At 40.4% G+C, this 288,358-nt stretch overlaps 1 protein-coding gene and 1 pseudogene across 1 annotated transcript; one reads left to right on the forward strand and one right to left on the reverse strand.

The window, feature by feature from the left end:
• Positions 1 to 32,919: 32,919 nt before the first annotated feature.
• On the forward strand, positions 32,920 to 36,123 carry FOXB1 (forkhead box B1). The gene is made up of 2 exons (XM_003267056.2): positions 32,920 to 33,330; positions 33,593 to 36,123. Exon 2 carries the CDS (start codon positions 33,650 to 33,652, stop codon positions 34,625 to 34,627), a length of 978 nt encoding a protein of 325 aa, XP_003267104.1. The 5' UTR covers positions 32,920 to 33,330; positions 33,593 to 33,649; the 3' UTR covers positions 34,628 to 36,123.
• Positions 36,124 to 82,168: 46,045 nt separating this feature from the next.
• Positions 82,169 to 83,015, reverse strand: LOC100596320 (annotated as a pseudogene).
• Between the last annotated feature and the right edge of the window lie 205,343 nt (positions 83,016 to 288,358).

Genomic DNA, 288,358 nt, shown 5'->3' on the forward strand with positions numbered 1-288,358 from the left:
ATATATATCAATTAAAAATAAAATGATTAAAAATGGAAAAAATAACACATAGGAAAAAAACCAAAAGATCCTCCCAGTTTCACAAAAGCAGTCAAACACATCTGATATCCAAAATATTTCTAATAAGATTTCTAGAAAGAGATAACAGAGAAGGTGGAGGGGAATAAATAAAGACGTACTAAATATTTCTAGGAAGTGAAGAGATATTTAAATTAGTATACGGAGAATGCACGTTAACTATCTATAGAAATAGTGGGAGCAGGGAAGACCATAATATACAGACAAATCCTGGAGACATTTGAGAAAAAAGAAAATTCTTTTACGCTTCCAGTATGTGCATATATGTTTGGGGGCATGGTGCAAGAGATTACTTACTAAAGAATGGCAATTAAAACAGCACTGACTCCTTAAATGTAACAAATAATTGAAAGCAGTAGAAAAAAATGTCTTGTAAGTGCTGAGGGAAAAGGACTTAAAACTAAAGTGCTATACTCAATTAATAAATAATTCAAGTTGTCTGAATAATGTTACCCCTCTCCAAAGATAGCTGCCTTCGAATCCCTGGAACCTATGAATGTTTTCTTACATGGCAAAAAAAGGACTTCGGTGATGTGATTAGATTAAGGATCTTAAAATAGGGAGATTATTCTGGATTATCTACCTGGGCTTTAAATGCAATGACATCATAGCCTATAAGAGGGAGGCGGAGGGAGATTTGACAGACAGAAAAGGATAAGGTAATATGACCATGAAGGAAAAGAATGAAGTGATACAGCCAGGAGTCAAGAAATTTTCAGCCATCCAAAGACAGAAGATGCAAGAAATGGATGCCCCTGCAGAGCCTCTGGTGGGTAGCCCAGCTCTATTGGTACCTTGATTTCAGCCTAGTGATACTGAATTCAGACTTCTGGGCTCAGGAACTGTGAAAGAATACATTTCTGCTGTTTTCAGGTAGTTTGTTGTTTTTAGTCTCCATGTTGTAGTACTTTGCTATAGCAATCACCAGAAATTAATACAGTGAGCTATTACCAAAATATTTCACTGGAAATTGTCGATGAAGTACAGGAGAATTTACACCTTGTCTATGACAATTCAGAGGTTACTAGAAAGACTGAGTCAGTGTTTCAAAGCCAAGCAAGGACATAAACACCCCAAGATTCAAAGCAGCTTAAAGTAAATCTAATATTAAATGACTAACATACATTAACAACTTATAAAAATGGGGACAGTACAGACTTTAATCAACAGTAGTTTATTCTTTGAGAATTTTCTATTTGAATCAGCCTTCTCCTAGTATTTTTATTTTATTTTATTTTATTTTATTTATATTTGAGACAAGGTCTCACTCTGTCACCCAGGCTGGAGTACAATAATCTGATCACAGCTCACTGCAGCCTGGACCTCCTGGGCTCAGGTGATCCTCCCACCTCAGCCTCCCAGGTAGCTGGGACTACAGGTGCATGCCACCACACCTGGCTAGTTTTTGTACTTTTTGTAGAGATGGAGTTTCACCACGTTGCCCAGGCTGGTCTCAAATTCTTGGGCTCAAGCAATCTGCCTGCCTCATCCTCCCAAAGTGCTGGGGTAACAGGCGTGAACCACCACACCGGGCCTGTGTTAGTATCTTAAAGCTATCTGATATCCACACCAGCATCTAGAACAGAATTATTCCAAAAAATCCTTTTTAAGGAGCTTTTCACTGCTCTAATCCTCACATCTAGTGAGGTGGAGTAATAGCCAAATATCACAACACAGCTTCAGATCATAAATGTGTTACTAGCAAATTCAACTACCCTCCCTCCTTAAACATTTTGAATTTTCTTTCCTTTATGTAAATTCAATACAGCAGTAGCCTCTACCATTTCTCTTTAAGGCGCACACACATACTGGAACTCACGATAAATGCTCTTTTAGTAAAAGACATCATGATCACATAGTAATGGTGATTTACTACTGACCCCATTGTATGGATGCATAAATCAACCAAACCGTCATTTCACAGGATGCCACTGTACTTGTGATATACTGTTCCACATCTTTACAGATACCTCTTTAATTAATTAGCCAGATATATTAGGATAACCAGAAAACAAACTATAGATTTTTAAATGAACGTTAAGCATATCCCCAGCATTGTAGTATGTACTAGAGAATATACAAAATAGCAAAAATTAAAAATAATTAATTAATTAATTTAAAAAAAAAAAACCTTGCCATCTTCTTGGGGAAAGAAGATCCCACACAAAACAACTGGAAAACTATGTTAAAGAATACCTGATGAAATGCTCAAGCTTCTCTGAGGCTTCATTTTACTTCTTCCCAAACAAATGAATGCAGCCCAATACAGGGACGACAGCTGACCTTTTTACAACTGAAAACTCATTAACTGATTTTGATCATTTTTTTATACTTGTTGCCAATTGATTAATTTGTATAATGAAAAACATATCTGATGTATATACTAACTAGGGTGTGACTAGGACGTCCCGTTTGTTTGTCTGCCTTATATACCATTTGGAGATAAGACTACTTGTAAAGCGCAGCTGAAATTGGAAGGTTGCTTTGGGAGAATGGACTCAGTGTCAGGGGAGTTTGTGAATGATGTAAAAGTTTAACAGTGTCAATCATGGCAGTCTTTCCAGATGACTCTGAATGCCTCGCCAAGCTTTACACGACTGAAGAAAATTGCCTTCTATGAAGTGGTACCCAAAACTCCAGCCCTAATGAGTGCATCTAATTCAGTAAAGCTTTGTCCTCTTAAGCTTTGCTATCACTTTGCTAGCCATAGATTAACATCTAGGTAGTGCAGGTGCTTTAGTGCCACCCTAGAATCAAGCAACATGCATAAAGCAATCTTAAACACAGGTCCAGAAAGAAGCATGTATTTCTTATAACAGTCCCAGCCAGAAATAGTTTTTTCTAGATGCCTTTCCATTCCAGGTCTAAGCAATTGTCACCCTTGCTTGTTGGCAGGACCATTTAGCCCACATGGTGGAGAGCAGTGTATGTTTCTCTAGTTTATGCCATTATTTATTAACTATCTGCCTCACTTGCATCTGTGAGATGTAGAAACTCACCAGTGGTTTCCAAGAACATCAGTTTTAAACAGCATCATCCATCACAAAATGGAAAGGAGTGATCAACGTTCCCTGAACTGCAATGCATTATACAAGGGTCAGCAAGTAGGAGTCATGGCTGGCGACACAATTGCTGGCCTCAGGTAGCAAATCATCCTTCCAGCTGTTCTGATCCATATGGGTTCAATGAACTGTAGAGAGTGCAGGACTCTTCTCATTGAGAGTATCTGCCATTAAGTCTTACATTCAAACCTCATCATAACAAGTGTAAGGGAAGCTGACAACCATTTATCTAAACTTCATCTGGTAGCCAACTGCTGACAAAGAGGAAAACATGCACATTAGTGAGCAGACAGATGTGATGAAGGAAATTAAGGTGTTCTTATCTTGAAGAAACCAAAGATTTTAAATATAGGAAAAAAAATTAGTCATTACGTCAATGCCAGATAGAAAGCCACTAGTGCTGTTTTCCCTGCTTAGTAAATTCCAGGGCTGTCCCCAATAGTCCCGACACTCAATTTCTTATAACACAGAGCTATTAGGATAATATTATACAACCCCTCAGTTATCAAAATCAAGATTCTTGCTTTAACTTCTAGGGCCTAGAAATGGATTTCAAAATAGTAAATATTGCCTTTTTTTCTTATATTTTGGGTCCCAGTTTTAACTTTGCCCCAGATCAGCAAATTTTTCACCCCAAGAATTTATTGATATTTGACATATAGCCTGTGTAAAAAGTTAAAGTATAAGATGGTGTATAAGTAAGAAGTCCCTGGAATGCTTCCTTAACATCTCTGACTTTCATATTTTCATCTGTACAATGTGGATCACAATAATTGTACTCCTCTTAACACAAGTGGTTCTCAAAGAAGGGTGATTTTCATCCCTCACGGGACAATTGACAAAGTCTGGAGACATTTTTGGTTGGCATAAGTAGGGGGAGGGGAGTGCCACTGTGCCACTGGCATCCAGTGAATAGAGGTCAGGGATGCTGCTAAATATTCCACAGTGCACAGGACAACCCACAACAAAGAACTGTCCAGCCCAAAATGACAACAGTGCCAGTGGTGGGAAACTCTGCCTTAACATTATGTGGTTGTTGTAGAAATCAAAGCAGATGCCTAGTGAAAAATGTTATGAATAGTAATAATCATAATAAGATGTCTTAATTTGTAGCTTGTCTGTATGTTGCAATGCAAATTAGATTCTTACAAATGAAGCACAAAATGTGAAGGACGATAATTGCCAAAGAAAAAATCTTCACTGAAAAATATAAGGGTGGAATTGTGGTGACGCAGAGGCTGCCCTAATCACACCACTAAAAGCTTGGAAGTTGGCCTGGGTAAACAACATCTCATTGCTGTCTCCACCAGGAGCTCAGGAGAATCATCCACTGTCTCTGGGAGTGAAATCAGCTACGAGGCTGGGGGATGAGTTCTGGAGCAAGGTCCGCTGGGCTGGATTCCTCTATACTGGGTGATCGAGCGGCATGTAAAGTACAGGGCCAGCTGCCTGATCTTGGATTGCGCCTTACGAAGGGCTCTCAGGATCAAAGGATGCTGCTGGTGAAGTATCACTGGTGAGGCCACACTGAGATAGGAGTTAATAGGCAGAGTGACTGGCAGGCAGGGATATGTCAGAAGGGAATGGAAAGCACAAAACTGTCAAATATATTATTCTAAAATATTATTACTGTTATTCCCAAATATCTTCCTTTGGTAGTGGATCAGGTCATGGCCTGTTTGCTCTCAGATCTATTCTTTGTCCTTCCCTGCTCTGCTCAGTCAAGGGGGCTGGGGAGGATTGCAGGCTGCCTTCCATACGCCCCCAGGTCAAGGGGCATTTTACAGGATTTGACTAATGAGAAATAGGAGGGCAGAAGGAAGAGAGAAGCCAGAGGACCTCTTCCGTTCTCTGCTTCTGGTGCCTGTCGGGTACCACATTCTTGCATCGCCTCTTTAGTATCAGTGTCTATCAGAATGGTCTTCTGTGGTTTTAGGTTCCATCAGGTGCCCCCAGCCTCTGAGCTGTGGTAACAGCACTTCCTCCACTCCACTTCCTCCCTTTGTCCCTCCAGTCTAGGGGTGTAGCTTCCTGCTACTGCTAATCTCTGTGTTGCTTTCTTGTGCTCTTTTCATCTTCTCAGCTCTTTCTGCACCTGTGTAACCTGTTCTTTGCACTAAATAAATTTCCTCTGATTTAAGAAGAGTGATTCCTTCTTTCTGGTTGGACCTTGAACGAAGGTCCTATTTTGATATTTTTTAGAGTGGAAGGTCGGGTACAATAGTGTGACACCTGGAACTCATGGTTATGCAGGTACAACAAGAGGAAGGAATCAAAAGAATACAGAGGCAGCTGATATTCATCTACTTAACAGGTATTTGTTGATCACCTACTATAAACTGGAAATTGTGCTAGGTATAGAAATTTGCTGTGAAACAAAAAGTACACCACTTCTAACTTTCAACAAGTAATAACATAAAGAACTACAAAATTACTATATAATAGTGAATTGCTCTACTTAAGATATTTAAAAGCCACTTAAGAAGTCTGGCAACTCAAATAAATGCAGGAAACAGCACAAACCTTTCCATAAAAATAGCAGTTGAGCCAAAGTTCAGACTTAATACATTGGAGACAGAAGTTATAACTCTCCAGGTTTATCATTTCTAATATGAATATTATTAAGCTGCATTTCCAAACCCTCAAATAATAGCCAACCCAGCTACATTCTGTTCCTTAGAGTGATGCTTGAGGAGCAACGTATTTTTGAAAAGATTCTTTTCCAGTTTAAAGTCATATATCAGAACGAAGAAATATGAATAGGCCTTGGATTCGAGGTTTCCTGGATGGTTAAGCAAGCTTGTTAGGCAACCAGCTACATCGGAATATTTACGTAGAGAAAGAAAGAGCAGTTTTAAGACTGGCTGATGATTCAAGACATAAAATACATTTATTCTGGGAGCTGTTTGGCGGATATAGTAAAACATAAATATAACTGAAAACCTAAATTGTTGAGCCAACTGAAGAGACTCAGAATCAAATTCTATTCATATACATTTGCATGGCTTCCCTTGAAATCAACAGGCACTACATGTACACCTAAGGGCATTATATTTACATATTTTGCCCATTGCTGGCTTGGAGTAATTTTTTCCATAATAAGAATAGAAGTTTATAGTTCAGTCACTGTTTTCATGTTTGTTCCAATGTATTTCACTAAATACAAAGGGGTCTCACTAAGTTTTCATTGCTGTTGAAAAGGTAAATTGAGGCACTCATAAAGTAAATTGTCCCCAAATTCTCTTATAAATCAGTGGCTGATTAAGAAATCCAAAATTTTAATTTGATAGGATGCCACCCTTTCTGAAGATAAAAGAATGATCATATTTTCTCTGTGTAATAATACCTGTGGGCTTAGAAAGCACAATACTTCATTAAATTCCTTTTCTAGATATAAACACAAAATAGAATTCTTAAGAAAAAAATAAAACCTTTGGTGGGGCATAGATTTTGTTTAAAATGCACTTTATTTAAACAGAGATAGTTAACATCAGTGGCTGGTTAGCAGTTGAATAATTACATTAAATATATTCACCTCAGTGAAGACTGAAAACAAAGAGATAGTAAGTAACTTTTTTTACAAGTACCCTGCTGTCATACCAGCTGATCAGGCTTAATAGCAACCAGTATTTCCACTAATTTTGCAAGAAAGATACGTTGGAGATAATTTCATCTTCTAGAGCAACTATAAATAATCTTCTCAGAAGTGAGTTTACAATGACACCATGTAGCATAACCACCAGCCATCAACTTGGAAATGTAATTTTTAGAACTGTAGTATTTGCAAATTAAAGGATTAATGTTAACTTCAGTCAATAGGGAAAATAAACTTGATGAGTAGAATACATTAATATCAAATCAGGTTTGCAGATAACATATACGTTTCATGCTATATCCCAAGGTGTCTGGGTGTCGCACTTTCTTTCTCAAGAGAACCTCAAAGGAAATCACTTTTCATTCTAATTGTATCATTTTAATATTCATCTTGTAAACAATGCAACATTTTTGCATGAAGTTAAAAAAATTCAGGTCACTTTTTAAAATAAATCTTCAAGGAACTGGGGAATTAGAAAATCTAGTTTATTTTTTAATTGATAACAAAGAACATCAGAGGACCACAGGCATCATGACATCATGGTTTTCTTTTTATCATTAAATACAATTATGTAAACGAGAAGACTCTGCAGTTATTCCCCAAAGTAATATACAAACTCTAAAATGCAGGGTATTCACATAGCATAAATATAAAAATGAAAATTAAAAGCTGTGAATTTTTTAAAGTTTGGCCTATTGTGTAGATGTCAGTTATGTTATTTTGATAATTAAGAAGCAAAAATAGGGCCAGAAAAGCATAAGAATTTCAATAGTCCAAAACATGATGACAACCAGCAGAATTCAAACTTTTTTTTCAGATACAAGAATAATGGCCCAATATGGTTTTTTTTGTTTGTTTGTTTTTTGTTTTTGAGATGGAGTCTCGCCCCATCGCCCAGGTTGGAGTGCAGTGGTGCGATCTCAGCTCACTGCAAGCTCCACCTCCTGGGTTCAGGCCATTCTCCCGTCTCAGCCTCCCAAGTAGCTGGGACTACAGGTGCCTGCCACCACGCCCAGATAATTTTTTGTTTTTGCATTTTTAGTAGAGACGGGGTTTCACTGTATTAGCCAGGATGGTCTCAATCTCCTCACCTTGTGATCTGCCCACCTCGGCCTCCCAAAATGCTGGGATTACAGGCATGAGCCACCGCGTCCAGCCGGCCCAATATAGTATTACAAGAAATTTAACCATGCCTTCCTGTAGGTGCTTTACAATTTCTTAATTATCATCATAATTTCCACTGATTATCTTATGCTTCATTATTAGGATATAAAAACACAAAATAATGGAGGACTTGCCAAGTAATAGTGTCTCCAAATGTATCTATTTTTAAAGGTGAAGGGTATACAACCACAAGACATGACAGGTATTTTAGGCAAGCTTGTTTCTATTCAGGGATAATAAAATACAGGCCGGGCACAGTGGCTCACGCCTGTAATCCCAGCACTTTGGGAGGCCAAGGTGGGCAGATCACAAGGTCAGGAGATTGAGACCATCCTGGCTAACACAGTGAAACCTTGTCTCTACTAAAAATACAGAAAAATTATCCGGGTGTGGTGGCGAGCGCCTGTAGCCCCAGCTACTTGGGAGGCTGAGACGGGAGAATGGCATGAACTCGGGAGGAGGAGCTTGCAGTGAGCTGAGGTCACGCCACTGTACTCCAGCCTGGGAGACAGAGTGAGACTCCGTCTCAAAAAAAAAAAAAAAAAAAAATATATATATATATATATATATATATGAAAAAGATTTTATTTCTAGAAAATAAGAATGAAAGTAAATATTCTGGTTATGTAGAAAGTAATTTTATTTTTTTAAAATTTTTTATTTATTTATTTTTTAGACAGGGTCTCGCTCTGCCACCCAGGCTGGAGTGCAGTAGCACGATCTCAGCTCACTGCAACCTCCGCCTCCCGGGTTCAAACGATTCTCCTGCCTCAGCTTCCTGAGTTGCTGGGATTACAGGCACGCACAACCACGCCCAGCTAATTTTTTGTATTTTTAGTAGCAATGGGGTTTTCAGTGTGTTAGCCAGGATAGTCTGGATCTCCTAACCTCATGATCTGCCCACCTCGGCCTCCCAAAGTGCTGGGATTACAGGCACGAGCCACCGCACCCAGCCTAGAAAGTAATTATTTTCGCAAAGTACTTAACACATAAGCAGAAGTAAATATTAGAAAACAGTTAATTTAGAATTCCTCAAATCCCTAGCCTTTAAGTTAGTCTTTAAAGGCTCTGCAAAACACAGAAACTCAATGTATTACAAAGAATTAGACTAATTCAAAAAGGAATATCACAAATATTTATAACCTGTTTAGGAAGAGCTATAAGAGAATAGAATTTCCTCACTAAGAGGTACCAAATGTTCTCTATTGAAGTGAGAAGTGCACATGTTATTAAATGTCAGCCACAAATAGATATTTCTTATTCTCCTTATGCACTGAGTTTTGATCCTGATAAATAACTTGTCAACACTTTATACAAAGCAACTGATGTTTTATCATTTTTAAATTTTTAAGTGACCAAATATACAAAATGCCATATAAATTGTTACTTGTACAATTATTAAAGCCCGACTGGTAACTAGGAAGAAAAAAATGATTTTAGTAAGGGCTTAATGAACAGAAAAGTAGTGCATTTTCTAGAAAATATAACCTCCAATATCCCAATAATATATATTTCTTTACAATATTTTATGTGTATAACAACTGACTTTTAAAACCTGGCTTGTATGGCAAAAAGTGGCATCATATAAGAAAAATAAAGCACTGCTCTTCTTCCTGTTAGGTCAAAAATGTTGGGAATTGAAGACTTTCAGTTTGTTTTAAATTTAAGAGGCTTTGTGACACTTTAAAATGGAAAAATAAAAAAACTTTAAATACCTAGAAAAGCAGATATTTTACTCAGAAAAAAAATCTATTTTCACAGTAAATTATATTCATAGACAGACTTCTGTTTTTGCCCATGAAAATTTAACTACTGTGGGAATTGCCTTTCCTTCATAAACAATTAGAAATCTATCCAAAAATATACTTTAAAAGTGCTTCAGAGGAGAACTATAGTCCCTGATCAACGTAAGACAAATGAGGCACACCCTATAATTACCCCTGCATACTGCCTAGAGATAGTTTCTAGTGCACAGAGCAAAGAGATAGAATCCAAGCAAAATTTGGCAGTGCCACTGAGCTTAGGAGATAGATCCTAGAGTTTGGGAAGGATTAGGTATTTAGAATTTGCAGGCTAGATTACTAGAGATCTGCAGAGCCATCTCCTGGAATCTTTACCTGAGTACAGATCTACCCAGGAGGTCACAAAAAGAACCACTGAAAACCAGTAAGCAGAACAATTACTGGAGCTTACATAGAGTTAGGAATAGTTTACTTTCTCACCAGAGTGGAAAGACCTTGTAATACATAGGGCAGTAAGTAGAGTTCTCTGAAGTATCACACCTTAGGGTTGGGACTAAAATAGCTTTAGAGTAAAAGTTGCTATGAACCAGCCACAAAAAAATCTTAACATCAAGACTCAAAAGGATCAAACTGACTCAAACAACTAAATTTCATGACAAAAAAATAAAGTCCAGGACTTTTTCAAGTACCTTTTAGCACTCAATAACTTAAAATTCACAATGACCAGTATTCCATCAAAAATTACCTGACATGTCAAAAAGCAAAAATGTAACTCATACAGAAGAAAAATCAATCAATAGGAACAGATGCAGAAATGACAGAGATGATTACCTAGTATACATGGGCCAAAAAAGACCCAAATGAAACTTCTAGACATAAAAAACATAATACCAGAAGTGAAAATATACCAGACGGGATTAATAGCAGATTAGATGCTGTGGAAGAAACTATCAAAATGAGAAGACATAGGAATAGAAACAGCCAAAATGAAGCAGAAAGAGAAAAAAATGACTGATAATCAGTGATCTGTGGGGCAATGTAAAGCAACCTAACATACATATAGAGTTCTGGAAGGAAAAAGCGAGGGACTAAAAGATTGTAGAATAATGACCAGACTTTTTCCAAATTTGTTGAAAAATATAACTCCCAGATTTAAAGAGCTCAATGAACCTCTGCTAGAATAATCACACACACACAAAAGCTTAATGTAGCAGGTGATAATCACATTAACTGAAGTCAGCAATAAAGAGAAAATCTTAAAACCAGCCAGAGAAAAAACGTGCATTATGTACAAAGGAACAAAAAATAAGAATCATCAGACTTCTTATTAGAGGCCATGAAAACCAGGAGACAATGCAACATAAACTTTAGAGTGCTGGAAGAAAAAACCTAATTATATAAAATTAAAAACCAAGTGAAAACATCATTCAAAATTTAAGTAAAAATAATATTTTCTCAGACAAATAAAAGTTGAGAGATTTTTTCATGAGCAGATCTGAACTATAATAAATGTTAAAGTTCTCCAGAAGAAAGAAAATAATAACAGATAAAGATTTGGATCTACATGAAGCAATAAAGAGTAATAAAAATGTCATGTATTTGGGTAAATATAGGACATTTGTTGTCATTTTTAAATTTCCTTAAATATAATTGGCTATTTTAGCATAAATAATAGCACTGTATTAGAGTTCAGATCATATGCAGAAGTAAAATGCATTGTAACAATAGTACAAAAGACAGGAGGGGAAATAGGAGTATGCTATGAAGATTTTTACACATGAAGTACTGTAATGTTATTTGAAAGTAGACTGTGATAAGTTAAAATTATATATTGTAAATTCTAGAGTAACCACAAAAGAAAAAAATAAAAGGAAAGAAAGAAAAAAAAAGAATAGCTAACAAGCTAACAGAGATAAAAATGGAGTCATAAAAAATATCCAAAAAGAAGACAATAAAAGGTGAGAGAGAATAATGAACAGGTGGGACAAATAGAAAACAAAAAACAAGTTAGTGTTTTATCCAATTGTATAAATATAAATATATTAATAAATGGCCTAGGCACTCTAATTAAAGAGCAGTGATTATGAAATTAGATTAAAATGCAAGACCCAAAGATATGCTGTCTACAAGAAACCCACTTTAAATACAAATAGCTTGAAAAGTGAAAGGATGGAAACCTTAATTAGAATAAAGCTGAAATGGCTATCTTAACATCAGATAATGCAGACTTCAAAACAAGGTATAAACATGGGATAAAGATGGATATTTCATAAGTAAAGGGGATCAAGTCTAAAGAAAGAATAATAATCCTAAATGTATATGCAAGTAAAACAGAAATTCAAAATACATGAAGCAAAGACTGACGGTACTAAACAAAGAAAATTAGAAAAATCCACAATTTTAGTTGGAGACTGCAGCATTCCTCTCTCCGTAAATGATAGAACGAGTAAACAGGAAATTACAGTAAAAATACAGAAGACTTGAACCACAATTCTCAGCCAACTTGACCTAACTGACACTAATGGCATACTCTACCCAATAACAAAATAAACATTTTTTTCAAGTGTACTTGGAATATTTGTCAAAATAAGTCATATACTATGCTATTAAAAACTCTTAGTATAGGCCAGGCACAGTGGTTTCACCCCTGTAGTCCCAGCCCTTTGGGAGGCCAAGGTGGGCAGATCACTTGAAGTCAGGAGGTCAAGACCAGCCTGGCCAACAGGGTGAAACTCTGACTCTACTGAAAATAGAAAAATTGGCCAGGCATGGTGGCAAGAGCCTGTGATCCCAGCTACTTGGGAGGCTGAAACATGAGAATTGCTTGAGCCTGGGAGGCAGAGGTTGTAATGAGCTGAGATCACACCACTGCACTCCAGCCTGGGTAGCAGAAAAAGACTTCATCTAAAAAAAGAATAAAAAAGAACTGAACTAAATCTCTATTCTGTATTTAAAAAAAAAAAAAGCCTCTTAGTAAATGTAATAGGATTAATCTTACAAAACATGGTCTGTAACAAAAACGAATTTAAACTAGAGATCAATTACAAATAAAAAATCTGGAATTCCAACTAATTGAAAATTAAACAACACACTTCTAAATAACAAATGGGTCAAAGAAGAAAAACATCATTCTCAGTAAACTATCGCAAGGACAAAAAACCAAACACCGCATGTTCTCTCTCATAGGTGGGAATTGAACAATGAGAACTCATGGACACAGGAAGGGGAACATCACACTCCGGGGACTGTTGTGGGGTGGGGGGAGGGGGGAGGGACAGCATTAGGAGATACACCTAATGCTAAATGACGAGTTAATGGGTGCAGGAAATCAACATGGCACATGGATACATATGTAACAAACCTGCACATTGAGCACATGTACCCTAAAACCCTAAAGTATAATTAAAAAAAAAAAAAAAAGAAAGAAATCACAAAGAAAGTTAAAAAATATTTTGAACTGAATGAAAGTAAAAATATATCAAAAGTTGTGGATGAAGCTAAAGCAGTTTAAAAGCAAAATTATACCATTAAATGCCAATATGGTGGGGAGCTCTCTGTTCACTAATCTAAGCTTCTTTCTTCAGCAAAAAAGCAGTAGAAAGGAATGGAAATCAAACCAAAAGGAAGCTGGAGGAAGGAAATGACAAGATCAGAGCAGAAATCAGTGAAACAGAAAACAGAATAATTAATAGAGACTGATGAAACCAAAAGCTAATCGTTTGAAAAGAGCAATAAAATTGATATACTTCTAACCAGATTGATCAAGAAAAGGTGAGAAAAGACTAAAAATAAAAAAAGGAATATTATACCCAATTATTTAGCAATAAATTCATCAACTTAAATGAAATGATAAATTTCTTTAAAGATACAAACTACCAAAGCCCCCTCAGGAAAATACGGAAAACCTGAATAGCATGATATCAATAACAAAATAATTAGATAACACCCTTTCCACAAAGAACATTCCAGGGCTAGAGGGCTTCCCTGGCAAATTCTTCCAAACATTTAAGGAAGAAATAACACTAATTCTATACAAATTATTTCATAAAATAGAAAAGACGGAGACATATTCCAGATCATCTTGTGAGGCCAACATCACTTGGACTCCAAAACCAGAAAAAGATAAAAAAAACTACAAACCATGTTTTTTCAACAAATGGAATCCAGCAATATAAAAAGAGTTGTGCATAATGACTAAGCAGGCTGATTTAATATTCAAATATCAACCAATAAAATTAATCCTATTAACAGGCAGAAAAATCATACTATATCATCTCATAGATAACAAAGTATTTGATAAAATTTAATATTCATTCATGATTTGTAAAAACTCTCAGAAAACTAGATGCATAAGGGAATTTTCTCAAGTGGATAAATAGCATCTATTAAAAAAAATCAACAATAACCATAATACCTAATGATAAGATATTAAATGTTTTCCTCAAAAAATCAAGAACTAAGCGGGGGTGTTCACTTTCATTATTTCTATTTGGCATTTTACTGGGGATCCTAAATAATGCTACGGGCATATTGACTTAAAAAGAGGAAGTAAAGCTGCATTTACGCATAGGTGACATGACAGTATATGTCAAAAATCTAGGAAATCTATATAAAAGCTGCTAGAACTAAGGTGGGAGTTTAGCAAGTTTGCAGGATACAAAGTCAATATACATCTATTGTCTTCCTATGTATTAGCAGCAAATAAATGGAAATTTTAAAAAGTAATACCATTTATAAGAGAATAAATAATAATTTCTTAAGGATAAATTTAGTAAAATATGCAAAATCTGTTTACTAAAAATGATCAAATATTCACTAGAAAATATCAAATATCAAATTATCAAATAATTATCAAAAATTATCAATAAAATTAAAGATGTAAAAAATGGAGCAAGGGGCCAGGTGCAATAGCTCACAGCTGTAATCCCAGCACTTTGGGAGGCCATGGCAGGAGGATCACTTGATCCCAGGAGTTCAAGACCAGCCTATGCAACATAGTGAGACCCATCTCTCAAAAAAAAAACAAAAAGAAAGAAGAAAAATTAGCAGGTGTGGTGGTTCAAGTCCATAGTCCCAGGTATTTGGGAATCTGAGGCAGGAGGATTGATTGAGTCCTGGAAGTGGAGGCTGCAATGAGCTGTGATCATGACACTGTACTCCACAGCCTGGGTGACAGAGTGAGACCCTGAGAAGGAAAGAAAGGAAGGAAGGAAGGAAGGAAGGAAGGAAGGAAGGAAGGAAGGAGGAGGGAGGGAGGGAGGGAGGAGGGAGGGAAAGAGAGACAGAAATTAAGAAAGAAGAAAGAAAGAAAGAAAGAAAGAAAGAAAGAAAGAAAGAAAGAAAGAAAGAAAGAAAGAAAAGAAAGAAAGAGAAAAGAATAGAAAAGACAAGACCATGTTTTTAAGACTCAATATTGTTAAGATGTTAAATCTCCCCTAAAGTGATATTTCAACATAATCTCATTCAAAACTCCAGAAGATATTTGTAGAATGTGACAGGCTAGTTCTAAAATTTACGTGGAAATGCAAAGTACCTAGATAACCAAAACGATTTGAAAAAAAAAAACCAGTGTTTGAGGACTAATCACCCCTGATATCAAGACTTACTATAAAGCTATAGTAATCAAAACAACGTGGCAGTGTTGTAACTCTAGACACATGAAACACATAAGAGAAACTCCAGAAATAAATATTGCCAATGGGTAAGTAGAGTCTTTTCAAGTGGTGCTGGATAAACGGGGCATCCACATGCAAAGAAACAAATCTAGACATGGATCTTATACTTTTCACACACACACACATACACAAAATTCGAAATGGATCACATACCTACATATAAAATGCAAAACTATAAAACATTTAAAAGATAGGAGAAAATCTAGACGACCTTGGATTTGGTGATGACTTTTTTAGATACGCCAAAAGTATGATCCATAAAGAAAAAATTGATAAGTTGGACCTTTATTAAAATTTAAAATTTCTGCTCTGTGAAAACACTGTTAAGAGAATAACGGGCCCAACTCATGTCTGTAATCCAAGCACTTTGAGAGGCCGGAGGTCAGTGAATTGCTTGAGCTCAGGAGTTTGAAATGAGCCTGGGCAACATGGCAAAACCCTGTATCTACAAATAAAGTACAAAAAAATTAGCTGGATATGGTAGCATGCACCTTTAGTCCCAGCTACTTAGGACGCTAAGGTGGGAAGATCACTTGAGTCTGGGAGGCAGAGGTTGCAGTAAGCCAAGATCACACCACTGCATTCCAGCCTGGGAAACAGAGACAGACCTTGTCTGAAAAACAAAGCAAACAAACAAAACAAAAACAGAGAAAGAGAGAGAGAATAATGGTCAAAAACTAGAAACAAGTCAAGCATTCATCAATAGGATAATGGATAACAAGTTGTGGTATATCCATATGTATTATTCCATTCTCACATTGCTATAAACAACTACCTGAAACTGGGTAGTTTATAAAGAAAACAGGTTTAATTGACTCACAGTTTTACAGGCTGTACAGGAGGCATGGCTGGGGAGATCTCGGGAAACTTACAATCATAGCAGAAGGGGAAGGGGAAGCAGGAACATTTTCACCTGGTTGGCAAGAGGGAGCAAGACAAGGGGAGAGGTACTATGAACTTTCAAACAACCAGACCTCTTGAGAACTCTATCAGGAGGCAGAATTTGAGGAATGGCACTAAACCATTAGAATCCATCCCCATGATCCAGTCAACTCCCATTAGGCCCCATCTCCAACATTGGGAACTACAATTCAACATGAGATTTGGGTGGGAACACAGAGCCAAACCATATCACCATACAATGAAATATTACTCAGTAATAAAAAAGAATGAACTAAGGATACACAGAACAACATGGATGAACCTCAAAGCACTACATTAAGTAAAGGAAGCCAGACAAAAAAGACTCCATACTTTCTGGTTTCACTTATATGTAACTCTAAAAAGGTGAAACTATAGTAGAAGGCAGCAGATCAATAGTGGCCAAAGGTTAAGGGTGGGGAAAGAGGATTGACTACAAAGAAATTATAAAAAAAGCTTTTGGGTGCTAGCGATGTTCTATACTATATATTGATTACTCATATTCGCCAGGGTTCACTGCACTGAGGCTGAGTGAATTTTATGTTAGTTATACCTCAACAAAGCAGATTATTTAAAAATACATCTGCAAATCCTCTTCCCACCATTGATGAACAGTGTCCTCTTTCCACTGCCTAAAATATCCAGAATTTCATTTGAAGTTTTGATGCCATATGAAGTGAGTCATGGAAGCCAGCTTTTATTCATCCATCCATTCACCCAGCCAGCCAGATAGCCAAGTAGAATAAGAAAATACAGTTTGATTTTTAGAAATCTTACAATCTAAAAATAAAACTATCATTTTTAACATTTATGGTGTGAATGTTTTATACCGCTATTCTAAGCACTTTGTATATATTAAATTATTTAATTCTTTCAATAATGCTGTGATATGAATTGCATTATTAACTCCATTTCAGGAAGAGAAAAACTGAGAAACAGAGAAGCCAGGTTAGCTTCCTGGTGGGAAAATGGTAAAGCTGGGATTTGAACCCAAGCAGACTCACTCTATACCTGCTCTGCCCAATATAGTTGCCACTAGCCACACATGGCTACCGAGTACTTACAATGTAGTTAGAATGAACTGAGACATAAGTATAAAAATGTACCCCAGAGTTCAAAGAATTACTAAAAAAAGTAAAATACTACATTAATAATTTTAATATTGATTACATATTGAAATAATATTTTAGATATTTTGAGTTAAAATGAAATATGTTATTGAATTACACTTACCTTAATTCAATAATATATTTACTTTTTAAAACGTGGCTATGAGAACTTTCAAAATTATCTATGTGTCTAACGTTATATATCTACTGGACAGCACTGCTGTAGATGCTGAGAATTTAACTATCACATTCTACTGTTTTGGTGACAGACCTAAGGGCAATTATGAGGTGATGCATAAGTGGTGAAATAGAGGTATGGACAAAGGATCATGGGAGTGTTAAAAGAAAATTATCAGTTCTGTTCTGACCAGGGATAAAGAACCCGAAGGGCCAGGTGCAGTGGCTCATGCCTGTAATCCCAGCACTTTGGGAGGCCAAGGTGGGCGGATCACCTGAGGTCAGGAGTTCAAAACCAGCTTGACCAACATGGTGAAACCCCATCTGTACTAAAATACAAAAAATTAGCCAGGCATGGTGGCTTATGCCTATAATCCCAGCTACCTGGGAGGCTGAGGCAGGAGAATCACTTGAACCCAGGAGGCAGAGGTTGCAGTGAGCCGAGATCGCACCATTGCACTCCAGCCTGGGCAACAAGAGTGAAACTCCATCTCAAAAAAAAAAGGAAGAAGAAAGAAGAAAGAAAGGAAGAAGGAAGAAGGAAGAAGAAGAAGGAGGAGGAGGAGGAGGAGGAAGAGGAGAACAAGAAGAAGAAGAAGAAGTCAAATCTCAAATCCTGCAGGCAGAGAGCTCTGAGCTCCCATCCTGTCTCCACTGCCTGTTATCATGAAACCTTGGAGTTTCCTAAGCTCTCTCTTAGACTTTGTTTCCTTACCTGTAAAAGAAAGATGATAGCAGAGCCTATTCCTAAGGCTTTTCTTTATTGGAGTTATATCTATAGATATTTAATATATTAGATATTAAAATAAATAAATTTTAAAATATTAATTCACTTAAAAATGTAAACTCATAACATGTTAATGTAAATAACATATTTTAATTTTTAAAAGCCTATATTTTCCAAAACAAAACAAAAACTTAATGAGAATGGTATCATTGTTTTACATTTTTGCAAGTCTCTTTAATGTCTGGCTTAATAGAAGACAACTGGATTCTCATATCTGTTATATCTCTATCTCATATCAAAGAATGCCAAGGTCCCAGAACTACGCTTTCAGAACTACTGGCCTAATACAAAGCTCTCAATGGCTGTTAGCCATTTTTATTCACAGATTCCATTCCCCTATGAGTTACTGTGAGGATCAAATGAGAGCATGTATTTTTGAAAGACTGTGAAATCATGACAAGCTTACAATGCGAAAAACTCCAGTCTGAGATATTGGTGGCTATTCTTGAGTATTTATATTTTTTCAACAATTGAAATTTAAACTCTTGAAATGAATTTATCAGAGCCCTGCTTTGCTATTGTATGACCTCAAATGAAATTAGTCCTCAGAAATGTATACAGAAGGAAGAAAAGGAAAGAGAAAGAAAATGAAGAAAGGAAGGGAGAGAGAGGAAGGATGGGAGGGGAGGGAGGGAGGGCATGCAGGAAGGCTGCCTGACTTCTAAGATGTCTTAAAATGTTTAGGGATCTGCTGATGGAGACATTGTCTTAGCTACTTCATCCTAAGACTCACAGACTCTAGAAGCCCTGATAAGTATCTTCACAAGTGAACAATCACCAAAGCAATGTATAGTGCCCACCAGAAGACGACTCAATTCCTTTGGACAAAAAGCCCAAGAGCTACCCAGCTGGCCCTTCAACGGTAAAGGATCAATTCGAGTTGCTCATGCTGGTGAGGAGAAATGGAAGGAACATAGTATTCCCCTTTACGCACAGTTTCACTCTCCGAGCTTTCAGTTACTAGTGGTCAACCGAGGTCTGCAAATAGGTGAGTACAATATCATAAGATATTTTGAGAGAGACCACATTCACATAACTTTATTACCGTATATTATCATACTTGCTCTATTTTATTATTGTTGCTAATCTGTTACTGTGCCTAATTTATAAATTAAACTTTACCATGTGTATGCATGTACAGGAAAAAAACATCGTGTATATGGGGTTTGGTACTATCTACGGTTTCAGACATCCACTGAGGATCTTGGACCACATTCCCCATGGATAAGGAGGAGAACTAATGTAGGCAAAAGATTCAGCATGAAAGTTGCTGTGGATCTCATGACAGTAAGAAAAGTATATTAGTCATAATCACTTCAGGACTTAGCTCAAACAGGCTTAAGGCAAAAGAAAAAGTATTGGTTCACATAAAAGCCAGGTCTCACATAAAGAGAGCTCTCGCTCTCTCGCTCTCCCCCACCCCTTCTCTCTCTCTTTCTCTCTCTGTCTCCTTCACAGTCTACTTTGCTTTTACCACAGACTCTGCTTTGTTTTTGTCTTAGAAGCTCCTAGAGACCGTTCTTAACTGCAAGTAGTCCCAAAAGAAAGCTCTTCCCAGCAGCCGAAACAAGTTCGGGTTTGCATCTTATTCACTGGGCTTACGTTTCTGTATCCATCCATACAATAGTAAAACAGTACTGAATTTAATTCAGTTGTTAGTGATCTAAAAGTATTTCTAGCTACCTTAGGCTCGTTGCTTTTAGCTTTATGGGGCATTATATTAAAATATACAGAATTTCCATTTATAGGCTGCTATAAATCAATCCATCCATGATATCCATCCAAAGCAATTGATCAATATGTCTGCAGCACTAATTTGCACAAACATGATTAACAAAGTTTATTAGAAAGATATTGGCCTATTCATCCTCTAGTCTAGCAGAATAGAGGCCTAAAAACAAAACGAAACCAAGCACTTCTTGTACACAAGCCACACTGTGCCTTGAAAGATGTATGTCCTGTTTCCTTAAAATTTATTATGTTGGACAATCATAAGATGTTTACTGGAGTCTGGCCTCTGCAATTCATTAGAACTCCAGGGAATAGAAATGCTCTCCTGCAAACTGACGTATCACAATGGCATGTGATAGCCTTGTTTGACATCAGTTTAGGTTTATCGCATCTCGCTCATTTTGAAAATTATTTCACATTAAATGATTTACTTTTTAAAGAGGGGAATGAAGGGAAAGGGTAAGAGTAATCTAATAAAAGAAATTTAAAACTCAGCTAATTAGGACAAAAATGTTTTTAATCCAGCTCTATAGATTTGGCAAAAATTAAAAAAAAAAAAAAAAGGAGACCAGCTGGAAAGCAATAAAGCGTATCTACTTCTCATCCACACCGCTGCCAGCTGCTGCTTCAAGGGTTTGGCAAAACAAGCCTTTGTACAATAAGTCCACTTCTTTTATTCCTAGAGACTACAGCCTTTTTTGAACTTGGATGGTGACTTCATAAAGAGTGCTGTTGTTTTATTTACTCTCAATTAATCATGCTCGACTGTAAACAAAGTGTCTATTTTAGTTCTGCTGACAATTATCCACTTGTCAACAGCTCCCTCAAGTACCTTCAGCATCTGGCTACAGCAGGAAACCTCTACATCAAAATGAATGTCTCAGTAAACTCAGGATTTCATCAGCAGTCAGGATTATATTGTAACAAATGTCACTAAGGCTCCTTGATGAGAATATATAGCATCAGATGATAAAGTGTTTCTCAGGATATTCCTTCTTTCTCTCTGTTTGCTTTGGCCAAAAAAAAAAAGAAGAAGAAGAAGAAGAAGGATAAAATAATTTCAGCTAAGGACCCTTGGAAGACGGGGCTGAGGAGGTAGGGGGGACAGCGAGGGATGGGAATGTGACTTCGGATATTTTTACAAACAACCAAGCACATGAAGACAGCTTCAGAAGTCTTCAACTATGGAGAGCAAACGTCCTCATTAGTTACATTCCACGAGATCAACAGAGCCAAACTGTTATAATTGGTGGTAATTTGTGTGAGGAATTCATAGTAAGTTTTGCTGCTGTTCCACTAAGGTTTGAAATTGGCACGACTTTATCCAATGTTCAAATACCCCCTTTCCTTTGGGAATTTTTCTCCCATTTAAAATTTGTATAGAACGTAGGGGAAAGCCAGTGCCAAGGTCATTAATATTTGGACAACAATAGAACTGTTTTGAGGACAAAACAAATGTTACATTTAGTGGTTTGTTGAGGCGGAATTGCTAAGGTGTGTTCCCTGGAGCTCCCCTTGGAGAAGGGAGCCGTAGAAAATTAAACTGAACATCCATACTATATCCCATTTCTGTTCTTCCAGCCGTAAGAAAGGAGAGAAATCATATACATCATGTGGGAAGGAGAGCTGAGTGGGGGCTCTGACAAACCAGTCCTCAGGGAGAATGTATGGATTCTTCACTTAGACTTTTTATCTCCTCGGGATTAATTTACACCCACTTCAAAACCGAAGAGATTCAAATAATTTGGCACCACTCCCTCAAAGTTGGACTTCTGGGTGAGGAATCAGTGGTGGGGAGTCCGAGAGGATTGTAAACCACCAAGAGAAACCAAGCACCCAGCACTGCCAGACCGGCGTTCCCACGGACCCAACGCGGCCTAGAACCAACGCTTAATCCAGAAACCTTGCCATCCTTCGCGACAGGAACGGAGGGCCAGGACAGCGAGACCCGCTCAGCGAGGCCCCTCCCCCACGACCCCCCATCTCTATAGTTACCAGCTAAGGTGGATTGATGGGGTAGGGGGAGGTGGACCAGTGAAGAGTCTACTTCTCTCCTCTGATAAAAGCTAATCAATCTAATTGCGCATAATTGATTTTAATGAGGGGGGCGGGGTTCTTTGTATTAACGATTGCCCGTGGTCCTCAGCTTGCGCGGGCTGCGGCTGCGGGTGCTGATCTCCGTCTTTCTTTGCCGGCCGGCCTGCGCGACCAGTGCGCCCTCCACGCCGCCTAGCTTTGGGGCCCTAAAGAGCAAAGAGGTCTGAGAACCCGGATCCTGGCCGGACCGCCGCCCCGTTTCACCGGGTAATTTATGCACAATTAATTGAGATATCTTTTATACTTGATGTGTTGCAAAATTAATGCCTAATTTATGTAACTAGTCAATTAACTCTAATTCCAGCATATGTTCCCAATGCCCAGAAGGTGTTCTGTTTCCCAGGTACTTATTTTGATGTCACGAAATGCAGCTAATTAATTTTACATGCATATTAATTTGGGATCTCTTTGGCAGTTCCCTTTGTGCAAGTAATTTTAATATTTGTCTTTCTAACCTTTTGGGGTAGGGTGAGGGAGGTGCAGGTGGGTATGAGCAGCACGCGGGGGCGAGCGTGGATGGTGCCTGAGGGTGGCCCAGGTGCTAGGGCCGTGTTCCCGCAGAGGCTTCAAGTGGCAGGGAGTGCAGGCGCTGCGCTCAGCAGGCCCTTAGGGGGCGTTACTGTTGCTGACCCCACATAGTGCATTTTGCTCGGCTTTGGGAAACAGAGAGCCTTTAGGGCAGGGAGGTGGAGGCGCCCGGGCTGGCTGATCGTTACCCCCGGGGCATTTCCCGGGTCCCTAGACAAATCGCCCCTCGTCCAGTGGTCCTCGCTCCTGGGAGCCAGTGACACTTTCTTATTTATTTGCGCCCTGAAGGACAACTCGGATTTCCAGGCCAGCCGGAGGAGGCAGAAAGCGAACAGGCTGCTCAGAGGTAGTGGCCCTTCCTTCCAGGCGTCGCGCTGATCCCCAAGTGCCTGGCGCCCGAGTCCCAGAGCTCCCCAAAGCTGAGGGGTGGAGGGAGAGGGGAAGAGAGCCTCCATCTCGGGCTGCGATAGCCTCCATGGGGCGAAGACTAAGCAGGGCGAAAGTCTACTTTCCAAGTTATTGGGTGGCACTTTAAAACTTTTATCCGTTTTGGACAAATTAATGAGCAATTTAATTAATAAAATCAGAGAGTAGTGTAAGTGCTATGATAATGAAGTTAAATGAGTGCACAGTAAAATATTCACTAATCCAGCGCATTGCCAAATACCCCCTTAATTCTGCTTAACACTAAAAGGGTTTTGAGCACCATAATGAGATTCTTCTGTCTGCTAATTAATTGACACGCTCCTGAATATTCATATGAGCTAGCACCAATACGTTCCTAATTGCACCGTGGAATAGATCTCAGAGGAAAGTAAATCGCCATAGACTTAATTAAAATAATGTATTCCAGATCCAGGACGGGGAAAGATGAGACATTTGCCTTCGAGCGCGCTAAGAAAGTGGCACCTGGTTGGTGGAGGGGAGAGATATCAAATGTCGGCGCCCAGCCTGAAATAAGTGGCTTGGGACGCGCAGGGAGGGCGTTCAGCTTCAGAAAGCAGCGGCTACGCTCGATCCAAACCCGGCGGCTCGGGAGGCCATAGCTCCTAGGTGCGTCGGTGTTCCTGCTACCCTGCGCGGTGTTGTCCTACCGGAGGAAGTGGCTGATGGGCAGTCTAGGATCCCGGCCCCCGACCCAGGGCCCTCTCCTCCCTGCGGTCCTGGTCCGGGTCATGGTCCCGGAGCTGGTCTGAAGTGCTGTCTACAGAGGGCACTTGGGGAAACATCGTAGGTCCAGAAATTCCTAGGGAAACTTTTTCCAGGAGTTGTGGACGCCGCAGCAGCCCCAACTCTCCCAGCCCAGCTTGCGACCTGAGAAAAGTCGCTCACACTTCTCTTTGGGGGAGGGCGACAGCTCCGGGGAGGATGCTTGGATCCCGAAAATGACGGGATCCAGGTCCCACATCCCTCAGGAAGCGCTGTGGTCTTCAAAACTGCGCAGCTAAATTCCTGGGCGCATTCTCCCTTTCTTGGCGAGTCCAGGGCCCGTGCCGGGGAGCATTCCAACCGAGCTTACCTCGGCAGGTAGAAAGCACAGCAGCGAGGCTGCGGACCCTACATCTGGGCTCCACATCACAGTCATTTTTACCAGATAATGCAAGAGAAATAAACTCTCCTCCCTTGAAAACACAAGTCCCCCACCCCCTTCTTTTTTTGGGGAAAAAAATCACCACAGGTTAGAAACTGAAAAGAGTTTATTTGAAGGCATACAAATGCATATTTATTATACACATGTAGGCATTAACAATGTAAATTACACCGCCAGCAGTTGCTGGTTGTTTATTCATTAGATCTTTAGAAAATCTACATTGCCTCCAGACAGCGCGATGATAATGTGAAATACACAAGCAGTTTACATAACCAACTTCAACGCAGAGCTTCGCGCTCCGCCACTCGGAGTCATCAACAGGTCGTGGGGAAGCGGACGCGAAGGAAAACCTAAGTTCCTAACAACTACGGAAAATCTGGGAAACCTATGAGGCCCACAGTTCCCTCTGTCCTTTTGGGAAGCGATAAAAGACTTGAAGAAAAAGTAGCAACTGTCTCACTATGGTTCATCTATTTTATCCCGTTTGTGTGTAGCTTTTTTTTTTTCTTTGCAATTAAAAAAAAAATCGGTTAAAAGAGGATGGATGGGCGGAACGGAAAGATCAATATCCTCCCCAAACTCCTGGTATTCCGGAGTTTTCCTTAAAGACTGTGAATCCAAAGTGCTTTCAGGGGTGAAGTAAGTGACGAGAAGGTTTCATTTAGTGCCTGCGCGAGAAGAAAAGACATCCTACCTTGGCTAAGGGAGGCCATCGGCTCCACCAATCAAATCGCTATGGCTATAAACAAATGGTTATCCACTCCAAAGAAAATCACTTGCTGGATCAGCCTTCTTGGAATTATTAAATCCTCCGCGGTTCTAGATTTATCCAAAAGATGGAGATGAGGTGACACTTTAAGAGAAAAGTGGCAGTGCAGACTTAATGGTTATTTTAAGTACATAAATATTGTATATAAGTATATTTACAAGATTCCTTCCCAGTAAAAATAACTAAGTAAAACTAAACGCGGGGGCGGGTGCCAACTAGGGTCTCTTGCGTTGGGCCAGTGAACGACGTCAGCCGCAACTCTAGTGGCAAAGTTTTCCAAAAACCTCGCCGATCCTCTGAAGGTCGGGTTAATGATTTACCCCACTTGCCAGCCACCTCGTGTAGCCTACCGCTACGGCGCGGAGGTGTGCCAGTGATGCGCTGCAGGGGGGGATGCTGGGGCTCTGTTTTCTGCTTCTGTCCTCTCTTCCTCCCTCCCTTCTTTACCTCCTTTCTTTTGGTTAGGCCAGCTGAGCACAGAAGAAAATGCCCTGCCAATCCCGGAAAGTTTGCGCTACTGGGAATGCCTCGAGTCAGTTTGCTGACCTAAAATCTGGTGTTCATACCTGTGCTGGAATTGAAACAGTAGGCTGAGAAAAAAGGCGGGAGAAGGAGGGTAGAGAGGGAAAGGTTAGCGGGAATGAGAAGGCGTGGGGAGAGGGAGGGAGAAAATGCGGGAGAGGAACGCAGGGGGCAGGGGTCTATTTCTGGGGCGTCGGTAAGTCCTTGGGGCAACCTGGTTTTCCCCTGCTGACAAGCTGTGTCAGTTAACTGCAACCCACCAAGAGTCAGCCAACAGCCCCCGCGCTGCTAGAACGCCCACAGCAGGGGCCGCGAGGAGGGCCAGAGTGCACCGCGGGGGGGTTGGCATCGCCCTGGGGTTGGCACCGCGCGCTAGGACCCGCAGAGCGGCTCGCTAGTCCCAGGTGAGCCCGAAATGAGCGGAAGGACTCTGCCGCGGCGGGGCGGCGAGCGCCTGGCTGCACTGCAGGCCCCGCCAAGCCCCGCCCCCAAGCCATTCTTAGCTGGGGGAGGCCAGTACGGATCAGCCGCTTTCTTTCTTTTCTCTCTTTCTTTTTCAAACCCGCTTTGTGGGTGGCAACTCAGCGGGGGACGCATGGAGACAAGAAAATAAAAAGCAGAGAGAGGGAGGGAGAGAAGGAGAAAGGGAGAGAGGGAGAGGGAGAGACAGAGAGAGATCAACAAATAGTTTTTAACCTTCCTAGGAACACAGCGAGTTATTACATTTGAAAGCTGTCGTGGTCTTCAGCGAAACCTGCTTCTGCCATTAAGAAAACACATACTACACACGTTCACCCTGGTTAAGCTCTCCTCCCTGGTCAGCCTGAACAAACAAAGCAGAAGCGCAGGGTTTTAAGGCTGAAGATCTATCGGTTATCCGGTTTCAAAACAAATTAAAACAGAGGGATCCACCAAAAAATATATATATTATAGATGCAAAATATTCTTCATTTCACATAGCTGCAGTTGCCCCCATCGATTTTATTCCAATTTATTAGCAAAGCACATTTTAGCCTACTGTCCGGGATTTACCTTAATCTGTTCAATGAGTAACTTATTTTTCCCAAATCGTACATTTGAAGGAGCTTAAAGCCGTTTTTCCCACTTATTGGAAGCTTTAAAACACTTTATAAAGCTAAAAATCACTTTCCCGTTGCAGCTTTTCCAAAATGCCTCCCCCCAAAATAACATTGTAAGAGTGGGTGCCCAGCCAGAAATACTGATTTTTTTAAAAAACGCAGCACACTAATAATTTTTGACAAAGAAAATTAATATGAACAGTATAGGATGATTTTTCTCTCCCTCCCTCCCCACTTAAAAAAAACCCTTTGCTCCACCCCGCTATTAAACAAAACACAATACCTTTTTCTGGGTGGTACTGCACAGAAGTTGATTCAGTTTTGACAATGTTGTTTAGCTATCATTTGCTATTTTGAATGAATGGGAGCAATCCCCCCTTTTACAACATTTGTTTCCTATTATGGAGAGGTGCAGCAGTTGAGGGCAGACATGTGAAAGTGGCTGTTTGATTCTCTTTTTCATCTCCCTGACCCTGCTTTTGTCCCTTCTCACCCTGGGAATGTCACGCCTCGCTACTTCACTTTGAGATGCTCGAGAAAGTGGCTTTGTTATTCCCTTTTAGACATACACGAAATTGTTCTCATTCCCCCCGCTGTAAAAGATACTTCACATCAGGACTCGGTTCACAAGTGCAATGCAATTTGGCTTAGTCCAACCTTTGTTCTGCTTGTACAAATGAGCGAACAGTGCACACATTATACAGTTGATCTACTGCTGTCTTAACCCCAGAGTTAGGGGCTGGGAGAAAAGCAAGTTAATCCCTTCAATACCAAGGTGGCTTTAGCAATATTTCCTCCAATAATAATAATAGATTTGAATTGCTTCTTCTATTTCACACAGGACAGAGCAAAACTTATGGGGAGAGTTTAGCAACAACACAAAAAGCCTTCCACCAACCTTTTGCAAATAACTTTTTAAACAAATACATTTGTGCGCATGGTAATGCCCAATTTAAAGCTATGCAACTGTTTGTGCAAAGAAGGGATTTGATTTGGAAACAAAGATTTTAAAGCCTTGAAGTCTCAGAACAAATCACAGCCAAGCAAACATCAAATGGTATTTAGCAAACCAATTCCAAAGAGAGGGCATTGTGCTGAGCAGGGAAAGAGTTGTTTTCACAGGCATTGAAATTGCTTGCTCACTATGATGGGGGAGGGGGAAGAGGAGTGCGGGTGGCACCTCTTGGGGATGGGGATCAAGCTGCCCCAGCACCTAACTCTGGCTACTCTTTATTTTATGCTGGGGGTAGAGGGGAAACTGGGCCTTCCATGCTCTCCAAACTGCAGCAGCTGCTTGGGATATACTATTAAAATGTGTGGGGTGTTGCCTCCCTTTACCTCACTCCCAAGCAAAACACAGATTTAACTCTAGGTGCCCCAGCCACAGCCAGAGGCCCTATTCACCGCTGGACAAGTTATTCTGGTGGGGACTAAAAAACTGACACCCTTGAAGTTGAACCCCCCAGTTTGGATGGGAGTAAACGGTGAACAGGAAGTGGAGACTCTTGTCTTAGAACCCCACAAGATTGAGCCCAGAGGGGAGATCTGATTATGGCCAATATACTACTTGTCAAAGGTTTTTTTGTTTTTGTTTTTTGTTTTGTTTTTTTTCCTGTCTGTGATGAGTTAAGGTCCCCTCGTAGCCCAGTCACCAACGGATGAAATAGCTGGCTCCAAAGTTCCCGGGCAGACATTCTTCCCCACCAGTTGGAAAAAATATGCTCCTGCGGCAGCACAGTGCAGGGGTCGCTGGCGGGGGTAGGGGGTGTCGGTGGATACGGAGTCCTTTCACTGCCTGTCGGCAGTTGCCACCAGAGGGGAAAGTGTGTCCCCTCCCCCGCCTCTCTCCCTTGGGCAGTTTGATTTCCCGCCAGACTCAGTCGGAGTGGCCTGGAAGAGCAGGCTTAAACTCCCAAGGCAGTCGTGGGAGAGTCATAGCGGATAGGTTTCCCCTGACACGCGTCCGGTGCTCGTCTCTGCCCCCCACCCGCCCCCCCAACCCAAACCTGCAAGTCAATGTTGTCCGGTGACCCCGGGAAAGGAGAACTTTCTGAGCTAGTTCCTTCTGGTCCCGAAACCCAGCACGTTAAAGCCAGGCCTTGCGGTGCTGGGGGGCTGGTGGGGGAGGCGCACAGACTCCGAGGACAAACAGCCCCCAGGACACTCGGGATGGCAATTTTTTTTAATTGACCACTGACAGGCTGAGGGAGTTTGTTTTAGTGCTGAATACCCCGGGAACGAAATCCTTTTGAAAGGCAGGCTAAGTCGTTTCACGCCACCAAAGTGCAGATTTGAAGAATGACTGATAGGACAAAGAGGCGCGATGCGTTGGCGCGGGTTCCCAGAGCGAGCGCAGCACTGGGGCAAATGCGGGAGGCAGCCTGGACAGGTGGGGCGGGGCAGGGGAGACTCGCAAGGCCCTAAAACCTGAAATCGACGGCGCACCAGCCTTCGACCCTCTCCCTTAGCACATTTCACTGTCAATTTGGTAAAGGAGATGCAAAAAGCAGAAGGGAGAGGAGAAAAGTGTAGCGAAGAGGAGTGAAGGACCGGAGTGCCGTAGGAGAGGGGAAAGAAGGAGAGGGAGGGTGAGACTCAGATTGAGGAAGCGGAGAGGAGTTTAGGGAGGCTCAGGGAGAAAGAAGAGGTCCGGGCAAAGGAAGGCTTAGCCGAAACGCTCCAGGCAGCGCAGAGTTCCTTTTCCAAGTGGGGACGACGGGTATTGTTTTTGGCACCTAGGAAACCTTCGGAAGCTGCTGGGTACTTTCCCTCCGCCTCCCGTCTATGTTTGGTAAATATTAACAAACCAGGGCGCGTTATTTTCTGGAGTGTGCATGGAGGGGCTGGCGGGGACTAGGGACAGATTTCCTCTCCTGGAGCCCCCGCCCCCAAAGCCCCAGCTCCACCCTTCACGCACACACACCTGCTTGACAACAGAAGGAATCAAAATCAATATTGTATTTGTCACCCCTCTGTCTCCTTTTTACTCCCTCAGCAACCCGGGTGCCACTGAAGCGAATTGTGGATTTATGGAGGGAAATTAGCATAAATTATTACGAAATCTGTAGCCGTGTGTGGTCCAGCTTGTGGGAAAAGAGGCTATTGCGAACTCTCCAAGCAGAAAGGTGGTCGGTGGTGGGCTCTGCGGAGGCGATGAATGGCTATTGCACGAAAGAGATTTCCATTTGGTTTGCACATGGGTATAATTGACTTATGTGTATTTTATACAGTTTTCCCAACAACTCCCTAAGCCACCGGGTCGGATGTGCCTCCCCCCTACCCCCACCCCCTGTTTGCTTTGGGTTCTGCACAATAGACTCTGATGCACTTTTCAAGATTTCTGGAAAGTGCTCCTTCCCTCCTCCTTTTCATAACACCAGTCTTAAAATGCTGTTAATAACATGCAAATCCTCCCTCCCCGCCCTGGGCTTTGTAGACCTCCAGCAGAACCAAGATAAAACTTTGTAGCAAAGCCCAAGTTTTAAATGTGTATCTCACAACTTCTCTCCTCATCCAAGGCAAACTTGTGCTATTGAGTTCGGTTTACTTAAGTAACCCTGGTCGTGTGCAATGTGCGTTAAACTCCTATCCCCACACTAGCCAAACTTTAAAGATTCATCAGACACAAATTCCTACTTGTATCCTCGCATGTTCCAAACTTGGGGGTGACAACTTTCCCGGGGAGATAGACAAAGATTTATTCCAACTTCAGACTTTTTTTTTTTAACCCGAACGTTTTTACTCTTAGAATTTAGTTAATCTCCTGTTTACTCTGAGCAATGATTTCGACAGGCATACAATGGCCTCTTTGCAGGGCAACAAAATGCCAATTGTTAAAATAAGAAAACACTTCTCTCTCCTTATTCCCCACCCTCAACACGCACCCATGCCGGATAGAAAAGAATCTTCCTGGCTGTCACTGGGGAAACGGAGGAGAGATTTCACTCCTATCTACATCCCAATTCCAGCCGCCCACCATATTTTATCGGTCTACATATCAGTATGAGCGGATGCACATATTTACTAAGAGGATCCTAAAAATTCCTGGAGGGGTCTATGCTGGTACCCTTCCACCGCAGGAGCACTCCTGCCTTGCCCACAGTAACTGTTTTGTACCAAGGCCAGCTGTACTCGGGAGCAGGAAAGCTGTGGACCAGCGCCTTTCCATTCTGAGAAACACAAGCCTTGCCCACTATTCCTCATCACGGATGCCCCAGGCTCCCCGGCTCTTTGGACTCCCCAGCTCCTTCCTCCCCAGGACCTTCGATCCGAATCTGGCCGCACCAAGTAACCCCCCAAACGCCGCACCTCGTTATGACCTGAAGCGCGACTAGCTGGGACGAGTACGGCTGCCTCCAGCCAAAAGCTTGGCAGAGGTTCCACCCGAGTCCAGTGGTTTATCTGCTGAGAAGGGCAATACATTTATCTGCCCTTCTCGAGCCATACCCCGAGAGACAGGTCAACATCCCTCCCCCAGCCTCTCGCACCCATCTCCTCCTCCCGGTTATTTTTTCCGAATTAAGAAGGTGACATTATTCTTTTCTTCAAGCACTTCTGTTAATATTGAAAAACGTGCGCTTGCATCTCAAGCGAGGCAGCCCAGAGCCAGAGCCATTTCAATATTAATGAAATTGTTTAATCTCCTAAATTCATCGTGTTTAAGTTACGTTTTGGTGAGTTATTGACAGCCTCCGAAACTGTAGTTAATGAAGTTGTATGTGTGTGTGTGTTTGTGTGTGTGTGTGTGTGTGTGCATTCGCGCGCTGAAAGATCTTTTTTATGCTAACCCCAAACAGCTCCACTAATAATGATCTAATATCACCTAAAGTGTTGAAACTTAACACCCAGAATTCTCTACGACCACCACGTCTAGGAAAAAAAAATTCTCCCATTTCTGGACTTTGAAGATGATTCTGTGTGGGCTGTAGGTATTGAGGTTTTAACAATGCAGTAAAATGAATGTCTTTTAAAAAACCTTAAAGGTCGGAGAATGTGCAGAAACCCGTGGGAACTCCTGGTGTGTACTCATAGAGTTCGTGCATGCAGGCGGGGTCGACTCACTATTTATTTCATAGCAATTTGATGATGATGATGATGATGACGACGACAGCGACGACGATGAGGATAATGATAATAATAATGATTCATTTAACCCTCCCAAGGCGAATCCGAACCGAAGGGAGCCTGCTGCTCGCACCAGGCGGAGTGACCCGAGGTACATTCCCCCCTCCCCAAGAAGGAAAACTCTATGGTTCTTTCCCCAAGTTGTAGAAGATACTGCCGTCTTAGTGGGATCGCGGGCAGCTTTTGCTACACTCGAAATCCTAAATAAGTTCTCCATACCAAAAAAAGCGGGAGTGGGGGGGTGGGGGGTGAGGGGTGGGAGGGCTGAGAAGGGGAGTTCCGGCTGTAAAATGAAAACTTCCAGGATATGCCTGAGTCCTAAAGTTTCAAACCACCTGGGAAAAGCGAGAGCCCCTGAGGCTTACCTGGTGATAAACTGTGTCAAACAAACTCAGGCCCTCCCCAGGTCCGCACAACATTTGCCCCAACAGCCCCTGAGCCTCCATTCTGTGTCCAACCAAATTCCCGGGGGACTTTTAAAGCAAGTACCCGGACTCTTCGCCCAGATACACTATTTTAATTTTTAAAAATTTGGTCAATACAGTTACATTCAAAATGGGCTCTTACACGGGGATGTCCAATCACATTTTGAAAGTATTTGTAAACCCCATCACTTTTTCAAAGCTACACACCTAACTATACAAAGCTGAAGCAGCTGCATAGGAAAGTCAAGTCAAATTTCGACCTAACTCTCGGGGGACTGGGGGGCAAGGGTGTGTTTTCATTATTATAACCCATGCAACCAACCCCGGGTAGTGCTAAGCGCAGGAAAAGGGTCGGCTTCAGGGGAAAGCCGTGCCTAAAGTTACCTAACGATACAAACCGGATACAACGCAGAGGAAACAGAATACCCCAGCCAAGCAATTTCCATGTCAAACATCATCTGCGCGGCTGCTCCATCTGTGAACGTGAGTGGTCGCCTGGCTCCCTGCTCCGCGGCAGCCGCCTCCTCATACCTTCACACGGCGCACAGCGGCCGGCGCGTCCAGCTGCCTGCCCGTGGCCGAGGCTCTTCCCCCTCGCCCAGTCTTGAGCTGGAAGTGATTCCTATTGGCCAAGGTGTCCATGTAAATAGGTATGAAAGAAACCAGAGCTGGCCGGGCTCTCCCTTCTCGCTCAGTCCCCTCCCTCTGCAGCCCCCGCTCCCCCTCCTCTTCCTCCTCCTCCCAAGGCGATTGTCATATGATAGCTAAGAAGTGGCACATTAATGAAGCGCCGCTACAGGGGTCTTTTCTGCTCCTGTCACCGCTTAAAACTATCAGATGGTTCGAGGGAGGACATGGAGGCAGCCACCTAGCTCAGCGGAGACGCGGAGCCCACAGCAGCGCCCTCCGGAGCCCTAAGACGTCGCTGCCACCATCCGCGCCGGGACTCCGCAGCCGAGCTCGGCCGCCCGCAGGACGCTCCAGGAGCGTCGCGGACCGGGCGGCACAGGACGCTGCGGGGCTGAGATCAAGAGCCCAGGTTCGCGCCGAGTCCAACCGGACCCGGACGCTGTGCGCGGAGTGCGTGCCGAGAGAGAAGCGGCGCGCAGCGGCGCCCTCCCGGATGCGGACGCGCAACTTGAAGCAACTTTAAGGTGAGCAGCTCTCTGTTCCCTCCCTGCCCCCTGTTCTTGCCCCAGTCCCAACTTACTTCCCGGCTATCCTCGCGCCGTTCGCCGGCTTCCCCTCCCGCGCCCACTAAGCCCGCAAAGTTGTTGGCGAAAGAGCGCGGGCGCCGGCTGATCGAGCGCCGCAGGCCCCACCCCCGACCCACGAAGTCTGTTACTCCGCCTGGCTGACCCTGCCGGTGTCTCTGTGCATCCATGCTACCTTCCCTTATTACCACCCCCTTCCCAGATCCAAGCAGTCCGCCGGCCCGCGCGGACCCAGAGCAAGAAGAGGGCGAGGAAGAAGATGCCTCGGCCCGGCCGCAACACGTACAGCGACCAGAAGCCGCCCTACTCATACATCTCCCTGACCGCTATGGCCATCCAGAGCTCTCCCGAGAAGATGCTGCCGCTGAGCGAGATCTACAAGTTCATCATGGACCGCTTCCCCTACTACAGGGAGAACACGCAGCGCTGGCAGAACAGTCTGCGCCACAACCTCTCCTTCAACGACTGCTTCATCAAGATCCCGCGGCGGCCGGACCAGCCAGGAAAGGGCAGCTTCTGGGCGCTGCACCCCAGCTGCGGGGACATGTTCGAGAACGGCAGCTTCCTGCGGCGCCGCAAGCGCTTCAAGGTGCTTAAGTCCGACCACCTGGCGCCCAGCAAGCCAGCCGACGCGGCGCAGTACCTGCAGCAGCAGGCCAAGCTGCGGCTCAGCGCGCTGGCGGCCTCGGGCACGCACCTGCCACAGATGCCCGCCGCCGCCTACAACTTGGGCGGCGTGGCGCAGCCCTCGGGCTTCAAGCACCCCTTCGCCATCGAGAACATCATCGCGCGGGAATACAAGATGCCTGGGGGGCTGGCCTTCTCCGCCATGCAGCCGGTGCCCGCTGCCTACCCGCTCCCCAACCAGTTGACTACCATGGGCAGCTCGCTGGGCACCGGCTGGCCACACGTGTATGGCTCCGCCGGCATGATCGACTCGGCCACCCCCATCTCCATGGCGAGTGGCGACTACAGCGCCTACGGCGTGCCGTTGAAGCCTCTGTGCCACGCGGCGGGCCAAACGCTGCCCGCCATCCCCGTGCCCATTAAACCCACGCCGGCCGCCGTGCCCGCGCTGCCTGCGCTGCCAGCGCCCATCCCCACCTTGCTCTCGAACTCGCCGCCCTCGCTCAGCCCCACGTCCTCGCAAACAGCCACCAGCCAAAGCAGCCCCGCCACCCCCAGCGAAACGCTCACCAGCCCGGCCTCCGCCTTGCACTCGGTGGCGGTGCACTGACCCGCAGGAGCCGACGCCCCCTCTCGTTCTTCTCCCCACCACCTCACTCGCCTTCCCTGGCTCCCAGTCCTGCCGGCCCCAACCTGGGACCGCCACCCTAACTTGTCCATTTTACCTTCGGCCAACCCGCCTTGCCCCAAGAGAACTTTGTTTTGGACCCAGGAGACAAAACACAAACTTGCAGATGGGCCGGGAGGCGCGTGGGAGTTGTCCTCGCCCCCACGTTAAGGAAGGCCGGGGCCACCTGAGCCGAGCCATCCCCTCCCTGAGGCCCCGAAACCCCTTCCTATTTGACCGGCGAGGGAAACCCTGTCACCCCCTCTTCGCTGAGAAAAGCGCGTCTTCCCTCCGCCCAGATCGGCGGAGCCCCGAACTCTGCGCAGTTTCAAGACTAGAGAAACTGCCTCAGATGTTTCCAGGAACAGATTCCCCCCCACACCCCCTCCCCGCGAGGGCTGCAACAGCGCAGGGGAGGGCCCGATCTCTTTACGTCTTGGAAATCTGCAGCAAAAAGGAGCCACTAATCTTCCTACCCCACTCGCCTCCGCCCATCCGGCAGGGGCTGGGCCGACCACAGCTTCCCGGGGTTGCGGCCCTGCCTCCTGGGCTTCTGCGGAGATTTTGTTGTTGTTTGGGGTTTTGTTTCCTTCCAGAGGCTCCAGGCGCTGGGAGTTAAAAAAGAGGCTGCCAAGCTGAGAAGGCGACGCTCGTCCTCACACAGCAAAACAAAACTAAAAGTAACCTTGTATTGTTTACAAAGCGCCCAGTAATATGTAAACAGTGAACTTGAATCTGTCTTGCTAGGCGGACGAACGGGCAAAGCCCACATTATAAGTACCTGTTGTAATGTGAATGTTTACTCTTCATTTCTGGCCAGGTTTAGGGGAGGGAAGTGGGGATGGGAAAGTTAATTGGGATGTTAACTTTCCGGTGACTTAGAGACCTTTTTACCTATTTATTTTATTGTTGAAAAAAAAAAAAAAGAAGGAAAGAAAATGAAATAAGCCCAAACCAAGAAAGCATCAAGGGCAACCCGGGAAGAACTTAGATAAGCTGACTGGTAACATGAAGGGATGTCACCGGATAGCTCTCCCACGGACAAGTCTTTCTGTTTGCTACCAGAAAATTTCCAAGAAGCTAAAGGGCTGCAAAGAGATGTAAATACTTGTGAATAGGAATGATTATACACTGTGTAAAATGCACTTTTGTTTGCTGTATTCCTTTAGAATCTTAGATAATTGGCTGGAAAACGAACTGTTGTTCTGGTGTGACCTGCTTAAGTTAAAAAAAAAAAAAGTTGTAGTGTCATCAGAGCTGTAAAATTTTTACCTTTCACTTTTCCCTCCCTGTACAAAATTAGCATGGCATTTTAAATATTGATGTTCTTGTTCCCAGCATGCCTGTTTTAAAACAAAGGATTTTAAAAAAAAAGGTGTCTACATTAAATTATGACCTAGTCCAAATAATATTTTCTCATTAAAATATGTAAATTCAAATTTTAGTTTTGTGTGTTTTTGAAGAGTTGCTACAAATAATTTTGCAAAAGATGGATGTAATGCTTCCCTAAGCATGCTTTCTGCAATACACTGAGTAATTTGCCTTTTTCATATCATATTGTGAAAACAGTCAAACCTCCTCTTATGCACTTGGAGATTGTGGGAGAAATTATTCAGATAGAATTTTGAAGGTATTTGTGTATAGGGAAAAAGGAAACAGACTATTTCTATTAAAGATCAGGTGCATAGGTGCAGTGGTGAAAGAAAACCTGTTTTTGAAACAATAAGTATTTTATATGTATTTTTGTCTATATTAAAATATACATTTTATGAAATATATAGCACTTATAAGGCGTATGCAGAAATCAGGTAGAAAATATGCAGACTTAAAAAGTAAAAACAGACTTGCTTACTCAATGCTTATATTCTGATGCATCTTATTTAGTGTGAGTATTCAGTTCCTTGCTCCTTTAAATTATTACAGTTGTTAAAATTTTTTTAATAGAAATTACCTAAAGGTTCACCTTCATGTCAAGATACCTGTTCACTTTGAACTGAACAGATTTCTTTCACTCCTTCCTCTGAGAAGATAATGCTTGATGCACTTATTTTAAAGATATGAGTGAAGTTACTTCAAATGCCTGACTTTAAGTACTTGCTTTTCTTCATATTTTTGCAGAGAATTAAAATTTGCCAAGAATTTATGGCTCAAGGCTAACTGACACTTTATTGAAAGGGTCACAATATTTCCAGAATGAGATGTGTATTCACCTAATGAAGTTACAAGGCAAAGAGAAACTTAAATGGTGATTAACACTTTACTGTGTAAAATGATTAAACAAGAGACTCTTGTGCAACACAGAGAGAGCCACATAGAAACCACAATCACTGTACTTCACAGGAGGATCCTTAGCACCTGCAACCATTATATATTTAGAGGACTACCTGAAAAACAACTTAGGATTAATGCAAAGGGTAATTAATCCTGTTCTGACCATTTTTTAAAAAGAAGGATCACACACACAGCCAAAAAAAAAAAAAGTGGAAAATAAATGAATCATTGGACTGATTAAAATGCATGAAGCTACTAAAGCTCGTCAGACAGGGGACAACTAAACTCATTCATCAAGCCCAATTCACAATTATATCAACAAGATCAGCTAAAGAAAGCCTGGAAAACTTAACCACCCTGGGCTAGGAAACTCTTAAAACTTTGTTCTCAACAAGAAATCATATACATTTTTTTAAAAATTAAATACGTTTTCACAATTTCCTGCAAAAGAAAATTAAGGCCATCTCTGGAATATGCTAATCTCATCGAATTTGGTAACACTGAATTCCAGCTAGGGATGAAGGAAGTATAAAGGACTAACATGGGCCTCAAACATTTTATAAATCATCAGCTTAGATAAATGTTCCTCTTATAATAGGCACTAGAATTCAGAGATGAGTGATGTATACACATGCACATTTAATACCTAGAGGTAAATAAGACACAGATCCTATTTCTGATTTTTAGCAAAGGAGAGATTTCAACTCAGTATTTGAAAATGCTCTTTTCAGCTGGTAAGTTCGTCATGGTGTATTGCAAAGAATGAAATAACTTGGGCATTGTGAGCCCTCCTTTCACAAATGCCGGCATCTTTTCTCAGACAAAGTTGAATGAGTAAAGTAAAAAAAAATCCATTGATGATATTTTGACCTTGATCAGAAATCCAAAGGCAGTCCAAACACACATGCCTCCACCCCACTCCATCCCCGCCTCACCCCCCAGCTTTGAGACTTACACCCTGTTTAGCTGAAGTGCCCCACAAATAAGGAAGTTTATAACTATGATACCTTCAATGGCTCTCTTTGTCATTTTAAATCTTTTCACCTGGCTCAAGTCCAAAGTCAATACACACAGCTTTAAAGTAAAACTGGAAGAGACAACACCATGGAGTGGGAAGGTGTCTGTGTGAGATTTGTCCTGAGAACTGAGATAAGTCATATTATTTTCTATTTTGTAAATTCAAGTAGTATTGATTTCTTAGATTTCGGGTTTTGTATTTGGAAACTTGGCTATTCTGTTACTTTTGGTTTTTTACATGATTCTGCATTTGACTGAGTTTTTAAACAGGCTTCTCTGTGATTTGAGGAAGCGCTGACACAATGAATGAATTTCATGCACTTTCTTAAGAGAGAAGCTACAGAAATTCTCACTGTTTCTATTACCTGATTTGGGGGTTTTGAAAAGCCTGAGGAGTGGTGCTAGTAAATGATCATCAAAATGGCCTAAATACTATAGTAGTGAGTTTAATTCCTTTAAAGAGATGAGAACATTGAGGGTCTTGCAAGCATAAATATGGCCAGGTGCTCAAGAAGGATGAGGTGGGAAGTAGGAGGGAGGAAGAGTCCAAGCCAGTGCTACAGAGAGTAAGATTTACATTCGTTTATGCAAGACTGGGGGATCTGGGGGGTTGCAGAGTGTAGGGGTGAGGAGCGGGTTTATACTTTTACAAATGAAAATTCCCTTCATAAAAGGTATTCAGGTAAGAAACAGAAAGGATCAGGATCTATTGTTAAATTCTTAATATAAATGTCAATTAATTTTTTTCTCCTAAAAGCCACATATGCACAGAGACACCCAAACAAAAACAAAACAAAAACCACCCAACCCACCGGCTGTGAAGCCTCAAAGGGGATGCATTTGTTTCGTTTAAACTAACAACAAATTATCTAATTAATATGTTTCAATTACAGCATGAAAGGCACAGCCCCTGGACCGCCCGCCGTGGAGGCACAATAGCCCCAGAGCCCACTCTAGGAATTTACAATAACTTCACATCTGTTTCTTTATTTTCCACTTTTTGAGTCTAAAACTCCTCTCAAGATTACTGCAAACCACGGCCTCAGTTATGAAATATGTCCCAACGTTAAAGGGGTATGAAACTTTGCCCACGGATGCTTCATTTGCAATCAAAAAAAGTGAAAGCCCATTGAAGAGCATTAAACAAATATATTAGAATTCTGTCACTTTATGCAATTGAGTAGATCAAATGAAGGGTCCCGGCCACTTCATTCACTCTCATTCACTCGAATAGAAAATGCAAAGAATAGCAATCCGAGACTGGGCCACCGATGTAGATTTAGCTCCTTTTTACTGGGAGACAAAAAGGCTGAATTTTCACAAACACATTGCTGACTCGGGGACTAGGAAACCGGCACTGGAACCCCTTTGGAATTTAAATTCATTTTATCTTCCTCTCTCTTTGGGGGAATCTGTTTGCACTACAGTGCAAGATGCAGCAGGCATCCTCTGGCTTCTGAAAAAAATGGGGGAGGGGAAGAAAGTGAGTGGAGGCAGGCAAAAAATGGGGGAGGGGAAGAAAGTGAGTTGGGGCAGGCAATGTGGGACTTGGGATTCTCAAGGAACTCTTGGTGATCAACAGTCAGGTCTGAGATAAGAAGTTTAGTTTAAACAAATCTTTACCTATGTCAATATAAACATCATTATATCTACACATCTCCAAATCTACCTCTTTGCTAGGCTTGGATCGCATAAAGTGCTTGTTTTCAAAAACCAGAATCACATCCGGGTCATCAAGTTTTCTTCTTTCAACTAATGTATCTGGTCTTTGGTGTCATAACAGGATAGATAGCTGAGCTTGCAACCTCACCTGTTATGTCTGTCCTGTCTGTCTCTCTTAATCTCTTTTCTCTGTCTTGCACACGCTCGCGCACACATGCACACACGCACACACACACCACTTTCTGCTAGCTACCCTATCTGAGCACTGTGATAGTTAAACAGGTTATGTTAAAATCAGGAGAGAGGATACTCTTTGGTCAGAATTTCCAAGTCAGAATTCTCTTACATTTTCATTTTTCATCCCAGGAGTGGGGAAAATAAGCCACATGTGTCAGGGTAATTGAGATAATCTTGTGAGGATACTTTTATCTTTTGCCTGCCATGCTTGACGTTTTTGTTTTGGTAAACTTTGTGGACTTTTATCCGCCAACATTGTAGAAAGGTTACAGTGACTATTAGAGGTATTTCTAGAGACAGTGTAAGAAAAAATAAAGAAGTAGGCTTACCAGCTTTCACGATGTGATTGCAGAGGAATAAACCAGTTTTTCTCAAACTTGAAATCAAAATGAGATCTGATCTAAAGGAGGATATATTTGGAGGTTTTCTATTGTGTTTTTAAATTTTGTCTGGTATTATTTCCAGGTACCTTTAACATTTTTCATGTTAGCTTCAAGAATTATAAAGTCATATTTGACACTATTCTTCATTTAATTCTTGGGATTGTGCCTGGAACTGGGAATAGGACTGAGAAGGGGAAGTGGCTCAGACCTCCAGATATATATATACGTATAAAAAAAAGATGTCGAAAAAATAGTTGGTTGCATATAACCATAGGCTATCAAACTCACTGGAACTAATGATAAACTAATCAGAGATTAACCATGAAAAATAGTCGTTGGCTAACTAAAATCTTCCCTGGAAGATTGTCCTTCTAGAGTATCTTCAAGGATATTTGGAGAAAGCATTCTTTGGGTGCAGCCTCCTTTTGCCTGTGTCTGCAAATAACCGATGTCAAATCAGTTGCAGTCTTTTGAAGGAACAAACTCTTGGAGCATTAATTAGAGCAGATTAAGCTCAGAGATAAAACACATTCTTTAAGTATCTGTTGTATGGAGACATTGTGATTCTAATTCATGCTTTGCAGCCTGTATATTTTTATTTACTTAGTTAATTTCTCTCCATGAGTGTTCCCTGTTAACTGGGTTTACTAAGTATACGGTACCGAAAGAGTTGTTGGTTAGCAGAAATAATTGTTTTCAAATTCTGCTTTTGCTACAGATTTCTCTCTTCTTCATGAAATACAACATATTGGTAATTCCAGCACATGACAGCATATAGAGAAACTGTTCAGCAAAGGATTTTAATTTTGTGCTTAGAAGAAGCTTAGTATTTGTTAAGTAATATCTAGAGTGTTTTGCATTAATTAGAGCAGCTCCTTGGAGAGACATTACAGCCAAGAATGGTTTCACATAACAGGAAAACTCTGAGCATCTGAACTAAATCTGCTACTAATCCTGCCACTAAACCTGCTACAGTGAAACCAGAGCTGCAAATGTCTGGCTTGCTTGGAAATATCAACACATATTTTATTTATTTACATATATTTGATAGACTAGAAGTCTATGTATAACAATAAAATGATCATTGACAAGTTCCACATCACTCTGAGTGCCAGGTGAGCTACAAAAAAAAAAAAAAGCTGAAACAATGGTTTGTCTGAAGATTCTTAGCTTGATTTCATGTTGGAGAAAAACTGCCAAAGATGACCCAACCCTCCCAAATTGAATAGATTCTTCAGACTGAACCAAGTATTTCTATGACTGCCTAGAAGATGCAAAGTTGTGTTCCCATTCTTGTGTTCTTGTGTTGGTAAACAGGGGAAGGGCAGGGGAGAATAAGGGAGAATAGGCAAGGATAACATCTTCTATCAGATTAGTCCAGATTATGCTTAACAGAGTAGTTCCTGTGCCTAACACAGAAAAATTGATTACTGAATGATTGAGCGTTCTGAAAACAGTCCTATTGGTTTAGCTTAGGTAAGAATGCTATGCGTTTGCTCCAGGTGTCAGTAATTGAGAGTGTTGACTGAGATTAAGTTTCTGCTGTGATAATAAGTTTGTAAAATTAAAACATGTGAAATGCATTTAAGTTTACTTGTGGAAGTTATTGGCTTCAGTAAAAGAGAACCCTTCACATAAAACAAGAAAATGAAAATGATTAACTTTGACATAGAAATATAAACAGCAATTTGATTAATTATAGTGCTAATTATTCTTTGCTGTGTAGCCAAACATTATCCAATTCTTAAAATGACAGATGCTGAATAAATCATGTAAAATAATTACTTGGAATTTCACTGCAATGAGAAATGGTGCAGTTTAGAGAGAGATTTACATTGATTTCTAAATATAGAATTGGTTCTAGTCTATTTCATTTAGAAATTTAGTTTGTACTGTAAAAATACTTTGTTATAGAAATATTTTATATAGTTTGCATTATGCATATTTTTAAATCATTTGTTTCTTCTTTCAATATTTTCCATAGTTATTTCAGTATAATACATTTTTACGTCTTGCTTTTCTCCAGCATATCATAGACATTTTCCTATCTAGCTATATACTTTTAATAACCATTGATTTTAAAGGTTGTATAGTATGCCACTGAGTGAATTCTTTTTGTTTGGGCATTTAGAACGCTTTTACATTTCATTTGCTTATTTTTGCTAATACAAAGACTTGTTGCAGTGAACATATTTTATACCTAACTAAACACTAGTTCCAATTACTAAAATAAATTAGCTTTTGACATACTGAATTCCTTAACAGCTTCCTGCAAATTCAATAATGTAATTTAACTTAGGATTTCAGCTTTTGCTCTTATATTTCCATTGCTATTTACCCTGCACCCAGGAACCCAGAGCAATATCAGCTTGACTTAGAATCATGAAAGCACTGAATGTCAGTGTTAGAAAGGTCCTGAGAGATTCCAGGTAAACCAATACCTTTATTTTACTTACTTGTGAATCCCTCTGATATACTGTCTTATCTGCAGCCCAAAGATTTAAAAATACCAGAGTCAGGTTCTAAAAGTAAAGTAAAGCAGAAAACTTCAGTCCTACCACAGATGCCACAAAAATGCAACTAACAATAAAAAATTATGAAGGTATTGAAATTGGCAAAATGAAGTCTTTATCTGATAATGTGAGTGCGCATGATTTTAAGGCAGTTCATACTGAATAGCCCGCTGTACCCTTCTGAAGTGGGTGTACTGGGCAGTTTGTGCGACTAGAGGGAATGGTCATTGGTTAACCCCAGATCTCAAGAGAAAGAGATCCACCTTGAATTGGAATCATTTCTTAAGTTTCTGGTATCTTCCCCCAAATTGCAAACAAATAGTCTTCCAGACAGACTGCCTTGAGTCCAAAGGGTTCAGGCCCTGAACAGATGTTGACCAATTTGTTTCTTTGACTGCTTTGAAATGACTAATTCCCAAGAAGGGAGATTGAGGGGAAGGGGATGGAAAAGCAGGCAAGAAATCTGAACTTCAGGCTTTGTCTCCTTGTTGTAGCATTTTGTTTTGACCTTTCTCATGTGACACTTTTGTGTCAGACTTCCCCACTCCGGGCTCTTGAGACCTTATTTGTTTTTAATACGGTGGCTTCAGCCGGGCACAGTGGCTCACGCCTGTAATCCCAGCACTTTGGGAGGCCAAGGTAGGCAGATCACGTGGTCAAGAGTTCGAGACCAGCCTGGCCAACATGATGAAACCCCGTCTCTACTAAAAATACAAAAATTAGCTGGGTGTGGTGGTGTGTGACTGTAATCCCAGCTACTGGGGAGGGTGAGGCAGGAGAATCGCTTGAACCCAGGAGGTGGAGGTTGCAGTCAGCCAAGATCGTGCCACTGCACTCAGCCTGGGTGACAGAGCAAGACTTCATCTTGAAAAATAATAAGGTAGCTACACAGTGTGTGAGGCATGACACTGGCACCCATCAGTGCTTGTCAGTTTGAACAGATAGAAGAGAATAAAGAAGGATAAGCATGAGGTCCACACCTCATGCTATAACTAGTCGCTGAGATTGAAATCATTCTCCTGAACTGGGATCAATGTTTTTTGTTGGGGATAAAAATCATAAAACCAAAGTAATATTTTCACAACTACTTTTCCATAGTCTTCAAACAACGAGCCACCATACTCTGAGCTGATCATTCCTACGGTTCTAAGTTCTTTAAAAAAATTTACTCATTTTATCCCAATAACAGCTTTATGAAATACACACTTTTTTATTATGCCCATTGTACAGATGGGAACATTGAGGCACAGGGCATTTAACTAACTTGCCCAAGGTTACCCAGCTAATAAGTATTATCTACACCCTATGGATTCTCAGTAAATGTTGTTTTAATATAAAGACACTTTCACTAAACTGCATTTTCTTCCTAAACTGTCTTCTATTTAATGTATTTGGGGGAAAGAAAACCTTCTATAGAACTAAACATAGTCCTGTATTCTAGCTTACGCAATTTTTGAACTTTGATCTCAGTCAGATCATGTACCAAAAAAGTCACATTGAAATATCTCCATCCCATCCTTGAAAATGGACCTCAGTGTATAGCCAACCAACCTGGATCCATACATCATGATTAACTTAAATCTTCCAGAATTGAGGGCAGCCACATGAAATCTAAGCAGGAATGCATTCTTATAGTTAGAAGAAAATTACCAACCTGAGTGCTCTTTTCTTCCCTGACAGCCTCTATCAGATCATAAAATAAATCAGAAGGAGGAAAAAGTACCATTTTTGCACTTTTTTTTTTTGAGACGGAGTCTCACTCTGTCACCCAGGCTGGAGTGCAGTGGCACGATCTTGGCTCACTGCAACCTCCGCTTCCTGGGTTCAAGCGATTCTCCTGCCTCAGCCTCCTGAGTAGCTGGGATTACAGGTGTGTAACACCACATCTGGCTAATTTTTGTATTTTTAGTAGAGACAGGGTTTCACCATGTTAGTCAGAATGGTCTCGAACTCCCGAACTTGTGATCCGCCTGTCTCGGCCTCTCAAAGTGCTGGGATTATAGGTGTAAGCCACCGCGCCCGGCCCATTTTTGCACTTTTGATGTGATTTTAAAAAGAGGAAAAATGGACAGAAGGAAGAATCAGGATGATGTAACTAACTCAGTAAATATAGTTTCATCTGTTGTCGATGGAACCAAATATTGAGGAAATCAACATTTGGTGTTTTCTCTTAATGCTCAGCCTTCATTAGTGGTGCTTTCTAAAGTATGCTTGGGCACTCACATAGCTTTTTCAACGCAACTCTCAAAAGGCTGGCATTTGTCTGTTTTTGTAAGTGTGCATTTTAAGAAGGTTGTATGTCTTTGTGTTTACTGTCCCAACTCTAGCCTCCATTTTGACCATTGGTCTCAGTTCTGAGTGACTCCTGAGAAACAGTTTATGCTCCCAACTTGAGTTATGGGCTGCCAGTTTGCTATGTGTCTGGAAAGTCTGTCAACCTTTCCCTAATAGCGCTGTGTTTTGGTATATGTGTTTCGGCTGGATAAGGCTAGTGAGGCTCACCCAAGCTTCTCATTTGTCTCATGCTGGTTTGGTGGCTGAACTTGCCAAATAAGGGTTTATACCTTGTACTGCACATGATCGCTCACTATGGGAGGTCCTGGGGCTATTACTTCAGTGGCCAAGCTTAGCCATTGGAGTCATTACAGCCCCCATTCCATCTTTAAAGATGTATACAGTTGCAAAGACTGGGGTCCTTGTTGTCCCTTTCTCCCTATTCTGTTCTGAATTTTTTTTTTTTTTTTTAGAAGGCATTTTCCTGTTGTCGCCCAGGCTGGAGTGCAGTGGTGTGATCTCAGCTCATTGCAACCTCTGCCTCCCAGGCTCAAGCAATTCTTCTGCCTCAGCCTCCCAAGGAGCTGGGATTACAGGTGCCCACCACCATGCCCAACTAATTGTTGTATTTTTAGTAGAGACAGGGTTTCACCATGTTGGCCAGGCTGGTCTCGAACTCCTGACCTCAGGTGTACCGCCTGCCTTGGCCTCCCAAAATGCTGGGATTATAGGCATGAGCCACTGTGCCTGGCCATCTCCCTCTCTACAAATATAAAAATAGCTGGTCACAGCAGTGCATGCCAGTAGTCCCAGCTACTAGGGAGGCTGAAGTGGGAGAATCATTTGAAGTCCAGGACTTTGAGGCTACAGTGAGCTATGATCATGCTGCTGCACTCTAGCTTGGGCAACAAAGAGACCCTGTCTCTTAAAAATATAAGTAAATAAATTTTAAAATAAAATATCTAGTGTTAGTTCTGTTTTCCCAACTGAATCCTGACTAATAGAGTGTTTATGAGCCTGGATCACTTAATCCATCAGCACCATAAAAGTCTACTCAACTGATGCTTACTGAACAATGGACATGGATGCTCTACAGCGCTAGGAATTGGCAACAGGGACATAGTTACAAATACATACCCAACAAATCCTGATTTCCAGGAACTTACCATCTAGTAAAGAAGACACACATGGAGAGCACTCCTCAGTGAAAGAATAGATTCTTTGAAAGTTCTGAGAAGGAAGAAGAGAAAGAGGAGGAACAGAAGGCCGTGAGAGGATTTGGGGTTCGGGACTGGGTGAAGACAAATATTTCAAATTCAAGTTTACTAGCATAGGGACTTTGGGTGGCATATATGGCAGATAGTGACTTTTCCCACTTGGTAGAAAGAGACCTGATGGTTGAGAGCAGAGGGAGGTCAGACTGAGTGTGTTACAGGACCAACAGGTTCATATGCCTGCTGTGTAGCAACAGGCTAATATGCAGAGACAGCAAGGGTTGTAGCAGAGAAAGAATTTAATACTTTCAGGGTGGCCAAGCAAGGAGATAAGAGGGGTAAGAGGAGACACTCAAATCCATCTCCCCAAGGAGGTCTGGGCTGAGTTTTTAAGGGGCTCATGGAGTGCAAGGGGCTGCAAAGTTGGGTTTGTTGATTGGACAGGGTAAGTGATAAAATTATCAGGATGTAGAAACCACATTCTTTGGTGAGTCATCTTCTCTAGGTGTGCTTCAGACCAGCTGACATCAGTAGTTTCATTGACATGCAGGACCTGAAAGAATATCTCAAATGGAAAACTTAACATTTCGCAATGCTCAAGTTATCATCTATAGAGCAGTTAAGGAGAACTATAATCGAGGGTCTATGTGATTCTAGGGCAGCAGGCAAAGAATTATGAGGAAGCAGGTCAGAGTGCAAGCTGACCTAATGATTAAAGTTGAATGTGCTACAAGCATGGTATATTTTCATTTCTCCCCACTTCTTCCCTGACTAATTTTTATAATGTCTATAGAGATAATTTCAGGTGAAGAGAGCAGATGGACGCTCTGGAGGCCAGAGTGAAGAGTCTGTGGAGCCAGTGTAGGCCTTAGGAGATTTATGAGCAATGAGGCTGTGTACAGAAATGGCCTCACATAGCAGGAAGATAAGAAGTAATGAGAAGATGGATGGAGACGGTGCAAGCCCCATGAGAAGGACACCTGAATGTTTTTCAAGGATGAGAGTTGGGGCTTTCACAGTTCCTTTCACCCAGTACTAAGAACTCTAATTTCTTAGATGCCCACTGTGTATGTATATGGTCTGATTCATATGTTATTCTTTTTTAATCCTCATATCAACCCTAAAAGCTACCCTTGTTACACATACGAAGAAACTAATACCTAAAGGAGCTAATACATTTCCTGATGAGGGGCTGACTGAGATTCAAACCCAGATTCTGCCTGACTCTAAATCCAGTGCCCTTGCCAGTTTAGTCTACTGCCATTGCAACATACAGCAGCATGTCCTTCAAAAAGTACCTATTGAATAGGATACCATCGAGGCTAACATGACAAATAGAAAGAGGTAATGGTGAAGTAATTAAGAATTGAAGGAAACAGGTGACTTTGGAAGACATATCCCACAAATCAGAGGACATGGTAACTGACTAGATAGTGGGAGAAAACGTGCTGGGCGGGAGAGGTAAGGATGAAAATAATTGAATGGCAATTCATTTAGTCAGAACTACTTGGGTTGCAAGTAACAGAAACTCAACTCAACCTGATAGTTCTAGCAAAAGTCCCACGGAGGAGTCTGATTCTTTCTCTTTGGGTCATCACTATAGCTAAAGAGATACAGTTCTCTGATTGGCCACATATGGGTCAAGTTCCATCCCTGGGACCCAGAGAGGCAGGTCCACTGGACAGAATTCCTGAGGCTGAGCAGGATGCCTTTGGAATGCTCACTATACAGTAACACTAAATGTCAAGCCTGGTTAACTAGAAATGAGATGCCATGGATGGAAAATAGCAATGGTGGGGAGCAAGTGGCTTTGGGAGAAAATGTTGAGTTTGGGTGAGGACCTGCTGAGCTTGCACCAGCTCAAACAAAGATGTAGCCCAATCTTGTAGGTGTCCAGCCATAACCTGAAATCACTCTCATGTTTTCTCAAAAACTTTAAATCTTTTTAAGTAAAAATGTGAATTCTAGAAATTTTGGACCATCCCTTGATTTCAAAAGTAGAGTGAGAGGGACAAAAAATAATGACTGAACTTATAGAACCTACATGCAAAGTAGAGTGAGATTTTTTCTTTGGGAATGCACAAATTATTGGTTCAGGAATACCGTTTCCATCTCCTCTCCATAAACCTTATGGGTTTGTGGCATTGAGCTAAAACAGGAGTTGGCAAATTTCAGCCCATGAACCAAATTCAGCTTGCTGTACAGCCTGTGTACTAAGAATGGTTTTTTATTTTATTTTGAGATGAAGTCTCACCCTGTCTCCCAGTCTGGAGTACAATGGCACTATCTTGGCTCACTGCAACCTCTGCCTCCCGGGTTCAAGCAATTCTCCTGCCTCAGCCTCCTGAGTAGCTGAGATTACAGGCACGTGCCACCATGCCCAGCTAATTTTTTGTATCTTTAGTAGAGACAGGGTTTCACCACATTGGCCAGGCTGGTCTCGGTCTCCTGACCTCGTGATCTGCCTGCCTCGGCCTCCCAAAGTACTGGGATTACAGGCGTGAGCCACTGTGCCAGGCCTGGTTTTTACATTTCTAAATGCTTGAAATAAGTCAAAGGAATAATAATAGTGAAAAAAATAGTGAAATAAAACATGAAAATTATATGACATTCAAACTTCAGTGACCATAAATATTTATTAGAATATAGGCACATTCGTTAATTTACATATTTTCTGTGGCTGTTTTGGGCTACTAAAGCAGAGTTAAGTTGTGCCAGAGACCACATGGCTTGCAAAGCCTAAAATATTTATTATCTGACTCTTTAGGGAAAAAGTTTGCCAACATCTGAGCTAAAAATGTGGAGTATGAATTGGCCTGTGATAAGCCAACCTATATTTATTGGAGCTACAAATCTGGTAAAAAGCGAAGATGAAGTCTAGATTTTTATCAAGTAATCCATTTGATTGTAAATGTGGGAGCTGTTAATAAATTTATTCATAGCCTGTTACAGAACTTGGATCAGAAAGCAAAAGCTAGTCACAACTCTGAGTATATCCTTATATTTCTCTAGTTGCTCACAGTACCATCTCATATTTTTACAGACTGTGTAGTTTACAAAGTGCTATGAAACACGCCATAGGTTTAAGCCAATATGTAAAACACTACATAGTTAGCTTACGGTAAGACCTGACTTCTCCTGAATATAACATTTGCTAGGGATTGGTTGATTAAAATATGTCATAATATGGTAGTATATAAACAAATGAATCAATTTAGGAAACACATTACTTGTTAGATTAAGTAAGCACATCCCAAGTAGAATGAAGATTAGCTGGATGCCTTCCCAGCATCTATTCTCACCTTTCTAAAACCTACAGTTTCACTTTGGGAGTGCATGAAGTAATAAGAAAGCTGCTTCTACCAAGAAACCTATATTAAGACAAGTAGTCCATTCTCAGCCACGGTAACTGGTCAGACAGGCATGTGGTCCTTAGTTGATCCTATCAGAGTGACTCTAAGAAATGCGGCAAGAATCCTTCAAAGTCAGTCGTTCTTTCCTGATAGAATTGAGTGGGAAGTGGATGGGAGTGGCTGGCTGCCCTCGTAGGAACCCCAGAGAAACTGCTAAGATGAAGCTGGCACTGCAGAAGCAAGAGTGGAGAGAAAAAGAAACAGTCCTTGGGACATTATTGAGTCACTCTCTTGGATGTTACCTGATGTACATCAAGTTCTGCCTTTGACATATGAAGTGTCATGAACAAGTAAATGCCCTTTACTCTCGTAGTTTGAATTGGGTTTTCATCTACATGTGGCTAAAACACATCAGGTAACAAAGATTATTTGATTTATTCATTCATACATAAAATGTTAAGTGGGTTTTTTTTTCTGACCCCAAATGTTAGTCTTTTCCGAACAACAACCACAACTGTTACTGGAAATGAGTCCTGATCCAGACCCCAAGAGAGGGTTCTTGGATCCCTCACAAAAAAGAATTTGGGATGGGTCCATACAGTAAAGTGAAAGCAAGTTTATTAAGAAAGAAATGAAAGAATGGCTACTCCATAGGCAGAGCAGCACTGAGGGCTGCTGATTGGTTATTTTTATGCTTATTTCTTGATTATATGCTAAACAAGGGGTGGATTATTCATGAGTTTTCCAGAAAAGGGGCAGGGATTTCCCAGAACTAACGGCTCCTCCTCTTTTTAGACCATATAGGTTAACTTCCCAAAGCTGCCATGACATTTGTAACTGTCATGGCACTGGTGGGAGTGTCTTTCAGCATGCTGATACATTATAAGTAGCATGTAATGAGCAGTGAGGATGACCAGAGGTCACTTTCATCATCATCTTGGCTTTGGCGGGCTTGGGCCAGCTTCATTACCACATCCTGTTTTATCAGCAGGGTCTTTAGAACCTGTATCTTGTGATACCAGTCCTGCCAGCTTCCTGTCTCATGTGACTAAGAATGCCTAACCTACTGGGAATGCAGCCCCAGTAGGTCTCAGCCTTATTTTACCCAGCCCCTATTCAAGATGGTGTCACTCCAGTTCAAATGCCTCTGACATAACCAATTCTTACATTTTCCTGCACCAACTCTAACACTACTCATAGTTAGTGTAGAACCCACATGTCAAGCGTTCAATCCCACAAGACTGCCCCACTTCAGACACCAGCCACAAATGAGGTCCTCAGGTTACCTGCACTTCTTACCGGCTGACTGCAAATTGAGAGTCTCCTTGCCCCCATTCTGTAATCCACTAGAACAACTGCCCAGTTTATTACAAAGGATACAGCTCAGGACAGCCAAATAGAAAGAATGCACAGGGCAAGGTAATTTGGAGGTGGGGGTGTGGGGGTGCAGGGCTTTCGTGCCTTCTTTGGACCTGCCACCTTTGCAGCGCATCCACGAGTTCACCAAACTGAAAGCCACCCAACAATGTTATTTAGGGGTTTTAATGGAGGCAGTAGGCAAATCATTGATCATTGGTGACTGAATGTGATCTCCAGCCCCTCTCCCTTCCCCAGAGGTCAGGAGATGAGGCTGAAATTTCTAACCTTATAATCACTTGGTTTTCTGGTGATCAGCTCCCATCCAGAAGCTGTAGAACCTGCCCACCATCCCCTGAGCCACCTTATTAGCATACAAAAGACAGTAAATTCCAAGCGTTTTAGGAACTCTGTGTCAGGAACCAGGGACAAAACCCAAGTATTATTATTATTATTATCATTATTATTATTGTTATTTTCACACAACACAGGAAGCTTTATTCATCCACTACTGCTCCGGAGAAAAGCAGGCTTCAAAGAAATCGCTTTCTTCAATATGCTGCAATCTTGGGCTTCTGCCAATTCTCAAAATCCATTTCAGTTCATCCAGCTTCTTTTTCTCTTCCACACCTATCCTCCTCTCCTCTTCGGCTTTTCTCCTCTTTTAGGTAACAGTAGCTTGTGGCTCCATCGGCCATGCTGAGGCACAGGGTATTTTTGAAAGAACAGCCAAACTCAAGGAGGCAGAGAGACCTACACTGGTAGCACCATCTTCTATTTTTTATTATACCAAAATTACCTACACTTATCCTGCTCATATATTATGCTCGGCTCTGGAAACTACTCAATCTGTGCCTTCAAATAACTCACTGGGGCCTGGTGTGGTGGCCCATGCCTGTAATCCTAGCACTTTGGGAGGCCGATGCAGGCAAATCACTGAGGTCAGGAGTTCAAAACCAGCCAGGCCAACATGGTGAAACCCCGTCATTACTAAAACTATGAAAAATTAGGCAGGCATGGTGGTGCACGCCTGTAATCCCAGTTACTTGGGAGGCTGAGGCAGGAGAATCACTTGAGCCTGGGAGGCGGAGGTTGCAGTGAGCCGAGATCGAAGCACTGCCCTCCAGCCTTGGCAACAGAGTGAGACTCCTTCTCAAAAAAAAAAAAAAAAAAAAAAAAAACCACAACCACTCACTGGATGAGGAGAGGGAACAGGGTTGGGGAGGGAGAGCAGTGCACAAACACATGCAGTTTAAAGCAATGCGCTGTAAATTGTATCTGTCAGAATAACTAGTGTCCTAGACACTTTTAGTCATTTCCAATAGTGACTTCACAAACACAGGAGAGACTTTAGTTTAGTTTGTACTTCGTATCCCTTTCCTCACATAATCCTCAGATGTCATTAATTAATGATAAATTAATCACAACAAATCTGTCCAACAAGATTCTTCTCTTGAGGTTCTAGTGTCTCCCTTCAATACCCAACTCACCACACTGTATATTTTACAGATTTTGAGATAAGTTCAAATTTTATTTCTCCAACGCATCTAGGGATTTCTTTACAGGTATATATATATATTTTTAAGCAAAAAAATTCCCAGTTTTGCAGGGTGCAGTTGCTCACACCTGTAATCCCAGCACTTTGGGAGGTCAAGGCAGGCAGATCATTTGAGCTCAGGAGTTCGAGACCAGCCTGACCAACACAGTGAAACCCCATCTCTACTAAAAATACAAAAAAATTAGCTGGGTGTGGTGGCACATGCCTGTAGTCCCAGCTACTCGGGAGGCTGAGGCAGGAGAATCACTTGAACTTGGGAGGTGGGGGTTGCAGTCAGCCAAGATGACACCACTGCACTCCAGCTGGGGCGGCAGAGGGAAATTTTCCCAGTTTTATTACTTTTTAAACTTTTACTGGAGTATCCATTTACTACAGCATGCAGCCTTCTGCATCAGAAAGGTGACTTCCAGGAAATCTTCAGCTTTGTCACTTGAAAGAGGTTTTTTTAGTTCCACTTTGCCAATAGCCCCTTGGATGTATGGGATTTTGGGGGATGCCAGTTTCCAGCTGCCATGGCTGGGCCAACTTAGATGCCAAACTGCAAAAGATTCAAATGCTTGGGGTGGGGTGGTGTCAGCTCAGCATTGACTGGGATATCCACGAGACAAAAAAAAAAAGGATGGAGTAATAGAAGTTTAACAATGGCAATGGCAAAGGATGTGTGGCTTAGTGAAAGGAGCAGTCTTAGAGCCATACAGGTGCAAGTTCACTTACTGGGTGTGTCACCCTGGCCCAACTACTGAGCCTTTTGAAGTCTTAGTTTCCCCCCCAGCAAAATGGGGGTAAGACTTTTCTCTTTGCTGAGACGTATGTAGTAAAGGAGCTAATGTCTGCATGGTGTTTGGCTCCTGATTAGTGCTTGATAAATGATTGCCATATTTATTTATAATAAATGCCACACAATTCTATACGTGGTTATTGCTTTGAAACGTTTCAAAAAGTGATAGCTTATTTAGTATCCTAGACTGCTGAGTGCTAGGGCTTTGCCCTGTTTGAGCACCTACTATATGTGAGTCCTGCAGGGCACACAAATCATGCCAAGATGTAGCTCCTGACCTCAAGGCAGGGCCATGGAACACTTAAATAACAGCAAAGGATAAAAATGATCATTCAACATGACAGTAGGAAAATTTGAAAAATAGAATCCAGGATGAATTACCAAACACATTAAACCAAGTGTTATATAACTAAGAAGAAAGAAGAGTTGCAAGTCAAACTGCTTCAGGAAATTTTAGTTTTCACCCCACTTTGGAACTTGTAGAATTCTTCCATTTTTTTTTTAAGGTGGAAAAAGAGCTATTTGGATTTACTGACATCCTGTTTCCTAATGAATGGTCTTTCTGATTCAAAAGTTCTATCAACACTCTGATGTTATGTCTCAGGGATGCAAAATCAAGGGGAAAATTCTCCACACAAAACAAACCTCAGATGTCCTAGAACAACCCTTCTGTTCCAAATCTGGTTCTTATTTTCAATTCCAAAAACAACACACAAGGCCTTAGAAGGCACAAACTACTTCATGTTTATGCATGCAGCCCTGGAGAAGCTAGAATTTCGGATGCCTTTGATTATGAATCGGCTGAAGAAAACATCTACCTAAAGTTACTTACTGAAGAATCAGTTCTCCCTGCCCCCACCTCACCTCAACCCTAAAGAACTTCCATCCGGCATCAATTTACAACGGAGCACTTGACACGGCTTTATTGGTATATCTTTCTTATGCATTTGACCAATCAAAATGATAATTTAGACAAACTGGGGATGGCAGAGTGCATTATCCAGCAATATCTCATTATTATGCAAAAAATCAGATATTCACAGCAACTGTCTCATCTATTTATTGTTTGGTTACTCATCTGGAAATTTTAATACTTTCTTCAGGGGCAGGGACTGGCAACAAAAAAATAGACCTATACATCAAACCTTTAACTTCCAGCCATCATTGTGTGCCATAATACAGATGGAGTGGCTATCAGCAAGCTTTACTGTGTTGGTTTATTTTCTTTAGCAGAGAATGTGGATTTAAATGGGATAAAGCAACAAAGTCGACTTAGGGCCGGAAAGCCCCTCGGAACCTTCCACTTCCTTTGCAAGCAGAGATAACCGGCTACAGTCAGCCTCCCCAGGACCTGATGCCAATGGATAACTGCAAGATCAGAAGGGTGAGTATGAGGGGAGGGAATCAGGGTTGTTTAGGGTGAGGAATGAGGCCTCTGCATCTCAGAAGGGCTGTTCTTCCTCGTCTTTCACATTTTTACGGGTTCCTTCTCACAAGCACAAAGCTTGCTGTGTGCCAGGCACTGCTCTAATTACTTTATAAACAATTACTTATTTCATCTCCATCATAGGCCTACATGGTAGGCACTAGTATTATCCCCATTGTATAGACAGGGAAACCGAGGCACCGGGTGGTTACATAATTTGCCCAATTAGCAAGTGATGAAAGCAGGATTTAAAAGCAGGCAAGCTGGCTCCAGAATTCGTGCTCATAACCACTCTACTCTCCATGCCAGTTATACAGAAGGGTAGTAGCTCTCTGCTTCTGCTTTTTATGTCCTGCACCAGAAAAATAAATTGGTGAGGAACAAATTGCAGGCCATCTGAAAGAGAATCATATGAAATACCTGTTAAAGATGAGATTCTTAGACACAGATCAACTGATTTAGAAACTCTGCCTGTGAGATTCAGGAACCTGCATTTTTAACAAGTTCCCTAAACGATTTTTAATCACATCAAAGTTTGAGAACCATCAAAATAGATTTTCTGGGCTAGGAGTCAGAAATTAATCTGTATTTAGGTGCCAACTCCACTGTTTATGAGCCTTATAATTTTGAAGAAATCTCAGCTTCCTGGGCCTAGGGTTTCTCATTTGTAAAATGAGAACAAAAAATAACTGTGCTACATACTACATAGAGTTGTTTGTAAGAATGAAATGAGATAAAGTGTGTGAGAGAAATCAGCAAATTGAAAAGTGCTTTCAAGGCCAGGTGCAGTGACTCACACTTGTAATCCCAGCACTTTGGGAGGCCAATGTGGGAGGATCACTTGAGCCCAGGAGTTTGAGACCAGCCTGGGCAACATTGTGATCTCCACAAAAAAATCAAAAACATGAGCTGGGTGTGGTGGCATGCACTTGTAGCCCCAGCTACTTGGAGGCTGAGGTGGGAGGATCATGTGAGCCCAGAAAGTCAAGGCTGCAGTGAGCCATGATCGTGCCAGTGTACTCCAACCTGGGTGACACAGCAAGACCCTGCCTCAAACAAAACAAAACAAAAACAAACAAACAAAGTAGAAAAGTGCTTCCAAATATGAACTATTGTTGGTATCTCATTATTTTACATGTACAAGACTTGTCTTCCTGATAAAATTATAACCTCCTGGATTAACTATAGTGTTTTTTCTACTCCATAATAATATGTACCATGTTGTAGCTATCCCATAAATACTGGCTTAAACATTTTTAAAAATATGTAAGCATGAAACATAATAAAAAATAATAACATATACGCAGATCCACAAAGTCAGCCCTCTATATTTTTTGAAATTCTAGTGACCAAGGTTTATACACTGGACTCCAGAGTCCATACAATATCATTATACACATTGTCACATTTGATTCTCACAAATCTTATGATAGGGTAGTTAATGGCGATGTCTCTGTTTTGCTGGAAAATATGGAACTCAGATTTAATTATTTGCCCAAAGTAACCTAGTTAGTAATCAAATGACAACTTCCACAGCTTCCTGCAACACTGTACAACACATTCACATGAATTCTAGAGTTTTGTTGTTGTTGTGTAAACAGAGACAGAACCTAGCTATGTTGCCCAGGCTTTCCTCAAACTCCTGGGCTCAAGGGATCCTCCTGCCTCGGCCTCTCAAAGTGCTGGGACTACAGGTGTGCACCACTACACCCAGCCTTCAGCATCTTTTATTTTGGGGAAGTGTTCCCTGGGTTTGGTAACACTCCCTTCAGCATTAAATAGTTTGTCAAAGGCAATCATAAGTCAGTTTCATCTGCTGGACCTAGTCTAAATGTATTTAACATTCTAATATTCTTAAATTTTCTGTAAAATATCTTTAGGTGACACAGTACATTGAAATTTATTTGAGAACCCTTGCTAATAAGATGATGCTTGTTTACTTTTCATTTGATCCACTGGATTGAGATATACTTATATAATGGATAGTCAAGTCTAGTCCATCCAGTAGCTTTGATATTGAGCAAGTCACAGCCACCAGAGTGATCCTTTTTAAAGTGTAAGTCAGTTCATGCTATTCTTTTACTCAGAACTCTCTAAAGGGTTTTGTTGTAATTGGTAAGCTGGTTATAAAATTGTTGTGGAAATCTAAAAGACCTAAAATACACAAAACAATTTTGGAAAAGAAGAAGCCAATTGGAGCACTTACACTATCTGATTTCAAGTCTTACCAGTAAGCCATGTTAACCAAGATATGTGGTGTTGGCATAAAGATAGACATAAAGCAGAAATAGACCCATACATGTATGGTTACTTGCCTTTCAACAAAGATGCCTAGGTAATTCAATGGCTAAAAGAAGTCTGTTCAGCAAAGAATGCTAGAAAAAATGAACACTTACGGGACAAAAACCTTAACTGCTATCCTATACCATTCACAAAACTAACAAATTGGATCACAGACTTAAATCTAAAGCCTAAAACTCTAAAATGTCCAGGAGAAAAAGTAGGAAAAAAAATCTTTGTGTCCTTGGGTTCAGTAGAGATGTCTCAGAGAGGATACAACAGCTTGAGCCATTAAAAAAAAAATTAATGGATACACTGGAATTAAGAAACATGACAAGCCACAAGACTTGTCACTCTGTCTATCTGATAAAGGACTTATACCAACACATATCTAAATAACTTTTACAACTCAATAATAAGAGACTAAAAAAATGAGCAGAAGATTTGAACAGACACTTCATTAAGGAAGATATTGTGAATGGCAAATAAGCACTTAAAAGACGTGCTAAAAAACATTACTCATTAGGGAAATGCAAATTAGAAATTGCTTGATTTCAAGACTTACCATTAAGCCACATTAATTAACATGGCTAAAACCTGGCAATACCAAGTATTGATGAGGATACAGGACTACTGGAACTCTCATACAGTGCTGATGAGAATAGAAAACGGACATCCACATTCTAAAACAGTCTTTGGGGATATTTATGAATATTGTTATAGAAGACTTTTTGGCCAGGCCTAGTGGCTCACGCCTGTAATCCCAGCACTTTGGGAGGCTGAGGCGGGCAGATCACCTGGGGTCAGGAGTTTGAGACCAGCCTGACCAACATGGTGAAACCCCTTCTCTGCTAAAAATACGAAGTTAGTTGGGCATGGTGGTGCATGCCTGTAATCCCAGCTACTCGGGAGGCTGAGGCAGGAGAATCACTTGAACCCAGGAGGCAGAGGTTGCAGTGAGCCGAGTTTGTGCCATTGCACTCCAGCCTGGGCAACAAGAGTGAAACTCCTTCTCAAAAAAAAAAAAAAAAAAAAAGGACATCCACTTTGTAAAATAATTGGGTAGTTTTTATGAAGTTTAATATACCCTTACTGAATGATCCAAAATTCCACTCCTTGGGATTTACCCAAGAAAAATAATAACAGCATAAGATACCTATATGTTTATGGTAGCTTTATTTATAATGGTCCCAAACTGGAAATAGTCCAAATGTTCTTCAGCTAGTGAATGGGTAAACAAACTGGTACATCCTTTTAACAAAATACTTCTCAGCAATAAAAAAAAAAATGAATTACTGATATATGCAACACTTGGATGAGTCTTAAAAGCTTCGTTCTAAGTAACAGAAACCGGCTACAATAGGTTACACGTCTGTGATTTCATTTACATGACATTTCGTGAAAGGCAAAATATAGGAACAGAAATCAGATCAGTGGTTGCCAAGAGCTGGAAGTGGAGACAGGGATGACCTCAAAGGGGTGTTAGGGAACTTTTGAACACCCACTTTTGGGGTGGGTGTTCTATATCATGATTGTGGTGGTGATGGTTACTCAAGTCTGTGCAGTCGTTAAAATCTATCAAATCATACACTTAAAACTGGTGAATTTTACTCTATGTAAATTATACCTCACTAAAGCTGATTTTTAAACAATCCTTGTAATGGTTCACATTTCCCTCAGCGTGAATGACTCTGTGTAAGCCAACAGGCCCTTCAGGATCTGAACACACCACCACCTTCTCTCTGACTTTATCCCTGGTCACTCTCCTTACACTTTGCTGCAGCTACCAGAGCCTCCTAGATATGAAGCCTTCTCAGACTCAGCCTTCTCTGAGCATTGCACTAACTCCCTCTACCTCCTTTAAGTCTGTGGTTAATTGTCACCACTTCAGAAAGGCCTAATCTCTCACTGAATGTTCCTTGGATGGGTCTCAGTTTCCCCATCTGTAAATGGAGGAAGCAAAACCACAGGATCTCTCTGAGATCTTTCTAGTCTGACATCCTACAGTTCTGACATATAGCTTTTAGGTATGTAAGAAGGCATTGAATGACAAACAGCAGGTGAGTGAAACAGAGTTCTAGAGTGTTCTAAGGGCAAATGACCACTTCCAGCTGCGAGAATCAGAAGATGCTTAATGGAGGAGTTGGCTCCTAAAGAACAGGTAGGATTTCTTTTTTTTTTTTTTTTTTTTTTTTTTTTTGAGATGGAGTTTTGCTGTTGTTGTCCAGGCTGGAGTGCAATGGTGCAATCTTGGCTCGCTGCAACCTCTGCCTCCAAGGTTCAAGCAATTCTCCTGCCTCAGCCACCCGAGTAGCTGGGATTACAGGCATGCATCACCACGCCTGGCTAATGTATTTTAGTAGAGACAGGGCTTCTCCATGTTGGTTAGGCTGGTCTCGAACTCATGACCTCAGGTGATCCACCCGTCTCGGCCTCCCAAAGTGCTGGGATTACAGGCGTGAGCCACTGTGCCCGGCCCAGGTAGGATTTCTTTATACAAAAACCATTAACTCAACAATTGGGAATATTGTTCCAGTTTCTTTTAGAGTAAACTTCTGGCTTCCACTTGGCTTGCATAGTTTGAACATTTTGCCCAGCTTTGACAATATCCTTGAATACTGTCATGCTATGCATTCTGAATCTCTCCTGAGTGTTTTCTTGCTTGCCATCCTGCTGGGGTCATTGGTAATTAACTGGCCAAGGTGTACATTATGTCAATGCTGTGCCAGACATCAGGAAAATTGACAAGATTGCTACCTTGTTGCAGTGTATCAGTTCACACACTTTTTTGTACTAGATTCTGATCTCCTGGGGGGCTAAGTTTATGTCTCTCTCAGCTTTGGATCCACAATGATAAAGCATGGCAAACTCAAAGAATGAATGGTCCTGAGAATTCGGAGCATTCTGCTTGTATTAGCGTGCACATCAGGAAGAACAATTAGCAAGGTCATTAATCACAACTCTATTTGATTGTCAAAGCTAATTGCCTATTAAGGTAAAGCAGGACTTATTTCTTTAATCAGAAGGGTTACAACCTGAGCGTGTTGGCAAATTTTGAGATGCTGTTGTGAAAGACAAAAATAGAAGTTCAAGCACAAAGCTAAAATCTGAGGGTCTTTTCATTTACTCTTGTTTACTGGTGACCTACAATCAAGGTTGAATCCTCCCTCTGCAGAAGTAATTAAGGTGAAATGAGATCACAACGGTGGGGCCCTGATCTGATAGGATTAGTGTCCTTATAAAAAGAGACATCAGAGAGCTGGCTCTTTCTCTCACTTTCCAGACACACACATTGAGGAAAGGCCATGTGAGCACATAGAGAGAAGGTGGCTGTCTAAAAGCCAGGAAGAGAACCCTCTCTAACAACTGAATAAGCTATCACCTTGATCACAGGCTTCCAGCTTCCAAAACTGTAAGAAAATAAGTATCTGTTGTTCCAGCCACCCTGACTGTGGTATTTTGCTCTAGCAGCCTGAGCAGACTAAGACAACGATGGCACCCTTTGTCTCAAACAGGCCCAACCTAAAATTCTCTGCTATATTGATTTACGGCCACTTCTGTCCCAAGATGTGAATTAGCCTAGGGCTTTCCAGAAACTTCTCATTCCCAAACTGACCTGCTCTCTCTTAATACTTTCCCTGCTACCTTTCAACTAATACATGACATTGAGAATTTCTCCTGCTGCTGTATACTTTCAGTTGTCAGAGACTTGCATTTTCTATAGCCATCATTTAGATTTGAAAATAACATTTTCTAGCAATTTTGGATACAGGAAATTTTTAGAGTAACCCAATGGAGAGTGTAGGCATTATCTCTATGCATGCCCAGGAAGGAAAGCTGGAACCAGCAAAAGGCTGTCCACAATCTGCATTTCCTAACATCACATAATACTCTCTGTATTAGAGTTCTCCAAAGAAACAGATTCAACAGGATATACACATAGACACACACACACACATACACATATATATAATCTCCAATTGTATGTGTGTGTGTGTGTGTGTGTGTGGCGAGAGAGAGAGAGGGAGAGAGAGGGAGAGAGAGGGAGAGAGAGAGATTTACGATGAGGAATTAGTTCACGTGATTATGGAGGCTGAGAAATCCCATGATGTGCCACCTGCTATCAGCAAACTGGAGACCCAGGAAGCCTGGTGGTCTAATTCCAGTCAGATTAAGAAGGTCGAAGAACCAGGAGAGCTCACAGTGTAAGTCTCAGCTCAAGGGTGGTAGAAGATCAACATCCCAGCTCATGCAGGTAGATAGAAAAAAAAGGGGGGGCACATTCCTTCTTCCTCCACTTTTTTGTTCTACTCAGTCCCTCAATGGATTGGATGATGCCAGCCTACCTTGGGGAGGGCCATCTACTTTATTGAGTCTACCAATTCAAATGCTAATTTTATTTGGAAACAACCTCACAGACACACTCAGAAATAATGTTGAATCTAAGCACCTTGCGGCACAGTCAAGTTGACACTATTAACCATCACATTCTAAAACAGTCTTTGGGGATATTTATGAATATTGTTATAGAAGACTTTTTGGCCAGGCCTAGTGGCTCATGCCTGTAATCCCAGCACTTTGGGAGGCTGAGGTGGGCAGATCACTTGAGGTCAGGAGTTCGAGACCAACCTGGCCAACGTGGCAAAACTCTGTCTGTACTAAAAAATACAAAAATTAGCCGGGCATGGTGGTGTGCACCTGTAATCCCAGATACTCAGAAGGCTGAGGCAGGAGAATGGCTTGAATCCAGGAGGCAGAGGTTGCGGTGAGTCAAAATTGTGCCACTGCACTCCAGCCTGGGTGACAGAGCGAGACTCTGTCTCAAAAAAAAAAAAAAAAAAAAAAAGAAGAAGACTTTTTGGCATTGCATAGAATGAATCCAAATTTTAGTTCATGGTATTGAACAATATATGGCTAATACTCATCCTTGCATTCATTCAAAATAGCTAAAATGTTATAAGGCTAATGTCCCCCATCTCCCCAGAATGTGCAAAGCATTTTTATTGTTGATGTTTGTCTTTTATCACAATGCAAATGCCATCTTGAACCCCAGTGCTCTCAGTTAGAGGCTGGGAATGTTTTCTTTAATCTATTCTGAAGGCTGATTTTTCAGATATTATGACAATGTTCTTTTGCTCTATGCTCTCCTCTTACTTTGGAAGCCAAGGCAATATTGTATTGGCAGAAAGAGTATGGATTTTGAAGTTTAGATAGTGACATGGTTTGGATCTGTGTCTCCACCCAAATCTCATGTTCAATTGTAATCCCCAGTGTTGGAGGTGGGGCCTGGTGGGAGGTAATTGGATCATGTGGGTGGATCCTTCATGAATCGTTTAGCATCATCTCTTTGGTGCTGTTCTCATGATAGAGTTCTCAGGAAATCTGGTTGTTTAAAAGTGTGTGTCACCTGTCCTCTTGCTCTGTCTTCCTTCTGCTCGGCCCATGCAAGATATGCCCACTTCCCCTTTGCCTTCTGCTATGACTGTATGTTTCCTGAGGCCTCGCCAGAAGCTGAGCAGGAGCTGGCCTACAGAGCCATGAGCCAATTAAACCTCTTTTCTTTATAAATTACCCAGTCTTAGGTATTTTTTTATAGCAGTGTGAGAATTGACTAATACAGAGAGGTTCTCAGCCTTGATGCTTACTTTCTTTGTGGAACCCATTTTCTTACTTACAAAGTGGAGATACTGATGCCTAGGTATTCTGTGCTCTTAGCAATGGTAAGACTAAGACATGTCTCTGCACATTTTGGGGAAGCGTATCAATCAGAGTTAAACTAGAGAAACAGAAACACTATGAGAGCTATAGAATAAAGCATTTATTATGGGGATTCGAACTCATGCAATTGTAGGAGCAAGTACGGAAGTCTATTCAAGATTGTGACCACTATGTCTGATGTTGGGTCTGAGGTTGACATACTCAGCTAAGTTGGCAATTGGGAAAGAAGTCTTGGTATGAAGTAGAGGAGAAAAGGGCAAATTGGAACGCAGGAAGATGTACTGGAACCTGTATCTGTCTCTCTGGGCCTCCATCCTTCATAATGTGGGTGACTTGCAGGGAAAGCTAGTATATTTTGCCATGGAGCTGCACACATACCTGGCCCAGGACATGGAAAAACTGAGGGAGGAAATCTGGTGGGAGCCAGAGGAGCTTTGAGCCCAATTACAACCCACATCCATACCCACAAGGTGAGCTAGCAGATCAGTGACAACTTGTGCAAGTCACTGTAGTGCGTGGCCCCGTAAACCAGCCCTCAAAGACTGAAAATTAATGCTGCCTCACTGCTGTCTTCCAAATTTCAGGCAAGTTTCTCTTGTGGCTCATGCAAACCTGGAGCCCTATAGGGAAAGGAATCCTGGGGAAATGAGTTTCGGTTTAGTTACATTTACACAGTGCAACACCACTACAGTAAATATTTTTGTAGTTTCTTAGAGAAGTGGAAATGGATTTATTACAAGAAGCTCTATGGTTAAATTTCTGTATTTTGTGTGTGTGTGAGACAGAGAGAAAGACAGAACATGAATATCTGTGATTCTACTAGTTTGTAAATAGCAGCATCTTGGTCATCTTCCCGATGCCCGTGTGTATTGTTAGAAAAACAAAAACAGTTTAACATGCAGACACCAAATGATATTCTTTCTGGACAAACCAGAGAAGTAAATAATCTGTCAGAAAAGTTCCTGAACCAAACCTATTCCTGTCTGGATATACCATGCATTATTCTACACAGATAGAGTTTCACACAGTGGAAACTGGATTCTAGAGCAAATTGTCAACAACACATGACACTTGTTCAATAAATGCTACTTGATTCAATAGCAAAAAGGGCAAAGGCTTAATGCTGCCTTCTAGTTATTAGCACATAACCACATCTCAACCTGGAATTTGTTAATTAATGTAACTTTTATTTTAGTTTCTTAATATAAAAATGCTCAATGTGAAAATGCAATGTGTGAGTTACTCTATCATATGACAATAAATTATGGAGAATATTATTAGCAATCAAATGGCTTTAATCATGTGGAGAGATGTGCACAGAAACTAATAAAAATGTATTTCTAAATTTACTAGTATACAATCTCCCCTGGCTTGTCAATATTTTATAATGTCACCTTGACAACTTTTAAACATATTAAAATTTGTTTAATTTTAAAAGTGGCAATACATTTTAAAATTAGGTTAAATTATAGTCATGCACAGCGTAACGATCTTTTGATCAATGTTGGATCACACAGACAGTGGTCCCATAAGATTATAATGGAGTTGACAAATTCCTTTTGCCTAGTGATGTCGTAGCCATCATAACATCATAGCACAACACATTACTCATGTGTTTGTAGTGATACTTGTGCAAACACACCAACTCTACTGCCAGTTGAATAAATACATAGCACACACAATTATGTACAATACGTAGTACCTTATAGTGCTAATAAATGACTATGTTAACAGGTTTATATATTTACTATAGTTTCTATCGTTACTTTAGAGTGCACTCCTTCTACTTATATATTAACAAGTTTAACTGTAAAACAGCTCAGGCAGGTCCTTTTGGAGATGTTCCAGAAGAAGGCATTGCTATAATAGGAGAGGACAGCTCCATGTGTGTTATTGTCCCTGAAGACCTTCTAGTGTGACAAGATGTAGAGGTGGAAGACAGTGATACTGATGATCCTAAACTTGTGTAGGCCTAATGTGTATGTTTGTGTCTTTGTTTTTACCAAAAAAGTTCACAAAGTAAAAATTAAAACATTTTTAAACATAGTAAAAAAGCTTATAGAACAAGCATATAAAAAAAGAAAATACTTTTGTACAGTTATCCAAAGTGTTTGTGTTTTAGCTAAATGTTGTTACAAAAGAGTCAGAAAGTTTAAAACAATGAAGTGGTTTGTTTTGTTTTGCTTTTTAGAGATGGGTCTTGCCATGTTGTGCAGGCTGGACTCGAAGTCCTGGATTCAAGCAATCCTCCTGCGGACTCAGATGATCCTTCTGCCTCAGCTTCCTGAGTAGCTGGGGTAAAGCTTACAAAGTAAAAACTTTTAGTAAGCTAAAATCAATTTATGATTGAAAATAATATTTTTAATATAGTGTAGCCTAAGTGTACAGTGTTTATAGAGTCTACAGTACTGTACAGTAATGTCCTAGGCCTTTACGTTCACCCACTATTCACTCATTGACTCACCCAGAGCAACTTCCACTCTTGAGACAGAGTCTCTGTTGCCCAGGCTGGAGTGCAATGGCATGATCTGCAACCTCCGCCTCCCAGGTTCAAGCAATTCTCCTGCCTCAGCCCCACTAGTAGCTGGGACTGCAGGTGCGCGCCACCATGCCTGGCTAATTTTTGAATTTTCAGTAGAGACAGGGTTTCCCCATATTGGCCAGGATAGTCTTGATTTCTTGACCTTGTGATCTGCCCACCTCGACCTTCCAAAGTGCTGGGATTACAGGTGTGAGCCACCGTGCCTGGCCACAACTTCCACTCTTGCAAGCTTCATTCATAAGTGCCCTATCCAGGTGTGCCATTTTTTATCTTTTATACCAGCGGTCCCCAACATTTTTGGCATCAGGGACCGATTTCGTGGAAGACAACTTTTCTACGGATGGAGGTGGGAGATGTTTTCATTGGGCATTGGATTCTCATGAGGAGCACAACCTAGATCCCTGCATGCGCAGTTCACAACAGGGTTCGTGCTCCTATGAAAATTTAAGCCACTGCTGATCTGATAGGAGATGCAGCTCAGATGGTAATGCTCACTCACCCACCATTTACCTCCTGTTGTGCAGCCCAGTTCCTAAGAGGCCATGGACCGGTAGTGGTTATAGAGGTAACATGCTGTATATAGAGGTTTGTAGCCTAGGAGCAGTAGGCTATCGTGTATAGCCTAGGTGTGTAGTAGGCTATGCTATCTAGATTTGTGTAAGTCACTCTATGATGTTTGCACAACCAAATAACCTAGTGACACATTTCTCAGAAGGTATCTTTGTCATTAAGCAATGCATGACTATATATAAAAGTATACAGTAAAAATTCCCATGCAATTCCCCATCTGCTCATGTTCTTCCTCTCTTCCCAACATAGATAACCACCATTATTAATTTTCCCTATATCCTTCCAGATGCTATTATCCATATATGAGCCAGTACAAACACAACCATCTCACCCTCAACCTTATCAACCTTCTTATGCAAATAGTAGAAGAGGTTTTTTTTTTCATTTAACCCATTTTGGGGTTCTTTCCATATCAGTATGTAAAGAATTTCCCCAGCCTTTTCTTTAGCTGCCTAGAATTCCACTGTATATATATTCAGTGATTTATACATTCAAAATTTATCTTTTAGTTTCAACTCTCTGGAGATGGCTTTTGGCGTCTCCCTCCATACCTTCTGGAAATAACTGCCATCCAGCAACTGGTAGTTCTTTCTCTGTTCAAAGAGCAACAACATAAATAATGCTGACCCTTGGATTTGAGCAGTTCTGGTGTTCTGCCCATTGTATAGAGCCAAGACACACACACACACACACACACACACACACACACACACACATACATACACACTCTCATCAGCAAGCTGCCTGTGCTCCCCTCAGCCAGGCTCTGGCTGTCAGTGAGCGTCACAATGCTCCAAGCTTCCGTCTAGAGCTGAGCCTTGAGCCTGTGCAATGGGCCAGTGTGTTTAGCTATAAATCAGTTTGCCAGGCCCACTGCCACAGGCACTCCATTTGCCCCGGAGCCCAAGGCTGGGCCCGCCCCAAGCAGCTCTTCTTCCAAGGTAGAGCTCCCTTCCTGGTCATAACGGACTCCTGAGTCCATATGCTTGATTGAGTTCTTCTTAATTACATCCATTGATGTTGAAAAACACTCAGACCAAGAAAGAGACCAAAGAGACTGTGGGCACTTGTAGCTGCCAAACAGGCAGGTTTTCATACCATGGCCGCTGGAGAGCTGCATAAAGGCCAGATGGTAAGTCACAGCATATGTTCCTGCAGAGGACAGCCTGAAGACACTCTGTGTGTAGACAGCCTGGGGCAGAAATGCCACCTGGGAAGCCCTGGGAACACAAAAGGATCAAAGCGGAGCGCACTGGCGCTGAGTCCTGGAGTCACTCCAGGGGAGTGGGCAGCCCCAGGTGGCTGCCTACAGAGGGCCTGACTGTGCCTTCCTGGGGCCAGGGCCTTTTTCTCCAGTGCTGGTGCTCTTGCTATTTGAGATATACCCTCTACTCATGGGCACACCTGAACACAAGCATGCACTCACCTTCTGTGTGAAATACACATCATTTCTGAGGAATTCATCAGGGCCAGAAAGGACTAACACTCTCCGCTTTTAAGTAAGTCAATAAAAGTCACATTTGGTTGTTTAAGGATTCATCCCAGGTCTTTCACATAGGTCCTCAGTAACAGTAATTTGGTTTCTAAACCGAAATAAATGTGTGTGTGTGTGTGTGTGTGTGTGTGTGTAGCTTTTGCAGTTTCACACACCCATGTAAATGGAGAAGACTCCTACAGTCATTTCTGGTGGTTTGGCCATAAAACCCTCGCGTTTAGAAATGCTCTTGTTTAGCATTCTGAGATGTAGTTGCCTTACTCATACTAATTATTATAACAGCTAACACTTACTGATTACTCACTTGGGGCCTATCACTTTGCTAAGCACCTTACATCCATTATCTCATGTAATCCCCATCAACAACCCTGTGATGTAGGTCCTATTATTATCCAAGTTTTACAGATGAAGAAGCTGAGAATCAGAGAGGCTACATATCCAATGTCACACAGCACATCCAAAGGGGACCTGAGTTGTATGTCTCAGGAGCCACTATTGTCATCATAAAAAATTCACTCTGGAGCCTAGTTTTTGTCATAGATTGTTTAACAGACTATGGGGCTTCCTGAATTTGCTGAGCACCAGAGGAGAGAAAAATTTTTCTTTGGGTATAGCCATCTACCCATTGTAGAATTCTGCCTTTAAATTATATTCTACCTATGCACATCAGCCTTTCTTCTGCTTCTTTGGTCTAAAATAATGAAAACGTCAGTTAAGCCTTTGAACAGATTCCATTTTAAAGGTATATTTGCACTGTACTCAGGAGTCTTCATGCTCTCTGAGAAATCTTCCCAGTTTCATGGGGAGGAGTCCTGGTTCCCAGCTCTGTGCTTGGCTTTGGCTAGAGAAATACATTCATTCCTCTGTATTACAGTGGATTGTCTCTGACTCTCTTTTCCCTGTGAGCTATTGGAGAGCAGGAACCATGCAACATCCATCTTTGCATTTTCTGCATCTGGCATACAGCCCTGGCTCAGTAAGTAACTGAAAGGTATTGATCATACCAGCATCAGGGTAGAGATGAGATAAATCACCTTGCCTCTTCCCCTGGTTGTTACATATGCACAAGGGATCTCTAAGAGGCCTGGAGAGCCAAGCCAAGTTCTACCAAATCCCTCTTTCTAGGACTTGTTGCTCTGTGCTTGGGAGGCTGGGTTCCTTTGCCTGGCTTGGAACCACCCAGTTGATATCAGGGGATCCTTAATAGCTTCATCACAAGGAAATCTGGTGCCCCAAAGAACTCCATCAATGGCAAAATATGGAATTTGAGACCACCATGGTCTTTACTTTCCCTATTCTTCCTCTATTGTGGCTACAAGGTGTAGGTGGGGATACCATTTCCAAATGTAATGAAAGGTTTTAATAGCTAGGCTTTGCTGATTTAAAAAATGCCATATTTTCTTTATCTTTCTCAACAAAATGAAGATCATTTATATCCTACCTCCAGGTTAGTTGCTTTTGTACAAATTTTAGGTTAAGTTAGGGCTTGGTGAAAATTTTTCAGGAACTTTTGGAAAAACTCTGAAGTTTGGATTTCAGGCATGTCCCATTATTTTCCAGAGTGAACAAATTTTTTTTTAGATTATCTACAATGTATCACTCCCAATCACCTTCTTGTCAGAAATCAGAATGATTCAAATGTTAGTTTTATTTTATTTTTAATTTTTGTGGGTACATAGTAGGTATATATATTTATGGGGTGCATGAGATGTTTTGATACAGGCATGCAATGTGAAATAAGTATATCAGAACATCATGGAGAATGGGGTATTTATCCCCTCAAGCATTTATCCATTGAGTTGCAAACAATCCAGTCACACTCTTTAAGTTATTTAAAAATGTAAAATTACATTATTATTGACTATAGTCACCCTGTCATGCTATGATATAGTATGTCTTATTCATTCTTTCTAACTTTTTTGTACCCATTCCAATGCTATTTCTACATGTCACCAGGGAAGCCCTAGAGTGGCATATCTACTAACAGGATTTCTAAGACAGAATAATCTTGGGTGGATGGAATCATCTTATGCTATCTTCCTCTTCCCATTACTCAATGGCTGAGTCTTAACCTGAAAAACTCTCACACTCATGCTTCAAAACCCAACTTAAATGCCACCTCCTCTAAGGAGTCTTCCCTGACTCCGCCAGACACTATTAGATGATCCCGCCTCTGTGTCTGTAGAAGAGTTTGTGTGTTCACCTTTCACAGCACTTGCTATTAATATATTACACTGTATGTGCTTTTCTCCCTGAGTGAACTATGAACTCCCTAGTTATTTTTATTGTTTCAAAGTTTTAAATGATAAAGGATTACATGCTCATGATAAAAAAAAAAAAGGGAAGGGGAAAAGGAGGATAAAGAATAAGTGCTTTTCCCTCCCAACAAAGACCTTTAATATTTCTCAGAAGCAAACCCTCTCAACAGTTTTTTGTGCATCTTCCTGAATTCATCTACGTAAGTACAAATATAAATACAGAAATGCATTCCTTTTTCTTTAAAAAAATAACACAAATAGAACAATTCTCAATCACCATGATATTCTGGCACAGACACAGGGCTAAAACTACAATAGGTGCTCAATTAACATATATTGACTTGAACTGGAGCCTCTGCTCTCCCAGCTGAACTACCCAAGGGAGTGAAGGTTGTGGGATCTAGATAGTACCTCAACTGTTTCCTCTCCCCACAACCCCCAATCAGATACCAGGGAGGTAAAACTCAAGACAGTCAATTTTCCTACTTAGAAGCAGGAGCTTAGTAAAAAGACAAGAGAAGGTGTATACTCATGGCTAAAATATGCACTGGTTTCAATCTTCTCTACTGCTGTATCCATTAAGTGTTCCAGATAATAGGGAACTGATTGTATCCTTGAAAATTGGACTCATGGTAAGGATTATTTGCTGTAAACTCAAGAATATACAGATTGCAAAGTGAAGTATGTTCTTTGCTTAGTTTACATATTAATAAGAACATTGTTAATTCCTTTTATTAGTTATATTTTAAAGACTGCAGTGTTGTGCTGGTTGATTCTGTCATTTTAGTTTTTCTTTGTTTTGTCTTTTTCTTTTCCATCTCAGTATCCCCAGCAGAATCATAACTTTTCACAGAGGCATCTAATTTCTTAACCTCAAAGCAGAAGAGAAACATCTTTCAAATTTTCCTATGATAGTCAAGGAGTGGGGGTTGTGGAATGTATATACTTAGATGAATTAAACTCAGACCTTCTCCAGTTGGATATGTGAGCCGCCCAGACAAAGATGAAGGTTAACATAGTTTAAGGATGAAATATAGACCATCCTGTGCAAAACCACTGTGTTGCAGTTTAATTAAAAGAATTCATTAAAGTGGTGCCCCATCCAGGGTAATTAGTATGCGTAATTTATGCATTGCCTAATACACAAGGGCAGTAGCCTGAATAATAAACTCAAGTTAACCTTAAGTGAAAGAGATTGAATGGTCAGATGTTTATTTAGCTCAGGTTTGCTCACGAGTTAAGGTTAAAGAGGTGAAATTCAGTTACAGTTAATTAATTAATTTCTCAGATTTTCTTCATGAAAATCTTGCTGGCTCAATTGGGTAAAAGTTTTGTCAAAGGCAGACAGCACTATTTTTATTCATCAGCTATGTTCTACCCTGTCCTCCAGCAAGTTAGTAACCATTTGAAAGAACACATTTAACGGAACTGCAAAGAGAGAGAAAATACGAACACATCAAACCAACCCAAACAAGAGTAGATCTGTGATCTGTGCTTGCAGACAAAAAACAAAACCAGGACAGATTTAAGGAGGACATCATTATCAAAATGTTGGGACCGACTAGGATAATGTCCAGGTTTTTTTCAATTGTGAACCACATGTTTGAGAATTCATTTAAGTATTTGAGCTGCATGAGTTTTTGGTGACAACAAAGGAAAGCGTCCATGCCTGGTGTGTGCATATCATGTCGCAAATATGAACCAGTGGTTATGCAAGTTCCCTCTATTCCTTTGGTTAGAAATACTTTATCATGCCCCAATTCTGTGATGTAATTTTCATGGAATTAAACTTGAAGAGTTCAAAATTATGCAATTAATTGTATTCAGCTTCAATTATAACGACTTATTAATCAAGTCCTTTGGCAAGACACCTGGCACCCCACACAGTGGTTGTGATGGGAAGCAGCTAAGCCTGAGGAACTTACTGGTTCATGTGAGCAAGCTAATTAGGTGAATTGTTATTGATTGATTGCTTTATTGGTGGCTGCATGTAGGTAAGAGTGCTGAGGTGTAGAAGCTGGGATAAGTCAGGAAAGATCTAACTTAATTTGTATTGGAAAGACTGAAGGCTGTAATAAAATCATCTGATATTTATTGAGCACCAATTATGGGCAAGGTAGTAGGTTCCTCTCTGGGCTTCCATATTAAATTGAAGCATAAGACAGAGATGTCCGGCCAGGCGCGGTGGCTCACGCCTGTAATCCCAGCACTTTGGGAGGCCGAGGCGGGTGGACCACGAGGTCAGGAGATCAAGACCATCCTGACTAAAATGGTGAAACCCCGTCTCTACTAAAAATACAAAAAATTAGCAGGGCGTGGTGGCGGGCGCCTGTAGTCCCAGCTACTCAGGAGGCTGAGGCAGGAGAATGGCGTGAATCCCGGAGGCAGAGTTTGCAGTGAGCCGAGATGGCGCCACCGCACTCCAGCCTGGGTGACAGAGCGAGACTCTGTCTCAAAAAAAAAAAAAAAAAAAAAAAAGAGGTATCCTTCCCTCACTCTTACCTTGACCTCCCAGGATGCTAAGATAGAAGCACAAGCAAATACAAACAGCCACACAGAGTCACATGAGCACTAAGTAATGAACTCCATTTACTGAAGAGCATTTTTACTTTATAGAACTGCCTTTCCTCCATTCCATCTCGGTCCAGTGGGCTGCCAGTCACCCCCACCCATCTGCCCACATGGTGGGCACCTGACCCAGGTTAGGTCAATCAGATCTTCTGTAAGTTTGGATCTTGGGTGGAAAGAGACAGACAAGGTGAGGGGGAGGCAGTTGGCACTGTCACCCAGTGGCCACCGCCAAGGAGCTGCTGGGATTCCTGGGGCTGCCATGGTTCCTTCCCAAAAAGCGATTTTCAGCTCTTCTCTTTTATGATCTTAACAGTGTCTTGGAAAAATCCTATTTGCTGTTTGTCAGCCAGATTTACTTCCTGAGGCATGAAGTCGAAGACTCCTGATAAAGACAACGAACGCTCCCGAATTTGAGAGATGAAAGCCCTTCCTTATTAATGTAATAGTTGGAGTGGTGTTGAGGAATAGTTTAGAGAAATGGCCAGATGCACTGGATTCTGGTCTGGGTTGCTGAATACTTGCTGTCTACAAAGTACTGTGCATTCACAATATGCAACCTTGCAGATACACAACAAATATCCCCATTTTATAGATGGAGGAACTGAGGCTCAGGAAAGCTCTAAAACTTACCCGAGGCTGCAATGCTAGCAAGTGGCAAAGCTGAGATTTGAACCTAGGACTTTCTGACCTCAAAGCCTGTGGTTCTCTAGCTTGTGGCCTTGGGCAAATCATTTAGCCCCTATGGCTGCAGTTTCCTTAGTGGTAAAATTTGGATGATAACAGCTGCCCTGACTCCCCCACAGAGCTGTTGTGAGGATCAAAGGGGAGAATGTCTGTGAAAGCACTTTAAAGCCTGTCACACTCTCCAAATACTTGTAAAGGCTTCTAATTGTTAGGTGAAGCTCCAGCTAGAATGGGCAAGATTCTGAGAGGTGACAAAGGAGAGATGGGTACAGGGTATGATCATGGAAACAGGATGCTGGGGAGAATTGGGGACATCTTGGTACACAAAGAGTCACTAGGGAGGTTGGGGCCAGCAGGTGGAGGGCAGTAGAATTTGATTTACCCATCCAGAACACTTAATACTGGAGCCTGGGGAGCTCGAAGTTTGATATAGATGGTTTGAAGCCCAACAAAAGGAAGTGCTACTTTGCAGATAGTGAGTAAAGGAAAGTTCTCATCTTGAAGAGGTCAAGGTGTTTGCACATAAGTCCATCATTTCATCAAGTCTTTATCAAAACCTTAGGAAGTTTGTGTCATCCCCATTTCACAGCTGAGATTCTGAAGCTCAGCAGAATGAAGAAACCTGCCTAACATCAGAGTAGAAAATACAGGAGCAGACTTTAAACCCTGGCCTTACTGAGCTTTCCACACAGTCTCTAGCTTCTTCCGATTCTCCCTCCCACCTCCTCTCCTCACCCACAACTCATTAGCTGGAAAGAAAATGTAGACGTCCTAGTCTCACTGAATGAATATGCTGTGTGGCTTTAGATTAATCATGTAAACTCTCTGAACTTTAGGTTTCCCCATTTGTACGGCGATCTGGTTGAACTCTAAAATATTCTGCAAGCATTATCTCCCCTGAGGCCTTACTCAAGAAAAAAAAAAACCTTTCATATGCATAAATCTCTACCCTTGAAGATCCAGCCCCCAGTGCTCCTCAGCTGCATCCTAAACCACAGGTGGTAGAGTTTTATAAAGCTGGTTGCACCACTCAAAGGAAACTTCCTGTAGCTTTTACAGTAGCCTGAAAAGAAACCATAGGTCCCATACGTTGCTTTTACCGATCACAGTTTTACTGATCACATCAGTACCCTAGTATGGGGTGATCTGAATGTGTTTCCCTTATCAGGAGACAATAAGTCTCCAATCCACCTGATATTCTTCATCTGGGAGGACAACGCCCTTCTTCTTTTTTTCTTTTTTTTTTTTTTTTTTTTTTAGAGAATTTCACTCTTGTTGCCCAGGCCGGAATGCAGTTGCAACCTCCACCTCCTAGGTTCAAGTGATTCTCCTGCCTTAGCCTCCTAAGTAGCTGGGATTACAGGCGCCTTCCACCATGCCTGGCTAATTTTTGTATTTTTAGTAGTGATGGGGTTTCACCATGTTGGCCAGGCTGGTCTCGAACTCCTGACCTCAGGCAATCTGCCCACCTTGGCCTCCCAAAATGCTGGGATGACAGGTGTGAGCCACCATGCCCGGCCTGACATTGCCTTTCTAGTTTTACCATTTGTCCCTTTGCCCTGTTGCCCATTTCTCCTTAGAGACTAGAACACGTTAGCCCCCCAAGGATAATAATGGACAAATGGACAGGAATGAAAATAATTACCCAAAATTGGAGGTGATACCTTCCTGTTCAATAGCAAAAGCTCCTACTAAGGACCTATTTGCACGACCACCCTTGGCAGAATTACTGTATGCAGAGATGACTTTATCCCACCCTAAGATCACAAAAACCACTGTCACTTTAAAGAGCATCACTGTAAGCAATCTCACAGTGTTTAGTTTTGAGAAAAGTATCTCACCAACAGTGTTTTTATTGTCATTTTCTGTTCCTTTTGCGTAACATTGTAAACTGCATGAAGGCAGAGGCTCTTGTTTCTTGTTCGCTAGAGTAGTGCCTGACCCATAGGAGACAATATATATTTGTTGATTGTTCCAACTTTCACTCATACAAGATTGTTAAAACAACTAGAGACTTATGAATTTCAAAAGGGATCCAGGCATGAGGGAGATAAGGGAAAAGCATCCGGTTTTCCGGTTCAGTTATGTATATGATTACACCAAAGCAAGCGGCCCCACACCATCACAGCACACATAGCATGGGCTTTGGGGTCAGACTACAGCTGCATTCTAGCTCCTTCACTGATTAACTGTATGGCCTTGGACAAGTCACTAAATCTCACTGAGTCTCGATTTTTCATGTACAATGTGGATAACAATAGACAGGACTGTTCTGAGGAACAGTTGAGATCCTTTCTTTGAGACCCAACTATCTAACAAAATGCCTGGCACCCTAACAATCAGTTCTCATTCTCCTACAGTCAAAGTTGTGGCATCCAAGTTGTGGCATCCAATAAAGTGGCCGCTAGACACATGTGACTATGGAGCACTTGAATGAGACTACCGCGGCTGAGGAACTACAATTTTAATTGTATTTAATTTTAATTAAATTTAAACACTGAAGAATTGTAAAAATTTTTTTCCCTCTTCAATACCATTTTATCCTATTTTGATGAGACAGCATTTCACCTTACCCATTGCATTGCATAAGGCATCATTATGATGTGGTAGTGCATGTATGGGACACCAGCATTTTTTCTAGCATTATTCACAAACACATCACTGATCGAATCAGTGGACAGATTGACTCCGTTCAAATGCTTTTCTTCTATACACTAATATAACACTATAATGCATTTATCTGGATATTTCATGCAGACAGCTCCAGTTATAGCAATTCCTATGTAAACTGTAATTGGTAATTAAATCGAAATACTTAGTTTAATTATGATATAATTAAATTATGTTTCTAGTTAGAAAAAATAAGTATGGGCAAATTTTCAAATTTAAAATGAAGGCGTACTACGGATGTGGAATTGAGTGGAGATGCAGAAGCTAGTCCCAAGACCCGAACAGTAAAGAATAAAAGAGACTGGAAGAAGGTGTGTTCCAAATCTCACAACATATGGCAACTGCAGTTGGCTGCCACAGAGCCAAACAAAAAAGCTGCTAAGGAAAAAAAAAAAAAAAAAGGATAATAACGTGGACAATATTAAAAGCTATTTAAAGCAAACACACATTGAATTTGATAAGAAGTTTCTCTCAATAACTAAAAAAGAATTGAAAAAATTAGTCACTTGCAATCAGTATTAAATGTCCAACAAAAATGTCTTAAGCAATTTTTGACAAGATCTGATCTTGTAACTCTGGTCAGGTATAAAATGGCTTGAATTCTCTCACAAAAATCCAAACTAAACCAAACCCAAACCCACATGTTTTGATGGAGAGATGGTAAAAGAAATCATTTCAGTTGTGGAAATTTTATTAGAAAATTATGAGGAAAAAACTAAAAGATATTTTACAAAAGCAAAATTTCAATTAAGCCATCAAACAAGTGACTATAGAATGTAAGACTAACAATGCCAATGATCAATTGATTCAAAATGTGAAAAATGAGAAGGTCCTTTTTTTAAAGCTTTAGACAAACCATATAGAATAAGAGACTGTGCCCAGTTAATACTGGACACATTTGGTTACATTTTTGTTTAAAAACACTTTCAAATTTACTTAGAAATGTTGTCTCTGACCTAAAGAAAAAAACCATCTCAATGTGTAGATAGCTTTGAATGTTTTAGATATGTCAAAGAAGAGTTTCAACTAAATAAGAAAAAAAAACCAGTTTTATCAACAAGACAGATGATGACCCTGCTATGTTAGGTCAAAAATCTAGATTTATCACAATTTAAAAACAAGAGACGGATTTTTCCCTTATTGCTTCACTCCGTTGTGTGACACACACTGAAAATATTTGTGCTAAATTTTTTTTAATGAAAAGTATCATGGATACAGCTGTTAAAATCATTCAGTATGTATATGTTGTAAACCATGAGTGCATGGAACTATTGAAAGAAATAGAAAATGATATATTTAATGATTGTGTACTCTTTACTAATGTCAACTGCTTAAGAGTTGTGGAAGAGTTTTATAAAGATTTACAATACTAGTAACCCCAGTTTAAGATTGTCTTGAAACTAAAAGAATAAGTAAAAAAAAAAAAAAATGGCAGCATGATTTATGGTTTCTCAACTATATCAGATTGCATACGAATGATCTAAACTTAAATTCTACAGAAAGCAAAAAGAATTTATATTGAAATATAAATTCTTCATAAAGCAAATTAGTTATGTTTTTACACATTTTTTAAAAGAATGAATTGAGATGCATATTTTAATTGTCATCAACTGTTAGGTAAATTGGCGGCAAAAATTACAAGAAAAACATGAACATCACTATGTTTATATTGATAAATTTAGAATTGCTTTTCAACTTATGCAATACTCTTTTGAAATCAATGTTAATATTACTGAGTTGATATGAGTTAATTAATTTAACTTGGACGGATATACTTTTAAAATTGATACGGTTTTGCTTCAGAGTCAAATTAATTATTTGAAGCAAAAACATGAATCAGTTTTAGAAATAAAAATGCAAACACTAACGGAAAAAGGTTTTGGTACAAGATTCAGTCATTGGAAAAATTTTAAGTACATTTGGAACAACTTGAATATGTGAATCCACTTTTTCAATTGTAAATATTATAAAATCTAAATATCGTTCAGGTATTTCTGATGAAACTTTAACATTTGAATTGAGATGTATCTAAGTATAAAACAGACAGTGGAGTTCCAAGACTTACTATAAAGAAAATAATGTAAAATATCTTGTTAATTTTTATTTATATATATATATTTTATACTTTAAGTTCTAGGGTACATGTGCTTATCAGATGTTGAGATGATCATAGTTAGGATATATTGTGTTAAATCAAATACAGTGTTAAAATTAATTTTCTTATTTCCTTTTTACTTACTTTAATGCTGCTTCCAAAAATTAAATTATGTATGTGACCTGAATTAGATTTAAATTGGACAGTGGGAATCTGTAGGTACGAACACTATGCCACATATAGGGCTACCTCCCCCACCACCTCAAAGGCTCCAAGATTTCTTCTTCACAGTGTTCCATCTGAGTCTGCCATTTCCTGTGTGAAAAGGACAAGTCCTGTCCTGCCAATTTAACCTCACTCCATATTTACCCATTTGCTTTTTAAAAATAAGTATACCATAATTCTGTAATAATTTTCAAGTTTTGTTTTTATTTTCTTCAAAATTAGATTTCACATAATTGATAGAATCAAACAATTCTATGAGACTTATTCCAAAAAAATCATCCTACTATTCAACCCTCAACCACCACCTATTCTCTTTTTCAATAGCAACCACTTTCAATTATTTTAGCTGTTTGTTATTTACCTCCATATATAAAAATAACAGCCTTGTGTTTCCTACCTTTTGAATTTTCAATTTTAGGTATCATATAGGGAAAATGATTTAGCTCTTATTCATGATCTCCCATTCCTTTATCACAGACCACCACACCACCATTCTACCACCCACATTCATACAAACTGTCTCATGATCCCTTCAATATAACTATATCATACTTCAGTTTAGATTAATACTGTGTTTGCATTAGTATAATTTCAACGTTATTCATAGCATTGAACCTATACATATGAACGATATAGATATAGTATAATATCTTTACTTTTCCTTTGTTGCACAATTTTGTTCTTCCTAAAGTAATGCTTTGCTCTTTTTTCATTTAGTTTTCTGTTTGCTACTAATTCAGCTTCTATTTTCCCCTAATAACCTCAAATCTTTCCTCTCTGTATTCAGACACACCAGGGTGTTCTATTGTTTTCTTTACTTGGATTAATCTCTCCCGGCATCTTCTGACCTGCCCCACCCTAGGCCTGCTTCACACTCTATTCCTGGGAATTCATTTCACCAAAGTTTTGAGAATTTCTTTGACTTCTTTCTTCTTGGATCCAGTGTCTTTATGCTTTTATTTTTGTGCAGCACATTATCTACTAGCTGGCTTCCTGGGAAAAGGTACATGAGATGTAATTTTTGTGAGCTCCTGAAAGCCCATATTTTCTTTGGTCTACAGCCTTTCTTTATTGATAGTTTAGTTGGGTATAGAAATCTAGTGGGAAAATACATTTGCTCAGGATTTTAAAAGATATTGCTCGATTGTTTTCTAGCATCTGGTGCTGGTGTGAAATCTGATCCTTGATTCTTCATATGTGGCTTGTTTTATTTTTCTCTTTCTCCTTCTCTCTGAAAGCTTATAGATTTTTTTTTTCTTTATCTATGTTCTGAAGTTTCACAATGATATGCTGCATGTCTCCCATTCTTTTCTGGAATTCATATTATTCAAATGTAGGATCTAATAAGGGGGAAGTAACGTAATTATCTTGTATTTTCTCTCATTTATTTGATCTTCATTTTTAAAGTTTTTTTTTTTTTGCTTTAAGAAAGATTTTCTCAACTTTATTTTATGAGCTTTCTATTGAATTTTATTTATATACTATACTTTTAAGTTTCAAAAGGTATGTCATGGTTGGAATGTTTTTGTCCCCTCCAAAACTCATGTTGAAAATTAATTCTCAATGTAACAGTGTTGGGAGATGGGGCCAAATGGGCAGAGCACTCATGAATGGATTAGTTACTCTACAAAAAGTAAAAAGAACTTCTGAGAGTGAGTTACCTCTCTTCTGCTCTTCTGCTATTTGAGGAACGGCATTCTTCCCCCCTGGAGGATGAAGACTCCAAGGCACCATCTTGGAATTGGAGACCAGGCCCTCCCAAGACACCAAACCTGTTAGCACCTTGAGCTTGGACTTCGCAGTCACCAGAACTATGAGAGATTATATTTCTATTCTTTAGTAAATTACTCAGTCTCATTATTCTATTATAGCAGCACAAACAACCAAGACAAGTGTTCCTTGTTCTTTTTTTTTTTTTTTTTTCACAAAACCTCTTCCTATTTCATGAATCCTTTTATATTTCAGAGGCTATTAATAATAGTTTCTTTTTTCTTTCTGAAGTTCTGAAGTTTCATCTTCCTGCTTTGTCTCTACTTTTTCCAAGTTTTGTTGTTTTCTGTTAGTTGTTTTGATTTCTGTCATTCATGTTATAGGCTTCCTTAGGTGTTTACTAGTTCATAGCTGTTTATTCATATTTAAAAATGGGGTTTAAAAAAAAAACTGATTGGAAAATTTGTCCAAATGGGTGAGACCTGCTGACTGTGATATTCTGACTGAGTCATTCATGTGGGAAAACCTTGATGCCAGTATGTTTTTTTTTGTTTTTTTGTTTTGTTTTGTTTTGTTTTGTTTTCTGAGACAGAGTCTTGCTCTATCACTCAGGCTGGAGTGCAGTGGTGTGATCTCGGCTCACTGCAACCTCTGTCTCCCAGGTTCAAGTGATTCTCCTGCCTTACCCTCCCAAGTAGCTGGGATTATAGGCGTGTGCTACCATATAATTTTTGTGTTTTTAGTAGAGACAGGGTTTTGCGATGTTGTGCAGGCTGGTCTTGAACTCCTGGCCTCAAGTGATCTGCCCACCTCAGCCTCCCAAAGTGTTGGAATTACAGGAATGAGCTACTGCACCAGGCCCGATGCCAGTATCTTTAGGACTTTTTTCTCTTACATTAGTTGGATTTTTTTTTTTTTTGGTCACAATTCATTTTTATTGATAGAAAATAAACACTTATTCCAGTTTCAAAGTTGTTATACTTGAAGTTACTATTTTAAAAATATGAATTTTAGGGCCAGGAACGGTGGCTCACGCCTGTAATCCCAGCACTTTGGGAGGCCAAGGCAGGCAGATCATGAGGTCAGCAGATTGAGACCAACCTGGCTAACACGGTGAAGCCCCGTCTCTACTAAAAATAAAAAAAATTAGCCGGGCGTGGTAGCAGGTGCCTGTAGTCCCAGCTGCTTGGGAGGCTGAGGCAGGAGAATGGCGTGAACCCAGGAGGTGGAGCTTGCAGTGAGCTGAGATGGCGCCACTGCACTCCAGCCTGGGCGACAGAGCGAGACTCCGCCTCAAAAAAAAATACAAAAAAAAAAAAAAAATTAGCCAGGCGTGGTGGCAGGCGCCTGTAGTCCTAGCTGCTCAGGAGGCTGAGGCACGAGAATGGCATGAATCCAGGAGGCGGAGCTTGCAGTGAGCCAAGATCGCGCCACTGCACTACAGCCTGGGTGACAGAGCAAGACTTGGTCTCAAAAAAAAAAGAAAAAGAAAGAAAGAATTGTAAATAATCATTTAATAATCCTGCTTTGACCAAACCAATAAAACGTGGCTTAAAAAAAAAGTATTCAGCACTATTTGCTCATAGACCTTTCAGAATTTGTTCTTAATGTTTCTGGAACTTTCCTGTCTGTAAAGTACAGGAATTAATGAGCTACATAAGAAAGCCTCTCTGGCACAGGTAATGGGAAATTAAGCAGTCATCATAAAAGAATCAATGTACATTCTGCGGTGATTTGGACTACAAAACAGTCTCCTCCCTTCTATGGTAGCTCAAGAGAGACATGCTTCTAAGCACTGAGGTATGAGGAATCGCAGATTGTTACTTGCTGTTAGAATTGGTCTTCCTATCTAGTAATAGTAAATCTCTGGCACAGGTGCTATTGGTCCTTAATGTCCTGTGATTTTAGGAAATTCTGTAAATAGTTTGGATTTAGTTAAATTTATTCAGAAATGAAACACGTTTAATTTAGTTCACTACTCTGACACAGTAAGGATATGTTGGTTTAGCATCTTATAAAATATATGTAATGTGTAGGTAAATCATGGTCCTAAATCATACTTAGAATACTACATTATTTAAACCAATATCTCTTTTAACAAAATGTTTATAATTAAAAACAGCTGATGAAACTATATCCAAAGGTATGACAAAGGAGACTCAGCTCTGTGTTGCTTAAAGAACTTTTAAAAAGCCATTCAAGGAGAGGTAAAGAAACCCAGTTCTCATTCTCATTGTAGAATTCCTATTGGGGCTGGACCAGAAATTAGCACTTCTAAATACTTCAGAAAAGTCCAAAGTGTTAAAAACCCTTCTAGGCAAAAGAACGTCTTTCTGCATCAGTGAGTAGCAGTGCTCATCAGAATTTCCTAGTAACACAAAAACAAAGGCAAGTCTGTACATTTGATCAGATGTCAAAGAAATGGGAGGTAGACTATTATGTCAGCCTTAGTCAGAGCTCCTGCTGGCTTCTTCCTACATACTGTTCACCAATTTGAGTAAAGTGGACTTTGTGAGAGAATAGTGTTTGATGGCTAGGATGTCTTTTGGGCATTTCTTCCTAAGTGGAATACACAACATATAAGGGAATAGGGGAAATAATAGAGGGAAGCTACTCTTTCCAGCTCAGAAGGAGTTGGTGATGCCCATATATGCATTCGAGAAGCCCCTGGGATCTTCTGGCTAGCTGTGGATAGTGGCTAATGCGGTCATCCAGAATCGACACTATGGACTGCAGCAGCATTTTCCTGTACAGCTCCAAAAACTCTGGATAGGGATTTACAGGATCCAATGGCCCATAGATACAATGAATGGAGACAGTTTCAGAGGCAAGAGCTCCCACCCAGTCCTTTCTAAACTGCTTCCTCTGATTGATGTACTCTAAGAGACTGTCAGAGATGAATTCCTGTCATTATTGCGGACCCACTCACTTTCAGAGGGCTGAGTATATGGCCCAAAGACTGGCGTGAGACCTCGAGAGAATACAAAGAAGTTCATCAGCCGCGTGAGGATGGGTGACAGCACATCTCCATGTTTGAGTAGCTTTTGGAGAAGGAGTAGACAGTGAGTCTCAGGAAATATATCTCCAGTTGACAGACAGATGCCACAAAAGCGCTTCCAGGATGCTGGCCTGCTCAAATATGGAATAGTGATATGGTCTCAGTTTGTTACTGAAGCCAAAGCCTAAGAAATCAAGGACAATCACTCAATGAAATCTCAAGGTCAGACCTTCCCAAATCTTGTACCAATCATAGCTGGATGTTGGAAAGCCATGTAAAAGAACAACTATCTCTGGACTTCCAACCACATCCAAAGAGTCTTGGTAGAAGACAGGCCATCCCTTATAAGTGAAAAACTTGCCTGAAGACTTCCATGAGTGAAGGGCAAGGGAGAGCTGAGGGGGTGGGATGTGCAGGTATGCGGCAAGCAGGGGCACTTTGAACAGCCCCACCTTGACCCACCACCCCCTCATCCTGATTCAGGTTAAGACCTGGGCTGCAGGACTTCATGCTTGGGGAAATCAGTTGTGCATGCTGGCTAGTTGGATTTCTTAGTGTAGAGTCTTCCAATCTCTTGTCTAGAGGATCTAAAGCTGACTGCCAGCATTCTAGAAACAAAATAAGTGAAAGGGTTGAAGAGGGAGAGGAGAGGTTTTAAAATTCAGCATGTACATTTTCACTAAATCTCTATCCTCAACTGTCCTAACGTCTCATAGCCCTCAGTCCTCTTACTAGAGAGAACAAACCTCAAAAATTCTGCTAAGGTGATACTAAGGCCATCATTCTAATAAATGGAATTGGTAAGGAAATTCAAAATCTAACTATTTTTTTTAAGTCTTTCTGTTTTTATCCTTTCTTCACCCACTTCCAGAGGCACCCAGTGTCATTAACTTCTGAGCCCTTGGACATTTCCATGCTACAAGTTTCTTCTTGGATTTTTCCACTGCTGGCATAAGATGCAACTTTTTCAAGTCTGCTGAATCAGTTATTGTCTTGTCTGGATTCCTCAAAAGCAGATCCTGAGACAAAGGCTGATGCACAAAATGTGTATGTGTGGGTATGATCCTGAGAGTTAGGAATGGGGGTGAGTTAAGAAAGGAGAGAGATAGAAGAATGCATTATATTGTTGGCCACAGCTTTGGGGCACTTCTATGTGAGCTGTCAACCAGGTTCCTCCAGGCATCCTGCCACTTGACATCAAAAAAGCCTAAGAGAGGTATTGTCAGTTTAGATTTCTATGAAGGTGTTCGAAGCATGCTCAAAACTGGCCTCTACAGTTATGGCTGGGACAAGAGGTGAGACTTAGAGAATTTGTTGGATTTCTGCTGAATCTACCATCAATCTATAGATTAGGTTAGGGAGAATGAGCATCTAAACAATACTGAGCTGTGCAAAGCATTAAGGTGTGTGTGTGTGTGTGTGTGTGTGTGTGTGTGTGTGTGTATATATATATACACCTTTATTATTTAGGTCTTTTTTATTTATCTTGGCAATATTCAGTATGTTTTGCACTTCTACAGATACTGCGCTTCTATTGACCCACTTATCCTTTGCCGTGTCCGGTTTGCTGTTAAACACATTAAAAATTCTTCACTTCCAGTATCAATTTTTTTGTTTGTAAGATTTTCATTTGGTTCTTTTTAATAGTTTTTGGCTGTCTGCTTATGTTCCTTATCTATTCACACATGTTTTCCGCTGGATACTTTAACGTATTTTTTCTACTTATTTTAAAGTCCATATCTGATAATTCCAACATTAAAATCATCTCCGGGTTGGCTTCTACTGACCTCTTTTAACATAGGTCATATCTTCTTACTTCTTCACATTGGCCAGGCGTGGTAGCTTGCACCTATAATCCTAACACTTTGGGAGGCTGAGGTGGGAGGATCATTTGAGCCCAGGAGTTCAAGACCAGCCTGGCAACATAGTGAGACCTAATCTCTATGAAAGAAAAAAAAGAACATTTTAAGCACTAATATTTACCTCCAGAAAAGGGCACACCTCTTTTGGGTCAGTCCATGAGTGTGGCAGCCTGAGTCAATTTAATCGGTAGTTGGACTTGGTTGCAGCTTTAGCTAGATTCACTCACCTTGGCTGCAAGTATTTTGAGGAAGGACTTTCCCTCAGACTGGGCTTGGGATATGAGCACTGGAGTGACTCTAAAGATCTTTTTGTGCTTTCTTGCCCAGCCCTCATGTTTTAGCTATGGGAGATTTATATCTGCTTTAAGCCAGGCTGCCAACCTTTTGGGTTGCTGGACAGCTCTCTTTGCTCTTCAGTTCAACTTCCAGCTTTTCGCTTCTCACAAGACTCCTTTCTGCCTTTCTTTTCTGTCCCCAGGTATTGGAGAGCCTCTGCAGTGCATTCAGAGTGCCTCACATGGATATCACTCAGCTGTCTTGTCCCACCTAAGGCTGGGAAAATTTGAAATGAGGTACGAAAGATATCCGATATATTTATCACTGCCCTTCTGCTTTTAAGCCTTCGAAACTTTGCTACAATCATCTCCTTTCCCATATGCATTGTCCTTGTGATTTCTTCTTCTTCTTCTCCTTCTCTTCTTCTTCTTCTTTTTTTTTTTCTTTCAGACAAGGTCTTGCTCTGTCATCCAGGCTGGAGTGCAGTGGTGCAATCTTGGCTCACTGCAACCTCCACCCCCGGGGTTCAATTGATTCTCCTGCCTCAGACTCCTGAGTAGCTGGGATCCCAGGCGTGTGCCACCACACCTGGCTAATTTTTGTGTTTTTAGTAGAGATGGGGTTTTGCCATGTTGGCCAGGCTGGTTTATTCTTCTTAAATATGTGTTTAATATCATAAATTAAATATATATTTAATAACGATTTTTGAAGGATGCACAGTTATATATATGTGTTCAATTTATTCTCATTAATCCAATATCTTTCTATTTGCTAAGTCTTTTGTCATTGTTCTTCTTGTTAAGCCTTTGCATATTTACTTATAATTATGATGTATATTGCTCCAAAAGATCAGCCTCATTTCTATACTCTAATTCTTAGCAATTCAGGTCCACAAAAATAAACCCAAGCCTTTAAAGTAATTCAGACAATATATAACCTTTGTAGCTATTTTAAGGGGTTTAGTTACCAAGGTGCTTAGCCTTAAAAAAAAAAAAATGCCCTGTTGGATAGAGGAATGCATGCCTTTATTTAAGGTCCCACTCATTTCCTCATGCAACAAATTTATATTTTCCACCTTCATTCAACCCCAACTTTAAAACAGAAACACAGAAAAAACAGCTATAATTGAGAGGAAACATGCACATTATCAACTGTTTTTGCAAAAAAAAACGAAAACAAACAAACAAAAACACAAAACAAACAAAAAATCAGACTCTTTTCCTAAGCAAATAACCAGATCTAAGAGTGTTTTGCCACAGTTCGGCAGTGCAATCACCAATCCCATATATTACAGCCAGAGACTGCTGGCAAAGCCCGTGAGCAGGTTAGGGGCACTGACACTCAGAGGCTGACTCTGGACTTCTCAGCCTCTAACTGCAATTCCTAAAGTGTAAGACTCCTCTCTAACAAGCTCAGTCACTAAAAGTAGCCAATGCTCACAGCTCCTTCCACTCCTAGTGATTAGCACATCCCCACTGTCCCCCAAACTTACCAGCCTGTATTTAGGCATCAGTCTCCTGATTTACTTATGTCGTGTGATCTGTGAAACAATCTGCTTTTCCTCCGCTAGACACCACCATCCCCACAGTCCCCCAATTCACCCCATGCTAGCTCTGGACACCAGGCCTTTGCACATCTCAAATTACTGATGTGCATTTACCTTAGAAGTGGGAGTGACGGAACAACAGCATCAAGGCTCAATTTTTTAACGGAGACATGCTTGGTTGGCTCGTTTTCCAAATGAAATTTGGTTCCACTTTAAAAGTCAAAGCTGTCATAAAAATGCCACAGACACTGAGGATTAATCTTACACTGTAGAAATTTTAGAAACTCTTCTTCAAAATTAGAATTAGGCTGTGTGCAGCTTAAAAAGGAAAAATAGGTCAAAGCACTCGCAAAAGGTTACCTATGAATGTATCCTCCCACGATAAGTGCCTTTAACTCAACATCCCTCATTCAATCTAGTCCAAACCAGAAGTGCCCATGACTCACCATATTAAGTGCAGCGTTTGTGATGTGTCCATCATTTTTGTGTCACTTCAGTGGAAGCCTTCAATTACAATTTTACACTCTCAGTCCCCTCTGTATGGGAAGGCTGGTTGCAACAGACTACACCACTGCCTCTGCTCCCTCAAAATGCACCTCCCAAAACATGCTCCAAAGAAAACCTCTGTTATACTTTCTGAATCTTTCAAGAAATGATTCCACACCAATGTAGCAATAGATACTAAAGGACTCACCAATCCCCTTCGAAGAGGATGAATATTACCCTCCGGGACTTGCTAGAGATTTGATGCAACAAGCAGTGGTAGGCTGGAGGAAAAAGATATGTTTCCTTTTTTTTTCTAGGCAAACCTTTTTGTGACACCCTCGTATCTCATGGCCATCTTGTCAACCCAAACAACAGCTGGTCGTTTACATCTTTCATTTTATGCACATTCATTGCATGCCCACTGAGTGTTGATGTGCTCAGTGCTGGGGATCCTGAGACCAATAAGACACATTATTTGACTGCTGGGACTTACCATCTAGTTGGAAAGACATGAAGAAATTTAGGATGACACAAAGAATCTAGGTATTTAGGATAATAGAAAGACAGACTGAAGAGGTGAGTGTGTTAAGAGAGGCTTCGGCATTCTGCTGCTAAATCTTTAAGAGCACAATCTTCAGAAAGAGAGAAAAAGCTCTGATTTGTAGTTGCCAAATTTCTGTGGTGTAAATATTCCCATGGGTGCTGATTCCAATGTTCTAACATGTCATCACTGAACAAGGAGTTGAGGAGAGATGCTAACCCTTAGCTCTTCCAAGCACATATAAACTGGCTTTAGCACTCCACAGAGGTTTTTCTGGAGATGACTCTGACTTCAGTCTTAAAAAATAAAGAGGTAGACCAGGCACGGTGGCTTATGCCTGTAATCTCAGCACGTTGGGAGGCTGAGGCGGGCGGATCACCTGAGGTCAGGAGCTCGAGACCAGCCTGGTCAACATGGTGAAACCCCGTCACTACTGAAAATACAAAAATTAGCTGGGCATGGTGGTGGGCGCCTGTAATCCCAGCTACTCAGGAGGCTGAGGCAGGAGAATTGCTTGAATCCAGGAGACGGAGTTTGCAGTAAGCCGAGATCATGCCATTGCACTCCAGCCTGGGCAACAGAGCAAGACTCTGTCCCAAAAATAAATAAATAATAAATAAATAAGAAGGTATTAATTGTCTGGGGCGGGGTGTACACAGAAGTGTAAAGAGCTGTCAAATTGGAGCAAAAACACCGGACAAAAGCATGCAGAAAAGTATGATAAGAGTGTAATTTGTGGGGCTAAAAGCAAATGAAAATAGTAGGAGCATATGTCCTATAATCTTCCAGGTAGAAAATATCAGGAGACAAGATTGCAGAGCTGATACGGTAAATTGCATTTATGGCTTCAATTCCTCATCCTTCTCTGAATCTATATCCTTTGCCATGGAATTTGACTAAGCCCTCCTTCTCTGGCTCTGGGCTTGGCTATGGGACTTGCTTTGACCAACAGAATAAGGCAGAAGTGATAATGTGCCAGACCCAAACCTAGGTCTCCAGAGGATTTGTACACTTCCTTTTTCCCGCTTGTGTTTCTTCCATTGCCAGGTAAAGGACATGCCTGGGCTAGCCCACTCCTTCCAGGAGAAGGATGTGAAACATGTGAAGCAGAGTTGCCCCCGCTAAGATGGTCCAGCCAAGCCCAGATTAGAGCCTCCAGCTGACATAGAGACACTTGAGCTATAATAATTAATGGTTGTTGGTTTTAGCTATGATTTTTAAGGTAGTTTGTTAACACAGCAGTAAGTAACCAATACAGTTGGGCTGGGGCTAGGATGTGGAAAGCCTTTTACAACTTGCTGTTGAGCTAGGACTTCATGCTATGGGCAAGGAATCCATGAAGCAGCTTCCAGCAAGGTATTGATACAGCCAAATTTATGTGTGGAAAGATCATTCTTGCAGCAAGATGGAGAATAAATTGAGGGTAAGTGGCTTGCAGGAGGCCTGAGCATATGATAAAACACAGTTAAAAGAGTATAACTCTTTGATCCAGCTTTTATAAACTCAGGCAGAGCATAAGAATTCCAGACAGATTAAGAGAAAAAAGCCCTGGGCTGAGAGAGGCAGGAGATCAGGGATCACAAGAGAAGCAAAATTAATAAGATGGATGAATAGATGTATAGACACAGATAGATAGATGATAGATAGATAGATAGACAGATAAATAGACAGATAAATAGATGATAGATGATAGATAGATGATAGATAGATAGATAGATAGATAGATAGATAGATAGATAGATAGATAGACAGACAGACAGACAGACAGACAGACAGACAGACAGACAGAGATTTATTACGGGAATTAGCCCATGTGATGATGAAGGCTGAGAAGTCCCACAACATGCTATCCGCAAGCTGGAGAACCAGGGAAGCCACTGAGGCAATTCAGTCTGAGTTTTAAGGCCTCACAGTTTGGGGGGCCGCCAGTCTAATTTCTGGAGTCTGAAGGCCTGAGAACCTTGAGCCCTGATGTCTCAGGGCAGGAGAAGAGGGATGCTCCAGCTCTAGAAGAGAGAAAGGGAATTCACCCTCCCTCAGCCTTTTTGTTCCATCTGGGCCCTCAACAGATTGGATGGTGCCTACCCACATTGTTGATGGTGATCTTTACACAGTCCACTGATTCAAGTGCTGATCTCTTCCAGAAACACCCACACAGACACGTCCAGAAATAATGTTACCAACTATCTAGCATCCCTTAACCTAGTCAAGTTGACACATAAAATTAACCTTGATTGCAGGAGACTGGGTTACAATTCTGTCTTTGCCACTAACACTTAATGGCTGTAAGTATTACAACACTGGCTCAAAGGGCTAAGTAAATTTAGTGAGGATTATCAGTGAGGAGGAAGGTGGTGCAGGGGAACGTGGAAAGAGGACAAATGAGAAAGGCATGTAGGGATCCTGGTTGGAGGGAAGGAGTTCCATTGAGAAATGGAACCACCAGACAAATGAATGTGACAGGTCAATTTAAACACCAGAAACTGATGTGTGCCCTATAATTCGGGATGGCATTAATGCATCTGGAAGAGACATCTGTTTCCTGGGTGTGGGGAGCACAGGACACTCAGGGGTACAGTGTAGCCACACAGAAATATAAGGATAAATCCTGTTCCTGATAGAGGCAGGGTCAGAGAAACTAGGATGATTTCTTGGAGTTTTATAAGGTTATTGGAGATCAAGCTTAAATACCTTTATAAAAACAAAGTGACATTCTATTATTTACATGATTACTTGGAAATTTCTTTATTGCTTTATTGATATGGAAATACTGTTAAAACGTCATGTGGCTATTTTTGGTTTGCAATAGAAAATTTTGAAATATTTAATCTCTAAAGAAAAATTTCTCTCAACAACAAAACAAGTGAAGCTCAACTAACAATTTATCATGGGAGCCTTCCAATCCCCTGTCTATTTTCTCTCTCCTCCGTTTATGCTCACCTTCCCTTGAGTGTCTCCCCTGATCTCACTCCTGAAGTATCTTACTAGCTGTCAGAGTCCTCCATAATATGCACCTCAGATAGAAGCGTTTGGCATTAGACAGGTGACCTTGAGGACCAAAAACTGAAACTGCCTTTGCACAAATTTTAACAGTGAGAGAAACCTAATCTGACTCCATCTTGCTTGAGTCAAGTTGACACATAAAATTAACCTTCACAGCAGGAGACTGGGTTCTAATTCTGTCTCACAAGCCAACTGCCTTTGTTTTTACTTTAAAACAAAATAGCAACAGTCCCTTCCTCGAACTAACCCCCTCCTTGCTCAGGGACCAAGATCGCCTTTGTAAGACTAGTGAAAGGACATGAGGTTAGGATTATGGGAGGGGCCTGAATTTTGTTAAAATGTAGGCGTAGTTGAATGATAACTAGCCATTGTTCTGGAGGTCACAAGATTTGTAACTTTCCTAATTGCTCTTACAGATAACATCATTATCGCCAAAACCTAAGATTGGATGCAAGATATTTTTGGACCTTTGCATTCTGACTACTAACTGACTCCACTCAGACCCGTGGCTCACACCAAGGAACTGACTCCTATCCAGAAACTGACTCAGCACGTGAAGAGAGTTTGGACCCTCCTATGATTTCATCCCCAACCAATCAGCAGCACCCATTTCCTAGCCCCCTGCCTACCAAATTATCCTTTAAACCCTAGCCTACAAGCTTTCGAGGGGGTGGATTTGAGCAACATCTCCAATTCTTCTACTTGGCTGGTCTGGTGACTATGAAACTGTTTCTCTACTGCAACACTGCTATCTCAGTGAATTGGCTTTATCTGTGCAGTGGGCAAGAAGAACTCTTTTGGGTGATTACAAAACTACCCAAGGCTCAAAGGACTGAAATCTTAATGGTGGAATTTCAGACAGTATGACAGACAGTGGGAGAATTAATTCTAGCAACCTACTACCACTATGTAGGCTCCCTGTTTACCTGCATGGCAGATCAACTTTACTCTGTCTTAATCCAAGAGCAAGACTCCAACTCATTCATGACATATAAAATGTGCATGTATCTATGCAGACATTTTACTGTTTCTGTAGATCTGCTGTTTTTGAGCTGTCTTAACTAGCCATTCACTATACTTGCTGGGAAGATTGTGGAAAACCTTTGTTAGACTTGCTTTTTCAATTTCAGTGACAAAAAACTGTCTTCCTGCCCTTCATCCTCTGGCACATTTGCCAGAAGGTGGCAATTATAGCCACTTTCCCTAATCTCACTGCTGCTCACCCATAATATTTGGAACCTTTGACCAGGATATAAAGTTGTAGACGAGTTTCACCTCTTTCCCCAAAAGGAAGAATATTTTTCAAAATGAAGTATTTCCCCCTGTAAACAGTATATATGTTTATTAAAAACATAAAGACAGTATAGGAAAGTATAAAATCTATAATCTCACTGTGCCACTTCCATATATTCATTGCTAATATTTTGAGATATGATTTTCCATGTTTTTTCAAAAATACAATATCTATTGCCATGTAACAAATTACACCAAAACTTAGTGGCTCAAACAATAAATATTTATTATTTCACACAGCTTGGGTGTGTCAGGAATTTGGGAGTGGCTTACCTGGGTGGTTCTTACTCAGGGCTTCTCATGCAGTTACAGTCAAGATGTCATTGGAAGGCTTCACTGGGGCTAGAGGATTTGCTTCCAACATGGTGCACTCTAGGTTGGTGCTGGTTGTTGGCAGGAGGCCTCAGTTCCTTGCTACATGGACCTTTCCACATAGTTGCTTGAGTCATGTTTACATGGCAGCTGGATTTCCCCAGAAAGAGTGATTCAAGATAGCAATTCAGAGGCCAAAATGTCATGCATACTTTGCCTCAGAAGTCACAACTCATCATTTCTGCACACGATGTTGGTTATACTGGTCAAACTATCCAATGGCAGGGGGCAGGGGGCCATGGGTAGTTGGGAGAAAAGGAAGTACGGGTCACAGGAGGCCATCTTAGAGGCTGACTATCACACACATATACATCAAAAATTATATAATATTATGCATACTGTTGGTAACATGTTGTTTTCACTTACTAGTCCATCATTGTTCTGTCAGTCCTGTTTTACGTCATCATTTTTAATGGCTATATGATATTCTATTATATAGTACACTAAAATTTATTTAGTTCCATAATTTTGAACATTTAATTATTTCTTTTTTTAACATTTAATTATTTCTAATCTTTTGTTTATAATGTGTAGTACTGTGATGAGCATCCCCATATATTTACTCACACATGGCCCTTAAAATAAATTTAAAGGAAAGAAATACTGATACATAAGATAACTTATCCCACTTGTAAATCAACCCATAGAAATGATTGCATATTATTCCAAGATACTTGGCCTTTATAATTATCGTTTTTAAAAAGCTCAAAGTGGATTAAAAAAATTAGCTTCTATTAGGGGTTTCAAATTAATTTTAAAATGTTAACAAGAGCTTAAGGCAGACTACCAAAACATGCAAAGGCCCTTGTTTTCTGTTTTATGGTGACAATTAATGAGCAACTTTTCGTTAACTATTTATTTGGAGATGCTGTTAGATCTAGTTTGAACCCCCCCTTTTTTTTTCCATTGCAAATGTATCTCTAAGAGGTAGATTTTTCCAATGCTTTGACTGTTTGCCATGACATTCTAATTCTTTACATGGTGATTGAGAATATCAAGATGTAGAAATGGATCATTAAAAGAAGCACTCTTCCAGGCTGTTGTCAGCTTCTTGTCTCACAGATCAGGTGGTAAAGCGCTAAGAACCTTTGATTTAGATAAATTTTGAATTTATTACAAACCTGATGAACTTATTTTTTGTCAATTCAAAAGCGTACAAAAGATCTCAAAACTTCAATCAAGTACATTCTCAAGGAGATTTTTGACACATAAGCCCAGAAAGGAAAAACTGAAGTCTCTATCACTCCGCTGCCATATTTATTCACCTAGTTAACATTTTGCCAAGTGGATTTAGGTCGATTTAAGAAACTGTAAATAAATGTTGACACATCATAACAGAAGTTATTACTCACATTCTAAGTAAACCACTGATTCTAATTTACTCACAATTTTGCAGTGGCATAATTCCATGGAGAAAATTAGATTTTTACATATCATAGCAAATCACAAAGCCAAAATGTCAACTTCATCTATCAGGCAATTACTTGTAGTGTTTATTTTGGGGGGAATTTTCTACATATATTTGCTTAGAAAGCTGCACGGGTCCTCCAAAATAAATAAGAGCTATAATTCTTGCCAAAAAATCCACAGTTCCAGAGAGCTACTCATCAATTTCTAGCAGCATTAATGAGGAAAGGCACTGAGACAGTCATTCATACTGTCTTTATGATAAGAGTAACCTACAGGGCAAATCAAGATTAAGGACAAGGGCAAGATAAATGGTTTGGAAGACTCTCTTTGTATTTCTTAATTAATCATTTGAATCTGCATTAACCACCTGAAGTCCCCATGGAGCTCTAGAAGCTTCAGGGAGGAGTGAGAATTGGTACTGAAGACATCACCAAAACATTTTTAAGGTGAGAATAGTCTCTTTGTAGATACAGAAGGATCTCATGTTCCCACATTGAGAGGAAGATTCATTTGGGGTTGGATAATTCTTTGCTGTGGGGGTGTTCCTATGCATGGTGGGATGCCTAGCACCATACCTGGCACTCTCTTCCCAGTTGTGACAACCAAAAATGTCTCTCTATATTGCCAAATATCTCCTGGGGAGCAAAATTGCCCCTAGGTGAAGACAACTGCCTTAACAGAAGGATGAACTTCTCTCTTATACACCTCACTTTTAATGGCCTCATGATATATTATTATTGTCATTATTTTTTTTTTTTTTGAGATGGAGTCTCACTGTCACCCAGGCTGGATTGCAGTGGCCTGATCTCGGCTCACTGCAAGCTCTGCCTCCCAGGTTCACACCATTCTCCTGCCTCAGCCTCTCAAGTAGCTGGGACTACAGATGCCCGCCACCATGCCCGGCAAATTTTTTGTATTTTTAGTAGAGACTTGGTTTCACCGTGTTAGCCAGGATGGTCTTGATCTCCTGACCTGGTGATCCACCCGCCTCAGCCTCCCAAAGTGCTGGGATTACAGTCGTGAGCCACTGCGCCCGGCCGTATTATCTTTCAAATGGCATCAAGGCAGGGACCATCCCCCAGGTTGGAAAACCTGAGAAGTCTGGAATGCCCTGGTAGGATTTCCCCAGGATGTGTGTTTTTCACTTTGCTGCTACCAGGTTCCACAGGTAGTGGCTGATTTCCAGTCACCAGCTGACAGGACCCTGCCTAGGCAAGGACAGGGGAGGTTCATTTGGGTGGCTCCATCTCAATTAGCCACATAGCAATCATAAGCCTTTGCTCATTTTTCTTATGATCTGAGGCTTCATTTCAAAGACGTAGATTTCAAAATGATAAACTAAAGGGAATAAAATAACCTTAAATAAAAAGTATTTCTGCCTTGCCAGTGTGCAAGAAATGGCTCATAGTTAGAATCTCCCAAGGTGGCCACTGTACATGACCTTGGGCAAGAGATGTTAAAAAAATGTTAGCAGGAGCAAAGATCAGTTTTCCTCCTAAACAACACAAAATAATTAAAAAGAGACCAAAGGCTTATTAACTTTTCCTTCTGGCAATATGGATTTCTTTCTCATCTGCTCAAACTGCTTTCCTTCTGTCTTCTACATGCCAGCACAGAAAAGATTCCTAACAATTCAGAAAAAAAAAAGGACTAAGCTATTAAAATGCAGCACTAAGCCTTGAAGTTTCTGTTGACCTAGAAGGTGGACCTAATTGATAACATTTCATAATCTGTTTCCTCTATATTTGACCCAATTGAGAAAAAACTCATTTTAAAAGAGGAAAGTAGATTCAACTGGATTTCATTTGGAATTTTTGCATCTCTAGCCTTGATGTCACAGCTTGTTCTTTTCCTTTCCTCACTCTTGATACCCACCAGCTGCCACTGATAGCCCAGAGACTCCAAAAGCTCCATCTGTGCCACTGTGAGCAGGAAATGAGACATGACCTTCCACAAACCATTCTGCAGAGCAGCAGACAACCTGAACAGTTCAGGCTTCCCATCATCCCAAATGTAGCCCTCCTAACCACCTGTTGACCGTGCAGGTTGCCTTTGGGAGGCTGACCTGTCACATCAGGGATGGGCAGAATTCCCTCTACCTGGTCTAGAAATTTTCCTCTAGGCCCTGGCTCATTCTACCCCTCTGCCAGATTCTCATTAGCCAAAGAAGAAGTAAAAACTTCCTTCCAGACTTCATCTTCTGATCCAGCCAGATGGTAGATAAATAAATAACAGAGCGAAGAGGAAAAACATACTTGCTTTTGCTTAATAAAATACTGATAGTATATGCTGTTGTCATGGGAAATATTCAGATGGCAACAGCAGACGAACAGGCACAATGTGGTGGAAGACGGCCTGGAGGGCAGGGCTGCCATTCTTAGTCTCTGATTTTCATTGCACAGAAGACTGGAGGGAGTTAGGAGGGCTTTGGGAGCTCAGGAGAAGTCAAGTAAACTTAAGGCATTAAACCCAAGTAAAAATAGTTCCATCCTCTTGGATGACATTGGTTTGGTATTCTCTAGAGTGACTGCCTGGAAGCGAAATTCAAAACGTGGACGTTTTGCTTGAATCGTGTCATAGAATCCTAACTCCTGCAGTGCAGATCCTTCTTACAAGAAACACCAAGCCATCCTCTCAGAAATTTCTGCTTGAGTTTGGTACTAGAAAAATATATATGTCTGTTATGAATTTGAATAGTTTCTTTGTCAGGAAAAGAAAACCACCTGTGTGAACAAATGTTTCCTCTTTTGCCTGAGCTGCCAGGAAACATGAAGCCCAAATCAGTACCCAACTGTCAGAACACCATTGTCCCAGGTGTGGGGCAGAGGCGGAACAGGGGAGGGGTAGGAGGGCAGCCACTGGATGTGCTTCCCTTAGATAATCTCTGTTTTGATATTGTTCTTATTTGCACGAGACTTGCTAAAGTTTCAGATAATTCTGGAAGTATCTAGGACTCAAAATCCAACCTAAGCAATAAATAACAACTTCGTAAACCCTTTAAGATTTTATTTACATATACAAAAGCTCCCAGCTAGTCACAAGTCCTTTTCATTGATTCATCCAGGGAAGCCACCTAAAGTAATTTTGCTTAACAGTGTTGTGCCACTTTATTAGTCAGGGTTCTTCAGAGAAACACGATAGACAGAGAAATAGATAGATAAAGTAGGTAGGTAGGTAGGTAGGTAGGTAGGTAGGTAGGTAGATAGATAGATAGACAGACAGACAGACAGACAGATAAATTTATTATAAGATACTGGCTCATACATTTAAGGAGGCTAAGTCTTACAATATGTCCACTGTGAGCTGAAGACCCAGAAAAACTGGTAATATAGTTGGAAGGCCTGAGAGCCAGTAGGCCAGTGATGTAGATTCCAGTCCAAGACAGAAGGCATGAAAACCAGGAACTCTGTGTGCAGGAGAACAGCGATGTCCCAGCTCAAGGGTTTGACAGAGAGAGAGCAAATCTTCCCTTCCTCCCTTTTTTTGTTCTATCCAGTGCTTCAACAGATCGGATGAGGCTCACCCACACTGGGGAGGGCCATCTGCTTTACTGAGTCCACCAATCCAAATGCTAATCTCTTCTGGAAACACCCTCAAAGACATACCTAGAGAAAATGCTTAATGAGATGCCTGGGCATCCTGTGATCCAGTCGAGTTGACACATAAAATTGCCTATCATAGCCACTCTAGTTCAAGTTACTGAAAACATTTATATTTTTATTTCTCTTTTTTCTTCTTTTCCCTGCTTCCTTCAATAAATATTGTATGTGTCGTATGCCTACAAAGTGGCAGGTCTTGTGCTACCCATCAGAGAACAGAGGTGAGCAGAATGAGATGGGGACTTAACCTGGGGAGCTTAAAGCAAAGATGGGTAAAGGACAATAATCAAATAACCTCCCAAACAAAAGAGGAAAAGCACAATGCTAATACATGCTACAAATAATGGATGTATGCTACCATCAGAGTACATAATAGGGGGCCTTGTCTTAGGGTAGACAATCAAGGAAGGCTTCCCTGGGGAAATGATGACTGAGCTAAAGGATGACTCTTCTAAAGGAAGAGAAGAAGTTCGCTAATAATGAAAAAAAATTTACAGCATTTACAGACCATAAAATATTCTAAATGCATTATCGTGCTTAATCCTCACTCATAATTTAACTCATATTTATTCAGCCTTTATCACATGGCAGAGGAAGGGTGGCATTGAGATCTTCCTTTGAAAGAGAGAGACTGGCTGCATGACAGGGTAAGGGACCTAGCAGAGAATCAGAGTAATTAATAAGGACTGGAATTTTGATATTTCTACAAATGTCTTAGCGGCATTATGGCTAACAGGATACTAATGTCATGGAAATATGAAGGAAACAGCCTCTCAGATGTTCATCAATTTCTGCCAGTTCTTTAGGTACTTTGGAGCCACGTTTACTCATGTACGTTCCATTATCAGGAGATTAATGCTAGAAGAATCCTTTCAATCCCTTCATCTTACACATGACGAGGAAACCAAATCACTGCATCACTTTTTAATATGCTACAGGCTGGGCACGGTGGCTCACTCCTATAATCCAGCACTCTGGGAGGCCGAGGTAAGAGGACTCCTTGAGGCTGGGAGCTTGAGACCAGCCTGGACAACATATTGAGACATTGTCTCAAAAAAAAACAAAAAAAACCAAATTAAAACAAAAAAATAAGTATGCTACCATTCAGACTTGTCACTAAGTCAGCACTTTTTCCAAGTTTGTCCAAGTTAAGGACTTTTTATTGCACCATGGATCAAAGTTCAAACATCATCCTCAGCAAATCTTGAAGATCAAATTATACATATTGCCTTATTAATTGGACAAGTGCAACTTCTGCCCACCAAACCAGCACCTTGGAGGAATTTGAGTGTGGCACTTTGGCAACATAAGCAGAAAGCTCAGCAGCAGAGCATTTGGTTCTGTGGCTACTTCCCTGGGATAGAGGGGAACCAGTGCTTGCATGGCAGATAGAGCCAGGCTCTTTCCTAATACAATCTCAACACTTCTCTCACAAGAGAGAAATATGTGTTAGGGTCAAATAACCCAGAGACAGGATTGATTTTTCTGATTGTAATGGAGGCCTCAATGATCACACTATTTATTGGGCTATACCTGATCCCTAGGTTACAACCTGTCTTCCTCTATTTCTGTACTCACCAATCTGAGTCTGAACTTAAATCAGGCCAAGTCAAGGAGGAATCATTCATATGTGAGGCAGACTTTTTATTTCCGTAAATCTTAAAGGTTATCTTCTTGAGGCTGGGCCCCCAGCTGTCATATAAAAAGATAAAAGATAATATACCAAAATAATCTGATCTTTGACAAGTGAAATTATCAAAGATTGTCAGTCTCAGAACAAGTGCTTGGGTTTAGTTTTTATGTGCCCATGTGTGGTCTAAAGGTAAAAATAATACAAGTGGATTCAAATTCATGGCTAATTGTACATCAAAATGAACTTACTGCAGAGTCATTTAAAGGATAAAAATATAGAACTGTTAAGAATTCAATTTATTGGCCAGGTGTGGTGGCTCACGCCTGTAATCCCAGCACTTTGGGAGGCCAAGGTGGGCGGATCATGACATCAGGAGATTGAGACCATCCTGGCTAACACGGTGAAACTCCGTCTCTAATAAAAAATACAACAAATTAGCCAGGCGTCGTGGTGGGCACCTGTAGTCCCAGCTACTCGGGAGGCTGAGGCAAGAGAATGGCGTGAACCCAGGAGGTGGAGCTTGCAGTGAGCCGAGATTGTGCCACTGCCCTCCAGCCTGGGTGACAGAGCGAGACTCAGTCTCAAAAAAAAAAAAAAAAAAAAAAAAAGAGAATTCAACTTATTAATCTAAGAGATAAGAAGAGGGGAAGAGGGGCAAAACAAATAATTATTGAAGTACCTACAACAATCCAATGAAATAGTTATTCTCATTTTCAGTTGAAGAAATAGAGGCTGAGAGAAATTAAGTAATATATTTTCTAGACCCCAAACTTCTTAAAGGCAAGAGCAATAATCTACTTATTTGTCTATCAGCCAGCTCCACATCTTCACACAGCAATTGCTCCATAAATGTTTCATGATAGAGTAAACTGGCAGAACTGGGGCTTGGACATGGATCGATGTGACTCCAAATCCCAGGTTCTTGCTGGTCATCCTGCTTCCACAGCTACAGCAGTGAGAAAACACTGTTGAAATTCAGCTAGAGAGGCCGGGCATGGTGGCTCACGCCTATAATCCCAGCATTTTGGGAGGCCAAGGCAGGCAGAGCACTTGAGGCCAGGAGCTCGAGACCAGGCTGGCCAACATGGCGAAACCCCGTCTCTACTAAATATACAAAAATTAGCTGGGCGTGTTGCTGGGCGCCTGTAATCCCAGCTACTCAGGAGGCTGAGGCATGAGAATCACTTGAACCTGGGAGCTGGAGGTTGCAGTGAGCAGAGACTGAGCCACTGCACTCCAGCCTGGTGACAGAGTGAGACTTGGTCTTTAAAGAAAAAAAAAAACAAAAAAAAAACCAGAAAGAAATTCAGCTAGACTACAGATAAATCAAAAAACAGCTTTCTGATTTTCTCAACTAGACTTCATAAACATTTATTGAGCATCATTGTGTGCCTAGTGTTGTGCCACACATAATGGGAGGCACACAAAACATGGAAGGCATAGTGTTCACGTTAGAAGACCTTCCATGCTAGCTGATGAAAAAATTCCTGATGATTTATAGATGAGTCAGAGAAGCACTTAAAGGAAATGTGCAAGCACATGTAAGGCGGCCAAACTACATAAAGGAATGTTGAGTTAAATAAAAGAGAGAAAGAAACTTTTGTGGGGCTAAGTATGGAACAAGTGGAGTCTTGAACCTGGACCTCTTGGGAAGGGTGGGAAGGAGAGAGGGCACTGCAGCTGGAAAAGTGTTTGAGTGATGGTGGGTGAGGGGGAGGGGGAAGCTCTGGTCTGCTGAGGTCAGATTCTTACTTCAAGGCAACAATTCTAAATCAGAAAGGGAGAACCCAAGGTTTGTTGCTGGGGGCCTTGAAGCAGCTTGAGGTAGTTGGGATCAACCTGACAAGTTCTCGTATATTGTCAAAGGAGCTTGCAGGCATAGTTGCAGAAGATGGCTGTGGCAGTATCACGCCAAACAGAAATACGGAAAATGGTAGAGGCAAGAAAACACAAAGTTTGGGATGACAGCAAAGGGAAAATTGATCCATGACAAATTTCTTCAGAGAACTTTGGTGACTGCCACTCATATAGGTTGGTCTTTCATATATGCATATTTATATATATGTGTGTGTGTGTGTATATATATATATATATATATTTTTTTTTTTTTTTGAGACAGGGTCTCACCCTGTCACCCAGGCTGGAGTGCGGTGGCACAATTCAGCTATTATGAATTGTGCAGTGGCACAATTCAGCTGCTATGACTCACTGCAGCCTCAACCTCTTGGGTTCAGGTGATCCTCATACCTCAGCCTCCCGAGTAGCTGGGACTACAGGCATGTGCCACCATCCCTGGCTAACTTTTGTATTTTTTGTAGATGCGGAGTTTTGCCACATTGTCCAGGCTGGTCACAAACTCCTGGGCTCAAGCAATCCACCCACCTCTGCCTCCCAAATTGCTAGGATAACAGATGTGAGCCACCACCCCCAGCATCTTTAGATATTTTATATTGACTTACAAATGTTTTGGTAACATGAAGACAGTATCAAACCTTGTTGTGTCAGAAACATAAGGGAAAACAGCTTTCCAAGCAATTCAGTCCATTTCCTCTGCCTTTTGCAGTTCTTGGGAGTATTACATGCATAGCTAGTTCATATTCTCATAATTATAGAATGTTAGAAATAGAAGAGATCTCAGAAACCACCAGTCCAATCCCCATATTTAGAAAATAAGACAACCTTGGCCGGGCGCGGTGGCTCACGCTTGTAATCCTGGCACTTTGGGAGGCCGAGGCGGGCGGATCACGAGGTCAGGAGATTGAGACCACGGTGAAACCCCGTCTCTACTAAAAATACAAAAAATTAGCCAGGCGTGGTGGCGGGCGCCTGTAGTCCCAGCTACTCGGAGAGGTTGAGGCAGGAGAATGGCGTGAACCCGGGAGGCGGAGCTTGCAGTGAGCCGAGATTGCGCCACTGCACTCCAGCCTGGGCGACAGAGCGAGACTCCGTCTCAAAAAAAAAAAGAAAAGAAAATAAGACAACCTTAACCCAGAAAGATTTTGTGCTCCTCCAAGATCACACAATTAGTAGCCACTACATTTTATTCCCCGGGCCAGGGTAACAATTGCTCAGTATTGTTCCATAATCTGAGTTCAGTTTAGTAAATAACATTGGCCCTTAAACAGACATATGGAGCACTGCACCATAACTCTGTTGTCACAAACTTTCTTCCTCTCCTGATGTTTGATCTCCATTTTCCCTTTTTATTAATATTTAGAGGTTGAGGATTGCATCTTATTCATTCCTGCACATCAGCCCTTAGCATCATGTCTGGCACATAACAGGTATGCAATACGTTTTTGTTGAGTTGACCTGAATTTGAATCACTGATTTTCATTCCCTTGCTCTCAGGGGCTTTGGTGACATACTTCATTTTTTAAAATAAAAGAATTATCAGATCATTGAACTGGAAGGGACCATAGAGATTAACCCTTGCTCTACAAGTGAAGATGACAAAGCCCAAGGAAGGTAAAAAGGTGAATCCCAAAGACAGCACTCAAGCTGGGTTCCAGACCCTCCTTTCCAGATTACGTGATTTGCTCTTTGGTAGAAAGTATTATATTTTTTCACTATTTCCATGTCGGACAGATTCTAGAATATCAGCTTTTTAAGGGGAACAATAATCTACAGAATATCTTGTGCTCCTCTATGAAACTTACTGCCAGTAAGTAGGATAATAAATGTCTTAGATGGCGAAATGATTCTGTGACAAATGATTTCAGGGAAGAATTTCCCACTGAGCATGGGCTTGAGCTCACTTTGAAAACATTCCACTAGCAGGAAAAACTGACTCTCAGAGAGACAGTGAAATCAAAGCTGGAAAAAGCCAAAACAATTGGGGCCCCAGAGTTAGATGTGGGTCCAATACTGTACAAATCAATTGCTCTAGTCTATCCTTCAGCCAACAATAATAGCCCTACACTGACTCCCTGCTTACTCCCTCCTAACTTGTGACCTAGGAGAACCAAGTGTGAGCATGAGACCGGCGTAGGCCAACCTATCACTGGAACTGGGAAACAACACTCCCCCATGTCTGGCTGCATGTGGCCAGAGCATCCTCTCCTAACACAAAGGGCTGGCCATTAATCCTTCCCGAGTGGAAGGTCAAACAGAGGCTGCCCTGCAACGCTCTGCTGGTTTCATTCAAGCTCTTCATGGCTGTGGTCCTAAAACTCTCTTCGCACTAACAATGTCTGGTGGAGGAGTCATGGGCTGAAGTGGTTCTAGAAGCCACTTGGTCAATGGCAGGGCACTCACAGGAAGTTTGGCTATTAACTTGGAGGCTGTATTAGTCTGCTAGGGCTGTCATACCAAAATAGCACAGACTGCGTGGTTTTAAACTACAGACATTTATTTTCTCACAGTTCTGGTGGCTGGAAGTCCAAGATCAAGGGGTTGGCAGGTTTGGTTTCTCCTGAGGCCTCTCTCCTTGGCTTGCAGATGGCCACCTTTTTGCTGTGTCCTCCCATGGCCTTTTCTCTGGGTGTGCACATCCCTGGTGTCTCTTCCTCTTTTCATGAGCACACTAGTCATACTGGTTTAGAGCTCCACCTTTATGATTTCCTTTCACCTCAATTATCTCCTTCAAGGCCCTATCTCCAAATACCATCACATTGAGAGTCAGGGCTTACCTATGAATTTGGGGGTACAGAATCCAGTCCATAACAAAGGAAAATCAGCCTCTCCACTTTGCAATCACTGGTGTGTCTCTTCTTACTACTACTTAATTTTCACTGGTATTTTCTCAAAGAGACATTTGTGATTGATTTAGAAAGCAATGGAAAGAAATCATCTGCTAGTTGAGTTCCTAAGTAAAGCTGTTAAAACTGCAATTATAAGGGAGAAAACATAAAAAAGAAATCACCTTTCCAGAAAGAATAAAAGAGTATTTGTGTTACACTCTGCAAGGTTGGGGGCTTAAACACACAAACACATGAAGGGGAAGAAGCCAGGAAGTTCTCTTAACAGAAGTGAGCAACTTTGCTGGCAGGCTGTTGAGAGCAAGCCTTGTCTGCCTGATTTACACAGGTACAGAGAGATTGGTCTGGAGGCTGCGGGCCTGCTCAGCCAAACGCCCATGTGTGCATGAAATTAGAATGTCAACATTTGATTCATGCTGCCAAGCTGTGACTGTGAAACAAATTATGTCAGTGGGTGGCAACTGCAATATTAGTCTAAGCAGATAACATTTAACTATAAAAAGGGGCCCAGTCTTTCAGCCTTCTCTCTTTTATTATTTTAAGATCAACATTGTTAGACCTAGATGGGATAAAATTTTGAGACAAAGGAAAATGTTTTATGTGGAGGCATGGGTCCTTTAGGTCAGAACACATTGCAATTCAAGAGATGTTTGCACCTAACCCTCTTGTTGAAATCTAGCAGCCGGGTAATGGCAATGATGATTTTTACAAACAACCACCACCCACGCAACTGAGTTCAAAGTAGACGACTGTGTCATTTGTGGGATAAACAAACCGCAATTAAATAATCTGCTTCTTATAAAGAAAGCCTTTGATTCCTAAGCAGAAGCTAGTAACTGTGTCCTTAAATGCATTTCAGTAAAGGAAGTGGCCGATACCTTGAAAGAGACAGTGAACAAATTATTCCAACTAATTTCCTGGGTTTCACACAAACTAATTTCTCCGGAGTGAGGTCTGTTCAGATGTTTTTGTTATATTTTCTAGTCAATTGATTTAAGCTTGTGCCTGTTTAAAATAAATTTTAAATTAATATGCTGTTAAAATTTGCTGAGGGACTTCGTGTAAAAAGTAGGGGTTTGGTCAGTGTGTACTTTCTCTTTAAGACTTTCTTGGTGAAGCTACAGCTGCCTACAACTTAAACTTGACCTGCGAGATGACGATTTTCCCATGAAATGAAGTGCACATCTATCTCCATTTGAGGCCCACTTCTTTAACCAGCAATATGGCAAAACATCAATTTGAAGTTTTATTCCATTACAAACACCCATGTAGTTAAAGTTAATGCTGTGAAAAATCCAACTTGTAGCAGTGAAATGTTTATAGAAGGAGCATTCACTTAGCAGTTAAGCCAGGCCAAGATGACACCACAGGATTCATGTGCAGAGAGACTACGGAGAGGTTTTTGGAGGAAGGGGCACAGCAAGAGATGAGTGTCGCTTAAAAAACTGTTGACTAGTTTAAAACAGTTTTACTTCTGAAAATGAAGATATCCTCGCATCTCCTCATGGTTAAACATGAATACCCCTTTGGACTCACTGCATAGAATGATGATCTCCATTTTTTCCTGCTGTTGTTCTCATATCCCCACTCATAGGTAACTATGTTCAAAATTTTGTGATTGCAGTTTTCCTCTTACAAAACACAGAGTAAAGGCCCAAGGCTTTCGTCAAAGGGGAAACATTCGTAGAATATGGTTCTCTTAAACAGCATTCCTATTTGATGAAGAGGACTGTGGAGAGATAAAACTTTAAAATTCGCCAGTAAATCTTTTGGCGCTATCATTTTTTATTCCAGTTCCCTTATACCAGACAAAAGCAACACCATAGCAAGATCATTAGTAGGTTGATTTTGGAATTGCTTATCTTGTTGAATAGGGCATATTTCTCAAGACATTAATAAGTAGTTCTTCTCTTTAAAACTGGGTGTAGTAGGTTATAAAATCACCAAGGAGCAAAACAGATTTCTCAAAACTAGACATTGTAAGGCAGCAAGCCCAGAATTTCTATTTTGTCTCTAGTGCATGGTTTGATGAAGGTGGGCATGTAACCCACTGATCTGGTCTTTGCCTACATGTAAAATCCCTTAGCTGAAATATTCTCATTGTCTGAGGTGTTTGTGAAAAAGCTGCATCCGTGGAAGCCCTCTGAAACAGATCATTTTAAAAGGGAGAGGTGTGAGGTAAAATGCCTGTTTGACCCACCAGTCCAGTCTATTGCTTCAGCCATGGCTATTGATGCAGAAATGAGCTCTACTGCTGCCTCTCAGGCAAGAATTTCCACTTTGAAATTTCACTCATTCTGAAAACACCCCTTGGTTAGGCCATATTTCCTTTCCATTCAGTTGATGTCAGAGCCTGCCAGCCACTTTAAAGCCTTAACCTCTTCACAACCATATAACACATTCTGCTGTTTATTTCGAAAACAATTCACAGACCGAAGGGAATATTTTCTCTCTATGGGGCCGTTGCAGGCTTGTAACTTCTCCATCCTCTGAAAACCATAGAAGAAAGTTGGCATTATCATCCGCAGTTAACTGTCAAATGCATTTAATGCTTTATCAGGAGAACTAGGGACAAAACTGTTCTCATCTCGCCACGTCAGGAAAGTAAATTGGGGTTCTCCACCATGTAGGAAATTAACTTTATTCCTTCAGTCAGAGATGTAAAAATCAGGAGATCAGAGAATGGAATAAACAATATTTTGATGTAAACAGATGATCAACATGAGAGGAATGACCGTCTGGTCACCCGGGAGGTTTATTCAGTTAACACTTCCACCCCTTAAAGACAATGGCGTGCAATCAATGCATATAGAGCCTTTCAGGCCGGTTGCTAAGTGATACGCAGTGTCAACAGAAAAATGCCGGATGTACAGAGGACAGCTCCAGGCCCAGGAGAGATCAACACCCTCTGATGATATTTTAAACTTAATTCAGTTCCCGATGAAGATTGTGACATGTTCCGTGGCCAGAGCAGAAAAGATGTTTGCACTTCAAAATCCGACTTCGTAAAGTTGCTCTGCTGTGTGCAAAGAGTGTTTAATTTGGTAACAAGTGAATCGTGGCCCAAACAGTATTTGGTTCAAATAGGAAAAGGCACCCAGCAGGGGCATCCTGAATATTCATTTCTTGCAAAGCACAGCAGTCATCTTACAATCTCTGCTTCAGTATCAGAGCTGCTCATTTGTCTCAGATTGTATGTGCATTCTCTCATTTTTTCATTTCTAAAATCTATTTTAGGAACAGCCCCTGAAGCCATTTTCAACAGCTTCTTCAGAAATTCTAAAGAAAGGGAAGAAACTTGAATAGGATCACATCACCCCATACAACCATGAAAACCTGTTTTGTGGGGCATTCTTGAAACCAGCCCAGAAGCTCTTAAGAGTTTTTGTATTTATTTACCCATTTCTTTCTCTCCCTTCTGTATCCCTCAATAGATTTTTATATTCAAATGCAAAAGATTTCCATGTGCACTGAAGATCCATTTATGTATTGGTTTAGAAGATCATGCCATGATGTTGAGAAATGCAACTTTTTCATAAACAGATGTTTACAAATTCAGTCTTTGTACTAGGAAAAGCACACTCACCACAAAGAGTCTGTTTTCCATATTTGAAGGCAAAAATCCTTTTGAAAAAACCCCACATCTCTAAAGTCCAGAAAGCATTAACGTCAGATATACTGCTCCTCAAAGCCACTTCCCAGAGTCATCTTACCAAACCTGTAAAATGTTTTCCTAACAAGGCACTAGCTGATCCTGCATCCCTGGGTTGCTGCTGACAATAAACACTTGGTCACACAGGCTCTGAGAGTCGTGTAGGCAGGAGGTGATGAGGAACACGCTCAGTGTCGTCAATCCAGGAAGCCGAACACGAGCCTTAAAAGAGCCTGAGTCACATAATTTTCAGTGGGCAGCTTTGTCCTTTTTTGTCCCCAGGAATTTGGTTTGTTCATTAAGCCAGTAAGAGCCCAAGAGCATTTTGTCTAGTGGGCTAAAAACTCCTGAAGCCGGGGTGTGTTCACACAGATTGAGAAGAGAGTGGGGAGAGGGACTGACTTCTTGACATTTTTCTTCCTGTCTCATCCCACGAAGCTAATTTTATTGGGTTGCTCCTGTCATGTTTAAGCTACAGGTAGTAAGGGGGAGACTGAAGCAGATAAGACCACACAAAAGCATTCCCAGGCCTTGTTTCCTTGATTCACGGAGGGTGGTTTTCTCTCACAGAGGCATGAAAGCATTGTGGGGGCAACGAAGAAGCAGCACAGAGAAACAAGCCAGCAAGTTATGACAAGGCTTGCACTGAGGCCACCTGCCACCGTCCCCCTGCTGTCTGCATCTCTCGCAGACCAGGATCCACAGTCAAATCCATGCAAACTTTTTCATCCTTTTCCAAGATGGAAAAATAGGTTTATGAGCCTGTGTCAACAAAGTGAATGGGCACATTATAAGAAGCCTAAGCAGAGGCCTTCTATATTTTTGGATTAACATTCAGGCCTGGGTCTTGATTGAGCCTCTTTGTCATCCTCGGAGCAAGAACAACTGAATGCTGGATGGTAGGCGAAAGAAATTTCCCTTGTCAGAAATAGCTGTGGGGCCATAAAGACATATTTGTCTATCAAAAGGTGCAAAATATCAATTGAACTGTTAAATGAAAATTAGTACAATTTTTCTTTTTTTTTGAGACAGAGTCTTGCTTTATCGCCCAGCGTGGAGTGCAGTGGCGTGATCTCGGTTCATTGCAAGCTCCGCCTCCCGGGTTCACACCATTCTCCTGCCTCAGCCTCCCGAGTAGCTGGGACTACAGGGGCCCACCACCACGCCCGGCTAATTTTTTGTATTTTTAGTAGAAACGGGGTATCACTGTGTTAGGCAGGATGGTATTGATCTCCTGACCTGGTGATCCACCCACCTCAGCCTCCCAAACTGCAGGGATTACAGGCATGAGCCACCGTGCCCAGGCTAAATTAGCACAATTTTTCTATAGGTATGAAAAAGGCATAACATTTTCCTTAAATTCCAAATAAAATTATTACAGTTTACTCTTCATAGTTACTGCAATAAGCAAATTGCTTTGCGTATGTCTTCTGAACTCACCCGAATCATCACATGGAAATTCATGAAGATGCTTTCATTGTGTGTAGTTTCAGTGTAACTGATGAGAACTGCAGGCTATTTTAGCAGGAATATTAGGGTTTGGATGATGCTCCAACTCGGGGCATATCCCTGACTTCTCCATTTCTTTGTATGTAAAAGTATTTTCTGTACAATCACTTGAGACAAAGATTACACCTTTGTTTATGCTGTACAAAGATGATGGCGCTCTCCCATCCTGGGGGGAGGGTGTGCTTTCTACTTTTTTCTAGTGTTTGTGCAAAGCCATTCACACTGTTTCTCTTTGTCCCTCTTGTGGCCAACAGGCTACACTGATAAACTCAGGCTGTGTAAGTGAAGATGACTGCAGCTATAGAAAGAGAACAAAAGTAACTAGGCCACACTAACAGCAGCCTATGATTTCCAAATCTTTGCTGGCTTGAGTGTTGACCAGAAGACATGTTTGCTTAGGCCAGGCAATTTCAGGAGGTAAAACATTAGAACATGCCATGAAACAACGTAGCTCAAAATAAAATAACCACAGGCCAACATAACCCAAAACAGCACTGCTAGATGTTTTCTACATAGATGTATAGCCACGAGTACATTTTAATTAAACTATGAAGCTAAGCCTGATTGTCTATTTCTAAAATTTCCCACTAATATATTTAACATACATTTGATCGCTGTTCATCTGCTTTCTCTTAGACAAGATCATTGCTGAGCTGGGGGCTCTCATTGCTTAGCTGAACATTAGAATCACTCAGAAGAGGCCAGGTGCGGTGGCTCACGCCTGTAATCCCAGCACTTCGGGAGGCCGAGGCGGGCGGATCAAGAGGTCAGGAGATCGAGACCATCCTGGCTAACACAGTGAAACCCCGTCTCTACTAAAAATACAAAAATTAGCTGGTGGGGGTGGCGGGCACCTGTAATCCCAGCTACTCGGGAGGCTGAGGCAGGAGAATGGCATGAACTCGGGAGGCGGAGCTTGCAGTGAGCCGGGATCACGCCACTGCACTCCAGCCTCGGCAACAGAACAAGACTCCGCCTTAAAAAAAAAAAAAAAACAAAAACGAATCACTCGGAAGAACTTTAAAAATCTAGATGCCCAGGCCCCACATCCAGAATTTCTGTTTTAATTGGCTAGGGGTAGAGCCCAAGCAATGGTATTTGTTAATGCTCCCCACGTGAGCCATGGTTAAAGCCTGGACTTGTAAATAATGACGTGGAGGTAGGTCCTGACAGAAGAGGCGGAATTTATAGGAGGAAAATCTATAATGGAGAAAAACATCCATTAAATTCTATTTTTCTGTAAATGGAGAACTAAATGCCATTATTTAATCTCAGCAGCAAAACATCTTTGTTTAGCTCTAGGGTCAATATATTCCACAGGAAGGTAGTTGAGATCCATCGACTTAGGTGATTGGAAAGAGACTCCCAGAAACTGGAAAGCAGGTATTGGCCATATTCAGAAGTATTCCATGGCAGGTATCAAAATGCTGTAGAAATGTGGAGGAGGAAGAGGAGAGGTCAGGCATCAGGGAAGACTTCCTGGAAGAGGTGCTTCTTGAAATGGGCTTGGAGTGAAAAGATTCCCAGAGAGTAATTGTGGGTGAGGTGAAGGGAGCTAGTTAGATACAATTAGGGAATCCCTTTTCTAAAGTTCAAGGACTTTCTAATGAAAGGGAGAAAAAGTTTTTCACCTTTTTACCATGCTTTTTCTGCTTCCAGAATAGAAAGGTAATAAAAGCTAATATTTACTGAGTATTCACTGTGTGCCAGACATTATTCCAAGAACTTTTTTTAAAATCAGGTTTGTTTGTTTGTTTTAGACAGAGTTTCGCTCTTGTTGCCCAGGCTGGAGTATAGTTGTGCGATCTCGGCTCACTGCAACCTCCACCTCCTGGGTTCAAGGGATTCTCCTACTTCAGCCTTCTTAGTAGCTGGGATTACAACAGGTGCACTCCACCATGCCTGGCTAATTTTTTGTGTTTTTAGAAGAGACGAGGTTTCACTATGTTGGCCAGACTTGTGTCTCAAACTCCTGACCTCCAGCAATCTGCCTGCCTCGGCCTCCCAAAGTGCTAGGATTACAGGCGTGTGCCACTGCACCTGGCCCCAAGAACTTTTCACTTAAATCCTTTGCACTTAAAACACCTAATTGTCAAAATATCTTTATGAGGTAGATACTACAATTACCCCCATTTTACAGTGGAGGAAACTGAGTCACAGATGGGTAAAATAACTTGCTCAAGATCACACAGCAACTAAATGGTTAGTGTCTTAACCTCTCTTCTGCCTCTTTTCAGGTATGGTCTTCAGCAGAAGCCACCTCTTCCACCAGCAGCCCACAGCTCACTGGTGATAGATGCTATTTTCTAGAAGCTGGCCCATCTACCATCTAAACCCAGCAGTTCTCAGGAGCCTAGACCCAACCATGGCCCACGGTCCACCACATCTTCAGCAAGAGAAAAGTACCCACAGCTCAGTCATTTTCTCTAGCCACCTAATCTCATCTTACATAAAAACTGTAGAGTGGTCCCCCTGCTTTTTAAAAATTATTATAGAGGTGTAAATTACACCATTCTTTTTTAAAACTTTCTCTCTAAAGCAGCAAGTTACTACAAGTTGTGAATCCTGAGTGGCCTGGCCTAAGGAAGCCAGACAAAGGGCATTTAATACAAGTTTCTTAGAATGCCCTAGAGAATTGATATGGCATAAACCAATAAAATCGCTTTTTTTCTTCCTCTCACTCAAATCAGCTAATTCAATTTAACAGATATTTATTGACCACTGGGTATGCCTGGGGTTTCTAATCTGAGAAAAGGGACAACACAGCAACAGAAGTTATTCTAACAGAGGGCAAAGAGGGAGGTATCCCAAGGAAAATATCAAAATGCAGTGGTCATCTGGAGAAGTATGAGAGAGAAGTGGAGATAAGTGGTGGGGGGGCTTCCTGGAGGAGGGCTTAGAATAGTCCTTGAAGTGGAAGAGTTTCAATAGAGAGAGGCTGTGGGAGGGATGAAGGGGCAGTCAATTCTGTTGAAGTGAGGGATCCAAAGTCACCTTTGGTTGCCTGTCCTGGAGTTGAAGGCCAGCGGGCTGTACATGAAGCCCAGGAAGAACAAAGATGTTTGCTGCCAACTTCCAAAATTGCACAGGCCATAGAGTTGGGGGCAGGGAAGCTCTAAGGTCGTTCGTACAAAGTAACCAATTTACAGTTATGGTTACACTTGAGTCAATTAAAATGTTTTATTAGCAGGAATTTGAATCTCTTACCTTCATTAACATTTAACAGTAAATGGGAGAAAAAAGGTAAATAAAATATTATCTGGCTTTTTAAAGGTCATTTCAGACTGAGCGTTATAAAATGTGAGCTGAGAAGGGCGGGATGGCCCTTTGTGTGGATTTAGTACATGGAGCCTGCCCTGTGTGTAGATCTATAGAGGTATCTTCCAGAACGGGCAAGAGGAGACACCTCATGGCAGAAGAGGTGCTCAGAAGTGGATTAATTATCGTCAGCACATTTGGAGCAGGGCGAGGGAAGAAGGAGATCTGACAAGTGAGATTTTTTTTTTTTTTTTTTTGCTTTAGATAGCAGATTATAAATCATTTTGGGGTATGCAGCCCTTAGTAATTACTCCTATGATCAACACCTGCTGCTTAACAACCCTAGGCTAGCAGCCCAAATTGATTAAATTACATACCTAACCATTCCCCCAGAGGAAAGAAGCATGAAAGGAGCCCTGTACCTGGGTCCCAGAGAGGACACAGAGGGCCTTGGGGAAGCCCCATCAGAGTCGGGAGAGGCCATTCTCATGCCCCAGGTTGTCCGTGGACATTTTACATCAAGACCTACTATTAGTGAAAGCTAGAAGCAGAAACATAATAATTTGGCAGGAATATAAACAGCCTACTCGAAAAGAAATTTCTCATTTTTCCATTTTTCAAGGTGTAGAGCCAGAAGTGATTAAAAAGTCATCCAAAAGCTGCCCAGTGAATATTTTATCCTAACATGTCACTCCTGTAGATGAGACCTAAAGTGGTGATCTGATCCTGGAAAGGCAGCAGGATGTTCCCATTGCAAGGGAAAGACCTTTCTTGAAATTATTTCATCAAAATGAGTGGACCAGAAGGAGAAGCCCCACATCTCCCATGATGGAATTTCTGAGATTTTGAGGTTCAATTGATCACTGTCCTCCTTGCTCTACGTGAAAGATGGAGCAGGGAGAAAGGGTCACTCTAAATCTGAAGAAACAAATCCTAGCAAATAGGAAGTTTCTCTTTTGAAGCAGTGACAGAAAACATAGTCTGACTCAAATGAGTAAGAGCTATTTGGTTAAACCCCCTTCCTGGGCCTTCTTCATCATGAAGACATTTGACTTTACCACATCTGAAAATAGGGGGGAAATGAATTCACAGCAAAATAAATATTTCCTAATTTTAAATAAACATTGGTAATCACAGTGATTATGTCCAAAGCACAATGCAGCTATATAAATACAGAGAACAACGCTAGAAGGAAAAAAGAGTATTTACCTATATAAATATAAATCCAAAATGTGATTTTAACTTGCTAAAAGCATCTGGTCTAGTTCTCTAAATGTCAAAGGTGTCTACTCACTGTCCCTCTAGCACTACCCCAATTAGCAGCTGAAGACATGGCCTTCCTTTTGTCCAAATCTGAAGATACGTATTACAGCCTTCAACAATCGTGAGGACTTTTTCCTCTTTCATTTAACAACTTTATTTTGCATTTGATCTAGCAAAGGAATGAGGAAAAGGTTTCCAGAAGATGGTAAACTAAAGCTCCAAATAGCTTCCCTCAGGGATCCTCCAACCTGATTCCATTCCCTTGTCTTGCTGCAGAGTATATGCAAGGAACCTCTCGCCCACTCTGAGAAGTCAGGGGAGATCATTGAGCCTGAAAAACCTTCATCGTCGAGGTGTGCTAAGACAGAGTTGGAGGCAGAGAGATGTAGGAAACATGATATAACAGATATGATGTATATATGTCATATATACATTTGAGTTCTTGACACATAGATATCTGTGCTGTCTGTGTTTTGTTTGTTTGTTTTTAAGATGGAGTCTCGCTCTTGTTGCCCAGGCTGGAGTGCAATGGTGCGATCTTGGCTCACTGCAACCTCCGCCTCCCGGGTTCAAGCAATTCTCCTGCCTCAACCTCCCAAGTAGCTGGGATTACAGGTATGCGCCACCATGCCCAGCTAATTTTGTATTTTTAGTAGAGACAGGGTTTTACCATGTTGGCCAGGTTGGTCTCGAACTCCTGACCTCAGGTGATTCATCCGCCTCAGCCTCCCAAACTGCTGGGATTACAGGTGTGAGCCACCGTGCCTGGACTGTGCTGTCTGTTATCCAAAAAGTTGTCATATTTTGTTCCTGGTAACCACAGAAACAATTGTCTTTTAAAAAATATATTGAACACACAGCCAAAGTGAAGGTCTATGTTTCTCCCTTAGTGAATGTCATCATGGTTCAGTCCTACAAGAATTGTGTGAGGTGAGGTGGTTTTGTCTTAAATGCAGAGAATGAAGTTGGGCTCCCAAGGAGAATTCAGTCTTCCCTGGTCACTGTTACACCAGACTGTATTTTCTTTAAATGAATCTGCCCTCTCTCTCGAAGATAATCTGGAAGCAACATGAAATGATCACTTATCACTACCCGTATGACAGTGCTTTCTCACCCACTGTTTACTCCTTGAAAACAAGCACTGGAAGAAGCCTTAGAGATCCAGGCACTCACCCCAAGGGACATGTGGAATGGGGCGACAGGCTGGTTGTGACAATGACTGAGGTGCTGTTGTTTTGCAGTCCTGGATCTGTCCCATGCAGTGAAGAATTGCATGGCCCCACTGAGAAATGCCAACCCCTGGTGAGGAAACCAAGGCCCATAGTTGAGTCTTAGATTCAAGCTCCCAACTCTCAGTTCATAGATAGTCACGTTTCTGTAGTTGAACAATTAGAGAAGCAACATTTAAAAAAAAATAGACAAATATAGATATCTCAATGTTGCCCCTGTTCTCCTGCACAAGTGCCTAAGAAGTGGTAGCTCTAAGTAGGTCTATTGTTGTAGCTCTAAGTAGCTCTAAGAAGGTCCATTTTTGTTCCTACATCTCTGCCTTCTTCTTGATGCAAATATAATGAGCCCTTAGCAGCAACTCACACCTGTCTTTTTCTGTCCTTCCAGGTAAAGGGCTCTTCCCCTGTACCTAAACATAGCAGGAAATTTCAAACCACTCCGCAAAGATGCCCTGATTCAGTCAACACCTATTGAGCACCGTGTATATGCTGGGCACTGAGCTTGTTGCCAGACAATATATTATTTCATTGAACTTCAACTCAAACCTATGGTGCAGGTACTAAGTCCCTTTTACAGGTAAGAAAACTAAGGCTTTGAGTGGCTTATATAAATTGCTCAAGGACTCATGCCTAGTGACTGATCCAGGTGTCTATATTTCCAGTCACATCTGCTGTTACTCAGTTTCCCCACACCCCAGTTTCATTGCATCTTCCCATCAGTTTTCTCTTCCTCAATGACTGGAGAGTCTCAGGAAACACTTTCCAAAGCTTAAGATTCATATCTCTATCAGGTGGGTGCGGTCTCAGAAGAGATGAATAAAAAGACTCACTGAGACAGAATTTCTAATAACTCCATCCACATTTCCAGGTGAAAACGGTAGACTCGAGTGTATACACGTGATTCATTTGCCGTGAAACAAAAACACATCGAAAGTGAACTGAAACCTCCTGAGAGAGAGCTGGTGCAGAGGAAAAATCAACGATGAAAGCTCATGGCCATTTACAAGAATGCAGTCTCTCTCTCTCTCTCTCTCTCACACACACACACACACACACACACACACACACACACACACACACACACGGTCTACAGTAAACACATTGAAATGGTTACCTGTGAGGGCATGCAAGGGAAGAGGAGTGAGGAACAAAGGAACAAATAAGATGACAAGTGTCATTAACTTAACCGTCTGCTCCTGGGGTTAAAAATTTTAAGCTAAGTCTGTGACAGTTTACAAATAAGTAGTCAGCCAGGCATGGTAGCTCATGCCTGTAATCCCAACACTTTGGGAGGCTAAGGTAGGAGGATCACTTGAGCTCTAGAGTTCAAGACCAGCCTGTGCAACATAACAAAACCCCATCTCTACAAAAATAAAATAAAATACAAAAATTAGCTGGGCATGGTAGTGCATACCTGTAGTCTCAACTACTCGGGAGGCTGAGGTGGGAGGCTCACTTGAACCTGAGAGGTGGAGGTTGCAGTAAGCCGTGATCATCCCACTTCAGTCTGGGTGACAGAGCAAGACTCTGCCTTAAAAATAAAAATAAATAAATAAAAATAGTCAATGAAGATGACTCAATAAAAATTATAGAATCCCTTAGCCCGACAAGTTGTGACTTAGGTAAGGGAATTGGCAAGAGGAGGGAGAGAAGATGAACTCTCCTTTTGCTAAAAGTGGAGACCTCCTTAGGAATTTCATAATTATGTGAGATTGCTGTTCATTAATTGCAAGGAAACCAGCCTCGCTCCGGCCCTCTTGCCTGCTGGGAGGGCATGACAGAATTACTGACTCACATGAAGGATGGGGACTGGCGGACGGCACCCATCAGCGTGCATGATAGCCGGTATGAGACTCCAGGTCAGAGACAGCTGCCCGGATTCAGACTGCATGTAATTAAAAAGGTTTACATGGAATAGAAACTGACCCTCACCATCTTAGGCATGTCAGAGGCTGCTCGTTTGAAGCACATTTCATAATTGTTTTTCCTTTGCTCTTGGTTTTACAACAATGTATAGAAATCACGTAGTGTGGCAAAATAAAAAATAAAAACTCTATCACGTGGCCAGTGTTTAACATGCAAAGGTTTTTCTTTGGCTGTGCAGCAAGTGCACACATGCACACACACACACACATACAGAGGCAGAGCAAATACTCTGATGAGTAAAAATGTGAATTTGAGGGCAAATGAGGCATGAAACATATTGGCCAATAAACAACACAAAAGAAGGTCATACTAAATTTTTTATCTAACCAGACTGGGAAGCATCTGAGCTAAGAATACCCAGGAAGAACAGGCTTTCAAGGAAGTTGCATTTCTAACCAATACAGAGGGCCAGTGTTTCTTATTTTGTTACGATGCAGACATAAAGCAGCTTAGGATCTTACAGTCCTATATTTTCAAAGGTAAGAATCTGTAAAGATTTAAAATATCTAAAGACACATCCTTGATCTATCCTAAGAAAATAAAATATGCTGAAAGTACTTCTGTAATCATAGCTCTTTTGTGAAAATGTCTTGTCTAGGAAGTCCTTACATTCCCAAAGTACTTTTCAGTCCATAAAACTCATTCAAAACCATCTTGTAAAGTGGAAAGGGCAGGTATTATTTGCTCCATTATCCAAATGAGGAAATCAGCTCAGAAAGTTCAGGAGATTTTTTTGAGCTCTTGTGGTCAGGGGGTAGTAGAGTCCAACTAGGATCTGATTCATCCGACTTTTAATCTAGTATTGCCCTGCCAAGCTGTCAGTCCTGTGGTTTAAAAGAACCATTGTATTTTCTGTGCATATAATAGATCAGAACCAAAAGAACAATGAGAATGACTATCTCAGAGAATCCTCCACTCCATCCCCAGCTCACCACATGCACACCCAGAAGCATCATGGATGGAAAGAAAACAGATTCTTTCAAGATTCTCAGACCAGTCAGCGCAAAGGGAATAGGTTTCCAGCCCCTGCCACTTCTGAGAATACCTGAGCCTTGCAAGGCTGGGGTCACCTGAAGCTCCTCAGGGGGCTCTCTGTCTGCACTAATTAGAGAAAGCAATATTGTTTCAAAGCATTCCCTTTATCTGTCTTCCAGCCTCGCCTTGCTCCAGGATTTGGGTATTCGGCGGCTGAAGCCTGGTTCACACAGCCTGCCACCCCTTCAAAGGAGAGGAATAAACATGAGCTCGCCAAACAGGTGGTGATGAGAGACGTGCCTGGACTGTCTTGGTTGTTCCACTCCACACCTTCACTTTCATTATCTTCAGCATTTGTCAAGCAAAGGCAGGCTGACGATCCAGGGCTTCCACACCTTCAAAAGGAAATATTGACTGAACAGTGGTGCCGCTGCTACTCTCTTTACCTGCTGGATACCCACGGGGACTCACATCGTCAAAGGAGGAGTCATCGTTAGACTTTTCTCACTGACATCCAGTGGCCCAAGGGAGAACAAGAGAGATAAAGCGCCAATCACAGGAAGGGTTATGAACAACACTAAGGAGCTAGAAGATTCAAAATTAACTTTCAAGGGCAGGAACATACAGACAGGACTAATTCACTCAGAACCTGTAAAAAATATATTCTTCATGGTGATGGATAAGTCTAAAATCCCTCAAGAATGTAGCCACTGACCATCAACTGGTTAATAGTAGTTAGCCTCTTTGGGGGACTCAGCTTTTCCCTGTAATCACACACCCACAAAAGTCCACTTCCTAGAGTTTAGGAAAAGGATCCCTCATTTGAAACAGGGATAACATAATGGTCTCATGGTACTGGCATAACAATGGGTATAAATGCAGTGACCAGAGACAACCTATCTGTAGGAGAAAAAGAACACAAGTCTGTTCACCTGAAAGCTCAGCAATGCATTTAGTGAACTAGCAAGAAGTTCCTGAATGGAGCAGGGAGGAGAGGAGAAGGAAGGGAGCAGGTTGGGACGGGAAGGGAAAGCGTTGTTAGTTTTTTTCTTCCGTTGGGGATAAGGGCCAACCAGAAATTGGGAAGTAGATGTTCCAGTGTCAGAGGAAACAAATTCTGCAGCCCTGAGTATTCCCAAAGAATGTGCATGGACTTGAACTCATGTCCTGAGGTGGATCACAGGGCAGAAGACTAAGGTTTGAGCAGAGGTCACTCTTCCCCTTGTCCCCACTCACTCTTCCTTCTGGTGTTCTCCAACTCTCTTCCAGAAACTTCCTGAAGAATCTCTCCCAGGCATTCTCTTAACCATACTAGTTCCACCCTCAAGTCACCTCATCCTGTGCCCCTTTTGGGGGGACAGAGCTTCATCTGGTTCCAGCTTCATCTGTTTCTGTCCCCAGATGAGACATAAGTGAAGGCAGCAGAATATGAGCTTCCCACAGATGTGAAGGAAGGATGTTCCAGCACGGTGACTGTGGCTGGTCAGTGGTATGTTGGGTGTATTTCCTAGAAGCAAAAACTTTACTTATCTTTAAAGTGATCTTGACAGATGTACTCAAAAAAAGGAATTATTTCCCTCTTGAAAATACATTTCCCAGCAACAACTTTTTAATGGAATGCAGGGACTAATCTGTATAACGCCTCCTCTGAAAAACATACAGGGGGAAAACCCTATCTTTTCTCTACAGTCTTATGTCTAGTAATTGGGGCCTGTAAATTTAACTGACAGAAGACAGATTAATAGAATAAAAAAATCCCAGAGTTTGTTTATATATGCAATGTTCATACATGTGGAAGAACTCAATGATGTGGGAGATGATTCTCAAAGGAGTAGTTAGAATCAGGGTCTTATATACCATCTTTACAAAAGGCAATAAAGTGTGAAGAAGGGACTAGATAAATAAAAATGGCCTGGGGGTTCTGGGAAGGCTACTATGAAATGTATGGCAAACAAGCATTGTTTAATAAGGTTTGTTATGCAGCTAAGAGTTGTTCTCCACTTCCTGGCACGGGACACGGGAACATCTTTACAAATGAAATTTATGTCACCTTTACAAAGGGAGATTCATATCCAGCTTTTAGACAGAAAGAAGGAGAGCAGAGAGCTCACTGCTTTCAGCTCAAAACAATCCTTACACTAAAGTGGCATATTTGGGGAGGTTATAACCTGATCTTCAGTAGCATGATTTTGATGCTTAACCAGCACTGGGAAACCCACAGATTTTTTGCGGGGGGTGGTTGTAGGGGGTGGGCTGGGGGTCTTGTGCTTCTCATGGGTCTGTCTCCAGCCTGAAACACGTTGCAGATGCTCAGTGTTTGCATGCCTGGAAACACTGGGGTATTTCTATGCAGCTGGGGCTCAGAGCAGGGCCTAGGGAGCAGAGAAGACACGGGCAGAAAGCTTGGCAGAGTTCACATCAGGAGGGCCTCTATGCATTTTTCTTCCTGCAGTGGGGAATATTTAAGATATTTAAGTAGGTAAAACATCAGATTGGTATTCTAATCTGCTGATACTGTGTGAAGGTCCTGGAAAGGGGACAAACTAGAGCTAGAAGGACAGACGAGGCAAACATTGAGCGTCTGCAATGTGTTTTGCATTCTGCCAGGCACTGAGCCTGTGCTGATGAGTGAAGCCAACACAGTTATTACCCTCTTGGAACTTGCACTCTAATGGAATATAGGGATGACAGTGGATGGTACTGACAGTCCCAGCTGGATTTATGAAGTGCATGGAAACGTTTTCTCAAGCTCACATGGTGAGATTGAGATGTCTGTGAAATAGCCAAATGGAAAGGTACAAGGAGCCTAGAGTCATATGCAGTCCCACAAGTTTAAATATAAAAATAGAGGTTCTAAAGCTGATTTGATCTGAAGAAAATCTGCTTTCCTAATCATTTTGTGTGAGTTTCTACTCAGAAGAGAACTTTTCCTTTGAAGATTTTTTCTATCTAACTGAAAGGTAAGTAAGTTGCCCAAGTAACAGCGCTATGAAGTGGCAGAGCCCCAGGCTGAAACATGGGCTTGTGCTGCCAGGGTCTGCTCTCTGATGGCTGACTAAAGAATAAACAGTTTGGAGCCTGAATTCCAGTCCTGTGACTCACTGGCTGTAACGCTCTGATTTCTCCAGAGAAGCTGATGGTTATTGCCCAACACTGCACAAGAGTCAGGAAGAGAGCTGACATAGAACTGACCAGAAATGAAGCCTCACTGGGTCTCTCTCTTCTGTGAAGGAAAACTTGACCATCAAGCCAGTTCTTTTGCATTTCTTCTGGAGGTCAAAATCCCCTCCCTTGCAAAAACCAGCTCTATTTTATTAACCTTTCTTTAATGACATTTACATATTTTACCTCACCCTCTCTAATTCAGCAAACCATCCCTCTCACCCCATTCTGTTCTCAAAGAGTTTTCTAGTCCTTAGCAAAAATAACAGATTTGCCGTTTCAGTTCCCATAATGCACACGTGTTTATCAGGTCCTGCCTTAAAGCAAATTCAAACATTTTCTATGATCATTTTTTCGCAAGTGTCAGAGATCTAGCAAGCCAACTTCAGAATGATTCTTAACATATACCGTCCAGAGCCAGGTACCCATAAGTTGTAATATTTCAGTGCCTTCCAGGTACTCTATGTGACCTGCTAATTATCTGTCAAGATGTAGGCATCAGACACAAATCAAACAGGTGAAAAAAAAATTGATCTAATCTCAGCTTTTTCCAGTTTCTGAGTCTCTGAATACCACATACATCAAGCTTATGTCTTGCTCTGGGACAGCGCAGACTTTAATGTATTCCTCAAAGCCCACAATTCTCTGCAAAGAACTGTTTCTTTTGCTGCAGAGATTAATAAGCCAATGCACTTGTCTGAACAGTATGGAGCTGACCTGGCCCCTTCCTTTCCAGAGGGTATATTGTGGTGTCATGACATGAATGTGTCTTGAACTTCAGCACAGCACTCTCTACCTACAAGGAGAAAACTCGGGCTTGGAAGGGACTCCTCACAATGCTATCTGACTCAGTTGATCCTCTCCCGTCTGAACAATTATCCAAGAAGAGAAGAGCTACCATGGCATTTAGGTTTCACTTCCCTTCCTGAATTCCAGAAAGACGACCCAATTTTTGATAAGCAAACCAACTTCAGTTACATTTGACATACCTATTCACCAACCATTCATCCAACCAATATTTGCTAAGCACTTACTGTGGTCCAGGTCCTGTGGTAGATGGAGTATAAAAAAGAAAAATCAGGCCCAGTATTATATGGTAATTAACCTTAATTCCAGAGGATTTTATATGACATAAGTGGCCTTAATTTGATTGGAATATGTGTAGACAACTAATGTTATCAGTTTTAAAAGGTAGTTCACCATTTTTTTAGAAGTATGCTCTTACACTCTCACAAAGTTCTATGAGGACAGAGACATTTGTCTCATTGGGCTGTATCTCTAGCACCTTGAACAGAGTCTGGCAGGGGTAGGTGCTCAATAAAAATTTGTTGAACCAATTGATTATGCCCTTTACCCACAGAGAGGGACCAACCTTTAATCAAGTAAGTGCTATAGAAATACCTGACACTTTCTTCTGACCAACAAACTTAAGAGTATGTCTACTTTGCAAATGTTGAAAAAGATATTGTAGATGAATTCTTAATGACACAAACAAATGTCTGTGGTATTTAGCTATGTGGAAACGCAGTTTACAAAATACTGTGTTCTAGTATAAGCACATTTTTTTAGCCAAAATGTAAACAGTAGCTCTTTTTGGTTGATGAACCCTTGGATAGGTTTTACTTTCCTTTTTTGCATTTTCTGTGCTTTCTAAATTCTGTACAATGAGCATATATTACTTTTCTAACCACATTTTAAAATATTGTTATATAAGAAATATTATCATTCAGGTTTTGACATAATTTTATTTTCAGTTGGCATTTTGATTCTATTCAAGTCCTTTCATTTAGCTGTAGGTAGCATAAACTTATTAAAGGAGAGAGGAGAGGAAGACAATTCATAACAGAGGCTGATATTTCATACCAGGTCTGGAGAGAAGAGAGGGGCTCCAAGTATCATCAGCTAACGACCAATCAGTGATTAGTGTCAAAGAGCTAATTGTGCCAGTTGTAACTCTGAGAAGGTCACCTAGACAGGTAGGAAAGGTGTGAGCCCAGGAAAGATGGTGAATCTGCAGTGAGAAGGAATCTTCTTGCAACCAAAGAGAATTATGCCACCAAAATCCATATAATGGTAATTAGCTATATTTCAATGGAATCTAAAAACAGAATTCTCCTAAACAAGTTCAGGAATGGGAAGTCAATTTTTTTTTTTTAATGCTATTCTCGCTGTCTTTCTCACCTAGGAGAAATGTTTAACTAAGATTTCAAAGCCTAGCCTGGCTGCACTGCTCTGGAGTTTGGCAGCTGTTGGATTTTGGTGTCTGTGTGCCAGTTATTTGCTCTGCCAGCAATGTGTTAGGATAATCACCCACTGAAGGATTTCAACACATTACATTTCCCCAGAAGCCTTTGTCTAACAAGGTAATTTATGACCTGTTCAGGAATCTGGTCTTTACAAAACAATAAATTCACACTTGTGCTGGACTTCAAAGCTGCCATTATGAGCCTGGTAGCAGAAGGCATCCTGCAGCTGAGAGCCAGATCAACAGATAAGTGAGTTTTTAACGATCTCTTTCAGGCAGGCCAAAAAGGGGGCAAAGCCAACAGTCACTGCAACATTTGGCCATTCTGGTTGCAAAATTCAACCCTGGAAGTCAGTCCTTTTCACTCACTCTCTACAGAAATTGGCATCGGTGGAATTTTGGAAGGGTTGGCAAGGAACCAGGTGTTCCCCATGGGAAGGTCAGTTGCTCCTGTTCCTGATAGAGTCTTGCTCAGGTGCCACAGAAGCCCATTCCCCCAGAGAAGCCCACTCCCCCAACCCTGTAACCACCGTAAGCCCAAAAGTCTCTCTCTGGAAAGTAGGAGGTTGGGGAGTGGGAATAAGCGCTTTGGTGTCTCCAATTATTTCACCAAATTCTTGGAGCCAAGGGCATCTTCCACACATATGAATCCCACATAAATCCTAGACCAGGTTTTCCAGAGTGTGGTCTGTAGCCTGCTTGCATAAGAATCACCTAGGATGCTTGTTATAAAAACACACCCCCGTCCAGACCTGCTCTGTTAACTCCCAGAAGCTAGACCTAAGAATTAGAATCTTTAACAGAAAATCCAGGTGATTCTTACACACACCAAAGTTTGAAAAAACACTGGATAGGATGAAAATAGAAAAGCAAAACCAGGACTTGAAGCCTGAGGGCTTTGGGGATGAGCAAGATCCTGAATGAAATCTAGAAGCCCCCATTTACTAGCTGTGTGCCTTGGGCAACTGTCTTAAACTCTCAGAATCTTGGTTTACCCATGCGTGAAAAGAAATACCTCCTATTTTTGCAGCGAGGAGTAGCTTCTGGTTCTGAAAATTGACCTGCCTGCCTCTTCAGAGTTCTCGCAGCAATTGTTTCTGTGCCTGGGCCTCCACCCACAGCTTCCATGCTGCCATTTTGAGCAGACACAGCAAGCAATAAAGCTGCTTTCTCCTAGCAGCTCCCTGTGTTCCTGCCCCCATGAAAATATCTCTGTCTTCTGTTTGAAACTCAGGGTGTTTAGTGTAGCTGTACTGCTATATTGTTTTTTCTGTTTTTTAAACAGCTGAAATCATTTTTCAAATGAAATCTTTCTTAGATCCTTAATATATTAATTAGTTTTTGTTTCTTTGTAGGGAGACAGTCTCGCTCTGTTGCCCAGGCTGGAATGCAGTGGCACGATCACAGCTCACTGCAGCCTTAACCTCCCAGGCTCAGGTGATCCTCCTACCTCAGCCTCTGGAGTAATTGGGACTACAGGCATGTGCCACAACACCTGGCTACTTTTCAAATTTTTAGTAGAGATGGGGCCTCACTACATTGCCCAGGCTGGTCTTGAACCCCTGGGGTCAAGTGATTCTACCACTTTGGCCTCCCAAAGTGCTGGGATTATAGGCATGAGCTACCACACCTGGCCTAGATACTTAAAAACAAACAAACAAACAAACAAAACAGCAGTTGTATGTAAAGGTGGGGGAGGCTCCAACTTTGAATCCACTTATTCCCCTCCACTCTACCCTTCTGAAGCCTCCCCAAAGCTTTCAAAGGTCCCTCTGTGGGGCACCATGGTCCACAGAATGGACAAAAGAAGTGTCTGTGTCTGGGGATGGGGCAGAGTGGGAAACAGGGAGTAAGGTGGTCACAAGATGACCCCCAATGTGACAGAGAAGCTGAAAGTGCCACTGTGTGTGCTGATGCACAGGAGGAGGAGCAAGTTTGCAGGGAGAAAGGAATGAGTTGAGTTTCTGATGCATTCAGTTTAGGTGCCATAGAGGCAACCAGGTATGGACACTTAGCAGGCTGTTGAAAATTCACACCCAGGATTATAGGCAGAGGTCCAAGCACAAATAGAGATATTCATGCTTTCTCTTCAGTCAGTGGTTCCCACACATGGCTGTGCTTTGGGATTACCTGGGAGTTTTAAAATGTACAGATGCCTGGGTTCTACCTCCAGAGATTCTGATGTAATTGGTTTGGATTATGGCTGGGCACTGGCATTTTTAATCGCCCCCAGTGATTGCAGAATTCAGCTAAGTCTGGGAACCACTGTTCTTAGTATACAATAAAAGATTTGTCTCTCATATTGAGTCAAGTTTCCTATGTAGATACAACTGTGCAGATGTAGGAAGCTTTACTTAATATCCACACTATTGGAATTACATGAAAAAGGCAGCAATCCACAAGTTAATTGCCATTATTAGTAATTAGTATTTGTTTCCCATGATTGCTATAACAGATTATTACAAACTTGATGGCTTAAAACAACAGAAATTTATTTTCTCACGGTTCCGAAGGCCAGAATGGAATCAGTATAACTGGACTGAAATTACAGTGTCAGCAGGGCCATGCTCCTTCTGGAGGCTTTAGAGGTGAATCAGTTCCTTGCCCCTTCCAGCTTCTGGTGGCTGCCAGCATTCTTTGGCTTCCTTGTCATCATATCTTTCCAATCTCTGCTTCTGTGATCATGTTACTGTCCCCTCTTTATCTGTGTGCAAATCCCCCTCTGCCTTTGTCTTATATTATATACAATTGCATTTAGGGCCCACCTTGAGGGCTCAGGAAAATCTCACCATATCAAGATCTTTAGTTGAAGTGTATTTGCAACGTCCTTTCCTTTCCTTTTCTTTTGCCACAAAAAGTAACCTTCACAGGTTCCAGGGATTAAGACCTGATATCTTTGAGAAACTCTTTTCAGTCTACCATAGACATTCCTGAAAGTTCATGTTCATCTCACATGCAAAATAAATTTATCCCCATCTTAACATCTCCCAGAGTCTTAACCCATTAAAGCACCAACTCATGTTCAAAACCTCATCCAAACATTATCAGCTCAAAAGTCCCAAAACTCATCATCTAGGTCATCTAAGTTAAGCATGGTTGGAACTCTGGGTATCATTCATCCTGGGGCAAAATTTCCCTCCATTAAGTTGCCTGATTCTAAAATACAGTGGTGAGATAGGCACAGGATAACAGTTACAGATGTTCCACCTCAGAAAAGAAAAAATGAAAGTGGCCTAAGTCTCCACCTTCAAGGTCATTCTTTCTTTTTCTTGAAGGGCAGCACATGTTTTCTGCTGAGTAGTTTTATCAGCCTGTTTCCTGCTTGTAGAATTTTGCAAGTCAGACAGGCTTCCCTCATTTCCTTCTATGTTTTTCAGTCAAACCTGGCAGTGTTCCTGCTGATACAACAGTCTCAAAAACGTTGTGGGTCTCCCATGTATATCATGAGTATTCACGCCATTAGATAAGATGATTCTCCACAAGTCTTTTCTAGATAATTCCATCTCTAGGCCCAGCTTCTTCTGAGATGGTTGTGGGGATCCATGGATCCATAAGTCACACCTTAATCTCTTTAAAGGGTCCTCTCTATGAATAAATATTTTGATGTTTTGGTAAGTTCTAAAGCACTAGCAAAAGGTTGTCCAGCTACAACCTTGGCTTTCTCTCCAGAACACAATTTCCTGAACAGTGGATCTCCAAATTTTAGCATCTTTTGCAATCTGGATAGGCTGAGAATTTCCTAAGCCATCTAATTCTGGTTAGTTTTTGCTTAACAGTTCTACCCTCAATTTATCTCTTCCCTTTCTTATTTTACTATATACAGTGAGAAAAGACCAGGCTGTACTTTCAACACTTTTCTTAGAAGTCTCCTCAACTAAATGTCTAATTTCATCTTTTATAAGTTTCTGCCACTAACAAGGACTCCTTTCCTCCAGTTTCCAATAACATGTTTCTGTTTTCTTCTTAGCCTTCACCAGTAACACTTTTCTTTTTTGAGACAGAGTCTCACTCTCTTCCCCAGGCTAGAGTGCAGTGGCACAATTAGAGCTCATTGCAGCCTTGACCTCTTGGGCTCAAGTGATCCTCCTGCCTCAGCCGCCCAAGTAGCTGGGACTATAGGCATGCACCACCACACTAGGCTAATTTTCCTATTTTTTTGTAGAGACAGGGTTTTGCCATGTTGCCCAGGCTGCTCTTGAATTCCTGGGGCTGATCAACCCCCCAAGTGCTGGGATTAAAGGCATAAGCCATTGCACCCAGTACTAGCAATGCATTTAACCTTTATATTTCTACCAATATTCTGTTTAAGATGATATGTGTATCCTCTAAGACAACACAGGCTTTCCCTAACTCACTCCTCATTTCCTTCTGAGACCTCACTAGCAGTTCCTTAACCGTCCATGTTTCTATCCACAGCCTGTCTAAAGCAACCTGTTTTTTTCTGTCATGTGCCTCAAAATTCTTCCATCCTGTAGCCATGATCCAACTCTAAAATCACTTCTACATTTTTAAGTATTTATTACATGAGCAACTAACTTCCAGTTACCAAATTTTGCATTAGAACATGGATATCTTTGGCGGGGGGCATTCTTCAGCCCTACATATCCTCATAATTATTATTTATAATAATATTAAATTATTCTGTCTATGAAATATTGTTCTACCCATGACTAAATCAAGTTCTGGTTGTTAGCAAAAACATCATTTATTCCTGCAGCAGACATTTGAGTGTCACTGTACACAAAAGTTAGCTTCAGTTTCTGTGAGTGATTCCAGATCATGTGATGACCAGGGACATTATGTTATTTACACATAATCACATAGCAAGTTTGTGGCATGCGTGATATTGGCTTAGATTATGAACTACCTACTAGGGAAAATTAATTTTCTTTCCTTTTTAAAAACCACTAAAATTTTGGGCGCACATATTTACCTTTTTGGAAAAAAAAAACTGAAGGAAGGTCATAATTTAAGATAGATGAAAAATGAAAATGGTTACATATCCTAGTATTCACTCACTCCTAAAATGTTTGTTGATATCTGTGTGGGATACTCTGCTGGATCCTAGGATCCAAAAATGAATAATTCAGGTACAATCTCTGCTCCCATGTCCCAGAGCAAAATATGCTTTCACCACACCACAAAGACGTTACTCTTGAAGAACTTCCTTCTTCTATATTAAAGCCAAAAATACCTGAGTTCCCCATCATAGCCCACATGTAACTGAGTTAAAAGAAGAGAACAAAAACGGAGTGTCCAGAAGAACTGATGGAGTTGGAGTTCTTTAACCCCATTTGCTAATGAGGTAATAGACTCAAACAGCTGATGTAGCTTGCCCAAGGTCACACATATAATAAGTAGGGGAGCCAAAATTCGGACCCTGAAAGTGCAGCTCCATTTACTTATGTAATGCTCACACAACCCCTTAAAATGGACACCATGACCTCCATTTTACAAGGGAGGAACCTGGGGCTTACAGAAGGTAGACTGATAACAGAAGGCCCCACAACTACTAAGAGCTAGGCTATCTCAGGCTCTCAACCTATACTCTTTCCACTGTGCCCCACTGCCTCTGAAGGACAAGGGCTCCTTAGGGCTTATCTTGCTGGCCTCTCTGGTTCTCTTGGAGGTAGACTGGATGCCCGTTTCAGACTTGCAGGGCTTGAGTGAGAAGAAGCTGGTCCATGCTGGGTTCTTTCTGTAGCAGAAGCAGCTCCAGCCATCCCTTCCCAAAGAAGTGTGTGCTAGTCATGAAAAAATGTCCCAAGTACAAATGCAGAGCTTGCACAACTTGGGAGTCCTTGAACAACATGACCCAACCTACTGGTGCTCACAATCAGGTAACTGGTCTTCAGGCCTAACTTTGATGCAAGAACTAGTCACCTACATGAGAGAAAGCTGGCTTACATGAGTCAGAAAGCAGAGGGTGGCCGGGTGCAGTGGCTCACACCTGTAATCCCAGCACTTTGGGAGGCCGAGGCAGGTGGATCATGAGGTCAGGAGATCGAGACCATCCTGGCTAACACAGTGAAACCCTGTCTCTACTAAAAATACAAAAAAAAAAAATTAGCCGGGCGTGGTGGCGGGCGCCTGTAGTCCCAGCTACTCAGGAGGCTGAGGCAGGAGAATGGCATGACCCCGGGAGGCAGAGTTTGCAGAGAGGTGAGATCACGCCACTGCACTCAGGCCTGGGCAACAAAGCGAGACTCCATCTCGAAAAAAAAACAAACAACAGAAAGCAGAGGGCTCAAATCTATGGGCTCTGGAGTAAGAAACTCCTAGGTGTGAGTCCAAGCCCTGTTGTTTACCAGCTTGTGATGTTGGACATCATATTCAGCCTGGCTGAGCCTCAGTTTTCTTCTCTGTAGAATAGGGATAATGATAACATCAACTCCACTGGTTTTTATAAATTTTTTTTTTTTTTTTTTTTTTTTTTTTTTGAGACGGAGTCTCGCTCTGTCACCCAGGCTGGAGTGCAGTGGCGCAATCTCGGCTCACTGCAAGCTCCGCCTCCTGGGTTCACGCCATTCTCCTGCCTCAGCCTCTCCGAGTAGCTGGGACTACAGGCGCCCGCCACCACGCCCGGCTAATTTTTTGTATTTTTAGTAGAGACGGGGTTTCACCGTGGTCTCAATCTCCTGACCTTGTGATCCGCCCGCCTCGGCCTCCCAAAGTGCTGGGATTACAAGCGTGAGCCACTGTGCCTGGCCTATAAAATTTTTTATAAAATTTAAATGAGACAATATGTGTAAAATGCTTATTTAGCACTGGGCCCATAGTAGGCAGACCAAAAATATTAGCAGTGATGATCAAGACTGGCAGCATGGCTCATGCCTGTAATTTCAGCACTTTGGGAGGCAGAGACAGGAGGATCATTTGAGCCCAGGAGTTCAAGACCAGCCTGGACAACACAGCAAGACCTCATCTCTATAAAAAATACAAAAAATTATCTGGGTGTAGCCGGGCGCGATGGCTCACGCCTGTAATCCCAGCACTCTGGAAGGCAGAGGCAGGCGGATCACCTGAGGTCAGGAGTTCAAGATCAGCCTGACCAACATGGAGAAACCCTGTCTCTACAAAAAATACAAAAAATTAGCTGGGCGTGGTGGCACATGCCTGTAATCCCAGCTAGCCAGGAGGCTGAGGCAGGAGAATCGCTTCAACCCAGGAGGCGGAGGCTGAGGTTGCGGTGAGCCAAGATCACACCATTGCACTCCAGCCTGAGCAACAATAGCGAAACTCTGTCTCAAAAAAAAAAAAAAAATTATCTGGGTGTAGCAGCATGGGCCTGTAGTCCCAGCTACCCAGGAGACCGAGCTTGGAGGATCAACTGATTCCAGGAGGTTGAGGCTGCAGTGAGCCGTGATTGCACCACTGCACTCCAGCTTGGGTAACAGAGTGAGACCATGTCTCAAATAATAATAATAATGGTCAACCTTACAGATGTTATCTCAAGAACTGAGACCCGTATCAGGTTATTTGATAAACTGCTAGGTTGGTCACTGTAATACTAACTAAAAAATACACAGCTCCTATTTTGTGTCAGGTGCTGTTCTATGTACTTTACAAATATTAACTCATTTAGTCTTCAAAATAACCCTCTGAGGTATGTACTCTTGTTGTTCCTGTTTTATCGATGGAAAAACTGAAGTACAGAGAGAGATCAATACCTCATCTAAGGCCACATTAAGTGAAGGGAGCTAGGGACTGAACCCAGGCGGACTGGCTCCACTGTGCTTGCTTATTGCTACCACATGATTCCAGTTTTCACTGCAAAAGGGTCATTTGTGACACACCAACAGATGATTCATGCAAACTCTTTGGGCTCACAGGCAACTACTGCGATTCTGGCTCGCTGATTTCTGAAGTTTTTCTCTTTTTCAGCATTTTTAAGTGGAAAACAAGGAGAAATTTCTGACTTCCTCATTTATACCTGGATGTGAGAAATTCAGACTTCAGTGTTTCCAGCTGCTGACCTCCTGCAGACTTTGGGCAAAGAAAGACACTTGCGTGTCCATGCGGTCAACACTGGCATTAACCACCTGGTTGCCAGATTAGTGAGAGTTTGTGAACAGAAATCAGGAAAGTCTGGGATTCCCACCAGCCCATCTCTTTGAACAAGCTGCAGCTGCCTCTGAGGTTGTTCTTTAGCCAGGACATGGTTGCAAAGTTCACACTTAAAAGTCCACTTAAGAGGATTTAAAAGAAACAACAACAGAAGCAGGTGGAGTAGAAGTGACCTGGTCACCTTTTGCCCCTTGCGGCTGCTCCAGCAGCTGGGAAGAACAGGGCAAACCAGCAGTACTGAACCATAAACCTCACTGTGACTTCCAGTGGCTACTGCATTGAATAGAATGCCTACCAAGGACTTGCTCCGTAGCAAAGTAACCCACAGTTGGAGAGGGAATTGCTACTGGAACTCAGAGTAAACATGTAGGGGAGCAAGGGTCTTAATTTGAGAAGTTGGAATTCACCAGCAAGAGTGATTTGGCCACTTTCTTGCCAGATTGAGATCCCTTTAGTGCCTCGTCTAAGCTTGTTGCTTACGGGGTCTCAGCTTTAAGGAGGTGCAGCAAGCCTTGCAGAGAATTAAAGACCAACTGCCTATGATGTTGGTTTTCTTCTTCTGTGAACAAAGCAGTTCAAGGACCTGCCCATCTTGGTTGCTTTGTTCAGTCTACATCCTGGGGCTATGCCTCACGAGAAACTGAGGTCATAAAAACAATGATTGGGGGAGGGAGACTCATGGAGGCAGATAAATACAGTGTTGCCCGATTCAAAATCAGGAATATTTAGATTTGAAAAGAAAATGTTATGTCATCTATTTTGATATACACCACTAAATTCAAATGACAAATATTTTAATACCTCTCCCTCACTAAAAAAAAGAAACTGCATGTCATTCCTTACAAAAAAAGAGTTTTGGGGTAATATTCTAAATGCTTTTAAGGAGGCACTGACTACTTTATTTATTTATTTATTTATTTATTTATTTATTTAGAGACAGGTCTCCCTCTGTCACCCAGGCTAGAGTTCAGTAGCACTATCATAGCTCACTGCATCCTCAGGCTTCTGGGTTCAAACAATTCTCCCACTTCAGCCTCCTGCTGGGATAACAGGTGCACACCACCATGCTTGGCTAATTTTTCATTTTTTGTAGAGACAGAGTCTCTCTATGTTGTCTAGGCTGGTCTCACACTGTGGGCTCAAGCGATCCTCCCTCTTCAGCCTCCCATAGTGCTGGGATTACAGGCATGAGCCACCATGTCCAGCCATTGATTACTTTATATCTAGAGTTATGTATAGGGTGACTAGTCATCCCTATTTGGCTGAGACTGAGGGAAACCTGTAGTGTTAAAACCAGGATAGTCCCAGGCCAACCAAAAGTAGTCATCTGGTTATAAAGAAAGTAAACTCTAGTGATGTAGAAGGAGTGAGATCATAGTGATGTAATAATATATTGGCTTTTCTGATTACACAAAAGTTGTTCAACTATAGTTGTTGGTATCACAAATAAAGTCAAATTATATCATCCATTTCTGACACTCCCTCTAAATCAATCACTTGTAATAAAATTGCCAACTTTAGTTTTAGAGAATCTTTCATTAACTCACATCTGTTCTCTTATGTCAGGATCATGTCAGTTCATGGAATGGCAACAAAAATATCATGTTACTAACAAGAGCAAGAAAATTAGGCCATTTATCCCATTGCAAACCAAGAATGTCTTTTCACAGAAATCATAATCTACATCTACTTTTAAAGCTTAGTTTAAACTTTTGAAAAACACTTTCTTTTCCTCAAGGTTACTGAATTTCATCTGTTCATAAAAAGATCTATTTTGATTTCGTGGGCTTCCACCCCATTACACAGACACACACACATTTGTGCAGACTTTTGAAACCTTTTTTGAAGAGAACTTGTCTAAGCAGATTTAACCTGTGATATATTAGAAAGAGCATGGGCTTTGGAGTCAGACTAATTTGACAGAGGAAATGCCAAATTCTGCCTGGAATTCCTCTTCTAAAGAAAAGAATTCTAATTCTCACCATAACCTAAATTATTTGTGATATGCTCCAAAATGTTTGCTTATAGTGGACGTCAGTGAAAATACTAGAGTTCTCATTATAAAAATGTTTACATTTTTGTCTCTTTTTAAAAAACTGTATCCTTGAGTAGCATCTATTGTTTAATTTGACTTTTATCACAGGAATTTAAGCTTGTAAAAAGTTCATGAACAAACAGCCAACCTCTTTTTTACTGTGGATTAAAACAGGAACTGATTGCTAAAGATTAAATATTGGTAATAGTTCTCAACTTTATAAATTAAAAGGTTGGAGGCTCTTAAAAGACACTTATTCTCCTCTTGCCCTGCTAGAAAAGCAGTGTCTTCTGCAAAGTTGTCCACCCTTGTGATAAGGATGACATTAGAGATAATGTCACCAAACAAAACTAGTACCAAAGCAAATTAATACAGATTTTTCTCTCTAATCTTAACTATGCAAAGTGCTGGGGAACTGTGAGGAACCATGACAAACTATTTTCTAGATAACTGAAAAATAACTGAATTACATTTTTTATCCTAACTCTTCATATTGACTTTAAAGTATAACATGCATTTTTATTTTAGTATTCTAATTTGCCCCAAATGTTACTGAGTTGGCCATTGATTCCATATCTTATATTATCTTTGGCCAACATGTATAATAATTATAAACACTTTTTGTCAAGTAGCATAGTTGTAGGAAGTGGAGCTTTGGCTGAAAGCAGGTGTACTGACTGCAGGTCAGTCCATTGGAGTTTAAGTGGCTCTGAAAAATTTTTCTTAAATAAATTTTTTTTTTTTTTGAGACGGAGTCTCTCTCTGTCGCCCAGGCTGGAGTGCAGTGGTGCAATCTCGGCTCACTGCAAGCTCCGCCTCCCGGGTTCACGCCATTCTCCTGCCTCAGCCTCCCGAGTAGCTGGGACTACAGGCGCCCGCCACCATGCCCAGCTAATTTTTTTGTGTATTTTTAGTAGAGACGGGGTTTCACCGTGGTCTCGACCTCCTGACCTCGTGATCCACCCGCCTCGGCCTCCCAAAGTGCTGGGATTACAAGCGTGAGCCACCACGCCCGGCCCTTAAATAATATTTTTGTTGTGATTTGGAACTTTGAGGGAAAGAAACGTATATTTACTGAGTGACTATATGATTCAAGCACACTGGTAGGTTTTCCACTGGGAGGTAGCTTAATCACACACCATCCTGAGTGACACCAACCATCAATTCCCCTCTTTAATGAGAAATCTGGGTCAGAAGTAGACATTCCCCCTCTGTCAGATTTGATTCCAAAGTCTATGCTCTTTCTAATGGTCCACAGGGCAAACATGTTTCAACTTGTTCGGTCTATAATAGGTTCCAAAAGTCTATGGGGTTGGGGGGTTGCGGGGGAATGCATGGCTTCTTATGTGAAAAATCTCTTACAAGAAATGTAGTTTACAATGTTGTTAGCCTCTGTTTTAGTTTTAAGATCTTTTATTGTGTATTCAAAAGGTGAGTACCACAAAGATGTCTAAAACTTAAAGTTTGCAAATCCAAGTTCTCTGTCTTCCCCATTGAATCTATTTTTATTCTTTTAGCCAAGGCTCAATTACAGGGGTGGGAACACATGGACAAACTGAAGTGTTGTCTCTGCTCAGTGACAGACAATTCATACCACACCAACCCCCAAGGAAGCTATTGAAATTTTCATTACAGATGGAAAAACTAAGGCAAATGATGCCTGATGTCACATCCTAGCTGTCTGATGCCAAAGCTCATCTTTCAAGTACAATGTGTTCCAACATCCATCACACAAGGTAGAAACTTGGAAATCAATCTAGAATTATTCTTCGTCCTTACTTCTGACATCTACTTGTTCACTAAGTCACATTCATTCTGACTCTCAAACAGCTTGCTCCATCCCCACTGCTATTGCTTTCATTTGAGTCCTTGTGATTTCTCACCTTGTCTTGAGCAAGAGCCTCCTCACTAAACTCTTGAACGTCTCTCATCCCCCAACCCCATCACATGTACCCCATAATATACTACACTGCTGCCAGAATGAACTTTCTAAGCTCCAACCTGATTATATCCCTTGTTTAACATCTCTCAGTAGGCTGAGGGAGTGGCTTGTGCTTGTAATCCCAACACTTTGGGAGGCCAAGGGAGGATTGCTTGAGCCCAGGAGTTCAAGACCAGCCTGGGCAACAAAGTGAGACCTTATTTCTACAAAAACTTTTTAAAAAATTAGCTGGGTGTGGTGGTACCAGCTTGTAGCCCCAGCTACTCCAGAGGCTGATGTGGGAGGATTGCTTGAGCCAAGTAGGTTGAGGCTATGGTGAGCTGGATGACAAAGCCAGAGCCTGTCTCAAAAAAATAAAAATAAAATAAAATCTTTCAATGGTTCACCATTCTCTGCTCTTTGAAGTCCAAACTCTTTTTAATCAAAAAAGGCTCTTCATTATCTCACCCCTAGAGTCTTTTCACTTTCTCAACTACTCCCTCATGCAACCCCACCAAACCCCTGCAATGTGCCAGGCACTGCACTAGGCGTGAGGATACAGCAAGGAACATGGAAGAGATAGTCCTTAGCTCCATGAGGTTATGAGTCTGAAACACACATTAGTAAGTAATTACCTCTGTGATGAATGCCACAAAATGGTAAGTGCAAGGGCACATGGCAAAATGAGTCAGGGAAACTGTAGCATTGAACCTGCGATGTGGAGAATGCCATGAGTTGGTCCAATCCAACAAAGATGAGAGGGAAACTGTAAGTAGATAAGCAGTACTTCTTCTGTGCATGCACAATACCTTTGACATACCTTCATGCAAATTCCTATGGTGCCTTTGGCTGTTTATCTCTGCCACCCCCACAACACTGAAGACTTCATATGCACAGGGACAGTGCACTGGTCACAGTTTGTAACCTAATCAGCTACTACGTGTGGCACATCTGAGTGTTCAGATGTCTGTTGGTGATGATGGTGATGACACTAGGCACCTTTTATGTGATATTACTATGACATATTGATAAATTTTACAACAGTACCCCCAAATAGGTAATATACTTATTTTTTACAGATACAGAAACTGAGGGCTAGAGAGGCTAAACAAGTTTCCAAAATTAAACAACTAGCCAATTGATATGGAGTCAAATTCAAGTCTGGATCTGGTTAATTTCATAGCCTTTCGATTGCACTGCAGCACATTGCAGCTAACACTCACATGGCACATAGTGATAATAATCAAGCTTTGCTGGATGCTTTTCCTGCTTAAGACCAGGAAAGAAAGAAATTTTGCCTACCATTGTGTTAAAAATTTGGCTTTCCATGCCACTTGGGAGTTCAATGAGTGTCATCATATACTGAAGATATATGAGTCCATTCTCACACTGCTATAAAGAAATATTCGAGACTGGGTAATTTATAAAGGAAAGAGGTTTAATTGACTTGCAGTTCTGCATGGCTGGGGAGGCCTCAGGAAACTTACAATCATGGTGGAATGGGAAACAGGCACATCTTACATGGTGGCAGGCAAGAGAGAGGAGTGGAAACCACCACTTATAAAACCATCAGATCTTGTGAGAACTCACTATCACGAGAACAGCATAGGAGGAGACCACCCCCATGATCCAATCACTTCCCTCTAAATCCCTCACTTGACACATGGGGGTTACAATTTGAGATGAGATTTGGGTGGAGACACAGAGCCAAGCCATATCACAAGGGTATTTTCATCTCTGGATGTATGGGAAAACTCCAGTTTCTTGACCTATAAGACTAGGACAAGATCAAGGTAAGTAAACCAAGTCTTCTCCAAGTAGTAGCTATTCTTTACCAAAAACCCACTTCAATTGTCAACAGCTCATTTGTCAAACTTTGCTTTGTGTTAAAATGCTATAGAGAACAGTTGAAAATAATATAGCTCAAGAAAAGGCCATTGCACTTGGTCCCAGATAATCTGTAAAAGAGCAGTCAGGACAGTGGTGAGGATATGAGTCAAACTGCAAAATGCTAAGGAGTGAGAAGATGGTGGGCAAGTTGAAGAAACAGGGAATGTGTGTGGCAGCAATGGGGATCCTGGCAAGAAACCACAGAGAAGCTAAACTAGTTTACAGTTTGAGATGCCTGAATGTGTTGAAGACCAGAGGAAAGGAGCTAGCAGAGAAGGAGACATACAAGATACAAGAAAGGCAAGTCTCAGGAGAGGTAGGAGGTAAGATCTCAGGAGGGGTAAGTAGGTGTGGGCTCAAAAACACAAGGGGAGGAACTAACCTTGGCATGATGAATGACACACTCATAAATGGGACACAAGCAAGAAAGGGGAGACTTATCATGGAAAGGTTTTGAGAAGAGGAAATTGGAATCCCCAACATTAAAAAAGGATTCCAGGTTTTCTCAATTTCTTTACTAAAGATTGCCTGAAAGACTTTAGTAACTGCAAAGTCATAAGTCCTAAGAAGTGGGTTTGGGGTTACAATTTTGGGTGAAGAGAGAAAGTAGTAAATTCTATGAAACTGCCAGTGGCCATGACTAGAATGCAAAAACATTCTATGTTACACAGAAAAAAAAAACCGGATTGGCTATGCTAAGAATCAGGGGCATTTGAAAGGAGAGAGGGGTACATGAGAGGGAGAATGTGTAGAAATATGTAAGTTTTCTGTTTATGTCCAGTGGGCCTAGGCTACATAAATATGGAATTTTTCTTCCTTTATCCATTGCATTGCTGTGAGATGACCACAATAAAAGCAGTTTGAAAGCTATACAGAACCTTGGGTTGTTATGAAATAGATGAGTGAGTAGATACAGGGATGCATGAATAGATGGATAAATGGAAAGGTAGAGAGATGGGTAGAAAGGCAAACACAATACTGAGATAGAGAAGAATAAAAACATATTTTATTGACAGTTTTCAAATTTGACTCCTGATGAAAGACTATCAGTGCTACATCATTAAGTAGGTGAGGAAAGTGGGAAGTACTTCGGTCTTTTCTCTGACTTTCTAATTTGGCCAATATCAGGAAAGAGAATTAGAGAATGGCAAGGGGAGTTTTGTCTGAAAGTGTTTATTTAGAGGAAGCTAAGAGCAAGAGTTACAGTGCAAATAGTGAGGGAGAAGAACCAAAGGCTTTTTAAACCCCACAGTTGAATCAGGTAGCCTTGGCCATTACAGACCATAGAAAGGGAATTGGCACAAAAGCTGTGAGTAACTTCCATGAGAGACTGTAAAGGCTCCTCTTGAAGTAAAATAGAAAAGCATCATTGGCCAGGCGCAGTGGCTCACACCTGTAATCCCAGCACTTTGGGAGGCTGAGGCGGGTGGATCACGACATCAGGAGATCAAGACCATCCTGGCCAACATGGTGAAACCCCATATTTACTGAAAATGCAAAAAATTAGCCAGGTGTGGCGGTGCACGCCTGTAGTCTCAGCTACTTGGGAGGCTGAGGCAGGAGAATTGCTTGAACCCAGGAGGCAGAGGCTGCAGTGAGCACCGAGATCACGCCACTGCACTCCAGCCTGGGCAACAGAGCGAGACTCCGTCTCAAAAAAAAAAAAAAAAAAAGAAAAGAAAGAAAGAAAGAAACAAAAGAAAAGCATCATTTAGTTTTAGCAGGACTTGACATTAAGTTGAAATTAGAGAGATGGCACCAAATGAGCCTAAGGGTTTAGTGTTTCTACCTTCTTGTTCCAGATGTTATTGACTTAAGTTTGTAATGGCTCTGTAGATGATTAACAATTACATGTCTGTCTTGCTATGTTTTACTCTTTAAATTTATATTTCTATTTTTATTGGGAATTTTATTTTTTTAAAAAAATCCACTGGGAGTGGTGGCTCACGCCTGTGATCCCAGCACTTTGGGAGGCCGAGGCGGGTGGATCATGAGGTCAGGAGATCGAGACCATCCTGGCTAACATCGTGAAACCCCGTATCTACTAAAAATACAAAAAATTAGCCAGGTGTGGTAGCAGGTGCCTGTAGTCCCAGCTGCTGGGGAGGCTGAGGCAGGAGAAGAGCATGAACACAGGAGGCGGAGCTTGCCGTGAGCCAAGATCTCGCCACTGCACTCCAGCCTGGGCGACAGAGCGAGACTCCGTCTCAAAAAACATAAATAAATAAACAAATAAATAAATAAATAATAAATCCTAGTTCAGTGTGAATGTTTGAACTATTTCTTATTAGTCAAAGTGGAAGAATTTTATTTTCGGGAGAGCAAAGTCATTCTTTTTTAGAATAATTAGAAAAAGAGAGAAAATTGTGAGATAAAGTCAGTGATGAATAAGGAAAGAATATTTTTCACGATAAAGTCTTACAAAATATCTATATGCTTATAATACCCAAATTAACAATGACAGCCTACCTTGCACCTCAATTTGGACTTAAATATCCAGTTTCCTCATTTGGTTGCCTTACACATTTCTCAAATTTAGTATATTCAATACTGAACTCCTAATCTGCTCTTTCAAACCTGCTCTTTCTGCATCTTCCCCTCTTTCTATAAATAGCACTTCACTCGTAGTTTTTCAGGCCAAAAATTATGGAGCAATCCTGGACCTCATACTTTGCTGCATTGTTTCTCATCTGATCCATCAAATCTTGTCCCTTCTCTTTTCAAAACATGTATCTAAGCGGGGCACTGTGACTCACACCTGTAATCCCAGCACTCTGGGGGGCCAAGGTGGGTGCAGGGCTTGAGCCCAGGAGTCCAAAACCAGCTTGGGCAATATGTCAAAACCCCATCACTACAAAAAATATGAAAATTAGCCAGGTGTGGTGGCACACAGCTGTAGTTCCAGCTACTTGGGAGGCTGAGGTGGGAGGATCGATTTGGCCCTGGGAGGTTGGGGCTTCAGTGAGCTGTGATTGCACCATTGCATTCCAGCCTGGGTGACAGAGAGAGACCTTGTCTCAAAAAAATAAAAAAGGCTAGGTACGGTGGCTCATACCTGTAATCCCAGCACTTTGGGAGGTCAAGGCTAGCAGATCAGTTGAGGGCAGGAGTTTGGAACCAGCCTGGCCAATACGGTAAAACCCCATCTACTAAAATACAAAAATTATCAACACAACAGTCAGAGTAAAACTTTTGGAGGATAAGCCATATCACGTCACTTGGCTGCTTATAATCTTCCCTTGGCTTCCCATTTTCCTTAAACTAAAAACTTTACCGTGGCCTACAAGGACTTAGGGCCTGGCATTGGTACTTTTTGTTCTCTTTGCCTGGAATGTTCTTCACCTTGGCTTCTCCAGAGCCTCATGGCTCGTTCCTCATTCTCCTTCAAGTCTTTATTCAAATGTCACCTTCTCAGTGAGATCTTCCTTGGTTACACTATCTAAATTGCAAACTTCCCTAAATTCCATTTTCCACTCCCTGGCACTTTCTGCCCCCTTTACCTGATTTATGTTTCTCCATAGCACTTACTACCATCTGACATTTATATTTTATTTATTTATCTTGGTTACTGTTTGTTTACTCCCACCAGATTTATAAGCCACCTAAGAGCTGGAATTTTTTTCTGTTTTGCTCATTGCTGTATTCCTTGAACAATGCCTGAAGAGTAAGCAGCAGGCATTGAATAGGTCTTTGTGGGAGGAAAGAAGGAAGAAAGCGAGGAAAGAAGAAAGGGAGAAAAGGCGGGCAGGCAGGCAGGAGGAGCTTATAAATGTATTCCAATAATATCTCTGGAGTGATAAATATAAGAACAATTGTCAAAAGGTGAACTCAACAATTCCTGAACATTAAATTCAGAAAAGCTTAGGGCATTAAGAGAAGTATGAGACTCAAGCAAAAAGACTGCTTAGTATGCATACCTATGAATACACACACACACACACACACACACACAATGAATTTACAAGTCTTCTACTGAAACTGAAAAGGTTTCTATAGAACAAGAAATGATCACTGGAAACCAGTGATACAATTTCACTATTACTAGTTGAAAAATGTAAGACGTCATTGAGATTGCCATTGTTGAAGATGTCGTATCTGTTGTTTTAGTTTAGTGAATACGTGACTATTTAGTGGGCTTTTATAGAGGTGCTTTCTCTCTTGGCTCTCTAGTCATATTTCCCCCTTAAGTCCCAAGTTTCTTAATTCTTAATTTCAAAATTTTCTTACATTAGCAGTTATCAACAACCAGACTCCTAAACTGTAGTGGGAGAACTGTATTCTGTTCTAAGCCTAAAAATAAATGTCATCTGAATTATCCAATGCTGGCACTTATGATTCTTCCATTAGTACAACTTCTAATGAGAGTTCATGCTGGGCAAGACTTCATCTCTTCTCAACCCACAAGAGAACAGATTATGCCACTATTATTTCCTTCTAATGGCCCTAAAAATGTAAAACAATAGCAAATCAAATTCAAAGAAAGCAACAGGAAGGAATTAATAAAGATAAGTGACAATTTATGAAATAGAAAATACATATACAATCTAGAAGATTAACAAAAAACAAGAGTTGTTTGTTTGAGAAGGTTAAAAAAATTGACAGGGCTGGGAGCAGTGCCTCACGCCTGTAATCCCAGCACTTTGGGAGGCCGAGGCGGGTGGATCACCTGAGGTCAGAAGTTCAAGACCAGCCTGGTCAACATGGTGAAACCCCGTCTCTATTAAATATACAAAAATTAGACAGGCATGTTGGCAGGCGCCTGTAGTCCCAGCTACTCTGGAGGCTGAGGCAGGAGAATCGCTTGAACCCGGGAGGCGGAGTTGCAGTGAGCTCAGATAGTGCCATTGCACTTCAGCCTGGGCAGCAAGAGCAAAACTTCATCTCAAAAAAAAAAAAAAAAAATTTGACAAGCCACAGCTGAGACTGATCAAGAAAAAGAAAGGCACAAATAAGTAAAATGAGGAATGAAAAAAAGGGACATATGGCCGGGTGCGGTGGCTTACGCCTGTAATCCCAGCACTTTGGGAGGCTGAGGTGGGTGGATCGCTTGAAGTCAGGAGTTTGAGACCAACCTGGCCAAAATGGCAAAACCTAGTCTCTACTAAAAGTATAAAAATTAGCCAGGTATGGTGACGGTCACCTGTAAGCCCTAATATTCAAGAGGCTGACGCAGGAGAATCGCTTGAACCCAGGAGGCAGAGGTTACAGTGAGCCAAGATTGTGCTACTGCACTCCAGCCTGGGAGAAAGAGCAAGACTTTAAAAAAGAAAAAAAGATTAACAGAGAATGAGGATATTATAAACTACTTTCTGTCTATATATTTTAATGATTTACATTAAATGGAGACATTCTTGGAAAAGTATGACTCAAAACGAAATAGAAAACTTGAATGGTCATAAAATCATAAATTGAATTGTTTAAAAAATCATCCAGTATTGGAGGCTGAGGCAGGAGAATTGCCTGAACCCAGGAGGTGGAGGTTGCAGTGAGCAGAGAGCACCCCACTGCACTCCAGCCTGGGCGACAGAGTGAGGCTCCACCAAAAAAAAAAAAAAAAAAATCCAATAAAGAAAACACTAGTATCTGATAAACATAAGATACAGTCATTTTTATTTTTTACACAAGCCTCCAGAGAATAGGAGAGGACATCCCCAGCTCATAAGAAACTAGTATAACTTAGATTCTAAAACTTCACAAGGAGCATAGATAAGAAAGGTAAGTCATATGCCAATTTCACACATGATATCAATGCAAAAAATCATTAAAAAACTATTTGAGAGCAAAATCCAGTAATAATTGAAGAGGGTAATAATATATTATGATCAATTGGGGATTATACCAGTATATAAGCTTAACATTTAATAATTAAAGTAATTTTTAGTAAACCAGAATTAGAAGTGAAATTCCTTAATCTGAAAAGGAATATATATTAAAATCCTACAGCAAATAACATACTTAATGGTAAAATATTAAAAGCATTCCTTTTAAGATAAGAACTAGATGAGGATGCTTACCATGACTATTTTCATTCAACTTTGTTCTGGAGGTCTTAGACGACATAGCACACACAAAAAAAATAAAAGTTATAAGAATTGAAAAGGAAGAAATGAATCTGTCATTATTCATGTATAACATGGTTGTATAAACAGAAATTTAAAAAAATCTACAGATAAATTATTAGAATTAACATGAATTTAGGGTGTTTCTAGATCCAAAATCAATGAATAAAAATCAACTGATATTAATAAAAATTTACACGTTTGGAGGAATATGCCAATTCAATAAATTTCTCCCAAATTTACTTATAGATTTAATGAAATCACAGTTCAAATCTCAATAGTTTGTTTTGGAATAATTCGAGATGATCATAAAATTCATGTGGAAATGCAAAAAGCTTACAAGACCTGAGACATTTTTGAACAAGAAATCTTGGGAGGTCTTGCTACATCAGATTCTAAGATATTATAAAGCTATGACAATCAAGATATTGTGGGATTGGTGCAGAGATAAACAAATAGACCACTAGAACAAAACAGAAAGCCCTAAAACAGACTCTTATATATATAAACACGTGATATTTGACAAAGGTAGCAAAGCAGAGTAGTGGGAAAAGGACACATTTTTCAACTAATGATGCTGGAAAAATTAGGAATCACTTGGAAGAAACTGAAATTAAACCCCTATCTCATATAATATGCAAATAATAGTTGTGAATGGATTTTAAAACTAAATGTAAAAAAGAGCTATAAAGATTTTAGAATATAAGAAAATATTTATGAGAATTTCTTAATCGAGACAGTAAAAAAATACTAATCTTATATTAAAAATTGATAAATTTTACATATAAACTATATTTACCAAAGACAGCATTTGAAAAGCAAAAAGACAATTTTTGCCATAGAATGGGTGAATAGCCAACACATATAATTAATGAGGGCATAGTGTTCAGAATATATTTTTTTAAATCTTACACACCAAGAGAAAGATAACTCAAGAAAAAACTTGGCAAAAGACTTGGGCGGGGGCCTCATATAAGGGGAAATCCAAATGATTAATAAACACATGAAAGTGTAAGCAATCTCAGTTGTCAAGGAAATGCAAATGGCATGCCACTGTGACAAACCACTCCCTTCCTATTGGCACAAGTAAACAATTCAGACAATACCAAGTATTAATGAGCACAGAACTCTTATCCCTGCTGTGAGAGTATAAACTGGAAGCAGTACATTTTGGAAGCAGACCACCATCATCTCATCAAGTTGGAGATACTCAGAGTCTTTGATCCAGCAGCTCCACTCCTGAGTTTATACCGTTTAGAGTCATGGACTTATGTGCAGGAAGATACATATTCAAGACTTCATAGCAGCATCGTTCTTAATAGCCCACACTAGAACAACTCCATATTAATTAAGGTGAAGCTGGCTGATTCATCTGACACGATAAAATCATTTATTTCCTACTCCCATATTAGGTCAATGTGGATGCTCCCAATCAAGGTGTTCTCCTGGGCAGCTCTCATCCTACTGGTGATTCAGGAACCCAAGTTTCTTCTATCTTGTGGCTTTCCAGTCTTCTATACATGGTTTCCAAGGTCACCCAGAGGTCACCTCTAGTCCACACGCTGGGGAGGGGGGTAGGGAAGATAATGGAAAATCATACGTGGGAGGTGTGTGTGTGGGCAGGCCAGACCCCATGGTCATACCTTACTGAAAGAAGGCTGGCAAAGCCATCCAGATGTGCCCAGGAGAAAGGTGCCTGGCAGAACACAGGGATGGTGATTCACTATTAATCTCTGGCACAAGCCAAAATGCCCAGAAACAAAAGAATGGATACATTGTGATACATGTGTACAACGGGATGTGATTTAGCAATGGAAGTGAACAAACTCCACCTACACCGACAAGGATCAATGTAACAAAAATAATGTTGAGAAGAAGCTAGACCTGAAAGAAGGCTGTGGCTACATTTCTATCTACATGTACATAAACATATACAACTCAAAAACAGACAAAACTAAGCTATATTGTTTAGAGAAGTATACAGAGATCACAAAAGAATAGGGAAAAGCAAGGGAATTGTTAGAATTAAAGTTGGGATAGTATCTCTAGGGGATGCAGGATTTGTGGTTGGGAAGGATACACAGGAGGGCTGGCAGTCTCCTAGTTCTTGGCCTGATGGTGGCAGCTGTTGGGGTGTTTATGCACTTTTCCTCACACATATTTTGCATCCACACGCACAAATTCAAAATGCCAAATGTGTTTTTGACCTTCACATAAGAAGCCCTGCTATTTGGCACAGAGAAAAGCAATTTCCCTCTAGCTGGAATACCACTGCCCCTTGGAAAACCAAGGTTTCCTCTCTTCCCTACTGGAAACTGAGTGTCCTCCAGACCTAATTTTCTCTGATTTACCATGTTGAAGGGGAAGAAAAATCTGTGCTCCCATTTGACGTAATTGCCAAACACCCAATTTTGTTCCTGTAGGTCCCTATGTCAATGCTATTATCTGCTGTTGTCTTCCATAATTACTACCTCTTTCCCCAGTTGATTAATGGTTTCTGCCATCATCTAGTTTTGCAATTAACGAAATGCCATTTTGCTACTGGTGTTACTGCTTCTCTCATGATCTCTTTATCTTTGTTTCCTATAGTAACTTGTAAATTCCAGTGACTCATATCTCTCTTGTTCCAGACACTTAACTTTCAAATCTGTATTTTCCACTCTCCAGTGAACAATTTGTTTTACATTCTATTGCATCTCCCTTTCATCATCCTTGAATTCTACAGCTGGGAAAAGCCTCTGTCCTGTTACCCAGCCCTGAACACCTTTGTTTTTCCATTTCACAGACTCAGGAATCCGTTCTTGGGTAGCGACTCAAACACTCAGCTTTTGAAGGTAGATAATTTGAAGTATTACCATGTCCCCTCGCATAAAAGGCATTTGTACTGGTGTCCTTCAGCAGAAACTTCTCTCTGCCTCCTACTGAGATATCCAAAGGGCTGGTTGGCTTCCAGCCCTGGGTTCCAGAAATGGTGGCATTTCAGTGGCAAGATTCCCACTACCTCTTGATTGTGAAATGGATTGGAATAAAATGTGCAATGTGAACGGGAGTAACATGGGGATAAGCAGCTTCGATTCTCCTTGGCTGCCTCCTGAAAAGGTTGGCTGTATCTTCCAGGTTACCTGTCAGACATTGGAGACCCTAAGTCTCCCAGGTCTCGAAGAGCAGAGCTTGGACAGTCTTTTCTCTCTCTCTTTCTTACTACAGGAGCAACTGCTTTTAGTCACCCTCGGGAGGAATACCTACTTGTGACAGTAGCCTGGGAGAGAAACATTTTCGTGGTATTTTTCTTTTTCTTGTTTCTTTTTTCCTTTCCCTGAGTCAACTTGAGAAGATCTGAGAGCTAGTTTTCAGGCTGTTTAGGGTTTAACACCTGTTATGTTGGTACAACTTGTAGGCACACCCTCTGATTAAATTACCTCTTCAGAGAAAAAGAAGCCAGCTGTAGAACTAACACTTATAAAACTAATAAGTAAATAAATGAGCAGACCCAAAAGTTGTGAAGCAATCCAGAAATCACCAAATCAAATACAATTTATTATTTGTCAGTTTCCAGTGGTTTGACCTGAGGCTTGGCTATCATTTATTTTATTGAGTCTCTCCTGCAGATTAAAGCTCCCCATTCAGGACAGATGTTTTTAAAGGTTGTTCTGGGGAGGAGACTCAGGTTGCACCTAAGTGGGATTTTATGCAGAGCTTCCCTCACAGCTGCCTTCCTTCCCCTCCCCTTTCTATTGTAAATTACCTTGGACAAGCCTATGGTAAAGAATGTACAGCTATTTTGATTTTTAAATAAAGTCTTTTTTTATATGGCACTTACTACTTTCAAAAACAGATCGGCAAAACGAATGTAGTAGGTTACAAAAACCTAATCAATCTAGAATGGTTCAGTTTATCACTTCAGGCCTTTCAAAAGATTTAAAATGTCAGTTGTAAAAAAAAAAAAAAAGCAAGATATTAAAAACTGTGCCAAGTAAAAAAAAATATTTGTTGTACTTATATATCTCAAGCATTAAAATGATATGATTTTAATGCTTATAATGACAGCATCCTTAGTTATGCATGGGCTAATTGGAGAAACAACTTATTTTCAGGTAGGCCTATAGAAATGTTTCCCACAGAAAAACATTAAAATTTCCAACTGATAAAATGTACTGATCACATAAAGACTCATCAATCCTATCAGACACTTGGTATTTTAACAGTGTTCTGAACCCTGAATGATTGCTTGGAGGCAAAGTAATTAGAAAAGAATTGCATATGATTCATAATATCCATATTTTGAATATTTATTTTCCATATTAGAGGGTTTTTCGAAGAACTTTTCCCTACCTGAACTAGATAATTTTTAAAATGTGTTTTCTTTATAAAAGAGGATAAATAAGATTACTTAAATCATCTTTCATAAATTAGCTACAGTCAGGAAATGATAAATTAAGGCTACTAGCCACCAGGCTCTCAAATTAGGCATGCATGCACACAGGCACACATTAACTGATACGTTAGCAATTTTCACCTTAAATTGTCAGGATTGTCCTGGTTAATCTCACACATTGAATAATAACATAAAGTGCTTTGGGTTGCAGTCACTAATTTTGTAATAATGGTTGATGCCTCGTACAAATAATGCTTTTTTAGGAAGCCTCACAGTTTAACAGGGAAAAAAGGTTGAAGGAGGAATGTGTACTTTTCCCCCTATGTTTGATACACCCCCTCTCCTCAAAGTGTCTCCTCTGATCAAAATTTTAAAGGGTTCCTAAAATACAATACATCATAAAATAAAATTTAATATCAGTAGGGCATTTGTGGACTGGGGAAGGGAATGTGTGGGTGGGGAAGTAGGTGGGGGAGGGGAAGGAGTTTAACAGCAGATCTTCCTTCAAAGAAATAAGGCAGGTTAGTGTCTTTTTCATGCTTACCCAGAGCAGCCAGCTTCTGCTCATCGGCACCCCAGAACACACAGAATCTCTCCTCCCTGATCCCAACACTGGCCAGTGTACTCGTTTCCCCCAGCCTGTGTGTTAGTGCAACCAGCTCGGGGTTGTGCCCTAAATACTGGAAAGTCACAAATCACTGGTTCAAATAGACCCGCTTCTTCAAAGGAAAGAATGGGGAGTGGTGAGGGAAGAAGGAGGAGAGATGCTTAAAGTGATTTACGACCCCCTTGGGTGATGGGTTCGGCACCTGGGCCATTATGCTTCGACAAGGACTATCTGGCAAGTAACAAGAGACATTGAAATGTACGAGGGGCCGATTAGGATGGTTCAATCTTCCCTGGATTAGTCAGGCATTTGATATAAATAAGTAAACATCCAAATCACCTCCACCACAGCCCAAAATGTCTTTCTCTCACTCTCTCTTTTTTTCAAAGAGTGAAAGGGACTAGAGATTAGAAAAAGAGGTCTTGTGTATTCAAAGTGCTAATTCAGAACTTCTTTCTCTAATGCACTCATGAAACATTTTAATTGTCTGACTTTGCATTCAAAAGCCTTGTTTGCAACTCCTAATTGCAGGCTGCTTTGAACAAATAATTGAAATGCATGACTTGTGGGGCCTGCTTAAACAATTATAATGTGCTTTGCCGCTAGGTGCCGATCCCCCTCCCAGCCCCATTCCTTTTTGCATAATGACAAGCAGCCAGCTTGATGTTTGCAGCCAAGTTAAAACCTTGCTAATTTGCTGTGCTGCAGTCTGGGGCTGTGGCAGTGGCCATACCTGCATTAGTGCTTGCAACAGCAAAAATGGCTCCAATAGTTCAATTGAATGTTAAGAAGACCTTTTCATTTTCTGCTGAGAGAATCCCACTGGGGTTTTGTTTTCAAAATACAAATCTTTCATGTGCCTGTTAGTTTTGTATCTACACACAATTTATGAAGCTATTTCCCGGAAAACGCTCCCCAACCTGATTTTAACAGAGTCCTCAACAAACACAGGTTCCTTCCTTTCAGGGGGCTCAGGTTTAGAAATGAAACAAAAGTGTCCAGATCCTGGGAATGCCCCATCACTGGCCACAGTGGGCGGCTGAGGACCACACACAGGGATGCTGCCTCTGAAAAGGACTCTCGCTTTTAGAATCTAGAACACGGTGCCAGATGTGCCTTCATTCTAGCCTCCTTGTCAGGACTCAGAGGCTTGAGGAAACTAAGATTGCATGCATTCACATTTTGAACATTTAAGATTTTTTTTTAATTGCAGTAAAATACACACAACCTAAAACTTACCATTTTAAACAGCTTTAAGCGTACAGTTCAATGGCATTCAGCGCATTCAGACAGCTGTGCTGCCATCACCACTGTCCATCCATACATCTCTTTTCATTTTGCAAAACTGAAACTCCATAATCATTAAGCCATAACTCCCTATTCCCCTCTCCAGTCAGACCCTGGCAACCACCATTCTACTTTATGTCTCTATAAATTTGACTACTCTAGATGGATTGTTTTTTGAAAAGATCAATCTTACATGTTTTAGGGTTAAAAGGATAAACATTTTACTCTAAGAATAAATTATGCCTTTACTGGAATCATCTAGTTCAGTAATTCACAATGCTTCCGTTATTTTGCTTATTTCTATTTGGGGTTGGCGGGGGGCATTTAGCAGATTGAAGAAAGTAGATTTTAAAATTCACTGTTTTGAGGTCCCAATTCCACCCGATAAAGACAGCGCTAAAGATGACTTCCTTGCCCCCAGGTAACTCCCAGATGCTCTCAGTGGTCTTGGCAGGGTGGCCACAGGAGGGAGCCTCCGGTGGTCTAGGCACTGTGTTTCATATATTATTGGTTCTAAGAGCTCACAATGACTCATGAGATAGGTATTGTCTCTTTCTTTTACAGATGGTAAGATGAAGCTCAGAAAAGCTGGGTAATTTGCCCAAAGTAACACAGCTCCTCTATGGGGAGATTGGGATTCAAGCTGGGTCAGTGGGACTTCAAAGCTCTTTTCAAGACACTGAGCTGCACAGCAGGAAGGATCCACAGGAAGTGGTACTTCAAAGACCCTTGTTGTTTGGCAGGGAGAGTGGGGATTAACACCAGCTTGTCCCAAGACACAGGTGTAACACGTGTGGGGGAGCTGAGGGAGGGGAATTTCTAGTCATTGTTATGAATACCCCGCATCCCACCTAGACTAGGTTGCACCCAGCAGGTGGTGTTAGAACACTCATTGAGAACTCTGGCCCAGTGTTTCTTGGTTGCATTAATCTCCAGAGAAGAGCCCAAAGATTCTTTTCGTAACCCACTTTTGAGCTAAGAAAGCTATTCATCCCAATAACAATAGTTGGCCTTTATTGAGTGATTGCCATGCACCAAGCTCTGTGTGTGTCACAAATACAGGCAGCCTTGCTCTCAAGTTCACACACTTAACACTACCCTAGAAAAATTCTCTTAACATAAAATGCAAGTCAATCTGCAGAGCCCCATTCAACTCCATGCCTTCAGTAGAGAGTGTGTGTGTGTGTAACACTGGGCTATACTGCCCCAAGTGAGAGTTCTTCCCTGTGATGGGTAGGCCACATTTGGGTCTTCCAAGTCACAGCATATGACAGAAAGCATCAGCTCTGCTTTTCTAGGCAGGTAGTCCCATCTCTCCAGGTACTCCTCACTAGAGATGGTGACTATAGCATGCACACACACACACACACACACACACACACACACAGATATGAATAGCCTCTTTCTTGGATGGAAACATTTGTTGTAGTCATCTTGTTGCCTAAAATATCACTTCCAATGTTTTTCTGCTCTCTAGAAGTCCAAATTAAAAACTCAAATGTGTGCTATGGAAATCAAATGATGTAGACATCTATTATAGATTTCTCCAGGAAGTGTTCATTCTCGGCAGAATGGTTAAGGACCACAGTCTTGGAGATAACTCAGGTTCAAATCCCATGTCTGTCATTTATTAGCTGTGCAATTTTGAGCAAGTTACTTATCTTTTCTGCACCTCAGCTGCTTCTGTAAAATGGGAATAACACCACTAGTACCTAACTCAGAGATAGTTGAAAGCATTATGGATTGCAGCACGTTGACTATGTAAAAATCCCTGAATAAGTTAAGCACTGAATAAGTATTACCTATTCTTATCATTTTAAGTTGAAAGGTAATTAGGTATCCACAATATTGTCAAAAATATTTCACCAGAATTTAATCAAGCCTTTGCTCTTACTTCCAGATGTCAGAACATACAAGGGGTAGAAGAACAAGATAAATGATACTGCGCAGGACAAACATCAGACAATTCCAGAATTGTCATACATTCTACAGGACAACTAGCCAATATATTCCTACCAATTATTATCCAGTAATAGTGAATCTTCCACTTAGTTTAATACTTCCACATATCCTGTGTCACCACTGGCCATCACCACAAGCCTCTGCAGGGCAGGCCTCAGGCCCACTGTGTGGATAAGGAGTTGGTGTTTTGCCCACTGAAGATAGCCAGCTACCTTGCCTTGGCCACACACTAATAAGGACTGAGGGAGGATCACAACATTCTTTCCCCAACACCTGTTTTTCTCAAGAGCCCTTCACCTCCACCCCCTGCCCCCCAACTACTGTGCCTCAAATACTCAGATCATTTTGATTTGGCTTTTGTAACTGCAGTTAGGAGACAGCTGAAACAGAACAAACAGAAAAACTGAAACCCTCCTAACCTCTCGGTTCTGATTTACCTTTTGTCGATTTGAGTCACTGGCTACCATCTGCTGAACTAGCTACCTGGCTGCATCCTTGGGAGGCCACAGCTGACTCAATTTGCCACATTTGCCTGGTGAAGAAGGGCACATTCAAAGGTGAACTGGCACAGTCAGCAGCTTGCGCTTGATTATTCACTAAGACTTTCAGGACTTATTTCTTCAGGGTTAACGGAAGAACCCAAGCCTGTGAATGTAGCCCTCTGCACCCAGCATCTAGTCCAGTACCAGACACAGCCAGGTTCTTAGACGTGTTTTTGGCTAAGGATATCTTTCCATCATTTTTCACCTGCAAATATTGACCCAACTTGAAGGGACACCCACAAAGTTGGGACAATTTCAGCATCAGAATGAATAATTGATGGTAGTGGATTGCAGCACATTGAACGTGTAAAAATCCCTGTGTTTAAATGAGAATCAGTGAAGAGAAAGCAAGCCAGCAAACAAATCCTCATTTGTTATCTTGGAGAAGGCCATTACACCAACTCCTTACTCTGGAAATTGGTAAATAAAAGGTAAGAATTATGTTCTTTCCAGTTAGAACTCTATTTTAGGTTGACCATTAAGCCCCTGTTGATGAGGCAAGGCCTTTTTTATGGTTGAATACTGGTTACTAAATGTAGAAGGAATTGTCAGGGGTCAGAACATGCTACCCCAAAATATGACACCTTGAAAACTGAGAAAACTGCAGAAGCAGAAAGGTCATTCTCTGACTTTCTCTTGTCTTTCTGTGTAAGAGCTGGCCATAAAATAATTCTCTGACCTACCTCCCCTGAAAGTAGGTCACAAGATCCTCATGTGACAGGTGTCCTTACTTATGCCAGGAGGAAAGAAATGAAGATACAGAGAAGCCAAGAAGAATCCTAACAAACAGGTCGTGCTAAGTTCCCCCCAGTTCATTACCATTAGGTCATAATGGTACTATGTCCAACCATACTTCTACATGACTGCCCATTCTTCCTCAACCTAAACATAAAAATATACAGATTTCTCTGGGTCTTTGAGGTCTTCATTTCTGAAGGTTCCCATGTCACATAAAACTTTAGTTAAATAAATTTGTTATGCTTTTCCCTTGTTAATCTGTCTTTTGTTATAGGGGTGTCAGCCATGAACTTTGCAATGGGTAAGGAAAAGATGTTACCTTTTCTCCCCTACAGAATGATGAAATTAGAAAATTACTATTTTGCAATCCCTGAAGAACCAAGAGATTCAAGCAAATATCCATGGACAACAGGAAAAAGGTTGATAAATAATTAGATTCAGGCCAGGTGCAGCGGCTCATGCCTGTAATCCTAGCACTTTGGGAGGCTGAGGCAGGAAGATCATCTGAGCCCAGAAGCTCAAGACTAACTTGGGCAATAAACTGAGACCTTGTCTCTATTAAAAAAAAATTAAAAATTAGCTGGGCATAGTGGCATGTGCCTGTGGTCCCAGCTACTTAGGAGGCTGAGGCAGGAGGATGGCTTGAGCCCAGAAGGTCGACGCTGCAGTGAGCCGTTATTGCACCACTGCATTCCAGCCTGGGCAAGAGAGTGAGACCCTGTCTCAAAAAATAATAAATAAATAAATAAATAGATTAGATTAGATTCACATGGTATAAATGTGCTAACTCCGCTGCATGTCCCCCTTCCCAAACAGATTTCTTGCTAGTCACAAGTCACTGCTTCTATAGTGGGGCATCTGGCTGTAATGATCTAAACCCATGATTGGTCTTAGCACTTCCAAAGTGGGATAGCCAGACATTCTGTACCTCTTGATGAGATACAATACAAAGTACACAGTACCACGTATAAAACATTCTCATAAAAAATATTCTAGGCCAGGCACAGTGGCTCACGCCTGTAATTCTAGCACTCTGGGAACCCAAGGCAGGTGGATCACCCGAGGTCAGGAGTTTGAGACCAGCCTGGCCAACACAGTGAAAGCTCATCTCTACTAAAAATACAAAAATTAGCCAGATGTGGTTGCGCACACCTGTAGTCCCAGCTATTCAGGAGGCTGAGGCAAGAGAATCGCTTGAACCCAGGAGGCAGAGGTTGCAGTAAGCCGAGACTGTGCCACTGCACTCCAGCCTGGGTGACAGAGTGAGACCCCGTCTCAAACAAAAACAAAATCTACCCAAATCTAGTCAAATTTTCAGATATTACTTCCAGGTTATAGGAGATACAGGAGGTAAAGGAACAGGAGAAATGATATCGCAAGAAGAAAAACTCAGATGACTGAAGAATTATTCAGTTCTACGGGACAACTGACTTGTATCCTCAATAAATGAAGGTCATGGAAATGGAGAGGAAAGATGAATTCTTGCGTGAATAATCCACAAGAATTGGAATTATGAAATTCTATCATCTTCTGGAAGCCGAATTTCTTCCTAGAACAGTGCCCAAAGCAAGAACGAGGCCATATTGAACACTCAATACATATCCGGCCTCTCAATATATATCTGTTAAAAGTAAGAACGGAAAAGTAAGTGAATGAAATGTATTGATGAGACAAAGAAGCTCAGAGCGCTATGTGCTGTGCTCAATGGGGGCAGCAGGTTGGTGGCAGACATTGGACTGATGCTTGATCTATCAATCCCTAACCTGGTGCTTGTTCCGTAGTTAACTGTTTATTTTTGCTTTTTCATATATAATTTAGTTCTAGATTTTAAAAGCCTTAAGAGACATAACAACCAGATGTAATGGGTGGTTCCTAGTTGGATCCTGGTTTGAATAAACCCAGCTGAGAAACTGAACAGGAACTGGCTATAAGATGACATTAACACATCTCTGAGAATGCTGCCAGGTGAGACATGGGTACTGTGGTTACACAGGAAACAGTCAGTTATTGTTTTCTGGAAACATATTAAAATTTTTAGAGGGAAAAGTCATGATATTGGCAATTTTCTTTAAAACATTGCAACATAAAGAACTTGGTGAACCATTTCCAGTAACATGTTAGTAACTATTAAATCTAGGAAATGGAGACATGAGCACTGATTAGGTTTCTCTTTGTTCTATGTGAAATGTACATAATGAGATGGGTGGGTAGGCAGGTAGGTGGATAGATAGACACCCAGCTACCCAGCCAGAAAAATTCTGGAATTCTTTCATGTCTCAATGAAATGATCAATTTTGCCTAAGTAGGATAGGAACGATATTAAAAATTTTTCTGAAACAGCTATTTTCTGGGAATGTTAACTTTAACATTGACTTAACTCTTATTAAGAGAAACAACTTTATTCTTGAACACCTTCAAATCACATGCATTTACACAGCACGTGTTGTATCGAATAAAGAGCTTAGAAACCACCAAAGTGTTTGAGAATGTGTTTCTCAAACAGCGTGCAGGAAATGCTATTCCTCACAATGCTTCATTAAGATAAACTAGGGGGAGTGGTTGCCAAGGCCGAGTGAGTTTAGTAAATCCCCTGCTAGAGCAGTCTTTAGCTCTGTGCTGATGAAAAATCTGAGCAGACAGAAATGGGGAAGGGTGGATGCGAGGGAGGGAGATGAAGAGAGGTTCATCTATGGGAGGCTGAGGTGCGTGGATCATTTGAGGTCAGGAGTTCGAGACCAGCCTGACCAACATGGTGAAACCTTGTCTCTACTAAAAAATGCAAAAATTAGCCAGGCATGCTGGTGTGTGCCTGTAGTCCCAGCTACTCAGGGAGCTGAGGTAGGAGAATTGCTTGAACACAGGAGGTGGAGGATGCAGTGAGCTGAGATCACTCCACTGCCCGCCAGCCTGGGTGGCAGAGTGATACTCTGTCTCAAAAAAAAAAAAAAAAAAAAAAAAAAAAAAAGAGACAGAGGTTGGTTATAGGTACAAAATAGTTAGAAGAAATAAGCTTTAATGTTTGATAGCAGACTAGGATGACTATACTTAGCAACAATATTACATACATTTCAAAGTAACTAGATGAGAAGACTTGAAATGATACCAACACAAAAATAATGATAAACACTGAGGGTGATGGATACCCCAGATATCCTGGCTTGATCATTACACAGTCTATGCATGTAACAAACATGTGTACCCCACACATATGTAAAATATTCTGTATCAATAAAAGAAAAAACAACACATTCCAAACAATCTAGGAGAAGCTGGTGGCCCTCAGTTACAGCATTTTGCAGCGCATTTGAGTAGTAATTCTAAGAAGATGCCACAGAGAGGGCTAGCAGCGTGGCTTCTGCTTAACACGGCGATGAAGAATCCAGCTATTAGACTACTCCAGAGATGGAGAGAGACACCTCTTCTTGCCTTCCTGCCTAGTCTACCCTGTGCACACCTCCAAGTTTGCTCACAGAAGGGGAAGCATCTGCTGTGTTGCAGCCATCGCACCCCAGCTGCTTAGTGCGGGGTACTCCCTAAATTGTGAGATGTGATCACACATTTGAACATGAGAAAGCATTAAGGAGATCATTGGTTTACAGTTGCATGTGCTTAAGGAACTAAGTTGTACATGAAAAAAACAAAAACGAAAGCAGGGAGTAGATTGTAGAATGAGCCCTGTGTGTGAAATTGGCAGACCTGTCAGTCCCAGGTTTGCCTCCAGCTGGCTACCCATCATTAACACAGGACCTAGCCTTCTAGGGCTGTGTGACCTCATCTATTGAATATCTATCTATCTATGTATCTATCTATCTATCTATCCATCTGTCCGTCTATTCTGTCTGTTCATCCATCCATCCATCCGTCCATCCATCCTCATTCCATGAATAGTTTGAGTGCCCAGTATGTGCCAGGTACTACACTAGGCAGTAGGCAGGCATGTCTGCCTCCAGAAAATGACAGATTTCCTAAAGCAGTGTACATTACTCCTGGATTATCTTTGTCAGGCTCCACTTCCCCTTTACCCTTTTTTTTCTTCTTTTTTTGCACAAGTCATTGTGACTATAGGCACTTTTGAGAAGGGTGGCTTTCAGCTAAACCTAAAGAAAACTTCTGGGTAAATACAAATGATCAGCATAAAAACAACAAAGTCATTCTCCCAGGATTTTAAAACTGACATCGTGACAACTTGTTGTTGGAGGATGGACAGCTTCCAGGGCAGAAAAAGTGAACTGGTGGCCCTGGCCAGGCCAGCCCACAGCTATGCTCAGTTAGGCTTGCATGGTGTACCCACACAGCTGTTTTTCTCCTAATAGAGATTTGTTTCTCTAGACCACCGACTTTATCAAAAGTGGGAAAATCAGAATAGGATTAAGAACAAGAGATCTTTTCAGAAAAATTGTATTGACCATGCAGTGGGCTCTACCCTTTTTTGTTTTTTGTGTTTGTGTGTGTGTGTGTGCGTGTGCGTGTGTTTGTTTTTGTATACCCCATCTGACCACAACAGATGTTGGGTTTGTGGCACTTCACTCTAGACTAAAAGATAAGTTTGTCTGTACCTGGCCTCTCAAAAAGGTCCTTTGGAAAGTTGTTTCCTAATATGAACGGTTGGGGGAAGGGAATAGAGGAAGACGAGGAGAGGGTGCCCCCTTTCTGTAACTTCCCAGCTGCAGCAGAGACAGACAAATCTCACACTGTAAGCACTGAGACAGGCTGGGGATTATCTGGCTCACTCCTTATTTAATACATGAAGAAATCAAGCCTCAGAGAAGCCCAGAGCTTGCCCTAAGCCAGACAGCTGAACCGAAACAGGCCCAGCTCGCTCTCCTGACTCTGCCCTGTTTTCTTCCCTCTCCTTTAAGATGCCTCAACCTCGAGTGAAAGTGAAACTGCAACTTCTATTAAATCATGCTTTTTAATCATCTTTGAGCACCACGATTTTTTACGCCGTTTCCCCTGCTAGTTAATTATCTAAGTGAAATCTTTCATTCTGTCCTGGCATGAGAAGCCCAGAAAAGTGAGCCCCCAAGAGTTGGCTCATTGGCAGCATGCTCTGCAAAGCTTCTCTGGTTTGCTAAGAAGCCCTTCAGAGCCCCAAACTCATCTTTCTCATGTCACAAGAGAGTGACTGCTCCTGCAGGAATGTCACAAGTACAAAACAAAGGAACTCGGGATGATCAGTAGAGTTCAATGTTACGAACATGAACTTGGAACCAAAGTGGAGTTGGGAAAAACTTTTCTTTGGCCCAGTTTCCTCCTCTTTAACACCAAATAAACTATAGTACCTATTTCATACTGTTGTTGTTGAAATTAAATGACATAATAAATAAGAAAATGCCCAAGGTAAGTGCCAAAAAGAAATCAGTTACTATAGTTATAACTAGGTAAACAAATGCATTATTCACTTGGACTGCTCTTAGTTATTTCTGTTTTGGAAAGACCAGACAATCATAATTACCTTTCACAAGTCATTTAGATATTGAAGTCCTAACAGAAATTTTGGACAAAGATTATTAAGCAGAAAATTTCCCAACACAAATCTTTTTTTTTTTCTTTTTAAAAATCTTACAGCTTCAAGTAAAGTTCAATCCTAGTTAGTCACCTCCGAGGGGCTATTACTCTGCTCTCCCTGTAGCATGTCATCTTGGATGTGCTTATCAATGTTGCATTCTTTTTCTGCTTTAATCAGCCAACGTGGGGCACTGTGTGAACAGTGTAGCAATCACCTCTGTCCCCAACAGGTATACTAATTGCATCATTTCCGTAACAAACTCATCCTTCACCAGCGTGAGTCCTTGGAATTTGTGGATAGTCCCTTCCATAGCCAGCTCTCCTCTCTGAGGGGTCTTTGTCTGGAAGGTTAAAGCCTAATGGTCCCATAATATCGAGGGGGTGCCCAGGATAAGGGAGGACCGGATGACTTTGGAAGCATTTGGTGGTAGAACCAGGAAGTATAACCACCTAATTTAAGCATGTTTATAGCACAGTAGCATTGCAAACCACCTTAGAAATATGAACAAGAGAAACACCTGCAGCTCACAGAGGTAAGCCCTATGCTTAATTCCAGCATATCGTTACCTCTGTCACTAAGAGTTGGGATTCATCTTCATTAAACTACAAATGTATTTTTTTGGTAAAATGATTTTTTTCTTGCCTTCCTCCAAAATACTGCGCTTCTACCACCTACAGTTGAAGTCATTTTTCTGCCTGAGGGTATTGCTAGTTTTCTGGTTCTAAAAACCGAAGAGAAAGGAAGGGAAGCCTGAATGTCACTTTTCTGCACAAATTTGCAAAACTGCCGCCCAACCCCAGCCATCCGCAAGCCTCCACATGAGCAGCTACTTGCATGGCATTGCAACAAGGATCTATTGTGAAGCCCTGAGGTGAACAAACTGTGGAAAAGGTTGTGAATTGCAGATTATTAGCATAAGTAACTTCTCAAATGAGTTTTCAGGAGGAGTCTTGGTTTCTTAGAAGGCTTAAGGCTTACTCTAAAAAGTAAATCATCATTGAAAGTTAAAAGAAGCAGCAATCGTAAAAGACTAATTACCAACAAGGTGAGGTCAATAAAATCACAAGTTAATTTTTAATTAATTAATCTATTTTTTGAGATGGAGTTTTGCCTTTGTCACCCAGGCTGGAAGGCAACGGCGCAATCTTGGCTTACTGCAACCTCCACCTCCTGGGTTCAAGTGATTCTCCTGCCTCAGCCTCCCAAGTAGCTGGGATTACAGGTGTGTGCCACTACGCCCGGCTAATTTTTGTATTTTTAGTAGAGATGAAGTTTCACCATGTTGGCCAGGCTGGTCTCAAACTCCTGACCTCATGATCTGCCCGTCTCAGCCTCCCAAAGTGCTGGGATTACAGGGGTGAGCCACCATGCCCGGTCATGAGTTAATTTTTTAATCCATATCTCTATACACTATACCATAAAATGCTTATGGCTGTTAATATTTTCTGCATAGTGACATAATGGCTAATTTTCATTTAACTTTTATCAATCTGTATTTACTACTTTTGTCTGTAGTAAATATTTCTTGTTGAAAAACTCAACTAAATAAAAATAAGCAGATGGAAAGCCTACTGAGGATCATAAAGTATGGGGCAGGCTGTGCGACTCTGGGCAGAATGCCTTGTTTTCATTGCTGCCTGCCAATGGCCCCTTCTCTTAGCTGCCCTAGCAAGAAAAGCTCCATTAGCACTTGGAGGCCTAATGAGCTGGGTAGTGATCTTTATATGTTACACTAAACATGTCTGCTATAATAGATTTCAAAATCTAACCTTCCTACATTTACAAATTATGAATCCATGCCTACCACATTTGTTCTTTTCTTTGGCAAAGAAAACTCCCGCAGGAAGTGGAAACACTCACTATTTAACAGTGACTTTTTCATAATTAGGAATGGAGACATGGTTTCAGTAGTGCTTTGCAGTATGTAATTCTCTGGGTTCTGTGATCTTTTCTCAAGCCACACTTTCTTTTTTAAGACAGTATCAGCCAATGCGCTCCATCAACTAGTGAGGGAGTAAGAAGAGAAACCTACCAGAACTGCACACTCCAGCTGGTTGTTCAGAAACAGACTAAGCAGTAGGGAAGAGATAAGCACCTGGTTTCATAAAAACTTGGAAACTGGGATTTAGTTCCCCCTTTATATACATACTTAATTTTTAATGATGTTTCAGACCTTGGCTTAAATGTCACTTCTGCAAGAATGCCCTCCTTGACTCCTCATATTAGCTGGTCCTCCTATTATACTTTATCTTTGCACTTTGTTTTTTGGGTTTTTATTATTTTTTTTTTTTGAGACAGAGTCTTGCTCTGTCGTCCAGGTTGGAATGCAGTGGCACAATCTCAGCACACTGCAGTCTCCGCCTCCCAAGTTCAAGCAATTCTCCTGCCTCAGGCTCCCGAGTAGCTGGTATTACAGGCCACCACACTTGGCTAATTTTTGTATTTTCAGTAGAGATGGAGTTTCGTCATGTTTCCCAGGCTGGTCTCAAACTCCTGATCTCAAGTGATCCACCCACCTCAGCCTCTCAAAGTGCTGGGATTACAGGTGTAAGCCACCAAGCCTGGTCTGCACTTTGTATTTTTATGTTGGCATCTATCACTGCTATAATAATGTAATTATGTGTGTAATTGTTTGTGTAATTGCCTGTTTCTCCCACCAGACTATGAGAGGAAAGACTGTATCTGTCTTTTTGCTGTAATATTTTCAACATCTAGTTCTGAGACTAGAATATATATAGTTAACTATTTATTGAATAAACGAAAGAAAGAATGAAAGAAATACTTCTCCAGCCCTTTGCTGTAACCTCTTTCTGCCTTTTGGTATTTGGCTTCACATTAATTGCCTAGCAACCTCACAATAATATATTTATTGTGCAACTGCTATACAGTTATTATTGGATATAAATGGTTCTTCACACTTTTCATGTGCTTTTCAACACGGAGGTGATGAGGTGGTGTTGTTGTTACATCCATACTAGAGTTGAGGGACAAGGCTCATCTGCTTCCATGAGCAGCAGTCCCCACCCCAAAGTCCTTCTTTGCAGAACTTCTGTTTCTGGGCCTTCTTTATTGTAGAGGTTCAAATCGGTATAATCAATAATGTTTTAATTTCATTCCAGATAAGATTTGTATTTTCATAGAGGCCCTTGAGCACCATAGTTTCTCTGCCTGTTAATTCAGGCTTTGGCTCTGAAATGAATAAAATAGCATGCCAGTTATTGTATTTACATGGCACCATTATTGCATGCCAAGGAGCTCTAGAAAATTGCCACTGGGCACTGTGATACTTGGGCTGTGGGCCCTTGAGGTAATTTTAGGTGATACAATAGTCTTTTAAAATATAGTTATAAATTTACTTTGATGTGAATTATTGAAAAATGCACATAGACACCTAATGTGTAATTTCATAGATGTTATTGCTTTGGACGAGGCTAAGTATAAATAAAAGTCAATTTTTAAAAAAATGTAAAAAATAGAAGAAAAAGTAGTTCATAGATCTGGCGAATATTGGAAAGGTAGTACGTAAAGAACTGAAGTTTGGGAAACACAGTTTTAACCCTAAGGATTGAAAAACTAGGAACATAGTAAGTACTCAGTAAGTGTCTATTTACCCATTTATCACAAAAAATATGTTGAGCTCCTACTATATTTACTAGGAGCTAGAGAAACAATGGTGATCAAGACAGCTAGATAGAGTCCTTGCCCTAACCAAGCTACAGCCATTCACATGAAGGAACAGATAAATTAATAAATGAATTATGAGGAAGAATGGAAGGAAGGGAGGGAGGGAGGGAAGGAAAGAGGGAGGGAAGAAAGAAGAAAGGAAAAGAGAGAGGAAGAAAAGAAGAGAGGAAGGAAGAAAAGAAGAGAGGGATAGGGAAGGGAGGAAGAGAGGGAGAAGGAAGGGAGGAAGAGAGGGAGAAGGAAGGGAGGAAGAGAGGGAGAAGGAAGGGAGGAAGAGAGGGAGAAGGAAGGGAGGAAGAGAGGGAGAAGGAAGGGAGGAAGAGAGGGAGAAGGAAGGGAGGAAGAGAGGGAGAAGGGAGGAAGAGAGGGAGAAGGAAGGGAGGAAGAGAGGGAGAAGGAAGGGAGGAAGAGAGGGAGAAGGAAGGGAGGAAGAGAGGGAGAAGGAAGGGAGGAAGAGAGGGAGAAGGAAGGGAGGTAGAGAGGGAGAAGGAAGGGAGGAAGAGGGGGAGAAGGAAGGGAGGAAGGGAGGGAAAGAGGGACAGAGGAGAAAAGAAGAAAGGAATAGAGGAAAGAAGGAATAGAGGGAGGAAGAAAGGGAGGGAGGGAGAAGGAAAGGAGGGAGGGAAGAAGAGAGGGAAGAGAAGGGAAGGAAAAGGTGGGGAAAGGAAGAGAAGCGAGGGAGGGAGGGAGAAAGGAAGGAAGGAAGGAAGGAAAGGAAGGAAGGAAGAAAGAAAAGGAACATCCAAATACAGGAATTGTAATGAATGTATAAGAGCAAGGAGAACTAAGTTTAGAGCCAGGTATTCTCTAATGTGTCCTCAAATTACCTGCTTATGCTTTCCATGGAGAGCAGCATACAGAACGTTTGATTTTGCTCACTGTCCTCTGGAGATTCCACAGAGATCTTTCTCCATTGGTGTGTTTTCTTCTAGCAATATCAGGGTTCGCTTGTTAGACATTTTGACTGTCATGTTATCTGGATGCCTTAGATACATGAACGTCCCAGAAAGCCAAAGGTGCCACAGAATGACCATGAATGACACTTATCTAGATTCTAGGCCCTAGAAACTTTGAGGGATGTGGCAAGAGGGGACCCAAGGAAGCTTGGATGCTTTCCCGCCGCACCAAAGGGAGGAAATCCACATAAGCAAGAATATGCTCCAGAAGCCTTAGGAGGGTTTCTTATTTATTTATTTATTTTTGAGACAGAATCTTGCTACACTGCCCAGGCTGGAGTGCAGTGGTACAATCTTGGCTCACTGCAACCTCTGCCTCCTGGGTTCAAGCAATTCTCCTGTCTCAGCCTCCCTAGTAGCTGGGACACAGACATGCACCACCACACCTGGCTAATTTTTGTACTTTTAGTAAAGACAAGGTTTCACCATGTTGGCCAGGCCGGTCTCAAACTCCTAACCTCAGGTGATCCACCCACCACAGCCTCCTGAAGTGCTGGAATTACAGGTGTAAGCCACATCGCCCAGCCCCTTAGGAAGGTTTCTAACATAGACTTTTGATTGTCTATTAAAAGGAAAACAAGTACCTAGACATGCATATTTGAGAAGAAAGCCCCCCAAAATCCCTCACTTCTGATTATGGATGTCAGCTCAAGTTTTTACGTTTGAATCTCTGCCACTCCACAGAAAATCCATCCTCCCTTATACCAACATTCCTTTGCAGTAAGCATTTTCCCCAGTTTACCATTGCTTCTGGATGAAGATGGATGGATCTGCATCTGGCATTCTAATTACATTAGAGAATAATGACCAGAAAGATCTTGAGGATGCAAGGGTAATTTATTACTCATATTACTTCCACCCTATCGAAGAAGTGTTCAGAAGTAAAGTGTCTAATTCCCCCAGAATTCACTTATCATACTTGGAGAACAAAACACAAGTTGGAAGCGAAGAGTGCCTCCATACTTTGGCTCTGTTACAGTGGGGTCATGGAGAACACTTAGATATTTCCAACTATTTCTGTAGACTTTCTACTTAGAGGATAATGCTACCTATAGGAAAAGAGGATGGTGATAGTAGCTATCATGCATTGCAAGCTGTCATGGGCAGGCATATTTAATTCTCCAAATAAACCTTGTGAGGTAGATGGAATTAATTTTATTACATAGAAGGAACAAATAGAAAATTCAGAAAATGCCAGGCGCAGTGGCTCATGCCTATAATACCAGCACTTTGGGAGGCCAAAGCGGGTAGATCACCTGAGGTCAGGAGTTCGAGACCAACCTGACCAACATGGAGAAACCCCATCTCTGCTAAAAATACAAAATTAGTCAGGCATGGTGGTGCATGCCTGTAATCCCAGCTACTGGAAGCCTGAGGCAGGAGAATCGCTTGAACCCGGGAGGTAGAGGTTGCGGTGAGCTGAGATTGTGCCATTCCACTCCGGCCTGGGCAACAAGAGTGAAACTCCATCAAAAGAGAAGAGGAGAGGAGAGAAGAGGAGAGGAGAGGAGAGGAGAGGAGAGGAGAGGAGAGGAGAGGAGAGGGGAGGGGAGGGGAGGGGAGAGGGAAAAGAAAATCCAGAAAATAACTTGCCCAAAGTCACAGCTGATACATAACGGACTAGGAGTTTGAACTGTAGTCTGACTCTAAATCCATGTTCTTTACTGCTCTGCTGCTGCCCAAATGAACACTTGCTGTATATACTAATTAACTCACCTGACATCCAGCAACCACAGCCCAAGTATCACAGTGCCCAGTGGCAATTTTCTAGAGCTCCTTGGCATGCAATAATGGTGCCATGTAAATACAATAACTTGCATGCTATTTTATTCATTTCAGAGCCAAAGCCTGAATTAACAGGTAGAGAAACTATGGTGCTCTGAAGGCAGGCGCTGGGGCCCTAACATAAGGTTGGCGCATCCTCTTCTGCCCACAGTTGCTCCTCTCCTCAGCACAGGCCCTTTAGCTCCAGCAGGTGGCACTGCCCCTGGGATTGAAGCAGATGCTCTCTGCCATCCCGAGAGCTCAATTGGCCAGTAGATTCATTTCTTTCCATTTCATCTACCTGCTGTTTGGTGTTGCAGGCAGAGGAAAGAGGTAGCTTTGATGGGATGGAAAGACCATTTGATCATCCATTGGCTGGACCATTTTCTAGGAAGGGAATTTTGAGCAAATCACTTAGCAGCAATGTCCTAAGTTTCCCCATCTGTAAAATAGGATTGAGGCTGATACCTACCCCATGTGTAGGATTAAGTGTGAATGTGTATGAGATGCACAGAACAGGATGGACTGACACGGAGAACAGAATGGGAAGAAGAAAATTCACATTTAATTAACATCTATATCCTGTGTATATAAATATGCATGACACTTTGTACACATCGCTTCATTTATTTCTCACAACAGTTTGTCCAGATGGATATTGTCACCCCCTTTTCAGATGAGGAAACAGAACACAGCAAGATTAACTGACCCAGCCAAGGTCCATAGCCAGTTCGCCACAGATGTGGATTTGAATTAAGGAGAGTTTCATTTGATTGGCACAGTCCCACACTGCCACTCCATAGAAGAGGAGGAGGTGCTGCTTTGTAAACTTGTGAGGAGGAACAGAAAGGAAGCTAGTGCAGCCAGAAGATGTGGAGCACAGGGGAGGAGGAGGCATAAGAGGAGCTGGGAGAGGCAGGCATTAACTGGACCACATGGGGCCTGCAGGCCTTGGTAAGAAGTCTGAATTTTGGCTGGATGTGGTGGCTCACACCTGTAATCCCAGCACTTTGGGAGGCTGAAGTGGGTAGATCAGGAGTTCAGGAGCAGCCTGGCCAACATGGTGAAACCCCATGTCTACTAAAAATACAAAAATCAGCCAGGTATGGTGGCATACACCTGTAATTCCAGTTACTCAAGAGGCTGAAGCAGGAGAATTGCTTGAACTCGGAGGCAAAGGTTGCAGTGAGCCAAGATTGCGCCACTGCACTCCAGTCTGGGTGACAGAGTGAGACTCCGTCTCAAAAAAAAAAGGTCTGAATTTTATTGTAGTTTTCATGGGAATGTCTCAAAAGAATCTAAATGGAGACTCTTGCCTGTGCTATCCACACCAGATGATTCACACAAGCTCCCTGCATGTTGACATTTGCATTTTTTCAATAGAATTAAGGAATTGCAGCACTACGAATTACCTAGGTCTTCATGGATAGTGACTCTATTTGCCATACTGTGTCTACCCATTTCCATTTGAGCAAGAATGTGAATTCTCCCTGGAAGGCACTAGCCATCATCACTGAGAAACCACTGGGCCAAAGTCCAGAAGGTTCCTTGTTTATCACAGGCTCAGATGGTTTTGCACAGAAGGCCCCTGACCCCAGGCTGTCCCCTCCACTCGGTAGAGGTTGGCACCCACAAGTACCCAAGCCCATGACAACACCCTGTGAGTTCTGATTTATACACAAGCATTTCCTCACCTCCTCCAAACCTTTCGCCCTCAGCAATGGGGAAGAGTGGGCTTCAGAAGCTTGCAGTTGTGACATAAACTGGATTTGGACTTAGATGGATGGATAATTTAGAATCCCGCACTTTGCATCAAGGGAGTAAACCTGTTTGAGCTCAGTTTCCTTATCTACTGATGGTGGTAGAGAAAACAAATCTCACGGGATTGTTGTAGAATAAAAATGTGATGTCGTATATGAAAGCGCTTTGTACGGCGCTTATCATGTATTAAGTGCTCAAAAATGTATATTTAAAAAAATTGGAATAGCTAAACCTTGCCACGTAAACCTAGGGTCAAATAAGAAACTCCACCTGGGAATTTCGTAAGCCATCTGCGTCCTATAGATCTCTGGAACAAGAGAAGAAAAGAACAAGAAGATGTCCAAATCCAGAAGATTTCTTTGAAATACAAACATCTTCAGTATCTAAAAAATATAAAATTTAAATATTAGAATCAGCTAAACTTGGGAGATAGAAAAATGAATAATAAATGCAGGTGGAAATTTAGAGTTTTGTTTAATGCATAAAAGGGGAATAATTAACAAATCTCAAAACATGTAAATGAGGGCATAGGAGCATTTTCAAAACACTGCATCCAATTTCAGTTACATATGTGGAATTTGCTGCATTATAGTAATTAGGGTTTTTTTTTACAAAAGATTTATTTATTTTGAATAGAAGTATTAAATATTATACTAATTACTGGTTATTTTACTTTGTACCCAGGGAAAAGAAGTGAATATTCATTAGCTTCTTAAGCTACTGATCCTCCACTGACTAGACAGATCCCAACATCACCACGAAGCTGCGGGTGGGTAGAAAATGCTCTCTGCAAAACTAGCCCCATGCTACAAATCACAGCCCAATCTATTCTGCTAATGTGCACATGCTATAACCCCCAAGTGAGTTCTGTTAACATTGTACCGACCAGAGCCTCTGGCTGAGCAGCCAGTAAGTGAGAATAACTGTTAAATTGATCACAATAGTATTTTTCTGTCTACACAATCCAATAATCTTGAACAAGACAACTCTTAAAATTTTAAACATAGTTTTACAATATAAAACTAACATCTCCATCCATCTAAAACATGGCCTGTTCATTACAAAAGAATATTTCAACATATTTCCATCATTTTCTGACTTGGCTTTTGATCCTACTCTAAGGGAAATATCCAGAACCAGGCTTACTATCTTTAATTTACGAGGTATTTTCACCATAGCTCAAAAGGTAAACACTGTGTTTTGTTTTTGTTTTTGTTTTCTCCAGTGAAAGGGAAAATGAATTAGGCAATGCATTTTCAAGACGCAAGTTCAGTTAACTTTTAATCCTTGTTCAGTTTAGGACACTTCTATGTTGGAGTGCAAGAGCTGCTTGAATTTTTTTTTTGTTGTCATTAAATTTTGTGAACCAATTTAGTGCTCAAGCAAGTCACTAACCCAGAGTGGGAAAGGAGCTGATGGCTCTGAGGAGAATGTGGTCTTGCAGGAGAGGCCACCATTTCCCCCCATGGCTTGGCCTGTGGTGCTGGTTTGCAGCCCCAGTGGGACATCTCTGTGAGCAGAAGCTGTTAAATCTGCCAGACTGTGCTGGGAAAGAGTAAGCAGAGCAGGGTGCACAGACTGATGTTTTCTACATGGAAAAACAGCCATGGGTTCTGCCTCCATGTGGCAGAATATCAGGAGGGGTGGAAATATGCAAAATACAATCGCTTGCTAGAGTTTGCTTTTCAGAAAGCTAGAAAGTTTTTTTTTTGTGTGTGGTTTTTGTTTTGTTTTGTTTTTTAATTTCCAAGAAAGTAAAAGTTCCTGACAGTCTCACCTAGAGAAGAACAAAGAGGAAGGATGTGACTTCACAGGAGTTTTCCAGTTTCTGGGGGTTAGGACAGAAGAGGACTCATTCAACAGATATTTATTAAGTACAAAGCATGTGCTGTACGCTCTTGCCACTTGGTGTGATTCCTGACCCAGCCACATCCACATAACCTGGGAGCTTCTTAGAAATGCAACTTCAAGGGTCTACCCCTGACCTACTGAATAGCATCTGGAGTGTCAACTTCCATTGAAGTTTGAGAAGAGCTGCTAAACACTGTTAGGTGCTCACCATGTGTTACAAAAATAAAAATCCAGGACACATATTTACCAAAACTTATTTATGATTTAACTTAAGATATAACTCTAACTCATTGCAAGGGACATGGCCTAGGCATGCACAGTGACATGAGGTCATCAGGAGCCATTTCCATAGAGACCTTGTGCACCAAGCCAAGGAAGAGCTTGGCTTCAAGGCAGACAAGCATGCTTGATCTACCTGATGCAATTAAACCAACAGCTACTCTATTTCTTTTTTTTTTTTTTTTTTTTTTTTTTTGGAGACAGAGTCTCGCTCTGTCGCCCAGGCTGGAGTGCAGTGCAGTGGCGCAATCTCAGCTCACTGCAAGCTCCACCCTGCCGGGTTCACGCCATTCTCCTGTCTCAGCCTCTCCGAGTAGCTGGGACTACAGGCGCCCGCCACCACGCCTGGCTAATTTTTTTTGTATTTTTAGTAGAGACGGGGTTTCACCGGGTTAGCCAGGATGGTCTCGATCTCCTGACCTCGTGATCTGCCCGCCTCGGCCTCCCAAAGTGCTAGGATTACAAGCGTGAGCCACCGTGCCCGGCCTCAGCTACTCTATTTCTAAATTCAGATCGGAAGGGCTTCCTATGCAACAACTCTAGACGCTAGAGAAACCTAAGAAATACAGGCTGGTCTCTTCTGGTATCCAGCTGGCAATGAGAGAAGGATAGAAGGAAAATTATCCAATTCATTTAGCTAGCTAATTTATTTAGGTCCTTCACTAGTCCATGGCCCTTGCATAGGAGAAGTCATGAGAGATAGATAAACACTGGGGATGTGTCCACTGATTTCATCGGACAGTTGTGTTACATTTTATCTTCATTTTCTGCTCTAATAGATGCTGGTAATATTCCTTGACAGATTGTGTGGAGCCACAGATTTTCCAACGCCAAATGGAAGTGACTTTAAAGATATTGTAGAAATTAATGACCTGGGAGGATTTTCTAGGGACGTATACCTACTCTCTCTGGAGCTTCCTCCAGGTCAATCTTTATCAACTTGTCTATTTCCCAGCACCTTATTTCTATGTTAAGAGAATTAAATTACAAAAGCAATGAATACATTTGTGTCTTAGAAAAAATTCACCAAACAATACAAAAACATATAGGTTTAAAAAGTGAAAAATTGACTGGGCAGGGTGGCTCATGCCTGTAATCTCAGCAATTTGGGAGACTGAGGTGGGAGGATCACTTGAGACCAGGAGTTCAATATAGTGAGATCCTGTCTCTACAAAACAAAAATAAATAAATAAATCAGCTGGGTGTGGTGTCACATGCTCATAGTCCTAGCTACTTAAGAGGCTGAGGTAGGAACATCACTTGAGCCCAGGGGTTCAAGGCTGCAGTGAGCTGTGATTGCCACTGTATTCCAGCAGCCTGGGTGACAGGGCAAAACCATGTCTCAAAAAAAAAAGACGTGAAACTTCCCCTTTACTCTCGTATCCAAAGGTAATCACTGTTAACATTGGATTGCATTTCTTCAGGTTTTATCCTTTGAATTTACATTGTATATGCGCACATCAACCTGTAGTAGTTTTGTATACTTGAATTATACTATATTATTCTCCAACTTATTTTTTTAATGTTACTTCCATTTTCCCACTTAATCTATGTAATTTTAAAATAGCTGCATAATGTTCTATATAATAGATTTACCCTGATTGACTTAATCATTCTCTGTTGATGGCTATTTAGATTATGTCCAGTCTATTTTTAAGGAATTAGAGTTCCAAGATGGCCAGATATGAGAGTGATATATGAAAACCATGAGGTTCCCCATACATTGTCAATAATTAATTTATACAGAAGATGTCATTTTCAAAAAGCTCATTCACAGTAACAAAAGAAGAAATGTGAAAGAAGAGTATGGGGAAAAAAATCTAACTTTATTGATTGACATGAAAGAAGACCAAATTATTTAGATATATCCCTTGTTCCTAGATGAGACTATTTAATATTGTAAGCATATTAGTTATCTCAATTATCTTTATAAAAATCAAAGCAATTCCAGAGAATTGCCAGTGGGATAGTTTATGCAATTTGAAAATCAGTATAGAATTCTTCTAGAGTAGTGTGAGGAATAGCCAAGTAAATTTGGGGAGGAGAAAGAAAACACAGCCAAGATACCATCAGTTTTGGTGAGTGGATTTGATTTATCTCCAATATCAACACAAGTTAGGAGCCCAGAGTCACCAGTATAAGCCATGTTTTTGGAATGGACACCTGGGATTGGCAGGGGGCTGTGGGGGAGGACATAGGGAGAGAGAGATCAAAATTCAATGTAAGATAAATTTGCAGATCAAAAAACATTACCACTAAGAAAATCAATCAGTCAAGTCAACATATTCTTTGTGACCAATGGTCAGTTATGTAATAGTAAACTTTTAAGGGCTATCTGAAAGAAATGTGGATTCCCTCTTTGTTGGCTAATAAATGAGCTATATATGTCTATAACCAGGCTTGCTGAGTTCACACACACACCAAAAAATTCACTTTTTTTGCTTGGTTTACTTGATGTGTTGACTCCTGAGGGATGTGAGCACTTGAGCTTTTCTTCAGTTTAGGAAAAATTTTATTTTACTATAGCTTTGATTATTTCCCCGTCTCTCTCTCTCTCCTGTTCTCCCTCTACCTTGTCCTATTTTGTCCTTCTACTCCTTATCTTTGTCTCCCTCTTTTTCATCTATTGTCCTGTGAAAGATCCAATATTGGGGATATGTCTGTTTACTTCCTTGTAGTGTCAATTGCCTGTTCATTCATCCCTCATATTTCCTCCACATCGAAGTTAGTTTTAAGGTTTAGATTCTGGTTTAACTATTTGACAATAATACTTTATAGATTTTAGCCAGTACTTTGTATCATGTCAGGAGGCACACAGCCTGATTCTAAGACTGGTCAGTGGTTTGAGAGATAATAGTCTGATTCCTCCTTTGTAAAGTTTCCCATTGAAATTTCATCTAATGGTATTATCCGTTAATGATTACCTAATCTTATTAGAGGTTGAAAATGGTGACTTTCTAATTGCATTATTCCTTACACACTTATTATATGAAATTTTTACATAATGAAAAACTTTCATGCATCACCTAAACTATTTGATAACCCCAATGTATATTTCATACAGGAAATACAAGTAAATCGTTAATCCTTCTTTATAATCGACAGCTGTTAAAGAGCTATTGTCCTACTTCATTCCAATGGTGTCTAATGACGTGTTTTTGTTTGTTGGCATTTGAGGCTTTTTTCATTTTTTGCGTATCGCAGAATCACGGGTTTTTATATATTTAATGCACTTCAATAAACAGAATTCACTGGTATTTTTGGTGCTAAAACTTTCCCATCTCTAGCCAAGGAGTTTCATTCATGTTGGCTCGTGTCCCTTTGATCATGACTCATTAGTTTTTCATAGCTCCCTTGTTTTCAGGCACAAAACAGCCCAGAATTGTAGATTTCTTGTCCCCGACCTGGAATACGTTATTTCTCCAAGGAGTCTTGATTTCTTTCGATATTTAGAAAGCACAATTGCGGTGCTAGATAGGCTTGTTGTCATTGGACTTCCTGGACTTTTCATACTTTCAGTGGACAAAACTAGGAAAACGTGTAGTTTTTAAAAAGAAAATAATGAGTTTATGCTGATATTTCTAATTCAAATCTAACATCACAAGATTTTAATGTAATTTTTGAGGCTCTATAATGATTTCTTATCTCCTACACTCAAAATCTTGGTTCTTAACAATGTTGATATACTTAAGTACATTATCCTATTCCCTATATATGTGCATATATGTATTGAAATAAAAATACACATATTACCACTAGCAATCTAACAGAGTAAAATTTACAATTTTACAGCACTTTTTGTCTTCAGACTATATTCCACTAAGAATGTACAGTCAAAACACTGTAACACTTGAAATAACTATGTTGTCCATGTGATCATATCACCAAATTGATGCGTTAGTTTCATTAATGTCCATTGGTTTTTTAGTTTCTTAAGCATTGATTTTTTCTTTTGTATTTGATTTTTTAATATTTAAAACATATGAAGCTATAATTGAAAGTTATTTATAATAAGGCATATTCAGAGAAATTTTCTTGCTTCTATTCCTATTTCCTTTACCTGTTAATGTCCCTTCCCCATAGATTAGTCAAAAACTAATAAAAATGGTTATTTTTCAGTGTTCTTTTGCAAATATATGTATTAGTTTTGTATTTTCTACATACATAATCACGTCATTTACAAATAATGACATTTTTTATTTCTTTTCTGGCTCTATATTTATTTTTCTTTGTTTTATTGCCTAGTATAACGTTGAATAGAAGTGGTGATAGAGGTATTCTGTGGCTTATTTCTGCTGAGTGAAAGCTTTTAATATTTTGTGGTAATGTTCGCTGCAGGTGTTTCATAAATAATCTTTATCAAATTAAGGACATCTCCTTCCATTTCTACTTTGCTAAGGGTTTTTAATAAATGAATGAATGTTTAATTTTATCAAGCGTTTTTGCTGCATCTGTTAAGATGATCATGAGATTTTTCTCCTTAAGGGAATATAATGAATTATATTAATTTTTGAATGCTAAACCAACCTTACATTCTTGGAATAACCAAAGTTGGTGTGTAAGGATGGGGTTAAGTTGCAAATAGTCAATGGTAGCTAGTAAGTTCTAGGTTCTAGTCTTAGCTCTAGGGAAGACAAGAAATCTGGCACAACCCTTAACCAAGAAGTAGATGAAATGCACTAGCTTGTAATGTGTTGCTTAAAGTCCAAAATTTCCCAGAGGCACCCTCTACCAGCTTGTCTATATTGTTTATTGAAAATGTACATATTGATGCTTTACAACTGGTTTACCTCGTTACTCAGGCTGATTTTAACTATGTGACTTGTAGGATATAAAAGTCCCTCAAGTCAATTTGCATCTTGGAATTCCTGAGACCAAAGCATCCCACATGTATTGGTTGTTGATAAATCAAAGAGGTTCCAGATTCTGTAAGACTGAAAAAGGATATTGGAAGCTATGTCTAGAAATCTGAGACTTCTCTCATGTTTTGCCCATGCATTCTTTTTCCTGTTGTATCGTATCCTTCACCTTCATTAAAGATTTACGTGTCGTGTATATACCTTTGGAATCTCATGTTTTTCAATTAGCCAACACTTTGTAATTGCTGCACTTGGTCATGTTATACTTGTTATTTATCTTTGGATTTGGCTTGCTAATATTTTCATCAGGATTTTTAAATCTTTACTTATGGGAAAGATTTGTCTGTCATTTTCCTTTCTTATGTTTTTATCATGCCAGGTTTTGGTATCGGATCATTCTGACTTTATAAAAATAGTTGGAATGTTCCTTTTTCGTATTCTTTGAAATATTTTGTGTAAGATTGGTTTTACTTCTTCCCTAAATATTAAGTAGACCCCACTATTGAAGACAGCTGGGCCTGGAGTTTTGTAGGTAGAAAGTTTTTCATTATAAATTTATTTAAATGTTTGGTATTATACAGGTTTTTCTATTTCTTCTTGTATACATTTTGGAAAGTTGTGTTTTTCTAGGAATTTTTTTACTTCATCTAAATTTTCTAACTTCTTAGCATAAAGTTGGTGGTAATATTCCACTATAATCTTTTTAATAGTCAAAGGATTTTTTTGTAACTTATTTATTTGTATTCTTCATATTGGTTATTTAAGCAATCTTTATTTTTTCCTTGACCAGACTCACCATGGATTTATCCATTTTCATAGGTTTTCTAAAAGAAACTTCGGGCTGTGTTGATTTCCTCATGCATTTTGTTCTTATTAATTTTTGCTCTTATGAATAACTTCCTTCCTTTTATGCTATCTAGTTTTAGTTTCTGACTCTTTCTTACTTCTTGAGATAGGTGCTTAGATTATTGGCTTTCATGCTTCCTTCCTTTTTAACATCTGTTTTTAGGACTATACTTTCCCTCTAAGAAGGCTGTAGCTGCCTCTCACAAGTTTTGATACGTAATGTTTTCATTATCATTCAGTTCACAATATTCTCTAATTTCCTGTGTGATTTCTTCTTTAATTCCAATCATATTTGGATATGTATTGGTTAATTTCCAAACATATGATGATTAGCTCATTTTCTTTGTGGTTATTTCTTCCTAGCTTAGTACCACTAGGGTCAGAGAACATACTTTATATCATTTTAATACATTGAAATGTATTCATCTTTGCTTTATGGCCAAAAGTCGTCAATTTTGGGAAATTCTCACTTGCAGTTAAAAAGAATGTCTAGTCTTCAGCATTGAGTTTTGCATAATATCTCTCAATTCAGTCAAGTTTGTTAATCATGTTACTCCAAACATCTACATTCTTAATGATTTTTGGTCTGCTTGTTCTTTCCGTTATAGAGAGAGGTGTGTTGAGGTCAGCCACCATGATGGTGGATTTATTGGTTTCTTAGACCTGCCAATGTTCTGACAGAGTTCATATTGTTATGTTTTCCAGGCGAGTTGAAGCTTTTATCATCATAAAATGCTCCTCTTCAGTTTAGGTTGGCATGCTATATTTTTTTCTCAGACTTTTCACTTTTAACTTTTCCATATCCTTATATTTGAGATATGCCTTGTTTCAGCAGCCTGCAGTTGGGTTTGGTCTTTGTATTGAGTCTGAAAATTTTTATATTTTAATTGGGATATTTGTTTCATTTTTCTATAATGCAATTTCTGATATATTTGGGATTAAATACACCACCTTTCTATTTTTTTTCTATTTGAACCTATTCATCTCTCTTTTTCCCTTTCTTCTTGCCTTCCACTGGATTGACTTAGTTATTATTATTCCATTTTCTCCTCCTTTAGCTTGGGAAAGTTATACATTCTATTACTATTCTTTGTAGTTATAAATTATTTTTATAAATTCTTTTACTGTTCTCTCAGTGGTTCCCCTGAGATTATAAAATGTATTCTTATCAAAGTCTAATATAAATCAGTATTTTTACCACTTCCTTGACTAGGCAAGGCTTTATAACTTGTATGGTATGGCTATTATGTATTTTACTTCTCTCTATACATAAATTTCATCCAATAGTACTATTGTTATAATTGTTTTATACTATCAATATCTATTTAGATTTAGTTACATGTTTACCATTTCTGTTCTTCATTCTTTGTCCATTTGCAGTCTCCCATTTGGTGTCATTTCTTCCTGCATGAAGAAGATCTTCTATTATTTCCTTTAGTATAGGCCTAAATTACCAGTTTATTTCCTGGCTGAAAATATTTTTGTTTCACCTTCTTTTAGGAGGGTCTTTTTCCTGGGTATAAATGTCTAGGCACTTTCTTAAGAATATTCATTTATCTTCCAGGTTCTAATTTTTTTTTCTTTTTTTGAGACAGAGTCTTGCTGTATTGCCCAGGCTGCAATGCAGTGGTACAATTTTGGCTCACTGCAACTCCGCCTTGTGGGTTCAAGCATTCTCGTGCTTCAGCCTCCGTGTAGCTGGGACTACAGGTGCATGACACCACGCCCTGCTAATTTTTACATTTTTCGTAGAGACAGGGTTTTGCCATGTTGGCCAGGCTGGTTTCGAACTCCTGACCTCAGGTGATCTCCCCACCTCAGCCTCCTAAAATGTTGGGATTACAGGCATAAGCCACCGCACCTGGCCTGATTTTGTTCTGTTGAGAGTCTGTCAGTGTTTTTGAAGATTATCTTTTCTTTTGCTCTTAAGTCTTTGTCTTTGATTTTATTTATTTATTTTATGGAGTCTCACTCTGTCACCCAGGCTGGAGTGCAATGGTGCAATCTCAACTCACTGCAACCTCTACCTCCCAGGTTTAAGCAATTCTCCTGCCTCAGCCTCCCTAGTAGCTGGGACTACAGGTGCTTATCACAGTGCCTGGCTAATTTTTGTATTTTTAGTAGAGATGGGGTTTCACCATGTTGGCCAGGCTGTTCTTGAACTCCTGACCTCAAGTGATCCACCTACCTCGGCCTCCCAAAGTGCCGGGATTACAGGTGTGCACCAAGCCCTAATTTTTGTCTTTTTAGTAGAGGCAGGGTTTTGCCATGTTGGCCAGACTGGTCTCAAATTCCTGACCCTCAGGTGATTCACCTGCCTTGACCTCCCAAAATGGTGGGATTACAGGCATGACCCACCATCCCCGGCCCTTTCCAAATTTTTTAATCTTGCTTTTTAATTTCCTTGAATGTTCTGAGCACAGTTATTTTAAAGTCCTTGTTTTATATTCTGTTGTCTAGAGCCTCTGTTTCTATTTTCTGTTATTTCTCTTGGTTTCAGTCTTGTTATCTTGCCTCCTTATGTGTCTGGTTACTTTTTAATCAAGTGTCAGATATTGGATGTTAAAAATTATAATGGTAACTTGAGATATGTGGAGACATTATCTTCCTCCAGAGAGAATTTTCATTTGCTTCTTGCAGGCATTTAGGCTAAGGGCACTTGGATTTGTAGATCACGTTAGTTGGGGATTGAGATGCTTCAAAGCAGGGCTTCCATTCTTGTCTGATCTATTTTTACATTATAGTCCACTATGATCCTAACTACATGCTTGGAAGTTTTAAAAGTCTGGTCTCTCTTTCTCAAATCCTAAAATCTAGTTCTTGTCCTGTGGACCCTTAAACCTCTCAAGACTTTGCTCAGTTTCCCCCTTGTCACTTGTCTCTTCTAGGCAGGACCAAAGCCTTTTAAAGGAAAGCAGGCCCCAGATTACAGGCCCCATGATTCTTCAGTGCCTTTGTGGCTTCTGGATTTTTATTTTGTCATTTTTATATGACTTAAGGATGCAAAAGAATTTGGCTTCCTGTAATATGTTTAGTTGACTCTGCAGAATCAGAAGCCAGTTCTAATTTGTTCCTACCTAAAAATATTATTTCAGAAATTTAAACAAATTTATGACTGTGGACAAATGATTCTTTTCCATTAAACATATATATGTCTATCTGTGTATATATACATTTTCTTTTTACAAGCATGTGTAAAGAGAGAGGGACTGGGGTGTGTCAACTAAGTTTTATAAGTTAGTATTTCTCTAAAAGTTTCCTGGTGATCCTCTGTAGCTATTGTGGGACTGATTCCTTATTTAAAAGTAGTAAGAGAAGAAAATTGAGTAAAGAGAATCAAGAGATCTCTCCATTCCTGCTAAGACTAGCTGTGCTGCAGGTGAGCTGCTACTCCGTTTTAAGTTCAGGTGAAAGTAGAGGCTAGAGACTTAGTGCCAAGAACTGACATTATGCTTCAAGACCAAGACTTTAGTTCAGGTCTTGAATGCTTCCTTGACCTTCCAGTGACCGTGGTTGAAATAGCAAACAGCTTTGTTTAGAATTCGAAAGACGTTTCCAGCCTTGGTGTTCCAGATACATTCTAATATTTTACAGCTTTTTCTTTTTCCTTCAGTGACTCTCTTCCTATAACTTTGTGTAAAGAGCAGAATACCAACTGTCTAAGAGAGTATCTATTCCAGATTCTCAAATTGGGTATTATTTTGTGTGAAATGGACAATTCCAAAAGAACGAGATAAACTCGAATCATAGTTGACAAAATCTACATGTGAATTTGCCATACTTAAAATGCAATACTTCCTCAAATCTGAAAAAGGACTATCCAAATCGTTTAGTGTTTATTCATTCAACAAACGTTTTATTGAGCTCCTACTCTGTGCTAAGTACTCAGCATACAATGTTAAATAAGACATACTTTTGTCCCCAAGGAGTTCTATCTAGTAAAGTAGAAGGATATGAGAACACTAGCTATAACAAAATATAATAAATACATGATGAAGATGAGTATATATTATTCTAGGGAAAGAGATGAAGGAAGATTAACTCCACCCTGCGGGAGTTAGGAAATACTTACTTAAGCTAGTCTTATTCAAATGTAACTTCCTGTTTCTTACTTTCCTTGATGCTTTCAGAATGGATTAATTACTATTTGATCCGTGTTTTCACTTTATATATTCATCAAAATTCATCAACCATATCAGTTATCACACTTTGCTATAGTTATTTAGCATTCTCTCCATCAAGTTGTAACTTTCTTGAGAACATGATACATCTCTTATTCATCTTCGTATTTCCAGTACCCAAGAATACAATATAAACTCACTGAATATTTTTTGATACATAAATGTATACATATATGAATGAAAGAGGTAAAGCATACATTAAGATTAGAGAATAAAGCTATATTATTAACATAATAATTTGTATGGATATTAGTTATAAGTATGAAAAAAGTCTTAATTGAACACATAAATGAACATCAATAAGGTATTAAGATTAACCTTTAAATAACACATTTTAGATACTCACTTTTCTGCACATCTTATAGACACATTTGCCCCTATTCAATCAAGTATTTTCATTATTTCCAATAACATTTGAAAATGTTGTTTTATACTAAAATTCGTACATAATTCCTTTTGTCTCCTGCCTGAAGTTGGAGGATTGCTTGGTTATCTTTGAGGTAACACAGTCAGTCAAGGTGGCCATTATATCCCAGGAAGATGAGTTCAGGTATGTTTAGAATGACTGCTTTTAGAAATTGTCCCGAGTTTTGCTTAACTGTAAATTGGAGGGAAACTGAGCAAAGGCTCAAGGGTAAAACACCAAACTCATACATTTTAGTATTATACTATATAAAATATGTCTCTAAGTATCTTAGTTGTAGCTGTAAGACCTTATTCATAAAACACATCATTTCTATGCTTCTCTTTGGATCTGAAATTAACATTCTTATACTAGTAGAAATGGTAAATGATAAGTTCTTAAATTGTTAATAGCTTCCCCAGGTTTCTGCTCTCTTGCCATGCAATTGCTTTGGCTCCAAAATATAAAAATATTGTGATATGTGCTCATCAGCCTGCAATCCTAGGCTCTTCCTATCCTTGTAAACAACTTTTAGACTGGGGAGTAAATGACAGGGGTCCACTTCTGGGAAGGAAGTATTTTAACATGGGAATCCATTGCACATTTTGTATCCGTTTTCTTGGATATTGACAGATAATGCATCCAGATTTTGGCTGTATAAAACTTACTTTGCTAAACACAATGTCATACTTAACATACAGTAAATTCTGCCAATTGTCCTGCATTCAGTGCTTGTGGGGGTGGGGGTGGGGATGGGGAGGGAGGGGAAAAAGGCTGTGGCAGGTGGCACCTGCTGGTAACTAGTAAACATCTGGAAGATGCATTGAATGGGGGAGATAAAGATGGAGCTCAAAAAAATAGCAAAAAAGGATCTTGTTACAAGAATGTAACGGTAACAAGCTTCAAGAAATTAAATGATGAAATGCATGCAAAGTGAAAATAAGGTAAGGGACTATTCTAATGAAATAAAATAAAAAGTCCTTGCAAGGTTCTACAATTAATGAAGGTAGGTGACAAATTGGAGTCCACATTCCCAACCACCACTGCACAGAGAAGTACACCATTTGTATGTTCCATAGTGTCCATGAGAAAAATGAATTAGATGCTCAATATAAGATCCAATAAAAGTTTCTCATATCTTCATAGAGCCCACTGTGTGTGAAAGGAGATGCACTGTGTGATTCTCATGTAAACCTTTGACAACCTTCAAAGCAATATTACCTGTTGTTTATAAACACTTGGGCATGCACTAATATTATACAAAATGTGGACAGGAAAGATAACATATCAACTCTAGAATAGTGGTTGCCTCTAGGGAGTGGGAATTGATTGGGGAGGGGCATTAAACTACATAACATCTTCTTTCCTTTTCAAAATAAGGCAGATACAGCAAAAAGTAAACTTTTCACAACTACTTGGGATCTGTTATTTTTTCTTTATTTTTTTTTTTGCAATGGATTCTCACTCTGTCGCCCAGGCTAGAATGTAGTGGTGCAATCTCAGCTCATTGCAATGTCTACCTAGTGGGTTCAAGCAATTCTCGTGCCTCAGCCTCCCCAGTAGCTACGACTACAGGCATGTGCCACGACACCCAGCTAATTTTTGTATTTTTGTAGAGATGGAGTTTCAACATGTTGCCCAGGGTGGTCTTGAACTCCTGAGTTCAAATGATCTGCCTGCCTCAGCCTCCCAAAGGGCTGGGATTATAAGGTGTGAGCCACTGCACCCAGTCATGGTTTATTATTTTCTGTAAGTTTGAAATTTTTCACAGAGAAAAATATTTAAACATTTACATATTGAATGTAATGAGCAATAGATTTCAACATCCTTAAAGTAAATACGAGGTCTTTCAGCCCTCTTTCATTTAAGCACTGCTCAATGAAAGCCAATGGTGAATTCTGGCTGAAAGAAACGCAATTCACTGTAAGCAATTCAGCAAGACAGGGAGGTTGTCAAAATGACACCAAAGGGGTAGCTGGCTCTCCTGTGGTCTGTCCAGCTCCTGGGGTGGATTGGACCATGTTGAATGAGGGGATGAAGATCCTTTGCTTCAGGAAACCCTCCACAGATATGTGTCTCTCCAGCTGGCATTTGATAAGCAGAAGCCCTGGGTTCAAAGTTCTATTCCCTGCCAGGTACTTACGTCTTCTGTTAAGTTCAGTAGCTTGAATATTCAACCAAGCAGACTTAGAACAGATGCCCTCAAGGGATGTGGAACTTGACAAATACAAGTGCCTGAATATAAGGCACCCCCAGCAAGCAACGCTGAGGGTCCCAGTGGGCAGATCTTGCCTGAACTCCAGGCAGGTATGTGGCAAAGCACCAGATTTCAATGCAGAGTCAGATCGCTACTCTTTCATTTTTATTTCAAATGAACAATTCATTCAATCATAATTGTTTGATTAGTATTTTGTGTATGAAGTTTAATAAATGCATAAAATAAGGGAGCAGTTTGGGCAACTATATTAAATATTAAACACCAGAGCGTAATAGAGCAAAGTCCTACTGTATTCTTTATTGCTGGGTTTTTTCATCGCAGCCCATCAGCAAGTGAGTAAACGAGTTCACCACAGTCTGGGTTTTGGGGTTTTTTCTTTTTTTTTGGAGACAGAGTCTCTGTTGCCCAAGCTGGAGTATAGTGGCATGATCATGACTCACTGCAGCCTGGACCTCCCCAGGCTCAGGTGATTCTCACACCTCAGCCTCCCGAGTAGCTGGGACTACAGGCGTAAGCCATTACACTCGGCTAGTTTTTATATTTTTTTGTAGAGACAAAGTTTCACCATGTTGCCCAGGCTGGTCTCAAACTCCTGGCCTCAAGTGAGCTGCCCACGTCGGCCTCCCAAAGTGCTGGGATTACAGGCGTGAGCCACTGCGCTCGGCAGTCTGGGCATTTTTAAGCAGATGTGACCAAACTGCTGCCTTGGTCATTAAAATATACTAATGTTGCTAAAAATTCCAGGAAAGCAGCTATACTTCTGGAGATCTGAATGCATACAATGCTCCCAGAGGCCATACTCCCATCTCACAAGAAGGCAAAGGGTTGATACTTCCCCCCAAACATCTTCTCCTCCCAATTCATTTCCAGATATAATCACTTTAGCTGGTTGCACATGTATATTAATGGAGCGGGGAATAATGTCCATGGGGATTTTCCGGTCTCCTTATTCTCACCCACAATCCTCGAGAATGGCCTTCACTGAATAAATTGGTTTTTCTAGAGAAGTCTTTTATAAGCATTCAAACAAGTGGCTTCACTTGGGCACACTGTGGATCCTAGAGGAGTCTTGAGGAAGGAGCCTACTCAGGAGCCCTAGGGTTTCTTTGTTTACCAAGTCAGATAACTACGAACCCTCTTTCATAGGGGAAGAATCCTGAGGTGAACGGTGTGTCTGCACCATCAAAATCATGTGCCTCTGGTCTAGACCATCAGTTTTCAAACTGTGGCCTCCAGGTTATCAGCATCAGCCTGAGAACCTGTTAGGAGTGCAAATTCTCAGCTTCACTCCAGGCCTACTAAATCAAAAGCTCTGGGGCTAGGTCCAGCTACCTGTGGTCTATCTAGCCTACCAGGTGATTGTGATGCTTGCTAAGGTTTGAAAAGCATAGATTATTCTCAATTCTAGTCCTTCTGGAGGTGGTAGAGAACCGCGTAGAGTGTGGATCCTGCAGCCAGGCTTTCTAACTTCTCACCCTAGGTTTCCCACTAACTGGGTGATGTTCCACAAGTTACTTCACCCTTCTGTGCCTCAGTTTACTCATCTGTAAATGAAGTTCATGGTAGTGTACCTACCCATTGGATGGTTGTGAGGATTAAATGGATTGTTTTAATTTTTGTTAGCTATTTTTATTGGGTTAAACTACTCGTTGAGGTGACTTGTCCTAAGGGAAGGAAGACCTGATCCGAGTTCTGCCTCCCGAAAACACCTTTACCCCTCTGAGCCTCAACAACTCCATCTGTAAAATGGGAGGATTACATCTGAGCTACTTGCATCACTGAGCTGGCACAAAGACAAAGTGAGAAAATGCAGCAGTGCCTTGTAAACCAAAAGAGCTAATCAAGGCAAAGTAAATATATGCCACACCCACCAACTTGGCTACGTGACCTTCCCCCTCAACAGCTACAGTGTGAATCCAGTGACCTATCTTTCTCAGTTTCTTTCCACCAGCTGATCACCCTACTCTCTTTTTAGGGCAATTCATATTGAGAACAGCTGCCACAGTCTGCAAGTTCTTTTTCTACTGTCTCGTGTTGTGTTTCTTTAGATATCAGACATTCTGCCCCCTTTTCAGTGACAATATTAACTCCATCTGAGTTGAAAATATTCCATAGGTAGGCCGGGCACGGTGGGTCACACCTGTAATCTCAGCACTTTGGGAGGCCGAGGCGGGTGGATCACGACGTCAAGAGATGGAGACCATCCTGGCCAACACAGTGAAACCCCGTCTCTACTAAAAATACAAAATTTAGCTGGGTGTGGTGGCACACACCTGTAGTCCCAGCTACTCGGGAGCCTGAGGCAGAAGAATTGCTTGAATCCAGGAGGCAGAGGTTGCAGTGAGCTGAGATCATGCCACTGCACTCCAGCCTACAAATAGAGTAAGACTCCATCTCAAAAGAAAGAAAGAAAGAAAGAAAGAAAGAAAGAAAGAAAGAAAGAAAGAAAGAAAGAAAGAAAGAAAGAAAGAAAGAAAATATGCCATAGGTAGCAGAATGACTTATTTGTTGATATCACTACAGAACAACTATGGTGACGATGCATTACTAATATATCCTAATGACTGAATAACTATTAGGAACAAGGTACTGTACCAAGGGTCCACATACCTCATTTCACTTAGTTATCAGAACAACCAAGAAAGCAAGAACTCCAAATATTTCTGTTTTACAAATAAGAAAACCAAGGCTGAGAGGTTAAGTAACTTGACCAATGTTTTCCAGCTAGGAAGATCTCTTCGATTCCAAGAGTTCTTTCAATGGATACACCCTGTAGAATAAAATCATCTTTTTCTGGAATGCTTTTGGCACTTTGAAAATTCAGCATGCACTATTCACAATAGCAAAGACTTGGAACCAACCCAAATGTCCAACAACGATAGACTGGATTAAGAAAATGTGGCACATATACACCATGGAATACTATGCAGCCATAAAAAATGATGAGTTCATGTCCTTTGTAGGGACATGGATGAAACTGGAAACCATCATTCTCAGTAAACTATCGCAAGGACAAAAAAACCAAACACCGCATGTTCTCACTCATAGGTAGGAATTGAACAATGAGAACACATGGACACAGGAAGGGGAACATCACACTCTGGGGACTGTTGTGGGATGGGGGGAGGGGGGAGGGACAGCATTAGAAGATATACCTAATGCTAAATGATGAGTTAATGGGTGCAGCACACCAACATGGCACATGTATACATATGTAACAAACCTGCACATTGTGCACATGTACTCTAAAACTTAAAGTATAATAATAAAATAAAATAAAATTTTATGCCTGTTATGTACCCATAATTAAAAATAAAATTTTTTAAAGCTTAAAAAAAAAAAAAGAAAGAAAACTCAGCATGCTAAGGTGGAAACAAAGACAAATGAACCAGCTCTTATCACAGGCCTCTCAATAAGAAAACCTGCATTTGGGTAGAGTTCAGGTGGCATTTCAGAAATGAATGCTCAATAAGCATTTCATCCTTCTCCAGGCACTACCTTTTGTCACCACGAAGATCAAGGCTGTGCTTTGGACGGGCACCTAACATTCCCTAAGTAAGCCAAAATCAAATTACTGCTCGAATCACATTTTACAATTATTAAACTTACCATGTAAGGTTTACCTGTTTGCCTCCTCCTAGGGTACATCGTTTTTTAGCCAATAATCAAAATGACATGCGACAATATCTTTTATTGACTTTGTTTTATATACTTTTCATCAAAGAGGCCAATATGTAGAGAGTCGCTTGGAAAAGCCCAAATATCTATAAAATCTGAAGTTTATTTTAAAATGTGAGCTACATAACAGGATTCTGTTTACCCATATTATATTAGGATTTGAGATAAAAATGTTCAAAGATCACCAAATAGGTATATAAAAACCTAGGACTGCAGAAATTTAAATAGAGCCAGACCTTTCAATCAACCTCTTTACTTGAGATGCGATGTCTGACAGCTTCAGTAGACTCACCCATGCTTCTGCAACTAGTGGAAGCAGGGCTCAAAACTTAGGTTTTTAAGTGGGGTTTTAAGCCTAGCATTGTTACAATGCCTTGAAAAAAAAAATCTATGTAGGCTCCCAAGCATACAGACCTGAGAATTGCCCTCCAGATATATTTGAATAAATTAATTTGTGAACTCAATTGCAAATGAAATGTAATTCAATGGATCTTTTCATCTCATGCATGAGTTCTGCTGAGGTTCAGAGTGCATTTGCTTCAACTTTTGAAGTAGATTTTGTAAAGTTCCTTAGCTGTCACCCATGGATGGTGTGAATTTATAGAGTGCTAGTCTGGATGAAAACAGCATTATAACATAAAATGCATCATTAATACTTTAAAACCCAGTATGATTTATATTTATATAAATAACATAAAGGAAGCCAATTAAACCAAAGTCACTGGAGTGTAAGTAACATAAAAACGTATTGTTCTGTAAGGTACAGAAAATAAACTAATAATGAAAGTATTTATCATATGTCTAAAAACTATGCAGGTACGAGTGGGTTAAGCTGACTGCAAGGGGAAAACGTTTTTATTTTCCCAACATCTTCTAATGCAGGCCCAACACTTTATCCAATTCAGATCCATTTAAAACTTGACATTATATCTGCAAGTTACCTTTTGTCCATTCAAGTAATTAATAATTTAAGTTAACAAGGATGTCTTGATTCAAACACTGTAATCTGACTAGGAGGATATTTAAAATTCATTACAGTACATTAAACTTGCAGTGAACAGTTAGCTTCATTGCAAAATAAATAAATAGCCAATTTGCTTTGATCAGCAGAAATTCTGATAAAATCAGCAAAACACCAATTAAAATGTGAAAAATGTCACCTACCATAGTTAGTCTAATGGAACATGGACTTAGAGGAAGGAACTGATTCAATGTTTATTTTCATACCAGCTGTGGCTTCCAAATGTAAATCATTTCACTTCTTGCTAGTGTATGTCGGTCCTCCGTGGCCCCTGCATTGATCCTACGGTTGAATAATTTGTATGTAGAATTACATAACAAGGCAGCTCTACTGGGGCTGAAGTCGGATTCCCTTAATTGTCTGGCAAATCATTGTTTTCTTTATGTGTTTTAGTAGTATTCTTATTTCGGGGATTACTATTAACTGATGGAGGGCAAAAGCTGTCACCAAATAGCCACAGTTCTTCCTAACACATGTGACAACTGTCCTAGGTTGAGACAATCTCTTTTCAAAGAATCTGACACTTTGATCTTTCTTGTCACATGAGTCACTTTAGTCTGTTAGTACAACGCTATGTATCCACATAATTCAGACTTCTGTCGCAGCACAAGTTCGAGTTCAGTATGGGTTTGCTCATTTCTAGGATTTAACCCAGTACCAGGAGCCTGGCAATGCTAGTAAATGAGTTCTGGATGGACTGAGGAGTCTCTCTTGAATCTCAGAATCCAGGAATCAGTTTTCAGGTCCTCAGTGCCTTTGAAGTGAAAGAATAATTAAGGTAAAAGCAGAAAAGTCTACTTAACACTTCTCTGCATGTCCCATTTATGGAATTTTTGTTAAAGAACAAAAATAGAATTGCTTCAAACTGCAAGATGGATTTTCTTTCCTCATCTGCCTTTTCTTCTATGTAGGCAGTTTCTTCTTGACAGAAACCGTGAATTCATTTCTAACAAGCACTGTGGAATCTCTGTCAGTTCAGCCACTTCAGAAATCAGTAACAGGAAAGGAATGTACAAAAATGAAAACAGTTGTGCTGTGTCGTGGGCGCTGTTTTCTTCTTTTGAATTTTCTCAAAATGTTGCTTCATCATCTTTTCAATAATTAGATGCAATAGATATCAAGTAAGAAATGTTTATGATGAGACCCTCATTGTGGCCCATTTGCAGATACACTTGCTCATTATCTAGGAAGGAGATGGAGCCTGAGTTTAAGCAAATCCATCATTCAAAAACTCCAAAGTTAGATTTTAAAACCTTAGGGCAATCCATAATGAGTTTACAATGAAATGAAATAGCAGTTTTATGAAGTTTAAAACAACTAATTGTTCGGGAGCTGCTTTCATTCATTTGAAGTTTTGTCCAATTATTGCCATTGCATTTCACTCCTTGAATTTATATTTTTCCCAGAGTTAGGGGGTTCTTTTGAATAGTAAGAGGATGTGCCAGCCCATTTGCCAATAAGATGAGTCCTACATGTTTGCCTTAATCTATACTATAGCTGCAAAACTCAACCTTGAACCTACCCGTATGAATTTAAGACTGTATTGTATCCTTTAAAAAAAGTAGAGAGACCCATGATCCTACCCGCAACTGGTCATTTCCATGTAATTAGAAAAGCATAATGGTGATACCTAATGTAAATGACGAGTTAACAGGTGCAGCACACCAACACGGCACATGTATACATATGTAACAAACCTGCACATTGTGCACATGTACCCTAGAACTTAAAGTATAATAATAAAAATAAATAAAAAAGAAAAGCATAATAGTGTAGGGGTGAAATCAGAATGGTTTTTGTACAGACCCCAGCCACCACCACGTTTGTGTGATCTTAGGCAAACACCATAACGTCTCCAAGCCTCATTTTCCAGTATTTCTACAGTGGGATAACAATATGCTTAATTGACTGGACTGTTGTGAAGACTGGATGATCACAAATGTAAAGTATGTAGCATAATTCAACAAGGCATTCTATACCTTATCTGGCAACTCTGTGCTTGAGCTCTGGTATTTACAGACCTTAAAATTTCATGCTTTTCTTCAATTATTTGGGAATCAAGCAAAGAGAAGGTTAGAAGTAAAATATTTAGATGATTGCCCTAATTCTTCACTTTACGCACAGAGGCAGAAAGTTTCCACTGTCACTCTGGATGTCCTTGGGACACCGTGACATGCAATCAACATCAGCTGTGTTGGCTGATAATTCAGAGGCTATGATACCCTTGTTTATGGCACCTTCAGTTCCACAGACATTTCTACTTGACTGATTCACTGTTTCATACCAAGTAGGGGATGAAGAAGAAATCATTCAAACTAAATGCTACTATGAAGTTCAGTTACTTGGCTGGAAAACAGCAGATAAATTGATAATTGCAAATGGTCTGAAATTTGAATAATTTCTTTTCCACTTCAACTAAATCTGTTGAGCACACTCAAATAATTTAAAAGTGCTGAAAATAAGCAGTATTGGGGATTAATGAAGGCAATATATTCACTGTTGCATTTATTATTTCTAAATTATAGCACTACCCACTTGAAGGAATGCAATGAAGTTGAAATGAAGCAATTTTGTTGTTAAATATTGTCATTTAGAATAAAACGCATGTGACTGTAGAACAGAAATCACACAGGCTGTTGCTGTTTACTTTTTATACTTAGTTATTTTCAAGTGAATTTTTAGAAAAAGTAATAAGAAGAAAGTCCTGTGGTTCAATGACACCACAAACAATTAACCAGACTTTGCTTAGAATGGGATGCCCGGCCAGGCACAGTGGCTCACACCTGTAATCCCAGCACTTTGGGAGGCTGAGGTGGACAGATCACAGGTCAGAAGATCGAGACCATCCTGGCCAACATGGTGAAACCCTGTCTCTACTAAAATACAAAAAATTAGCCGGGCATGGTGGTGTGCACCTGTAGTCACAGCTACTCAGGAGGCTGAGGCAGGGAATCGTTTGAACCCGGGAGGCAGAGATTGCAGTGAGCCAAGATCGCACCACTGCACTCCAGCCTGGCAACAGAGCAAGACTCCATCTCAAAAACAAAAGAAAACAACAACAACAAAAAAAAAAACAATGGGAGGCCAAAGGAGGTAGAGATGGGTACTCAGACCATGGCAGCTCATTTGGGGTTTCAGCTAGAAGTGACTCTTTTAGATTGGCTCTAACATTGTACCTGAAAGAACATAGTGGGGTCATGGGAAACTTTGGTTTTGAAGTCAGAGGGACCTAGGCATCAGAAGGTTATTTAGGGGCACAGACCTACCCTCATAGAGCTTATTTTCTATTGGGGGAGATTAAGAATTAAAATATTTTACGTCAGACGATGACGGGTGTTATGGGAGGAGAATGGGCTTTTGGCTGTGTGGCTTTGGGCAAATTAATTATCCTCTCTGAGCTTCAAGGCTCTTGTAAGTACAGATAACTTATGCAAGGGCACACAGTTCCAGAGGAGCAGACATGGTAACTGCAATTGTTTTTATTACTCGTATTTTCATTATTTTTCCTCCATTTTGTTAGAAATGAAAACCAACAAAATTAGGGGTGCCAGATAAAACACAGGATGCCCAGTTAAATTTAAATTTCAGAAAAACGATGAATAATTTCTTAGCATACATATGTCCCATACAATATGTGGAACATAGTTAAACTAAAAAAAAAAAAATCATTTGTTATTTATCTGAAATTCAAATTTAACCAGGCATTCTATATCCTCTCCCCTCCCTGAAATATGGCAACCCTAAGGGGAAAAGTCCCCTCCAGGAAATCTGTTGAAATTATGATCCTTCTGAGTCAAGTTCTCCTTCCCTGCTAATTTCTCCACAACTTTGATGTTTTATCTTTTAAAACAAATTATGCATGGCCAGGTGCGGTGGCTCACGCCTGTAATCCCAGCACTTTGGGAGGCCGAGGTAGGTGGATCACTTGAGGCCAATAGTTTGAGACCAGCCTGGCCAACATGGTGAAATACTCTGTCTACTACAAAAAAATAAATAAATAAATACAAAAATTAGCCAGGTGTGGTGGTGTGCACCTGTAATCCCAGCTACTGCGGAAGCTGAGACATGAGAACCGCTTGAACGCAGGAGGCGGAGGTTGCGGTGCACCAGGATCACGTCACTGCACTCCAGCCTAGGTGATGGAGTGAGACTCTGTCTCAAAGGAAAAAAAAAAAGAAAAGAAAAATAACAAATTGTGTGTGATAACAAATTCTTTATTAAGGAGATACGTGCATAGTGCTAATATCTTCAGGGCAGCCTGTATTCCTTACAGCAGAGTTCTGTGCATGTGGGGCCACCAGGAATCCAACTTTATCTGTGAAACAGGATGCAAAGTAACAACAGTGATCTACCTGTAGGGCATCATGGATGGCATGTGCTCAAGTGCGTGGAAACTCAGTGTGGAGCTTGGCTCAAGGCAAGTGCACAAAATAGCAAAATAATTGTTATTATTCACTCATCCATTCCACAAACATTGACTGAGTTCCTTCTATATCATGGATACTATTTGAGGCACAGTGAACAACTTCCATTGTCAGGAGGTTCCACATGGCACAGACCCTACTGTCATAGAACTTACTTTCTAATGGCAGAGACAAGTAAAAACGTTTTACATCAGATGATGTTAATGCTATGGAAGGAAAAAAGGGAAGGTGGGGACAGAGAGTGACAGGGAGTTATTCTCAGTAGGGTGGTTGGAGAAGAAAGGCAGCACCAATGAATGACATTTGAGCAGAATCCTCAATGAAGGTAGACAGCAAACCACACAGATATCTGGGAGAGGAACATTCAAGGAGGCAACAGCAAGGGCAAAGGCCCTAATACAGGTAAGTGTTGATATGCTGGAGGGAAATCATTATTGATGAGACAGATTAGGAAATCCATCTCAACAAGCCAGTTTACCTGGAAAGACTAGTCTTATATAGACCTCAGGCTCTCATCTTCAGCCCATTTGCAACCCCTGCTTGCAAAGCTTGATGAATCCTTGGTATGTGTCTGAAAAAGTGCCACACTTTTGAAGCCTATGCTTAGGGGGAGCAAACACTGTCCCAGCTGCTGCCACTGGGTATCTATACAGTAGGCAATGTTCCCACAGCCACCTGGAAGTGGTACTACACGAAGAACCTTGCAATGGGAAGACAGCTTCCAGCTCATCACACCCACTTCCATTTTTGCTTTCTATTCAGCTATTTTTCTTTTCTTAGCTTTCTAAGCCTTGTTATATTGAATAATCACCACAAAATGCTGTCCCTTCAAGTGGCTAGTATAGAAGCCGACCTCTGGCACCTCTTTTGTCCTAGTCATCACTCAGGGCATGTAAGTTGGTGAGATCACCTTCAGGAGAAGACTAGATTATTTAAAATCTTTGAAAAATGCAGCTTGACTAGTTTTTTAGTACCTTCAAACTGTCCTATCTTTAGAGCTCTTGAAAGTGCTTTCAAGAATAGGCCAGAATTATTTAAAATAATCAAATTCCTTTTAACATGCCAGTCCTATATTAAAGAGGTTCTTGGATTTAGTAATTGTCTCTCACTCTTAAGTAGAATAAACATTTCTTTAATTTACATTTCTTTCTTCTACTTTCCTTCTATATAAAATATGAAGATACCCAGTAAATTAATGTGTTAGGATCTATACATTCAACATTGTATAGAACATCTTATTTGTAAAGCTCTTTTTATTCCTCTCAGTAAATAACGTTATCACTGTGGTGGTGGGTAGAATAGATACTAGGACATTGCTCCTGCTGCTGCTCCTACCAGAATGAACTCTGCTAGGTCGAGGATACTGAGGCATAAAAAATTGCCTCTGATAGAGCTTCTGAAAATTTGGTAGGTGCAGTTGAAGACCTCGGAACAATGGTTCCTTGAACTTTCTGCACAGGACATGTTTATCCCTTTTTCACTTTTTTTTTTTTTTTTTTGGAGACAAAATCTCACTTGATGCCCAGGCTGGGTGTAGTGCAGTGGAGTAATCACAGCTCACTGCAGCCTCAACCTCCCAGGCTCAGGTGATCCTCCCACCTCAGCCTCCTGAGTAACTGGGACTACAGGCACACACCAGCATGACCGGCTAATTTTTCGTATTTTTTGTAGGGATGAGGTTTCGCCATATTGTCCAGCCTGGCCTTTTTGACGTTTATCAAAATGTGTGAGCAATTTCCAGTGCTACTGACAACACAGGAGCCTATGAGGGGGAAAAAGCCATTCAGGCTAGAAGTTCACTACATTGAATCCTTTAACCTATTAAGAAGTAGGTATTATAAGACAAAGAATGTACTGTAAGTTATGGTAACTAGCTAAGTCATCCTTTAGGAAGGTGAAACCATTTGCCAAGATCCCTACCCCACGTGCTGACCAAGGATTTCCATTTCCATGACAAATGGCCACCCTCTCTTATCTCCTTGGATGAAGATCCCTGGCTACAGCTTCTATCACCCTTGGATCTGGTTATAACCCTCAAAACGAAAGTCTTTAAAAAAAGGAAAAGATTCTCAGCCTGATCACGCTGGTTTTATCTGAGAGGTTTGGCTTACAAAAATAGTGCTATATACTGCATGCCCACTTTGTAGAAGTGACTATTGTTAATGAAGCACCAACTTCTCATTGTAATTATCTACCTTAAAAAGAATTCTGCCTCAAGGCAGAAGTGCTCCTGAACATTTTACTTTGTGACGTTGAAGATAAATCCCAACCTCCCAGAAGTTCTTTCCTTCCCACAACAAAAAATAGGATGTGGAGCATCAAAATGACAACAATAACAATCCCCTTCCACTCCCCAAAATAACCTGGAGAGGAAAACAGTAGTTTCCTATAAACAAACACCATGAAAACTTAATGTATTTATTAGTAAAGAAAAATAAACTTTCCTCTCCATGCTGTTCAGTTATCCTGTTCATTTCTTAACAGTCCTATATTCATAAAAGGCCAAAGGACTCTGCCCTTGACAAGCTAACTGAGCAGGAAAAGGCAATCGTGTGTACAAGGCTGTCACCCACCCCACAAATTATGATAAAATATACCTCAGGATTGCAAAAAAGAGTTGCATATCTCCAGTGACATCCACAGTAGTACGTTTCAGGATTTGAATAGAACAGCAATTTATTTTTCACTAACATGTTTTATGGTTATCATCAAGCATCATGTCTTCAGAGACTGAAAGGTGATGTTTTTATGGACTCTGGCTCCTTGTTGCATTATCTTCACAGCTCAGAAATGATCTCTTGCTCTTTTTTCAATTCCTCCTTCTCACCCACTACCTCTGCCCCTCATTTTACAAAGCAGCTGTTTTTGCAAAGAAAAGGGGAAAAACAAAATGAATCCACATTAGACAAAGGGCACAAATGAACAGATTTCCAACCCTGAATAGTTTCAGAGTGAATGATTATCTGGCTAATTAGTGAAATAAATAATAATAATTGCCTGTCCCTCCTCATTAGAGCCCTTAATAGCAAATGGAACCCCAGTGCAGAGTGCCAGCAAGCTGGTTTCACAGCTCAGTTCTGAGCTGAGAAAAATAGTCTGTATTGCAGATGTTCACATGCCAACCGTAAAACCAGAAAAGCCAGAAAAACTGGGGACTTCAGGATCTGTAAGGGAGATGGCTTGGGGCATAGAGGGAATATTTCTGGCTTCTTTCTATGCCTAAGAATTATGCCATGTTCTGGGCATCCAAGAAGTGAGAGTTAAGATCTATGAACATAGACCATGGATGCCAGAACACAGAAGAAATGATTCTTATTGTTCAAAGCTTATTCAGTAGCAGCTAGGTTCTTAAAGTCTGATCCAATCCATCTGCAGCATTATTTATCTTGCTGCTTTTTAAACCTGTGGGTTCTGGGCTCTCTCTCAGACAAACGACTCAGAAGCTCTGGGATTGGGCCCAGGGTCTACATGCTTATCAGGATTACTGGGTGCTTCTTATGCACCTGAAATTAGAGAACCTTTACAAGTAAACGGCTGGTGAAACTGGGCAATGCTGTGAAATAAAGCATGTTTCGCCTGATAGAGAAGATGCTGTAGCAGGAAATCTCATGAGATCTGACCATCTTCTTGAAGAGATTTTTACCCTGGGGTTGACCCACAACATCCTTATTGCCAGGGCAACTCTCAGTACCAGCCTTGCCACAACATCTGAAATTAACATAAGACCTCCTTGCTGTTTTGCTCCCTGGAGCCAGCCCAGCCAAACATATTACTCAACACTGAAGGCATTTGATTGGCTTCTAATGAGGCAGCAGATCAGCTTTTAGGGGTCTGTTCTCACTGTGATGTATGAGTTAAGCTCCCGGTAATGTTAATCAGTTGGGAGTTCTCACTGCTCAGGCAACTGTCCTGTAGAGCTGTTACTACTTGACCCTCAACTCATCTTAGTCTTTTCTTTCTGTTTTGAAGTCCACCAGTGTTCAGATGCCAGCAAGAATGTGAATAAAAAGACTGCCTTTAAACTTCTCTCACATTCTGAATAAACCTTCTTTCAAGATGTCCTGAGGCCCCATCCACACTGCTCCCCGCACCATGATACTAGTTACTCACTTTGGCTAGGCAAATGTAATTGATTCAACTATAATGCACTTAGCACTGAGGAGACATGGGGTGTTTCTTGAGTTTGAAGAACTCAGAGTCCAGCCTGGGAAACAGTAAATAGGCAATTATAATACCCCCAGACCCAGAGAACAGATTGGGTGGAGTCTCAAAGAAGAGGAGACACTCAAGAGGCAGAGGAATGATGCTGAGCCAAGATGCTTGGGAGAAGAGCATTTCATCAAGGGAAGTACAGGCTTACACCTGGGGCCAACTTACCCAACAGGCTCCAACTTGCCTGAGCCTCCACCAATAAGTGCCATGCCCAGGGGCCATGATTCTCTTAGGAGACCACAGAAATATTGTAGTTCTGATTTAAAGTCAGAAAAAAAAAGAATATATAATAATGAATCTAGACTCATCTTTAAACCAACACAGTCATAAAATAAAATGTATGGGATAGTCCTTTTTTAATAGATGAAGAGATCCATGAAGGCAAAAGTGCCTAGGGCCCTCAACGATCCTAATGCATCTGCATTCCCATGCTTACTGCAGCACTATTCACAACAGCCAAGATTTGGAGAGCGACCTAAGTGTCCATCAACAGGTGAATGAATAAAGAAAATGTGGTACACATACACAATGGAGTACTATTCAGCCATAAAAAAGAATGAGATCCTGTCATTTGCAACAACATGGATAGAACTGGAGGACATTATGTTAAGTGAAATAAGCCAGACACAGAAAGATAAACTTTACATGTTCTCACTCATTTGTGGGAACTAAAAATTAAAGCAATTAAACTCATGGAAACAGTAGAATGATGATTACCAGAGGCTGGGAAGGATAGTTGGGGGAAGGGAGAAGGTGAGGATGGTTAATGGATATAAAAACACAGTTAGATAGAAGGAATAAGATCTAGCATTTGATAGCACAACAGGGTGATAGCAGTCAACAATAATTTATCGTACATGTTAAAATAACCAAAAGTATAATTAGAATGTTTATAACACAATAAATGATAAATGCTTGAGGTGACGGATACCCCACTTACCCTGATGTTGATTATGCATTGTATGCCTGTAACAAAATATCTCACATACCCCATAAATACATACGCCTACTATGTACACAACAAAAATAAAAAACAAAAATAAAGTAAAACATGTAATTCCCAATATAAGTTGAAAAAACATATCTTAGATGTCTTTTGCTGTCATGGATAAAAGTCCATTTTCCTCCTACAATTAAACATTTATATTTTAAAAAATCATAGTGCAGCCCCAGTGTATGCAAAGATACAAGTGAGTGTCTGGAAGTGCAAGTGACAATACTGAAAACATATGGAGCTTCACTCCATAAGAGGTACTTTTCTATAAGTCCTGCAGGTATAACCTCTTGACTCCTCACAACCCAGTGCAGTAGGTACAATTACCACCACCCCAACTTTACAGATAAATGAAGGCAGAAGAGGATAAAGCTCCCCAAAGCCATTCAGTCCTAAAGATAACCAGGCCACGTATCTGAGTACTGTGGCTCTAAAATCTGCACACTTACACTCCATGTGTGTGTTCCCCAAATTGTCTAATTATTTGTGATGAGAGCCCATTTTCCTTATTTCCTATCAAGCACAGACCAATATTTTTGTAAAACAAATAATAATAAATTCCCAGAAAAATGAAATGCAAAAAAAGTACAGAAAAGGCAAGCCCAATTTTAAAAAATCAATTCAACAGACATAAAATTACATTCCAATAATTGCACTTCACAGTTGCAGCCATGTCAATTTTTTATAAAACGTTCTCAGGGCTTATTCTCGACATCTATTTTTACCTCATATCAGACAGGTAACAGCCCGCAGACCAGCCGGGGTCCTGGCCCACATGCTAGCACACTGCCCTGGCCAAAGGGGCTGCAGTTGGCTTTTGCAGTAGTGGAAGCAAGGAAGGGGGAACAGGAAGAAAAATGCCACTTTGCCAAAATGTCAGTGAGAAGAACAAAGAAGGTGAGGATGGGAACTGAGTAAATTAGGATGTGTGCCTTTTCAACCAACTTGAGCTTGTGCTCTTGTGCCAAGCATCTGCCTATCACAGGCAGAGCTGGGGGTCGTGGTGTCAGAGCCTCTATCCATGAAAGCCTCAAATTTTAGACTTTTGAGGTGATACATAGGAGCACTGAGGCAGACTCACAGGATCAAAAGTAGATGTTCAACAACGAATGTAAAACTGTGACCCACGAACTGTCCACACTCCCTATTGTACTCTATAAACTAATATTTTTTAATTGAATCCATCATTTGTCTTATAATTCATATAATGGCTACATTACAAAATTTTGTATCAAAAATTATGTATTGAATGTAAACATAACATATACCACAATTTTGCATTTTCTTTCTGTACCTTTCTTTATATCATAAGTATATTCCTGAACATGTAGGGAAAAGTAGGATTTTGGTAAGCACAATCATATTTTAGACATCCCAGGAGACACACTGTGTTAGATTGAAAAAAAAAAAAAAACAGACTTCATGGTGAATTCTATTTCCTTGTCTGTAAAAGGAGAGTAATAACCTATAATAACCTGTAAAAGACTCTGAAAACCTTACAGTGATTTTTTTAAACCAGCGGTTGTTAGTAGTATTCTCTTTTGTTAATCCAAGCTTTCCCACCAAGGTTTGTGAAAGATGCACCTCTATTTCTTGGTATAGCGTTATGGTAACCATCTTAGGCCATGCGCTGTCTTCCATGTACATCTCAGTTGGGAGATTGTAGGCTGGTAATTGTCCTAATATGAAAAGTAATCACTTCAAGGGCCTAAGGAAAAGAGTTTTGGGGTATTATTTAATTCAATCCCCTGCCTAGAAAATCTTAATATCTGGCTGGGCGCAGTGGCTCAAGCCTGTAATCCCAGCACTTTGGGAGGCTGAGGCGGGCGGATCACAAGGTCAGGAGAGCGAGACCATCCTGGCTAATATGGTGAAACCCTGACTCTACTAAAAATACAAAAAATTAGCCGGGCGTGGTGGCAGGCGCCTGTAGTCCCAGCTACTCGGGAGGCTGAGGCAGGAGAATGGCGTGAACCTGGGAGGCAGAGCTTCCAATGAGCCAAGATGGTGCCACTGCACTCTAGCCTGGGTGACAGAGCAAGACTCCATCTCAAAAAACAAACAAAAAAAAAACAAAACAAAACACAGAAAATCTTAATGTCTGATCTTAATTCTACCACGTTTTCATTCGTTCACTTACTTTCCATCAGAAATTTCCCCATTTGGTAATGGGGAAAGGAAATGAATCTTGCTCTTTTCCCACTGAAGAAGACATGACCCCTGAGATATAGAGGTTTAGAATTTCTTGTTAATGGCAAAATCTTGAACAGTGTTGTAACTCAGGCAGCTAGTCCACGATATTCACTGTCCTGAGAGAAGAACAGCCTGCTCATAAAGAAGACAGAGCACATGAGCATCCTCCCAGAAATGGACCAACACAACCATTTTGATAATGCCAATGTGGCGCCCTTAAGAAAGGAATGGACCCTGCCCCTGGGAAGAACAGTGGCACCTCCTAAGAAGACAGAAACACGTGTGTTCTCATCCTATCACCATGGAACCTGTGGAGCTTCCCAGGAGGCTTGGAGACCTGTTATGCTGAGATAATAACTTCACAGTGCTCTTCTAAGAGCTTTGCAGGTAACTACCTTATCTGATTCTCACAACAACCCTGAAATAGGTACTGTTGGTTGACAGAGAAACTGACGCGTTGTACTGGTAAGTAACTTTCTTGGAGTCACACAGCTAGTTATTGGTGCTGCTGTGGTTTCAATACGGCTGTACAAATAAGTGTTGAATACAATGTATTATATTGATTTGGCCCATATTCTTCCATGTAGAGGCTTTATTCAGCCCATTGGAGGGCTCTCTTTTTCAAGACTATCATCAGAAGTTGAAATATAACAGACAGGCAAGCCAGTATTAGTAGTATTAAAAAAAAAAGTTATAAAAAGCATGTACACAGTAAGAACATTTTGCTATTTTATTTACTTCTCTAACTGCAGTATTTTATTATACCCATATTAAAGATGAGCAAAGGATCGCTCTGAGAGATTATATAGTTATTATAGTCACACAATTGATTTGGACTTGATTGGAAATCTTAACCCACCACTTACAAAGCAATATTGGTGCTATTTCTAAGTCTCTGTTTCCTAACCACCATTCTTGTGGGTTGTCAGGGCAATCTATTTCTACCTGGTGCACACACTCTCTATTCCACCCCCTCATGAATAAATACAGTTTCTTTAGGTTTTCTTTACCCATCTCTTCTTTGTAACGCCTGAGGTCTAACATGCAAAATATTTAGACAGTTTAAAGCTTAGTTGCGGCACGGCACGGTGGTTCACGCCTGTAATCCCAGCACTTTGGGAGGCTGAGGCGGGCGGATCACTTGAGGTCAGGAGACCAGCCTGGCCAGCATGGTGAAACCCCATCTCTACTAAAAACACAAAAAAATTAGCTGGGCATGGTGCTGGGCACCTGTAATCCCAGCTACTTGGGGGGCTGAGGCAGGAGAATTGCTTGAACTCGGGAGGTGAAGGTTGCAGTGAGCCAAGATCACGTTATTGTACTCTAGCCTGGGCAACAAGACCGAGACTCCTCAAAAAAAGAAAAAAAAAAAAAGCTTAGTTGGACATTTTAGGGTTGGGAAATACTCCCCTATCCCATGCAGCTCATTTCTCTGTGAATCAGGTAGTGAGAGGAGCTTCCCAAAAGGCACAGATGATTTGTATACGTTAAGCTTAAACCGAGGAACCCAACTCCTAGCACTAATAATTATTGCAATTTGTTGAGAATAACAATAGCTTGGTAAAGCCCAGTGTTTCCCTAAAGGGCAAGTATAATAGGCCTATAACTTCAAACGTGTAAGAATAATTTGTTATTCATGTTAATCCCCTCGCCATTGCCAGCCACATCAATCTTTTTCAAAAGGGGAGCACTGGAAAAACCATTGAAGTTTGAAGGGAAAAAATAGACATGTAAGGTGAACAGCAACAGACAGTAAAGCAACTCTGTGATTCTGCTGGTTGCTGCCAGGGACTCATAATGTTTCATCAATGTTCACCCACCACCCCATGCCCATTTGGCTCCAACTCTCAGTAAGGCAGGGATGTGAGCCAGGAGAAAAATACCACCGTCAAGTCACTGCTGGCTATTCCTATGAGGATATTATTTTTCAAAATTTTTGCCACCTGAGGCCCAGGCAAAATTACTGGCCCTTGTTTAAATCACTGCATTCTTTACTCATGTATAGGTCAGTTTCAACTCAGAGACAGTGCCTACTTTAAAAAATGTACACACACCCAAAGAGCCACACTTGCTTCCGGGACTTAGATTTCAAAGCTACAGAAGTATTTCAAGTAAAAAGGATGCTTAGGAATAAGCAGTAGCTGACAATAAAAGAAAAGAAGATGCAATATGGATGGAGGTGACTGAAAACCAGGAATTCAAATGAATTGAAGGTACAGCCTGTGTGCCAACATCCTCCTGGAATAGAAATAAACAGCATTGGTAGTTTCAATTGCATCCCCTCCCCACTTTCACTTAAATCATGAATCTAGATTTACAGACGATTTATCCACTTTCGACCACAAATGGGCCTCCACATACCTCCATTTTCTGGTGCTATGCACATGAAAGAGAAGGGAAAGAAAGATTTTTTTCCCCTTTGGTTTGCCTTGACATGGCACGAGGAAACAGGAGCATCAGTGATGTCTAGCTTTCTCAGCTCTTGGCCTTTGAGGGCAAACAAGGCTCCTTCCCAGGTAGACACTGACCAAAGGCCTTAAAGCATGAGTGTCTCAGTTTGTTTTGGCTGCTGTGACACAATACCTTAAACCGGGTAATTTCCAAATAATAGAAATTAATTGTCAAGTTCTGGAGCCTGGAAAGTCCAAGATCAGCATGCTGGCAGATTCAATGTCTGATGAGTCCTTCTCCTTTGCTCCATAGATAGCACCATATCGCTGCATCCTCACATGGCAGAAAGCATGAACAGCTCCCTGGCACCTCTTTTATAAGGTCACTAATCCCATTTATGTGGGCTCTGACCTCATGACTTAATCACCCCCTAAAGGTCCACCTCTTAATACTATCACATTGGCAAGTAAATTTCAACATATGAATTTTGGGGTCACACTCAGAACACAGCAATGGGAAAATTAATATTTGTTTTCATAAAACAGGGCATTTGATTCTCCTCTCTGCCATTAGCACGCAACAAGCCATGTAACCTTCCAGGTTTACAGAAGGCAAACCTCAACCACTGACTCCTCCTGGGTGCTTTTTGATCCAGTAGTCTATATGGCCTACAGGTAGACCGCTTCCTTCAATAACTGCTTGAGAAATCACTGGAGGAGGAGTCTTGTTGGGATGAGAGACTGTCTGGGTCCCATGTTGTCAGGGGCAGGCCCAAGAGACAGAGAGTTGTATGATGGGCATATAGAAGTAGGGCAGGTGCCAATAATTGTCTTAATAAGTTACTCTGGATTTGCCAGGCCTGTACCTCAGCAGTTGCAAGCCACTTTTACTTCTGGGGTATATTTTTTCTTTTAAATTATTTTTATAGTTTCTTAAACTAAAAAATTATAAGCTCATTATAAAATAGCAACTGAAGCACACAAATTAAAAGAATTTTTTTGATTTTTGAGGCAGGGTCTCACTCTTTCACCCAAGATGGAGTGTGCAGTGGCACATTCACAGCTCACTGCAGCCTTGACCTCCCAGGCTCAAGCAACCCTCCCACCTCAGTCTCCTGCATAGCTGGGACTACAGGTATGTGCCATGCCTGGCTATTTTTATTTATCTTTTGGAGAGACAGGGTCTCCCTATGTTGTCCAGGCTGGTCTTAAACTGGGCTTAAGCAATCCTCTGGCCTCAGCCTTCCAAAGTGCTGGGATTATAGCATGAGCCACCATGCCCAGCCTAAAAGTAAGAATGTCTAAGTTTCTTTCCCCAATCATCCCATTCCTTCACAGTTAATACTTTTGCTCCCAGCATTCTTTACAAATTCTGCTTCTGAAACCTGTGTTACTCTGAATTTGTCCATCGTCTTTTACTGACCTGGCCTCTAACTTCGGATACACCCTTAACTTGATATCTGCCACAGGACCTTGAGTTAGGTTCCCATTCACAACAGCTTGGCCTTGACAGCTTCAGTTCAGCCACTTGCCATGTTTAAGCTACGTTTTCTCCAATTTAAACACTTTCATTTTTTAAAGAGCTACCTGGCCTTCCTCTCATCAGCTATAGAAGAGATTTGGTGGTGGTGTTTTTATAAGCTAAAATACAATCAAGAAGTTGTGAATAAGACATTCTAGCCTAGAAGGAATGAATGGAATTTCCTAAACTCTAAGAAAATATTGATTACAATATTTAATCATGGAGAGTATGGAAGAAAATAACAAAACACTATATTAAGCATATTTATGAACTGTAACATGATGTTATGAACTATTAAACATTAACATCATTTTCTTAACGTACACTTTTGAGTCAAGAAGATATGATACTTTCACTCATTCGCTTTTTACATTGTGAACTGAGATCCCTACATGCCTCTCCCACTTCTTTTGACATCGTCTGCCCTAATATGTTATCTTAGATAACTGTGATGTTAAAAGATAAATAGCCTCAAATACTGGATGTCTAATGTGAACATGAGTTGGGACATGAATTAGTCTAAATCATCTTGACATTTTGCACTGGCACACCCACCTTTGCTAAGAAAAGCTTGTCTGGGATGATTTTGCCATTAGGAATCCTGCCCATGGCCCGTTAAAAATAAATCATACCTGTAGAGGATCCTTCTTTTCAAGGTTATGGCAGAAAGCATGGGTCTTAGCTGCAAGTCTAGAGTTTGATGACATGGATAGAATCTAGAAATACCAAGGTTGGGGAAAGAACATAAAACTGAGAGTGATCTCTTGTTTCAGGATGAGGTTCCCAAATGAGGTTATGCGATGAGATCACTGCTCATATAGCAACAGGCATCACACAGACCACTTCTTAATATCTCTTCACCAGTCAACTGACAATTCCTCCAACAGAGTTGTAAGGGCTGATCTATATGAGATGGTCAAACAACAAGGCAGGTCTGATGAATGAGTACAATTTGAGACCTTCCAGATATCATGAACCCACCCCCTCCATTATGACATCTAAAATTCTCCCACTATAAATTAATTTATTTGCATTTACGAGTCCCCCTTGAGTCACTAGGAAAAGCAGTAACTTAAGCTATTGTCATTTAACTAAAGCATGCTTCGAAAGCTACCGGTACCCAAGGTTGAGGAATATAAAGGAAATACCAAGTAGGTGAAAATGGACATTTAAAGGGAAGTTAAGGAGTCAAAACCAAATTGCAGTCTCTTCTTTATTTTGCTTATGGTTTGCCCTCTTTTGGAAAATTTTCTTCCAAGCAGCGGAAAACCCTCAGAATGAAAAATGATGCACTCTAAGGAACCTGAAAGAGGATTAATTCTAAGCAGATACTTACATACTTTTGAACCAAAAGGAGAAGTATTTATGGATTCTAACCGTCCTGACCCTCTTTTCAACATAGCTGTGAATATCAATGGCAGTGGTTAATACAGATACATAAAGAAGGTCTATGTAGGGAAACGAGAGTTTGGATGGAATTTAACCAACAGACACCCCCACACTTGGTTTCAGGACCATCCCTTCTAAGGAGCCAATTTCCAATAGAAAACAACCAAACTTAAAAAAAAAATCATGGAGTAACCCATTAAATATTTCACAGAACCTCATTAAAACATTTTACTATTTGCACTGATTATCATGTGGCTGCTTATACAGGTGCCCATAAATCTGACTGCATTAGGTGCTCAGGCCTTTATTTCAGTTAATTTCTTCTCCCTATGTGGACTTGCCCAGGAAATGAGATTTAATGAGTCACCATCCTCCCTGATAATCACAGGAGAGCTCATTAGCTTTTTGTCAGATTTGTACCAACTATCTGCCCCCAATATGCCTATGACTTCTTTTGAGTTAAATACGATATTACCAAAAGGGAGAACTCAAAAGAGCATTTCTATACTGAATGCTGCAGACTTGAAACACTATATAAATATTTTTACATATGTTAAAAGGCATCTGAGAGCAAAAGGTAAGAAAATAACAAAAATACAACATTCCCTATTGATGGCATCACTATTTAGATGACACACATCATTAAAAAGAAATAAAATTTGACATTTACATGTTTGCTAGTCTTTCTAAATCTGTTTAAATGCCTGATCTGAGTCAATGCAAATGCAAGTTAAAAGAATAGAAGAAAACAGTCTAATGGTTCTTAAAATTCATGAAGTTTGAGGAGATCTCCATCATGTATGTTAGGATACTTCACCAAGTTCTCCCAATCTCCTGACCTTACGTTTTCACTGGAAATAACAAAAAGCTCTGTCACTTCATGGGAAAGGGGAAATTTTTAGACTTCCCCCAAAGAAAAGCTTGAAGTAAATCTTCCATACTTCCATGGACCACCTTAGTGATAAAGTTGACTTGGCTGGCACTAAAATTGCCCATAAAGGAAGATATGACAGGGATGATAAAACCATCACAGTGATTTTCTGAATTCTCATCTGAGTCCCTCAAGAGGTTACCATTTCCCTTCTAGGTACAGAGTTACCTGGGCAAAGGTGTTGCTCCTGCATGGCTGAGTGACCACCATGGACCAGGGCCCAGCTCTTCATCAATATTTATTGAACTTTTGCAATATACTTATCTGACAAAGGGCTAATATCCAGAATCTACAATGAACTCAAACAAATTTGCAAGAAAAAAACAACCCCATCAAAAAGTGGGCGAAGGATATGAACAGATACTTCTCAAAAGAAGACAGTTATGCAGCCAACAGACACATGAAAAAATGCTCATCATCACTGGCCATCAGAGAAATGCAAATCAAAACCACAATGAGATACCACCTCACACCAGTTAGAATGGCCATCATTAAAAGGTCAGGAAACAACAGGTGCTGGAGAGGATGTGGAGAAATAGGAACACTTTTACACTGTTGGTGGGACTGTAAACTAGTTCAACCATTGTGGAAGACAGCGTGGTGATTCCTCAGGGATCTAGAACTAGAAATACCATTTGACCCAGCTATCCCATTACTGGGTATATACCCAAAGGATTATAAATCATGCTGCTATAAAGACACATGCACACGTATGTTTATTGCGGCACTATTCACAATAGCAAAGACTTGGAGCCAACCCAAATGTCCATCAATGATAGACTGGATTAAGAAAATGTGGCACATATATACCATGGAATACTATGAAGCCATAAAAAATGATGAGTTCACGTCCTTTGTAGGGACATGGATGACGCTGGAAACCATCATTCTCAGCAAACTATCGCAAGGACAAAAAACCAAACACCGCATGTTCTCACTCATAGGTGGGAATTGAACAACGAGAACACTTGGACACAGGAAGGGGAACATCACACACTGGGGCCTGTTGTGGAGTGGGGGGAAGGGGGAGGGATAGCAATAGGAGAAATAACTAATGTAAATGAGTTAATGGGCGCAGCACACCAACAGGGCACATGTATACATATGTAACAAACCTGCACATTGTGCACGTGTACCCTAGAACTTAAAGTATAATAAAAAATAAAAATAAAAATATTTATTGAACTAACCAGGGGCCATAGAGCCTATTTGGAATGCATAAGATTATGCAGCTCTATAGTCCTTAGATTGAAACAAAGTCCTAGATTCAAACAACAGTGCTTCTGAACACTTTTGGGGTGGCATATCTTTTTCAGAATGTGATGATAAAAATGGACTTTTGCTCAAGAAAAATGCAACACTCCACTACAAATGCACATACACTCAAAATTTGGGGGATGGTTTCAGAGAGTTCTCAAACACTCCAATCTTATTTCTAGACTTGCTTGGGGTTCCTGGAGCTAAGATTAATCTCCTCTTATACAGATGATAATATCAAGGAATGTAATTAAAACTACTACTCATTGAGAACTTACTACATATCAGGCAATATTATCTCATTGCACTCCCACAACAACCCCAAGAGGTACATCTGTTATTATCCACATTTTACGTATGAGGAAACTAGGCGAAGATTTAAATTATAACAGCTTGTCAGAGGCAGAGCTGGAGCTTCAAATTCAGTGTGCCTCTGGAGTCTGTGCTCTGACTCTCTAGAGTCTGCTGCCTGTCCTGTAAAACATGTTTTTATTCTAAAGCATGTTCACTTCTGCTTTCTCATTTAATCTTTGTAACTACCCTCTAGTTACAAAGATTAGATTATAATCTAATCTACCTAAACTAACTCTAGGAGTTAGATTAAGTAGATATCTCCAGTTTAATAGGTGTTGAGGACGTTTCCAAAGTAGAGCAAGAGATTTGCTACCCACAGTCTTTTCAGACAACGAAGTCACAGTTGATGAAATTAAAAATTAAAAACCAAAATTCTGACTTGAGCCTTCTTTCTCCATTCACTACAGGTTGAAACACTCTAGGAACACCATCTAATTCCTTTATTCACAGCCATCCACTGCCTTGAGGACTAAGTCAGGTCGGTAGGGTTTTGAAGCCATGTGGTGATTCCTACAAAAACCTGGCTTCCTGTGGTTCACAGAGCACAGTTTTGTTTCTACAAAGGCAAAGGCATAGAGAAGAACAGAAAGAGGAGAAAGTTGTCAATCTGCAGAATATAAAAATGTTTAATGTGCATATGATCATGCTGGACATTAGATGCATAGCCTTGTCTTTATATAGAACCCCAAATCTAGTTGAAATGTAAAAATATTTTTAAAACATTTAACCCTTTCCTTACCTGAACTCTACCTAGCATTCTTCAGCGCTCAGCTGTTCCCATTCCTCAGTGAATTTCTCCCTCCTGAAAACCTCTATGAGCGTGTACTGCCTATTCTGCACAAACATTCAATGTCAGCCATTCGCTCCTGGCTTTCTGCTCCAGTGAAGTGGCAGACTGCACAAACACAGCTTCAATCTACTTCTAAAAGTGCAGAGAAATACAGGGGGAAATGTAGGAAAAAGTTTTTGAAACAGAACCAAACCTGTAAGAGAAAATGAGAAAGAGAGAATAAAATAGAAATTCCCAGGTACAAGAAATGAAGAACGATAGCCAGAGCTGCCGTGGTATCATTTGTGAACTCATGCTCTGGGGACTCAGCATGGTGTGGGTCTAGATTTGGGCCATAAAGACCAGGGGCTGGGGTCGAAACACCCATTCAGCAACAGGAGAGGTGGAGAAGGCCTACGCAAGGTGGGGAGTTAGAGCTGACAACCGGCTATGAAATCAAGATCCTAGAAGGCACAGCAAAAAGGGAAGAGAAAGGAACTTTGTCTTTTCCCAGATCCAAGTGGTAAACAAAGTCAGTTATGGGAAATCAAACCCTCTATAGTCTGTTCGACTATACAGGTGTAGGGTCTAAACTCACATTATCCACCTGTAAGGAAATCTCAGCGAAGAAATTAAAGTAAAAACTGGCTGCATACCAATAAGACCACTGATATGCCCATCATGAGAAATGTAAAACCACTCTGTAGAAACATCTTCACAACCCCAGGAGCATGGAACATCCCCAAGATGGAGAAAACTCCTGCTAATACTTAAAAGAAAAAAATTACAAATCACAAAAGAAAATAATTCTCTGTAAGAGAGAGTAAGCAGATATAACAAACAGGAAGGTAATACACTAATAAGATAATAGAACAATCTGAAACCAGCAATAAAAATAAGTATATTTAAAATAACTAGGCCAGGCATGGTGGCTCACACCCATAATCCCAGCATTCTGGGAGGCCAAGGTGTGAGGATCGCTTGAGTCTAGGAGTTTGAGACCAGCGTAGTCAACATAGTGAGACCCTGTCTCTAGAAAAAAATTTTAAAAATTAGTCTGGTGTGGTGACACATGCCTGTAGTCCCAGCTACTTGGGAGGATGAGGTGGGAGGATCACTTGAGCCTGGGAGGTTGAGGCTGCAGTGGGCTGTGACTGAACCACTACACTCCAGCCGGGATGAAAGACCAAGGTCCTATCTCCAAAAAATTAGAAATAAAGTAACTAAAGATATTAAAAAAAACATTTGAAGCCACGATACAAGAACAAGACACCCTATAATAAAAAATATATTTGGAAACAAATCATGTCATACTTTTGGAAATTAATAAAACACAGTGAATTTAAAACTAAATAATGTATCAGTTTCTTAGGGCTGCCACGACAAAGTGCCACAAACTGGGTGATTTAGAACAAAAGAAATGTATTGCCAGAAATGTACTTTTAGATGCTTTTTGAAACCCAAAATCAAGCTGTTAGCAGGGCCATGCTCCCTCCCTCTGAAACCTGAAAGGGGAAGTTCCTTCCTTGTCTCTTGCAGCTTCTTCTAGCCCCAGGTGTTCCTTGGCTTGTTGCAGCAAAGCTCCAATCTTCACATGGCATTCTCCCTATGCCTCTTCACATAGTCCTCCCTCTGGGCATGCTTCTGTGTCCAAATTACCCCTTTTTATAAGGACACAAGTCGTAGTAGATTAGGGCCACCTTAACGACCTCATTTTAACTTGATTACCTCTGCAACAACCCTATTTCCAAATAAGGCCACATTCTGAGGTACTAAGATTAGGACTTAAATGTAACTTTTTTGGAGGACACAATTCAATCCATAACATAACAGATACAACAGAAGAGAATCAATAAAAGGAAAGATAAATCAGGGAATTAACCAGAATGCAGCATAGAAAAATTGATAGGAAATATAAAAGCTAAAAATTATGCAGGATAGAATAAAAAGATTCAATATACATTTCTTGGCAGTTCCAAAAGGAAGGAGTAAAAAGGATGAAAGAGAAGCAATATTCACTGAGATCATGGGTGAGATTTTCCAGAACTTGTGAAAACAGATCCTTACATTTAGGAAACACAGAAAGTAAAGCAGGGCAAAGAAAAATCCACAGCTATATACATCCTAATGAAACTGCAGATCTCCACAAATAAAATCTTAAACAAAGATTAACTATAAAGATTAGGTTGGTGGCGGATTTTTCTTTTTTTCTTTTTTTTTGAGACAGAGTCTCACTTTTGTTGCCCACGTTAGAGTGCAATGGCGCAATCTCGGCTCACTGCAACCTCTGCCTCCCAGGTTCAAGCAATTCTCCTGCCTCAGCCTCCCAAGTAGCTGGAATTACAGGTGCCCGCCACCACACCCAGCTAATTTTGTATTTTTAGTGGAGAGGGGCTTTCACCATGTTGGTCAGGCTGGTCTCGAACTCCTGACCTCAGGTAATCCGCCTGCCTTGGCCTCCCAAAGTGCTGGGATTACAGGTGCAAGCCACTGTGCCTGGCTGGCAGATTTTCATCACCAAAATTAGAAACTAAAACAAGAGTAATCGGTGCTGGTAGAAGTCTGGATAGTGTTTAACTGCTGGGGGACTAGCGGCTGGCAGGGACCATGAGGGGGCTTCTAGGGTGCTGGCCATGTTTAGTTTCTTGACCTAGTTCTGATTACATGTGCTTATTGATTACATGTGCTCATTACGTGTATCCATCATAGGTGTGCTTTTTCTATATGAATGCCATAATCCAATGAAGTTTTTTTTAAAAAGACCAGAAGACAAAGGAATAATGCCTTCAAAGTGCTGAGGAGAAAACAAGTCAGCAAAATTATCACTCAGGCAGAATGACAAGGTAAAGATATTACAATCAAATAGAGATTGTGAGACATTACTGTTCACCACCTTTGCTGAAAGAACCGCTAAAGGATGTATTGTAGGAGGAAGACAATTGAACCCAGAATGAAGGAATAGCATTACAAGGAGCAATAGTGAGGCAAGAAATTGTGAGGCAAATCTAAAAAAAATACTCACGAAAAATAGTAAAGATGACAAAGTTTTAACCAAGGAAGAATAAAAATCCTAGGGAAAAAGTATCCAAGATGGTGAGAGGGATTTTTGGGTACAAAGTTTCTTGTATTATTTGAGAGAAGGGAAGAAGTATTGAATTTCAACTTTAAGTATATGTGTTAAAAATTGAACGGCCACTAAAAGGTAAGAAGTAGATATATAACTTTCAAACCAGTATGAGAGGGGTGGGGCATAAAGAAAATTCAGTCTATCTAAGGGAAGCCAGTGAAGGAGGAAAAAAAAAAAAAAAGCCAAGACAAGTTGTTGAAAAAAAAGTCCAAAGAAATTAGGGCTTAAATCATGAATGGACCAAGCTGGTCAATTAAGAACAGATATTCTTAACTTTTTCTTTTAGAGGCAGGGTCTTGCTCTGTCACCTGGGCTGCAATGCAGTGGTACAATCATAGCTTGCTGCAGCCTTCAACTCTTGGGCTCAAGTGATCCTCCCACCTCAGCTTCACAAGTAGTTGGGACCACAGTCACAAGCGCCAGTGCCTGGTTAATTTTTTAAATAATTTTTTTTTGGTAGAAATGAGATCTTACTATATTGCCCAGGCTGGCCATGCTAGCTTTCCTCCATCTGTCTCCCCACTCCTCAGGCCTTCCTATTTCCTGGCTTCAACCAATCCCCCTGCCTTGGACTCCCAAAGTGCTAGGATTACAGGTGTGAGCCACATTTGGCCTCTTAAATTTATAATAATTTAGTTATATGCTGTTTGTAAGAGACAAGTATGAAATACAATTACACAAATAAGTTGAAAGGAAGTGACTGGAAAAAGATACATGAGTCAAATCTAATGCAAAGAAAGTTTTTAAAGACTAAGATTAGAAAAAAAAAATAAGGGGAAAAATTCTTAGTAGAAGAAGGGTCATTAGTATATGAGAAAAAAAAAAGGACCAATTCACCACGAAGATAAAACAATCATGAGATTGAATGAACCAAAGAACATTGCCTCAAAGTATATGAAGCAAAAAATTTAGCTGAATTACAGGGAGAAATTGATCAATTCTCCACAGTGCTGGGAGATTTTAACATTGCTGCTTTAAATCTGATAGGTCTACATTTCATCCCCACAATCAAACTGTAAGGTTCTTGAGGTCAGAGTGGGTGTCTTATGCCATGTCCCCCAATATATGAGATGCATTTCCCCTCCCTCCAAAAGTATCTGAACATATAAACGTCCCTGCTCATATAAGTGGATAAAAGACAGTGCTCTATAGGCAAGTGCAAAGCACAGAAAGTATGTACTAATAATTTATTACTGATAGTAGACACTTTTTGTAACAAGTAAAACTATTACAAGTAGAATAACTAATGAAGACATAAAATAATGGAGTCAAAAGAGAAAAAAGAAAACTATCCCTATACTTCTTTTGAAGCATTTATGAGACACCAGGTTCATTTCTTAAATTATTCAAACTACTGTATAAACTAATTGGAAGATCATGTATATTCATTTTAAATGGGAAAAAAATGGACCTAGAAAGAATTTTAAAACTGTAAACAGAATTTGCATTTGGTGGATACAAGACAGTAGCAATGATACTACCCCCTAGTGGCAGAGCACAGCAACCCCAACAGGACAGTGAAGGTATGTGTTATATATCCCATGGATCATTTTCCTAACAAAAGTATTAAGCTGTAGAAAGTATTCTCCTGTAGATCATAAAGTTGATTGTAGTAAATGTTCAATCAATGTCTGCTGTTGTCACTGCCATCACTACAGTGTCATCAGCATTTTTGTTACACTCAGCCTATAGTTAAGTGCCTTTGTGACAGGTATCAATATCCAGGACATCAGCTGTGGCCAGGGCTACAAGGTCCCACCACATAGAGAGGGCAATTTATATTAAGGGAACACTCTTCAGCCACTTTTTGTTTTTTCAGAGAGGGGCAGTGTAACCATCAGACACTAGGAGGCTTCCGGGCCTTCTCAGTACATCATGCAATGGCAGCTTTTTGAAGATCAGTAATATGAAGTCTGTCCTAAAGAACATTGAAGGTCCCCGTCTCTACTAAAAATACAAAAAATTAGCCGGGCGTGTTGGCAGGCGCCTGTAGTCCCAGCTACTCGGGAGGCTGAGGCAGGAGAATGGCGTGAACCCGGGAGGCGGAGCTTGCAGTGAGCCGAGATCACGCCACTGCACTCCAGCCTGGGTGACAGAGCAAGACTCCGTCTCAAAAAAAAAAAAAAAAAAAAAAAAAAAAAAAAAAAAAAAAAAAAAAAAGAACATTGAAGGTATCCCTACTGGAAAACAATGCCATTTTCTTATGGTCCACAAGGAAAAGAAAGAAGGAATGTAAGTATTCCAGTTACAACTCACTAGGATCCATCCATGTGTAAATACGTCCCACAAGGTGGATTAGAAGTATATAAATTTGTGTTAAAAAGGTAAAATGGTTATTATATAAGATGTCGATATTAGGGGAAACAGTGAAGGATACATAGGAACTCTCTGTACTATCTCTGCAACTTTTCTGTAAGTCTAAAATTATTCCAAAATTAGAAGTTTCTGTTTTTAAAAATTGATGGTCAAAAAGAAAAGACAAAGGTAAAATTCTTATTGTATTTGTCAAGAGATTCACTGACAGTGAGTGCCATAACCTATAGGTAGCAGACAGCAATTTTATTATTTTTTAGTTGGAAAAATGTGGGTCCAGAATGGAATTTCTTGAGAATGTACAGAATTTCTTGAGATGTCCATTAGGCATTCATCTAAACCAGTGTTGCAGTGCAGGCTTTGAGCAATCTACTTCTTCAACAGAAAGGCAGTTTTAGAATCCCTGCATAGCTTGTCCTACGCACAAAATAATACTCTTTATAATTTGAGTCATTTCCCATAAGGTTTGTGTTATTTTTGTTATGTGGCTTTTAGACCAGTCAGGTGGAACATTTAACTATGTTAAATCATTTTTTACAAGAGTTACGACTAAACAGTGGGCAAAGGAGGTGCAGTTAGAGGTAAACACTGAAGGAATGTGGTCAAAGGCAATTTGAAGATGACCTGGTAGTCTTAAGTGCAATGAGCAAACTATGCAGCTCTCAATGATTGATGTGTGGACTTCACACAAAAGCGAATGTGGAAATTGTGATTCCAATCTAAACACAAATCCAGTCAGTTGCCAGTCTAACCTGTTTGGTTATTTTTAAGTTTTAAAACATTGCTGATAATTAAAACCACAATGGGCTGCCAGGTTAAACCCAGGAGAATGGCCAAGATAAAAGAACTGTGCAATACTAAGTGTTGGCAAGGGCATGAAATATCTGGAACGCTCACACACTGCTGGTGGGAGTATAAAATGGAGTAACACGCTGAAGAACCATTTGGCAGCTTCTTATACATCTACCGCATGACCCAGTAATCCCACTTCTAGGTACTTACATAAAATAAGTGAAAACACAGGTCCCTTGTACACAAAGGGCAGACTTAATTTTTTTGAAGTACAATTTAAAAATTGTTTATTACAGTTCACGCTTTTGGTGTCTTATCTAAGAAATTTTGTTCATCCCCGGAGTTATGAAGACTTTTCTTCTAGAACTTTTGTAGTTTTAGCATTTATATCTAGTCTATAATCCATTCTGAGTTAATAAAAAACAGACTGGTACCCAAAAGTTCATGGGAGCTTTATTCATAATGGCCTCAAACTGGAGACAACAAAATGTGCATCGACAAGAGAATATGGATAAATACAAAGTGGTATATCCAGACAGCAACAACAAGGAATGATACACATGGAAACAAGAGCTGATACACACAATGACATGAATCTCAAAAATATTATGTTCAGCAAAAAAATGTAGACACACAAAAGTATTCTGTATGTTTCCATTTATTTGAAGTTCAACAACAAGCAAATCTAATCCATGGTGATAGCAGTCAGAAGAGTGGTTGCTGGGGCTGGAGAAGAAGGTGATAATAACAGGAATGAAGCACCAGGAGACTTTCTAGGGAGATGGCAATGTTCCAAAATTTGTGGGGTTTGTTTGTTTGAGACAGAGTCTCGCTCTGTCATCCAGGCTGGAGTGCAGTGGTGTGATCTTGGCTCACTGCAACCTCTGCCTCCAGGGTTCAAGCGATTCTCCTGCCTCAGCCTCCCAAGTAGCAGGGATTACAGCTGCCTGTCACCACACCCAGCTAATTTTTGTATTTTTAGTAGAGACAGCGTTTCAGCATGTTGGCCAGGCTGGTCTTGAACTCCTGACCTCAGGTGATCCACCTGCCTCGGCCTCCCAAACTGCTGGGATTACAAGCGTGAGCCACCATGCCCAGCCCCAAAACTTGTTTTGAGTGGTTCCACAGACATTTTGACAGTTACACAGAAATTCACTGGTCAAAAAATTTCCTACTATCTATACTTAGGAATTGCACATTTCATTGTATGCAAATTATACCTCAATAAAAAACAAGAAAACTGCTGACTTCAATGCTGATATTTGCTCTGCTAAATTTAATCCACTAGAAAACACCTTCCAAGGCACAGGGCCACTTTCCTAGTAAAAGTATTTTCAGCTTTTGGGGCCTTGTCCTTGTGCAGTATTGTTGCAGAGAGAAGCTACAAGGCAGAAAGGTAAAAATCAAGGTGGTACGGAGTTACATCTCTGAGAGAGCAGCTAACTTTTCTAGTTCCTCTATTCACAAAATGACTAACAACAAGTTCTCGAATCTCTGCCACTTGCCCTCTCTAGGAGTAGTTGAGTGGCAATGAACGGAATTCATTTTTTATTAACTTACTACCACATAGTTTTATTTTCAAAACAGGAACATCCGGCAGAATCTCAGCTTTCATTTTGAATTCAGTGTTCCCGCTTCATCCATTATTCATCCACACTGCACTTTCCTGGTTTATGATTTTACTAAATTTCTTCATTTGAATTATGGCCTTGTGGTCAACAGCGGGCAATATATTATTCTTATATAATTTTTAAATACAAAGGCAAATGGCACGGAACAATTAGAATCGATGGCTTGGGAGTCTGGCACTCAGATGTCATAGGCAAATGCCGTGCTCTTGACTTTAACCTATGGGTTCCACTTCATGTGGGTTGTATTTTTCATACATCAGGAGTTTTTATAAATTTACTATTCAATCCAGCAGCCCTACTTTGTTCGCAAAATATAAGCAAAACAAATATGTCAGGGTAATGATGCCAGGACTCTCCCTTATTGAAAAAAGCAGTTTATTAATACCTTATTGCTACAAGCTAGATCTTATTATCATCTTGGGTCATTTAGAATCTTATTAGGTATTCTGCTGGTGGATGAATAATCCTGTGATAAATTCTTTGCCATGTCCTTCACAGTTGTCATAGCAGGATCATAAACAGCATTTATAACAATCTAGCCTAGAGGAAGTGGCTGACAACGGTCTGCTTAGCATGCAGGAAATATTCAGATCGGCAGTGTCTGCTTAGACACAAGCCCACAGGAGAGCTCCCAAAGTTCAATGTAGCATGGGTTTCTCTGAAGATTCCCCTTCAAAAAAGGCAGGAGGTCAGGGACATGGGGACCAAAAACATTTTGGAAGCCACAGATAGTTTCTTTCCATCAGATCTGCCAGGCGGCAGGGGAAGGCCAAAGCACAAGCCATTTTGTTCCTGACGGACTGTTCAGGTCTTGATTCCCAAACTCCAGATCAAGGTACAAAGTATTTTATGTCAACTGTTCTTTTAATCTCATTTTATTCTCACAGATGAAATTGTGATTTGCCTGTATTACTACTGTGTGTCTAATTAGTACATTTGATGAGAAGATGAATCTGAACGTGAATGAGATTATGGGTGTAATTCCCAGCACAAACTAGGTGTTTTTACTCTATTCCAAAACTGTAGATCTCATCACTTATAAAAACCCATGATATATATATATATATATACACATATATACACATATATATATATACATATATACATATATATACATATATACATATATATATATACATATATACATATATATACATATATACATATATATACACATATATACATATATATATATATTCCTATTCACATAACAAGAACCATGGCTGGAAATCCGCCATGACTCTTCCTAGAAAAACCTATTCAAGAGGCAAATAAGCCAGTCCAATATTTCTCCAGCTTCATCTCCTATCATTTCCTGCCACTCACAATTAGTTCACAATTAATCTCTTATTACTTGCTAAACAAGTCTGGGCTTTTTATAAAAGCTCTTGTCTTTGTACAGAATGCCCTTGCTCTGTTTTTCTTTGTCAGACATCTTAAGTAGGTTTCTCCCAGAACCTGAAACAAGGATTTGAGGGAAAGTAATTTATTTTGGAGGTGATCTCAGAAGCAGAGGTAGGGGGAGGGGATATGAGACAGGGAAGATAAGGAAACCAGTAATGTGAGCAATACTGAGGAGGTTGTCACTGTGGGCAACTGAGGCACAATCCCCCGGGGGACCTCCCAGTGGGAGGATGGGAGGTCAAGGGAGCTGGGGTATTTATTGACTTTCTCCCGTCAGTCATGGATTGTGGGCTGCTCTGATGGGATAAGTTAACTCCCTACCCCTGCCAGCCTACCAGCAAGACAGAGCCCTCAGACAAGTAGCAGAGTCTGAGAGCACCATTATGGTGGATGCCACAGCGGGGAGGGTAGGGCACCGACAGCATTCACTCCCCAGCCCAAGTCCTCCTTCCCCTTCAAGTTAACCTCAGTGTGACTTTCTCTGGGAAAGCTTCCTTGACTCTGCCACTCTGACTTAGGCAACCCCTGACTGGATTCTCATAGCAACACTCTGAGTCATGGCACTTGCCTGATCACATTGTAACTTCCCCTCTAAGTAATAAGTTCCTCTGGGGAAGGAGTGGTACCTAACTCACGTCATATCACCAGTGTAGGCCCTGGCATATTAAAGAAACTCACTAGATTCATACATTCCACAAAGATTTATTGAGGACTCACCATATGCCAGACACTATTCTAGAAGCCAGGGGTTAGAGCAGTGAGCAATATATTCTACTCAGGGACCGTATAATGGACAGAGGTAGGAAAAACCCATATAGCCAAATTGACATGGTATGTTCAGGTATTAGTAAATGCTAGAGAGAAAATGAAAGAGGATACGGGGTAGAAAATGACTAGGGTGAAGAGAGGTTGCTATTTTAGCCATGCTGCTGAGGATAGGCTTTTCTGAGAAGGAAATATCTGAACAGAGATTAAAAAATTAATGGGCAGGGGCTGGGGAAAGGGAGGGATGATTAGGCAGAGCACAGAAGATCTAGAGTGCAGTAAAGCTGTTCTGTATGATACCATTATGGTGGATACATGTCATTATACATTGGTCAAACCCAGAGAACGTACAAAACCAAGAGTGAATTGTCATGTAAACTATGGAATTTGGGTGATGATGATGTATCAATGCAGGTTAACAGATGTACCACTTTTTAACAAATGTACCACTCTGTGCAGGATGTTGATAGTGGGGAGGCTCTGTGTGTCTGGGGGCAGAAGATGGATGGGAACTCTCCATACTTTCCCTCAATTTTGCTGTGAACCTAAAACTTCTCTAAAATGTCAAGTCTAAGCCACGTACAATGACTCATGCCTATAATCTCAGCACTTTGGGAAGCTGAAGGGAGCAAATTGTTTGAGACCAGGAGTTCAAGACCATCCTGGGCAACATAGCAAGACCCCATCTCTAACAAAAATTAATAATAATAAAGTCTATTTAAAAAATTAATAATAATGAGAAAGACCTAGTCTTGTAAAGATATGGAAGAAAGACAGTTCCTGGCAGAGGAAATAGCAAGTGCAAAGACCTGGAGTTGGGAACAATCATGGCATATTCAAGAGTCAGAAAAGCTACACTGTAGTGGAGGAGGAGGAAAAGGTCAGAAGAGCTCTGAGAGGCTGGCGAAATCCAGATCACGTAGGGACTTTTGGGTGTTATAAACTAAATCAATCTAATATCCTAAAATCAACTAGAAGAAAACTCAAGACTACATTAAAAACCATTTCCCTCAATTATCCGGATATTTAAGCTCACTTTCACTTCTAAACTTACTTATTATGACAGCTGCCTCATTTTGTGTGGTACACCAGAGGGGCTGCAATGTTGACTAGAGTGCTTTCCCAGCTATGTGTTCACTCACACATTTGAGATAACACCAAAGGTGCCATCCCTGAAATAGCCAGAGCCATAAAAAATTAAGTCCCTTATGATGGTTGGCTTCTTGCATCAGCTCTGTTACAATTAATTTTTGGAAGTCCTTTACTATCATACCTTCAGTTTCCTCTTCAGCAGAGTACAATGATAGGGACTAAATGGCCTTCACAGTATTTGGCAGCCCTACAAGTCTATGAATCAAATTGTTCAAGGTGAAAATAGAAGATATGTGACTGATTATTTTAAGTTTTTAATAGGAACTTTTTAAACATTCACAGACGTGGAGAGAATACATAATGAAACTGCATGTAGCCATTTTTGATTGTCGAAATTTATCAGCATTGTGCCATGGCTGGCTTATTTCACACATATCAGAATTTATGCAACTAAATATTCATGCTCCCTTCAAGATGGGCATCCTGAGAATCCATCCATGGATAGAATGATGCAACACATTCTTGTGCATATTCCAGCAGGAACGGGCTGACTTGGGAACAACCTTATAATCAAGGCCAGAGAATAAGATAAAGTAGATGACCATTCATGTGACCAATATTAAACATTAAAAAAATAGGTTTTGAGCAGGGGTTTATTCACTACTGGAATACACGTCTTCATGTATTTATTCAGTAAATACAGCGTACGAAGCCCAGGGATAGACGCTATAAGGCAGGGGTCCCTAATCCCCCAGGCTACAGGCTGGTACTGGTCTATGACCTGTTAGGAACTGGACCACATAACAAGAGGTGAGTGGCGGGTGAGCAAGCAAAGCTTCATCTGTATTTATAGCTGCTCCCCATCCCTGACATTACCGCCTGAGCTCCACCACCTGTCAGAACAGTGGAGGCATTAGATTCATATAGGAACATGGACCCTATTGTAATCTGCACATGGGAGGGACCTAGGTTGTGCACTCCTTATGAGAATCTAATGCCTGATGATCTGTCACTGTCTGTCATCATCCCCAGATGGGACCATCTGGTTACAGGAAAGTAAGCTCAGGGCCCCCACTGATTCTACACTATGGTGAGTTGTATCATTTCATTATATATTACAATGTAATAATAATAGAAATAAAGTGCAAAATAAATGTGCTTGAATCATCCTGAAACCATCCCCCACCGCCCACAGCCCCTCATCTATGGAAAAATTGTCTTCCATGAAATCGGTCCCTGGAGCTAAAAAGTTTGGGGACTGCTGTTATAAGGGATACAAAAGTGAAGGACACACAGTTCTTTCCTCAAGGAACACACAGCCCCATAGATTCAGAATTTGCAGGTCTATGCTGGCTCCGATGCCCACATCCCAGGATGCTTGACCCCACAGCAGTCTCATTGTCACACCTGGGTATTCTGACTTGCCCTTGACTCCCTTTCCAAGGTAGCCTTTGTTCTAGTTCACAGTCACTTCTGTCTCCATCTTGGTGAGCAACACGTTTAACATGTTTTCCTTCTATAGCACTGGGGACAGGGTGATCTGCTTTTCCTCAAACTCTACACACAGAAAAGGTTGAGCCTCCCGTGCACTTGACCCTCCCTTGATGGACACCGGCTGCCAGGGCCCTTTGGGACGACGGGAGGTTCTGCTCTGAGTGATTTCTCCCGCAGTGTCTGGTGCCCCCTAGATCAATCGTTCCCCACAATTCCCAGGGAGTGAATGTGCGACTCTTTAACTGATTGACTTACCACCAGCCAATTAGAGCTTAAACTGTCTAATTAAGCCAGAGATGGAGCCATCAACTCACTGAATTCTGAGGCCTGTTAACTTTACCTAAACAATAGAATGAGGTCAGGTGTGTGTTATCATTGGGAATAACTAGTAAAATCAGAGTAAAGCACTTTGCAGATAGAAAACACTCTGGGAGTGTTGGTAAGAATAAACAAAAGATAGGACTAGACTAAAAAAAAAAGTCAAAACCTGTACAAAATTCATATACGACCTCTTTTTAAATAGCCTGTCCTCAAATGCATCAACTTCTGAATTCACTCTTTGCCTAAACAGCAGAGTAAAATATGCATCATTACATAGGACTCTACCATAAATGGTCTCCATTCTTATTTGTTTTTCATAATTACCTTTGACCAGTGTTGTTTACTACGTTATGACTATCAAGACAGCTCTATTACACTGGTTTAGCCACAATTCATATGTGCTGCTTCCTCAAATCTTACATCAATATCATAATTACTCCCCATTTTTCCCTCTTTTAAGACAATAAAACTGCTCACTTCAGAAACAGGGAGATCATCATTCTCTTGGAGGGTGAGTAAGAAGTACTTACTGATTTGCTTTAAAATCAGAGAGCTCAATGTTCATGTCCTTTGTAGGGACATGGATGAAGCTGGAAACTATTCTGAGCAAACTATCGCAAAGACAGAAAACCAAACATCCCATGTTCTCACTCATAGGTGGGAATTGAACAATGAGAATACTTGGACACAGGGTGGGGAATATCACACACTGGGGCCTGTCGTGGGGTGGGGGGAGGGAGGAGGGATAGCATTAGGAGATATACCTAATGTAAATGACGAGTTAACGGGTACAGCACACCAACATGGCACATGTATACATATGTAACAAACCTGCATGTTGTGCACATGGACCCTAGAACTTAAAGTATAATAAAAAAAATCAGCTCATTTATGAAAAGATTAAAATTGTCCACTCAAAACACCTTTTTTCACTGTAAAACTAGCAACTGCAAAGAAAGGTAATATACACGGAGAGATTTTTGAACCTGATTTATTTAGCCAAGAACAAATGTTTTATAAACATCACCACACAGAGAGAACCCATTCTAGTCTGTTCCTAAAGCTACAGCTGCATTGGCCCCTGAGATCATATTTAGCAGAGACATTTTTAAGAAAGTCAGCATGAGAGAGAGAAAAAAATCTTCTCAGGTATGTGTATGTTATTAATCATAATTAAGGCAGGTTTGACAGCTTCCTGGCAATAGAGACGATAAGTTCCTTTTCTCTGACATCAAAATCCTAAAGGAATACTAGCTATTTCATTATCAACTTCACTGGTCTTTACACCTATGATATCCACTTTGAGAATATGAGGTCTTAGAGAAACCTGAGCTCTGACAATTATTGTTTGCCCACCACTGACACCGGGTAGGGTATAACACAAGCTGGGCTCTTACTGAGATCTTACTTTAGTACAGAGATCCACGCTGGGGTTAAAATGTGAGTTTCAGGAAAACACATGGCCTGCTCCATAATGCATTTCCACTGAAGGGTCATCCTTCAGAGTTGTTGGTTTTTGTCTGTGCAGGTGGCTCTGCACTTTTGATTTCCCATTAAATTGGAAAGGGAGCACTTGGTCCCCACTGCAATGGCATCCTCTGACAAGATATTGAGAAATGGGAGATGGATCTATTTCAAGAGATAGATTCATTTTCATAAAACCAAACCAGAGAATTGCCTCCATTTAATCACACCCAATTTCATTAATGTGCTTTCTAAAATGCCGCTTTGGAAAGGTTCTTATGATGGCTACATCTTAAAGGAAGCATCACCAGGATATCAGTTTGGTGCCTTTGCAGGTGATTTCAAGGAATTTATTCTAACCATCTACTGACCATAAACTCCAGCCGAGTTTCTCAGGCCCAGCAGGGAAATGTGTCCTGTAGTGTAGAAATCCTCAGCTCACTTTCTACTTCTTCTTTCACAGAAAACATGAGCTTAACAGACCCTTGCCTATGTTGGCATCTACATAATGGTGTAGGTTGAGATTTGGATGGTTCTCAAGCATCCCATGTTCCTCTTTGTGCCTGTCTTTATGTCTTTCGGCACTGAAACATTTGTGCTTCCCAGGACTTAATCCAGGGAAGGAAGTGTTCACTAGGAGCTCTGCTCTTCAGTAATCTATAGATAGTTCCTCATTAAGGGAAATAGTAGAAAATGTTTCACTAATTTGTTAGAAAACTATTTTATTGAAAAGAACAAAGAAGAGTCCTTCCCACACACTGATTAGGAAAAAGAGAAGCACGTTGGGGGGAGTTTTTCCAATGGCTTTCAACTCAAGATGATGTTTAAAACCAAAAACCACAACAAAACAAAATTTAGCAAGAATAGTGAGAACCAAAAGCAAGGAAAACACGAACTAGTATTACCATGAAAAAAATACTGCGAAGATATTCTTCATCCACAACATAACCAAAACCTAGATTTAAAATCAGGGAAACAGCCTGGACAAGATAGCAAGACCCCACCTCAACAAAAAATAATTGTTTAAAAATTAGCTAGGTGACATACCTAATGCTAAATGACGAGTTGTTAATGGGTGCAGCACACCAACATGGCACATGTATACATATGTAACAAACCTGCACGTTGTGCACATGTACCCTAAAACTTAAATAATAAAAAAAAAAAATTAGCTAGGTGTGGTGGTGTGCGCCTGTAGTCCCAGCTACTTAAAAGCCTGAGGCAGGAGGACTGCTTGAGCCTGGGAGTTCAAGATTACAGTGAACCATGGTTGCACCTCTGTACTCCAGCCTGATGACAGAGCAAGATCCTGTTTCTAAAAAAATAAATTTTTAAAAAGTAAAGTCAGGGAAAAGTAGGATGAAAGGCCAAACGATTATTGTCTCAGAAGGAAGAACCCAGCACCTTCAAAGCTCAACCATGATGGAAACAGTTGTCTCCATCAGCAAAACCATCTAGAGGAGCCAACACATGCTGGGAGGGGTGGGGGTAGGCTAAAGACAAATAATTTCTATTACGTCGTGAATAGAAAGAAAATACATTTTAAAATCTTAATTACTCAATTTTCAGCTTATTTTGCCCATAGCAATCTGGACATGAAATCTGTGATGTTCTGGAGTTAGAAGAGACCTCAAGGGAAAACAAACAAGTTAACTTCCCTCGTCATGACAGGATTGCCCTCCCCACCCCCAAATCGGTTTCTTATTAATGAAGGGTGTCTGCCTCTGCTAACTTAACATCATGGCTATGATATTAAGTTAACATCATAACGTACCTTTAAATATGGTCTTTAAGATGTTAAAATCACCACCTCTGCTGACTAGGGGTTTTATTGTCTATTCTTGGCTATATCTCATCTTAGTGAGATCCCATGGGATTTAGCAATTAGTATGGATACAGCAGTTTGGTAATCAAAAGTAATTAATGGCATCAAAACACAGTCTTGCCTGTTTCTGAGGACTTGTTACACACATTTAGGTCTTTCTTTTTAAATAAGCCACTTGATTCCTGTTAGAATAAATGCCAATAGATAGAAAACACTTTAGTTTAATATATTAACGTGTTTGAAGCGACATTGAAAGGCTGACTCAATGTGCCCATTGGTGATAAGTTCTTAAGTCACTTATAATTCATGATTCTAAACACAAAAGAAACACCGATGTTGCTTTTTGCAATGATGTATACCATATATAGTACAGGCATTTACAATCTTCCTTTAAAAAAAAAAGTAAAATTGTAAAATAGAGACTGTCAACTGTCAAATGGAAATTTAAGAAAAATTACGGTTATTTATTTCTTTCAGCACTCTGATTTAAATATTGCTGAGGGAAGTAAAAGGAGAGAGAGATACTTTATTGTAAGTGTTCAGTTTGCCATGAATCAAATGAAAAAAAATCCAAAGTTTCTCCTAGTAAAAGGGAAGCATATGTGGGTTCAGTTGAAACAGATAAATGAAATTCTTATCCAAGAACTTGGTATTCCTTTTAACAGGCCACCACCACCCATCTTGTCACTGATGAAGTTGAATCTGTTTTTATATCAATAGGGTACGAGGAGTGAAGGTTTGGAAAGGGGAGCAGGTTTCCAAAGAGTCAAGCCTCCCTTTTCCCAGGAGAACAGAGTTTTTAAATTGATTTTCTTTTAAAATGTACTCAGTTTCAGACAGACTGAAGCCCAACACACATGAGCCCTTTCAGTAGTCCACATCTGTAACTCATTTCCAGTTCTTAAAAAATTGATGATGTTTGATTTAATGCCAAAATCTCCCCAAGCACAAGGGATGCCACCTTCAGGCAGCTTGGTATCAGTATGTATAAAGCTAACTCTTGAACCTTTATCGGGAACCCGAAGTGAGAAGACAGAGGTGGCTGGCAGCTGCAGAAGTGAGAAGCACTTTGGAGGCTCTTCTGGAAGACTCCGTGCTTGGCATTTCTCTTTTTAATATCACTGAAGGTTGAGACAAACATCTAGTGTGGGCAATTTGAACAAACATTTAATATCATCTGCTGATCTTCAAGAGCAAATGGAGTAAATGTAAAGTGTCTTGTCAAGGATTAAAGTCTCTTTGGTGTAGTATTATACAAATATGCCAACCTGAAACAATACTTATTTTTTAAGGGCATTTTATTTTAATCATATGTGCAACCTGTTCTGTGCTCAAAAAATATATGAGAATAATTTCTGAAACTTTAAACAACTAAGAGAGAGTAACATTGAAAGGCAAAGGGACTCAGATGCCCTTTCTCCAATATAGGGAAGGGGAAACATAGCAGATAACTTGCTGATCTCTTACAGGCAACTAGATAAATGTGCACCTTCTAGCTCACCCACATTACTTTCTACCAATAACAATATATTACATTTTGTTTAGGCTGAAGACAGTATACATAAGAAATATGGCATTTGTAGGCAAACTCATAACCTCATAACTATACCTCCCTTATAGCTGCAATCATATAAAATGAGCATTTCTTAAGTTCCTAAGAAATCTCAAAGGTTATTTTTATTATGAAATATCTAGATAGAAAAATCATTTAACAATCACACATGTAACTTATCACTTATTTTTATCATAGCTTAACATTTTGCTTCAGATAGCTTAACAGTTGTTTCAGATCTTTTGCTTAAGGAAATAAGACATTACAGATACAGTTGAGGCCCCTCAAGCTTCCCAACCTAATTCAATGCCCATTTCCCCTGCCAAAAAGAAAAATTGAAAATCAACTCTGGTCAAAACAGCTGTGTTGTATAGATCACACTGGCCCCTAGAGTTGTGCCCCCAGCAGCCTCAATGCTGGGATTGCATCTTTTTTAGTTTTCCTCATTTTTTTTTTCCACCACAGGTTCATCTCCATTCAAGCAAGGAGATGGGAAACAAATTCTAGAAATGCCTAAACTTTCCTAAAGTGAAGTCATATTCTCAACAGAGGCCAATCTTTGATAAAACCAGAAGTTAGCTTTTGAAAGGAGGGACTCTCGGTAAAACTGTCCACAAAAAAAGTCTCTTCCTTTTCTGCTTTTTTCACTCTCTTTTATTTTTTATTTTATTTCGAGGCAAGGTCTCACTCTGTCACCCAGGCTGAAATGCAGTGGCATGATTACCGCTCACTGCAGTCTCAACCTTGCGGGCACAAGCGATCCTCCCACCTCAGCCCCCTGGAGTAGCTGGTACTACAGGTGTACACCTCCATGCCCAGCTATTTTTTGTAAAGACGGGGTTTCCCCATGTTGCCCAGGCTGGTCTCAAACTCCTGACTTCAAGCAATCCTCGCACCTCAGCCTCCCAAAGTGCCATGATTACAGGCATGTGCCACCGTGCCCAGCCAGAATTTCATTTTTTGATTACAAAATATTTCCATATTTTCATCCTTACCATTGATATAAAGTTATGTAATAGTTCTCTACAACACACATCTAATATGTGTTATTTTTGCAATATTTGCCTCAAATTCTTGTGTTTAAGAAAATCAGATATTACTAGTAGAGCTAGTAGAGATAAGGTCACAACAGATTCTTTCTACAGTGGTTGCACCATATGCTCTATTAGCAGCTCGAAAGAGGACCTAGTTCTTCATATTGTAATGCATAATAATGGTTGACCCCCTCCCTTGCATAACACATTAGGGAATCTTTAATATTTCAAACCAAAGGAAATAAGTTTTAAGCATCAGCAATAGGAAGATGTGGAAAGTTTAGGCAAGGGGCCTTTCAGTATTTCACATCGTGTTGTTACTTTTAGCACACTCCCATCACCTCTCTTGTTCTCCTTCTCTGCACCCCATACTTTAACCAGAGTGCTCTTGAAAACCAAATCTGATCATGCCACTCCCAGCTTTCAACTCTTGGGTGCCTTCCCATGGTGTTAAGGAGAAAGTCTAAGCCCCTTTCCCACCATAGCCTACCTGAAGAGGCCCTGTTCCCTCTCCTCTTCCTGTCTACATTTGCCACACTGACCTCCTTTCCATTTCTTAAAGGTGCCAAGCTCTTTCCCACCTCAGAGTCTTTGTATGTTTTCTTTGCCTGAAACACTCTTTTCCCTTCTCTGTGGTTGGCCAGTTCTAAGCGATTTTTCACATCTCAGCTGACAAGTGCCTTTAATAACAAAAAATTTCCCTGGCTTCTCCTATATCTAAATCAGGTCTCCCTTACGTAAACTTATTATGTCTGTTGTTTTTTAAATTATAATTTACAAATGCATATTTGTATGAGGATTTGTTTAATGCCCATTTCTCTTGTTAGACTACAAACTTCATAAGGCTAAGCATCATGATTTTTTTTTTCACTTCTAAATTTACCAGCATAGTGCCTCTTATAGAATCAATCATTATTGCTTGACTAAATGACTGAAAATACCCTGCTCCAGACCTCAATATTTAAAGCTTCCTTTCCCAGACTTGCACAATTGCCCCAAGCCTTCCCTCTTCTTCTCTAACTTAATCTCCACTCCAATCTCTGTCCCCCTCCTTTTCCCTTCCCACACCCGTTTGCATGTCTCCACTCATTTGGAAAAAGGAACTAAGGGCTGGTAACAAAAAGTATGCCTTATGATGATTATATGCATTCTAGTCTATTTCTACTACATATTGCAACATAAAATATCATTATATGGTATACATGCAATGAAAGGTTTATTTCAAATTTTAGAAGAATGTCTTTAAAGACATCATGAGAACACCTCCATGGATTCAGGATGATTTTGGTAAGCATGAATGGTTAAATTAATAAGCCAAATAGCTATTTTGCAAGCATGGACTCAACCAAGAATTCTAAACTATAAGCTGGAAGACAATGCCACCCCATGAAGCAGCTACCAGGTTTTTAAAAGTGGTTTTGAACAGAATTGCAAGTATTATTAACTGCAACGGAATAGTTGTGTTCCCCCAGGTAGTTCTTAAAAATACTGCACATCATCTTGTCACTTAATATTCAGAGACAAATTTGGAGGTTCAAATTTGTATTTTGATCCTGTACATAAACATTTTTCCAGTCATACTAACAAGGAGAAGGAGGAAGACGAGGAGGAAGGGGAGGAGGAGCAGGCAACCAAAAAAGGTGGATCATCATGAAATTAAGGTCCCATGCTGAAAATTAAATACTCTGAAGAGCACTGTTTTTATTAACTGATAAAAGTTCTTACATATATTTTCAACTTTCTTTGTTCGCCATTACACGATTTCATCCAATGACTCCATGTTTCTTTTCCTTTAAAAACCCCAGGTATAACTTTGATGTAATTTTAGAGCTCATGCCTCTCTCCCTTCAAAACAGGCTGGCAATGCCTAGCAATCCTCTAAAGATTGAAATAACTGTGCCAAGAAGAGGACACAGCAGAGGCAAATTGTCCCCATTCCAAAAGCAGCTAAAGCTGTAAACAGAAAACACAGTGTTGAATCCAAAATCCAAGAATTTGACCTGGCAATGTTGCTAGCTGTGTTCGTCTGGGACTTTTTTATTTTGTTGCTCAGCAACCCACAATCCCCATTCTTTGTTCAGAGAGATGCTCCGGACCTCCAGATCCAGAGATCAGCAGGCTTCTAATTTCCTTCTTGAACTTGCTTTCAAACTAGTGATTCAAGGTAGAAGGGAGAGAGGCATAAATGAAGCATCTTCCAATGAAATCTTTAAGACATTCATTTATTTACTCAACATGCATTTATTGAGCTCTTATCACGTCCTTAGGAATTGTGGCCACAAGCGATATGGTGGTGAACAAAAGATTTCCCTTCTTCATGAAGCCTGTCTTGGGATGGGAAGCACCATGCATGAAACAATTACACAAATGAACATCAACTACTCATTGTGGTGAGTTCGTGGAAGGAAAAGTATAGGCTCCCGTTCATAATTATAAAAGAGGGAGCACGCTTTGTCTGGATTTTGAAGCTGATTATTTTTTTCTCTCCAAGCTAATTTTGCATATTTATTTAGGAAGGCTTTCAAAGATGGGCAAGGTTTAAAAATTGGTTTATTTAAACTTTTAGTATTTTAAGTTCAGGGTACATGTGCAGGGTTTTTACATAGGTAAATGTGTGTCTTGGAGGTTTGTTGTACAGATTATTTCATCACCCAGGCATTAAGCCTAGTACCCATTAGTTATTTTTCCTGATCCTCTCCTTCCCACCCTTGAGCTGAATTATTAATGAAAGAGAGATGAATAGGAATAAAGGGAAGGAAGGAGGGAACCCTCCTGGCACAGGGAGTGGCAAGCACAAAGGACCTAAAGTAGGATGGCACACAGGGCAGCACACCTGCTGCATAAAGGGAAGACAGCAGAAACTCAGCTGAGAGGTAGGCCAGGGCCCAGTCACCAAGAGCCTTTTAGGCCACTGTAAAGATTAGGGTCTTTGTCTAAAGAGAAACTTGAAGTCATTGAAAGGATGTCAATAGTGACATTCATAATCCAACTGAGTCTTCAGATCACTCTGATTGTCATGTTGACATGTATTAAAGGAGGTAAGGACAGCAGTAGGAAGCCCAGTGGCAATACGATTTGATGTGTAATTTTTAAGATCGTTGGCTACCACATGGAGAAGGAGTTGGAGGGTAGCCATAGTGTACGTGGGGACACGTATGTGGATCACTTGAGGCTGGAGGGCAGTGGCACAATCTTGGCTCATTTCAATCTCCATCTTCCGGGTTCAAGCAACTCTCATGCCCCAGCTTCCTAAGTAGCTGGGATTACAGGCAGGTGTCACCATGCCTGGCTACTTTTTTTGTACTTTTAGTAGAGATGGGGTTTCACCATATTGACCAGGCTGGTCTTAAACTCCTGGCCTCAAGTGATCTGCCCACCTCAGCCTACCAAAGTGCTGGGATTACAGGCGTGAGTCACTGTGCCCCACCGTCAACAACACATTTGAGGCCCCACCTTCACCAAGTTACCACACTTCTCAGCCTGCCTCTTTATGGCTAAACTCAGCCTTCTTCTCAGTTTACCTTTTCTATTCTTATTTTCTCTTTTTTTTTGTTTTATTGAGTGGGTATATGTAATTTTGAACACATTGCTATTTCTCACTGAATAAGATTCTATAAGAAATTATTTTTAAAAATTATTCATTATATAGTAACTTATTCTCTTATTTAAAATATGATACACATTCATTGCAGAAACAAGAAGAAAATAAGAATAATCTAAAATCCCACCCTGGGGAGACTGCATTAGTTAACATCTTGGTGTATAGTCTTCCAATCTTATTTCTATGCTTATCTATATACCTATATATCACCTTCCAATTTTTCCATAGAAACGAATGTGTGTATGTGTTTGTGTGTATGCATTTGTGTAAGTCTCTTAGGTTCATTTTGGAATGAGAGAAATTGATATAAAGAGAAAAAAATAAATAGAGCGATAGATAGACCAAAATTTTCTCTACATTTTGAGTACTAGATGATTTAAATCCTAGGCTGGTTTTTTGACATTATCAAAATTGTTTCTTCCCAACTACTTCTATCAATAAATAATACTCGTGCTTGCTCAATCAGAAACAATTGCTTGGCCAAGTGATGAATGATGACTTAGAGGTTATGTGATTCCAGTCTTTCCATCTTGAGTCCTAAGAGTATTCAGGCTGATGGAAGACTGACCACAGGTAAAAAGTAAACACTCCCTATGGTCATGTCACATGCTCCCAGACCATACAGCACATTATATTTTAAATTGTTTATATAGCAAAACTAGATTGCCAGCGGAAATGACAAATCTCTTAGCTTTCTTGTTTCTAGGGGCAATCTATGAAAAGGCAGAAAATTGCTCCCAAGTTTTATCAAGACTAGTTTTGTTTTGTTTCATTTTTAATTGCAAACCAACCTGAACCCAGTTCCCAAAAGGGAGGCATAATCAAGAACTACAGTCATCTGTACTAGTCGTCTTAGGCAAGCTGTAGCAGTATCACCTAGAATAGGCGCCACTTGGAACTCATGCAGTAGAAAACTGTGAGCAATGTGCACTTTAATCAGATGTTCAGCCTTGCCCAGCTCTCTCCTCTGATAATCAGTTGAGACTGTCCTAAAATACAAATACCTAATAGCATAGTCTACATGGTTTCATTTGGGTCATATCTATGTGGCCATTTTGTACTGAAACTCATAGAAATTTGTGGCAGCTATATCATACCCCAACCCCAAACCAGAAGAGAATATTTAAGTGTTTAAACAAGTCTGAACTATATTGACCAGGAGGGACAAACTGTTCACTTCCAGGGCTTTTCCCACCTGAATTCTTCCTCCTCCTCTTCCTCTCATCCTCCCTTCCATCCTGCCTTTATTTATCAAATAAATAGGCTCAATACTTTAAATGTTTTCTATTGAGATGAATGCAGTTTTTTAAATTAATTCAACAGCACATTTGTTTATATGTAAAAATCTTTACATTCTAGACTTACCACAAAATCCGCTTCCAGATGTCTATCCCTAATTAGTCAGGATGTGTTTCAAAAAGGTAACTTTATTGGAATATTAATTCAGTTCAATTTTAAAACTTTTATTGAGCATGAAACATATTCCAGACACTATTCTAGGCACTGGTGACTTCAAAAAAGAGACATAAACCCATCCTCATGAATTGTCCAGTTTAGTAGGTACCTCATAAACCCTAATTGAGTAAAATATCCTAACTTTAAAAAGATGATATACTTTGATTAACATTTTGAATGTTTACTTACATTTTAATACATAAGTCCAATGGGTTCTCCTTTTTAAACTTCATCTTTCTGATTAGCCTAAAATACCTGTTGCTCTCTAATGATGAGTTAATAGAAGTTGAATGTATCTGTAAATGACTACTTTCAGGAATATCTGTGTAGTTCACACACTCCTTTTCTACACAAACACACACACACAGAGAGAGAGAGAGAGAGAGGGAGAGAGAGAGAGAGAGAGAGAGATAGAACATGTTCCTTTAAAGGCACTAATATGTTTAAGAAATTAGATGGTATGATAGGGCATTTCAGCAGAGAACTAGAAAGCTAATTTTAAAAATAACAAATAGAAATTGCAAAACCAAAAATATAATAACTGAAATGAAAAATTCAATGAATTAAGAGCAGATTAGACATAGCTAAAGAGAAGATTAGAAAACTAGAAACTTGTCTTTAAAAATATATACCCAATCTAAAGTACAGATTAACAAACAAAGATGGAAAATACAAAAAAAAAATGTGTAAGAACTTTGTGGATAAAAGTGTAAAACTATTAAAGGACAGAAAATAAAATCTAAATGAGTAAAAAGCTGTATAATAATTTGTATATATGATGTATAATGATTATGGAGGGAAAAGTCAATATCATAAATATGTCACTTATCACTCAAATTTATCTCTAAATACAATAAAATGTCAAAGCTCCCAATAGGGATGTGAGTGGGTGTGTAATTTGATAAGCTGTCTCTAAAATCCATATGGAAGTAAAAGAGCATGAAATAGCTGAAACAGTTTTAAAGAATAAGGAGAAGGGGAACTCAGATTACCAGTTTGAAAGACTTTTATTATAAATTAAGGCTTTAAATACTTAATATAAGTTAAGACTTTAAAGACTTATAAATCCATAGGAATTAAAAAGCATGCTATGGCTCAGGAATAAAGAGATCAGCAAAACAGAATAGCTAGCCAGAAATTGAGTACACCCTCCACCTCCCCACCCAAGTACATGGGAGCTTGGAGGCATAACCATGCAATGAGGGAAAGGAAGTCATCAAATAGCATGAGGACAACCAGCTGTCTACAAGGAAAAAGTAGTATTTATTTATACCATAATTTAATAGTATATACAAAATTCATTTTAAGAACATTAAAGACTAAATGTGAAAAAACAAAATTTTAAAACATTTAGTAAAAACACACAAGACAGAATATTTTTAGGACCTAATGGTATAGAAATAATTTTCAAAGACACAAAAGAACTAATTATATTGGAAGAGATTAATAAATTCTAGTACATTAAACTTAAAACTTTTAACAAAAAATCACAAACAAAATTTAAAGGGAAAACCGCAAACCAGAAGAAAAATCTTGCAATGCATAGAACCAATAAGAAATTAATACCCAGAATATATAAAGAACTTTACAAATCACTAAGAAAAAGACAAACAATTTAAAAGAAAAATAAGCCAAGTCTATGAACAAGTAATTCACAAAAGACAAACCTCAAATGGCCAAAAACATAGGAAAAGATGTTCAACTTCAGTAAAAATGAGGGAAATGCAAATTAAAACAACAATGAGATATCATTTCATACCATCAGAATGTCAAAAAACTTTAAAAGCCTGACAATACAAATGTAGAGAATGACACAAGATAACAGGAACTCTCATTCATTGTGAGTAGAAGCATAAAGATGTACAATTCTGGAGAGTAATTTGTCAACATCTAATAAAGTTTAATATGTGCATATTTTATAAACCAATGATGTCATTCCTTGGTAAATAAGAAAACAAACCCTCACACAGGTTTATTATGTTCCAAGCCCTGTTCTAAATGTTTTATATATTAACTCATTTAATCCTTACAACAATTCCATGAGTAAGGTACTCACAGCACAGAGAGGTTAAGTGATTTAAGGTCACATAACTAGTTAATGGCACAGCTAACAAGGAAACCCAGCAAACTGATGCCAGAATTCATATTCTTAATTCTTATAATATGCGACCTCTCTAGACGTCTTTTTACATATGTGCAAAAGGGGACATGTACTGAGATATTTACTCAGTAAATTATTTGTAGTGGTAAAACACTGGAAATGGCCTAAGGCCATCAAGAGGAAAATGAAAATGAAATGTGCTATCTTCATTAAATTAAATAGTGGATAATATTAAAATGAATAAACTAGACTTAACCTGTATCAATAAAGATGAATCTGAAAACCTCAATGCTGGGAAATAAAAGAAAGTTGCAGAAAGTTAAGTACAGTATCGTAAAACTGATCTAGAATTTGTCAACATCCTGTTGGAGCCGGAATTGCTCTAATCTAATCAAACATAAGCTTCAGGCCCCCTTTCAAGCCCCTGGGAGGGGCTCTGGCAACATGTTCACATAGTCATATGTTTTGTAATTTTTATAAGTAAAATATTTTAGCCACACTTGGTTAAGACAATTGTCGCTTTTCACACCAACTTCAACATTTCCTGTCCCTTCATATCATGTAGCATTGGAGTGACCAGGGGCATTTTTTGGATCTGATTGAGGAGAAGTTAAGTTACGGACACGTTTAGTTTAGGGGGACACATCCATGTGCTTTATCACCCATCTAATGCAAGAATTGCCCCCAGAAATATTCCTGCTACCCATCAAACGTGCATTCCCTAAGGCATGATCAAGACAGAAATGTGTTCTACAGCACCAAGAACCCGAAGTGTGGAGACAGTCCAAAAGAGGCCATATTTGAAATGGATGGAATCAGAAGAAGCTGGTCTTTGAGAAACTCAGCCATCAGACATGTAAAATTTCAAATGGGAGATTCAGTTTTCACTGATGCCAACTGAAAATGAAGCTCTCTTGTTAGGAATGGGCTCACAATATAGCATATACAATTATAAACACACTGCTTTTATTTTGTTTTGGGGAAAACTTTCCAGAATAGAATTTCTCATTATTCCTATGTTTGTAGGGCAAAAACTCATAGCAGCACTACAAAACAAATGAGTATTTCTGTGTACAGACTCATGCTTTACAAATTTCTACTATTAAGAACAACAACAACAAAAAAGCCTGATGCTGCATTGTACACCTATAATCCCAGCTACTCAGGAGGCTGAGGCAGGAGGAATGCTTGAGCTCACGAGTTTGAGGTCAGCTTGGGCAACATAGTAAGACCACATTTCAAAAATAAAATAAAAGAATATGAATGTTCGATCAACAATGCTAAAGGGAAAAAATTGTCTTTGTATTTATATTGTTGTTACTTAGGTAACGATATTTTTCTAAACATTCAGGAAACAATATCTATTTAGAAAAAAATAATTAAGAAAACTATACAGAAAATATTAAATCATTTCATATAAAATAAAATATGCAGCCAAAAACCTGGAGAAAAAAATATAACAGGCGTATGTCAAATAGTTAATTAACACAAATACTATTATTTTTCTAAATTTTTGTGATATTTGTGAGTTTTTAAAATTTGTAATTTATTTTTCTTATTATTTCTCATATTTTTCACCTTAAAATATTGCGAAAATTTTGTAAGTTTCTGTGTGTAAAACTGAAATCTGCCCAAATCACAGTATATTCTTTCCTTATAACTTATAAACAGTAAAAGGTGAAAATACACGTGGGAAGAACATGCAGCAACTTTGGGATCCTGTTTACCTTAGGACTGGAAAGAGGGGTCTGAGTGATGGGCACTGGCAACCCCCCACTGTGTTCAGTGCATTTTACACACTCCGTAATTGCAATCCCTGAAATCTGGTGTGGATAAGCATCAAGCTAAATCTGAGATATGGTCTCATTCATGGAATTGTTTTGTTAAGTGACTAGGTGGGATGAGATTTGCCTCATTCTATAAAATTGGATATCTGACCTCTATTTTTACAAAATAGATGCAGTTAAATTAAGTGAAATCATAGTAAGAGAGATTTGTACATTACAAAATAGTGTATAATGTTAGGTAGTTTGCAAAATGGCAATCTACATTATATGCGAGTATTAGTAATGTCAATATTATCTGACATTTATTGAATGCTCAATATATGTCAGGTATACTTCTATGTGTTTTATCTATATTTATCTCATTTAATAATCCCAATAAGACTGAGAGAGATATTACCATTTTACATATCAGATCAAATATGTAACTCCTGATGGAAATGAAAAGTGTATTTGATAAACTAAACAATGCTTACCTATACTTAATTAATACCTATAAAATATTTAAGTAGTAAGACAGTTGCCTTTCTCAATTCACTCAAAAACTAGTAGTCCAGGTATATGATGTAATGTTAAGAGTTGGGGAATGGTCAGTCAAGAATACTACAAACAATTATTGAATCCATTGTTAGTTTTTCAGTAGTTATTGAATGACACATATCTAATACATGTCATGAAAGATCTCAGTTTGAATTTTGAGGAATAATGTGAAGTAATGTATATAGGCTTTCAGTTTCTCACTCATATTTTAATTCAGATTCCACACTATTTCTTCTAAAATCAAAACTCAGCAAATTCAGATTACTCTCCTATCAAACTCAGAAATTCTGTTTTGGTATTTATCTGTGGACTCTCTTAAAATGCCACAACTTATAACAGGAATTTGCAGCATTATGGAATCGAGAGTCCCATTAAATATCACGCATTCAACAACTACATTTGCATAAAGTAGAACCCATGTACCACAAACGGGATGGGAGAGGGGAAAAAAAATCCCCTGCCCTCGCCGAGTTCGCAGATCCCATCTGAGCCAATCAATAACATCATCAATTGTAGACAGAGGCACTTACGGAGAACTCTAAAATAAAACCCCAAGTGCAGATGCATAGATGGGGGCCTGAGGACACAAAAACTGAAAGGAAAAAAGAAACCCAGCAGACCAGATTCTTTGTAAACCTCACTGCTTCACTCCTAAACAGATCCAAAGTCCAATAGCTTCGTTACAATGGCCTGAGTCAGGAGCAGGAGCTTTGAAATATCGCATCATGGTCGCAAATGGAGAGGTGAAGGGGATCTTTGGTGAAGCTAATGAAAAAAAAAAAAAGTTGGACAGAACATTTCCTGCTGGAACGTGTTGAGAGTGTGTGGTGTTTCAGCCACGGGCTCCTGATGATGGAACTTTAGTTGCTGAACATGAAGATAATTTCAGCACCCTACAATTATGTGCCTAATTAAAATTAAGAAATTAGAACACAGTTAAAAGGAATAATATTTTGCTCACAGCTAATTTCATTAAAGTATTAATGAACAGGACTCTTTTTATGGCCAGAGGGCAACCACTTTCTACAGAGTACTTCCATGCTAGCTAATTTATTCATGCATGAAAAACAATCCAATGAGAAATGAGGGAGCTGAGAACTGCTGGTCCTAATTAAAATATTTAAAACACCATGTCTATTTTCTTCCATCTAGCCAAATACCTAAGCTTGAGCCAGCATGGTGCCAATTAACATGGAAAAAGCAAACACAAACACCCACGGTTTCTGATTAAAGTGCACATTATTGTACCATGCAATATATTGTTCAGCACATATATGTAAATGTTTAATTAACCCATGTCTAAATCTCAGCAACATTCAGAAATCGATACTTTAATACCTAAACAAGTGGCAATCTGTGTAGGGAGACACTGACTTATTTATCACTGTGTTTTATTCAAACCTAATTTGTAGCAGTCGTGTGCTAGCCATGCTAAAGCGTTTCTTAAGGGATAGAGGAGGGAGGAGATTCTTTGCTTGGCAGACCTCTTTTCAGATGGCAGCGAGATTGTTAGTCGCCAAAGACTCGTGAAAGGAACTAGGCTAGCCTCAGGTGATATGAAATTTTTCATTAATAATGCAGGGGAAGTCTGGACCTAAACCCATTTGTCAGCCTGGATAGCAATAACAATAACAATGCCTGCACGTGTACACGCACACGCACACACACACGCACGCGTGCGCACACACACACACACACACACCCCTCTTCTCTTTGTTAACTAAAGACCTATCTGTTGGAACAAACTCCAAAACATCCCTACCACGGCAGCATGTTGGAGAAAAATGTCTAAAACCCAGAAGTCGAAGATTTGAAAATCTTACAAGTAACCAGAATTTTATCATTATGTTAAAAGCAATCATAAAAGGAGATTTAACATTTTAGCAGCTGCCAGAGTTAACAAGCACTTTCAGTTCAGTTATTTCTACTTCACAATCCTGGGAGGCAGGCTGAGCAAGGGACACCAAAGCTGAGGGCAGTAAAACGATTTGGGGAAGCCACACACAGCACAAGCCAGAGCCAGAACTTGAACCCGCATCCATGAATTCTATAATAATGCCACTCCACACCACATTGATTAAAACAGCTCTTAATTTTTTATGTAGAAGAGACCAAATCTTCAGAAACCCAATTACTACCCTTTTAGTTATGAAAAGTCATTTATCGTTTGTTTTTTAGCATTTCTTAGGAGGTAGGGAAGGTGAGGATATATTAAACACAGTTTCTTCTTTCTGAGGTTTCTCATTGTTTTTAGGAACTGAAACCATGGGATTTTAGACTAAGATCTTAGACATCATTTGCCCAGAGCATTTCAAACTGTTTGTGGCAGCAAAATCCCCTTTTTCCCCCAAATACAATCTTTGTATATACAACCAATATATTGACACAGATAAAAGCAGACCCTTCTGATGGAGGAGGCTAAGGCACTGCCACAGAACCCGTTTTCTGAAAACCACTGTGTTCATCAAAGCCTTTATTAAACAGCTGGAGGAACTGAGGTCCAGAGAGGTGAAGACACAAGGGAAGTACTCATGCAACATAATAGCAGACCTGGAATACACCTACAGTAACCTTGACCCTCTGCCCCGTGCTCTTTCCACAGCATCATGGTCCCTAATGAAATCAACCTAGACTATGATGCAGTTAAAGAGCCAAATAGAGGCGAGAGTGTTTGTGCAAAATTACCAGCAACAATACACGAATGTATGGTCATGAGGCAGGACAGCCTGGTGTACAAAGCAAGAGGTGAGATTCAGAGGCAAGAGACTTAAGAAAAAGATTTGTCTCTGTCCTACAGGCTCTTCATTTCCATTCCCTGGGGCCCAGATTCCTCATTTGAAAATGGTATTGATATCTCACAGAATTGTATTAAGAACCAAACAAGAATCAAGGAATATGCCCTTTCAAAAGTATTTTATCACACTGCTTTGTAATTCCTTGTCTGTTTCTGTCACTGGATTCTCAGCAGTATTCCGAGATAATGTCAATGTTTTACTATCTATTCATCCGCAGTCTAGAGTTGGTGCTCAAATAGCATTGCATGATGTTGAACTCATAATTTTAATGACTAACATATATTGTGCATTTACTATGTGTTAAATATAAAGCTAAGCATGTGACATTGATCATATATTTCATCTTGACACCCTCATAAGACATACTGTCATTGTCCCCATTGCACAACTGAGAAACAGAGACACAGAAAACTGACTTACCTGCCCAGTGTTCCAGAACTATTATAATAAGCTGTGGAGCAAAAAACCCACACAGAGATGGTCAAACTTCAGAGCCTAAGCTCTTAGTCACTGTGTTATACAAAAGCAGCAAAATAACGTAATAAACCAAAAGTTATCAGCTAGGGCATGAGGCAAATGTCTTAGGTGGGAAAGCATGTGAAACACACTGGGCATCCACTGAGAAACATGAAATGCAAATTCCAAGAAGAGTTTTGTTCTCAATGACTGTTCTAACAAGCAGAAATTAGGAAGAATGAGAGAACATTTCTAACCTCTACGAATGATATTGGGAAAGAGATATTTCCACTGTTAAAGTCTCAGAAAATGGTCTGATTCAATGTGTCTAAAAGAGAAAGACTGTCAAATATGCTATCCTTGTGATCAACAGCCTCATCATTCTCATTTATAATTATACATACACACCCCCAAAAAACCATGCTGTACCGTGACATAGATGTTTATGGTCACAGTGCAGGTTGAGAGTCAACAGAAAGATGGCACTGGTCCTCTCATATGTAAGCATGGAATTATTGCTTACAAATGTAAGCAGACTCAGCAAGTGGTCATGGAAACTCATTAGTGATGTAGCCATATTTGCTCATGAAGGAAAGTTGTGCACACCTGAGACACATCCCAGACATTTTCAGGTGTAATCATAATTAACATCATGGTCAAAAATTGAATAATGGGCCTGAATGGATCACTGGTCTAACCCTATGTAATAGTCTTCATGAGATCTTGACATTAATTGGTAATTAGTAACCACAATCGTGTATGTAAATTCTCTCTTTGATGATGAGATGGGTTGCATTTCCTGGGTTCCTAATTTTCAGCAGGCATTGACTAAACCCTTGCTGATTATAGTTTTCCAATTATTGAGAAGACTTCAAGGATACAGCTCATATTCCATCATTTTACACCTTACAGCCTATCTGCATTCTACTAAATTTCTCAGTTCTTTGGAATCTGAAGTAATCTAATTAAATATATTTTCTTATAACATACCAACATGTAAGTTAATATTTCAAACATTTGATATTTTCTCCAAAACAGCCAGTATGAGATAACTAGATTTTTCAAAAGGTTTGTTTGTTTTTAATTCTCTTCCCATAAGCAAGTTTGGTTTTTGAAATTTTCCCTTTCAAGAAAGAAAAAATAAGCAACTAAGCAGATCTCGAAAATAGAGCCTGCATTTTTATGCATCTTTAGCCAGACAAACATTAGTCCTCCCCCAGAACTAGAGCAGCTATTCTGAAGAATGTAAACTTGCTGTTTTCTCAATATGCAGATAGCCTGTTGTCATAGATCCTCATAGTAATGAACAACTTCTCAATATTTAATAAGCCTGGCATTCCTGTCCCCAGGCGGAAAGCACAGACAGTTGGTAGCCAGCTACTAACTGACCATTAAAACACAGAATCTCTCTTTAAAATGTGCTTCACAAACAGGTTCCATCACCTGCAGTGGAGAGCAAGTGCTGTCCTCTGCGGTGAGGTGGCCTATTCTGCCTGGAAGAGAAGTGGCAGGAGCAAGCCAAGTTAGCCTGCTCAGTATTCAAACAGGGGCCAGCAACAACAGAATCCTGTTTACAAAGGGGAGGAAAGCCCATCCACAGCCCTTCTCTTTGCAGCGTTGTTAGCTCCAAGAACTGCCAAGCAAGTAGAAACTAGGAAAGCTCACCATGATAGTTTTGTCAATGTAGAACAACAAAACCATTCTGGAACTCTGTTTTTTTTTTTTTTCCATTCTTTTCATGCTTGCTTATACACAGGAGCGTTTTCTGCTGTCTCTGGTGTGCTGTATGAGTATATATTGCAACAATAATGCTCACTAATTGGACCAAGATGCCATTGATTCCAAACAATATTTGAGTATTTCAGCATTGCCTTTTTTAAAATCCAAGGAGCAAAAACTAATGTTAATATGATTATATGGAAATTCAGGAAATCATTAATACAATTAGATCATTTTCTGAATAATAGAAAAGCTAACATAATGAGTTCTCTTTGCTCTTACTGACCATTAAGAGAAGATGCTTGGCTGTAACTATAATTTCAGGTTAACACAAATATTCCCATGATTGCATTAAGTACAGGGTTTAAAAATTCTTGAGTAGGCCTACCACAACTCTTGTTACCAACACTTCGTAAAACATGATTGTCTTTTCTTCTCTTTCATCAACAGTGATAGGAATTACTGTGGATTTTTTGGCCCATTTTTCACAGGGAAACAAGGGAATTTTCTTTCTTAACCATTTCAGGAGAATGGTTGCATGCGTACTGATGCAAGGAAAATAAGAAAGTTGTGGACAGTGGGTGGTTGACTTTCTAGCAGATGACTGGCTCTCATCACCATCCTCCAACAGTGTATAACCAAAATCCATGCCCCAGCAATGCTAAAAATGACAACTTCATGGCCCTTTTGGACACTTTCCAGGAGCATTCATTCTGTAAGCACTGACAGTCATATACTGCCAAGCAGCAGCAGGAGGAAACCTGCTCTATGTTGCTGCATGAGGAGACAATACTAGGATAAGGGGTAAAAAATACAATAGAGCAGATTTAGAACCTTCATGAGAACTTTCTAGCAGAATTGTTCAGTAATATAATGAATAGGGTAACTTTCATGATAGAGGCACTCAAAGGCTGAAAGACTACTTATTATAGATGCTACTAACAATATTTTTAAATTAGCGTATTTTTCTCAAAAGTTTATGTAAAATCCCAGAATAGAACACAAATAAAAATAGCACTGCTCTAGTTCAAGTGGAAGACAGAAGACCTGTGACCTGCAGCTCCGTTCACTCACATTGTTTTATCCTCCAAGGCTCCTCAGGCAATCCTAGAGGACTCCAGGGAACACAGTTTAAAAACCCCTGCTGGCCGGGCACAGTGGCTCACATCTGTAATCCTAACACTTTGCGAGGCTGAGGCAGACAGATCGCTTGAGGTCAGGAATTCGAGACCAGTCTGCCCATGGCGAAACCCCACTCTACTAAAATACAAACATTAGGTGGGTGTGGCGGTGTGCACCTATAATCCCAGCTACTCGGGAGGCTAAGGCAGGAGAATCGCTTGAACTCAGGAGGCAGAGGTTGCAGTGAGCCGAGATCATGCCACTGCATTCCAGCCTGGGTGACAGAATGAGACTGTCTCAAAACAACAACAACAACAACAACAAAACACTGCTGTAGAAAATATTCCTAAATGACATGGGAGATCATATTAAGCAATTCTCAAGCTTTTCTACACTGGGAAACACATGGCAAGTGTTACCATAATTACTATATAATTACCATATACAATTTGATCTAATGTTCATACCCAGATTGAAATATCCCCAAAAAGTTAGTGAGGAAGTAAAGCACCACAAAAATTCTCAGGCTCTCCAAGTGTTAAAAGTACACACAGGTTTTGGCTATTGTGAATGCTGCTGCAGTAAACAATGGGGGTGCAGATAGATCTTTGAGCTCTGTCCTGATGATTAGTGATGTTGAGCACCTTTTCATATACCTGGTGGCCATTTGTATGTCTTTGTTGGAGAAATGTCTAGTCAAGTTCTTTGCTCATTTTTTAATCAGGTTATTTGGGTTTTTCTTTTTTGCTATTGAGTTATACAAGATCCTTATATATTTTGGATATTAGCCTCTTATCAGATAGATGGTTTTCAAATATTTTTTCCTATTCTGTAGGTTACTGATTTGTCTTTTTGATTGTTTCATTTGCTATGCAAAAGCTGTTTAGTTGGTAAAGCCCCACTTGTCTATATTGAGGTTTGTTTTCTGTTCTTTTGGTGTCAAATCCAAGGAATCATTACCAAGATCAATGTCAAGAAGCTTTTCCTCTATGCTTTTTTCAAGGGGCTTTACCATTTCATGTCTTACGATTATGACTTTAATCCATTTTGAGCTGATTTTTGACTATGGTATAAGATATGAAAACAAAGAAAATTTCCATTGACAGATGAATAAAAATGTGATATAGACATACAATGAAATATTATTCACCTTTTATAAAGAAAATCCTACCATTTGTAACAACATAGATGAACTTAAAGAACATTATGCCAAGTGAAATAAGCCACACACAAAAGGACAAAAACTGCATGATTCCACTTATATGAGGTATCTAAAATAGCAAGACTCACAGAAGCAGAGAATAGAATGGTGGTTGAAAGGGGCTGGGGAAAGGGGGGAATGAGGGATTGTTGTTCAGTGGGTATAAAGTTTCAGTTATGCAAGACGATTAAGTTCTAGAGATCTCCTCCATAACATAGTACCTATAGTTCACAACATGATGTTGCATACTTTAAAATCTGATAAAAGGACAGATCTCAGATCTCATATTAAGTGTTCTTACCACAAAAGATACTCTCAAAAAGAATACAAGGACATTTTTGTAGGTAATGAATATAGTACCTTGGTTGTGGTGATGGTATCATGGCTGTATGTATATATGTAAACTCATCAAAATGTGTACATTAATTATGTGCAATTTTTTTTTGAGATAGACTCACTCTGTCACCCAGCTTAGAGTGTAGTGGCATGATCTTGGCTCACTGCAACCTCCGCCTCCCAGGTTCAAGAGATTCTCCTGCCTCAGCCTCTTCAGTAGCTGGGATTACAGGTGCCTACCACTACGCTGGGCTAATTTTTTATTTTTAGTAGAGATGGGGTTTCAGCCATGTTGGCCAGGCTACTCTTGAACTCCTGGCCTCAAATGATCTGCCTGCCTCGGTCTCCCAAATTGCTAGGATTACAGGAGTGAGCCACGGTGCCTGGCCCAATATGTGCAATTTTTGTGTATTAGTTATACCTCAATATAGGTTTTTAAAAGTTTAAAAAATAATACTTGTACATCTTGGGTAACTAACTATAATTCAGCATACTGCATTCACTCAAGAAACCTTCCAGAATACAAGAGAGTTAGAAAGACATTGTTACCTATATAGCCTTCAATCTGCTTTAATTCATAAAAGCAACAATTTTTTTTTAAAAATTCTCAACTCTGAGTGTCTTATCAATAATGATAAGTTCTTCGTGACATACCTCACAACTGACCACAAAACATCAGGAGGTTGTAACCCTGGGTTTAAGAATCTGGATGACCGGATGAAGTGACAGCCACACCCAAACCAATGCACTGGAACTGCTTCTGCATTCTAGCTAACATTGAAGTCAGGTAGACATTGTAATGTAATTATATAACCATTTTGAAGTAACCAAACGCTTAGAATTTTATGCATGAAAGCAAATTGGTCAATCTCTGTCTATTCAGCCAGAGGTTTCACATCATAGAAAAATTACCCTGATGAAATTTTACTGCTCCTGGTAATTTTTTCAAGGTACTCAACATCACCATGATCAGCAGCTTAGACCTATCTGTGCAGCAGAGCTTAATACAGTGGTATGACTTTTAAATAATAACTTTTTTGAGTATTTATGAAGGGCCAAGCATGGTTCTGAATGTTTTACATGTGTTTCGTAAGAATCTCATAATATAGGTATTATGGCTACGCCTTCCCCTCTTTTCATTGTGTAAACTGAGACTTAAGAGGAGCTAAGTAGCTTAACCAAGCTCCACCCAAACAGCTACATTGTGGAGCTGGGATTTGAACCAAGGCAAATCTGACCCCAAAGCTCACAAGCTTAACCTCTACACCCTGCAAGAAGCCAGAAAAGTCCTACTATCCAGAAAGAAGCAGTAGAGTTTGATCACCAAAGACCTGATTCTCCAATTATTATATGAGCTTCTCATCTCTGCTCTATATTGTTCATGAGCCAAGAAGAAAAAAACAAAATGAAATAAGGGACAGAGTAGAGGAATTGGAGCAAAGGGTATGCTAAGCTACTTTCACTGCAAAAGACAAGATATGCCAAGAATTCAGATTCGTTCATGAAAAGGTCAAAACATGATTTTTTTTTTTTTTTTGAGAAGATGAAGATGAACTGTGTTGGCTAGCCACGAGGCTGAAGAATAATTAGAAACACCCCTCCACGGCTCATTGATGAGTCCAGGGGGTGCTGGCTTCATGCTAGATTCAGTACAGCGCCAGGAGTCTCTTGGCGAGCTAGCCCCAAGCCGGCACACAAAAGGCCTATTGCTCCCAAGCAAGGAGTGTTGTCAGCAATGTGACAACCACAGCAGTGACATCATTGACCAAGGATCTAAAGAATTCTTTAGAATTCCAAAAGCTCCACTATAAAGACACGCACACACGTATGTTTACTGCAGCACTATTTACAATAATAAAGACTTGGAACCAACCCAAATGCTCATCAATGATAGACTGGATAAAGAAAATGTGGCACATATACAACATGGAATACTATGCAACCATAAAAAGAATGAGTTCATGTGCTTTGCAGGAACATGGATGAAGCTGGAAGCTGTCATTCTCAGCAAACTAACACAGGAACAGAAAAACAAACACCACGTGTTCTTACTCATAAGAGGGAGTTGAGCAATGAGAACACATGGACACAGGGAGGGGAACATCAAACACCGGGGCCTGTCGGGGGTGGAGGGCAAGGGGAGGGAGAGCATTAAGACAAATACCTAATGCAAGTGGGGCTTAAAACCTAGATGACGGGTTGATAGGTACAATAAACCACCATGGCACATGTATACCTGTGTAACAAACCTGCAGGTTCTGTATATTTATCCTAGAACTTAAAGTAAAATTAAAAGAAAAAAGAATTCCAAAAGCTCCTAGCCACTGTAGAATTTAATCTTTACAACCAGCTATGTAGCACACATTAGCACCTGTGTCACAGAGGAGTAAATTGAGATGCAGAGAAGCTGAGTGACTACTCAAAGCTTCTCGGCTGATTAGGAGCAGAGTTGAGACACAGGTCTTCTGATGCCCAGGCACTCTTCTCCCCTTGGCACAGACATAACTCATTCACTAGACTGACCATAGAGTCTCAGGGTTAGAGTGAGCAGGCTCCGATCTGAGCTCATGTCCTGGCTCCAATTTTGAATGGCTGCCAGAGGACTCTTACTTACCCTTTCTAAGCCTCTGTTTTCCAAGCTGTAAAATGGGAATCAAAATAGCATATGCCTCATAGGGCTTTTGTGGTGATTAACTGAAATGAGATGAGTTAATATATAGAAAGAGTAATAGCAAGCATTCACAAATGGTAGTTTTTATTATTAATCATTCACTCACTGAACAAACTTTGATTAGACAGTTATTCCATGCCAAGCCTGTGGGTTTGGACCTGATGATATTAACAAACCCTGCCCTGAGGTTACTCAAAGTCCTTCTTGGGTGACCAATACAAAGAGAGACTTATAAGGCAAGGGGGGGAAGTATAATGATATGGTAAGTTAAGATGCAGGATAGTATAACAGGCACATAGAATGGCTTTCTCTAGAGCAGCAGCCCCCAAACTTTTTGGCACTGGGGACTAGTTTCATGGAAGACAATTTTCCCATGGACCCGGGGGTTGGGGGATGGTTTCGGGATGATTCAAGCACATTACATTTATTGTGCACTTTATTTCTATTATTACGTTGTAATATATAATGAAATAATTATAAAACTCGCCATAATGTAGAATCAGTGGGAGCCCTGAGCTTGTTTTCCTCAACTAGATGGTCCCATCTGGGGGTGATGGGAGACAATGATAGATCATCAGGCACTAGATTATCATAAGGAAGCACAACCTAGATCCTTCACATGCACAGTTCATGATAGGGTTCACACTCCTATGAGAATCTGATGCTTCCACTGATCTGACAGGAGGTGGAGCTAAGGTGGTCATGCTCACTCACCTCCTGCTGTGCAGCCCAGTTCCTAACAGGCCATGGACTGGTACTGGTCTGTGGCCTGGGGGTTGGGGACCCCTGATCTAGAGCAGCGGATGCTCTAAGAGAGTTTATAAAACAAAATCTTTTAGTAACAAAGAAGATACTACAAATGTAAACATTGTTCCAAATTCAGTTTCAATGTCACAAAACTTTATTAAAAAAAAAAACAAAACCCCGAGATTTAGAGTTGAAGACCCTTCGTTGAAATCTCAATTCCATAAACTACCAACTACATGACTTTGAATTAAATAACCTAACTTCTGTGGACCTCAATGTACTCATCTCTAAAACCGGGATACAGTAGCAACACACCTCATGTGCTTGCCAGGAAGATGAAATGATGTAACATATGTGAAAGGGCTTTGTAAATAAGGAGAAATTTAATTAGAATTATTACTAATTACAAGGAAAGGGGAGAATGATGAAGAAATAGAGGAAAAGTAAGAGAGAAGGAGGAAGGAGAAGGAGGAGCAAGTGCCCAGCATCTGCTGAGAGGACTGGGCAGCCATGCAGGCAGAAGTTCTGTCTTTCTCCCACAGTCTCAGGTGTACACAAGGAGGATGTTTGTAGCTGAATAAGGCAGACAAGGATTTTGCCAAAATTTTACATTTACCCGATTAGCCCCCTCCCATGTGGTCAGCTTGCTCTTGATTCTCAGGCTGTATGGCTCTTCTGAGACTTGGGCATCTTTACCTGGGGAAGGCACGCTACCTGTCTGTGAGCATGGAACTAGAGGCTGCCATCTGCCTCCAGCTTGGAGTCTTTGTGTCCACCTGTGATTCACTCCCTAGTTGCAGAGAATGCCACTACAAGACTTGGGGTCGTTGGTGGGCAATCCTTCCCAGCTATGTGCAGAAATGTTTCCCTTTACCACAATCTCTCAGAGGCCCAGCCAACACTGAATTGGGCCTCCAGGGGGGACTCTGAGTTTGCCAGCGGACAAGGACAGTGCATTGCATCTGCAGGCGGCTCGGCATGGGGAAAAATGCAGTATCACAACAGAGCCTGTGGGGGGCGGGTGGGAGAGTAACAAGCAGGGCACAGGGTGTGCAGAGGAGGTGGAGGTGGAAAATGAAGGACCCCAGGTGTCAACCAAGGAACTTCTAGTCTTTATCATGGGGAGCATGGAGACCCAAGGGGGTGTAAACAGAGGAGACATGTGGTGTGTCTAAAGAGGTCACCCTCGCCATAGAGTAGTAGAGAACAGACCAGAAACTGGGGGCACGCGTGGCAGAGAGGTCATCATCTAAAAGGCTCATATGGAGGGCATGGACTCCATCCCAGTGTGCCTGACGAAAAAGGCGGATTCAAGAGCTACTTAAAGGCAAAATCAACGAGACTCGAAGACTGATTTCACACAGGGGAGTGAAGCAAAGAGCGAAAGCAACAGTGATTCTACTGTGGGTGGCTGGATTAATGAACTATGGTTTTACTAAACAATAGTCCATTTCAGTAAAAATAGTATCTCTTTAGATTGAAAATGAGGCTTATTTTTATTATATAAATCTCATTTTATATGCATATGAATTTGGTCTAGCTCATGGGTTAGGTAATACCTCTTAATAGATGATGGTTGAGGCTCAGAGAGACTAATGCCTGCCTAAGTTCACACAGACAGCTACAACAGAGAAGAGTTAGTGTTAGTCCATTAACCCAGGCTTGACAAACAGGTCCCAAATTGTATGCCAACTCTGATGAATCGGTAATAACCACCTGAAGCACAAAGTTTAGACTCTGGTATTGAGTCTGGCCTTGGAAAGCTACAAACTGTAACAAATTGGCAATGTCTGCCCTGACACCCGGAAAGAAGAATGGCAATACAACAGCTTTTTGCCAGCCCTGCACCAGAAATAGTGATTCATTAGAAATTGATAGAACAAGAAGACAGATTTGATTGGATCTAGCATATGGCTCCTAAAAATATCACTGGATGAAACTTTGTGTCAATTAACAAAATAAATAGCAAGATCGTGAAGTGACCAAAACATGCCTAAGTGCCCTTGACCTCAGTCTTCATTTCACTACTTCCAAATGGGAGGTTCCATTTCTTCCAGATGACTAGAGTCCTGTTGCAGTTCTTCAAGTGTCAAAGTGCCCCACCCACCACCACACCTTCCCTAAATTTTCAGGTAATGCAACATTATATTTTTGCCCCATTGGAGACCCTTTTCCTGGAAAGCAGTAAAGAAGAGAAAAAAGAACAAGACTGGGTTTGAGAACTTCTATTCTTTATCTATAAAAGAGAGACTAATACCCCAGTCTCAGTTGTCATGTAGCAAGCATTCTATAAACACTTTAAATATTTTATTTTTATTTATACAATAAACTGAAGAGTCGAAGGGAGGGGATATTTTAGACAAGATTTGGACAGGATCTTAAAGTCCTGCCTCTTCCTGCCTCAAATGACAAATATTTCCATAATCTGATTTCTGCATGATTTATTTAAGACAAAAAGAATCCACATCTATTTTTACTGATATTTAATGTTCAAAGTCAAAGATAAAAATAAAAATTGCTCATAAGTCCAACTGTCATACCCTAAGGCAACTCAATCAACTCAACAAAATTGATGATAAAAGTTCTTCTAAGCTGAAATTCGTGAGTTTATGAGCTGGAATTTTTGTTCTCTCAAAGAAGCAAATCCTTCTCTTGAGCAACGTGCAGAAGTAGGAGACTGAGTCTAACAATGGTTTAGAGTGCACACTTTGGAATCAAACAGGCATGAGTTTGAATTCCAGCTCTGCCATTTACTAGCTATGTGGACTTGAGAAAGAGACTCATTTGCTCCCAGCCTCAGTTGTGTGTAAATTGAGCACACTAATACCTACTTCAGAGAGTTTGATCAAGCTGAAATGAAATAATGTGTATAAAACCCTTAGCAAAGTGCCTGGCACATAGTAAATGTACTTCTTATTATGTAGATAGATTACAAGTTGCACTTCTTATTATGTAGACAAAGCAATATGAAAATAACATTGAAACGTTTGAACACATCGTCTATATGGTCTTGCCTCCCCAAAGCAGTTGCCTAATTATAACAGTCTGTCTTCCCAGGATGGAGAATATCAACTACAGACTTCTCAGGAATAAATTCCATCTAGCCAATCTATATGTTTCATAATATATATAATAAACCTTAAAGTGATAGGCAGAAATTTGGACTGTGTTGGTGCAAACATCTTGGTATCATGTAATCATCATTAAGGGTGCTTCATAATTATTTTAAAAATTGCTTTATAGGACCAACATTTTCTGTATAACACAGTAAATTTAAGTTCTCATTTGACACTGAAAAACCCACTCAGTCACAGGGTTAAGAAACTAATGAAATTACTATTTTTCAAGTCCTTAGTACATATTTAGCATGATTCTAGGCATGGCATGGGCAGAAGAAAAGTATAAAATATGGCTCCTACATATAACTTATGGTTTTACTAAGGAGATGATTGGGTAAAGACAGTCCATTCAAATGCCATAATCAACAGTGCGTAGTCAATGGCCAGCCACCAAGCAGCTGGGAGAGAGAACACTGAGCTAATATTTGGAAAAAACCAGGTTTGCCAGTCAATTATCAGAAGTACCCAGTTGGTAAGGAGTCCTGTAGAGAAGAGAAGTTGTTTTCTAACAGCCTTGAGCAGTTGATCATGCCTAAAGAGAACATTATCAATGTCTGCTAGGCTCTTTATCTTTACTGGCGCCATTTTTACAGACTTTTTTTTTTAATGGGAGGAAATATTTATTCTCATATAGAACCCCATTATAAAAACTTTCAGAAACCCCTTTCCTCCCACTACTGCAGTCACCACACAAAAAAAGAAAAAAAATTGCAGACCTGGGATTCTTTTTAATTAATGTTGATTTTTACTGCTCAGTAGTACCATATGTGGAATTCTTGTTACAACTTGGACCAACTTTTTCTTGAGAGTCTATTGCTCAACTCCTAAGTAGGCAGCGTTTTCCCTTACCCCACTCCATTCAGCTCTCACAAAATCCATGACACAACTTTCTCCCTCAGAACAAAAGGGCTTCCAGAATGTTTCACACGCTCTTCTTTGTGGGTTTGAAATTACACACAGCAGTGCCAAAGGTAAGGCATTTCTAGAGTTTTTTTTTTTTTTTTTTTTTTTTTTTTTTTTTTTTTTTTTTTACCTTTTCTATTTTTTTATTACAGTTCTGGGTGTTTTGTTGTTTTCGTTGTTTTTCTCTTTTTTTTTCCCCCAGCTCCCTCTGCCTCTTGTGGTATATATTTGTGGCCTACAGCAATTACTTTAGACTTTTTAGACACGTCCAGATAGAGATAGATGACACAAGTGATCTACTTATCTTCCTTTCCCATCACCAATAAAAGTGACAGCCCGCCTAATTAGGCCTAATAAAGCAGCCACAGAAAGAGTGGCGCAGCAGCGATCTAAAGCGAGATGGCATTGACCCGAAGATACAGGTGCTGCCTTAAGGCGTTGCTGCTATTACTTTCTCTCCAATACATTACATCTCTGCTCATGCCATATTCAAATGCAAGTAGCATGTTTTTCTCCTCAATTCTTAGATCAAGAACAAAAAAAAAATCCCATCTAATCAAAAAAGGCACTGACAATTTTTCAGCCCCACATTAAAAGCAAAGAGTCATTCAGAACAGTGCACTCCATATTCTATTTTATAATATCACTTTAAGCTATTGCTTTGAATCTCAGACATTTCTTTGTTAAGAAGGAAAATCAAAAATTCATCAGAAGAAGTTCTTTCTTCCCCCCTCTCTTTTTTTTTTCTTCCAGGGCTAGCATGGGGTTTGGAGCTGGAACCAACATTTGTAGAAGTTAGGGGTCCTTAAGCAATTATTAGCGATGAGAGCTTGACACGCTTGAGAGTTGTCAACAACTGACTTTAAACAAAGTGGAAGGAAAGAGAAATAAATGGTGCTCTCAGCAAAATTAATATACAGGCCTGAAAATTAATGATGTCATGTATTTTTTAAACAAGGGAAAAAAATCTGAACTTTGCATGAAATAGCATTTTAAGTACATCTTTGCAAAAATTATCAGATTGTCAAAGGGCATGAAAGCGAATTGAGTCCGCAACTATTTGTAATATTTCCACATATGCTAAATACAAAATTTATCTTACTTTATTCGCCTGTTCTGTAGCAATTATTTAAAGCTATTAGAAAGGGGGACATGTCCTTGATCTGAAGTGCCAGTGACTGCTCCACAGCATTTATTATAAGAAACATAACCTTCCCAGCCTTGCCTGCATACACACACACACACACACACACACACAGATATGCATTATTCGCTCCTTACTACTAGCCAAATACTACTTAGCCCTATGCATCCTATCTCACATTTTTTAAACTTATTTCTGAAAATAATCTCTCCATTCACATTGTTTTAATTGCTACCTGTATCCAATTAAGTTTCTAAAATATTACTCCTAACCCTCTTCTTCTGTGTCCAAAATGAAACCTGTTATCTTCTTCTCACCCTTGCCCAATCTGGACCCTCTTAAAACATTCCTCCTCTGCAATGTTACCCCATGACCAACAGTAGTTACAGTTCCCTTACTGAGAACCATTAATCCATCCCAACTTCCTCTCTCTCTCTCTGCTGGTCTTTCCAGGATGAGAATGATTTGCATAACAGTCATAGCTATCATCTATGGAAAACCTCCCTGGTGTTACACATGATGATATGTATGTCACATACAGTAGTTAAGTGCCATAACAATATGGAATAGGCCATTTTTGGGTCCACATGTTTTAACCAGTAAGGGAACGTTAAGATTTGTGCAAGGCTACACAGCCAGTAAGTAGCAGAATTGGAAATCTGTGCTGACTATTCTAACAAATCTGTAAATAATAAAAATTTTAAAAGAGCAGGGCTTTGGAATTAGCGAACAAGTTGTCTTATTTCATCATGTCCATCCTCACAATTATAATTATGTCCCCTAATCACTTCTCCTTGAATAATGGAATAAGTCGTTCCCTGAGTTTTCCCTTTCTGGTACCCACCCTAATCCATTATGTCACAAGACCAATCCCCATTTCCTTCCACACAAAATTTCCAGCTCTGCCCTCTATCATCTAGGTCGTACTGGGAGACTTACCTACCTTCCCTGAGTCACAGTTTCCTCTTACTGCCACTTACTGTCTGACTTCACCTTTCTGAGTCTCAGGGTTGCCCTTGGAAAAATGGAGGTGATGATACCTGCCTCTTAAAAGGCTATTGAGAAGATTCAGTGAGATAATGTTTCTGAAATTCATAGCAGTGCCTGTCACATAGTAAGTGTTCAACAATATAAACTACTGTTATTAACAGCTGAATAACAGTTCGAGATAAAGGAGCCAGCACACAATGGGGATGGACTTCAGTTTCACATAAAATAGAAATGGCAACAACATTGGGGTTATCACTCCTATTGCTTTATTTGTGCCATCTTACGTAAGACCGATAGGAAAATTTCCATTTCTTATCGTGAGAGCTGGTTTATCTCACGTTCTAACTGTAGGAAATTCTATCTACGATATTTCCAAATTTACCAGAATTCGTATCCATAATGATAGCTTCGTGCTTTCGAAAATTCTCATGTGCCTGATTCTGAACAGAATTTCCTACAGTATATCTTGTTGTAATCTTATTATTATTTGTGAATTGGCCATACATTTTGGTATAAAAATAATGAGAACCCCATTCCCTGATCATTCAACATAACTCAGTTCACCACCTTATGGAGCAAACACAAGCCCAAATGGTTTAAACTTTCAGCGTTAGTTGATAACTATTCTAATATGAATTGGTTCGTCATCAGCTCTCATTTCTTTCTACTAAAAGATTCTGAGGAAGATGGAAAGCCAAGATTGGGTATACAGAATACAATAACTTTGTTTTACTTGGGGTGATGTTGTTTCAAGTGGTCCATTCCCAAAATATATCCATGAACCCCAGATTAGACACTGGTGGCCACTCAGTCCTTCTTAATAGCAATGAATGGAAATGGGTTTTACCAAGAGATTTCAACATTTTCTTGCTTCCACATAAAGACCTTTTGGTGTATTTTCTAACATTTCACAACTAGATTAAAACATAACAAGTAAGGGGTCTGTTGTCTCTCCTAAGTCCTTCTCCATTAAGAAACAATATATGTATAAAAAAAAAAAAGAAATGTCAGGCTACACAACAAAGGGACCCCCTACATGAACGCACAAAGCTGTGCATGTTGCCTTCTCTCATACACTCATGGTAGCTAATGCTCTGCACACAAGAGGGGCTCTATAAAAGTGATCCAGTGGACCAGGCATGGTGGCTCGTGCCTGTAATCCCAGCACTTTGGAAAGCTGAGGTAGGAGGATCACCTGAGGTCAGAAGTTTGAGACCAGCCTGGTCAACATGGCAATTATCCTGTCTCCACTAAAAATACAAAAATTAGCCAGGTGTAGTGGCACATGCCTGTAATCCCAGCTACTCAGGAAGCTGAGGCAGGAGAGAATTGCTTGAATCCGGGAAGCAGAAGTTGCAGTAAGCCAAGATTGTGCCACTGCACTCCAACCTGGGCAACAGAGTGAGACTCTGTTTCAAAAAAACAAAAAGTGGTCAAATGACAAAAATAGTAGATTGTATAACAAAAGCAGCACACACTAAAATGATAATTCTCATATTCACAAAAGCAGAGGCAGGCCTTCTCTTGTGACTATTAGAAGTCCTGTATGGATAGATGCTAGGTCAATATCAGAACTGTTTTCCCATCTGTTTTGCCACCCACTCCCTGCTATTGGTTTAGCGTGTTTTCAATACCTCAGTGATTCAAAGGTCCAATGTTTCCTTCCCAGGTACATTTCGAGCCTCCATAGTAAAGTTTTTAAGCTCACATGTCTCATGAGGAGTTTAATAAATTCATTGTTTTGTTTAGTCTGATGATGTTAGCCAGAAGCAACTAGGGAGCTGTATTAGTATTTGCTTTATTTCAAAATTAGTGGGCATGCTTTGCATTTTGAAAATCCCTATGTGATAATTCTTAGGAAGAGCCCTTCTGGCCACTCAGAGGCTTATCTGTAAATGGGTGGGTGTCCTCCTATACCCTTGGCTACTAGAGCAATGGCCTGACCCACAGTTATGTTAAATACATGACCAATCTTTTTGAAGGACTGTGTACAGTAAATAGTACTGCCTTTCTTTTCTCCATCATTCACTGTAATCTGTTGTAATTGGCAACTGGCTTTTGCATTTCCCGCCCTTGGCTTTCTGCTGTCTTTTGAATGCACCTATTTAAGTAACTGATCAGCAAACTAAATGCAAAGAAATACTCTTGCTCAAAACACTTATGGACATTGCTGACTCAGCACGGCCCAGTATTAACTGGTAATAAACTAAAGCTCTTAACCCTCAACAAAATTAAATACAGTTAATGTGCTTTTCTCTATAGGCCTGTATCTGTACTTCCAAGGAAGGAACACCTAAACACACACACACACACACACACACACACACACAGAGAGAGAGAGAGAGAGAAAGAGAGAGAAGTTACATTTATCATCATCCTTTTTCAGTTAAAGAGAGAAATTACATTTATCATCATCCCTTTTCAGTTAAAGAGAAATAATGAAAGCTATTAGATGAAAACAAAACAAAAGCAACCTCACCTGTAAAGCAGCACAAGCTATTCCATGGTAAGGCTGAGTCTTTCCCATTGATGAAGGCCACGTGTTCAGAAATCCCAAGTTCCAGAGCTGTCAGTGAAGCTCCAGAGCAAAATCAGAAATAGGCAGTCGTGGGGTTTAATCACGAAACCATCGAGCGGTTTCACATTGAGAACATCTCACATATCACAAAAGCAGGTTCCATCCAGCCTGTCCTGCCTCCCTCCTTCCAACACTGACATCACTTCTTGCCAGAGGGGAAAAAAAATTGCTTTTTAAATATTGACTTTCTCAGTCACCGCCAAGGCCAACCAGTCAGCCGTGAACCACATTTGTTGCTGCCATCTTATACAGATCTTGAGCACTGCTGCTTGCCAAGAAGCATCTCCAGGGCAATGGCAAAGCCGCAATAACTATCCCAAGCTGAGATTCCAGCCATCGAGCCAGGAAGGCGGGCGATAATTCCCGTACTTCAGTTTAGGAGTCACCATTCAACCTCCTAGTGACACCCCTAATGACCCTCAACCCTCTGCATTCTGGGTCCTTTTCATTGCAAGGCTCCTAATCTAACCTTCCTATAGAGCTAATAATAATCACTAGCGTTTATTTAACAGTTACTATAGTACGTGCTAGGCACTGTTCTAAATTATTTTAAATGTATTACTACTACCACCACTACTAATAGTAATAGCTAACACTTGTAGAGTATGTAGTATTTGTCAGGCACTGTTTCAAGAATTTTACATATTCAATCCTCACAACACCCCTAAGGAGGTAGGTACCATTATTATACCTGTTTTATAGAAGAGGAAACTGCAGCAGAGTGCTTACCTGAGGATACATCTAGTATGTGGAGGAGTTGAACTTCCAACACAAGCTGCCCGACTCTAGAGGCTGCTGTCTACACATCCTCTCTATAGGAGAGGCACGCCTGTAACAAGCAATCATAATTCCAGGTTCCTTTAGAGAGGGATCTCAGAAGTTTCTGAGGTCTGGGCCAGATCTGGTCTCCACTTCCTGGAGAAAGTGACTATTAAGTTTTGAAGAACCAGGAGGAATAAGCAAGGGAGCAAAGAAAAAGTTTCCTAACATGTCTGTGCAGACACAGACCCAGTGGGGAGATGGGTGAGAGTGTGTACAGAAGGGTTTACTCAGAAGATTTCAGGGAGTTCTATAAATTCAGAGCAAAGGATGCAGAGGGAAAGGACTGAGAGAAAACAGTGAAGGGATACTGAAGCCAGTCCATGAGGGGCCTTGATTGTTCTAAAGAGTTAGATTGTGCCCTGAGAGTAAAGGTGAGCCTTTAAAGGACATAAAGCCAAGAGACTATCTGTCATACATGTATTTCCTTTCCAGAAGTACCCCTCAGCAGCCCTGTAATCATCCCACTACACACAAAAAAAACTAGTGAGGAAGCTATGAGCATAATCTAGATGGCAAATTATGACAGTCTAAACTAACACAATGGCAATCATTATAAGCATAGGAGAAAATACCCAGTGCTGAACATTTTGATATTAATAAAGAATGCTTGTCTAGAAATGGGATCCTCAAAATTATTTCCCCTAGAGGACTTGACTATAGCCAACCTATTCTCCACAGACATCCTAGGTGTAGCACCATACCTTGTAATCAAACATGAATGAACTCACCCTTTCAAGTTGAATTCAAGTATACTAGAACTCATTTTCATTGCATAATAAATGATTTAATTAGCCAAAATGTTAAAAGCCCAGATCTAATTAAAAAAAAATCTTTCCCTTCATCATCCTCCTCCTTTTTTATATTAAGCCATTTTACCATAGTAACTTAAAGAACATCTCTACGATGTCTCCTCTTGGGCCATGGTTCCTAAAGTAATGTCCGTAACCCACCAGGAACCCATAGGTTAGCTGGCCTCTTGTAACATATGTGCAGATAAGTGACACCACATCTGGCTCACAATAGATGCTCAAAAAGCTTTATGTTAAAAAAACTCAATGAGTCTGTGAAACCTATGATTTGAACTTGGGCACAAACAATTTTCATTTAATATTTCACAAATGTATGTCTTATCACATTCTCATGAAACTCTATGCCATTTTGCTTTTTTTCTCTGACAAGGTCTTTTATGGGATATCTTGCTATAAAAACAGCGGTGTAGGTGATTCTATGGATTGTCATCCATTGACCAAAACAGTTTGAGAATCACTGCCAAGGGACTTATGGAGACTTATGCAGATTTCACAGAAACCAATCCTAGTTAGCTTTATAATCACAAGGAGCGGAACTGGGAGTCATCTAAAACAGTAGCTAACTAAAAATATTCTATGGCTCACTAGGATTTTAGAGCTGGAGGGAACCAGCATCCAAAAGAGAAGTGATTACCTGGAAGTCACATAACCAATCAGTGCCAAGTTCAGACCAGGACGTATGACTCTTAATTCCTAGATCTATATTCTTTTCACTATCCCATGCTGCTGCTTGCTCATTTAGTTTTCAAATATTACAAAAATATACTTGAAGTTTAATGGTCTACAAGCCAACCATGAGCATGTAATGTTAAGATGGAAAACAAGCTTCAGAAATCCTAGTGTTTAGTCCCAATGTGCCACTTGCTAGCTGGGCAGTTGCTAATTTCTTTGAATCTCAGCTTTCTTGTTGGTCAATGGCAGTAAACTCACCAGTCCTCCTTCTCACTGTCCATGAAGATCAGCAGTTCCTTCTCCACGATTGCTCCCCCTCTTCTTAGAAGCCTATTTATGGCATCTTGGTCTCAAGGGCCTGTTTCCACCTCAACCTACTACCTGGTTTCCTCTTCTTTTATAACCAAAAAGAATCACACTCACAGCCACCACACACTCTGGATCAGAAGTGGCCCCACCAATTGTTAGCTGTGTGACTTGTGTCAAGTCACTGAATCCCTCCAAGCCTTGATTTTCTCATATGTAAAATGGAGCTATTATTAGTTCCCATTTCCAGATTGCTGCAAGACTTAAATGAGATATTTGAAGTAAAGCACCATAAGTATTCATTCAACAAATATTTATTCAGCACCTGTTATTCACCAGTGAACCCAAAGCAATTCAAGCTCTCGTTCTCCACAAGGCCTGGGTATTTCACCTCTGAGAGTTTTCCTGCATCTCCTTAATTCACTTTGGAGGCTCACAATAAAGCCTGTTACTTTGAGGTCAACAGGGATGTCTCTTTCCCTTAAAACTTGCAGAAGCAAAGCATGATAACATTGGTGAAATTACTACAAAAACTTAAAAACACAATTAGAAAGGGATTTTTATGAGTACTTCCAAGCATAAGGAAAGATTTGGCAAGTGAAGCCCAACATTGCCTTTCCTTCCTAGAGAAGCTGTAAACTGAAGCATTGGAATCTTCCTCAGGTGTCTCACTAAGAAACCCAGGTGCTATCCCAGTCAATTATTTGCACTTCCTTGAGAACAAATTTGAATTTGCATTCTGTTGGGAATGAAGTCTGTCTCGGTGGAATTTCCTTAACACTCATTCGATCTGTCTTTTCACACTTACCTTTTCCCATTCTGTACTGTTTTTATACATATCTCATCACTCCCGGGAGGCTAAAAGCCCCTGGAAGGCAAGATTACTGGGTGGTCACCCATGCCATCATATTTCCCGCCCAGAAACCCAGCCTTGTGCCTGACACAGAGTAGACCCTCAATAAGGTTTATTGCAAACTGTTGAAACAGACACTGGGAGCAACCCAAGGGGCTAAGCCCTCCAGAGAGCGGTGCATTTTGGTGGCCATTCCTTCTGCAATACTCCCTACATTTTTCTTTTAAGTCCACCAGTGTGCTTTATAAATAAATAGAAAATGCTAACCTTAGCATATTCAAAAGAACGTTTAAGCATGCAGCAATTAGGTTATCTCTTGGTTATTTATTTCTTCGGCTTGTTATTAGCTGTGTGCGAAATATTATTCTAATTATGTCAGCCCAATCAGCAGTATTGCATGTCCAGGCTCATTTCCATTAGTTTGAGCTTTGTCTTTCACACTGTGATACTAATTCAATGAGACATCAAACATTTAAATCGACCCGGGATGCCGAGGTCAGGCAGTTTTGCCCTTCCACTCTATTAGCACTCGGGTGTAATTGTGTTTGTCACTCCCCACATGACGAATAGTATCAGGGTGACTATTGAAGCACAAATGAGCAATGCACTAATATATTATTTTGTTCTATAATATCAATATGTGTTTATTCAGTGCTCATGTTAGCCAACTTGAAACAGTCATTTTAATACAGTCATATAAGGTGCTCTATTCTCACCGAAGCATTTCTTTAGAACATTTGCTGGACTTGCAATGCAACTAGGCCAAAGGGAGGAAAATAAAAATGGCTGCTGGAGGTAAAAGGAACCATGAAGTTCTTAAAAATCAGAGCTTCCAGTCACACCAGCAACAACTTAGAAACCACAAAAACAAAAGGTAGAATGCAACTAACAGCTTTTCTGTGTGCTTTGCAAAACTCTTCAACTCTCTGGTGAACAGTTTAAAAATCAAGGTGCGACCTATAGTATTTAAACAAATATAAATCTACCTTGCAGTTAGCTTAAGTTTCTCCTTCTGACTGTTTTTGAGAGCAAATAAATTGGTAAGCAGAGACAATAAAAGACTTTGGGTGTTTTTCCCTTAGTTTGTTTGCTTGATTTTGTTTCCACAATAGCGTAGATACACGACAATAAATTTTACCCGAGATTTCAACAAACCCCATCTCTGCTACTGTCACATGATTTACCCTTGTTATAAGACTTAAATTTGAATATTAGTATAATAGAGTGTTACCCGTAGTCTTTTAGTTTCTTATTTCACATTTTAACATCTAAAAAATCACTACAAGAACTGATTCAGTGAGAAGCCTAAGCTAAGATGGTTTACTCTGTTAAGTAGGCGCTGTCGGTTCTAATAGGAGTTCTATTTCTAGGTCTCATTGCCTTCTCACAATTTCCATAGCACAGGCTTTGTGATTCCCATGGTGCAAATGAAAAACTCACCCTGGAGAAGTGGATGTCCTAGCTCAAGATCCCACAGCTCATCAATAATAAAGCCAGAATCAGAGTCTGGGTTTCTAGAATCCTGCATGGTCATGACCGGCTCCAAAACCTCAAACTACCCACTCACATCTTTAAACCGCTGGCCTGGAGTTTGGGTCACTCCTACTGTGGTATCATCCCTTATCCAGGCTCTACTTCAATCTTGGCTCCCAGAACATTCCATATAGCCTGTGCTTGGCAATCTGCCCAGGTTGTCTTATCTATCTTCTCCAAATCATAAACTCAACTAATGCTTGCATGTGCAAAGATATGCATTGGAAGAAAGTAGGAGGATAAATCATCCCTAACCGCTGCCGACAGGTTCAACGAATTAAACCAATGTATGTTAATTGAAAAATCATTCTTTATAAATATAGATAAACTTAAAAAGACACGATTAAGTACTTTTTAATAGCTTTTTAAAAAATTGCCTTTACTTTAAATGACCTTTAGATGTATTTTTTGTTCTATTGATTTTACTATTTTAACTGCAGATACATCTTTTAATTTACTCCAAGGGAATTAACTGAGAATCTTCCATTTTCTGTTTAGGTCTTATTTTAAATGCCAGAACTACCCCTAATGTAGGTATCATCAAAACTTAAAACTCCACAGTTAAAGAAACAAAGTTCTGACAACTGGTTCCACTGTGGGGGGATAGGGAACTCTTTATTCTGATACTATGATTAGACCAAGAAACTGAAAGCACACTCCAAAATAAGAATTTGCTGCTATGACTAGTCAATGGCATTTATGTTCAGGGAAGAGAAAGAGATGTAATATACTTTGGCAATTTATTTGCAACATTTTATATTTAACATCATTATATCTGCATTTTGAAAGCAGCACATCAGACTTTTGTTCTCAGAGATCCAAGCTAAGCAGAATTGCAAGTAGAAATAAGCGACCAACTCCAAGGCTGAGGACCAGCCCCTGTGATGTGGATGTAACCCTTTGAGGGCACAGCATTCTGGAAAGGTGACAGGCATGATGTAGGGAAGCCAGAGATCACCTCCAATCCTTTTAGCTCTTGGTGGGATATTCAGCTGGATCTGAATATTGACACTAGGAAGATGAATGAACAAGAGAGAAGTACACACATTTCATTCATGTTGCATGTCCATGGGGATCCGGATAAGAGAGTAGAGTCTGAATAAGTGGCCAAAGCAAGATGGTTCTATACTTTTAGACAAAGAGCAATAAATTTGAGAAAAAAGATGACAGGACAAAAAAAAACCTGGCTAAGTATAGTAAATTTTCTAGGGGGATCACTACGAGATATAGCGGGGGTGAAATAGGTGGAAGATAGGGTTGCATCAGGTAGTATGTTAATTCAGGTCCGTTGCAGCCTCCAGTTACCAGTCTGTGGGTGATAGGAGTATTTTCTCACCCTGGTATAGTGAGGACTCCCCTCCTAGAGGAATCTTTATCCCTTGCTGCATGCAGGAAGACACAGCTCAGCTCACCCTTTCTGAAACAACAATTTTTCCAATGTTTTCAATTTGAAATAATCAATATACTAATCTGGCATATTTGGGATGGCACGTCCTCCACTCCTTCAGTGGTAAATAAACCACTGGATGAAATCAGGGCTGGCAACCTTCTGAAAGGGGTGTACTGAAGAGCCGACTCCTCTCCTCTCCTTCCGGCATGCTGTTCCCTTTCCCACCACATCTTTGCGAAGTAGAAGAGGCCTATATCCACCTGCCAATTGTCACGTGGGAAGGGCCACTGACCCTCATGGGCACGGTGGCCCAGCCACCCAAGGTGTGTGTTGAAGAGCCATGGCTTATGCATCACCTCAGGCAGTGACCAGACAGGCTCACTCTCACCAACTCTGCAACCATCGATCAAAGAAGTGGGATTCATCAGGTATCCTCCAAGATAATTCTGATGACATAGAAAGTATTGATAGAGTAAAATAATGAGACCAAAAGAAAGAGAAAAGTCTAACAGACCAGAAACCAGAGAAATTAATGATTATGTCTTTCCCTTTCTTCCCCTCCTATTAGGAAAAAAAAATTTAAAAACCAGACAGGGGAAATAGTGAGCAAATTTTCTAATTGGGAGTGGAGGTGAGGAGGTGGGGGAGACATGGAATCATCATAGCAGACTAGGAAAGAAAGGGAAGAAAAAGAGAAACCACATTTAATGTAATGTGCAGAAGTAGCCATTTATTTACACACCCTTTCCATGTATAAAAGATGTGTTTCGGCCTCTGGCTGAATGTACATAATAATTAGCGCTAATGAATATAAATGATACTCACAACTCAACCTGTTTACAAAGTCCCCCCATGTCATTCAGGGAAGAATTGAGTTTGGAAATGAGATGTATGCTGTGTTCTTGGGCTTGACGATGACCTAGAGGTTACCGAAGCTAAGGACAATGAATCAATTAGCAATTAACAAGGCAAGAAAGAGTCAAACCCACAGAATTCAGTACCTCCAGCGGTAGGCACTGTTACAGAGGAAGACACTCTTCCCATAGAGTAACATGTTTAGCTCGGCACAACCAGCAGCTGTTGAGGATGGGAGTTCAGGGAACAAATTTAAAATCATGAGAGGTCTACCGAAAGAAAAAAAAAAAAGAAAGTAAAGTAAGATGAAAAGAATTATGCTTTCTTAGCTTAGGGGGACATTACCCTATAGGAAAAGGAATAAACTACAGGGCTGTTTGGTGTTCATATGCCAAGCTGAAGAAATATCACCCATATTGAGATCATATCACTCTTCAGAGAGGGCGTGGAAGCTCTGCACCCTGCCGCCCCAGCCCCCATGCATCTCTTCCATTTGGCTGCCCCTGAGTCGTTGCCTTTATAGGAAACTAGCAATAGTAAGTAAAGTGCATTTCTGGAGTTTTCTGAATTGTTCTAGTGAGTTATCAAACTTGAGAAGGGGGGCCTGAGAAGTCTCAAAAGTGCAGTGGCTCAGCAGAAGTGTGGTAGCCTGGACACCTCATTTTCAGCTGACATCTGACATGGGGCAGCCTTCTGGGACTAAGCCCTTAACCTGTGGAGTCTGCATTAACTCCAGGAGTTAGTGTCAAAAATGAACTGAATTCCTGAACACCCAGTTGGTGTCAGACAGTTGGAGAAATATCAAGGGGCCATGTAGTACAAAGGAAAGCATCTTTATATAAGCTCAATAAATGTACCAAGAATTTTACAAGACAAAAATGAGCTGGATTAGAAATGAAAAGATAACTGGTATGCTCTGTTTAATAAGATAAGAAAGAAAAAGTGCAACATGTTAGTAAAATCTCTGTTTTTAGTTCTATGAAATAAAATGTGAAGGTTTCAAAAGGCAAGCTTCAGATATTTGGAAAATTCACTTACAGGATACCTCATTATCCTGTGGGCCCAGGATCCAATGCCTGGTGTTCTGACATTCTTGGAAAACATTATTCCCTTACCATTAGATACAGCTCCTGCCTTTGAAGATACTGCAGTCTAGTATATTTTACAAGCACCAGAGTTCTAAAAGAGCAGCGACTTTCTCCATCTGCAGAGGCAAAAACTGAGCCGAGGCAAGGAAAGTGACCTTCTCAAGGTCTCACAATAATCGGGGGCAGAGATAGGCCCCACCGACAGCCCCTGATTCTAGGCCTCCTGTTGTTTCTGGGAAATTAAGCCCAGTCCCAGAGAAGAATAATAAATTTGGCCCCTGCAAACTGCCTGCCCGCCTAGGTCATCCTGAATAGAGGAGAAAAGCCAAGTCCCTTGGCAAAAAGGACCTAGGGAATTTGGGAGTGTGCCTAATAAGAGGAAGCTGAACTCACTTTGCTTGCTACATCCCACAGCCTTCTTCTCTTTCACTAAAACCATGCTTGCCTCATCCAGGAAGCCCACCAGGCTAGTTTCACCTACTTGTGACCACTCACAGCAACCCAGTTCTTCCATTGACTAGCCAGGTGACACTTCCCTGATAACTCTAGCCTCAGTCTCCTCATCGGAAAAATCGAGATACTAAGACCTACTTCCTTGGATGGTAGTGAACATTCAATGAGATCATGTGTATAAAGGGGCCACCCACAACATCTGGCAAATAATAAGTACTTAAAGGAAGGTCTTAGCACATTATTACAACAGTAACCTTGAGGCCTTGAGCAAATAAATCTCAGCGAGCCAAGTTGCTGGGTGCCTCTCTGTGGTCACTTTAGTATATATTATATTTAATTTTGTGACATTGGTGCCACTGCAGCCTTACCCACCATGAGCTCCTGGAGTTCAGGGCTTATGCATACACATGCATACATGTGCTCCCTTCTTTTGCCTCCCTTCTCTTGCTGGATTGGAATCTTCTTCAGAACAGGAACATCTATGGTCTCTCAGGAGTGTGGTTGGCACAGACCAGCTCCCCTGCAGCTAACTATGTCTGAGCTGGTAAATACTAACTAACACTTTAAAGGTTGTTAGAATCGTTTAAAGGCAATTTCACATATAGAATTTCATTTGATCCCTGCAATTACCCTGGAAGGTGAGCAGGACACTTATTTTTATCCCCATCTTAGAGGAGAAAACAGTGGCTCAGAGAGGTAAAATGACTTTCCTCTCACCTCAAGTGGAGCTGATCCATTTTTGGAATCAACAGCATCCTTGTCTGGTTCATCAGCTTTCAACAGAGGATATCAACCCTTCCCCCAGATGACCATTAAAACATGAACATTGCTGTACAGTGTCCACTCAATGAAGACTCACTAAACACATTTTTCTATGATTTTAGCATCTACGGCTTTTGTGTCTCCCTAAAGCAACTTGTTTTTAACTTATTGAAAGTGAACATCTATCCAACAGGTCGGTAAGCTATGGTCAAATCTGGCCCATAACTTGTTTTTGTATGGTCCACAAGCTAAGAATTTTAAAGAGCTGTGAAAAACAAAATAAAGCAAAACAAGCAAAAAAGAAAATGCAGTGGAGATGGATATGGCCTGCAAAGCCTAAATTATCTATGGGCTGGGTGCAGTGGCTCACGCCTGTAATCCTAGCACTTTGGGAGGCCGAGGTGGGTGGATTGCCTGAGCTAAGGAGTTCGAGACAAGCCTGGGCAATATGGTGAAACCCCGTCTCTATTATACAAAAGAAATTAGCCAGGTGTGGTAGCGGACACCTGTAATCCCAGCTACTGGGGAGGCTGAGGCAGGAGAATTGCTTGAACTCCAGAGGCGGAGGTTGCAGTGAGCTGAGATCGCACCACTGCACTCCAGCACTCTAGCCTGGGCGACAGAGCAAGACTCCATCTCTACAAAAAAAAAAAAAAAAAAAAAAAAAAAAAAAAAAAAAAAAAAATATTATCTATGATCTGGTCTATTAAAGAAAAGGTTTACTGGTGCCCAAATTAGATTGTGGTTCCCTTTTGCATCGTCAGCTCAGAAGCTGACAGCCCAATATGTGACCCTTCTTCAGCAACTGGATAGGACTTCATGCAGTATATTTCAGGAACCCCACTCTGAGCTCCATTTTGCTTTCAAAATAAATATTTGGCTGGGTGCAGTGGCTCACGCCTGTAATCCCAACATTTTGTGAGGCTGAAGCAGGTGGATCATTTGAGGTCAGGAGTTCCAGGCCAGCTTGGCCTACATGGTGAGACCCCATCTCTACTAAAAATGCAAAAATTAGCTGGGCTTGGTGGTGTATGCCTGTAATCCCAGCTACTTAGGAGGCTGAGGTAGGAGAATCGCTTGAACCTGGGAGGCAGAGGTTGCAATGAGCTGAGATCGTACCATCACACTCCTGCCTGGGCAACAGAGGGACACTGTCTCAGAAAAAAAAAAAAAAAAGAAAGAAATATTTGATGTGACTCTTTTGATGCTGAAGAAATTGGGACTACCAGTGATGACCCTAAAATACAAACCATTAAATACTTTGGTTCCTTTATTACCAAGCAGTATGTGTAACTGACATCCACACTTTATCCTTTACCCAAAAGTCCTTGAACCTTTCCCTTTCATGATTCTTTCTTAAGGTTGCCTCAAAATGTCCTAATGTTTTCTTTAATTTTTAAACTTATTTTTAGTGTTTTGTCTTGCATGGCAATAGTTTATCTTTCACCATAATAATCATTTCTGAAAATTATTGAATCTTTTTGGGAACAAGAATTTGTGGACCATGCTTTAAATAACTTCCTTAATGTTATCTAGGTACACAAAGCTGGCTTGAAGCCAGTTCACCTTATTCCACATCCAGGGCTTTCCCCCCCTACTATGCCTAAAAGTCAAAATTCATGTTTCTAAATGGAAACAGTTGTAGGTGAAACCCTGTGACTTTGCGACACTTCCCAGCTGTATCTCATTCTCCCAGAAGAACCATCCTGAGGCAGCCACCAGGGCTTTCTCTCATATTACCATAGGAGGCAAACACACAGATCAGGAATACTCGGGATTGTTTTGAATCCAGCTACCTACCATTCCAAAGGAAGAGGTGTGGGCCAAAAATCCTGTCCCAATAATATAGAAGGAATCACTGGGAATCATGTGGGACCAAATGGCAGGGTTTGGGTCCTGCCCTCCCCAACCACTAGCTATGTAACTTTGAACCAGTTGTCTAGTCTCTCGGAATCTGTTTCTGTATCTGTAGAAGGGGGCCCATACCTGACTTAACATCCTCCTGGGGTTGTCAGGAACTGCACAGGCAAGAGTGAATGATAAAGCACCTAGCGACTTCTGGAAGCCGTGTACAACTCTATGATGATTATAGTGGCAGCTCTTCTACAAACCAGGCTAAGAGGCTCTGAGTTGGAGTCATCAGTCCCCTCCCCACCCCCACCATCAACTCAGCTGCTCTAAGAATTTGGGCAAATGGATTTTTGGAGGAAAGCGATTGAGTTTTGCTTTTTCCGTCACTTAATCCCATAAGCTACGTGGCCCTCCAGAGGCTAGAAGGACCCCTTATTTACAGAGGAAACAAGACAATGCATGCACCCCCAACACGCTTTAAATGACACTCTACACTTCCATGGAGAATCTTCAACTTATAAAATAAATGGCAAAAGAACCCTAACCCATGCTGCCAATTAGACGAGACAGAGGAGTCTGGAATACAAAGTGATAGTGACCCCAGTCTGGCTCCAGGGAATGGCTAGGCTAACCTTACACATTACCCATTTCAAATTTTCATGATTCTGTCATGCATATATTATACAACCCCACAGAGAATAAACATATTATTTTCGTGTTTTATTTTCCCTCCCCAAGCTGAGTAATTAAGCCCTTGTGTATTGCGTCTATTCACTTGAGAACATGCTTTTCATTTGACAGATCAAAAGATTAAGCATATATTTTTCCTCTTGTTTCAAACCAGCCACTGCCTCTGAGAAACACTGGATTCCTTCCTTCCTTGAAAATACTGTTCTTTCAAGTGGTTTTCACCTTGAGACTAAGGAACACCTTTCACCCTCAGTCTTGATCATAGCATAGGCTGGTCCAGGAGAGATGTGGGTTGAAACCAGCAGGGCCAACATTTTTTGCAAGTAGAAGAGGCCACACGAATCCATTTCAAGACTGCTCATGGGATTAGAGGGAAACCTTCTAGCTACCAGCAAAGGCTTTTCCAAGACCTCTACCGGCTCCATGCACTCTTGCGTTTTTTGGAAGCCTTACCTTACCCACATTATATCAAATATCCTACATCCCACTTTACAGGAGATGCATATAAAATCATATGAGTTGAAATGAGTTGCAGGTGGTTGGTAAACATGTTTTATTTTGTAAAAGCTTAAACATTTATTAATATGAATTTTATAATTTCAGATTTTTCATTAGTAATTTCCTTCCAGGATCCCGACATTTTATTAAGCTCTTGCAAATTCCAAGCCCCAGGCTCTGTGTTTATGGATCCAGTGGTTAAATGGCCCTGGTGCCAACTATCGCCCCTTAGGCTCTAAGAGAAAAGTTACACTGAGAGTGTCTGGCATTCTTACCTGGGGCAGTTCCTGTCCCTTCCACACCACAGTTCTGTGAGCAGTAAGGTATTACCAGGGCCGAGTTAGCCACGAGAACCAGCAGATTGCTGTCAGCAGGTGGGGTTTAGAGGTTCAGGAAGTAGCTGGATTTGAAAAGGAAGTAGAAAATCTACTCAAGGCAGTGAGACAGAGCACGGACCTCCTCTTAGGGCCTGCGGGGGCCCCCTGCAAGCCTGGAAATAAAGGAAAATCTTGAGTTCCTGCAAGGGAAATTCTAGAGACAAAGCTATCCCCGAGAAGTAAATTCTCAACTTGCTAATCAAGAAGATAATAGCCTCCAACAACAGCCAAGGAAACTGGAATCGCCGGATGTTTACTTCTATAGAAACTAAAGATAATATCTTAACATATGTCTCCGAGTTGTTTTCAGGAACCTGGATTCCAACTCAACAGACTCACCATAGGCCTCAGAGAAGGGGGAACTGGAGACTGACCTCTGACCACGGTTCTTTATTTTAAATATTTTCCTGAGGGGCCTGGAGAAAGTCATACCCATCAGCCAAAGCTAACACTATTTCCTGCTAACCCCAGTTAAGGAAGCTTCTCTTCCTTAATCAACTGCAAATCAGAAAATCTTTGAATTTGCCTATGTTCTGTAAGCCCCCACTTACAGAACATCCTGCCCTCTTAGGCCAAAATCAATGTGTAATCTCTATGTATTGATTTACAATTTTGCCTGTAACTTCTGCTTTTCCAAAATTTACTTCTGTCTTTAAAAACCATTACCTGTAAGCCATCAGGGAGGTCAGGATTTCAGTGTTAGCCACCTGTTTCTCCTTGCTTGGTAGTCTGAAAAATTAACAACTTCCTTTCTCCTGCAGCACGCTTGGTATAGACATCTGGTCTCACTGCACCAGGAAAGCAGACTCCAGTTCGATTCGATAGCAGCAGTGAATGGGGAATGCTAGCATCTCTCATAGTCTGAGGTTATGGTCCCATTTGGAGAAAGCAGCAAACTACAGGAAGGGACAGAAATGTAACAGAGAGATCCTTGATAAGCTTCCCACACAGCCTAGGCTGGCTGACTGGCTGTGCTCCATGCAAGGAAGCCCACACGAGGCCTGAAAAAGAGTGAACACTGGGGCTGCTTCCAAGATGGACGAATAGGAAGAACTCCGGTCTGCAGCTCCCCTCAAGATTTACACAGAAGACGGGTGATTTCTGCATTTCCAACTGAGGTACCTGGTTCATCTCACTGGAACTGGTTGGACAGTGGGTATAGCTCATGGAGGTCGAGCCGAAGCAGGGCAGGGCGTCTCCTCACCCAGGAAGCGGAAGGGGTTGGGGGATTTCCCTTTCCTAGCCAAGGGAAGCCGTGACAGACTCTATCTGGAGAAATGGTACACTCCTGACCAAACACTGCACTATTCCCACAGTCTTAGCAACCGGCAGACCAGGAGATACCCTCCCGTGACTGGCTCGGCGGGTCCCACACCCACGGAGCCTTGCTCACTGCTAGCTCAGCAGTGTGAGATCGACCTGTGATGCTGCAGCTGGATGGGGGATGGGATGTCCCCCATTGCTGAGGCTTGAGTAGCTCACAGTATAAACAAAGAGGCCTGGAAGCATGAAATGGGTGGAGCCCACCGCAGCTCAGCAAGGCCTACTGCCTCTATAGATTACACCTCTTCCGGCAGGGCATAGTAGAACAAAAGGCAGCAGACAGCTTCTGCAGACTTAAACGTCCCTGTCTGACAGCTCTGAAGAGAGCAGTGGTTCTCTCAGCATGGCATTCAAGCTCCAAGAACAGACTGCCTCCTGAAGTGGGTCCCTGACCCTCATGTAGAGGGACTGGGAAACACCTCCCAGTAGGGGCCAACAGACACATCAAACAGGTGGATGCCTCTCTGGGAGGAAGCTTCCAGTAGAAGGATCAGGTAGCAATATTTGCTGTTCTGCAGCCTCTGCTGCTGATACCCAGGCAAACAGGGTCTGGGCTGGACCTCTAGCAAACTCCAACAGACCTGCAGCTGAGGGGTCTGACTGTTAGAAGGAAAACTAACCAACAGAAAGGAATAGCATCAACATCAACAAAAAGGACATCCACACAAAAACCCCATCTGTAAGTCACAAACATCAAAGACCAAAGATAGATAAAACCACAAAATGGGGAGAAACCAGAGCAGAAAAGCTGAAGATTCCAAAAAAACACAGAACCTCTTCTCCTCCAAAGGATTGCAGCTCCTCACCAGCAAGGAACAAAACTGGATGGAGAATGAGTTTGACGAGTTGACAGAAGTAGGCTTCAGAAGGTCGGTAATAGCAAACTTCTCCAAGCTAAAGGAGCATGTTCTGACCCATCGCAAGGAAGCTAAAAACCTTGAAAAAAGATTAGACAAATGGCTAACTAGGATAAATAGTGTGGAGAAGACCTTAAAAGACCTGATGGAGCTGAAAACCATGGCACAAGAATTTCGTGACCTATGCACAAGCTTCAATAACTGATTTGATCAAGTGGAAGAAAGGATATCAGTGACTAAAGATCAAACTAATGAAATAAAGTGAGAAGACAAGATTAGAGAAGAAAGAGTGAAAGGAAATAAACAAAGCCTCCAAGAAATATGGGACTATGTGAAAAGACCAAATATACATTTGATTGGTGTACCTGAAAGTGACGGACAGAATGCAACCAAGTTAGGAAACACTCTTCAGGATATTATCCAGGAGAACTTCCCCAACCTACCAAGGCAGCCCAACATTCAAATTCAGGAAATACAGAGAACACCACAAAGACACTCCTCAAGAAGAGCAACCCCAAGACACATAATTGTCAGATTCACCAAGGTTAAAATGGAGGAAAAAAATATTAAGGGCAGCCAGAGAGAAAGATCGGGTTACCCACAAAGGGAAGCCCATCAGACTAACAGCAGATCTCTCAGCAGAAACCCTACAAACCAGAAGAGAGTGGGGACCAATATTCAACATTCTTAAAGAATTTTCAACCCAGAATATCATATCCAGCCAAACTAAGCTTCATAAGTGAAGAAGAAATGAAATCCTTTACAGACAAGAAAATGCTGAAAGATTTTGTCATCACCAGGCCTGCCTTACAAGAGTTCCTGAAGGAAGCACTGAACATGGAAAGGAACAACCGGTACCAGCTATGGCAAAAATATGCCAAATGGTAAAGACCATCAATGCTATGAAGAAACTGCATCAATTAACGGGCAAAATAACCAGCTAACATCATAATGACAGGATCAAATTCACACATAACAATATTAACCTTAAATGTAAATGGGCTAAATATCCCAATTAAAAGACACAGACTGGCATATTGGATAGAGTCAAGACCCATCTGTGTGGTGTATTCAGGAGACCCATTTCACATGCAAAGACACACATAGGCTCAAAATAAAGGGATGGAGAAAGACCTACCAAGCAAATGGAAAGCAAAAATAAAAGCAGGGGTTGCAATCCTAGTCGCCGATAAAACAGACTTTAAACCAACAAAGATCAAAAGAGAAAAAGAAGGCCACTACATAATGGTAAAGGGATCAATTCAACAAGAGCTAACTATCCAAAATATACATGCACCCAATACAGGAGCACCCAGATTTATAAAGCAAGTCCTTAGAAACCTACAAAGAGACTTAGACTCCCACACAATAATAATGGGAGACTTTAACACCCCACTGTCACTATTAAACAGGTAAATGAGACAGAAGGTTAACAAGGATATCCAGGACTTGAACTCAGCTCTGGACCAAGTGGACCTAATAGACATCTACAGAACTCTCCACCCCAAATCAACAGAATATACATTCTCTCAGCACCACATCGTATTTATTCTAAAATAGACCACATAATTGGCAGTAAAACACTCCTCAGCAAAAGAACAGAAATCACAACAAACTGTCTCTCAGACCACAGCGCAATCAAATTAGAACTCAGGATTAAGAAACTCACTCAAAACTGCACAACTACATGGAAACCGAATGACTTGCTCCTGAATGACTGCTGGGTAAATAACAAAATGAAGGCAGAAATAAAGATGTTCTTTGAAACCAATGAGAACAAAGACACAGCGTACCAGAATCTCTGGGACACATTTAAAGCAGTGTGTAAATTTATAGCACTAAATACCCAAAGAGAGAGGCAGGAAAGATCTAAAATTGACACCCTAACATCACAATTAAAAGAAGTAGAGAAGAGCAAACAAATTCAAAAGCTAGCAGAAGGCAAGAAATAACTAAGATCAGAGCAGAACTAAAGGAGTTAGAGACACAAAACACCCTTCAAAAAAAAAAAAAAAAATCAATGAATCCAGGAGCTGTTTTTTTTTTTTAAAGATCAACAAAATAGACTAGCAAGACTAATAAGTTAGAAAAGAGAAGAATCACATAGACGCAATACAAAATGATAAAGGGGGTATCACCACCAATCCCACAGAATACAAACTACCATCAGAGAATACAATAAACATCTCTATGCAAATAAACTAGAAAAACATAGAAGAAATGGATAAATTCCTGGACACATACACCCTCCCAAGACTAAACCAGGAAGAAGTTGAATCTCTGAATAGACCAAAAACAGGTTCTGAAATTGAGGCAATAATTAATAGCCTAACAACCAAAAAAAAGTCCAGGACCAGATGGATTCACAGCTGAATTCTACCAGAGGTAGAAAGAGAAGCTGGTATAATTCCTTCTGAAATTATTTCAATCAATAGAAAAAGAGAGAATCCTCCCTAACTCATTTTATGAGGCTAGCATCATCCTGATACCAAAGCCTGGTCAAGACACAACAAAAAAAGAATTTTAGACCAATATCCCTGATGAACATCAATGCAAAAATCCTCAATAAAATACTGGCAGACCAAATCTAGCAGCACATCAGAAAGCTTATCTACCACGATCAAGTTGGCTTCACCTCTGGGATGCAAGGCTTGTTCAACATATGTAAATCAGCAAACATAATCCATCACATAAACAGAACCAATGACAAAAACCACATGATTATCTCAATACATGCAGAAAAGGCCTTCAACAAAATTCAACAGCCCTTCATGCTAAAAACTCTCAATAAACTAGATATTGATGGAATGTATCTCAAAATAATAAGAACTATTTATGACAAACCCACAGCCACCATCATACTGAATGGGCAAAAACTGGATGCATTCCCTTTGAAAACCAGCACAAGACAGGGATGCCCTCCCTCACCACTCCTATTCAACATAGTGTTGGAAGTTCTGGCCAGGGCAATCAGGCAGGAGAAAGAAATAAAGGGTATTCAAGTAGGAAAAGAGGAAGTCAAATTGTCTGTTTGCAGATGACATGATTGTATGTTTAGAAAACCCCATCGTCTCAGCCCAAAATCTCCTGAAGCTGATAAGCAACTTCAGCTAAGTCTCAGGATACAAAATCAATGTGCAAAAATCACAAGTATTCCTATACACCAATAATAGACAAACAGAGAGCCAAATCATGAGTCAACTCCCATTCACAATTACTACAAAGAAAATAAAACACCTAGGAATCCAACTTACAAGGGATGTGAAGGACCTCTTCAAGCAGAACTACAAACCACTGCTCAATGAAATAAAAGAGGACAAAAACAAATAGAAGAACATTCCATGCTCATGGATTGGAAGAATCAATATCATGAAAATGGCCATACTGCCCAAAGTAATTTATAGATTCAATGCTATCCCCTTCAAGCCACCAATGACTTTCTTCACAGAATTGGAAAAAACTACTTTAAAGTTCATATGGGACCCAAAAAGAGCCTGCATGGCCAAGACAATCCTAAGCAAAAAGAGCAAACCTGGAGGTATCACACTACTTGACTTCAAACTATACTACAAGGCTACAGTAACCAAAACAGCATGGTACTAATACCAAAACAGATATATAGACCAATGGAATAGTACAGAGGCCTCAGAAATAACACCACACATCTACAACCATCTGATCTTTGACAAACCTGACAAAAACAAGCAATAGGGAAAGGATTCCCTATTTAATAAATGGTGCTGGGAAAACTGGCTAACCATATGTAGAAAGCTGAAACTGGATCCCTTCCTTACACCTTACACAAAAATTAACTCAAGATGGATTAAAGACTTATGTGTTAGACCTAACACCATAAAAACCCTAGAAGAAAACCTAGGCAATACCATTCAGGACATAGACATGGGCAAAGACTTCATGACTAAAACACCAAAAGCAATGGCAACAAAAGCCAAAATTGACAAATGGAACCTAATTAAACTAAAAAGCCTCAGTACAGCAAAAGAAACTATCATCAGAGTGAACAGGCAACTTACAGAATGGGAGAAAAATTTTGTAATCTACCCATCTGACAAAGGGCTAATATCCAGAACCTACAAAGAACTTAAACAAATTTACGAGAAAAAAAAAACCCATGAAAAAGTGGGGAAAAGATATGAACAGACACTTCTCAAAAGAAGACATTTATGCAGCCAACGGACACATGAAAAAATGCTCATCATCACTGGTCAGAGAAATGCAAATCAAAACCACAATAAGATACCATCTCACACCAGTTAGAATGGCAATCGTTAAAAAGTTTGGAAACACCAGATGCTGGTGAGGAGGTGGAGAAATAGGAACACTTTTACACTGTTGGTGGGAGTGTAAATTAGTTCAACCATTGTGGAAGACAGTGTGGTGATTCCTCAAGGATCTAGAACTAGAAATACCATTTAACCCAGCAATCCCATTACTGGGCGTATACCCAAAGGATTATAAATCATTCTACAATAAAGACACATGCACACATATGTTTATTGTGGCACTATTTACAATAGCAAAGACTTGGAACCAACCCAAATGTCCATCAATGATAGACTGGATTCAGAAAATGTGGAACATATACACCATGGACTACTATGCAGCCATAAAAGAGGATGAGTTCATGTCTTTTGCAGGGACATGGATGAAGCTGGAAACCATCATTCTAAGCAAACTATCACAAGGACAGAAAACCAAATGCTGCATGTTCTTACTCGCAGGTGGGAGTTGAACAGTGAGAACACATGGACACAGGGTGGGGAACATCACACACCAGGGCTAGTTGTGGGGTGGGGGGCTGGGGGAGGGATAGCATTAAGAGAAATACCTAATGTAAATGACAAGTTGATGGGTGCAGGAAACCAACATGGCACATGTATACCTATGTAACAAACCTGCACTTTGTGCACATGTACCCTAGAACTTAAAGTATAGAAAAAAAAAAGAGTGAACACTAAGGCCAACCTGGAAACAGCATTAACATTGAATATGCTCCCCAACCCACACATGGATCAACTGGCAGGGAGAGGAAGCCTAGGTTTTGCACAAATTTTCTGACCAATCACTGGTTAGTCATATACAGACCCATAGGCACCCTCTAGGAGGCCAGACTTAAAAATAAAAAGGATTGAAAGAAATCAAAGCACAGATATCACTGGCAGCATGCACACCACAAGGAGAGAGATTCCACAGAATAAGTCCAGGAAAGGTGGTTTCTGGTTTTTTGTTTTTTGGGTTTTGTTGTTGTTGCTGTTTTCTCTAAAGACAGTTTTCCACTCCAACATATAAAGAGCTCAGAAATCACCACTCTGTCCTCACAAGAGAAAAGCCAGACACTCTGAATATCAAAACTCTTTTGATCCATCACAGAATTGAGCAAATAGGGCAAACCACCATCCCCAAATACAGGGAACCACAGATGACCAGAAACAGAGGTCACAGGAAGTAGTAACTGGGAAGAACACTTGGATGGTAACAGATGGTAACAGACGAATTGCTGGAGGTGGAGCAAGGTCTGGCTTGAGAGTTAAAAACTCCTGGGGGCCCACTCATAGGGAGACTCCAACACTTTCATGAGTTTCACCTCCAGAAGTCCTATCAGATTCTCACACTGAAGATGGGAGAACAATGTCTGGCATCCAGCAGGGAGATAAGGAAAGTAACCATTTTGAAATAAACCTGGGGTTGGAGGAGTAACCATTATAATATGTTAACTGAGCATTCCATTCTCTGTAATAAAGTCCTGCCCTCAAGAGAAATTTCTTTACAAGACTCTTATCTGACCTAGGAGAATGGCAATTAGACAACTTGAGCCCTTTCTGTCCTGTTTCACATCAGGGGACCAAAAAAAAGACTAAGACACTCTCCTGAAGAGACTCAGACCCACTTTAAAAAACCCTGAAGTTTAATCATATTATAGAATGCTTCAACTCCCCAATACTTATCGCCACATCAACAGGGCTCTAGTATAGTGACAGTGGATTACAACTGAGAGAGCTGCAAGATACAGACTCCATCTAAGAAAGAGTAGATAAACGTAAAACCTTGCCTTAATAGCCTATTTACCTCAGTTCCCATTAACTGATACATCATTTCTGGCTTTCAACAAAAAAATTATAAGGCATGCTAATGACTGGAAAAAACAGTCTGAAAAGACAAAGCAAGTGTCAGAACCATACTCAGGTATGACAGGTATTAGAATTATCAGATGGGAATTTAAAATAATTGATTAATACACCAAGAGCTCTAATGAAAAAAGCAGACAACATGCAAGAACAGATGGGTAATAATAAGCAGAGAGATGGGAACACTAAGAAAGAATCAAAGGAAGTACTAGAAATCAAAAACACTAAACCAGAAATGAAGGATGCCTTTGATGGACTCATCCTTGCTTGGTGCCCGGACCCATAGACTGGGTCAGGCTGAGAAAGAAGCAGTAAGCTTAAAGATATTTCCATAGAAATTTCCCAAACTGAAAACCAAAGAGAAAAAAGAATAGGGGGAGAAATGAACAGAACACCCAAGAACTGTGGAAAAATTGAAAAAGGTGTAAATATGCATAATGAGAATGCTAGAAGGAAAAGGAAGACAGAAAAGGATTTGATATATTTGAATATAATGGCTGAGACTATTCTGAAATTAATGACAGACATGAAACCACAGATCCAAGAAGCCCAAAGAATGCCAATGATATTTAATATCAAAAAATTTACAAACCACATATAACCAAACACAAACAGAAAATCTTGAAAGCCAGAGGAAAAGCAGTACCTTACCTATAGAGGAACAAGGAGAATAATTACAATGAACTTTAGAAACCATGTAAACAAGAAAAGAGTGAAATATTTAAACTGTTGAAAAAAACCCCACCAATCTAGAATTCCATACCCAGTGAAATAATCCATTGAAGGTGAAGAAGAAATCAAGACTTTCTCAGAACAAAAACAGAGGGAATTTGTTGCCAGTAGACCTGCAAGAAGTGTTAAAAGGAATTATTTAGAAAGAAGGCAAATTATATAGATCAGAAGTTTGAATCTACATAAAGCAAGAGAAAGAACATTAGAAAAGGAACAAATGAAGGTAAAATAGAATGTGTTTTTCTTATTCTTAACTGGCCTGTCTGTTCAAATAATAGCAACAAAGTATTTAATGATTATAGGCTATGGATAAGTAAAATGAATGACATTAATGGTATAAGAGATGGGAGGAAGAAATTGGGAATATTTTGTTATATGGCACTTACACTACTTGTGAAACGGTATAGTATTATTTGAAAGTAGACTTAGATTATGTAAGTATACATCACAAACGCTAGAGCAACCACTAAGAAATGTTAAGACTTATAATCAATATGCTAAAAAAGGAGAGCAATGGAATAATAAAATGCTCAATTAAAACCAAGGCATTAAGATAAAAAAGAAGCAAAGAACAAATATAAAGCAATTACAAAAATGGTAGATACTAACCCAACCATATCAATAATTTTAAACGTGAATGGTCTAAATAAACCAGTTAAAAGACAGAGACTGTCAATGTGGCTGAAAAACAAGACCCAACTATATGCTATCTATGAGAAATCCACTGTAAATATAATGACACAGATAGGGTAAAAGTAAAGAGTAAAAGTAAAGGGATGGAAAGAGATATGCCATGCTAGCACTAATCAAAAGAAGCTATAGTAGCTATATTAATTTCAGACAAAGCAGACTTCAGAGCAAGAAAATTATCAGGATGAAGGGTATTTCATAATGTCAAAGGGATCAATTCTGCAACAAGATATAAGATGCTTATATGCACCTAACAAGAAAATGTCAAAATAGTCGAGACAAAAACTGATAAAACTGCAGGAAAAAATAGGCAAACCCATTATTAAAATTGAAGACTTCATCACACCTGTCTCAATAATTGACAGATCCAGCACATAGAAAATTAGTAAAGACAGAGTGAACAGAATAGCACCATCAATATGAATTGACATTTAGAGGATAGTTTATCTAACAACAGAATATATAGTCTCAAGTTAACCTAGAGCATACAAAAAGATGACCACATTTTGGATCATAAAATACACCTGTTTCAAAGCTGGCCTTTGGGATTGGATCCACTCTAGGACAAGACCAAGGATCACATCCTTCTCAGGCAGCCAGTGTGACAAAAATTCTACAGAGCATTTTAAACAAAGCAAACTAAATTCATCATTAAGTAAGGTATAGGAAAACTCCAATTAAAGTGCTTCAGAAATAGGTTGTCCTTAGATGTCCAAGACTACAGGATTAAATAAATGATGGGACATCCACATAGTGCAATACACGTGAGTTATTAAAAATCATGTTCAAGAATGTAATTAACATTAGAAGTGCTGTTATGTAAAATCTTATATGAAAAACAGATCACAAAAAGGATCAATTTTTTAACATATAATACAGACTAGAAAAAGGCTATCAAGGATTATTTTTGTATAATTTTTTCTTCTTTTCTAAATTTTCTCAACTTTGTACAATAAACATTTATTACTTTGATGTGGGAAAAATATTGTGATTGGAAATTGATTAACCTGTTTAATTATATTTTTTAATGAATGAAAAAGTAAGTAAAATACTTTTGGATGGTTTAAGTATTTTAGTGCATACTACGAACTAAAACACAACACAAACCCAGTGGTCTGATTACATTTAGTGAAATCAGTCAACCAATCAACAAATCCAGAAAAGCACCCCTGGCATATTTAAGCCTATTAAAAAAAAAAAAAAAAAAAACACTTGATGTAAACTCAAGACAAAATGAAAAAAATTGCATCTTTTCTTCTTACATAAGCATCTCATGGGGCCTACAGCTTATAAAGCAAAACACCATTATCATCACCGTAGAACCACGAATGCAGGTATAGGGGGTTTAAAATCCACTGATTCAGGTGTCATAGCTTGGAACAGCATTTAGTGACTAAACTCCTGGATTACCTATCTTGCATATATGGTATTTTTTTCAAAAGTTAAGTGCAACACAAATTCCAAAGAGCTGAGCTCTTTGGATTCCTGTTATAATCCTGTTGTAGTAATTTTTGGAGGGCCATTTCAAACATGCAAGTTTTACTTAAGTTCTTACACTGATTTTTAGATTTTAAAAATTATTCATTTATTGGTTTTAGTAGGTAAAATACTCAGGTGGTTCAAACATCAAAAAGCACTAAAGTGCATACTCCGAAAAGCCTCCCTGCCATCCATATACCCATCTACACAGTTCCCATCCTTCTCCAACAAACAACCACTATTGTTAGTTTCTGGTTTATCCTTCCAGAGACTTTAAAAATATATACACAAGCACAGTATATGATTTTCTTCCTCTATTTTATCCAAAATATTATGCTATTATTCACCTTCCTTTTATTACTTAACAATATAACATACCTTAGAGATCTTTTAAAATCCTAATATAAACGACATTCTCATTCTTTTTTACAGTTGCACAGTATTCTTTTGTAGGAACGTATCATAATTAAGCAGTCCCCTATGGATAGATGTCCAAGTTTTCCAATCTTCCGACAGACAACTCTGCAATAAGTTATCTATTACATAAATTATACAAATGCATAGGTATATCTGTAAGGTAAATTGCTAGATGTTGAAGTGCTGAGTAAAAGGGAATATTTATAACTGTCATTCCGTTGCCAAATTGCCCTCCAGAGGATTTTCACCAATTTATACTCCCACCAGCAATTTATGAAAGTGATCATTTCTCTACATCCTTGCCCAGGACGTGTTAGCAAACTTTTAGCCTTTGCCAAACTGGTAAAAAAATGATTACGACAGTGTAGTTTTAATTTAACTGTCTCTTCTATTATGTGCAAGGTGGAGCATCTTTGCATGTATTTAAGGTTTATTTGTGACTCCTTTTGGTCAACTTTCTAATAAGTATTTTCTTATTGAAATTTAGGATCTCTTTACATTCTAAAGAAGTTATTGGCAATAGGAGCTTAAAATATTTTTCCCAATTTATCATCTTTCTTTTGATATTGCCTTTTTTTGGGGGGAGTGGGAGGAGACAGAGTCTTGCTCTGTGACCTAGGCTGGAGTACAATGGCACAATCTCGGCTCACTGTAACTTCTGCCTCCCAGATTCAAGCGATTATTGTGCCTCAGCCTCTTGAGTAGCTGGGACTGTAGGTGCATGCTACCACACCTGGCTAATTTTTGTATTTTTAGTAGAGGCAGGGTTTCACCATGTTGGCCAGGCTGGTCTTGAACTCCTGACTTCAGGTAATCTGCCCATGTCAGCCTCCCAAAGTGCCAGAATCACATACCTGGCTGTGTTTGATGATTTTTACTATGTAGAAAAAACATACAGATATGCATATAATATAAACACACATACTTGAATCTATTCATCTTTTAAGACTTCTAGATTTTAAGTCATAGTTTACAAACCTTTTATTTTGAGATTTAAAAGCATTCTTTCATGCTTTCTTCTTTAACTCAATGTATTCATTTATTTATATTAAAATTTTTCTCCATTTGGATTTTTCTTTGTATACAGTGTGAAGTATGGATTCAACTTAATTTTTTCCAGGCTGCCCTTTGTCTCACATCACCAGTTTTTAAATAGTTTGTTTTTCCCACTGATTTGCATTGCCACCCTTTCATATATCAAAATTGTGCGTATTTTAGATTTCTAGACTTTTTGTTCTTTCATTGCTCTGACCACATGTACTAACAATATACCAACTTAATAACTAATGCTGTATAACATACAATAGCTGCAACATCTATTTCTCCTAATTTTTGTTCTTCTTCAAAGATCTTTCTAGCTCTTAGAGAAAAAAGTGTTCCTATATGTTGCATATAACTACATACAACTAATTTTGCCTGGTTTTGAAGAGAAATAAAAAATCTTTCTGGTATTTTTGAGGTCCTGTCTTAAATGTATAAATTAACTTAGAGAAGACTGACATCTTTATGATGTCGAGTCATTTTTGTCAAGAACAGGATAGGCCTTTTCCCATTTTTTTCAATTATTTTAAGTTTTTCAGGAATGTTTTCAAGTTTTCTTTATATACGGACTTCTACATTTATTAAATTTATTCCCATGTATTTTATCTTTTGGTTGCTACTGCAGATAGTTTTTCCTTTCTTTTGTCTTCTGTTTTCCTTTTACCCTTTTATCTGATTCCAAATCAGTGGGAAAAATGAACTGTTCAAAAACTGGTGATGAGAAAACAGGGCAGCCTGGAAAAAATTAAGTTGAATCTATACTTCGCATTGTACCAAAGAAAAATCCAAATGGAGAAAAATTTTTTTTTTTTTTTTTTTTGAGACAGTCTCGCTCTGTTACCAGACTGGAGTGCAGTGGTGGTGTGATCTCGGCTCAATGCAACCTCCGCCTCCCAGGTTCAAGTGATTCTCCTGCCTCAGCTCCCCAAGTAGCTGGGGCTACAGGCACACGCCACCACACCTGGCTAATTTTTGTATTTTTAGTAGAGACAGGGTTTCACCATGTTGGCCAGGATGGTCTCAATCTCTTGACCTTGTGATCTGCCCACCTCAGCCTCCCAAAGTGCTGGGATTACAGGTGTGAGCCACCATGCCTGGCCCTAAATGGAGAAAATTTTAAAGGCTGTTTAAGTAGTAGTTAGACTCCCAGATCCAGGATGGCACAACCCCTACTCCAACACAGAATTGAAAGATTTGTTTGTTTGTTTGTCTCATGAAGGTAAAGCAAAGAGTATGTCAACTAAAAACTACTAGGTACAGATGACAGTGGAGTTACCATTAACAAATAGGGAGAACATGTGAAACTGAGTCTCTCCCCCTAGCTTTGCCCCACTTAGCTTGGAGAACCCTAGCAGCCAGGCAGTCTTACCTACGCAGAAAACTGAAAGATTCTTTCATGGAGGTCTTATTAGTCCAAGAGCAAAAACCAGTGCACACTGTATTGAGGGGTTCCTCACTGAAGTCTCAGCCTAATTACTCTAAAATAAAACACTCAACAAGTCCCATTCATGTGCTCCCATATTCCAAACAGATTTTTAGTCTCTTAGTCTGCTCAAGTTGTCATAACAAAATACTACAGATTGGGTGGCTTAAACAGATATTTATTTTCTCACAGCTCTGGAAGCTGGGAAGTTCATGATCAAAGTGCCAGGAAATTCAGTTTCTGGCTTGCAGATGGTCGCCATCTCACCATGGGTACACATGGCCTTTCCTTGGTGCTTGTGGGTAGTGAGGCGGAGTGAGAGTGACAGCATGCATGAGCTCTGATATCTCTTCTTATAAGGATGATCCCCCTCCCCTTGACCTTATTTAACCTTAACTACTTCCTTTTAGGCTCCATCTCCATACACAGTCACATTGTGGGGTTAGGGCTTCAACATGTGAATTTGGGGTTGATAGCAGCTTTCAGTCCCTCTGACATTGTCAAACCAAACTGTTGTCTACAGGATTTCAACATATGGACAGTGATTAACAAGCATCAGCTCTCCCCTTCTTATTTGACTGTTGCGCCTCTGGGTGTGCCCACTGACTTTCCATGCCAAGGTATAACTAAATGGGAAAGTACTTCCTGTTTCAGAATCAAGATATTTAGATCCATTGGATCTACAGTAGATAGGATCTGGTGTTACCTTCTGTGGACACTACTACACCTTTCTAAGTCTGTTAGAGTCTTGTAAAACTGGTAGAGATGGAGAACTGAAGAATCCTGACTTTTTCTTTTCATTGACTTTAAATATGCTCCATTATAAGGCCATGTTTGAAAATATCTATTGACTGGCATATGGAAATGTACATATCTGTAATAATTGTGCTTTTTTGACATATAAACTCTTCACCCCCTAATAATCCTTAAGCAAACACAGGTGGGATTCGCAGCACCAGCAGAGGCTGATAGCAGCTTCTTATTGGAATGGGTGAGCATTGCAAATGAGCATTGCAAAACAGCCCAGACTGGGACATCCACATACCACTCTGTCACCAAGATATCCCTTCCAAGCACCGTCACCTCTCTTCTGTGAGCTCTTTGCCTCCCTCCCATCTGCCTACAGGGCCTTGAAGGAAACTCTTATCCTTCATCAAACCCAGCTCTGAACAGTGAGTTTATGTGAGATATGTTGTCCCTTTGTTTGCTCCTGACAAGCGTAAAGAAACACTTTCACTGCTGATAATAATGGTTAATTTATCACATCCAGCCGAGGCTGACCTCTGGGCGTCCCAGCCCCTCCATCACCTTCACACCTGCTCAAGCTAATTGTTAGAGCCAAGTGTAAATGAAAATCAACTGGGCTAATAATGAATGGAGCCCATTACTTCCAACAGCACATTGCTTTACGAAGGTTTATCAAGAAACATTATAACCAGTTCCCCCCACCCCCCATGCCCCGCGCTCCCCCATCCCCCGTCACAGTTCCCTGTTTTATAGATGAGAAAAAAGTGAGCAAACAAGCAGAGACCAGCCTATGAAAACAGGCACAAGCACAGAGACTGGAAACACATTTGACTTTAGCTTCCTGAGCTCTACACAACAGCTATTCCTGTGTGTTACCAAAATTCACTCAACGTGTCGGAAGAGTGAGGTTTACAATATTTATCCCAATGTTGTTGTCATCTGTTTATATAAGTAAATGAGATCATTACTGGATGTGAAGACCGTAATTAATATGCTAATCTCATTCCTCCACCAAAACCATTTTTTAAGGTGGCCATCTTCATGTCTTCCCCAGTCACTGTCACCTACCCTAGAACTGCCTTGCCATTGTCATCTGAAAGCACAGACCCAGTTCCCAAATGACTGATATGACATAACCAGAACTCCTGTTAAAGATAACTGAGTGTCTTCAAGGGGCAGCTATTAGATTGTCAGGAATTATCAGCTATAGTTAGAAGATACAGCCCTAAGGGGGTTTGAGAAATCCCTTCCCATCACCAAACTGGGGGTTTAATATGTTTGGGAACATTTTTAAATTTTTGTATTGTAATATATTTGTTCATTTTTAATGTATTTACAGTACAAGCGGTTCACATCCCCATCTCAAGCCATAAATCAAAAGGATTATTGATCCCCCAGCACATTCAGTGATAACAGGAAATACCAGCAACTCCATGCATCTGAGCATACAATTTATATGGACTTCTAGCAAGTGATCCCCTGGACTTAAAAATATGTCAGACCTCCAGATCACCAGTTTGAACTTAATTTGGACCAAATATTGAGTCATTCTGTGTTAGATTTGAATCAATTGTTTACAGGATGCAAATAACCAGTTTACAATATGAACAAGTGCGACTGATTACCCCAAATTTTGACTTCCTTGCCTGACTATCCAGAAAATTACTCTCAAACCCAGTAGAAGATTCTATAGCCTTGCATTGACAAGGCCTTTCTTTATTAACTACCTTAACCTGGGCATCTTGCTTACCCAGGTTTTCTAATACTTCCTACAGACACACACTAATCGGTGACTTCTGCAGTATCTGCCTAATAGCCTTAGATTTTGAGGGCACCAATCCAAACGTACGCTGCACAGCATCTGCTTGTAATGCGGAAAGGCCAGTTAGGTGAGCACAAAGCCTCTGAATAGCAGTATCAACTTGCTTCAGAGGAACAACATATGAATTAGCATTCTACAAGAAAAGGGGATAGGATTTATGGTTGTAGTAGGCCTTTTTCATACTGCTGTAAAGAACTTCCCAAGATTGAGTAATTTATAAAGGAGAGGTTTAACTGACTCACAGTTCAGCAGGGCTGGGGAAGGCCTCAGAAAACTTACAATCATGGAGGGAGGCGAAGGGGAAGCAAAGCACCTTCTTCAAAAGCTGGCAGGAAGAAGTGCCGAGTGAAGAGGGGAAGAGCTCCTTATAAAACCATCAGATCTCGTGAGAACTCACTGTCACGAGAACAGCATGGGGAAACTGTCCCCATGATTCAATTACCTCCACCTGGTCTCTCCCTTGACAAGTGGGGATTATGGGGGTTGTGGGTATTACAACTCAAGATGTGATTTCGGTGGGGACACGAAGCCTAACCATATCAATGGTCAAATAAGACTGGAAAAAATATTGGGTTTAATTACATTCAATAGAAGCCCTTTCTTTCAAGGCAGGGATTCTTAGAACTAATACATATGTCAGTCTACTTTTCATTGACATGAATATAAAATCCTCATTTCACAGAACACCTGTGAATATATTGAATAACATTAGTATTCAATAGAACAGGATCAGGAAACTTCCTCTAGAAGGCGCTTTCCAAATAAAGACCAAATACACTGCTGCAGGAGAGAAGAATAAATTCATTTACATATACTTCTGTAGTAAGGGATAAAATCTTAAATCTTTGTTGGCTTCACTTCTATGAAAGAATTCAATGATTTGGGATTTTGTGTTAGCTCTTGTTGCAATAAGTCTACATAACAAACAATTTCCATATCTCAGACATTTATAACATTAACTACTCATTCACAGGTCTGAAGCCTGGCTGGGACAGTTTGGCTTTAAGCAGTAGGTCAAATTCAGGTGTGTTCCATGTGTTTTTCATTCAGGAATCCAGGCTAAAAAGCTGTGGCTACCTCAATGTGCTTTTCTCGTGGTGTAGAACAGGTGCACAAAATTGCTGGCAGACATTTACCAAACCTCTTAAGCCTCAGCCTAGAACTGATCACCTATCACTTTACCACATTCCATTGGTCAAAGAAAGTCATATGGCCACACCCAAAACTAGTGGGGCAGGGTGGTATATTCTACCCTCAGAGAAGACAGGCAAGGGCAGGGAAAGAAGGAAGAATGGTAAGTAAATAATAATATTCACCACATTGACCATAAATTCAAGATTTAACCATGTGTGGGAATTCAATCGTATTTTTATTTCCTTTAAACACAAATGTCCTGGTCAATAATTCAAACGTGCACATTATTAGACTTAACAATAGGAATATAGAGTCCACTTCTTTTCTTTCTTTTTGTTCTTCCTTGCTTTGAAAAAGTCAGCATTCAATGTGTATGCGTGCTAATCCAGGGAAGTCAGAAGACTATGGCATCTTCCATCCAGATTCCTGGGTGGATGTCCTGAACACCAACACCACAGTCAAATATTTATTTTATACCAGTGTATGCTTTTTTAATACAGTGTAACAAGTTACCACAAATTTAGCATCTTAGAACAATACACATTTATTGTCTCCTGGTTTCTGTGAGTCAGGAATCCAGACACAGCTTTGGCTGAGAAGGAAGCTTCTCCGATCAGTTGGCCAGTGCTGTTCCATCAGTGAGTATTCAGTGTCACTAACCAACAGAATGGCCAAGAAATCATTCCGGTCAGAAAAGGCCCAAGTACCAATTATTGGACAGTCGTGATTTATATTTGTGCCTGATGTGACCAACATAAGTCACACTGGTTATGCATGGAAATGCAACCATCAGCTGACAAGAACTGAAACTTATGACTCATGCTGTGTCAACTCTGAGCCAAAGCAGTCAGTCAACGCAAAGGGAGTAAACATCAGTCAAACAGATGATTTGGCAGCCTAACTATTTAACAACTGATGATGACTGGAATTTTCACTTTTCAATCAGTCACATAGACATGGTCTCAGGAAGAGAAATAACTGAAGTTTAGAGTAGTTTTCTTTTACTTTTTCATAAAAGTCATTCATCCCAAAACATTTGCTGAATGCCTGCTGTGTTCTAGGTACTCAGTTAGTGCTTGGAATACAGAGATGAAAGACTGAAGTAGTGTTGGAAATGAAAAATCATTGTTTAAATTCTTTCTCTTTTAATACGATTATCTATGCTGCTAAGCAATTTTCTCAGTGATCATCAGCCATCAGCCATCAAAACCCGGGATATTCCCCACAGCTCCTCTTTTAACCCTAATATTTTACCAAAAATTGCTCTGCTGTGGCAAAACCTCAATACATATACATTGCCTCGGTTCCAAAGAGTAATTGGAATGGGCTTACTGCTTTCTAGTGGATTTATAGAAAAAGCCATCTGATAAAAATGTATTTACTATGGTGCCCATTATAACATCTGAGGTTAAGAATACTTTGTATTCTACAAACATTTGAAAGCCAGAAGTCACTTAAAACAAACGCAGGTTTAATACAAATTCACAAAGTTACACGTAAACAGAGAATGCCACAGAGAGAGAGATAACCTTGGATAACTTGGCTCTTTCCTTCCCTATTCTCTTTCTGGAGGTAATCATATACATTCCCATGGCTTTTATATACTAAAGCTTTTAGACAGCAAGTAGATGACAAACCCACTTTAATAATCATTTATCATAAGCTTAGTATTGGGGTTAAAAATAAACTCTTGACAAATACCAAGGACTCCTTTATTCTTAAGTCTCTTTTATTGTCAAGGACTCCTTTATTCTAATGCAGTGGCTCCTGAAAAACTTTCCTTTTCAAGGGTACTTTTTCAAACACAATCAATAATCTACAATCAACTTTGTAATCTCTTTAGAAGCCAGGACCTTCTCAGCTTTGGAGTTTTGATGATAAAATGCACAGCTGGATTTCTACAAGCCCAAGATTTTAAAATTGTATTTGTTGGTTATTAATCAGATTATTAATAATCTGGTGTTTGAGACATACTGTGAAGTCAACATTTATAAAAATTATTAATTTTAGAAATTCAGAGTTATAATGGGTCTAAAAATATAGTTAGAATGAATGAATAAGGCCTAGCATTTGATGGCATAAAAGGGTGACTGTAGTCAATAACAATTCAATTGTACATTTTAAAATAACTGGAAGAGTATAGCTGGATTGTTTGTAACACAAAGGATAAATGCTTGACAGGATGGATACTTTGTCTTCCATGATGCGATTATTACACACTGCAGAATGTCTCATGTAACCCATAAATACGTACACCTACTATGTACCCACAAAAATTAAAAATTAAAAAAAGAAATTCAGAGTTGAAATGAGGTTTTGTTTTGTTTTGTTTTGTTTTGTTTTGGCTGAGACAGAATCTCACTCTGTTGTCCAGGCTGGAGTGCAGTGGCGTTATCTCGGCTCACTGCAACCTCCGCCTCCTGGGCTCAAGGGATTCTCCTTCCTTAGCCTCCCCAGTAATTGGGATTATGTGTGTACATCACCATGCCCAGCTAATTTTTGTATTTGTAGTAGAGATGGAGTTTCACCAGGTTGGCCAGGATGGTCTCAAACTCCTGACCTCAAGTGATCTTCCAGCCTCAGCCTCCCAAAGTGCTGGGATTACAGGCATGGGCCACCTGGCCTGAATTGAGTTGTGGCCTGAAAACCAGACGCGTTTCACATCTGGTCTAGCCCCTCTCCAGAGCTCAATTCTCCACAGCAACATCTGTAGCAATAGTTTGTCTAGCTCTTACTCAAACAGCCCCAGCCAAATTACCCCAGCTTTCCAGTGGGGAGCTCACACCTTCCGAGAGTTTATTTCATCTTCTCACATCACCTTAGCATATATTCCTTATTTTAGTCAGTGTTTTTGTCATGTAGCTTTAATCCACGATCTTGGCTATGCCCTTTGGAAACAAATCTTTGAAAAAAACTAATGCCGGCCGGGCGCGGTGGCTCACGCTTGTAATCCCAGCACTTTGGGAGGCCGAGGTGGGCGGATCACGAGGTCAGGAGATCGAGACCACGATGAAACCCTGTCTCTACTAAAAATACAAAAAATTAGCCGGGTGTGGTGGCGGGCGCCTGTAGTCCCAGCTACTCAGAGAGGCTGAGGCAGGAGAATGGTGTGAACCCGGGAGGCGGAGCTTGCAGTGAGCCGAGATTGCGCCACTGCACTCCAGCCTGGGTGACAGAGCAAGACTCTGTCTCAAAAAAAAAAAAAAAAAGAAAAAAGCTAATGCCTTCATACAATGGTTCTCCAAATATTGGAAATCCCCTGCCATGTCCTGAATACTCTCTTCCAAAAATGCCTTGAGTCATTCCTCATTGAACATTGTAAAATCAAATTTAGCCCAAAGCTGCCTTCTTACGTATTTTAAGTTCAGCCTAAAGGTTTCTCTGTACATAGTGAACTATAACCTAAATGGAGGTGTAAACAGACTGTAACCTACTCTTTTGCAATCACCAAGTTTAAGCCAATCAGGGAGGCCAACTGTTCACAAAAACAAACTCCGAGCTGTCACCAATCTAGCTGTTTCTCCACCTCACTTCCATTTTACGTACATCACTTTTCTTTCTTTCTTTTTTTCTTTTTCTTTTTTGAGACATTTTTGTCCTGTCACCCAGGCAGGAGTGCAGTGGTGTGATCTCGGCTCATTGCAACCTCTACCTCCTGTGTAAAGCGATTCTCCTGCCTCAGCCTCCCTGAGTACCTAAGTAGCTGGGACTACAGGCATATGCCACCACGCCCAGCTAATTTTTTGTATTTTAGTAGAGATGGGATTTTACCATGTTGCCCAGGCCGGTCTCGAGCTCCCTAGGCAATCCACCCACCTCGGCCTCCCAAAGTGTTAGGATTACAGGCGTGAGCCACCACCCCTAGCCTTTCTTTTCCTGTCTATAAATCTTCTTCCACAACATGGTTGTGCTGGAGTCTCTGAGCCTACTCTGGCTAGGAGGCTGCCTGATTCACGAATCGTTCTTTGCTCAATTAAACTCTGTTAAATTTAATTCGACTAAGGTTTTTCTTTTTTAACAACACGATTTTGGTTTTACTACCATCCTGGTTCCTAATCTCGTATCTGTAGATTTTATCCATGATTTTGTAACACAATCATTC

Source organism: Nomascus leucogenys, chromosome 6 (assembly GCF_006542625.1).
Source record: "Nomascus leucogenys isolate Asia chromosome 6, Asia_NLE_v1, whole genome shotgun sequence".
In the NCBI taxonomy this organism is placed as follows: Eukaryota; Metazoa; Chordata; class Mammalia; order Primates; family Hylobatidae; genus Nomascus; species Nomascus leucogenys.

What these genes read in the sequence shown, in the direction of transcription:
- FOXB1 (XM_003267056.2), top strand. Translation starts at nt 33,650, where the DNA reads ATGCCTCGGCCCGGCCGCAACACGTACAGCGACCAGAAGCCGCCCTAC.